The sequence below is a fragment of the Camelus ferus genome, chromosome 25, assembly GCF_009834535.1.
Source record: "Camelus ferus isolate YT-003-E chromosome 25, BCGSAC_Cfer_1.0, whole genome shotgun sequence".
In the NCBI taxonomy this organism is placed as follows: domain Eukaryota; kingdom Metazoa; phylum Chordata; class Mammalia; order Artiodactyla; family Camelidae; genus Camelus; species Camelus ferus.
Genome location: NC_045720.1, coordinates 35,772,658 through 36,061,015, shown reverse-complemented (window position 1 = coordinate 36,061,015; position 288,358 = coordinate 35,772,658). Strand labels below are relative to the sequence as shown.

The 288,358-nt window shown below is 37.7% G+C and overlaps 1 protein-coding gene and 3 long non-coding RNA genes across 6 annotated transcripts; 2 read left to right on the top strand and 2 right to left on the bottom strand.

Moving 5' to 3' along the window:
* Nucleotides 1–82,409: 82,409 nt before the first annotated feature.
* TRIQK (triple QxxK/R motif containing) lies at nucleotides 82,410–161,612 on the bottom strand. Of its 3 annotated transcripts, XM_032467538.1 has the most exons (6): nucleotides 161,280–161,390; nucleotides 147,723–147,880; nucleotides 139,792–139,890; nucleotides 117,086–117,167; nucleotides 90,966–91,051; nucleotides 82,410–85,543 (listed from the first exon to the last, which is right to left on the bottom strand). In XM_032467538.1, exons 4-6 carry the CDS (start codon nucleotides 117,144–117,146, stop codon nucleotides 85,430–85,432), a joined length of 261 nt encoding a protein of 86 aa, XP_032323429.1. In that variant the 5' UTR covers nucleotides 117,147–117,167; nucleotides 139,792–139,890; nucleotides 147,723–147,880; nucleotides 161,280–161,390; the 3' UTR covers nucleotides 82,410–85,429. The 3 variants fall into 3 exon arrangements, with proteins under 3 accessions (XP_032323429.1, XP_032323427.1, XP_032323428.1); XM_032467536.1 differs by lacking the exons at nucleotides 139,792–139,890; nucleotides 161,280–161,390 and adding an exon at nucleotides 161,485–161,612; XM_032467537.1 differs by lacking the exons at nucleotides 139,792–139,890; nucleotides 161,280–161,390 and adding an exon at nucleotides 161,485–161,601 and having other exon boundaries at nucleotides 117,086–117,164.
* Nucleotides 161,613–161,729: 117 nt separating this feature from the next.
* On the top strand, nucleotides 161,730–197,661 carry LOC116659718. The gene is made up of 4 exons (XR_004315065.1): nucleotides 161,730–161,846; nucleotides 194,063–194,133; nucleotides 195,069–195,095; nucleotides 197,644–197,661. It is a non-coding gene; the product is annotated as an uncharacterized LOC116659718 (long non-coding RNA).
* Nucleotides 197,662–254,367: 56,706 nt separating this feature from the next.
* On the top strand, nucleotides 254,368–276,589 carry LOC116659820. Its single transcript, XR_004315184.1, has 4 exons — nucleotides 254,368–254,668; nucleotides 258,732–258,739; nucleotides 274,773–274,780; nucleotides 276,578–276,589. It is a non-coding gene; the product is annotated as an uncharacterized LOC116659820 (long non-coding RNA).
* On the bottom strand, nucleotides 263,272–271,941 carry LOC116659821. Its single transcript, XR_004315185.1, has 4 exons — nucleotides 269,925–271,941; nucleotides 268,943–269,187; nucleotides 267,534–267,658; nucleotides 263,272–265,909 (listed from the first exon to the last, which is right to left on the bottom strand). It is a non-coding gene; the product is annotated as an uncharacterized LOC116659821 (long non-coding RNA).
* Nucleotides 276,590–288,358: the final 11,769 nt, after the last annotated feature.

Here is a 288,358-nt window from a genome sequence, read left to right as displayed (position 1 = left end):
CCAAGTAAAGCAGGTGAAATTCTTTTAAATTCATTATAAAGCAAAGACTAATTAACTTTTTCCAAAATTATTTCCTTCCAACCCCAAACATTCATCTTACACAGCCAGCCTCATAGTTCTATTTGAGGTGGGCCACATAGACTGGACCTCTGGCTGGAACACTTCAGACCTACCCCTGTAATTAAGACACTGCCATCATTTCTTTTTTCCAGGAAATTTGAGGAAAGAGGGGCCCAAAAAATGTTAGAGCTGAGCACTGAGACTGTGAGTTCATGAAGGGCAAAGACAGTCCTTGATGAATTGATTTTCCTTTATGTCCACAAAAGACACAAGTGTTCTCTAGTGGTAAGAGGCCATTTGGTCACAGAAAGAGGTGTAGTGCCTGATGACTTGTAAAGTCCCTTCTGAGGCCCAGCTGTACTTACTTCACTTTTGTGGTAAAGACAGTAAGCTCTACAACCAGACTTAAAACCCTGGCCCCACCAGCAACGTGATCTTACCAAGCTATTTAAGCTAACGTTGCTCTGGTTTTCTTACACATGAAATGAGGATTGTGACAGGACCTAATGTGTAGGGTAATTGTGAGTGTGGTAGACTGTTCGTTTATTTCCAGTCATCTGCTGCTTTCCCAGTAAGAATATTATACATTTCTACCCACTGATGAGTGACCAGTGGTGCATCTTCACAATGACAGTCAGACCTGCTCCTATGACTTGCTTTGACCAGTGGAAATGAGCAAGAGTGACAAATGGCACACCTGAGCAGAAGCTTTAATAAATATCACATAGTTTAGTCATTGCTTCTAATCTTCTTGCCCGCAAACCTGGGTCCTCAAATAAAGAAGACCTTTTGGACAATGCCACAGCTTGGCATCAATGCCGACCTCAGTTAACCTGTAACATAAGCAAGAAAAAACAAATCATTGATATGGTAAATCACTAGAAATTAAGAACTGTTTGGCACCACAGAATGATCTAGCAAAAGTTGGAATGTACAGAAATTAGTGCCTAGAAGCAGGAACGTGCTATAAACATGCCCTAAACAAAGCGGTGTTACCTTCAGGGCTAGATGGTGAGAAGCAGGGAAATGGTTATTGGCTGGAAATGCTAAAGGCTGGAAGAACACTAACTCATGCAGTGCAAACACTTAAAACATTTGGGGAAAATGCTGCCTGCTGTAATTTTTAAGACAGGTAAATCTAACAAGAACTTCGAATTTAGATAAAAATGTTAGCTGTCAGGATGTTGATAGTGTCATTTAAATGTTTTGGGGTGCTTTGGCAAAATAAGACTAGAAATAAATATGTAAGCCCCCAAAAGCATTGACCAGTTTACAAGTACAAAGACTCCAACATATATACCAGCTTGCAAGTGGAATTGAAAAAGGATATAGAAAGCTCAGAAATCCCAGAATTTGTGGGGCTGCATAATGCAAATACATCTCATCAACGTCGGTAAAAGACAAGATTGAATAGTGTTCTCAATGACAGAATTTCAGCCAACTCACAGCAAGAAACGAAATAATGGTGCGGCTAGCAAACCTCTTGTTAGAGTTTCTGAATCTGTTAAGGTGACGGTGATTCTTCTAAATAAAATCGCTCAGTAAAAAGAGTCTAACTAAGGGTGTGGCTTAGCACAGAAGTCTGAGAAACTCAAGAAAGTCTGTGGTTAAGAAAAGAGACATTTCTGAATCGAGAGGAACAGTACTGGATGCGAAGATGGGGGAAACCTATCAGATAGCAGAGAAGCAAATATTATGATGAAGAGGAAGGACAGAGGATGCTTGCATATTGTTATTTTCAAGCAGTTTCTGCTCCCCTCCTAGAAGCATGACTGTTGACATCTGATTCCAGTGCCGCCTTTGGGAAGAGCTCGTTTCCCAATTCATTTGACTATTTGTCAGGCTTGGCCCCAGCACTTGCTTTGTTCAATGTCTGTGACCTAGTGGAAGCTGTAGGAGCCATTTTGTCACAGCAAAGTGTGACAGCAACCTGGATCCTATGGAGAGACCAAGTGACACTCGGAGGGTTGGAGAACTCAGGTTTATTACACCAGCAGGCCTAGAGGATTTAAGACTCCAAGCTCTGGATCCCATCTGTAGGTTTTCCCAGGCTATCAGTCAAGATTTCACAACATTTTGCAACATCATATGCAGAGTAGGTGTAACAAATAGACCAATCAGGAGTGAGCTAGGTCCATGCTATATGCAAATGAGGTGTTACAAATGGACAAATCTGGAGTGAGCTTTGGGAACCAATAGAATCTTAGGGGTGAGTTCTGTTCTCCTAGGAGCAAGCTGTTTTACAGAAGCACAAAAGTGAGATGATGCCACCGGGACCCGGACAGCCCTGGCAGGAAAGTAGTGGCCCTGCTTGGGGGTCCTGCCAGCATTTTCATGGGGCTTCCAACCTCAGTTTCATGGTTTGACTATTTCTCTTGTTTCCTCTGCCTTGAAACTAAGACAAAGTTGTGTCCCTAAAGAAACATCTAACAGGAAAATAAGTAAATCTTTGCTGGTGTAAGCTACTGAGATTTGGAGTTATTTGTTACCACAGTAGAACCTAGCAAAAACTGGCTAAAGAAATACTTTAATTAGGGGCATGCTTAGAATGGTTCTTGGCACAGAGCAAGCACTGAGTGAATATTTGCCATAATACCTCCATAGAACCTCTGTAATGTTCCAATAAATTTCTCTTTTTGCTTAAGCTACTTCTGTTCTCTGAAAATCAGCACTCCCTATCTATGATCAAAATATTCTATTAAGAAATATAACCAATTAGCTGGCAACATTTTACAAGTTACTCTGTGATCCAAAATATCATAAACAATTGACTCAATGTAATTACAAGTGTATCATCAACCAGACAACACAATGTGTGGCCTTTCAAATCAGAGCTATTGTTTCTACTGGATAATTTCCAATAAGCAGATAGTTGCCTGAAATGCAATTTCCCAATTTAGTAAGTGAGAACATAATATCCCCCAAAACTGTAGAGCCATATCTTTGCTTTTTTGTTCTTTTTTTACTTTTAGAAGGAATAGAGTAAAGCATAAATGGAGAAAGTGGTAATATGTAGACGAACTGACAAAAAAGGTCAATTTGAAGTCAAAAAACCTCTGTTAAAACTATCTACTTGACCTGATATCACTATAGATAATGGTAATTCCATTATATTTATAAAGATCTGTTAAATTTTCCCAATAAATACAATATCTTATAAATAAAATGTTCAAATCTTTGAATTTCAAGATTCATCTTCAACATATACATTATGAGTTAGATTCTATTTACACATCATAGTTTCTCATCACACATATACTGTTATTTTGACTAAAATTCACCATTGCTAGATCCTCAAACTATAAAATCTTACATATGAGTTAAATTCTCCTTCCTTAAGAAAGGATAGGAAATTGAATACTCTGTTTTACTGGGTATGCCAATTAATTAAATTACACATTATCTACAAATTATCATTTTAAAAAAGGAATGCAATATAATTCTTAATCCCAATGCAGTTTATATTTTATTCTTTATTAAATTTCTGGGGGTTTTTTCTTGATGCAGAAATATCATTGATATTAACTAGTATGATAGGGTTATGTACACATAAGATATATAGACAACTGGTATGAATCTAAAAACTCTATCATATACAACAGATACTGCTTTTTCATAAAACAAACTATTTCCATTACCAATCCATCTTCAAGTTTATTGAGCATCTAATACACGAAAGCTACTGAATGTTGTAGATGAAAGAAATGGAAGACACAATCTTTGCTTTTAATAAGCGTATAATCTAGCTGAGCTGATAGACCAGTGACAGTGAAGACCCCCTAGGGCCACCCAAGTCTGTGCCCTTCTACTCCCCACATATGTGGCCAGACCTCCTGAAGGATTTGTCAGTCCTCACAGTCTCCACTCCCCATTGACTTCCAACCCATAGGAGAGTGGCTTCCACCTCCATCACTTCTTTGAAGCTGTTCACACCCAGCTGGACCACCCTGTTGCTAAAGCCAGTAGATACTTCTCCATCCTTATCCTCGCAGTTTGACTACTGACCATTTGCTTTTCCTTGGAATGCTCCAGAACCCTAGGCCCCAATGATACCACGGTTTTCATCTTCTCTTCCTTTCTCCCAATGGTTCCTTTGTGTCCTCATGCTCTGGGCTTCTCATCCCCTGATAGCCCTTAATTTCTGGTGCTATTTAGACTGATTTATGTCTTCTTATCTTCTCATACATCCTTATCCAACCTATAGTCTCCATTTCTACTTTTATTCTAATGACTCCCAGATAAGCATTTCCAGTCCAAATCTCTTTCTGAATTACAAACACTCATCTCTACTTGGAGGTCCCATAGACACTTCAGAGTAAACATGTCAGAATAAAGTCCAAATGCTTTAAAAAGGCTTATCATGCTAGTATTCCGGCTTCTAAATTTAAGTCCCTGAAAATGCCACGTTTTCTCTCATCCCAGGGCTTTTGCTGATGCCAGTACCCCAACCCCTTCCTGACCCATTCAGCCTGACCTAAGTGGCCTGTCAGTCTTTAGTTACTTCACCAGCTTGACTTATGGACCCCAAAGTACGGATCTGGGACCCTGAGAGGTGGTCCCATCACACGGTATCATAATGCCCTACAGCCCTCCTGAGACTAGGGGCTTTGTGAGAGCAAATTCTATGCCTACGTCACTGCCACTATGTCCCTGGGACCCGCCAGGGGAGCTGGCACATGGGAGCTGGCACCCCAGATACAGGACAGTCTAGGGGCTGAAGTCTAAGTTGCCAAAACAAATTGCCCGAGTTCAAGTCCTGGCTCCGCGTAACTTTAGACAAGTCGCTGAACACCTTGGTATCCAGGCCATTGGCATAACTGTTCCTGTGTTATGGAATTATTGTGAGAATTAAGTGAGTCAATCTTTACAAAGTGTGTAAAATGAGTGCCTGACACATAAGAAGTGCTAAACAAATATTAGCTATTATTTACAGCTGAAAATTACTTGTGTTTTTACTGTCCCTGTCAATCAACACACTCACCGCAAACAACGTTAATCTAATGCAGAGCATTAGCATTGTGTGGCCTGGGAAGACAGTGTGATCTAGCTGGAGTGTATCCTTAGCCGCAGCCGCTGCCTTATAATGTATGCAGAGTAGGAGGAGTCAGTTTTACGCCCCGCTCTGTGCCTTCCCTGCCTCCATCCTTCTGTTTCCGGAAAGAAAAGACCTGATCGGTCAGAGTCCACAAATGACCAAGCCACATTCACTCTAATAGGTCTCTCAACCATTCTATAAAACTAGGTGGGGAGATTTGCCCTAGATTTTCAGCATCTGCTGCCTTAAACTGCCTTCCTCCAACTGAATAGAGTGGAAGGAGATCTCATTTAAATTTTGAATATATGCCTTGCATTCCAATGTAGCTGAGGACCAGAATTCTCCTTTTTGAGAATCAGGTGCTTGCATAGCAATGAAAGTTCTCTGATTCACATTCTGCCCCTATTTCAGCATTACACATAATGACTTGGGAAATCAATATGACAAGATTTTAGCATTCCTGTGGCTTTGACCAAAACATCATCTCAAAGGAGAAAAATGACAATTATTTTCCTAACACACACCCATGCCCACCAGGAGCACCCGACTAGGAATTGGCAGGTGACCTGGGGCTGAGTAATGTCCTAGACGTAAAGAACACAGAGGTGACTGGGACCGCCCTGCTCTCAGAGAGAGTGGTCCCGTAAGGGAATGGTTACATGCAATACACTATAGTAAGAATGTTAACAGAGATATACGCACAGATAAAGAGATAAGCGGGAGTGGTCGGCTCTCCTCGACACAGTCAGAGAAAGCTTCAGAAGAGAAAACCCTCAGGAGTTCTCTAGTTTAGGAAAGGGGGCAAATGTTCTCAGAGAAATCATGTGCAAAATCACAGAAAGCTTAAACAGCAAGATGGATGGGGGAAATAGAAGTACTTCTATTTGTTTTTCAGGTTGAAAGCCATGAGGGGATTGACTATGGGTGACACGGGAAAAAAGAGACAAGGGCCACATGGATCACAGGAAGACTACTGGGTTGGACTTAATCCTTTAAGGGATAGGAAACCGGGGCGAGCTGGAAGCAGCTCTGTTAGTTACAATCTTTTAAAGGGAATGTGGCCGGAGAAAGGAAGTCCGCTCTTCCCCACATGATTTTTTTTTTCCAGACTATGAATTGGACATTGAAATTTCCTTAGAGGAAAGATAAAGATATTAATTCCATGTTGCCTTAGCCACGAGCAATAACTTAAAGGCAGAGTACTCTAAACACAATTCTAATTTGATTGCCCCTAAAAATGAAACAAACCTAACTAGCAAAACAGAGACAATTTCAAGCCGTTAAAATTAGAAATGAGCTCATGTTGAAGCTCACTTTTATAGTCTTTTTATGTGGGTTTCAGAAAATCTAGTTGATTCAATAAAATAAAATATCCCAGACACCTGGTATAATTAAAGCTAGTAAACCAAGTGGTAAAAATATCTCTGATGGAGGGTATGTTTGATGTTCAGCCAGGAAGACGACAGATTCTGTGATTCCAGAGCCTGAAAGAAATACATCAGCTGGAATGTGCATAGAGCAGAAACACGATGACTTCTTGTGGGTCAGAAAGTCACCACCTGTTGTACAAGGGCTATGGAGGCAGGCGGGTTTTCACTGCCTCTTTCAATAGTTCACATGTAGGTAGCCTCCTACATTTATCCTGTGAAATACCCAGAGGAAAACTAGTTCTTAAACATGTACTGAATAGTAATCAAGACTAGTACTAGGTAGTGTGAATGAAAAATACTGAGAACCGTATCAGTAAACAAAGACTGCTGAAGCCATCAAGTCATCAGCAGCTGCCGCCACCCCCCAGGAAAGACAAGCCTGCAGCCCGGCCTCTGCAGCCACTCACAGAGGTGCACCCTGAGGGGACTCAGAATAAGAAAGGACAGGATGCTGGCCCTAGATAGCTAGGTGCTTGTCAAAGGAATGAATTCAATGAGCCCATATGTTTGCTTCCTCCCGTACTTAGAAAAGCACTAAATTCTTTAACTTGAGATGTCTGCTTTTCTTTCGATAACACGTTATCTTTTATTGTCCCAATTACCTGGTCTCTGTTGTAAAGCTCCTGTGTATCCTAGCTCCTCCCCTACCCCTTCAGAGCAGCCCCTCAGAGCCATCTGAGAGACTGTCATCCCGGCTCGAGTCCTCCCACCAAATAAAACATAACTCTCAACTTTTAGGCTGCGCATTTATTTCAGTCAACAGTAGAGATAGCAGGAAAGCTTATGGAAGCCCTCAAATGCTTTCCCATTTCCTTTGCCTTCACTAGGATAAACTGATCTACCATATAAATCATCATTTACTTGTTGGCTCTGTCTCAAGCAGGTTACCTGCAGCTGTCCACGCTAGTTCCTTGTAAATGATTCTTGATTGCAAAATCTTCATTCCCGGTCACTTAAAATGCCATCTTTCACTTACGCACCACAGGGGTGTTAAATTCTAGCAATGGACACAGTTAGCAGATAAGAATGTTCTGAAAATATATTTTTAAAAGATTCTTAAGTTCGTTAAGAAATGAGTTTTCCTCCCAAAGCAGGAGGATGGGTGTTGGGAACCACAGGTAGGGCAGCAGTTACTGTAAGGTGTTTATAGCTTACAACTTTTACACACTGTGATTTTTACCGCAAGTGCGCAGTTTCCATAGCAACTACCGTGTCATCTGATCCTATGGCTATTTTTAAGTTGAAGATAAAATTTTTTAAAAAAATGTATCAGGATCTCAAGGTAAATTTATTCTCTAAATCCACTCAGTTCCCAGTGACACCAGCAAGAGTCCATTTTTGACAAAAAATGTGCTAAACCAAGTGTGTGTGTGTGTTCTATTGATTTTATGGGTTGTTAAAATTAAAGTTCAAACCCATTTCCAGGAAGCATTTTTACTTTTTCATATTTATATAGGAGCTTAATTGAGACATAACTGACATATAATAAACTGCATATCTTTAAAGCAGAAAATTTGGTAAATTTGACATGAATACACTGTGAAACCACCACATCGAGCTAGTGAATAGCTCCATCACCCCAAAAGTTCCCTCATGTCCTTTGTAAATCCTCAGTCTCTCTCCCTCCCCCCTCCCCAGTCATCCCCCAACCATCCCCAGGTAACTACTGGTCTGCTTTCTGTTATCAGTTAATTGACGTTTTCTAGAAACTTCAGTAGATGAAATCATACAACATGTATGCTCTGTTTCCTGGATCCTGTTGCTCAGCATAGTCACTTTCAGATTCAGTTTCTTTACCCATGCACTTGGTGATAGACATTTGTGCAGTTTCCAGTTTAGAACTAGACAAGAAAGCGATTGGCAACATTCATGTGCAATCTTCATATGAACATAGGTGTTCATCCGTCTTGGGTAATTACACAGGAACGAATGACTGGATAAGATGGTAAGGATGTGTTAATTTTTGAGAAACTGTCTATTCTTTTTCTAAAGAAATTGCCTCATTTTGCACTCCCACTGGTTGCGTACGAGGGCCGCAGTGGGCATCCTTGCCGACACTTAGGTTGCTCAGTCTTTTTCACTTTGTTTCCTGCTTGTTCCACTTGTCTTTTGCTTCCCTTTTTCTTTTTTGTCTTCTTCTGGATTGAGTATATTTCCATTATGCTATTTTATCTAATTGAATTTTTATTTATCGTGATTATTTTATTATTTTAATGTTTCTTTAGGGTTTATGAAATATCTTTTTTTTAATTTATTAGAATCTGCCTTTGAGTTATATCGTACCATTCCATGTATACGATAATGTTATAACAGTATACTTTCGTTTCTTCTCTCCCAGCCATGTTGTCATACATTTTATTTCTACGTATGATATAAACTGTACCATAGGATTACTATCTTTTGTTGAAATAGTCAAATATCTTTTAATAAGTTGCAAATAACATAAAATAATTTACACATTTATCCACATAGTTAACATTTCCAGGATATTCATTTCATTGTATAGAACTATATTTAAAATCTAGTGTCATTTTCCTTCTGGTGGAGAGGTTACCTTTCACATGTCTTAGAATGTAGGTCTATTGGTAATAAATTCTTCTGGATTTATAGGTTTGAAAAAAAGTCTTTGATTTTATCACTTTCATTTTTGAACTGTGTTTTTAGTGGGCATAGAATTCTAGCTTTCCGCCACTCAGTACTGCTGGTCTACTGTCTGTTGTTCACATCGTTTTCAACAACAAAAAAAATCTGTTGTCCTGCTTCAACTCTTTCCCTCTGCAAATAATGTGTTTTTTTCTCTGACTGCTTTTAAGATTTTCTCTTTGTTACTGATTTCAAGCAACTTGATTAGTATGTGCTTTTCTGTGGTTTTCTTCATGTTTTTGATGCTTGGGTTTCATTGAGCTTCTTAAAACTGTATATTTATAGTTTTAATCAAATTTGGACAATTTTTGGCCATTATTTCTCAGAATGTATTTTGGCCCTCTACACTCCTTCAGGGACTGTAATCATGTGTTTTAGACTGTGTGAATTTGTCCCAGAACTCTTTTGTTTCCCTCTCTATGCATTTAATTTGGATAGTTTCAATTGCTATGTCTTCAGATTTACTCATCTTTTCTCCTATAATACCTAATTTGTCATTAAACTCATCTGGTTAATTTTTTATCTCAAACATTGTAGCTTGATTTGGTGATTAGACACGTATTTTTTTCATCCATGTGTTTATTTAAGCTGCTAAATATTTCCCTTGGCTTTCTGAACATTCAGAAAACAATTACAATAACTGTTTCAGGTTCTTATTTGCTAATTTAAAAATCTGTGTTAGTTTTAGGTTGGTTTCAACTGATGGCTTTTTCTCCTCATCATGAGCTGTATCTTCCTGCTGCTTTGCATACATGTAATTTTTGATTGGCTGCCAGACATCATGAATTTTGCCTTGTTGAGAGCTCAGTATTTTTTTGTATTTCTATAAATACCTTGTGTATTATTTTTGTTAAGTTACTTGGAAATATTTTCATTCTTGCTTTTAATATCTAATAAGTGGAATCAGAGCAGTATTTAGTCTCTGGCTAAGTATTTTATATTGCTGAAGCACAACCCTCCTGAATACTCTTCACAATGTCCAGTAAAAGTGTGTTAGTTTTTGTGTTAGTTTTTGTATTAGTCTGGCCAGTGGAAACAGGAGTTCTTTCCTGCCTTGTTGGAGATTCCTGTGCTTTTCCTTCTATTTCATTTGGTTCTTCTCCTGGGTTTTGATAGCTTCTTCATGTACATGTGCTGATCAGTACCCTGCTGAATGTGCAAGGTGAACTCTCTGCAAATTTCAAGAGCTCTTTCTCTGTGTAGTTCTTCCTTTGTCCTCTCTCTTATAGTCTGTCCTCCATACTAAATCCACTCACTAAAGTCTAAGTTTCGTATCCTCAACTAAGGGAGTTTATCAGGTTCAGTCTGGGCTCCCTCCTCTGTGCCACAGCTAGGAAATTCTCTCAAGACTATAAGCTGGATGAGCATAAGGTCACCTTGCTTGTTTCCTGTGTATTTCAGAGTTCACTATTCTTAGAAGCTTGGTATTCAATACCTTGTAAATTATTCCTTCATATTTTTTTAAGTTGTTTCAAGCAGGAGGATAGTCTCAGTCCCTTACTCCTTCTTGTTTCAGAGTGGTCCTCTAAACATACATCTTAAAAACCTAATCAGATTAAGTCTTCAAAATATGAGAAGCGTATGTGATCCTAGAGAGAAGATTCAACTGAAACAATCAAAGAATACTGATTTCATCACAACTGCCTCGCTATGATGATGAGAATGTGAGCTTATTTAACTCAAGTATAACAACATTTACACGTCGTCTTATTGAGAAATAAATATCACCCAGAGCTGAGATTGTCCTGGATTTGATAGTTATCACAGATGTAAAAATAGTGAATTATTAAATTCTGGTTTTCACATTTTTCAAAGGAAGCTGGATCTTTTCAGATTATCTGAGAACTGAACCTATTCAGATAGAAAAGGATTTCTGTAGTTATTACAAAGATCTAAGCTCATAAGCCATTATACTCAGCCACTGATGCTCATCATCATATTGATAAAAATTCTATATATTTAACCAGTAGATAAATGAAGCAATAAGTATTTAGAATTTTTTTTTACATTTACCAGCTGAGAATTTCTTAACCTTTTTACTTTAGAAAATATAAAACTTTGTGCCAGATTATTAAATGTATATGCTGCCTAAAGTTAGTACTTCAGAAAAGTAAGTCTCTCCTTTACTCAAATCTACTAGATCTAATATGCCGTTAGTATCCCAGTGAAAGAGTGTGGATTTTTTCTCATCTATAATATGTAATAGCAAAATAGAAACTTTTTCTTAATATTTAAAATAATAAGAGCTAAAACTAATTTAAAACCTATTATGTGTCTGCCAAGCATTAGTCATAATAGCTCTATCAGGTAAAATATATAATTACCTCCCTATTTTATGGATTCAAGAAAACAGAGGCACAGAGAAATTGGGTAACTTCCCCAAGGGCACACATAGTAAGTATGAAACCAAGGCAGTCTTCCTTCAGAGTCTGTCTCTTTAAACAGCATGTTTATCTTAAAGAGACTATATCATTTACACCCTTTTTTCTCAAATAGTATATATTTAGTATCAGGCTGTATGGGGTAGCTAAAATTAGTCATTGACAAGCTACATCGTAAAAGCCCAAACACTCAATGTAGGTTTGGTGCTTTAATGGAACACAGAAGAGAATTTCTTGCAATGTTTGTCTAGTTGTTACTAAACATAACATTTGTTACCAAGGAAAAGACATTTTCCTTTTGTCTAAAACAACTGTGTTGTGGACTGAATGTTTGTGGGACTCCCAAAATTCGCATGACAACATCTTAACCCCCAGTGTGATGGTCTTAGGAGGTGGGGCTTTGAGAGGTGATCAGGTGATGAGGATGGAGCCCTCATGAATGGAATTAGTGCCCTTATGAAAGAGAGCTTTCTTACTCTGTCTGCCATGTGAGGGCACAGGAGAACACGGCCATCTATGAATGAGACAGAGTTCCTACCAGACACTGAGTCTGCCGGCACTGTGACCTTGGACTCCCAGCCTCCAGAACTGTGAGAAATAAGATTTTGTTGTTTAAGCCACTCAGTCTGTGGTATTTTTTGTTACAGCAGCCCAAACAGACTAAGACAAACTTACTTGTAGATTTTTCCAAACTTCCTCCTCACCCTCCTGGCACATGGGTCAATCCCTCTTCAGTGCTTCCCAAGCACATTGTTCCTGCTGTCACTAGGACACTGATCACAGTAGGTGGCAATAACTGCCTTTTGTATTCATCTTTTTCTCTAGGCTGTGGGCTTCTCAGGGACAGGAAGCATAAAAAGGACTTACCTTTATGTCTCCGTTGTCTTCACGGGGTCTGTTATGGAAGGAACTCAAATATTTGATGAATGGTTAAATAAACACATGAATCAATGTTTCCTCCAATCAATAGTTCAAGGCTTTTTAGCTTCCAAAGAAGAGATAAGACAATGTTCTGCAGTTCTAAAAAGAAAACAAAATCTTTTTAAAAGATGTTTTCTTAATAAAACACATCTGTTTCATTCGTTGCAGAAGCGTGTAAGCACTGTTGGACACGATTGCTACAACTTGGACGGCTCTGCAACTTGGAAGAAGCCAGGCTAACACGCCCTGTTTGTCCCTGAGTTGCATATACTGTTGCTTTGTCTTTTCAGAGACGGTCCACGGGGACACAGCCAGGCCCATTTACCTCCTCTCAAGTTCTAACCATGCTGTTGGGGAGGAGGGTATCGTTCAGTGGTAGAGTGAAGGCTTAGCATGCACAAGGTCCTGGGTTCAATCCCCAGTACCTCCTCTAAACAATATAAATAAGTCTAATTACCCCCCACAAATATTGTTAAGGAATCTGTTAGAAGAAACTGCTGGGAACACTTAAGAGACTTGCTAAGTAATTTCATAGTAGTTTGGCTTAAACATCTTAAGTGCTAGGCTGCATAAGACCAATTTTTTTTTTAACTGTTTTGTCTTTTGTTTTGCGTGAAACAATGTGAATATCACCACTGTTGTCCTTCCAAATAAAATGTCGAAAGAAATTGGATGATTGGAAGTTCAAAGCTTTCATCTTGCTGGATTAAACTGTAATGAGTTTAAAATTTAAAAAGTGGTGTTTCAACTCAACACAGGGGATGGGCTTTGCAAGGCACTACAGTAGAGGGGGAAATTGCAAAGCAATTATTTGTTCTTTTGCTTTGTCTTTCATGACATGAAATCCTTTGCTGAATTACTCTACTTAGAAGGTTGAGGGTTGCTTTTTTGTGATGGTGTATATATATTTTTTGTTTGTTTTCGTTACAATGCAGGATTATTGCTTTTCAAAGGGTGGTGTCCCAGAGGCATGCTGTAAAAATCTGGAGATGCTGTCAGTAATTAGACAGCTGGGTGGCCTTGAAATCATCTCCGTTACAGTGCTGTTTCTTTGCCAGTTCTTCGTGTTCTCTCTTCTAGGGGGGGATAGAAAGCTTTGTTTTTCTTTACATAGTTCTTATAGGCAGAATGAATAAACCCTTTTTTTCACTTGCCAGAGTCTTCTGATACAGCATCAGCTTCCACATTTATAATTCATGGACCTTGCTTTGATTTACAATCAGTTGTCAAAAACATGTTTAATGAATGATCAGGGCTCCAGTGTTTAATGTGTAAAGGGGGGCTCCACTCCCAAATCCACAGGCTTCCCACATGTACATATGCTATCCACATGGATTAAGCATGCATCCATTTTTTAAACCAGAACAGTTCTCAAGTATGCCTCCCTCTGATAACTGAGATAATGTGTGTCCCAGGCTTGTAATAAATGAGCGTCAGCCTCGGAGACACGGAGCAGGTTTGGCTTCCCTCCCTCTGTCTCTCCCTCTCTCTCTGTCTCTCTGTTCTCTGTCTTTCTCATCTCTGACTCTCCTCCTATTCCAACATGTGGTTGTGAGAAATGAAAACAAACGTATATGGAAGTGTTTTGAATTCTCCTGTTTGGGTACATAACAGAATTTGTCTGCTGTGTGTGCCACGTTTAGTGGAAGTTCTGTAACTGTTTCTTTCATTGAATTATGGGTGTTTGCATTTTTTTTTTCAAATCTTTTAAACCTGGCTGTACTGGGCTGAACAGTGCCCCCTCCAAAAGATATATCAACGTAGCAATCCCCTGAAACTGTGAGTATTACCCTATATGGCAAAAGTGAGTATTACCTTATACAGTAAAATACGAGTTTAAGGTAAAAAATCAGAAAGTGCCTATTCTGGATTATCCCATGGACACTGAATATAATCACGTGCATCTTTATAGGAGAGAAGCAGAGGGGGGTTTGAGACAACAGGCAAAGGAGAAGGGGGCAGTGTGACCACAGAGGCAGAGCTTGGAGTGATGTAGCCACAAAACAAGGAACGTCAGGGAATGCCAGGCAACCACCAGCAACTAGAAAAGGCGAGAAACCAATTCTCTGGAGCTTCTGCGGAGGTGACAGCCCTGCTGATACCTTGATGTCAGACTTCTGGCCTCCAGAACTGTACGTGGCTGTTTTGTTAAGCCACCCAGATGGTGACAAATTGTTATAGCAGCTACAGGAAGGCATCCTGGCCCCAGAGCTCGTTCCACACCACGGAAAGCAGCAAAGCGGGTGTGGTCCAGGCAGCGCCGGTATTCGAGGTCGCCGGAGACGGTGCGCGGGGAGCTGAAGCAGTGATTCAGAAGGCAGAAAAAACCCGAAGGCGGCTGACCATCGGTATTAGTAGTGGTTAGTTAATTATAAGTATCAATAGGAGAAAATATTAACTGGGAACTCACAGTTTGCCAGGTTTTGAATGACCACCCACCTGTCAGGTAGGTTTCATTTTTCCTATTTTACACATGAGAAATCGGAAACGCAACAGAGATTAAATACATTGCCCAAGATCAAACAGAATACAAGGGGCAAAAACAGGAGTCAAACTCCGATGGGTCTGATTCCTAGATTAGGTTTTTCATGACTGTGTTATCAGCCCTCGCTCTGCTTTATCACCCAAAACCAGGACTGTTGAAATGAGCAGCAGGCTTCAAGCCCAGTGGGCAGCAAGAGGAATGGGCGTGGGGCTGCATTTGCTATAATTCTGATTGACTTTCTTTGTCCAACTTTTGGGATGCAAATTTGGATTCAGCCTCTTAGGATGTAGGGGAAGATGCACTCAGAAGTGGCCTGTCTGACCTCTGTGCCACTTCCTTGTCTTCATAATCTGAAGAATATCTGTCCAACAGAATCCATTCATGAAAGGACACAAGTTGAGTCAAATGTCTGGTTCAATATCTAGCAAGAAAAATGGCTTCCCATTGCACCATAGGGTTTGAAGAAAATTGGGCAAAATAACAACAGACGTTGTTATTGGCTAGTGCAAATTACACATTCTGTTTCTGAAGTCAATATCAAATTAAATTTAGACTAGAGAAAATGAGAGGTGGTTTGGGTCTCTGTCCTTTGGGGCTGCAGTAGCAAAAATACCACAGAGAAGGTGGCTTATGAGCAACAAAAACGTATTTCTCACAATTCTGAAGGCTGAGAAGTCCAAGAGCATGGCGGTGGCAGATTCAGCACCAGGTGAGAGCTTCCTGGTTCAAGGAATTTTTCGCTGTGCCCCACATGGTAGATGGGGAAGAGAGCTTTCTCGGGCCCCTTTTATAAAGGCGCTAATCCCATTTATGCGGGCTTCTCTTTGTGACATGATCATGTCTCAAAAGTCTCACCTTCTAATACCATCACCCTGGGGGTTAGGTTTCAACACATGGATCTGGCAGGGACACAAACACTCAGACCACAGCAGTTTGGTTTGATGAAGCAGGCACTTGGTTAGAAATCCAATTCCCTAGAACCCCTAAGTTTCTTGTCTACACAATTACCTGCAATAGATTTCAGAAGCACGTGGGTTTCACCTAAAGAAAGACATTATTTATTACAAATACAGATACCTACCCTAAAGGGCCAGCTGTACTGTGACATTTAACATATACTAGGCTACATTTGATGCAATTCTGATTGACTCTCCTTGTCCAACTTTTGGCCTGCAAATTTGGAAGCAACCTCATGGGATGTACCTATCTTTCAGGTAGAGCTTGTCACTCCCAAGCTCATGGTATTCACATTTCAATGCAATTATTTGATCATTTTTTTAAAAAACATATGAAATAGAAAGCATTTCATTTCTTGAATTTATCTCAGCTGAAAATGTAAAACAGAGTTGATTTGAAATACAGGCTCCTTGAGATTAAAAAGGAACATTTTGGTTTTGTTTTCCAAAATCAGGGTGGATGGAAGCAATGGTGGAACACACTGGGGTGCAGGGGTAAAGCTGAATGTAGCCTTCAAATAGGATTATTTGATGGATCACTCAAATTTTTTTTTTAAAGTTATAAAATTCTTCATTTGGCTTAACTGTCCTGCATTCTCATACCTTTTAAATGATTTAAAATTTTTTTAAGGGCATTTTTTTGAAGTTTATGAGCTGGGCATACTTCAGAAGTGAAGGTATCATTGACCCACCACCAGTAAGACATGTTCTTTGAATGATTTTTGTTTTAGTATTGACAGTATTTTCTGATAAATGTGAATTCCCTCCACATTTCCTTTACAACCAGCTGCACACATTTACAAATGGCAGACTTTGGTTCCCGAGGCTGTAAGAAGCCTAGAGCTGGAACAAAGCAGACTTGCACTCACTCATGTGAGATCAGACCAATGACCCTAACATCATTAGCACTTTTTTCCCACCAATGGATAAAGCTACAGTTAACGTCTTCCTCCGGGAGGGGAGGTCAGAGATTGACTCTTATATGAAGGACTCAAAATATTTTCTAAAGAACAAAATGAGAACAAATGATGGTCCAGTCCATACCGTCTGAGTTTTAGATCTATACTTCAGTCACTGGTTGATCCAGGTTAGTAAAGGATGGGGATAGCATCCTTTTTATATTTGAATTTATCATGGATATCAGAGTTTTGGGAGCACAAATGGCTTAACTGTGTAGTGCTTTTTGGGAAGCGGTAAAATATTACGTAGCCAAAAGATAAAGTATGATAAAAGGGACCAGAATTTTTTATTTTTATGTCAGAAGATATGTCTGTGACTGTTTTTAGTGATCATAGGCTCTTTCTCGTAGTGTATAAAGGATGAAAATGACACTCAGGTAAACAGTTTTGGAAATAGCAAAAACACACCTTGCTTGAAATGAGTTCCACCCAAAGATATAGCATAGACTTAATGAATTAATGTGACTTAGCAGGAGCAGCATGGAGAGCCTGAAAAGGTCTCCATTTGTCCTGAAAATATGGGATTCTCAAATGCAACACCAGCTTTTCCAGATTTATTGTCTATCCCTTTGTCTTTGGTACCAGAAGCAAATAATTTTTTTTTTTAAGTGCTAATTGGCAGTTCTGCAAAGATTCCACAGTGCCCCCACACTAATTGCATCACCTGCAGAATTCTCAGTCAGACTCCACTTCCAACCTGCACCGTCAGGAAGTCTGACAGGAAAATGTGTGCTCAAAGTTCTCAGCAAAGAGGAAATTACTTTACAGCCTGCTATAAACATGTGGAGATAGCTGAGAGTTATTTCATTTTATTCATTAGGAATGGTCTAACTTAGCTAATTTACATTGTGTTTAAATTATATAGCTGTTTGTCCTAATTTTTGGATAAGTGCTATATTTATGGCCCACATGTTGAATATTTGAAATAGTTTGAACATATATGACACTATGGTTTGTTTATAGTTGAGTTGACTAAATTGCCCCATTCAACATTTTATGTGGCTCCTTCTCACATAAGTTATTCCAATCAAGGTAAAAGTTTCTTAGGCTGAAAGAATTATGTGTTTGACAGCTGGTTGTTGGCTCTGAGCAGTTGATCAAAAAAGTAATTTCAAATTGTAGGGTAGTCCTTCACAAGATTGAGAAGGTGATGTGCTACAAAAACCATGGAGTGGATGGGAAGCAGAGGGCTATAGCCATTTTACAGTTCATTTTGTGGTTCTGACAGTTACAACCGTGACCTGCAGAAAGTTAATTTCTTCATGCCTCAGATTTCTCATCTGTCAAATGGGGCTAACATCATTTGCATCCATTTTTAAAATCAAAATGGTCAAATATTAGCAATTGAGTATGTTTTTTCTAATAATAACATTCACATCATAGGATTATAGAAATACTCAACACCATGATTGGAATATATTAATTGCATGCACAATAAATGTTAATAATTTATAAAATATAATGACTACTATTTTTTAGTGCTGGGTTAATGTGAAGAGGAATGTATAGTATATACTGGTAATTTCTATTTCAAATGCTGCTTGTCTACCACCTCATCACCTCACAACCTCCCTTTTTATCAGTGAGATCTGTGAGAAATTACTCAACAGTAAAGCAAGTTGAGGCAAAACCATCTGCTCAGTAAGGCTGGAGTGGGCACCTGATTCAAGAGAGGACAGTTCAGAGACAAAGCCAAGTGCAAGCAGGCAATGAGTGTAGGTACCAAGGGTTGAGTCTGGGAGCTTTTATTTCCTTCCAGAATCTGGTCACTGAAGACACTGTTGGAAAACTCAAACAATACAGCCAAGTGTGGCTAAAAAAGCCAAGTTGTATTCATGGGTCATAATGAGGAGAGTGAATTAGGAAAGAGTCCAAAGCCTCAGGTATAAGATGGGATGGATGGCCTTCCAATGGCCATGCCACCAATAAAGCCCCAGCCTTAGGACTAGCAGGTTTTGAGTCACCACACAGCACCCCAAGTTACAAGGGGGAACTGCTTTTGCCTTTTGGTCCCCCAGATCCTGGGAGGTGCCTGGATGACTGTTAGCCCTCATGCTGTAATTCTGTTGACTCTGTGGAGATGAGAGCATTCTCTCTGTTATGGTCCCTATAAGACGTCATCTCCCTAGAGAAAGACTGATGAGGTCAGGATATGAATTTGATCAATTTCCTTGCTGTTCAATTGAAACACCACAGCACCTTCTAAGAAAATTGCCATGAGCCTCACCATATTCTCAAAGCTCCAGTCCCTCCACAAATCATTCACTCAGCATGTTTCAAATCAAATAAGATTATTCATTCCCCATATATATTATCCAGCTTCCTCATGAGATCACATTAAGGTTTAAGAGCTGAAAGAAATGTTAAATATCTCTTGCCTTAATTTTAATATAATTTAACTGTAATAAACTACATTAACACCTATCAGTAGCAGGTGTAAAGAATAAACTATAGTAGATACATTGAATATTTTACTTTCATAAACATGCGTTCATAGAATTGAGGCAAAATGTTCTCTTTCATGCTACAAAGTCGCTCATATATCAGCTAGCCAATTAGAACAGCATTTTGTAACGTGAGGCTATCGACACTTCACTAATTTGTCAAGGTCCTGGTGCGTCTTTTGGTGGGTATGTTGCTATCACAATGGAGACCATCCGTGTTCCTGTTCTACTGAAGCCATGTTAGTTCATGGAGACTTCATACCAACTCTTTGAATGGCTGTTACCTAGAATAGTGTAATAAGGAATATTTGAGACAGGCCCAAATCTGACTCTGCCAGTTACTTTATCAATGACTGGAAAGCAACTGAATACTCCAGGTCTTGGTTTCTCCCTCTATAAATAAAGGAGAAAAAAAATCTGCCTGGGGGGGATGGGCAAGGTGGAGAGGGGGTGTTGTGAGAAATAAATAAGAACTGAAGCAACTACCGTAGTTCTGTGTAGCAGGGATGCACTTTAATCTCTTCTCTTTGTTCCTGGAGTCACGAATTCCATCAAGGGAGATTGGCTGGCAGTAGGCCTTACCAATATAATTAGAATTAAAATTCCCACAGTAACTTTGGTAAGAATAATAAAAAATGCCTTCTGCATAACCCTATATAGTTGACTTAACAATAGCATTTAATCCTCATAGAATTCTGTTGTCTTCATGTTACCATTGAAAACATATTGAGGCACAGAGAGCCTGAGGGATCTGCCTAAGATCATCTAGTGTGTTAACAGCACAGTTTGGAATTGAAGCCAAGTCTTCTGACTTAAAACATGGTGATCTCGTGTATCTAGTCTCTTAAGTCCTGATAACATGCCTCAAAATCTCATAGCTGGAGAGGTGAATTGTCTTATGAATCAGTGTTCTAGTAGGTAGAATGAAATGCTATTCACTACGAGACATAAATGCATTATAATGACATAGAAGGTGAGACATGGCTGAGACATGGAGGGGTAGACCCCAACTTTGTTGGACTGATTCCGCTTCCCAGAACCTCTGTTGCCAGGGGGCTTTCCTTTACAGACAAGCCTTAATCACCTATTGATAAGCTTAGCCTTTGAAAAGGACATTTTCATTCAGTTAATTGATCTTTTAGCCAGATGTAGATTCAGTGAAGAAGGTCCTTGGGAGAATCCTATTAATTTGCCAACTATTAACTTCTTTCTTCTTGTGTACAAAACGGAGAATAGAGTGTGTTGTGTAGCAAGACCAATTCAATTGGAAATTTTAGATTCAAGATGTTGGTGTTGAGCTGATAACCATTACGGTTTAAAGATGGAGAAATAACACGTGTTGTTATGCAAGCCTTAAACTCACTGAGTCCTTTTTTCTTCCTGGTAGTACTGGTTTCATCTTTGCTGGTCTTTGACTCCAAATTTTTCAGTGTGATAATATTTCATGTATCAGATAGAGCAGTGTGATATCAGCTGGGAAAAGGTGAGACAAAAAAGGGTATGAAATGCTTCTCTTTTTTATGGTATCAAGATTATCTGATAAGATGTAGACCCAATGGAGAGGAAGGGAACACAGCACAATTCGTAAGTGTTAAAATTTGCTCATTTTCTTAAAACTTCCTAAGAATGGATATTAATTTCCCAGAAAGATCTGTGCTCTGCTATTACTCTAGGACAAAATGCTTATATATTATTTACATATTGGACCTTGAAAGGCAAAGCAGTTGTGAGATACCTGCTCCTGCTTAATTTAATAAGGTCAACACTCTTTTATGTTTCCGAGCATAACTCATCAGTGCTTGCTTATGTTTAGAAGATACACAAGTTTTTGCAGAAGTCATCTCATCTTTTGGTAACTAGAAAGCTTTTTTCCAAGGGTGCGTCCATCTTGTACTTTATTTGTCAAACTACACCAACTGCTACCCCTACTGGCAGTGGTGAAATTGCAGGGGTCGCCTCCCGTCTTTCCTGCCGAGCCTACGTCAGTGCTTTGAGGAAATCAGCGAGGCTAGAAAAGGTCTGGCAATGCTCGTGTTTGTTTGAACAGAAAAGTAATCTACATATCACTGTCATCCGGTGCCTCTGAAGGTGTCAGGAGGTAGGTCAGTTCTCTCTGCCGAAGTGGTTTTTCTTTTATTCCCAGCCTTATAACAAGATTACTGAAATGATTCAACAATAGTCATGCCACAGCTATGGATACTTGTTGAAAGTAAGTAATGAAAGCATTTTATCTGAATGGCTGTCATTTTCCTGGTGAGGGATACATCTGGTACATACGCACATTTGTACGCGTGATGCCTTATGTGAGCTGCTCTAATTTGGTTACCCTGATAGGTGCCATTGTAGCTTCATTCCAGCAACATTAGCAGAGAAGAGGTCAGTCATTTTCAAACCGTAATTTGCACTCCAGTCAAAGGGATTGCAAAGGGACTCCAGTCAAAGGGATTTCACTCCAGTCAGAGGGATCGCAAGAAGACTGAAACCTAGTAAGAAGGAATTTTAAGGAGAATACTGTTCAAGCATCATACCACGATTTGACATTTAAGTTCACTGAAACAGCACTAAGTTAAAGAAAGGAAACAAATTCACTGTCCCTGAAATTCAAAAGTTAACAAGAACGCACAGGCTATGCTACAAGTTAGAGGGTTAAATGCTTTATATATTGCACACTGATTTTCTAAATTTTACAAGAGCTGGGTTACTTTTAAATAATTGAAGTAATATTTGTAGTGTTATTTTTAGTTGCCTTAAACACCATTTTTCATTATTTAAAATCTTAAACAACAGGGGCTTTTTGCAGAGGTTTCATTAAATAAAATCTTCATTTTCCTTATATTTCAAGTAAATAATGCTATCTGAAAAAACTGCTTAGAGTGACTTATTAAAGGCAGAGAAAGAATGTCGAGTATATACGGAGTTGATTCACCATATTCTGCAAATGTGTACTGGGCACAGCCTGGGTGTCAGGCGTTTTGCCAGGCTCTAGGCAAAGAACATCGCCCTTGTGGACCTTTTATTTGTCCATCTGGGAAAAGAGACATCAAACAAGCAATTCCAATGAAGTGTGCTAAGCGTTAAAAATGAGAGTATGATGTTTTCTGAGAGTGGGAGGCTAAAGGTCCAGGAACCAGGAAGACCTCATGGAAGAATTAAAATTTAAATTCCTAACTAAAGGGTGGGTGAAATTCAGCCTGATGAAGAGACAGGGGAAGAGGGCATTTAGGATAAAGACGCAACAGATGCCCAAATCCACTCTCCAGGGAGAGTGGAAAGTTGAAGGAACAAACAGAAGTTTCATATAGTAAGAATATAGAGTACAGGGTAAGGAGACGTCAGAGGTGAGGCTTAGATCTAGGAAGGCTGGAGATTTATCTACTTAGAGATCAGAAGCCACTGAGACCACGGAATGTTTTTAGGTAGAAGAGTAACATGGTAAGATGTGGTCCCTGGAAAATCATTCTGGCTACATTCTCAATAATATTTTAGCAAAGAGCATTACTGGGGCTAGAAGCCTGTTACAGCCGACTAGCTGAGACCTACTGGTGGCCCAGGGTGGGGGGCTGGTAATGGGCATGGTTTACGATGCTGGATGGAGAGGATTTGGCAAATAAACACAGCAAATGATGAAGACAGTGCAATGAAAAAATTTTTTTTGGCAATTTAGCGGATGGCAGTGCTCTTTACTGAAATAGAAATGCATCAGAAGACAATCAAGATTGACTGAAATTCTGAAATATGAGGTGCATGACAAGAAAGGAAAACTATTTCTTAACTATTTAGGTCTATGTGAATATGTAGTAGATATTAAAACTATATACATAGATACATGATTTTTTTAATCAGAAAACCAGGCTGCATAATTAGTTTAATCACTATTTGAGGGAAACAGAGATCTGGATTTATCCCAAGAAGGAAAATGTAAAGTCCAATTAAGTGGCCCTCTCGGAACAACGTGATGAGCGCAAGGGCTGTCACAGCACGAATGCACCACCTCTTTTCCCTCCTTATACGGAACCGCCTCAAACTTCCAAAATGAAAATGTCAAGTAAATAGACCTAACTTGTGTCTCCAAAAATATACCTCCTATTTATGGCACTGAATAGTAAACACCGTGTTCTCAGTACTGCCTGCGGACCCCTGAAGAAAACTGAAAGAATAAACACATTGTTAACACAGTCTTAAACTTCCTTATAATTAATTATGACTCACTCATTAATTAGCATATTAAGTACATATTTTGTGAAGACTCTTCTTGTACTTCGAAGTAAGACATATTCCGCCAACGTTCAGTAGGTGCTCTGTGTGAATGGATGGGCCCGTAGATGTAATTTTCGATGTGTTCACGGAAGGGGGTGAGCTATGTGTCCTTCTACTCCGCCATCTTGGCACCTCCTCCAAGCACATACTTTGAACGCTCCCTATTGGCCAGTTCTTGGGATTGACGCCTGCATGAGCTTACAAAATGCAAAAGATACAGTTCTAATTTTCAGGGAGCTCATTATCTTGAAATCCTTAGACCTCTAATCTGTATTCAGCACAGTGTCTGATTATAGACAGAGAGGCACAGAGGAGGGTGTCTAAACCAGCCTGAGGAAGGGCTCCCGGCAAAGGTGATGCTTGAATGCTGGAACCAAATTTGAAAGATATGTAGGAATTGACCAGGAGGAGACTGGGGGAGGAGTGTTAAAGGGTAGCCGGCTATAGAAACGGGCAGAGAGTTGCAATCACCTTAGGCATTTGGAGAAGTGCAAACAGATAGAGAAGCAAGAAGTAGAGACCCTGAAGGGGATTTGGGGGGTGGGAGTGAAGAGTCAGAGCAAAGAGATTGATTTTTGTCCCAACAGTCATGGGGAGCCACTGAAATTACATGATGCATCTGTATTTTCTAAGTTGTAATGCCTCTAACAACAGTGTGGTACTCAACTTTGAGCCAGTCTAGAAGCGGCCATTCCAAATGGCAGTTGAAAACAGATTTGAGAAATATGTTGGTTTTTTAAATCAGCTTGGTTTGGTGGCTAACTAAATGTGGAGAAATCAGAGTCATAGGCACTGAATCCGCATGCAATGAGCATGCCCTCTACAATCCTCCATGCTTCCCAAGCAGCCAGGGCGACAGCTGTTGCGTTATCCTGACTTCCCAGCTCCTCCGATCTTATGCATCACAAAGGTCATTGATGTCTTTCCTTCTAGATATTCCTTAGCCACGCCCTTTGTTTTTCCAGCTGCCACCTTGTCATTGCAAGCTTACAACAACAATCTTGCTGACTTCCTTCATGGCCCTTAATTTGATGCGCCAATTTCTTTCATTGTCTTCCTTTTCGTGTTAAAGATACTTCATTCTAAAGTATGTAGCTTATCCTAGAGATAATCTGAAGAAGGGAGGGAGGGAGGGAAGGAGGTAGGAGGGAAGGAGGTAGAAAGAAGGAAGGAGAAAATAATACCTTCTTGCTAATTGTTTTTCTGAAATTGTAAAGTTAGGAAAAGTATGTTGCCTTGGCTTTGTTAGTTAAGTGCATTGAAATGCTTTCAAAGGTATATTTAATGCTGGTGGAGCTACCTTCAAATTACACATATTGCAAAAAGTCATATGTAGCTATATTTCTTACTTTTCAAATGTGTAGCTCCAGATGAGATCTCCCATTCATCCATGGAAAACCATTTTAAACACCGTTTGACAAATTTATCTACCACAATTAGAAATAGTATTTGAGAGGTTTATTATTACACAGAAGAAATCTAATGCTTGACCAAGAAATGAACTGAAATTTTTCTTATAGTTTCAATTATAGTAAAATTGTATTCCTAGAAGCCATGTTCTAAACTTGATCATTAGTACCAAAGATGATGGAAACCCATTCTTGCCCTCATTCCAAATGTAAATTAATTTTCAAGAAAGCAACTTTTAATCTTTTTTTAACGATCACAGACTGGAAAAAATTTTTTAGTATACATGTGAATGAATTGTGCTAAATTTTACACTTATAGCTTTAGTTTCCAAGTCTCACCTTAAAAGTGTATTTCCGAAGCCTGGGTTTAAGAGTCTATGAAATTTATCCAGCTTTATTACACCAAACACTTAACACAAAGTAAACTTGAATAAAGAATAAAACATATAAACAAGTTGGAAGATTAGAAAGATTAAAACGTTATTATGGGTACACACACACATACACATACAGCATCAAAAATGATGGCTAATAAGTGAATTATTTCACAATGTATATGTAGAACGTTGCCGAGAAATACTGCCAAATTTTGTTTTCCATGCAAACATCAAAGGGCATAGAAATACAAGTATTTTCTGTCTTGTGCTAAGGCATACATAAATACCCATCAGCAGGCTACTTTCAGTGAAGAATGAAGCTGAGCTGACAATATGGCTTAACGGAAAACGTGAAGGTTAAATCTTAATGGAAGGAGAGCTTCACCCGACCAGGAGCCTTTTATGCGTTCGTCCCCGTGGTGCTATTGTTGCTTTGACGTTGGCATTCACATGAGTTACAAACTAGGAAAAGAATTTCCATGAAAACAGCTCGCCAGCTTTGTTAAGTGCAACAGGTCCGTTTACCTCCACAGGCTAATGAAGAAATGCAACCAGAAACCTGTGAACGGGAAAGAAGGAACCTGGTTTCCAACCTCCGTCCACTTACGTGTTTCCATTTCCTGTAACTAGGAGGCCGGTCACAGGATTTCATAGAGACACTCACTGGGGCTTCAGCATGTAATTTTCTTTACATTTGAAATTTTCTGTTGTTTGGCTTCACATTTGATGGACCACAGTTTTCACACAAAGACACAAGTGACCTGAGCTGACTTAGAAGCCCTGGTCTCGTCTATCATACTAGACAAAACCGTGCTGATGCTCCCAGGGAAGTCCGAAGTCTGCTTTCAAGAGCAAGGGGTCGTGAAGCAACAAACACCTGACTGAACTCCAAGGCTTGGGGGGAGTGTTTTACTGGGTACTAAGGGGGTGTCTGTGAAAGCAATAGAAGAGGGAACCCCTGTTCTTAAGAAAGCTCGAGATTTTTCACTGTAAGGACTACATCATGGGAACGCACAGATCATTCTGTGCATCAAGAAATTAAATAGGTAAGTAGTGAAACTAGAGGAGCTTTATTTTTTGTGTTCTTCAATTAACATACATTTTACCAAGCTAATCGTCAATTTGCAATCGTTTATTCAGGGATGTGAGCATGAATGTTTATCCTGTAGCATTAGTAAACTAGGAAAGAGAACGAGTTTGAGCCAAGGGTTAGTTTTATCTTATTTGGAGACAAATAGGGAAGAGAATTACCATTTACCGAATGTTAGTCCATCTAGTTATTGTCCTAGTTGGCAAAATACATCTCACTTTATCTTCATCATTCTATGAGATACGTATTATTCCCATCTTTTTAACGAGAAAGTTAAGGTTCAGGAAAATTAATTAAAATGTCATTTTCACATGTCATCTGAGTCAACTCTTCAGTTTTTTTCCTACTATATGTGCTAAAAGTAAACTCTGCTTCCATGTGGGGAGGAAAACACATTTATAATACTTTTAAGGCACTTGAAGAAAAAGACCTGTCAGAATAAGGTTAGTTTCGGAATTAATAATAAAGGTGGCATTGATACAACACTGTAAACTGACCATAACAATAAAAAAATTAGTAATAATAATAATAATAATAATAATGGTGGAAAATAAATTGATGCAATAGTGAGGTGCATTCTTTATTCCAAAAGGATATCAACTGACAATTTCGAATAAAGGGTCAATGTTAAAAACTGGCTAAAATCTGTGACTATTCTAAGGTCTGATGAACTTCTATTCATCCTTCAAAGCCCAGCTCAAAGGCGACCTCCTCGGGCACAGTTAGTCACTGCCACTGCTGTGCAGTTACCTGTAGTCCGTTATATATCACATTGTATTGTAATTATTTGTTTACCCATCTGTCTGTCTCCCTTTTGATATATTAAGCTTCTCAGAGTTTATATTTCCTTTTGCCCCAAGATTTGGGATTTTAGGAAATATGTGTGTGCTACACAGTTGGTGAGATACCATATACAAATAATTTGGAGCTTTAATATATTCCAGTCACCAGAAAAACATTTCCAGTAATTTTTTTAAAGCTCCCTTTCTCTTTGGTTGGTGGTTTAATTTATCCTAATATACTTTAGGATTTTTTGAAAGTTTTGAATAGATGTCTATTCTTTATTTCATGTCATAACGTCGCAACATTTAGCTGACATTCTATTCAACTTTACAATATATTGCTGAAATAATTTTTTCTGAAATTTAGATAGTTTTACTTTCATATCATGATGTCTGTGGATAGCACTGGTAGAATTTCTTTTCATTGCAGTTCTAAGATAAAATGGACGGTCAGCATGAAAAAATACCGTGCATTTAAATCTGTGCAGCATTTCCCCACTCCCTTTTCAGAAAATGGAGGAGAAAGCAAGGTCTATTATGAATTCCCTATATTATCTGCCTTTTTTATTATGCAAGTATATTTAAACATATGGGGAAATTGCCTTAAAGAGCAAACATAGAGGCAAAAAAAAAGCCAGTGGGTGGAAAAATAAAAGTCTTAGTTCACAGCACTATTCTTCAACAAACCCTGTTTTCTTTATTTCCATATTAAACAAAAGAGCCAGTCATATGTAAGTTAATAAAGTGAACACGAGGGAGATGTACCTCCAAATTAGAGCCAGACGGTGAATAACACAGCAGGAATGTACTTAAAGCCTGGTACCAGCTCGTGACAAGGTCTGTTCTCTGTCTTAGCCCTCGATTTTTTGGAAAAGCTTCAGGAGCTCTGAGAAAAACTTTCAACCTGACAAGCACTCCAGGGCTGGGAAAGGCTCCCGTTTTAATTCAGCCCAGATGTGGTCCTTAATGAAAGCATTATGGTCCTGCAGCTGCAGGGATAGTACAAGCATTTCTTTTTTAAAGAATAAATTATTTAAAGAGATTTCCTTTTTCCCTTTTACAATTCTGCTTGACCTGTGTTGGAGTAAAATCTTAAGATATGCTATAAAATAATTTACAGTCCCATGCTTTTCACGGTCTGAATATTGTATTAAACTTCACTCAGAGGAGAGAAATGTAAAAATTCAGGATGTACAGACTATACAAACGTGTTTACTATACTGCCTACTCCAATAATTCTCCAAAAGCTAAGTTTCAAGCATAAGATAGTATGAAAATATCAAGAATGAAAATATTAAACATGAAACATTAAGTGTGAAAATATCAAGCCAACCAAATACTGATTCTCATGATATAAGCTAAATTATTCACATGGATATGACTTACTTATTCATATTTGCATTTTATTATGGTCCCTGGTAGGTATATGTACATGTTCATAAATAATATGCTTTTTAATTTAAAATTTTAAAAGTCATAAACATCAAATGGATGTCACTTTTTTAAGGGCAACGATGAAACCAAGCTCTTAGATGGAGAAAGTCCACTTGAATAATCTAACCTGCTGCTTCAATATTTCAGAAACATGATATAGCAGCTAAATGTCAGTATGACTTGATCTCAACCTGAGAGAGAAGTCTCCGCTTAATACTATTTCTGTTTCCATCAGTAAAATAAAAAAAATAAATAAATAAATAGATGGACAATGTTTGGGAGGGAATGAGAAGTTATGATTATTTTGATACATTCTTTGTTTGCCTTGTTTATTGCTGTGAAAATGCTCTGGTTGGGTGGCATCCAGCGGGAACTCGGGGAAAAGCATTTCACATATTTATGGAAACATTTGCTAACCATATAAGATTCCAGCTAAAGAAAAACCTCCATTAAGCCCATCAAATAGTTTTTAAGCTGTTATAGGAAGTTATTTTCTAAGAGTAGGAAAAAAGAAAAAAAAAAAAAAACAGGGAAGAACCAAATGATTGAAAGGTATTAAATGATTCTGTTTGAGAGCAGGAAATGCAGGTTATTATTTGCTGACGGATTATTCAGAATGAATTTCATCATTCTTGTTACAAATGTGTTTTCTGACACTTTAATTATGAAGGAACTATTCTGAAACACAATGTGAGCAGAAGATGCTCTAAGTTTAAGTAAAATGCTATTACATCCTCATTTTACCAAATTCACAATCACATTGAAATTAAACAGCATTTCTCTTCTGTAGAAAGAAATGCTTATTGCAAAAATGGAACGCATGTGGATCCAGTGGCATTGTAACCATTTTATTTTATACATTATTGAGAACTAGTGGAGATGGAATGGGGAAAGCTTTGCAATTTAATGCATATATATAGCACTATGTACATTGCGTTCTCCCACATGCCATAAAAACAGAACTTTTTCTACTGTGATTTAGTGAAAAAAGACACTCATTAAAGACTGGTGAGTAGGTAGCAGATGTTGGTACCTGAGTGCACTCATACTCCGCTAAGCTCTTTGCACCCAGCTGGGTTTACTTCTTCTCCCCTCACGCCCCCAATTTACTAATGAACATCTCGGTTTGTAATTTATTTGGGCGCATTTACTCTAGAACAGACAGCCAATCAGCCCAGTGACCATAATTTAAACAAATAATCTACAAATCATTTTTACAAGCGATGCCCATATTAAGTTGTGATGTGTTGATACGTTTAACAGAAAATATAATGGTATGTGAGGGGCCCTGATAAATATGCATTCTGAATAATATAAAGTCAACTGATTAAATGTAAATTCTCAGAGAATTCTCAACCTGAGCCAAGGTGGGAAATGGAATTTCTACTGTTGGAAAATCCATTCTGATTTTCAGACAGCGGAGATGGGCTATAATAAAAATTTGACCCTTAGAGACTGATTCCCTTACTTTTTAGAAGTTTCCACCTAAATTGGAAGATGATCTATTTTACATACAGTAGTGTGGATCTGTTAATCCCAAACCCCTAATTCATCCCTCCCCCCACTTCCCCCTTTGCTAATGGTAGGATTGTTTTCTATGTTTGTGAGTCTATTTCTGGTTTGTACATAAGTTCATTTATATCTTTTATTCTTTAGATTCCACATATAAGTGATTCATGATATTTGTCTTTCTCTGACTTCAACACTGTAAATTAACTATACTTCAATAAAAATTAATGAGAAATTTAAAAAAAGAAGATGATCATTTCAAATTTTCATTTCTATATGGTTAGCATAGACATACCTTCAACATCTGGCTAGATTTCTGAGGTTATTATTTTAAACTGAATTAAAAGTTTACATGTATGACTTTAAGATAAATCCACCTGTAGTGTTAGTCTCCAGTGTATTTCTATACAGCTTAGAAAATAGGCAAGTCGCAAGAGAACTACCTCCATTATCACAAATTGTGCTTATTTCCCAGGGAAACGTCTCTGCTACAGCGTGTAGTCATTTTCAAGACTAGATCATAACACTATTGAGGTCTGAATGTCAAAAGAAATGCCAGCTGAGTGTGTTCATTTTACTTCTAGGCAAGCTAGGAAAATGTTTGGCCAGGAATTTACTTTGCTCAAGAGTAAAGGGCTATTTTTGCTTCCATTCTAGGAAAAGCTTTACAGAAGAAGGAGACGCAAAAACTGAAAAGACCATTATATTGAATCTGGGGACACGACCTACTGTGACGTTTAGTCTAATTAGGCCTACTTCTCTAAGTGTCACACGCCCTGACACTAGTCACCTGTTTCAAAATCCCATGCCCTTGAAGGAAAGGAATATTCAGATAATCAGCTTCCTGCCACCCTCCCAGAAACAATTTTACAACAATAATAGTGACATCATAAATTGTATAATAACATATTATTAAATATTGTGAAACACATATAGAAATAATTACCCATTTTATTTAGCCGGCAACTGCAGGGACTTTATGTTTGCAATAGATAGTTCCCTGATTTGTAATATCAATCAGTAAGTCCTTAACGAAGCAGGCACTCTGAGTCAATATCATTTTATAGGTGAACCATTCATGAGTTCTGTTTTTACCAGTTTTTTTTTTTTTAATATTTAACACATACATGATCAAACATCTATCCTCATAAAAATTAGTCATATAATCAAGCAACCATTAAGAAAATCAATCATAATTTTTTTTAAATTTTAAAAAAGAATGATGTTTGTCTCTTTGGAGATAACAAAATAACATCCCAAGTATTCCTTTTTTGTTTGTTTTTTAACAAAAAGAAAGTATAATTTCAAGCTGCTTGGCCTCTTTAATCTCTTTTGTATGGCTGGAAATTAGTGACGCATATGGCTCTGAAATTCAAATATAATGCAAAAGACTTTGTACATTTCAATCATTTGAATTCATATTTAATGTATTGAAAAATTAACATAAATGGAACATTTCCAGCAATGTACATAGCACACGTGAAAATAGCATGAGAAATTCAATCTTCTTGGCTTTGTTTTGTATTGCTAAAGCTGGTTCCGGAGAGTTTCGACTATGGCAAGACCACAGGATTTGTCTCCGTTTCAAAGAGGCACGAGGGCCACCCCTCTTCTCCTCCATCTTCCCTGGGCCATTTTAATGGAGGATGCACTCATTTGGCAGCGACACCTCCACTGTACACTATGCAGGGAAACATGATTAAATTTAATAGATGCTACCCCTGGTTTGAAGACACACTTGATTTAAAGCCACTCACAATTTAAGGCTGCAGGGAGATGTAATTAAATTTTATAGAAGCCACGGCTTTTAAATGACGCATGATCTACGTGCATGTGTGAACATACACATACGTGCAGTGAAAATGGGACATTTAAAAAGGTGTTCTTCTGTAATTCTTTATATTATGATTCAAAATTACAAGAGTTATTATAGCTCAAATGATATCTTTTTATTCGTTTGACTATAAGATCATACCATGATAATTATCCCTGTGCTATTACAATAGTACCTTACTGGCTAAATTGACAGATATTTATCAATATACATTTACTGTTAAGGTTATCTATTCTGCATCTGGCTTTATATATTTACGGCGATGACATCAGTGAAAAAGCTTTGATAAATCATGTATCTTTGGGCTTTTTTGCTGCCTGTACACCAAAGACTTACTAAAATGATGTAATGTTATATTAAATAATCTAAGAATAAAATTTACATGTTTGTTTATGTAGGCAATGTATAGGTCATTCAAATTTGGAAAGCATTATTCATGTCTTATTACGTATGTTCATATAGTGTTTATTAATATATCCATAAACCTCCAATATGTGGGAAGAATCAAGACGCAAATCTATCCCAAACTGTCTCCTACCTTCAAACTTTTGATTTAGTTTTTAGGGTCACCTACACTGTTAATATTAATTTATGTGCTCAAATTTGATCAGTTTTAAACTTTTACTAAAAGGGAAAAAGACATAAATTAAGATTCCTAAAGTCATTAAGCGAATGTCTTCTGTAGGGGGAAGAAAAAGCTCCTTTGTAGATTAAATCTTTGAAGAAGACTCTGTGAAAATTCCTCAGACTTTGTTCCTTTTTAATGTCTGTTAATGCCTCGGAGAAGATATCTTCTGTTCTGACCCGCCTTGAACCTTAGAGGGCAGCTCAATAAACCACAGAAAGACCAAAAGTTTCAGAAAGAATGGCCTTTCACGCCAGAAACCTTGCTCAGGGCTATAGCCTCCGGGTGAGACCAAGGCCAAGGAGGAAGGCAGCCTCTCCTGCCTTTGCCACCGTGAATCGTCCCCTGGGTAACCTCCTCCTGCCACAGACGCGGGACCTTCCTAGCCGGGCTCTTCTTTCCCAGGCCTCAAGCCATGGATGTCACCCGACTCCCAGCCCCCTTACACCCCGAGAAACCCTTCCTTTGTTGTTCAAGATGATTAAGCTAGGTAAACTGTGTAACCAGTTTTTAAAGCAAACAATTAGATCTTTGTTTTTGCTCTAAATCTCCTTAGAGGCCCACATAATGAACTGTCTGAAGTAAGAAGTGTGGGAATTTCTGTGCTGGTCTAAAAGTGTAGTGTGTTCTTTTTTATTTACTATGATTCAGCAACTTAAAAAAATAATACTGATTCTTTATATTACAATGTTTGTACTGGCTTCTTTTTTTCCTTCTAACTTAATTTTTTTCTTCCTCCCTATACTTGGTAGAATCTTTGTATGTTATATCCCATAATACTTGTCATATTTCAAGTACAGAGAATACTCAGGAAAAAACCAGTCGAAATCAAGTCATATACGTTAAACTACCTTTTTTTTTCTTCACTTCATGGAAAGTGGTCAGTGTAGTAATCGAGTTGTCCAGCTACATGACTAATGACCTTGTGCTGGCATCCAGCACTGAGGGCTGGGTGTTTAGGGGATGAAGATGTCATAAAAATGTCAACAGTCATTATCTAGGGGGAAATGGGGTGATGAGTGACGTTGCTCATCTTCTTGTATTTTCTGTTTTGAGACTTTCCACAGTATTTATTACATTTGTTAGCAGAAAGATATGTTTATATCTATTATATAAATTGTATTTATATTATTTAAATTATTTGAATGGTAAGTGCAGTTGATTCATATTTCAAAACTGAAAAAGTATTACTTTACTTTTTTTAAAAAGCCTTTTTTTTTAACTGAAAGCTGTCACCTATCATAGTGTCTGACCCGTTATGCATAGAAGCTACTTAGATGGTTAATTTTTTTCCTCTGTCATGTTTTCCCATTTATAAATTAAGGGAAATTGCATCAACTCAAATACTGAATAATCTTCCACAATACATTTTAGAAGTTCATAAATTCCTTTTATGTTTAAATGTAAATTTACAGACCTAATAGTGATTAAAAACTCTCATCTAGCCTTTAGTCATTCCATTATTGGCTGTTGGGTATCAAAATCTTAGAGAAGTTCGTATTTGGACTTTCATACCTGAGTCAAGTTTTATCAACATTTAATGAGCATTTTATATCTAATCAATCTGAAGGTTCTACTTTAAAGTGAAAAGAACAGAAAATTGATCTTGGTTGTAGGATTATAATTCATGACTTGTTTAAGTCAAGGCTTCTTCAACATTGGCCAGAATTGTTTGTTTTTATTTGTGCTGTTATTTTTGTTCCCCCCTGAGGAGGTGTTTAGTACAGTGGTCAAGGCAAGGTTTTTGTATTCACACTATCCTGGCCTTAAGCCCCAGTTCATTCTCTCATTTGGTAAATTTTGGTAAATTTTCACTATGCGTCTAATTTTTGCTAAGCATTGTCTGAACTTGGAACTCAACTCAGTTTTATTTCCTCATCTCTAAAAGGGAGATGAAATAAAACTCATGGGGTTATTGGGACGATTAGGTCAGATGATCTAAAAAAGGGGTTAGGACAACATGTGCCACATAATAAACATTGAAGGTATCACTGTAAAGCAGCTGCTTCTATGGACAAACTTACAACCTGCTACACACGGGTTTATGTATACATTTTGTTACTGTTAAGCATACAGTAGGACTTGGTGGAATTTTTTTACTCAAGCAACACAGGAAAGCCAGTTGAACTGGATTTCTCTTCTTAAGAGGCAAATTCAAGTCCTTTTCCTACATTCATGGACCAGCCTCTATGGTTATGAAGAGTCACAACATAAGAATATTTATAAATTTACTGAGGACAGGGAACATCTTTTATTCTTCCTCTAATTCCTTCACCGAGCACAGTACTTACCACCAAGTTGGTGCTGAATAAAGTTTTACTGAATTAAAAGCTTAAATGCAGGAAATGTGGGCGTTAATTTGAGTCTCCCTTGTTCTTGTGATGGGTAAAATGATACAATATGTCAAATGTACTAATTTTCCTGAGAAAGAAATAATCCATAGAGTTACACCTATGGTAACTGAGCCTTCTAAGCAAAAGATAAAAAGCAAGGCTCTAAATAGCTAGGTTAACGTGTGTAAGGGTAGATTAATGTGAAGAGATAACATCAAGATACAGCCTGCTGAAAAATAAATTTTAAAAATAAAGACTCCAGCAAGCATCCAGGAAGAAAAAAATAGTCACACGTGAAAGAAGAAAGATTATGCAGATTCCCAACTTCTCCATGATTTTAAAGGCAAAAGATAATGAAATAAATATTTAAAATTACTTAAGGACAAAAGACGAAACTGAAGAATTTTATACCCAGTCAAGCTGTCATGAGAGAGAATCTCAAATAATCAATGGTTTACAAAGTTTACTACTAAAAATATTTCCCTGAAAAAAATCACTCATTTTGAGTATTTTTTTAAAAATTTTGGAGTAACTTTAAAAAGTCATTTACTCAACCAAGAAATACACTGAAATATAGAATTAAAAAAGAAGGATGATTTAGCTTTTAAAGAAAAATTAAAAGCTTTTAAATATACTATTATGTCCAAATAATTTATGATAAATGTGGTTATAAAACATAAGGCAAAGTCATTAACAAAAACTTTTACTAGAGAAGATATAATTTATAGTAAAATTCACCAATGATAAGATCAAAATTCCAGGTAACACAAACGACAGTTGTATATAACTCAGTTTGGGTGTATCACAGTGTTATCTTTTTTTTCTTTTTCCTTTCGTTTCCCACATTTTCTATTAACTATTTAAACAAAATACATGTAATATAATAATAAATTGATAAATTTATTATCAACTTATACTATGTGTTTTTGTAGTAGATGATGATATCTTATTTAGGAGGGTTAGTATAATGTACTATCTGGCTGAATATAAACCACAGCAAAGGATATATTCCAGATTTGTCCTTGAAAATAGCCTTGCTCCCCAGCTGTATCCCAGCCTCATCTGAGCAACAAGATACTTTCAAGCCATGATGTTCTATTGTTCTCTTGTTTTTTCTTGCTTGTTCTCCATTTTTTATTGGGAATATTTCCAATGCTCTAGTACTATTCGGACACAAGTTGGACTGGCTTCTGCCATCCTCGCATCTCTAGTGGAGGACATCATTCTTTCTTCATATGTCATATGATCAACGGGCTGCTCAGTTCTGCCCTACTGCTTACAATTGTGTGATAATATTATTGGCTGTTCTTTTTAAAACAACAATTAAAGTTTATCATTATTCTTCCTTGGTACAGAATAGAAAAATGTAATAAAAATTTTTATAAGAATTTAGCTTCATGTAGGCTGATTTGTGAATGAAAAGAAATGGGGACATAAGGTCAAATATGGAAAGATAAAATCAATGAAATAATAGAGAATCTGGTCAAATTGCAGTTTAAAAGTATCTGCTTAATAGCTTCTGATATAGTCTCTTGAAAATCACCTTTAAAATACTATGCAGATACAATTTTTTAAAATATAATTAGTGCTATTACCCCAAATTAAGATATGTGGATAGCCGTTGGCCAGAATCAAGAAAATAGTTCATCAACTATATGAGGCAACAGGAATATAAAACAGCCTCTTACTAGACATCTCATGTTTGATCTTATAAAAAAAAAGATAGAAAACAACAGAAATCACTCTTAGTTTCTTCTTTTTTTAATTTTTTTAAATTTATTTTTTAAAATTTTATTTTATTGAGTTATAGTCAGTTTCCAATGTTGTGTCAGTTTCCAGTGTAGAGCACAATTTTTCAGTCATACATAAACATACATATATTCATTGTCACATATTTTTTTACTGTGAGCTACCACCAGATCTTGTATATATTTCCCTGTGCTATATATACTCTTGTTTATCTATTCTATATATACCTGTTAGTATCTACAAATTTCAAACTCCCAGTCTGTCCCTTCCCACCCGCCTCCCCCCTTGCAAGCACAAGTTTGTATTCTGTGCCTATGAGTCTGTTTCTGTTTTGTATTTATGTTCATTTGTCTTTTTCTCTTCTTTCTTTCTCTCTCTCTTTTTTTTTTTTTAGATTCCACATATGAGTGATATCATATGGTATTTTTCTTTCTTTTTCTGGCTTACTTCACTTAGAATGACATTATCCAGGGACATCCATGTTGCTGCAAATGGCATTATGTTGTCTTTTTTATGGCTGAATAGTATTCCATTGTATAAATATACCACTTCTTCTTTATCCAGTCATCTGTCAATGGACATTTAGGCTGTTTCCATGTCTTGGCTATTGTAAATAGTGCCACTATGAACATTGGTGTGCAGGTGTCATTCTGAAGTAGGGTTCCTTCTTGATATATGCCCAAGAGTGGGATTCCTGGGTCATACGGTAAGTCTATTCCTAGTCTTTTGAGGAATCTCCATACTATTTTCCACAGTCTTCTATTTGAAAGAGTGTAGGATGGAACTGTCACACTTTCTGTTTCTTTGGTTCAAAGCCCAGAGCATGTAATGGCTCCAAATCTGGTCACCAATCCCTTTTCTTATAAGTTGTGCATTATCCTGTTCCTTTTACACTTGATTTTCAATATCCCTCTGGACAAGACATCTTCCAGAATATAATAGGACAGTAATGGGAATAGACTTGCATAGAGCAACTTGCATTTAGGGAGGACTTGGATGTGAGGTAGAGAGGGTGTGTTTTATCAGAATGATCAAAGGCTCTGAGGTGGAAAGAGGCATGGCATCTTTCAGGAAGGCTCTTGTGGCTGGAACGTAGTGTACAACAGAGGAAGGAAGTGAGGGCAGAGACGCAGGCAGTGCAAGGAGTTTAGATTTGACTCCAATAGCAAATGTTGCGGGAAAGGGTGTAAGTGTGGGGATGATGTGAACTGTTTTTTTTTTCCTTTCAAAGGTCACTCTGACTTCAGGATGGAAGATAGTCCAAAAATCACCCAAAATGAAGGTAGGGAGACCACATAAAAGGCACAATCACAACTCATACCTTGAGTTAATGGTGCTTTTTGCATGTGTGATATTACATCCCTTTCAGGACAAGGAGCTAAGCTCTGTCAGAACCAAGAGTGAATCTGAAAGGTAGACAGTTTGTGCAGAGTTTAGTGTGTGGTTAAAGGGGTTGGTTTGGTGGGAAAGCACAGCTGGGATCTTGAGATGGCAACTAACTTGGCCATGATCTGAGCTGAGTCAGGGGGGTATTAGAAAGGAAGAGCTGAGGATCAACAACTAAATACTATTTTGCCCGCTAGAGCATCATAGATGAATTGTTTTTATTTAGTGTATTAGTTGGCTTTTGCTGTGTAACAAATTTCTCCAAAACTCAGTAAGTCAAAATACCAATCATTTATCCTCTTTGTTGGGTCTGAAGTTTGGCTGAGGTTAACTGATGTAAAGTGGGCTCAGGTGAGCTTAACTTTATGCTACAGATTGAGTCTCCCATGGCCCAGTGGGTTAGTTGAGATATATCTTTCATGCAACTATCACCAAGAAACAGAAGGACAAGCAGGGATACCTGATGCCCTTTAAAGCCTGGTACATGCCACTTCTGCCCACATCCCATTGGCCAAAGCAAATCACAAGTTCAAGCTCAATGTCTTAGTCCATTTGGACTGCTATAACAAAAATACAATAAATCATGTGGCTTATAAACAACAAACATTTATTTCTCACAGTTCTTGAGGCTAAGCAGTACAAATTATGGCACCACCAGATCTGATGCCTGATGAGAGCCTGTTGAAAACCATCTTCTCGCTGAACCTCACTTGACAGAAAGGGCAAGGCAGATTTGGGAAGCATCATTATAAGGGCACTAGTCTCATTCATGAAGGATCCACCTTTGTGACCTAACCACCTCCCAAAGGCTCCACCTCCTAATACCATCACCTTGGGGGTTAAGATGTCAACATGTGAACTTTGTAGGAGGACACAAACATTCAGACCAATGGGACGGAGATACATCCACTCTAGAGGAAGGAACTTTAAGGTCACATGGCGAAGGCTGGGACAGGGCTGCTTTCATGGGTGTGCTGTTGTACTGACAAGGTCCCATGCTTAGAGGGATCTATGATTGCTTTAATGCTCTGCTGTTGCTATTTTGAAATTCTTAATCACTTTTTAACAGGAAGCTACACATTTTCAGTGTGTACTAGGTCTTGCAAATAATGTAGCTCTTCCTGGAGGTAGAAACAGGGAGAAGCGAAGCATCTGGGCCGATGATGAAATTGACCACAGAGAGATATACACATTTACATCATGTCTTTTAAGGCACCACGTGGTTCACGGCAGTCACTTTTTAGAAGCAAAAGTAGAATAATGAGAGTGTGATACTGAGTAATGAAAGAAACAACAAACTATATTAGAGGAAATGAAAGACACATGAAATAAAGTAAAAGGTGAGGAAACAAAAGTGGAAGTCTTTTGGAAAGAAGTTTAAAAAGCTGGTAGAAGAGAAAGAGAAAACAAGACAATTCTTGGGAACCTAAGTTGAGCATAAGTTAATCATGATAGTCAGCTAGCCAATTCACTGTGAGGAAAAAAAATACTTTTTTTTTTTTTGCAAATTTAAAATATTGCTCTCCTGAATTTTATTCCTCTAAGACATATAGGATAATATTTTTAGATAAATGATTAAATCTGTTAACATCTCTTTAAAGGCAATTATAATACAATGGTTATGAAACAAAGTTAGCTTTTAATTAGGATAAAAATTACTTCTTATTGATAATTTTGGCTGGCAAGATTTCAAACACTATATTAGGTGATGATCATATGTTTTGTGACAGGATTATGGCCTGCATCATAAACCATTCTGAAATGTATTATAATATTAAAATTATTGGCTACTTAAAACATCATATTCAAATTGCATTCAAATTTCACATCTGCCTACAAACGAGCACGTCAAGTCTAACTGCTACTAAATCACAGACTTAATCACTCATTCACTCCCTCAGTCATTTTGTTCATTCTGAAGAAATTTGTTATGTGCCTACTATGTGCCAGATACTTTGCTTCACTGTTTGCACAAGGGTTGTTATCTTGTCTTTAAAAACCCTTCACCAAATAGCTAACACATAGAAATAGTGACTACCGCTATGACTTTTCTTTTAGAACAGCAAATAAATTCCACTCAATTAAGGATTTCAAGAAAAGACCCTCAAGTCTTAATTCAGAAGGAAGTATAAGAAAGTCAAGAGTATAGTGGTCAGTCATGGCAGAAACTTAGAAGACACAGTACTAAGTGAAAAAGCCAGTCTGAGAAGGCTACAAACTCTACGACTCCAACCAAATGACATTCTGGAAAAGGCACAGCCTCAGAAACAATAAAAAAGATCGTGGTTTCCAGGGGTTTGGGGAGAGGGAGGGAGGGGAGGAATGAATAGATGGAGCACAAGGGATTTTTAGGGCAGTGAAATTACTCTGTATGATACCATAGTGGTGGCTACATGTCATTATGCGTTTGTCAAGACCCATAGAATGTACAACATCAAGAGTGAACCCTAATGTGAACTATGGACTTTGGCTGATAATCATGTGTCCATGTTGGTTCATCGATTGTACCAAACGTGCCACACTGATGAGGGATGTTGAGGGCAGGGGAGTCTATATGCGTGGGTGGCGAGGGCTCTGTGCGAACTCTGTATTTCCTGCTCAGTTGTGCTGTCAACCTGAAACTGCTCTTAAAAAAATAAAGTCTATTAAAAAAAAAAAAGAGTATAGTGGTCAGTGTCTGTAGAGTGATGAAGAGACGTGGACTTTCCCCACGATATTCCGAAATAACCAGGACTATTGGTGCAAATCTTCGCAGGAAAAAAAATAGTTGAAAAAATAAGGTTGCTAAAGAGGTCAGTGCGGTTATTAGAAGAGATCAGGGGACGCAGATGATGAAGGAGACTGAGGACATATATAAAGAGACGAACCGTTATCAAAGTGGCCTGATAGTCATTGCGGCATATAAAGGAAGAGGATCCAGCAAGTAGAGGGGCTGGGCTGCTAGGAGCAGCGAAATTAATTTCCTCTTCAGTCACCTTTGACTGGTGTGTGCTGAAGACCGAATCTGGGCCCATTATGTGGGCCCTTCTTGGTAGTAAAACTGTAAGCCGTTCAGCGATGTGTCCCTTTGCCAAGCTCATAAAATACTGTTCACTCTTCTAACATACCCCAATGAATATTCAATAAACACAAGACTGGGCGAAGAGGAAGCTCTATATACAGAAAACCCCCTATTTATGCTATCACAATTTTGCATTTTCTCATTTCCTGAGCCATGGAGTTGTCTCTGTTGCTAATGTACAGATTTCCTGCCATTTGCTCTCATTTCTCAGAAACTGTTAAAACATAATCCCATGTTTGCTGTGAAATTAGCCTTGAAAAGAAAGCTGCTGAATTGTGGATGGCACCTTCCTCGGCGGCGCGCACCTCCCCGGTTGCTACCGCCCCCCTGCGCGGGTGGGCGCCGCCGCGCCTGGCGAGCCGGCGGACCAGCAGGCCCTCGTAGCGCGCGCGCTGGGCCAGGCTCCGCGCCCGCCGCCGGGCCGCCGCGCCTCCTCACGGGTTCCGAAGAGCGACGGGCACAGGGCGACTGCCCCGCGCGGGGCCGTACGAGGCGCGTCCTCCCTGCTCTGGGGAGTGGAGACCGGGAGGCCGGAGTGAAGCCAGGGAGCCTGGCCGGGCCCGTCGTGCTAGGCGTGAGGTCAGCGGCGTCGGCCAGAGCGCTGCGGGGGAAGGTGACAAGCAGTCCCATTCGAGATCTGACTTAGGAGCGGGGTCCATGCTCTGACAGGGAGTCAAGGGGGGGTAATATGGTGCGTCGGTTGGTCTGAGGATGAATGGTGATGCCATTTCCTGAGATTAGGAACGTTCAGAGAGGCCTACGTTGGGGCAGAATTAGCAAATCAGAGGTGAGCATTGGACGTGCCAGGTTTGAGACGTCTATGAGGTGCCCAAGCGGAGAGGCTAGGTGGGTGGGGGAGGGCGGGGTGGATATTAGCTCTTAATGTCACCAGCACAGATGGCACCGAAGGCCAGGAGACACAGCGAGAGCACAGAGGGGGACATCTACATAGGGAAGGAAAGATGTAGCAGCAAGCTGTCTTGCTTCCTGTGGCGGCCTGGATGTCACCTCCGCCCTGGAGCTCGGGGATCCTGACGCAGGCCACTTCCCGGGGCTCACAAAACACTGCGGTCCTTTCTTGCACAGGAGCTGCTGGCTTCTTGCTAGTCTCAGTGTGGGCCGAGCTGCCCCTCCCTTTACTGGCTTTCTCTGAACACGAACACAACCTCCTTCCTTCGTACTCGGAGCCAAAGGCACTGGTAACGCGCGGAAGTTGTATGTTCAGAGCGCTGTCGAACACCAGCAGCCATCGCGAGGAAGGTGCGTCACAGAGAAAGGGAACCGAAGTCCGTACCCACCGTCACCGCTTGCAAAGTGCATGAGCTCAACGGGTCATCTGGCCCCAGCAGAACTTGCTCTCTGCTGGCTGCTCTCAGACCCGCCTCCATGCCTCAGTCCTCTCTGCTCCCATGCCCAGCCCCCACATCTTATGCCTTTCCCCCCTCCAAGGAGGCTACTTTTTTTTTTAATCAGTCTGCTTTTTCTTAACTTTCCCATTCCATGCAGACTCTTGACTCTATCTTGGTGTATTCAAAAGTTCTAGTAAAATGTTTTACTAGACAAAAGAGCAGTTTTTTTTTTCTATAGTGAATTCTGCTAGTCCCTAGAATATAAAAAAATACTGCAGTTTTTTAAAAGGTGACGCCTTCCATTTTTCTTTTTTCCTAATTATATTCATATTACATATGAATTATATATCACATTTCTAAGGAGGTTCCTAAACTTATGCCTTTTCATGTTTAGATCTGGTACTTGAAAACACTAAGCAAGTTGCCTGGGATAAATTAATTTTAGAAAAAAAAAATAACTTTGTAATGAGCCAATTATCGTCCACAGCAAAAATGAGCATGTAATGTTCTTTCTAATTGATTTTACTTTTTAAGTTATACTTTCTTCGTAATATTATTCATTCCTCCCTTTCACCACAAAAGTGAAATAGAAATGATGAAGATGTAGAAACAGGAAATGGCTGGGAAACCAGCAACAGAATTTTGGAAACAGCCAGCCTGGGAGCAGGGCAGATTCTTCTGTTGAGCTGTGGGGCCCTGAGATGCTCATCCAACTGACCGTCAGCTTCTCATCTGCCAGTGACCACCGACGTGAAGGGCTATTCTGAAGACAGAGAAAGTATTTGTAAACGTCTGCTACACGAGTGGCACTAGGTTCTGGTTATTACCTGACGTGTTTGGTCTCTGCCTTTTCATTGGGACTAGAGAAGATGGCCTAGCTACTGGGCAAGTTGGGCAAAATCATAGACCTTTATGTAGACTCTGACCCCGGAAACTGGAGAACGGTCCCTGGGTTGCCCGTCTCACTTGTCAGCTACTATATTTGACTCCCATCTGCCACGGCAAACTCACAGGGCTCCTGCTCTTGGCAGTGAGCCCTGGGCTGTCGGCAATTGCTGACAGGTGAGACCCACTGGCCCAAGATCAGAAAGCTGGCTTGCATTGCAAAAGGATCCACCTCACCTGTCAGCTGTCACAGTCACTCCTTCTCCACCGCTCCACTCCAGGAAAGGTGGTATCTCGTTCAGGAGAACAACCAGTCTGGAGGTATGAAGCACAGAGGAAGGGATGGCTGATTGTTTATTAGATTGTGTGTGGTGTTTCTGAGAACTGGTTTGCTTTCAGTGGGTACCTCTAGAAATGGCATATTCCATGGCACTTTCGAGTCACACCTGAAGGTTCTCAAGCTGAATGCCTGGCAGAAAAAGTGGGGTTTGTTTCTAAAAAGATCCCAAATCTATCAGCAGATTCCACCTGTCAGGTGTCAGGTCGGGCTCAGGGTACAGCTGCCGTGGTAACATGGTGGGCTGCACCTGTCAGCTGGCTCCCGGCCAGTCTTCCTGAGTTTAGAGACCTGGTTCTAAACAGGAAACACTGAGCTGCATAGAATTAGTGGTTTGCCCTGAGCGTCCAACTAAAAGAGTATCTTTGAAAAAACAGTAAATAATGTTAAAGTACCACAACTTGCCCTACCACTACCCAATAAGTTAAGCACCATTTTAATTCCACTGAGGCTGTAGACTGTAAGAAACAGGGCAATTGCATCTCTTCTGCCACAAACACTAACACACACACAGAAGCAGGCCCACACACCATGAACGCACACGCATGCACACAGACGCACACCATTTTTCTTGTTTTTTCTTCCAATTTTATTGAGGTATAATTGATATATGGTACTGTATAAGTTTAAGGTATACAGCATAACAGTTTGACTTACATAATCATTATATGATTATCACGATAAGTTTAGTGAACATCCGTTATCTCATATAGACACAAAATGAAAGAAACAAAAATTTTTTTTTCTTTTTATGGGAACTCTTAGGGATTTATGCTCTTAACAGCTCCCATGCATAACATGTGGCAGTGTTAATTCCATTCATCACACTGTCCCTGACATCCCTAGCACTGATTTATCTTGTAACTGGAAATTTATACCTTTTGGTTGCCTTCATTCAATGCCCCTAACCCTCATCTCCCACTGCTGGTAACCACCAGTCTAATCTCTTTTTCTATGAGTTTGTTTGTTTGCTTCAGAAGTATAACTGACTACATTATGTTAGTTCCTGTAACAGAACACAATGATTCAATATTTCTAGACATTTTTAAATGATCATTGTAAGTTTAGTTACAATGTGTCACCATACAAAGGTATGACATTGTTATCGAGTACATTCCAAAGTCTTCCTTATTTTAGGTCAAAATAATCTAACCTTACAGAAAAGATCTTTCAAATATCAACTGCCTAAAATTAGAAATAAAGTAACAATCACAAACTGTCAGAGTAAAGCAGGCAGAAAAACAAAAATGAGAAAAGGAGAAACAAGAGTAGGAATTTCAAAATACCCCATTTTTGTTACAACAGTAATTTATGGTCCTAAAATTTAAAAATCAGAGTAGTATAAAATGGAACATTTAAGTAGCCTCTTCCCCCAGCTCCTTCCAGAGATTCCCATGACTTGGCTTTCTGACACTCACACAGTTGCTCATTGCTGTCTTCCCCTACTGGGTCTTTACTTCGTCCAGAGTCTGCTGCTTGCCTAGTCCCGCATCATTTCACCACTGCTAAGTTCAGTGCATGATATGAGCAGTCATTCAATACCCTTGAGGAGTGACTAAATATTTACACCCCTTCATAGAAAAAGTCAGCCCTCCTTTGGCACTGGAGCATCAGGAAGCTGAAATGTGGAGCTCTTTCCAATCACAACGCTTAAGTGCCCATACATTAGTCTCATCAGGACATTTCATCTTGCGTTGGCTGCCATCCAATCTGCAACAAAAATGCATCTAAAAAATTTATATTTGAAAAACAGTGTCTAAGGCAATGTTTTCTAACTTAAATAATTCTATAGACTGGCAAGTTTTCAAAACATTTACAGTGAATGCAACAACTTAGGGAATAAGAGAAGTAAGCAAGTTACTGAGGATGGGATTGAGGAGAAACGACCATTACGCAGCAAGAGTGTTCTTGCTAGAGTCGGGTTTGTGACTGGGAAATAGGTTCACGTCATCAGTTCTCAACTACAGACAAGCAGGCTGGGTCCTGTGTAAGCTGTGACGTGTATCACTGGTAACTTACTCCTTGTAAGAAATAACTGGAGTGTGTGAATATAATGCCATTTTAATATAAGTTAAAGAAAATAAATTAAAGGTCAATATCGTCATTCTCACTCACACATATTTTAAAATTCTTTATTTTACAGTAGAGAAAGGCAAGGTGTTTCAGCAATGCACCTATATATACATTTCTCCAGCCATGAAAATGTGTCACACTTGTTGAAAGCATCCTTGCTGTGTATTGTGGCTAAAAGTGGTAAAGGATTTCTAGGCTACAAAAAAAAAAAAAAATTATTCTTTGAGCTCTGTATCTATACCTTTATCAGGCTAACACATCACAGGGAAACAATATAAAAGACGTTAATTTCCCTTGGTGAAAATATTTCTATGGTGTATAGAAATCCTTTTGCTTCATATGGGGTAATAAAAATGCTTTTTTGTCTTTTAAAATACATTAATTTTAGATTGAGTATTTTTATGATTCCATTGTAGCTCCTGTGTTGGTTTATTAGCTATAACTCTTTGTTTTGCTATTTTAGTGGTTGCTTTAGGGGTTACAGTATACATTTTTACCTTATCACTCCATCTTCAAGTGATACTATGATGCTTCAACATAAGGAATAGGAACCTTACAATGAGGGGGCAAACCCCACAAAGGAACCAGCAAGACCTCCCAGGCAGGGGCATTGCCTTCCTGCTTTTGCGCTTCTGTAAAACGGCTTGCTTCTAGGAAAACGAAACTCACCCCTAAAAATGCATTGATTCCCAAAAGCTCACTCCTGAATGGTCCATTTCTAACACCTTATTAGCATTTACCCCTAAAATTCCACTGGTTCCTGAAAGCTCACTCCTGATTGGTCCATCTCTAACACCACATTTGCATATAGCACGAACTTAATCGAAACCAAAAACCCTATAAAAGCCTTTGTAAACCTACAGACGGGGTCCAGAGCTTAGAGTGTTAACTCCTCTGGGCCCGCCGGCGTAATAAACCTGAATTCTCCAACCCTCCGAGTGTCGCTTGGTCTCTCGATAGGATTCAGGTTGCTGTAACAACAACAGTGTGCTTCTATTTTTTCCCTCCTGGTCTTTGTGTTATTGCTGCCATACATTTAAGTCCTACATGTGTCATAAGCCTCATCTTACACTATTTTTATGTTCACTTAATTTTTTAAAGAGGTTTAAAAAATAAGAAAATCATCTTACACATTAACCCAGTGTAGTCACCATTTCCCACATTTTTCATTCCCTCATGTACACCCATATTTATTTCTAGTACCATCTTCCTTCTGCCCAAATGGTTTCCTTTAACACTTCTCACAGTATGTTTGCTGGTGATTAATCCTTTCAGCATTTGTATGTCTGAAGTCTTTATTTTGCCTTCATCTTAAAAGATTTTCACTGGCAAGAAAATTGAAGTTGACAGGTTGGTTTTTGTCTCCTTTGTTGTATGTTAAAGATGGTACTCCTTTGTCTGCTCATTTGCCTTGTTTCCAATGAGAGATCTGTTACCTGTATCTTCCCCTGACTCCTTTTAAGATTTTTCTCTTTGCTGGTGGCTCTAAGTAATTTAATTATGGTGGACTGTGGTCTAGTTTTCTTCATTTCTTATGCTTAGAGTTCGTTGAGCTTCTTAGATCTGTGGGTTAACAATCGTCAACAAATTTGGAGATTCTGGCCCTTATTTCTTGAACTCTTTTTTCTGCCCCTCCCTTAGACATCCCTTAATAAACAATGATATATTTATTGTTAGGCTATTTTAAGTTTTCCCAAGGCTCCCTTATACCATGTTCGCTTCTTTTCATTTCTTTTTCCCTCTGTGTTTTGTTTTGAGTCATTTCTATTGTTGTCCTTAAGTTCACTAATCTTTTCCTCATCAATCATCTACTCTAAATCCTTATTTTTATTTTTTAATTTATTTTATCATCTCGCACATTATAATTTTAATCTGTAGAAGGATTTGGGTCCTTTTTATATATTTCATGTCTCTGCTTAACATGTTCTATCTTACCTCAAACTTTTTGAAAATATGGAATACTGCTATAATTTGTCTGCCAATTCTAACATCTGTGTCAGTCAATTTTGACTGATTTTTTCCCCTCATTATGGGTTGTATTCTCCTGCTTCTTGCATGTCTGGTATTTTTGTTGGGTGTCTTGTTGGATAATTATATATTGCCACAAATATACTTGAGGTTTATTCTGGGACAGGTGGAGCTACTTGGAAACAGTGTGAATATTCTGGGTCTTCTTTTTAAAATTTGTTAGATTGGAACCAAAGCAGTTTTTAGTCTAAGGCTATTGGAATTCTACTCACTGACCTGTGAATTAGGAGTTTTTCTGCTCTGACTGCTGGGAAGAAGCACAATGCCGTGGCCTGTGTGAGCCCTTTGCACTGTTCCGTCTAATACCGCAGAACAAATCTGACTCCAGATTAGATGTTTCCCTTTGCCTCTAACCCTGCGCTCTGTTTCCCATGCTTAGTCTCGCTAGTTGTGCACCCTTCGTAAAAGAATGTTGCCTGTGGTCTGAAATATACAGGAGAGCCCATTCTCAAAGCTCTGACCCTTAAGGGTACAACATTGTTCAATTTATATAAAGACAAAAAGTTGCAGAATAGAAAAAAACACTTGTCTTGTTGGAGGTTCACAGAGAAACCATGACCTAACCCATGGGGACGGCTGCAAGAACAAAGGATTCCAACACCTTGAAGCTTGCAACAGCCAACCACAGCCCTCCCCTTCCTGGTAATCAAAGGAGCCTGAATTCAGACATTAGTCTGCCAGCCTTTCGGCCGGCCAGCTCTCCGAATAAAGTCATTATCCCTTGCCCCAGCTCCTTATCTCCTGATTCATTGGCCTGTCGTGTGGCGGGCAGAGGGAATTTGGACTCAGTAACAATACTTTGGAGTAGTTCTTTCCCCAGCTTTGCAGTTTTCTCACGTGGATGTGCTGATCAGCACTCAGCTGAACACTTGGGGGGGAGTCTCTGAAGTTCCCTGGAGTTCTCTCTGCGTACAGTTCTTTCCTCTATTGCACTCTGTCCTGAGAATTCCCACTGCTTTGTTCTCTTTGGAAATTCAGTTCTGTCTCTGCAACTCAGGGAGTCTGTACAGCTCTGCCTGGGTTTCCCTTCCCCGTGCTGTGACCTGGACGCTCTCGCGAGGCACCAAGCTGGGACGAGTATAGGCTTACTTCACGTGCTGTTCATCAGGAATGCTGCCCTTGGCTGCCTGGTACCCGGTGTCTTAAAACCATTATTTCCTATATTTTGTCTTTTTTTTTTTGGTTGTATGAGTCAGGATGGTAAACCTAACCTTTGTTACCACAGTATTATCTACACAATAATAATATTTAGATTGAGCTTTGCTTTTCCCCAATAAAGAAATTAAATCATCTAAACACTAATAATCTAAACACATTATTTTTAATGTCTATTCTTTGATTTTTACCTCAGTATATTTATTTTTTTCCCTCTTGGGAAGAAAATTCACCTTTCTAGCTTTCCGAAAAATGGAAGCAATGGCTGTATCTACATGAGCTAACATTCATTTCATGCAGAAAGGAACTGATTACTTGTTGGAAAAGTATATGGAGATTTTGGAAGTTGTCTAAGGCACTGGGCGTATGGTACTGGGGGTAACTGGTTTCTCCCTAAAATGCTTTTCTGTCATAGGAGGTTCCCCTGAGAATTCAGTATAAAGTGGGCCCCCATATATGTGGTAACTTAGACTTAATGAAGTATTATGGAAAACCCTTTTCACAATTATTAATTGTACCAATAACTTTGACATGTTTGTTTCTGCTGCCTGGCGATACTTCAGACAAGCATTTCTTTAATTCTTCAAGACTTGGATAAAATTAAGTTTTGGCTTTTTTTTGGTTTGTTTTTTTGTTTTTTTTCTTTTCCCTCACGACTCTTCCAAACAGATGTCGATCTTACGTTCTTCTGTTGCTCCCCCAGCATTTTGTAAATGGCCCCACGTTTGCACTCACAGGGCTGTATAGTAATTATTTATTGTCGTGTCTTTTCCACCAATAAGACCATGCACTCTTCCATGAGAGGGCTCTATTATTCATAGTTACATTAGTATTTCCCACCCACTATGTAATGTGATAAATATTTGTGAAATCAAATAACATATGTAAGACATTCAGGGACGGTGGTAAGAGAATAATAGAAGTAGGAACCAAGAATAACTACCAGGAAGTAGTGGGAAGTGAAGTTGATTATTAGGGAAAAGGTTGAATTAGAAATGGAAAGTTACTAGGAGCAGTTACACTTAAATCAGAGGAAATGCCTAGTGATTGAACATTAGTGAATAAAGAAGATGAAACTAACTGCATATAATAATGTTGCAAATTTTTCCTTTCAAAAAAGTATAAATTTGATCATTTAAAAATGTTCTCATAATTTCAATATTTCAGAAAGACTTGAGGCGAAGTACAAAATAAACAAATGCCTTAGAATATGCGCCTCCCCATTTACCATCATCCCCTCCCCACCTCCTTTCCATCTCTTCTAGCTTAAGGGTATTTTCTAAGCACTGTAAAGCTATTTTTTAAACCACTTCTATAAATATTCAGTATTTGCACTGAATTCTTTCAAGAACACTTAATATTTAACCACCATCATATAGACATTTCCAGAAGTCTTATCTTCATCTGTAGGTCTCTGGTTAAAAAAAAACAAAATATAAGGTCTTTTAAAATAGTATCTGGTCACCAGGGAGTAGGCAAATTTGATAAGGAACAGAAAAGTGAATGTTTTCAAATACTTAAAATGTCCAAATCGAATACTGACATAATAAGATCAGGACATAAAGTATCAGGTGACCTCAGTTCAAAGAAATTTATTTCAAAAATACCTCTAAGTTATTGTAATATGGTGATGAATTTGTGGTACCTCCAGAGTGATGACCTGGTGAGAAGGACTGTTATGACATGAGGTTTAAAGCTAACATATAAAAATAAAATCCAGGGCAGTGCAGAGCTAAAAGGAAGCTGCTAATTTGGAGCACAGGGTGCCGATGATGTGCTGTTTAGTTCCCGAGTCACTCTTTGCAGGCTCTTGCTTCAGCTCTAGGGTTTAAATTCCTCCTGCCTCTGACAGTGTCTCACTGGGCTCACACCACTACTTTGTGTTAATGACGCTTGGCACATAACACAAATCGCTCCTTCCTCCCTCCCTTCCTTCTTCCTCCTTCCCTCTTGCTTCTCTCCTTCCTTCCTTCCTTCCTTCTTTCCTCCCCTCCAAGCTACATTTATTGCCGCTGCACTATTATGTACTAAGGATACAGAAACAAAAAGAGAACAAAACACTTATCTCTCTGTCCAAGGAGAGGGAAATGGGCTCACAAACAAAGTGCATGCAGTGTGATATACGCTGGGTAAAAATGCCAACATGAAGGTTATTCTCCAGTTGTCTCCCCTTCCTCCGACATCCATTCTCTCTGTGCCACAGAAGGCGGGCAGACCCCTGGGAATACGTCTCTCCGACTCCCTTACCAACTGACTTCCAGCGAGTTTTGGCCAACGAGACAAGGCTTAGGTGCAGGTCTCTGGCAGTAAGCGAGCTCCACCAGGAAGCAGCTCTCCTCCTCCATAGCTCCTCTCTCACGGGCCCTCGTAACACTCCTTTCTCCACTTGTTCCTTCCTCCCTAGGGTCTGCAATGGCTTTTCATCATTTCTGGTCTCTGAATGCATTAACATCCTTTGCTTGCCCCTTTGTAAATAGTGCCTTTATTTGAACCATCTGGACTGGTCTCTGCCAACACCCTGCCTTGTCGTAGAAGCATAAGGGAAGGTCGTTAGCTCTGTCTGGGGAGGTTAGGGAAAAAGAGTATTTCTGCACTGATACCTAAGAGATAAGTAATTATTTTCCAGACAGAATGACAGGAAAAGAGTGTTACAGAGAGAGGAGATGGGACCCACAAAGGAGCAGGCTGTGCAAGAGCCTGGCATGAACCTGGCAATAATTATAAACAGCTCAATATTTCTGGGGGTGAACTGCAAGGCAGTGGTCACCAAGAGGTAAATCCTGCAAGTTTATTTAGCGGATCCTCTCCAAAGCCACGGTTTTAAATGATTTGCCAAACATGGTAAAATTTCCTTCTCTTAAAAAATAATGATCACAAAAACAGTCATTTCTCTGTCACCCATTATGTGTCATAAATGGTTCTAGTTCTTTTTTGGTGTGTGACTGCCAGGTGGTACCCCGAGGTGGGCAAGTTCAAGTGGAGGAAGGGTGACAACTCTTTCAAAGAAAGACCTAAACACAATACTGGAAATGGAGTGCCCACGTGATCTGCTATAAATAACGCCAAAGACAGCCCAGCCTTTAAAGTAAAAATGTTAGTTAATAAACTGAAACAGTAGACTCCGAGTACTGGAAAGGGTCTTAGCGATCATCTGACGAGTGGAATTCTCTTCATCTCTTTACCACTGGGGTCTCCCCAGTGCACTTAGACTATGTAAGTAACAGAGAACTAACAATCTCCTGCACTTTCTTTATTGGACCTTTGAACCATTGTAATAAGACAATTGCTCTTCAAGTTGAGCTGAAAAGTAGCTCCCCAGTTTGCCAATTAAAACAACAGCCCCCAAATTCATTCTACATTATGCTAACATTACACATGCACCCTGGAAAGAGATTTCAAGAAATATGAAAAACACTGCATAGTATCTATCTCATTTAAGAAGTCCTGGGGGCTAGGGGTTATAGCTCAGTGATAGAGTGCATGCTTAGCACGCACGAGGTTCTGGGTTCAACCCCCAGTACCTCCATTAAAAAAAAAAAAAGTCCTGCAGTAAGTAAATCTATTTATTTTTATTTAATACAAAGTTCTCCAAGTATACTTGACCATAAACTATTTCTCATTTTCATTATCATTGCATCACTTGTTAACAGTCTGGGAACTAGCTGACTCTGCCCCTAGGTCCTCTAAAAAGCAAAGCCTGAGGCAAGGGTCAAAGTGGAGATGATGCGTTTAGGTGGTACAAGCCCAGGACTGGGCAGATGGAAGATGGACTGAAGCAGGCGTAGGTGAGAGGTGTTGGCTGCCACTTCACAACACTCCAGAAGGAGACACAGCAGAAGAGTGTCTTCACTCAAAATGGACAGTTCACACACGGGACGAGGGAGGGGCAGATTTATCAGTCAGGCTGCCTCACACTTTTGTACAGCTCAGGGGTGACCACATGCAGCACCAACTCTCCTCTGTCTTCAAGCAGAGACAACTGGCCCTCAAACGGTCACTTGGGGAGCCCGTTCCAAGCCCCACTTTTGCAACCTCTGGTAGAAGGGTGAGTCTTCTCTCTACCAGACTCCAGGCAGCTCCCAGAGCGCGGCAGGGTCGGAGCAGCTGCTGGGCTATGGAGTTGAATGGCACCTGCCTGAGCAAGAAGGCAATTGGGAAAATGGAACAGGGCACAAGGCTGCCTTTGCATCATGCAGAACTGTGGTGCTCCTTTCACAGAGTCATCCTTTAATAATAATAGGCGTTGGCATCTCCGAGGACCTTTAAAGTTAACATCCTCAATTCATAAGACTGAATCCTTTCGTCTGCCTTCCCTTTGTTTGGGCTTCTATTTACTTCTAGTCTATTTCAAAAGGATGCTCTGACCTCCATCCACGTCCGAGGAGTCTGGATGGACTGCTCTGCACTCTAGATAAGGAAGCTCTTCTGTCCAGGCTGCCAGGCATCGCGTTCTGTCTTGTCAAATGTCTGAGTTTTTCCTTTTCTTACACTGCTGCTCACCCACCCAACAGTCAAATCGTAGAAATTTCCATTATCAATATACCTAGAATATGTTTAAAAAGATTAAGTTTCAAGAGCACTTGAACTTTATCTTTTTAAATGACTTCTAGTTGTATTGAATCCACTGCTTCAATCAACCGGTTTAGCCCGGTACCTTAATTGACCTTTCAGATCAGTTTGCTTGTATATTTGCAACCCAACGCATTTTCTAGTGGGCCACCTGAAGTCTCCCTTCAGGCTTGCCCTAATCCTCTGGTCCAGGAGTCCCCAAACATTTTTGAGTTCTCACCACCATAATAAAAAATGATTGAAGATTTGAAAATATTGTATTTGCATATATATGTGTCTATATTACATGCATTGTGGTAATATGATTACACTTTTAAATATTTCTCATCACTTTTAAAGAAATTTTGTATAATACTGAGATGAGTTTCAAATAACTTTAAATTTCAGGGAAAACAAAAAGAATTGCTCCATGATTAAGATGCCTAGACTTCAGATGTCTTGCTAATTATGGCTTTATATTATCATTACTATCTCAAGGCAAGATGAAGGCTTATTCATTAAATATAGTGGATGAAATCTATATATTAAATACTCTCTATAATACTTCTAAATTTTAGATCAACTCTTTGGGGGATCTGATTTGATGATCATTATTATCCTCTTGAATATGGCCAACAAAAGCCTGTCCAAGGATGCAGGAAGTCTAAGCTTTGCCGTTTTCTTGTTGTTCACCTGTGTTTACACTATGCATTACCTTCAGTTTTTTTGTATTTCTTTATAGAAATCTTTATAAGCCACTTATCTATTTTCTGGCAATGTCCATTTACTGAGAACAAGACACTATAATTGTTAAATCCATTTAATGAGGCAACTCAGCTCAATACACTGCAATACCCTGAAAGCAGATGAGAGCACGAGGGCGAGGCTATAAGCCTGTCAGCACTGGGACGGACCCCGTATATCCATGTGATGGATGACCGCCCGGCATACAGCCCACCCAGGCAAAGGTGTCATTGTTTGAGCCCTATCTTAAACATTAGTGAAGTTGAACACCTTGATCATTTTAACACAAAAGTAATGTAAATGTAGCTTGTAATATTTTCTTTGCAAACCCAACGAATCATTTTGCACACTCCATTTTGGTGACTGCTGTTCTAAATCATATCCTATTTACATGGTCCTTAGGGCAACTTACTCACCTCTTTGCGTCTCAGTCATCTCTGAATTGAAATAGAGATAGAAACCCCCATTGTAGTTTGGGGCCCCAATTACATATTCCTTGTCTCCTTTAAGGCCTAATGGTGAGGAGTAGGACAGGGAGGTGATTAAAATCAAAGCCTCCACCTATTAAGGATGACTCCTACTCCCAAAGTATAAAACCTCAAAGCAAGGGCAGATGAAGGACGAGATTGATAACCAAGGTCAACATGGCAGTCTCCTCCCCTCCCCTCCCCTCCCCTCCCGTTCTTCCCTCCCCCCCTCTGCCTTCTCCCCTTCTCCTCCCCTCTCCTTCTCCCTGAGGAAAAGCTCCATCTTTCTCATTTAAACGAACAGCTCAAGAGAAGCAAGGAGTCTGTCTCCCACTGCTGAGGGGCGATGGTGTGTCCGATGTGTGGGACTGATCCACTGGCTGGTAGGGTCTCAACAGTCAGATCCCCTCCTCTTCTCCCCCGGGGAGGGGCAAGCATGGAGCAGAGAGAAAAAAGCCAGAAATGCCCCCGTCAAAACTCCCAGCACTGACAGAGAATGTGAAAATCCCCTTTAATGGAAATAAAAAGATAGAGGGTAAGGATTCCTTCCTGAGAAACCTACCTGTCAAGACTGGTGACATGATTACATAAAGTGCACATGGAAAGCTCTCAGACAGGACCATGTACCTAGCAGGTATTCCACACAATTCATTTAAAAAAAATTAGAATAGTCCTTGAGCTGTATGTCTGAACTCCAGTGGGAAGAAATTGCCAGTAATGACTCATATTGGCTAATTTCTCAACAAGCATTTTAGTCACTCCTTGTATATCGCTGCTATTATGAAGTACCTAACAAGGTTTGTTGGCATAGAGCAATGCAATGCCTTGAATTGGAAACAGGCAGTGATTCAATAGAAAAATTTACAGGCAGTGTAGAACCCCTTAAATTGAATTAGATTCTTAAATATAGTACTTATGGTACCCTTGATGTAAGCTTTTTTTAAAGCATCAGGGGAATCAAACAAACAAGGTCTATATTTTTGCATAGGGTCCTTTATGTTAAATGCTGCAATATTTATGTTTGGCACTGTTCACTCCACGGGAAAATACAGGCTGTGTGTCTTTTATTCGCTTCATAGTTCAGACTCACTGATACCCAAGGGCTTACTACACCCACAGATTTTGTCACAATACTTATATTCGCAAAGGGATTTTTACCGTTCAAAAGCAAGCCAAGTCTAATTTTGTAATTGTTACATGCTGTGAGATGTTAGTATTTAGTATGTGTGAAGTACCTAGAATATCTATCATCAGTGAAATCAGTGAATATGACATAAAATAATCTATTTTACACAATAAGATGGCTTGCCAGGATCTGTTTTATTTCTAACCAGTGGCCAGTTTAAAAAATCTTGTTTCTTTTTTCCCCTTCTTTCTTAGCCATTAAATTTACTGTCAGAGCACTCAAGAGCAAATAATCTGGTTCTCCTACACCTATTTAGAACCATTGGATTTTGTCTTCCTCATTTCCAATAACATTTTGCCCGTGGACTATTTAAGTATTCTTTGCTTTGAGGAATTCTGATAGTTCAAGTCTTGAAGTAACAGTAGAGAAGGCCAACTTAGCAATATTCTTATTTCCTTGGGCTATGCAACATAGCAAATTTTCTCTCAGAAATAGCAAATACAAGTTCTTTCTTTTGCATTTAGTGGGAAGAAAGCAATGATGTTTAGTAGCTGGGAAGTTGGCGATGGCAAAGAGAGACCACTGCCTGGAGCAGACCACAGTAGGCAGGGGTCTACTCACCAAAGGTCAGAGTCTGAGCCAAGAAGCAAGACAGTGACTACATAAAATTCAAGGTTTTCCAAAAGGAAGAACAAATATCACAGAGTTGTACTCTCTCCGTCAGACTGTGCTAGCAGTTGCTTACCTAGGGACCATGCCAGTTAAAAATAGTAGAAAGTAAATTAAGCTGAAGATGCAACCAAGAACAATGTCCGTCATTCACTGAGTAACTTTTATGAACCAGATGCTCTACACATCCACCCAAATGTATGTACAAATGAAAAAAACCCAAGGCTCCAAGTGGTTGACATTGGACAAGATCACACAGGTCACAGATCACGCAGCAGGGTCTCAAGCCTGCTCCAAGCCTGCGCGCTTTCCTCTAAACTGTTACCACGTAAGAAAATAGCTACACTCATCAAACTGATCATTTGTGTTCCTAAGCTATTTACAGTCTAGTCCACTGCCACTTAATCACCATTATTTCTGTAGGGAGGGACCACACTAATTTCAGTTCAGTCACACTGACTCAAAGGCATGCATGGGTTTATGATTATAAATACCTCTGTGATTTAAAAAGGCAACAGTTCTTCCATTTTTCCAATCCATCAAGTCGACTGCTGCAGAATAAAACGCTCCTATATAAGGTGTTGCATGTTAATATTAGCTTTTTAACAAAGAAGTGGAATTAACATTCATTGTGTGAGGTCTTGGGCAAGAATTTGCTTTCAATGATCCTAAAAGAACACGATGGGTGTGTATATTAGGTCCATTTTATGGATGAGGAATTAAAAGCTCACAGAGAACCTGTCAGTTGCCAAAGAATTCAGAGAAGGCCAGTAGTCCAGGCTCTCTTGAGCACAGAATTGTGGTAACACAGACACAGAAAGAATGAGACAGACCTAGGGTGCAGTCCTGGCAGGTGCTCCTAACCACAACCTTTCCAGGCTAAATTTCTTTCACTTATTTTGCTTATGGGCAGCAGTTTCTTTGGTGAACTAGTTCTGTGGCATGGCTTTCAAAGTCATTCTTGAGAGCACCCATTTCTTCAGCTCTCAAGATGATTTTGCAATCTATCTAATTCCCTGTGGAAAATTTCTTCCTGCTTAAAGAAGCCAGAGTGGATTGGTGCTCTGTTAATGAATTCTTATTGATACCCATGTGAAAACAATGGGTTAATAGAATGTGTGAATCAGCCCACATCATTTGCACTTTGGTATTCATTAATATTTTAGATTTTCAAGCATTACACTTCAGGAAAATGTGCGCCCCTATTGTTTGTGTAATGGAGTGCCAAAAGGTTTGACTTTGCTTTAAACCCAGAAAATCTGGCAAGAGATAGGGTTAAAGAAAAAGGATGTAACAAATGCCTGGGATAAGATGGAAGCTAATGGATGGTCTGTAACATTCTTTCTTCTTATTTTGCCTCATCTCTTTGTCATGTGTGTGAAAGAGAAAGTGAAGCGAGAAAGACTATGGAAGAGAATGGGAAAATCATGGCCAATTTTTTTTTAAATAGGAATAAAAATCAAGAAGTATCAGAGAGCAGCTCACACAGAGAGATTAAATGTTGTTTAAAAATTATGCTATTATTTCAAGACTTCCAAATGGATTATGAACTAAAGTTTGGAACACACTGCTCTAAAGAGATGGTGGCGTAAGGAGTTGTAATTCTTCCACCATCTTTGGTCAGCAACAGAGTCTAAGCACAGTGAGATGTTCCTCTCCCCAGTCCCTGCCCTCTCAGGCTTCTGCTTTTTCTTCCAGAGGAAGTCTTAAGCGTGTCCTACTAGTTGGAGACTTGTCACTAAAATCAGCCCTTCTTTCTAGCCCCCATTACCCAAACCATTTAAACTCGTTGACTTTGACTTACCCCCAAATGTTGAGAAACCAAATTATTAAACGAAATTGTGTCCAAACTCAACAAAGCAGCAGTTCTTTTTACAATATCCCTGAAGAAAGGCCATTAAACCTCTGCCTGAATAGTTATGTGAATGCTTTTGTTGGCTAATTAATTAAGAGAAGGAATTCAGGTCAGATGTGGCGAATAGTCAGGTAGTCTTCCCTAAAGGCAATTAGCCACTAGGTTTAAACATTTACGTTCCTTGAAAACATCATGTTTGTTTACATTGTGCTCTCCCGCCTCCTCCCCAGTTCAGGTGTAAGCGACGCGATACAGTGTTGGCCGTTTCTGGTGCATCTGCTAACACAATATTAGCTCCTAACAGCTGAAGACGGCTGGACCTTCACCTCTATTTTATTTCCTCCAAATAACAGTTGTCAGATGTATAAATACAGACTTGACTGTATAAATAAAACCTCAGAAATAAACATATGCAGAGAATCGTATGCTCAAACTAAAATATCTGAAGACACCTCAATCAACTGATGTTTTAGTCTTTTCAAGTTCAAGCGATGGTCAACGATTTATTCTGATTCAGTTTGGTGCGGTAATCCACATGCAAATACAGCAGAGCTGGGAGCCCTTGAGTGTCGGCTATGCTAGAAAGATACAAAATTATTTTTCTAAATTCTGAGCAGGAGTCACAAACTTGGAAGCCTGCAGGGACCAGGCAGATGACAGAAATGCATGAAGTGGTAAAGAACTTGGGTCCACTGGGGAACCCGTGTGCCACCAAGCGGAAGTCCCCACAATTCGGCACGGGCAAAGGTTTTTCCGTCAAAAGTGTTGGCTCAGTGTTCTAGATTTTTCTATTTTTTAAGAGATTCCAAACAACTTTCTTTAAAAAAAAGATAATCTCCTTATTTTAAAATGTCTGACACTAGTGCAATTAAAAACACAAAATCAAACATAAATTACAGGCCAAACAAAATATATCTGTAGGCTCATACTTTTCCAGTCTGATACACTTGTTTTAGGCAGATGGGCTATTTTCAGCTTCTTTCCTAAAATTCAAAATTTATATTCATTTATTTATATACCAAGACATGCGTAAGTTATTTCTCTAATGTTTTTAAAATGCTTAAGCTAAACTAGATAGAAAAACGTCTTTGGGGTGAAACATCCTAGAGCAATGGCTGCTAGGTAAGGTAGAGGCATTTCTTCTAGATTGGGGTGCAAGGGGGGAGCCAGAGAGAAAAGAAAGAAATATTTCTTTGTAGAAATTATTGTTAAATTCAGTTTTAGGGTCACGGTCCCACAGAAGTTTGGGTCACTGTCTCATAAAAGATGGACATGTACATCTGCTCTGTCCAATAGGATAGCCACTTGCCACATGATACGACACTTGCCAGTAGCACTTGAATTGTGGCTAGTACAAGTAAAGAACAGAACTGTAAATTTAATTTAATTTAACTGAATTTGAATTGAAATGTAACTAGCCACATGTGGTTAGCAGCCACTGGATTGGACAGCACAGGTCTAGATGTATATATCAGAATAGGACGTCTGGTTCAAAAGACACCACTCCTGTGTACATCTTTATCAGATACTGTCTGATAAATTTACAAATTGGTTTTACTGATTTATATGCATAAAAATAATTTAGTTTTCATAACTGATGAGGGCTGTCAGGTCCTGTCAGTTCATAGTATCAATAAGATTAAGCTCTCTTTTGGGTGTCCAAGGCAGTGGCGCACAGCATGCATTGTCCACCCTTTTCTATGAGAAAGAAACATCACATTAAACATTCCAGAGCTTCCTCATTTCATTATCTCATGGTCCCAGACACCTGGGAATTCAAATGTCAGTGTGTCCCGTACACGGAAAGTGGAAAGCCAACCCAGTGAGTATAAGCTGAGTCCTTCCTGAAAAGGATGCTTTATTTTTTCAGCAAGACAGTGAAAGTCATTCTAATTGAAGTAAGCCAGAAGAGAAAGAAAAATACCATATGACATCACTCATATGTGGAATCTAAAATAAATAAATAAATAAATAAATAAATAAATAAATAAGATACTAATGAAATCATCTACAAAACAGAAATAGTAAACAATCTTATGGTTACCAGGGGAAAGGGTGGGAAGGGAGGAAAGGATAAATTTGGGAGCTTGAGATTTGCAAAGTTTAACCACTATATATAAAAATAGATTAAAAAAAACAAATTTATTTTGTATAGCACAGGGAAATATATTCAATATCTTGTAATAACCTTTAAAGAATATATGTATATATGTGCATGACTGGGACATTATGCTGTACACCAGAAGCTGACACATTGTAACTGACTATACTTCAACAAAAAAATAAAAGACAGTGAAAATAAAAATCTTAGCAGCAGAAAAATAAGCCTACATGTAGGCTGTAATCTAGATAGAAATCTAAGTTTGAGTTTATATAGTCTACATATTTTTAAATAGGAAAAGTGACTGATCAGGAGGCTGTAAGCTTCTGAACCATCCTAAAATAGTCAAACTGTAACTCTTGCCAGAGAAACACCAGCTAGTTATGCTACAGGAATTTCACCCGCCTTGCTTCTATAGTGTAGCCAGCTCTGTCAGCTTCCCTGCACCTTGATGGCCTTTTACTGTAAACACCTGCATCTCTGTGCTGGAGGGCTTTCCCTGACCTCAGGGGCATTCTCACATCACGGACGGGGCAGGTTGGAAGTGCTGGGTAACGATGATGGATAGCAGCTGGAGGATAAATACCCCCACTCTCTCAACCCTCAGGTGGGAAAACACCGAGTAGTGCGCTGTGCAGTTTTCCAGGCATCCCCAGGATTGAGTCCCAGTTGCCCACAGTGGTAATCTTCTCATGAACACCTTGTGTGACATCAGTCTCCTCCCTGTCTCCTTTCTGTGTGCCCTACCAGTGCTTCTGGTGTTTACCTCCCAAATAAACTGCTTGTGCTCAATTCCTCGTTTCAGAGTTTACTGCTGGGAGAGCCAACCAGTGAAAAATAGGACCATTTTTATGTTGCTACAGTTTTCTGATTGTAAAAACAACACTGACCCACTGAATGTAATTCAGAAACTATAAGATACAAAGAAAAAGACAAACATTATCAAAACATAAATGTAGTAGATATCATTAAATTTATCCAAATAAATAAATATACTATATTTGGGTTTTGCTAACCATCCAAATTTGTATCCACCAAGATGGATAACTTAGTAACAGACATTTTACTTTTCTTAGCTCAATTATGGATAAAATGTGTACACACACATAACAGGTAACAGGATTGTTATAAAGATTAAATGCAGTAAAACTTGTGAAAGTGTCTGGTGCAAAGCAGGTGCCTAACATCCACCATTTTTTTGTTCTCCATTTCAGTGAATTTTCAGTGAAATCAATGACCTATCCCTGCCTCTCCCAGCCTCCCTGGTAATCTCTGCTCAGATCTGAAGCTTTCTGACACTTAGCAATATAAAGATCAGGGTTTCTCAAAGTGTGGTTGAGAAACCACGGAGCATCAGAGTTACCCAGGGAGCTTATTAAAAAGGGAAAGCCCCAGGGCCTACTAAGTCAATCTTTGAGGAAGGGCCCGGGAATATGCATTTCAGCAAAGCACCTCATGTGACTCTTCCTCCTGCTAAAGCGTGAGAAGCAATTACGTAGGTGAAACTGGCCCAAGACGTCGAGACAAGACGTCGAGACAGGGCTGCGGGCGTTCCCCTTTGCAGGAGTCAAACACACTGGTCAACAGACCTGGATTAAGGCTTTGCCTACTTTGAAAGATCACAGTTGTTAAGAGTCTGGACTTTGAAGCCAGAAGGACTTGAACCCAAGTCCTGGCTTTGCGTTTTACTCACTGTTGGATCTGGGCAGGTTGCGTGATCGCGGAGAGCCTCAGTCCCCTCCTGTGGAAAATACAGGTGGTAATGGCCACCCCTGCAGAGGCTCAGGGTTGATGAGAGGGAATAATCATGCAGGTAAAGTACAAAGTATAGCTCCTGGCACAGAGCAATTGCCCAGTAAAGGGTCGTCGTCCTCTTCACGACTACCATCTGCTGCCAGGAAAGCACGGGAAGTATTTGACTAATAAAGCATTTCCTGCAGACTTCCAATGGCTAAGCTGTGGAAGGACTGGGTTCTCAGTGGGACAAGAAACCTAGAGGATAAATCTTTGACTTAAAATTGGGGTGCCATAAATTTACTATCCAACTGGGCCATTTTTGTCCAGGACAAACGCTAAAATCAATTGCATGCCTAGACAAATCAGAGGACTAGTGGTCACCCTGTTTATAATCTAATGTCCAGACTGTGAAGAAGAGCCTGTCTCTGGACCGGAAAATCCCAATATTGCACACAGCCTGCCATTTTCTGCTGGGATCTAAAAACAATGGGATCCCCACGTGCCCGCAGCTGTAGAATAAATCAGGGCTAACACTGCTTTCCGATTCTGGATTAAATAAATTATTTCACTGTTTAGCAGACTATTCTCCGGGAGGGGTTACGTTTCAAGTTTTCTCTCCTATGCATAACAAACAATGTAATGGATAAAATTACAACAGTCGTTTGTCAGCAGGTCATGGTTTAATTTCCGTGCCTGGAGGGTGAGGTGTGATGCGATGGAGGACCATGAGCACACCTAGGATCGCCCCGGCGTTCGCGTTCTCCTCCCGGCGCCATCACCCGCTGGCTGTGTGGTCCCGGGGAGGCCGCTCGACCCCGCTGTGTCGCACAATTCCATCAGCCGCAAAAAGAGAAAAACGCCACTTCCCCTAGGTCCCTCCGAGAGTGGTAATGAGATCAAGTGAGATGTCAGAGTTAAGTGCTGTGAAAAAAATGGGACGAAAGAACACTTATTTTTAGTAAAGGCTGGAGCCTCACTTCTTCAACAGGAAGCACCCATCTGTCCTTCGAGGCCACCGAGCAGAACTGAAGGAGGCCATGCAGAATCCTAACAGAGCTCAAAAGAGCTGCTCTCCCGGGCCCCATCTTCTCTGCCCTCCTGTTGTTGGGGCAGATGATTAATCTCTGGCTCTTGACTCCCCTCTTTGCTGACCGGCCACCCTAGGGTTGTAGCTGCTTTTCGTATCCACCTTTGGGTTTTGCAGCCACGCAGGGCAAAAAGCCTTCCCTAGCGTTAGGGCATGCCAAAGCTGAACCCGACACCCCCATTAGCCTAATTGACAGCAGGACGTTCCCCTGGGGAGAAGAGTGATAATCTAGCTATTTATCTTGTCTGCAGGTTTATCACCACTGTGCTCAGGCAGAGATGTTTAAATATAAAAATGAGGTAAGGCACATTCTTTGCCAGACTATGTGCCATTAAAGCCAGGTTGGGGGTCAGAGGCATGATAGGGGAGCATCTGGGATTGTGGTCCCCTCAGTGGCTGCTTAATGTCTCAAGTGGCCTCGGAGTAAGGGGCTGCTCATGAGGGCACTAAAGGACATCTCTTTGTAATTGGGAGCAGGCTGGAGCTGCGTGGCCACTGCTACCCACAGAGCTGCTGCCTGCAAGCGGCGAGGCCGCTGCTTTCCTGCGAGGCAGGAGAGGCCCATTAGAAACATGGAGGGGCGGTTTAATTCCACAACAAGATGTGTACAAATGGATGCCTCCTATTGAAACCCATGCAACAGCTTCCAAAGTTAATTAAAAGCTAATTTTCTAATGAGGTGGCAACACTGGCAACAAGATGCTATCAGTATGAGAGCTGCAGCCAGCAGCCAGGGAGGGAACAGGCAGCCTCCCTCTTACAGGATGGCACGTCCTACCTGAACCCATTAATTAGCCTCCAGCTGCATTGCTTTAGTACTAGACACTGGTATAGACTGCCATAAAAATCATAAATTGCTTTGGCATTGCCAAGATATTGTTGATACTTATCTTACTGTCGGACTCTTTCCAGCAGGAGCATCGCAAGCAATGACATCCATTCCTGGGAATATGAAATCCAGGGGACAGTGCCACAGACACTCTGTTACGTCAAGTGACATGGGCATTTTAATCCTTTGGGCAATTGTTAATTTTAAGCCAGACTTGCAATTAGCTTTAATAAATAGAGAAAGTGCCTGAAATTAACTGCACTTATGTTGGTTTTGCCTCTCGTTTTGCTTTCAAGCGCACAGCCAAGCAGGATGACTCGTGGTCATTATCCTAATGATATGGGTCTCCTGGTCACAGTCAGAATGTGCCAGACACCTGTGGTCGTTCCTTGGCATTCTTTACAGGGAGTGCTAATGATGTCATGCAGATAGATGCTGAGAACTACCACAGAAACTCTGCAGAAACTCTGCCGACACTCCAGGATACTGGATATTTAAGATGTAGCTTGTTTGTTACATTCTATCAATAAATAATTTGGAGACATACTTAGGGTCTCTAAGATAATCTAAGAAATTGAATACAAGTTTACTACATATTCATGTAATGCCAAGCAGCAGGTACAAAAGTCTACTTCAAAGGTACTGCTTCTGCAGGAAGTTTCTCGCTGACAGCTCAATATGAGAGTAATTTTTTTATTATTTGCACATCCTCTTGGAAAATAGTATAGCGTTAGATCTTTTTAGTTCATTGGTCTCTGTGTACACGTTTCTTTCTCTTATTCTTGACCTCATTTTCTCTCTCTCATAGTCGCCCTGTTATCTTCTGTCTCTCTCATTCTCCCATTCATTTCTTTTTTTAAATTGAAGTAGAGTCGATTACAATGTGTCAATCTCTGGTGTACCACGTAGTCCCCCATTCATTTCTTACTCTCTTAGTCTCTTGTATTTTCATTGTTTCTCCTTCACTCTTGTTCTCTGATATTCTTAGATGATGGTGTGTCCTTAGAAGTGATATTTTAATTTCAGAAATGAAATCATCACCAGGCAAGTCAAATACTGTATCCTTTTTTGATTCTTTCAATAAATATTCATTAAGCAAACACTATGTGCCAGGGATTGTTCTGGACCAGTGCTGAAGAAGTGTAGTTAACTAAACCAATGACATTCCTGCTGTCGGAGAGCTGACATTCCCATCTAATTCTCACCCATTCAAAAGCAAACAGACAATCAATGAAGTAGATCTTAATCACATTTAGCACATGGAGATACTATAGCTTAAAGATATTAGATACCTTAATTAACATTATATTTCAAAGTCTTGTATTTTTCTATTATACACACTTCTCCAATTAAATCAATAACACAAAATAGCTGTGGTAGAAAATACAGGTGGCAAGCAAAACTTATGAAGGCAGCTTTCAAAATATTCAGAGTAAAGACATGTATGAACCTACAGTGTGAGACCCTAAAATAAATACTGTTAAAATCAAATAATTTCAAAAGGACAAGTTACAACTGACACCACAGAGACACAAAGGATCATAAGAGATTGCTACAAATAATTGTATGCCAATAAAATAGACAACCTAGAGAAAGATCACCAATTCATAGAACTGTACAATCTTCTAAGAATGAATCAGGAAGAAATAGAAAATTTGAACAGGTTAATTACTAACAGTGAAATTGGATCAGTAATTTAAAAAACTCCCAACAAACAAAAGTCCAGGACCAGACAACTTTGCAAGTGAAGTCTACCACATATTTAGAGAAGAATTAAAATCTATCCTTCTCAAACTTTACCAAAAAATTGCAGAGGAAGGAGAACACTTCCAAATTCATTCTATGAGGCCAGCATGACCCTGATACCAAAACCAAAGATATCACACACACATAAAAATTACAGGCCAACATCACTGATGAACATAGATGTAAAAGTCCTCAACATAATTAGCAAACTGAATTTAACAATACATTAAAAAGATCATACACCACAGTCAAGTGGTATTTATCCCAGGGATACAAGGATGGTTCACTATCCGCACTACATTAAAAACTGAAGTATAAAAATAATATGATTATCTCAATTGATGAGGAAAACGCTTCTGACAAAATCTACCATCTATTTATGATAAAAACTCTCAACTAAATGGGTACACAGGGAGCAAACCTCAACATAATAAACGCCGTATATGACAAGCACACAGCCACCATCATCCTCAATGGTGGAGAGCTGACAGCATTTTCCCTAAGACTAAGACAAGGATGCCCACTCTCACCACTTTTATTTTACATAGTATTGGAAGTCCTAGCCACAGCAATCAGACAAAAAATGAAGTAAAGGGGAAATTCAAATTGGGAAGGAAAAAGTAAATTTGTCACTCTTTGCGGATGACACGATACTTTATACAAAAAATCCTAAAGATACCATCAAAAAAACTATTAGAACTCATCAATAAATTCAGAAAAATTTGCAGAATACAAAATTTATATGCATAAATCTGTTGCATTTCTGTACACTAACAAAAGACTATTGGATGGAGAAATTAATGCTATTTACAGCTGCATCAAAAAGAATAAAATACACAGGAATAAATCTAACTGAGGAGGAAGAAAATTGTACTTGGAAAACTATAAGGCATAAAGAAATTGAAGATGACACAAACAAATGTAAGGATATACCCTGCTTATGAACTGGAAGAATTAATACTGTTAAAATGACCATACTCCCTAAAACAATCTACAGATTCAATGCAATACTGATCAAAATACCAATGGCATCTTTCACAGAACTTGTACAAATAATTCTAAAATTTGCATGGAAACACAAAAGACCCTCAACAGCCAAGACACTCTTGAGTAAGAAGAATAAATCTGGAGGTAACAGGCTCCTTGTTTTCAAACTACACTACAAAGCTACAGTAGTCAGTACAGCACGGCAGTGGCACAAAAACAGAGACACAGATCAATGGAACAGAACAGAGAGCCAAGAAATGAACCCAGACTTATATGGTCAATTAATCTACAACAAAGGAGGCAAAATATACAATGCAGAAAAGGCAGCCTCTTCAATAAATAGCAGTAGGAAAACTGGACAGCTACATGCAAAAGAATCAAACTGGGCTACTTTTCCACATCGTATACAAAAATAAACTCAAAATGGATTAAAGACTCAAATGTAAGACCTGAAACCTTAAAACCAAGAAGAAAACACAGGCAGTATGCTCTTTGACATAAGCCTTAGCAATATTTCTTGGATCAGTTTCCACAGGCAAGGGAATCAAAAGCAAAAATAAACAAATGGGACTACAGCACACTAAAAAGCTTTTGCACTGCAAAGGAAACTACACAAAGCCAAAAGGCCACCTACTGAATGGAAGAACATATATGCAAATGATACAAGTGATATCTGATAAAGAGTTAATATCCAGTTATACAAAGTATATGTACAACTCAGTATTAAACAAACAACTTGATTAAAAAAAAATGAATAGAGGACTTGAATAGACAGATTTTTTTCCCAAAGAAGACATACAAAAGGCCAACAGACACATGAAAAGATGCTCAACATCAGAATTATCAGGGAAATGCAAACCAAAACCGGCATGAGATACCACCTCACACCTGTTAGAATGGCTATTATCAAAAAGACAACAAATAACAAATGTTGGTGAGGGCATGGAGAAAGGGGACACCAGTGCACTGTTGGTGGGTATATACATTGGTGAAGTTACTATGGAAAACAGTATGGAGGGTCCTCAAAATATTAAAAATAGAATTACCACATGATTCAGCAATTCTACTCCTAGGCATTTATCTGAAGAAAACAAAAACACTAATTCAAAAAGATACATGCATCCCTATGTTTATGGCAACATTGTTTACAATAGGCAAGATATTGAAGCAACCTAAGTGCCCATCGATAGATGAATGGATAATGGAGACGTGGTATGTATACAATGGACTATTACTCAGACATAAAAAATGATGAAATCTTGCCATTTGTGACAACATGCATGGACCTGGCAGGTATTATGCTAAGTAAAATAAGTCAGAGAAAGACAAATACTGTATGATTTCACTTATATGTGGAATCTGAAAACTAAAACAAAGGAAGAAACATAACAAAATAGAAACAGAGTTATAGATGCAGAGAACAAACAGATGGTTGCCAGCGGGGTAGGGAGGATGAAAGAGATGAGAGAAGCAGGTGAGGGTGAATAAGAGGTACAAACTCCCAGTTACAAAATAAATCGGGGGGAAGGGATAGCTCAGTGGTAGTGTACATGCTCAGCATGCACGAGGTCCTGAGTTCAATCCCCAGTATCGCCTTTAAAAATAAATAAATAAACAAATCTAATCCCCCCACCCTGCTGCCAAAAAAAACACAAAATAAAACAAAAACAAAATAAATAAGGCAGGAGTATGAAATGTACAATGTAAGGAATATAGTCAATAATAATTGAATATCTTTGAATGGTAACAGATGGTAACTAGGCTTAACATAGTTATCATTTGTAATATATAGAAATAGAGTCCCTATGTTGTGCACCAGAAACTAACACACTGTTGTAGGTCAATTATACTTCAAAATCAAACAAACAAACACTTTTATAAAAAGAGATCAGACTTGGGGTTACTAGAAATGGGCTGGGGAAAGGGGGATTGGAAGAAGATGGTCAAAAGGTACAAACTTCCAGTTATCAGATAAATAAGAACTAGAGGGGTAATGTACAACTTGATTAATATCATTAACACTGCTGTATGTTATACATGAAAATTGTTAAGAGAGTAAATCCAAAGAGTTCTTATAAATAGAATGTTTTTCCCTTTTCTTTAATTTTGTATCTGTATGATGATTGATGTTCACTAAACTCATTCTGATAATTATTTCATGATGTATGTAAGTTAAATCATTATACTGTACATCTTAAACTTCTACAGTGGGGTACGTCAATTATATCTCAATAAAACTAGAAGGAAAAAGATGAAAAAAAGAAAAGAATTAAATTACTTTTATTAAAATTGTAATGGCTTTAATACAATTCTGATAATTCTACTGAAGACAAAAATGAAAAAGTCTTTAATAATGGTGATTTTAATCAGAAGTTTTTCCTTAAGGATGAATAGAAGTCACTGGTTTATAAATTCCCTGAACTTAATACAAAATTTGAATGTGTAGGTGCATTATTCCGGGGAGAGGTGCCCCAAGCTTTCATCAGATTCCCAAAGTTTTTTCATTCAGATGGTCTAGAACCATCACTTTAGAAGTTACAGATACCCTTAGAGGGAGCTTTCCAATGGATTTCAATATAAAAATGTATGTTAAAGAAGAACAAATATCAAAAAAGTAGCAAAGACTTCTAAAGAACACCATTAGGAAATCTTAGCCCCTAAATGAACTGAAGTGAGAAAAAACTTTCAAGGTCAAATGCAAAAAAAAGTTTCACTTAACTTACATTTCAAATAAGAGGAGGGAAGGTCCAGGTTTGCCTATCGCTCAGATCCTAGTACAGTACTGACAGATGACAAGCAGAGAACAGATCTGGTAAGCATGACAATTCTTCTGCCTTGGTTGCCAAAGGAGAGTGATCTTCAGATAGGAAAGGTAGGGAAAATGCTGGTAAGAGTAAATTGAAGCCTGAAATCCGTAAGAAGACTGGAAGAATTTCTTTTTCAATTGCGTTAGTCTCTTAGTTTTCAAACATTACTTATTTAGAACTTAAGAAAACTTGGTATCTGTTACCCGTTTATTGGTCTAGTTTGGCTATCCTTATGGAATCAGGAAGACTTGACATTTTGGAAGACTGGAGGTAGACTAAGTTAGCTCTGCTGTTCCAAAGCAGGTCAGAGAACTTGGCTCTAGTCAAGAGTCTGGAATGGGTTGTTTGAGGGAACTCTAATTCAGAAAGATACATGCACCCCAATGTTCACAGCATTGATGTGGCTACAATAGCCAAGATATAGAAACAATCTAAATGTCCATTGACAGGTGACATGATAAAGAAGTTGTGGTATATATACAATGGAATACTACTTAGCCATAAAAAGAATAAAATAATGCCATTTGCAGCAACAGGGATGGACATGGAGATCGTCATTCTAAGTGAAGTAAGCCAGAAAGAGAAAGAAAAACATCATACGATATCACTCATATGTGGAATCTAAAAAAAAAAAAGAAGAAGAGTAAAAGAGGACACTAATGAACTCATGTACAAAACAGAAACAGACTTGCAGATAATAGTAAACAGTCTTATGGTCACCAGGGGAAAGGGGGTGGGAAGAGATAAATTTGGGAGTTGGAGATTTGCAAATGATAACCACTATATATAAAAATAGATTAATAAAACACATTTCTTCTGTATAGCATAGGGAACTATATTCAGTCTCATAATAACCTTTAATTAAAAAAAAATGAAAATGAATATGTGTGTATATATGCATGACTGGGTCATTACGCTGTACACCAGAAACTGACACATTGTAACTGACTATACTACGATTAAAAAAGTATTTTGTGAGCACTTGAAGCCAACATTGTACACTAAGAACCTATCTCAGGTTCATTTTCTTTAAGTCAATGTTTCTGAAATAAAAGAGTATGGACATGCAATAAACATACTGCCTACCACAATGTGCTTAATAAATTCCCTATTTAGGAACATTCCTTTCTTTCTAGAGCAAAGTACATGTCCTCACAGACGTTAAAGGTGAAAACTGGCTAACTCAGTAGAAGTGGTGCTGTCTATACAAATATATGTCCTACTGAGAGCAAAGAGATTCAGAAGCTAAATAGCACAGCTAAAAGACTGGCTCTGAAGTCAGACATTTTTACTTTGGAAGCTTAGATCCATTACGTCTAGATTATGACCTTGAAAAAGTCCCTTCACTTTTCAAAGCCTCAGTTTCAATGTAAAGTGGGGAATAATGTGATTTATCTCCTAGGGTTTTGTAAGGATCAAAGAAAATAATACACATGAAGTGCTTACCAGTGGGTCTAGGCTGGCACAGCACTCAGTAAATGGTAGCTTTTGTTGTTGTTGTTGTTATTATTATTAACTAATAAATGCAGTGGTTTTGGTAGCTGTAAGCCCAAGCAATGCTTAAGGAAAAGGGGTCAGTATAATGCTATGATAAATTTTAAAACTGTTAGAGAAATTATCATATGAGGAATATTAGTAGTAAGTGTAATAAGTCCTAATCTTCTCATGTGTTAATATAATGCTCCATTAAATTGTTATTAATAATCATTAATGCTAATTTTATTTCAGAGTGAGCTCTGCCAAGGTACTCAGAGAAGTGTGAAGTCATACATAATAAATGTCCAAAGCATTATAAAAACATGTGAAATGACACCATTGATATACATGTAAATGGTTCATTGAAAGTAATTGAAGAAAGGATAACCAGTTTAATTTGCATATTTGTAAATGTGTTTCTATATTTTCACGTCCAATTATTCAGAATTGTGAAAAAGATACCTACTTTTCAGAGAATCTGTGCCACACCCACCACTCATTGAGATGCTTTGTCAAGAACAATATTGTCAACAGGATGGGAATTAGGTTTCTTGCTTCTTGATATCAGAGCTTGCTAGGTAGTTCTAGCAGTTGCTAACTAAATAGCCCTTTCCCAGTGACTAGTACTTGTCATTGGAGTATTAGGGCATTGTTATTTATTTATTCTTCATTCCGCCCATTTGTTGAGTCCCAGCTATCCAAGGCCGAGTAGGAAAGGATGATTGGACATGTGGTCAGCTCACAGAGGGATGACGGGGTGCACGAATAATGCTAATGCCTGATGGTCTGCAGTAAGTGCCTTATTAAAGGTGCAGCTGACGTGCCCTGGGGAGAAAGGGACAAGGCTGTTTCAGTAGAGTCTTGAAGGACCAGTATTACAGATCTGAAAGTGGGTTGGTGGAAAAAGTAGGGAAAAGAATCTAGAAAGTAGGGACAGTGTACTAAACAGCAGAGAAAGAAGACATAGGTGAGCGCTGGGGAATGTGTGACTTTAATTCAATTTAATTGGATTGGAGCAGAGGACTCTTGTAGATTAAAGACAGGTGTGCTAAGAGCACTGGAGATTGAACTCTGTGAAATGCTGAAACTGGAGGGCCAGAGAGAAAAAGGGGAGACTGCAGTCCAAAGAACCAGGAGGAGACGTGAAAAGTAAAGTAAGTGGTATGACAGAAAGCACGAGAAGAAAAGGCGTCAACTGGAGGGTGGCTTCCAACAACATCAGATGTTCCCGATAGGCAAAGTCAGACCTGAAAAGTGCCCACTGAAGTGGAGAGTCAGGCAATTATTAATAATCCCAAATCAGATGTGGTAGAGATGTGACAACAGAAAGTACAGAAGGAATGAGGAATGAAAGGGGTGGGGCGTGAAAAGGAGAGTTAGTGAATGCAGATGCACCATAAAATCGATGGCTTATACCACACTTGGTTATTAGTAAATAAGACCAACTCCATTTTGGCGATCTGCCACCATTTCGGGACAAGCACTGCCTACCGCAAGCCTCAACTTCTGCCTTCTGCCTGTAAAACCCTCCCCGGACCTGAGTGAGAACTACTGTCGGCGGAGTTCATCCGACACGCCCCTTTCTCTTTCAGACACGCCCCTCTCATGTTCAGCCTCCCTCTTTTGCATAAGAACTCACCAATCAGCTCCCACCCCCAGGCATAAATAACCAAGCCTGTTGGCAGAGACCTCCTAACTGGAGACCCCCTCTGCAGGTTTTTCGCAGTAAACCTGACTGCCCTTGAGCTGTCGTCTCTGATCCTTTCTCTCCAACTCTAACAGTTATAAAGAGAAGAGGGAAAGGGTAGTCTTAAGGGCCTGAAAGATGCCCTCAGTAAGGAAGGAGTGGACAGGATGCAGGTGACAACACAGAGGCGATGGTGCGCAGGATATGAAGCCAACACAGCTAGTGGCTAGAAGGGAGGGAAGAGGAATCATACAGGATAGTGAAGTTTTACAGAAAGATGTGCCTTTGATAGGAGCAGAAATCATTAGGGGAAGGGAATTGAGATACCAGGTGATGAGTCTTCTTTGAATGGTCTCAGCCTGGGTCCTTTGAGTCTCATTGTGCAGATGCACGGATCGTCTTAAGAGATTTGGGATGTTTGCTGTCATTTCCTGGGCCACCCTGCAGTTTACGTGCATGTATTACATGTGACTAATTTTATAAAAATTAGAATTTTTATGATACTTTGTAACGAAATCAGAAAATTGTTTTTTACTACTCAGAAATACAGAGATTCTCTTGCAGTGCAGCCCTTAAAAGAGTGGTAAAAATGAAGACATGTTGCATATTTATCTTTCACAAAAAGACAAATGTTCAAAATTTGTTGACCTTTTCTTTTCTGAAACATCGTCTTCCCTCAGGTGCCAGGGGCCGTGCACAGTTGGTTCCCCCCTACTTTCCTTCCCTCTTTTCTCTGCCTTCCTCCCTGCAACAACCCCACCTTGCTGATTTCTTAACATTGACATGCCTGGGGATTTCTCCAAGGATCTCTTCTCTTCTCTATTGTTCCTTATTTCTGAGGAGAGCTCTCCCAATTTTATGGCTTAAAAATGTCGCCCTATCTGACTCCCAAAGTTGTATTTCTAGCCTGGATTTCTTTCCCAAAACTGGAATCTTAGATCTTCATCTGCTTACTCAACATCCCCACTTTTAATCATCCCACACGTATTTTTTGAACTCTTACTGTGTGCAAGGCACTGATTTCAACACTTGGAACATATTAGTGACCAGGCAAAAATCTCTGCCTCTATGGACCATTCATTCCAGTGGAGGGAAACTGAAAATTGACAATAGACATAATAACTAACTAAAGTATGCAGAATGTCCTAGAGTGAGACGAGTTAAGTAGAGAGGAGACAGGACCATGGCACATGGCTTAGGAGCATGGGGGCAGGGCAGGTGGTGTCAGGTTGCAGTTTTAAATAGAATAGTTAAGGTAGGGCTCATTGAGAAGGGGTCATTTGAGCAAAGATTAGAAAGAGGTGAAAGGGTGAGTCAGATAGAAGGAATCGTCAGTGCAAAGGCCCTGATGTAGAACCATGTCTGGTCAAATCAAGAGCACTTGGGACTGTGGGTGTGGGAATGCAAACGGGGTGAATGGGACATTCATTTCCTACCCCACCTACCTTCTTTCTCTCAGTAGAACTTTCCCCACCTGGCATTGTTTGTTCATATATTTGTATCTATTGTTTCATTTGTTTATTTTGTATTTCTGCTCATCTATTCTTCCAGGATGTGAGCTCTTTGTGGACAGATTTTATAATTTTTGGTTCGCTGCTTTTTTTCAGCTGCTAAAAAATGCCTTGCTTCTAGTGGAAGTGCAGTAAATATTTGTTAAGTGAAGGAATGAATGAATAACTAAGAATATGGTGATATGTTAGGCCTGTATTTGCCCACATTTATGCATCTTTTGATTAAAGACAGCAAAAATTTGGGTATTACTCTAGTCACAGGCTACTGAGGCCTGGGAACAAGTAAATTGCACATTTTTAAAAGAAGATGAAAGTATAAAGTATAGAAGGCTAAAAGCAAGACAATTTATGTATAAATATTATTAGGTGATATTTCAAGATAATATGAATTTGATTGGTTTTTATTAATTTAGTTTTTGTGTTTTTTTCTATATATATGTATATATGTGTATATATATATATATATATATGGAGAGGAAAAAATTATTGACTTGAACTTTTGAAACAGAGAGAGGAGGGCTGTGTATATTAAAGCTTTGCTTTGGGATCTGATTATAATTTTTGGTTCAGTAGACTGTAATTGTGGTATACCTCCACAAGCCACAATTTAATGAACCTGGGCTTCATTTCTAGGACCAAAGAGGATTGGGAAACCTGGAGCTTGATAATGCTGTTTTGTTTCATTAAATGTTCTCACTGTCTGTGTGGAAATAAATGTGACTTATCCCTGACAGATGATAAAAGGCAACAGACATCATTAGTGTCCATCACATGACTCCTGATACCTGCTGGAGAGAGGGCTTTTCTGTTTGCTCATGATCAGAGGTAAAAATCTTCCTACAGATTGACTTGAAATTACTTCTTAACTTCGGTGTTCAGATCTAGCCATGAAGCCAAGAGTGGCTTCCTATTTCAACCTTAAAAACCTTCTTCTGAGGTTTTAAATCATTTCAGCTCTGTATTTCAGGACGTTTCAAGGGGCAACCATGCTCACAAAGGAAGAGGGCTCCGTGGAATGCTTTATTAGAATTTCAAAAAAGTGCCATCTCTTCAACTGCTCATTACTAGGAACAACCTGATGCCAAGCAATTTATGATTATTAAAACATATAATTTGCATTTAAATTAAGTGAATAAATAGCAGAGATTACAATACTGTGTTATATTTTCTCATTGTTTGCAGCTTTAATTTTTATACATACTAAAATAAAGAACAAAATTTATGGGTTTTCATTTGTTTTCTACAGAGAAATTATTAAGAAAAACATGAATTGGAGAAACTACTTAGTCTCGATTATTTCCAATTTGTTCATGAGAACATGTTCTTTGGTGTTTCTCTTAAAATATGACTTCTTTTTAAGAAATTGGATTATATTTTAATTGTTTTAGGAGGTATTTCTCAATATTTATCTATGTAAGAAATCTTTTTTTTAGGATATATAAAGAATCCAAATATTTTACTTATAATTTCTTATATAAAAAGGTTTTCTTATATTAATAAATGATAGTCTTAATAACTAAGTAGTGAGTATGTATTAAGAAGCTATTATATGTGTGCTGTTATGCCAGGTACTAAGGTGAATGTGAAAACTACCAGATCCCTCCCCTCAAAGTGTGGAGTCCAATTAGGGATATACACATGAAAGACACAAAAACGTTTCTAAATTCAAGATATAACAAAATCTATAGAAAACAAATACAAAGTGGTTTGATACATTTAACCTAGAATAGATCAATTTCAAAACTCTATTTCCAAGGAAATTGTGGGACTGGAAATAATGGTGTCCTCTTGAAACTGAATCTCTCCTCAAATCCTCCCCCGAGATGCAAATATCAAAAAAAGAGTGCAAATATTATCACAAATAGCTGAAGCCTTTAGCCTTACTAGGAAGTAGAAAATACCAAAATCAAGTTATCTGTAAACAGAGATATAACACCACATTCCAACAGACATCCCCAAACTATGGTAAGTCTGTTGGGTCAAAAGTAGGAAAGGGAAGCTTAAGAGACACCATTAAAAAGTGGAGCACATCAACAAGCCGTAGACCCCAGAAAAAGGAGGTACAACACTAAGCGGCAAAATCTGAGGTCTAATATTTGGCGCTTCACTGTACCAACTACAGGAAAATGTTTTGAAAATGAGTGATATTAGAAGTCAGCAGCTTCAAAAGGCACTGCTTCCTGGAGAGACTCATAAAAGTAAGGAAAAGATTACGCTCCTGAGGATGTAACAGACATGAGAAAGAAAGAAAGGGAGAAATTGAAGATCTTTAGAAATGAAAGAAAACAAGGCTTCCAATCATTTCTGTCTCCCCTACCACGGAGAACATTTATTAAAAAACTGGCTTCACTAGTCTGTTATAAGAAAGTTATCCTGGTCCAACTCATGGTCCATCCGTTGGTCACATCCTCTGGTCGCATCTCATTGGAGGATGAGCTCCTCTAGTAACCAGGGCAGCAGGAGGGACCCCTGACATCTGGCTGCACACTAACTTCCAGTAATGCCGCTAAGCATCCTCCAGTGCACAGGACCGAGCCCCACAGCAGAATTATTGGCTCAATAATTACTGTGGCAAATACCATAGATATGTAGGCATTTTCCAGATTAAATATAAGGAAATGACTGGGGGGGGGCAGAGGAAGGAAAGAAGGTGACAGTGAGCACAGAGGGACATCAGTGACCTTCCTGCTGCGTTACACTGCAGACACTCTGTATTCCAGCTACTCTTGGCTGCAACAAGCCAAGCACTAATATGTCTTTGTACTCATTTACTGGTTTTCCCTCACTTTAAAATACCCTTTTCACCCATTTATTTTTCTGTTTAATGAACCATCACCATCTCTCAAGATCATGTGTCATGAGATCGAGAGGTTTGTTTTCTTGTTTTTAATGTTCACAGATCTGTTGCAAGCACAAAAACAGTCTGGAATGTAGCAAATGTTCAATTAGTGTATTTTTTTTTTGAATGAACAAATGAATAAACTCAAATGTTAGTTCCTTTCTGTAGCATTCTTTAATTCTCAATTTCTTATTAAAAAAAAAAAGAGAACCACATTTATCCATACTTTGTACATGGCATACAGATGGGGATTGTGAAAGGTGACGTATTATACCTGATAGGTGCTTAATGTTTATTTAATGAATGAAAAATGGAAGAACACAATGAAAAAAACAGGCAGACCTAACAAGTGTCTGAACCCACATAGCTCAGTAAAACCGTCCCCTCCAGTTTTCCCTGAAGAACAGAAACTGAAGAACTTACTCAATATAAAGAAGCAAAAATCACTTATAACCCAGGCCCCGAAGAAAAATACTCTTTACTTCTTGCTAAACATTCTTCTGACACACTCCTACAGACACACACATATACAACACACAGATGTGCATATTCAAAGCAGAATTGTATCATGCGGAATTTTATAACTGCTTTTCATGTCAGTTAAGTATAAATATATATTATTTGAATGAATCCATCACCTTTTATTTTACAGACACAACATGACTGATTTAAAAAGATGCCTACATTGGACATTCACATTGCTTTCATTTTTTTGATGTGAATGCTGTGGTTAAATTATTTTGTGTACTTTTGCATACTACATTATTATCTTGAAATAAGTTTCTATTGTATACGTAAAATTTAAGACTTTTTTAAAGTACACTGCAAATGTCCCTTCCAGAAAGTGAGTGAGTACCATCCCCCCAAACAGTACAGGAGAGAGGCTGCTTCTTCACATCCTTAATTTACGCTGGGTACTGCGCTGTGTGTAAGATTTTAATTTAATGTGTTATAATCCAACAGTATTTCCTTTATGGTTTCTGAGTCATGGATCAATGCCTAGAAATAATTTCCCTGCTAAAAGAATCTAAAAATGTCTACAATTTCTTCTAATACTTTTTATGGTTTCATTTTTTTTTCATATAGAAATCAAATTCCTTCAGAAATTAATCTTGTTTTATGTCATCGAGTAAGCATCTTTTAATTTCCAAATGGATACTCAGTTGCTTCAATACATTTAATAATCTACCTTTTTTCATCTTTATGACTTACATGATACACTAAATGAATATTTATATTTCAATCTGTTTCTGGAGACTGCACCTTTTCTATTGGTTTGTCTACTTTTCTTTGACAATGATATTATTTTATTTATTACAACTTTATACTACACTTTGCTATCTGGTGGATTAAGGTTCTCTTCTATTGCCAGATTGGAAGAAAATTTATATTTGTATGACACTGAATGATCATGATCTCCTTCAGGGAAATAATTGGCCCCCTTTTTACTAAAGTTTTATTATGTTAACCTGTAAAGTTCTTTTTTTTTCCAATGAAGACTTCATATTTCTTGCTGATTTTTTCGAGATAATTTATAGTTTTGATTGTGATTGTAAAAGGTATTTTTATGTTATGATATTTAGCTAATCATTGTAATGACTGTATAGGTAGATAAAATTGATTTTCACGGTTATTTTCTAAATGAACATGTTCTATAAATCTTAATCTTTCCTTAGCTTCTAGTCAGTCATATAAAAGGCAAATAGTAGCTTTTCTCCCACATTTACTATTTATTCCTATTGTTTTTAAAATCTGATTGTACTGGCCATCGTTTTCACAAGAATTTAAAATAACATAAAATCACAAAGCATTCATGATTTTAAGAATCTAAAGCATGATAATAGAATTGTCATTTCAGTGCTGAAATGAACGAAGATTGCAGTGGATTGAACCCATCACATATGTAAATCCAAGCTTTTATAATGATAATCAGAGAAACTACAGGAACAGCAATGGTGCATCTTCACTGGTCACAACAGAGATGCTAACCCATCACTCTGAACTGTGCATTTCAAGTATTTATCTTCCTTTCTTGTCATGAGCTGTTTAACCTAAGCAAATGGTCGATATAAATTGTTTTTAATAATTCCACTTAATATATGCTAAAGAATGATAGAAAATCACCATTTTGCAATGCCCAATGAGATAAAGAACCTAAGAAACAATTATGAATGCATGCTAAAAGCTTTAGGTAAAATGTTGACATAAAATCTTATTTTGGAGGGAATCAAGTTAACTAGGACGGGAACCTACTGATCAATTTCGGCATCACAGTGAGGGAGACGACCAGATATCACGTGTCACATTAAGTACTCTTGCCTTAAAAACAAACAGATGATAGCCAAAACAAACAAACCAAAACCTCAACTGTCTGGATCTAATCTAATCTAACTTAAAACCTAACACCCAGCTTACAGAAAATAGGAAAAATAGAGGAATAAAATAAGTAACAAAATGAAGAAGCCAAACCTAGAACGCTGCGCACCCAAAAGGACAAATGAGTTGGCTTCTTCAACAATCAATGGCATGAAAGAAAAAGAGGTCTGTTACACAGTACAGCTGACCCTTGAACTGCACAGGTTGAACCACGCAGGTCCACTAATCCATGGATATTTTTCAGTAGTAAATATTACAGTACTACATGGTCCATGGCTGGTTGAATCTGAGGACGTGGAGGAATCACAGACAGAGAAGGCTGACTATGAGCTGTAGGCAGATTAACACCAGCCCTGTTCAAGGTTCAACTGTAAAAGAAATTTAGGAGACATACAACCAAACGCAGTACAGATCTCGATTCCAAGCCTATTATAAATAGACATCTTGGAGACAATTAAGGACATCGAATACTGACTTGGTATTAAGTGCTACTAAGAAATAACTTTAATTCTATTAGCTGTAATAGTAGCATCTTAGTAATGCAAAAAAAATAAAAGAAAATAATACCTAACCAGTAACAAACAACCAAAGATCTTGTCAGGGATGCATACTGAGATATTTACGAGTTAAATGTCAGCATAGTTGAGATTTGCTTTAAAATAACTCAGGTTACAAAAAAAAGTGAAGCATATAAAAGACTGGTAACATATTGGTAACTGTTGAAACTAGGTAGGAGGTAGACTGAGGTTCATGGTACTAGTCTCTCTCATTTTGTGGTGCGTGTGGTGAGTGACAGATAAAAAAGAAAGCAGGTAAGAAGTAAGAGGCAGTAAAAAATAGGTGAGGATCAATGATGATTCAAAGTAAGAGCAGATAGAGACTGTTAATATAGGAAGCACACAGCTAAGAATGACAAAGTACAAGCCAGGTTCAGAAAAAGTGAGACAGGGAACGTCTGAGAATTTAGAACTGAGCAGAGAGGGGAGAAGGGGAGGAGCCGAAGGGAGCAAAAATGCTGAAATAAGGCGCCTACAAGGGCAGTTGCTATCTGGGTCACACATGTTCAAGAACTAGCATAAAAAATAAATTTTTTATGTCTAGATTATTTCTCTTTGGTGAACCAACTTCTCCTACACTGTTGTGTTATGTAAAATTTCCAGATAAGGACAAAGACTCTGACCTCCATCTCACGGCCATGTGCATTATCTTTGGCCGTGTTTATTTATAAACTGTTCTTTTAAAAAAAAGGACTGCTGCAATTTAAGAAACTTTTAAAAGACATCTTTACCCTCACTTTATAAATATGAAAACAGAAAAAAAAAAACCATTCTGAATTTTACGTTATCCTAGGATGTACAGAGATGGGAACCCAATGAAGACCTGTCTTGTCACATTCAATAAAGCAACTGCAGAAGCAATTTGTTACAAGCAGATGGATAGTTGAACACTGAAAAGGATGATAAACTAGAACAAAATTAGATATTGAAATCAATTTCTTTTAAGCTTACCATGGAACTTCAGATTTACACAAACAATTGTATTTGAAGAAGTCGGAAAAAAAAAAATGCCGTCCTAAGATGGGTGCCCGTGAAAACAGAACTTTACACGTGCCATAGCCTTTATAACCACCACTTACTTGGTTGGTCCAAATATTTATAGTTCATTGTTATGACTGCCAAAACTGGCAACCACAAGGATTGTTGTCTCAATTAGGACAGTAAACAGATTGTCTCTTTTTTTAATGAAAAAATCTAAAATGTAATACTTCACAGTTTAACATGCTTATTCATCTAAACGAGCTAAAAAATAATGGTGCGACATCTGTTCGAGAGGCATTGGTACCTCAGATTTTGGCTGCCTCCCCACCAATTTGGTTGTTTTAAAGAACTGAAGAATAGGAGGGGGAACTGTCATCAAAAAATCTTCTGGCATGCAAAGTATCTTATTTTTCTTGAAATAAGGCTCTCATGTCTGTTGCTAGGGATAAAAAAAAAAGTCGTTTAACCAGGAGGTACAATGCTGAATACGACAGCAGTTTAATTGTTTTATATACATTTACTGATCCACTACGGATACTTCCACTCTGCTATAGTTCTTTAAGTGACTTTCTCAGTCCCCTCAATACTTAACCTTTGTAGCTAAAACCTGTACAAAATGGTAAAATATTTCTGTAGGTACTGAATTCATCTGCCACAGTTTTTCACTAAGGGTTGCACCGATTTTAGAAATGGTGTCAATGGAACAAAAATCTAGCAAACATTTTATCCAGGCTGCACTGGATCAAATTGTAATAAAAGAAGGCAGTGCTGCCAAGGGAGAAGTGGTAAGACCTCCCCCAGAGAAGCCTCAGGTAACTGTGAAGAACCCTAACTGCTGGTAAGGAGAGCATAATGACTTACCTTAGATGGTGTCTGGCTCAACAAACTTACGTTATGGATGAAATACACTAAACCTTAAAATTCAAGTTTACATTTCTAGAGATGTATTTCTGAAGCTTATCAAGAGCATAACTCACTCTACTGAATTGTCACTGACTATATAATTTTAGAATCTGGAAAACACAGTGCTTTAGCTTTCACATAAATATAAATGTTATCATGAACATTTAGTTTTATTTTCAATGGGGGTGAAGATCTATACTAAGTTAAATTAAAAACAGTGAGTATGGTTTTTAACAATGCTGAGACAAAAACAGCATATCTGATTTCCTAGCAAAGAGCAACGTTTCTGTTCTACCGCAAATTCAATGCTAGTTGTTCTGAGGAGAACCAGGATGAAACGTGTAAATGTCCCAGTGCAACAAAAGACCATAAAGGCTAAAGGCTAAGAGTTGACCGATATTGTGATATTTAAGTTTTATTTATTAAACGCAAACAATTTTTGATCATCTACTACGTGCAAAAACTGTGCCAGATTCCAAGAGGACGAAAAAAGATTAACTTAAATTGTAACATGCATTTATTAAATATGTGCAGATCACCCTTGTTGTTGGAATTACAGAAATGAACAAGAACATATTCTCAGGATCTCACAGTCATCGGTTGGGGTGGGACTACTCCCACCTTTATGAAAAATTGAAAAGATTAGAAAATCTTCAAGTATTTTGCCACCTTAAAACAACAACAAACCCCATACCGGTACTAAGATAGTCTTTTAGTTCATTTGTGTTAAAAGAAATTCTAGACGAGGTCTTGTTTTCACAACATCTCCTCTCCAATGAATTTATATATTCCTTATTTTGCATGCAAGATTAGAACCAGCAACCCTCCAAGTTTCGTTCACAGTGTTCCGTAGGCTGTATGTTAAGTCAGCTGCATTAGTTGAAATTTATTCTGCAGAGAAGAGTATGTTAACAGATAGATTCTAACATTCTGAAAAGTCATTATAATTGTTTCTGGTTTTGTCTTCTGAATTATTCTCAGCGGCGAATTATTGGAGGGGGAAAACCCATGCCTAAAACTGGTGTCTGGTGCCAGTCTCAGATTTACACTCGCTATCCAAAAGTGTAGTCCCCTGAAACCAAAGGCCGGATATCACCTCTTTGTCTTCAAAGATTGAAACCAGATTTCAACCTGGGGTTTCTCTACAGAGGACTAGCTGATTCCCAGTTAATGTGAGTTTGAAAAATTTGCATGTCACAAAAATAGTGTTTTGTAAACATATATTGTTTCAAATGATGTCCTATTTATTAAAATCAGAGTTTAGACTTTGGGACTTGCCACAAGTCAATCAGTCACACACATGGACTGGCCACAGATTCAGAGGATCAGTAAAACTAGGGAGTGAATTGCCTCGAATTATACAGTGTTTAGGCTAATATTCATTACTATCAGAAACAACGTTTTTTTCCCCAAAAGAGTATCTGAAGAGTAGCATAGGATGGTAAAGTTTTTTCCCAGGGTTATGAATTTTCAAATATTTCTAACAGTGTAATCATCTATTTTAAATACCGTAAATCCTGTTATATCCCACTTGGGTAGGTATCTAATAAACAATTATTACACCTCCTTGCATTTAAATTACCACTGAAATTAGAAATAATCTTTATTTAACATGAGTGTATTTAACACCATATGGGAGGGGAAATAACTAAATGAAAATTGTTCACGTAAATGTGATCGGAGTAGGGGAAAGCAGTATTTCTTGACATGTGGCGTGTCACTCAGGAAAGTAAAAGACCCATCATATCCAAAATGCCAGCTTGGATATTCCCTTGCCACCCACTTCACGAACAGACTTACCACATGGCATTAAATGCTGCAACCTTTCCTAAAAATGCCACTTGGATGGGCCCGCTGTGGTAAGTGTATAGGAACTCTTGGTCTGTCTCCTGAGTTTGTGATTTCAAGGGGAAGAATCCAGTAAATAGCATTGGCTGAATTTTGTCCTCAGATGTTTGGCATAAATGATCTGTGAGGACACTGGAACTTTTGGCTGTTTTCACACTGCTGAAATAAATTATACTACTTGAAAAAATTCTACAGAACATAATGCTACACAGCCACGTTCAACTACCTGCAAAAGTCTCAAAAACTTTCTTCTCTTGGTGAGAATGGAAACAATTGTAATGTTTTATTTACTCTTTATAAATACAATTCATTTACTGTAAAATACCTTATGCACATGTTTCCAACTATTCATTTTCTATACATCTTTTTATAAGGCAGGAACTAACAACTCTGTTGTGGACACATATTTTTCCATTTTCTAAGCATCATGTATTTACGTGTCGTAAAAATATTTTAAAATTCCATTACTGGTAAAAAAAAACAATTGAATACACTGGTCGTTACACGCCAACAAATGTAAAATATCTTGAAAAATTTTATAAACCAAGAACTACATATGCAAGTAATACAGACATATATTTTCTTCTATTACTCACTTTCCGTGAAAGAGTTCCGACTGATTTAACTCTCAAGAGACAAGATTTTGTAAAGCAAGTTCGTGTTGTTCAGACATAAGACAACCCAATAAAATGATGCCGAGTTGGGTAGGACTTCTGCTGTTACTGCTGTGTGAAAAAGACTGCACAATTAAATGACAGATTGTTACTTATCTCCCGAACAAGAGGGGCAAACTGATTCTGCAAGCAGCCAGAACGACATAATTAAAATAGAACTCCAAGTTTATATTAATAGAGTAATAAGTTAATTAAAATCAAGATCAACTGAACTTTCTATTTACAACCAGTTCAGACAGCCCAAGAGGAAAGGAACTCTGTTTTAGAGACATATGTGACTCTTTGAGCTTCTGTCATCCAGGTGCCATTTCTGATGGAGCACATGTGCACTGAACAGTTGGCAGGGAAGGAAAAAGATTACTGGAGATGTATGTGCAGATAGTCACTCTAATGATATAAAATACGTCTGGAAAGAAAGCAGGGCTTCTTTGTAAGATGAAAAATTTCCCATGACTTCTCATTCCTTTTAGGCTCTGAATGTGACTGGAGAATGTTTCTGTAAATGAGGATATATACTTTTACTTATGCTGTACATGGAGCAAAAAGAGATTTAGTCATCTGTAAGGGATGGAGTTATACACATAAATTGGCTGAGACATCCGAAGAATTTAGGATCTGTTTTCCATTTTATCTAAATGCACCATGAATAGGTTGCCTGTCAAAGTAGAAAGATTTACAGAAGTATCCGGTAGCATACGTTATACTACACTGCTAGGTAAGGTTCTTTTCTTGATATCTTATGCAACTATTGAAGAAGATATTTCTGCAAACTGAAAGGACCAGCAGAAAAAAAATTCAAGATGTTTCTGTTTCAGTACATCAGAAAGTACTGGTCAAGAGGTGTTTTTATAAAATTATTTTCTTCTCGTTCATTGATTGCTGCTCAACTAATCTTCATCTGGTTCCAGATCGGGGTTGACATCTGTGGACAGTCTGAGATAAAAGAAAGCATAGAAAGCCAGTAGGAGGACCAGTAGGGCTGCAAGGACAAGACCAACTTCCTGAGGAGAGAAAAGAAAAGTAGATTTGCAATTCATGAAATGAGATTGGTTAACGTTTTCAGCTCCGTGAGACAAAATGACCCAATAAAGAACGAACAATTACATTCTTTTGAACACTTTCCATCATTAAGTAGAGGAACTTATTTTGTACCTTGCAATACCCACTATGAAATGGCAAGGACATCAGTGGGTGATGGTTTGTGTTTGTCCAATAGTAAATGTAACACTTACAACTGTCATATATCTTCATAGTTTGGATATCACAATGGTGGGTGCAAGCAATGTCGTTTGTGCCTCCACAGTGTATCTTTCTCTATTTGAGTATGTTTCACTTTATCTCTTGCTTCGATACATCTATTATCAGTATGGCATTCGGATTCAGCTTTTTCAAACAATTATCATTCCTTTTCCATAAGGAAGAAGCTATTATAACCAGCTTCTAGATTATGTCTCTGAAAACGTCTTTGTTAAATTATTTTTTATTGAAACCTGTTTTTAACTTCTAAATTCTATATAGTTTGTGATGTGGCAGAACAAAACAGGATAAGTACTCTGAGCTCATGAAGCACGATCCAGGATAATGCCCACAACTGTCAAGGACGGTCCGGGCTACTTTGGTGATTCGATGTGGATTGTACTAAGCAATTACATTGAAATAACAGCCAAAAAATTTGCCACACATACAATGACAAAAATCATATTATGTTTCAAAAAGTCTATAAACTTTTTTATACATATACATACCATGAGGGAACTTTCTCACAATTAACCTATCATTTGGCTAAATAGAAAACAGAACAAATAATGCTAGTACAGTATCATACGAGGCCAAAATAGTCCCTCCTAATTTTCCCTCCTGTATCACGTCCTTTCCTGGCGTTACTTTACGGAGGAGCAATTTATTTGCATTTACAGAAATGTATTTTACATTTCATAAGAGTGCAAAGTTAATAATTCAATGTATGCCACTTAATAAACTTTAAAAACATTCAAATGAATTTGGTTTATAATCAACATGTATTTTTTTTACCTGAACGTTGAAATTAAAAATGGACACAGATTTTTAGCTTCATAATGGCATTTTTTTTTCAGATTTCCAAACTATGAAAATAAATATTAATAAAAGCTATGGGGTTGAAAGGCTTGGTGTCAACGATATTTGTAAGATGTGATTTTTCAATCTAATATATCAATATAATGTCAAATCAAAGTGACTTTTTCTCTGTTGCAGTTGGAATACTTTGGCATCTCAAAAGGGCATGGCAGCATCAGACAGGTTTCATTTATTTTCTTGTATCCACAGCTGTGCTCCCAGACCCATCTGGTTAGACAGCTACTAATTTTAAGAGGATGTAATAAACAAGTGACACACAACTGCAAACTCCATCTGTTCTGTACAGTGGACAACAGAATGCTCGGCAGCAGTCACCATTCACATCAGCTTAACGCAAGAATAAAGTTTGTGCTCTCGACTGGCGACCGTGATTCTCATCTCGTGGATAATCACCTCTAATTGCTGCTTTTCACTCCTTCTTATCCTTTCAGACAATTCTGTATCATCTTCATTGTATATTTTCAGAATATCCAGAGGCAGGAAAAAAGGGTTTGGAGGTAGAAAGCAGAGAACATTCACAGAATACAACTTCAGAGGATCCGTTAATTCAGTTAAGTCTATTCAATATACTACGGTGTGGGGGTGGGGCTTAAGAAGTATTGGATGAGGAGGTACAGCGAATCATTTTTTTCCCCCAAAATGTCCCTATTCTGTTAGGGGGATAAGCATTGTGAGGACTGCATGTTTGGAGCGTTTGAAAAATGGTAAAATTTGAAAATACTGCTTTCAGAATGCTGGTCACACTAACCATAACTTAGAGACCCACAGGCATTTAGGACTGCCCCACCCTCGGCCATTTTTAGTTTTAGATCGGAAAAGACAAAAAGAACAAAAATAATGGTTCTAGCTGGCTCACCCCAACGGGTTGTTAGCAGGATCTGGCTGACATCTGAATATTTGATTTATGTAAGAGAAAATTCAAATTTTTGATCCTTATTCTTTTATTATACTTTTCAAATAAACCTAAATAAACTAATGAATTTGTAATCAACTAATAAAAAATAGATTATCTTTTTCCCTCTAAATACTAGGAAACACAGCTATTGCATTCTAAAAAATGTCTAGTGACTCTGCAATTTTGAAAAATAACAGCGAATATTAGTGTGCAAATATTTTTTTAGGTGGTACTCATTTCATTATGGGGTCATAAATTATGACATTTTGTTTATATTGGTAAGAGATGGGAACTAATAGAAATTAATTCTACATTTTGAAGCAGCCATATCTTATTCTGAATCATTACTGTTTCCTGAAGTCATTTTCTATCACTAAACACACATTTATTAAAAAAAAGGCCAGAAGCCCGTATTGTATACATTTTATAACTCCAGCCTATTATTTCTCAATCAACACTGTAGATTTTATATGGTAATGAAATCTGGAAGTAATTTCTTTTTTTTTCAATATATGAGTTTTTTTTTTCATTTTTTTCATTTTATTTTTTATTGAAGTATAGTTGATTTACAATGTTATTTTCAGGTATACAGCAAAGCAATTTAGTTACACATATACATATGTATGTATATTTTCTTTTCAGATTGTTTTCCATTATATGTTGCTACAAGAAACTGAATACAGTTCCCTGTGTTATACAGTACGCCCTTGTTGTTTATCTATTTTTTATATAATAATGTGTAACTGTTAATCCCAATGGAAGTGATTTCTTGTATAAATGCCTCCAAGACTATTATGTCTTATTCATCTTTCTTTTCACAGGTTCTACAATATTGCAATACTCACGGCAATTTCTAAATAAATAATGAAGGACTGAATCAGATTTCTATAATCTATATACAAGGTATATTAAAACTATGTAATGTTTTCAAAACTTTACAGCAATAACATGCATAATACTAACGCCACAGCAAAACTCAGAACATTGTGCAATATGTAATAGAGTCACACAATGCAGACTTAGATTGAAGTTTGATTAGATCTTAAGGCCAATGACAAACATCCAAGGAAAGTTTTATTCATGCAGACCAGTAATAGCTAATTCAAGGAAATGTTTTCTCAACCAGCTAACCATCCGTAAAGGACTTCTGTGTCCTAGGTTCAGCGTTAAGTGTTCTATAGTATTATTGAACTCGCCTGACTCGAGTTAATGGCATAAAATCCACTTCACAAATGCACCAGCTCAGACTCAGCTGGATCATGGTAACAGGAAGAGGAAAGAGGAGTGTGACTCTAGGCCTCTTTATTTCGTGTTGTTGGATCATTGCTGTTATTTTTCTATTCCACGCAGCTGTTCGTATTTTCTGTAAATTATTTTAGGATTATAACTATTATTCATTCGAAAAAAATAAGTGATAAAGTAGTATAACATAGTGGTCATCTTGTATTAACCAGGTAAGAGTCAAACATGTTTGATGCTCATTAGTCCTTAGTTGCTTCTCTGACATTATCAATACGGATAAAATCACTCACCGGGGAAATTAAATAGCATTAAATGGCAATTGCTGAAAGAAACTTCGTTATTTAAAATCCTCTGCGAAAATGACAAGGCAATCAAAGTCTGACAGGGCAAACTAATTAGTATGCCAGATTTGAAATGTAAAACAGCTCCATGGTTCTGATTTTTAAAAGTTTCATATCATTTTAATGGGCTCTGCACATAAATTTTCAAGCAAAGTAAACAGTGTATAAAGTTAAGGTTTTGTCCTTCACAGGTTTACAAATCAAAATGATATGCTAGCTTAGTAAAAAGAAGCTATGTTTTGATGTCAGAAACTGTTGTACATACTTTAAATCATAAATAACATCTAAGAAAAAATTTTTCTCATAAAAGATACACAAATTCCGCATTTTTTTAAAAAGACACTAGATAACTGCACTGTAAAGTAGACTTATACTAGGAATATAGTTATTTCCTCCAATTAAAACAATACGAAAAATTATAAGATCAAATGAAAAACGGGATGTATACAGGGAGGGGTATGTATCAGTCAATGAATGGCTGCACTGTTTTTCAAATTCTGATGTATAGCTGCTCATACTGTGCCACAAAGTGGAGTGTGCTACCCCAATATTTTTCTAAAAACAAAACAACACCGAAGTACTGTATCGTGAAAGATAAAAGTAAGTGACATTGCTTTCCTGGAAAATGACAGACAAAGCTCTCACTACGAGAGACAATCATCAGGTAGTTAATTGCAAAATAAAAAACGAAGCACTGGTTTTAGAAAGTTCATGCCACGGAAATCATTTTAAAGATGAATGAAATTTCATATGAAATTAGAAGACTTCAAAAGATTAATCATCTCTCTTTTAAACAAAAAGGCAATTCACTTTTTTTTTTCCCATTAAAAACTGACACACAGCTCTAAGTGAGGAGATGGTGTTGTGAAAACATACTGTATCACCCAGTAATGCTTGATCAAAATCAGCTATCAGAAGTAAAAAGAAGGCAGTGTTTCGTGATCATAATAGCAAATTCTGGAAGACAACCAAATACATCATCTGGCAGTTCAACAGCTGTTACAGCTTGGTAGTAATACCTTGGCATTTGCTGTAAGCTATAACTTAGAAAAATTGATTTTTCATCTGCCAGATAAAAAACCAAAATCTCCTTTTAACATTTTAATATTTAAAATAAAATATATCGACTAGTCACTTTAATTTTACACATTTGACAGTAGAGCCATTAAATTAATTTTTCTATTTATAGTTTAATTTGACTCTAAATACAGGGCAAAGAGTTGACATGGGTAATAATGTCAACGTAATTCTGTTGAACTTCATTGTTCCAGCACATTGGATTAATATCTGCTAACACCATTCTCAGTTGCTTTTATCCCTCTTAAGCAGTTGAAACACTGGTTTTCTAAAAGAACAAGTTTGGGAACATCATTAGAATTTTATCACAGAGGGTACTGACAACAATAATAAGACACAGGTAACATTACCTCTATTAATGATCTAAGTGTACATAATTATAACTAAAATTTAAACAACCATAAAATCAAACTTATTGCAAGTGAGAGAAGTTTTTGATCCAGGCCACATATATCACTAAAATGTATGCAAGATAAATACAGTAGCTAGAGAAAAAATAAATTGAAACTTTCAGTGCAGTTGGTTCTCTTAAGTGACACTGAGTCCTATTCTTAGAACTGATAAAATCTTAGGATAGGAAGGATGTTTCTCATTAAGTAAATTCTTTATTTAAAAAAAAACCCTTTAATTCTGGCATTTGACTTAGATTTTGAAATGTCATAAAACATTTAGAATTCAACATTTATGCAGTTCAGTTTTAGAAAATGAAACGGCACGCATCCATCAAATTGTCAAGTTACCAAACACGAGTACCTTTATGCCTAGCGCTGTTTTCTTGGCTTCTGCTTTTAATTTGGTTGCTCGTAAAATGGGTTTGGTTTTTTTATAATCCTGTTTACCTAGAAAGAAATAATTCCAGACAATGAGCTATAATTCAAGTTTAACAGCCATCTGAAATGTCAAAGAACATTTAAATAGAGTAAAACTGGGACACAAAGTTGCCAAGTAATTCCCAGTTATGGAAGCTATAAACTTGTCACCCTAAGGTCAACTTTTCCTCCTTTCTTACTTTTCCAGGAAGAAGATTTGACAGACATCCTTGATTTGCTGTGTGGTTAAAATCAAAAAAGATTAAAAAAAAATCATTCTAGAGAATAAGATGTTTAAAGTAAAGAGAGTAAACCTTTTAAAAGCATTTGGGGAAAAATGAGGAAATAAATGAGTATACATAAGATCCCATTACGTAGGTAAAGTTAACTTTGTCTTCACAATTGAAGAATAAACAGTACATTAGAGATGTATTTTATTCTGATATATTAAGTAGTCAATAATTGGAGAAATATCCTCAGGTTTTCTCTAAGTAAGAAACTAGAGAAGGATCTGTAAATAATTAACTTTCAGTTGGTGAATTCATTAGAAAAAAGAATGTGTTTAACTTTTGTTTACTCTCGATAGAGGAGAGACTAAACATGGCTAGATAAATGATAGCTACATTTAGATATTATTTCAGTCTTCTCTACCACATTTCCCAACCCAAAATGAACAAAACTCAGTTAGTGTCACCAAATTTGCTGTTTTGTGTGTACCATCTGGTGACCCGACTAATGACTAACAAAAGAGCTATTACACAGCCTGTGAGGAAAAGCTTTAACACCACCACCAACAACAAAAATATTGACTAGAATAATATACTTGCTTGCTGTTGCTAATCAAACTTAGCTAAGAATTGGGTCAAATGAGTCTCAAATGTAATATGTCATTCTGAGTGGAAGTTAACACTTGACTACATACTCTATTTAGCTATTTTATATTCTTATTTGGCCTTGTTTCCAACTTAACTCCCTTTCTTTTCAATCACCAGTTCCTTTCCAAAACTTGCCCCTAAATTTTCTTTGTCTAAATAATACAACTTCTACCTCCAACGTCCACATCTTCCTCCCACTGAAGTCAATCTGAAAGCAGTTTTTCTAAAGTAGAATCATCAAAATTTAATGTGTGATATATTTCTTAATGTGTTTGCTAATGATTCAAAAGTACCTTTAAAATTCCATATAGATTTTTAGAATTAGAAATGGCAGGGAGAAGTGAGATAAATGGATGGGAGTAATGAAGAAATGTAATATTTGTGTTCATTAGACACATAAAAGAGTGTTTGGCTGAAGAGCTATGTAGTTTTTTTGAAAGAGAGAGTGTACACTGTTCCCTTAACTGCAACTGGAGAGCAGTCATTCAGGATCCATGAGCTTGCAGAAGCTTAATAAATATTATTTGATGCTAGGGTTTAATGATCCAGAAATGAGCCAATTGTAAAAAAACAAAGTATATCAAAGTGATCTAAATTTAAATTATGGAATGAAAAAAATAAGGAAAAAATATTACTCTAGTCCATTTTAAATCAGCAACATTTAATTTTGCTGGAAAAAAACCTGAAGTGTTCACTCTGATTTCACATCTCAACCATCAAACTATTCACATCATTATTCCTGCTGAGACATAAACAGCTCAGAACAATGACACTGGTGACACATCAGATGTCCCCACTCAGGGTTACAAAGCAAGTTTCTAATGAGAATCTAAAAAGATATTTCAAGATTATGGATTTCAGGCCAAGGAGTCATGCCTTGTGTTATCTTATATACGCCCTAAAATAAACTCCGGGTGCAACAGGAACAAAATGAACAAAAAAGATTATGTTAACCCATCTGCTTTTCATACACACGTGCAATATTCTGGGTGATGTGTCTGTCATAAAAAGGATTCAAATCCACCTCAAAGAGTCAATGTTGAAGTGAGACTTTATCGCTCTCCTTCACTTGCCATTGGTTAAATAATGTGTTCTACTTCAACTCCTATAATCTCTTAAAGAATAATACTTCTAGATTTATATTAAAATTGATGTGAATATTTGAAGCTGTATTTATAATAAATAGATGGTTTTAAAAATTATTGTACACCTGGTACTTCTCCAAATAGTGCATCTGTCATTAATTTAGCATTCTCCTTGCTGGCTATGCTATCCAAGTATATATTGCAAAATGTGGTTTCAGTCTACTAAGTGAAAACGTTTACAGGCGCATCTGTTAAGTTCTTTATAACTAAAACCAGATCTTTCCATTATACCCAAAGACATTTTTAACATTTTAATTTTTTATGACTTCAAGAAAAATACCTATGCCCACATGATTGTAAAAAAAGTATAAAATAAGAAGCTCCTGCTGGCTGAGTACTTACATCTAAAAAAATACATTTATATAATCTAGATTTTATTTGTAGACAGTTTCTTAGCTACAAGTGGATTTGATTTTGGTTATATCAGTAATGCAATAACCAAGGTAGCTGTTTAGCAACCGCTCATTACGTTTTATATGAGAGAAATTCACCTGGATAATTCAAGCCTATGAAGCCAATGCACAGCCTTCATCATCTAGTTTCTCTCTTCTCAGTTACACCATTCACCACATTTCTGTATTTTCATTTCCTGTGACACAGTTTAGGCAACGAAAGCTTTCTCTCCCTTCTTGACACTTTTTGATGGACTGGTTCATGCTTCCTCCCTCCAATAAAGTCCTATAATATTATTTTATTAGATTTTATTTTAAAATTATCTTATAGTGAAATTGACATTTTTTCCTTTTAGCATACAGTTTAATTAACTATAGTGCTTATGTACAGATTCATGTAACTACTATTATAACCAGGATACAGAAAAGCTGTGTCATTCCCAAAATTCCTTGTGCTATCCTTCTGTACCCACCTCCCTCCCACCCATAGTTCCTGGCAACCACTGATCTTTTGTCCATTTCTATAGCTTTGTCTTTTCAATAATGTGGCAATAGTGTGACAAGAGCTTCTTGTATTCAGCATGAGGCATTTAAACTCACCTACTTCACCTGAGTTGTATTGTATCAGCAGTTCACTCTTCTTTACTGCTGATTAGTATTCCACTAGATGAAGGTATCAGAGTTTATTCATTCACTCATTGAAGTACATCTGGGTTATGGCCAGTGTTTGGCAAGTCTGACAAGAGCTACTATAAACACAGGTGTACAGGTTTTTATGTGAACATAAGTTTTCACTTCTCAGGGTAGGATTGCTGAGTCCTATGGTAAGTATATATTTAACTTTGTAAGAAATCGGCAAACCACTTTCCAGAGTGGCTATACCATTTTGCATTCCCACCAGCAGTGAATGAGCGTTCTGGTAGCCTTGCATCATCACCAGCACTTGGTGTTATTTTATCAAGGCTGTCTAACTTTTTAGTGTATAATTGTTTATAGCATTCCCTATAATCCATTCTATATGTGTGAGGCTGATAGTAGTATATCCTGTTTCATTACTGAGACTAGTAATTTGAGTATTTTTTTCCTCTTAGTCTAGTTAAAGATTTTTCAGTTTTGTTGATCTTTCTCAATAACAAGCTATGGGTTTTCTTGATTTTTTCCTACGGTTTTCTCTTTGTATTTTGTTTATTTCCACTCTGATCTTTATTATTTTCTTTTTCAGATTGTTTTGGCTTTAGTTTGCTCTTTTTTTTTTTCTAATTTGTTTAGATGGAAATTTAGGTTATGGATACGAAATCTTTCTTCTTTCTTAATACAGTTATTAACAGGTATACATTTCCATTTCTTCATATTTACCTGTACAGTTACTTTTACTGGTGTTAAATTATTATTTTTGTTTGTAGATTCAAGTTACTGCCTGTGTACTTTCATTTCAGCCTGCAGGACTTCTTGTAGTGTTTCTTGTAGGGCAGATGTACTATTGAAAAATTATTTGATTTTGTTTATCCAAGAACATCTTAATTCCTCCCTTTTTTTGAAGGATAGTTGTGCTGGGTATAGAATTCTTGGTTGACAGTGTTTTGCTTTCAGTACATCATATGTGATGAGTTACTTTCCACTTGCTACTTTCAAGATTCACTCTTTATGTTTGACTTTCAACAGTTTGACTACGATGTGGCTGGGTGTGGATCTCTTTGACTTATCCAACTGGAATTTTGTGAGGTTCCTGGATGTATAAACTAAAGTTTTTCATCATATTAGGGAAGCTTTTACACATTATTTTTTCCCAATTCTTTCTGACCCTCTCTCTCCCTCTTCTCATTCTGGAACTATTATTATGCATAGGTTGGTATGCTCAGTTGAGTCCTATAGGTCTCTGTGTCTCTGTTCATTTCTCATTCATTATTTTTTCCTCATGTTCCTTAGACTGGATAATCTCAATTAACCTCACTTCATGTTTCCTGATTTGGCTGCTAGTTCAAATCTACTGTGAAGCCCCTCTAGTAAAATTTTTACTTTGGTTATTATATTTTTCAACTCCAGAATTTCTATCTTGCTTTTTATATGCATAATTTACATTTCTATAATAATATTCTCTATTTGTTGAGACATCATTCTCATACTTCAGTTCTTTAGACAGTGGTTTTCTTTAGTTTTTGACCATTTTTTAAATGGCTGATTTAAAGTCTTTGTCTAGTAAGTCCAAGGTTTGAGCGTCCTCAAAGACAGTTTCTGTTCTTTTTCTGTGTTTGGACCGTATATGGCTGATTTTTTTGTGTGTTTCATAATTATTGTAGAAAACTGGACATATTAAATAAAGTAACGTGGCAATCCTGAAAGACAGCTCTCCCCTAGGAGTTGTTGCTACTGCTCTTTGTTCTTCTTGGTGTCAGTGTTCGTTTGTTTAGAGACTTTTAAGGTCTACTTCTGTAGAGTTTGTATTCTTTGTCATATGCAGCCACTTAGCTTAATGTTCACCTAATGACTAGACAGACATGTTTTAAAATATCTTGAATCAGTAATTCTTCCAGCTTTGTTGAAGAGGGGTGTGTGTGTGTGTGTGTGTGTGTGTTGTGTTGTGTGTGTGTTGACATACGTTTTCAACACCTTGACAGAACTTGATAGTTCTGCTTTAGCCTTCGCTTTCTGCCAGCTCCCCCAAGGGCAGCAGGAAGTGAGAGATTATAGCTTTTCCAGGTCTTTACTGAACATGGCATAACTCTGCACAGGCTCATGATTTCCTAGACTCCTAGGAATCTATGTCATGGATTTTAAAAGATTCTAGAGACATCTCATTATCCAATTAAAAAAAAAATAGGAAAAGAAATCATGCTGGCTGCTAGTAACCCTGCCTCAAGTAGCTGGGATGTTAAACGTTTGCCGCCGACTGTTTTTGCCAAACGGACGAGGCGCTGGCTCTTCACACAGAGTGAGCGCTGAGTCAGACCAAATGAAGACAAATTCTGCAAACGGCTTTCAGTGAGCGCCCAGACAGGCCACATGGTGACAGTTCTCTGAGGGTGAGATGTGGGGTAGTTCCAAACCCACTCTGCCTATGCAGCGACCGTAGGCTGCTGCTTTTCACAACTGTTGTTACAAGGCTGAGGAGAGGAAGGCAGGATTAAGGCAAGTTGAACAAAACCAAGACTGATGTTCTTCCTCATCAATCTTACTAACAGATTCAGCTGTTTTCTTCAAGTAAACACTCTTTGCACTGTTGTAACATTTCTGTTAATTTCTAAATTCTGAAAAAGTTGATTTTGACAGTTTTTTTGTCATTGTTCTTCCTTTTATGGAAGAGTAGACTTTCCATTCAAGAAGTGCTTCTTGTTACTTTTAATATCATTATATTTGAAGTGAATTTCTTATCTACAGCCTATATTTAGGTCAGTTTTTAAAATTTCAACCAGAAAAATCCTCTGTCCTTTAATTGATATGTTTAGACTATTAATGCATTTTCATTCAGATCTACCATTTTTTTTGGTTTCTTTTTGTTTCCTTTGATTTGTTCCTGTTTCTCTTTTCATGCCTTTTTTTTTTTTTGAACATTTTTTAGTATTTCATCTAAATCATATTTATTATATTTTGATATATCTCTTAGAATGTTTTAATAGTTCCCCGAAGAGATTACAGAATATACACTTAACTTTTCAGAGTCTAATTCAAATCAATATTTTATTCAATTTGCTATTTTTAAATGCATTCTATATTATTAAATAATTTTAGCATGCACAGTGCAATATAATTCACATTCTAATTTAATAGGAACAAGCCACCCATTGCTTCGCAGTGCTAGTTTTACACGTTGCTGTTTGTATCTTTTGACATTGCTGTGCTAATATTTGATCTTCTTGGATACACGTCATGAATTAGGAAAGTTGTTTCTATACAGTTGACTTTTAATAATTCAGGACTTTAAATGTCTGCAGACAACGAATTACACAAATGAATATACTACTGTAGCACAGATGTGTTTTCCTTAAAAATCCTAGGCAAGACCTTGGTGTCCCTGTTTGATGCATGTTCTTATCAGAGCTTAACTGTTTTGTAATAAAAAGTGAAAAGTACGTGCATAGTTAGAAGGACTATTGTACTTTGGTTACTGAAATTTTATAGTCATAGTAAAAACTGAAAGTTGTCCTTAGATAATACCTGTGTTTTAGTTCTGGAATAAAATTTCCTATTACCCTTCTCTTGAGTTTTGTGTTCAACTTAGTTGAAGAGTATTCTTAAATTGCCAGATCTGTACTGTTAAAAAGTTACATTATTATTTTAACTACTTATTTGTATTAATAGAATTTTCTTGATACTATAAAACCAAAACAAAGTACAGGGATAAATGTAATGCTCAGGTTGATAAATGCTGACAAATGTCATTCTTAATCCTCAATCTCATTTACTTCCATCAAAACAGCCATAATGTTCTATTTGACTTTCTTTAAAATAACTACACATTATCACCTAAACTTATGAGATACAGTTACACTAATGACGTGTCACCTTTGTATGTTTAAAATAAAGTTGTATAATTAATTCTCTAGTAGAAAATTCTATGATATGAAAAACTGTTTTTATGGCTTAGTAAAAATATAGATTTTATTATCCATTATGTATAGTTCTTAATAATAAGTATATATTTAGATGACTGCATTATTAATATTGCCAATACAAATAGAAAATTTCTCTGAAATCATGATACTGAGAGTCAAAATTCCTTCAATCAATCTGAGATTCTTAATCGAGAGTGTCTGTTTCTGTCAATATGAATTACTCATTATAAAACATCTCCTTTTGCATGTAAAATCCAAGGTCATTCTTGGGAAGAAAATTTAAAAAGCTCTTCCCAAATATGCTGATGATATAGCTAAGTAGTGTACTTGGAACAGTGAAACATAATTAACTTTCATGTTAATGCCTGGACTTAACAATAACTTATATAAGGGAAAAATACACTTAAGATGTGTGAACTTGGATATTTATTCTATAATAGAATTTAGTGATTTTTTGTCAAAATCAATCTGCATTTAATGCTGAAAACCAGGCATTTCAAAATTAAGAAACATTAAAGCCTTGAACGTTTACACAGGAAATTTACATCATAAAATTGCTCTTTGAACAAATATTAGCAACTGATTATCAAATTGCTATAAGTATATACATATAATTATTGAGCAGAATTGAAGTAATGTTGTTTTGGCTAGCAAATAACAAAATATTATTATCCAACAAGAAACAAGTTTTATATATATATATATATATATATATATATATATATATATATATATATATATATAGTATGAGCCATTATTTTTTTTTTATGGTTAGCAGATAAGAGTTACTAGAATCCCTGAGAACAGCACTGTAAATAGTGTAACATCAGAACATATCACTGATTATAATTTTTCTTAGTTAACTTTGTGCCTAAACATAACTGAAAATGTTCATTTATGGCCATAAGAATTCTTATATCCTTATTTTCTTAAACAATGCTTTCATTCACTCATTAAAAATTATTTATTGAGCACTTACACACTATAAAAGTGTTCAAGACACTGAAATACAATAGCGTGAGCAAAACAGACCAGATGCCTATTATCTTGAACCTCATGAAAATATGGCTAATAAGCAAACAAAAATAAATGGTTCAATTTGCCAGATAATGAAAAGCACTAAAAAGAAAAATATAGTTGGTAATGAGCCAAAAACAAAGGGAAGAGATGTACTGATTCAGATAGAGTGGTCAGGGAAGGCTTTCTTGATAATATCATTTGACATTACCATTTGACGTCACTTAACTAGATACTTGAGTGAAGTTAGGGAAGGAGTCACGTGGATGCCTGGTGGAAGCAATTCCACATACTGGGAGCATAAAAGTGCAAAGACCCAGAAGACAGTAACCTCTGGAGGGGGCCAAATGTCACTGATGTCTCTCAAGTCAGAAAGAGAGCTTAATAGGTAATAAAATATGAAAAGTTTAACTTCTGATACCAGGCTCAATGGTTCAGAACAGAACCTACATTCATGAGTCAATTTCTGAGTCTGTGGGCTCAAATGACAGCCTTGGATATAGGCAGGATCTTCAGCTTGGTTCTCTGATCTGTGATGTGAGAGCTTTTGAAAATAAGAGTAACATAGAAATATTACTCCCTTTAGCTACTAAAATGGTAAATCAAGGGGAATGCATACTCCTGCAGAAGTTTCAAAGGCTGACTGTGTCATCAAAAATTAAATATGCAGTTTCACTGATTATTCCCACAGACCTATTTCCTCCCTGTGACCAGTCGGTCTTGGAGACTGAGTACATTCAATTTAAATTTACGGTAGAATTTTCTTACTGTACTTACTGCAGCAGAATACAAATGTCATTTGCACATGGTCACAACTAGTTAATTAATCTCGCCAAGGCAGTTTTCTAAGTTCTGATAACAGATACCACATGAGACTATCTGCCTTTACTGGAAAGGACAGCAGTATACTTACAGAACCTCTTGTAAACTAAATCAGCTCTCCCCCTAGTCCTGTAGTCTGATTTGAGGAGACTTTAACTGCCTAACCAACCCACAGTAGATCACAAAGTCAACGATAGGACATAAGCCTTGGAGAAGACATGACAACTGTCTGAGATGCCTCATTTAGATACATGTACAAGAAGGAGAAGAAAGAACACTGTTAAAATCTGATTCATGGAAGTCCACTGAATTAGAGCATGTCAAGATTGTCTCCAAGAAGAAAAGGTCAACTTTCTGCTGCATTTTGCACTCTATCTACCATTAAGAGGGGACCAAAGGTACAACTTCGTAAAAAATTGGCATTATTTGATAATGTCACATATCCATACCTCTGATCCAGTATTCTTCTACTAGGTGTATATTGTAGAGAAACTCTTTTACATGTAAACCAAAGAATAGACATGTCTAAAACTATTTATAGAATTCTCGTAATAGCATTTATAGAAAAAAAAAAAAAAACCAGAATAACCCAATTGTCAAAGCCAAGAGAATAGAAAGAAAAATATTGGTATATTCATACAATGGAATGTTATAAAGCATAGAAAATTAGTGAACAATATCAACATTCACCTATAAGAATAAAACTCAAAAATACAATGTTCAGTAAGAACAAGTTACATAATGATATATACAGCATGGATTCATTGCTATTAAGTTCCAAAACTAAAAAATATATTACTTAACACGTATGTGCATAGAAAATTTATGAATGAAATTAATGTAAAATCAAGATAGTGTTCATCTCTCAGGGGCACAGAGGCATAGAGGGTGTTCCAATTGGGAAGGGGCATAAAGAAGTGTCTAAGGTAGTGATACATGTCTAATATTTAGATGATGGATACATGGTTGCTCATATTTTGTTATCTTTTTAACCTACATGCATGTTTTATATACGCAGAAAACCTGAAACCCTGCTGGAGCATGGGACAGTTAAAGGTTCTCCGTAGACTTCTGTGCCAGCTACCCTGCCTCTTAGAACTTATGACGTGGCATAGTCAATGGGGCCTGAAGTGCTGTTAGCTAACTGAGACACGGAAACAAGCCTTTAGCAGGTCCCCAAAAAAGAGGTGGCAGTCTCTGGGTTTTGGAACAGTGCCATGCATCCTTCAACAGGTGACAGCTGCTAAGAAACTACTCCTGGATTGCTACCAAGCTCTGATGGAGACCGACTACCTGGCCATGAGAAGCAGGGACCATCTGGCCTGAGCCACCAGTCATGAATTGGGGGTTATCTAATTCAACAAATCATAAACCTGGGTGTTCCGTTTTGGTAGTTAAAAACATGCTTGTGGATGGTTCTTTATATTATGCTGTACCAGCTGGAAGTAAACTGGTATCTCTGGAGATGGTCCTAAAACACAGCCTATAAAGGGAATCCTCCCAGTGGCCAAAGTTTAAGTTGTACATTTTATTGTGTACTTTAGCTGGAAAGAGAGGTAACCTAAGGAAAAACACATATTAGTCTTCCTGAATTAGAAGCTAAGTCCGTTACCTAGTCATTCTGGATTCTTCATGCCTATGAGTAAACAGGTAAAATGGGAACTCACAGCGCTGGCTGGTGTAACTGACGCTGATTATCAAGGATAAGGTGGTTTGTTAATACACAGCGAAACCCAGAAGGAATGTGGAAAGATGTGAGGGAATTCCTGGGGTCATCCCATGTACTACCGTGGCCAATGGTAGCGTTTAATGAAATTCCTATACAATCCTAGTCCTCCATGTCCTTGGGTTCAACTAACTGTGCATCAAAAATACTTTTTTTAATTCCAGAAAGTTCCGAGAGGCAAAACTTAAATTTGTTACACTCCAGCAACTATTTGCTCAGCATTTATATTGTATTTACGAGTATTTACATAGCTGTTCTACTGTATTAGGTATTATGAGCACAGTTGACCCTTGAACAACATGGGTTTGAACTGTGTGCTTACACTTATATATGGATTTTGTTCAACAGTAAATACAGCAGTCCTGCATGATCTGTGGTTGGTTGAATCCGTGGATGCAGAATCACAGATATGGAGGAACCACAGATACAGAGGGGCTGCATATACAAAGGGCCAAGTTATATGCAGGCTTTGTACTGTGCAGAGGACCAGCACCCCAAAGCCCAGATTGTCCAAGGGTCAACTCTAATCTGAGATGACTTAAAGAATACGGGAGAATGGGTGTAGGTTATGTGCAAATACAGTTGACTCGAACAATGCAGAGATTGGGGCACTGACCTTCTGCACAGTTGAAAATCCATGTATATGTTTACAGTCTGCCTTCTGTATTCCTGGTTCCACACCCACAGACTCAGCCAACCCAGGATCTTATGGTAGTGTAGTACATATTTATTGAAAAATAATCTGTGTATATGCAGACCTGAATAGTTCAAACCCATGTTGTTCAAGGATCAACTGTATTTCACCATTTTACATAAAGGACTCGAGTATCTGAGGATTTTGGTATCCATGGGGGCCCTGGAAACAATCTTGTGGATACCAAGGGCCTTTATAATGACTTTATGAGAAGAAGAATCACCTAGAAGATTTGGGTTATCCATTAAAGGCAAATGGCTCATTAAACTAAGATGCTTGCTAGGGATAAGAAGGTCTGGAATGAGCACTGGAGAAGAGAGGTCATAAACGATAACCACTACGACCAGCTAGGGCACCGACAACAATAACCTGAACCTAGAATTCTTTGCCTGCTTCTAGGCTGTAATGACCAGTCTCTTTACACGACCAAATTCTCTGTGAAATCAGCATTATAAAAATGTAAATATATCCTTCTCATCCTTTAGCCTGGATCACAATAGAAAAAAGAAGAAAAGAAAAAAGACTAAATATCACTCAAGATCGTAGTGAATAACAGTCCTAGGCGTGGCTGGAAAAAAATGGGGTAGTTGTTGAAGACCATCTAAGATATTCTTCAGGGTTATTTTGATGATAAATGACAGAAATCTAACCTGCGATAACGTGAAAATGAGAGAGAGAGATAGAGCAGAGAGGAGAGAGACTGATTATTGATTGATTCCAGGAGGTAAGACAAGAATGAGTTTATTTCTTATTTCACTCTGGATTCATGTCTATTTCCAGCCCTGGCTCACGTTCTTATGACACTAAGAGCTAAGTGGAACGGGCACTTTTCCTTGGGGTCATTTTAATCATTCCTATGTCCCCAAAGATTCCCTATCAAGTTTCTTACAGTGACAGAAGGATTCACCTAATACTACGTATCTAGTTCCCCATTCGATCAGCTTTAACAAAACAGACTCGTCTGTTTCTGATTTCTCCTGTTAAATATAAATTGAAAACATATACTTAAAAATTCATTTGCTGCTGCAAGTCTTAAACAGGGCTTATGAGCACCAACTAAAACAAAATCATAACTAGAAGGAAAACACTGATGCAAAAGAATTTTTGAATTATGTCTGAATTTTCGATAGCAAAGATGATATCATATATTTTCATAATTTTTATTTATACATACTTTGCAAACAATCTGTGTAGTATCTGCTTTTCAAATAGAATACTTGAAAGAGCCGTTTTCATTTATAATTTCTAATCACTAGATATTATATGTGTTAAAAGTTTCCTTTCTTATTCAGCAGAATTAAAATATATTTAACTTTAGCATGAGCAATGTTTCTAGAAAGAATCATGAGTAGATATAAGAAAATATATTTAATAAAGATCATAAATATTTTGGTACCTCAGTATTAGCATTTACTATTCCTAATATTACATTAATTTAGGAGAGAATAGAGTAATTTATATGCTCCATTTAATTCAACATTAAAACCTACATTTATGCCATGAATTATTTCATAGTTAAGCAACAGTCAGTTTTAACTATGCCATGGTTTTACTGACAGCTTCCTTAGTTTAATAAAAGAATAGATTCCTTAACCGCTTTTGGCTTTTCGCTTTTCGATTCCTTAGCTTTGCCCGGAAACAAGACTGCATCTTTGCCCTTTGTCGACATTGTTGCCTAAGCTCATTATCATGTGAATATCTGGTTATTGTTTTATAAATGTTCATTTTTTTCAGAGGCTCACCGTTTTTTTTTTTTTCTTTCTCAGCAGCCGACTTTACACTAGCCACACTCATTATCATCATGTGTCAGAACTGCTCTTCCTCTGCCTTTGCTGCTTTAAAAATTAATGCACTGTTATTTTTTGAATACTGCATAAGCTGCTTACGAGTACATTATGCTATCAAGCAAGCACATGCAGAAAGGCTTCCTAAACTGTTATTCTTCCAATGAAAATACAGCTGGTTCTGCTTGAAAGGCACATCCTTTCACCTGCAAATGGACCTGCTCCTACACTTACTCCTCAGTTCATTGTCTTCCATTTGTGTCTGGAAATCTTTAATTGCCTTTAATTAGAAAAAAGTAAATTCAGTGCTTTAGTCTTGCAAATACATTCAATCATAATTCTGTCTGGGATGAATACCAAGTTCTATTCACTGTCTGATCTCTATAACAAAGATATATAATTTATTGTCCATTTATATAGACCACATCAATTAAGATACAATAGAAAAGCAAAGAGATAAGAGTCAAAATATTTGAAAAGAAAAATTTGCAATCTAAATTTAATTACTCAAATGAATTATTGAAGATGAGCTATTTACAGCATGCCCAAAATACTGACAAATAACAAAATTTGCCAATCAACAATAAAGACTTTTATATTTCCTTCAAAATTTTTTGGAATTATTTCTCATCAAGTGCTTCAAATCCCTGTTCCCTTCCTCAAAAAGCAAAAGACTATTTGGAATCTGATTTTTCTCATATTACCAAAATTACATGTAAAAGAATAATATAATTTAGCATATAAAGTAATGCTCCAACTACATTTATAGGAACACAATTTTTAGCTACTATTTTACAAACTACAAATAACTGTAGAAAACTCTTTGCAAAAGCAAGAGTCAACAGTCTATAGCAAGCTCAGGTGGCTATGTTAGTAAACAAAAAGCCTGCATTTTGATAGCTGCAAGATGAATAAAATCGCACATGGCATGGTCACAGGCAAAATATAATTAAAATGTTAATCAATCAGGCTGATAAAAAGAAAATTACTACAAAACCCAAAACACAATAAAAAATACAGATCTAATGGATTCTCACCAGCTTTTATAGATAATACCTCTATAAATATAAATAAATACAAAAGTAAACTTTTATATTTAGCCAAGTCATACAAAATGATGCCACATATTACTTAAAGGAAAAGGGAGGTATTATCTATAAAAGTAAAATTTGAAAAAAGTGTTTTTCTCAAAAGTATTGAATGACATCTGGGGTAAAGAGAGGAAGCTGATAAATTAACCCTCAAAAGCAAAAATCTCACACAAACTTTTAAAATTCTATTAGAGAAGCAACTCAAACAATGATAACTTTTCAATGCTTGAACAGAACAACCTGATATTAACCACATGTTGCAAAGGACACACCATCATTTAACACCACATTAAGTACCAAGAAACAAGTACTTTACTTTGGCTTGCCACAAAGTTAACCCAACAAGCTGCTCATGAGGTTGTCAACTGAAATAAATGTACAGCCTAAAAGTTGAGAGTTATGTTTTATTTGGCGGGAGGACTTGTGCCGGGATGACAGCCTCTCAGATGGCTCTGAGGGGCTGCTCCGAAGAGGTAGGGGAGGAGCTAGGATACACAGGAGCTTTACAACAGAGACCAGGTAGTTGGAACAATAAAAGATTGCTTGTTAACTAAAGAAAACCAGGCAATTCAAGTTAAAGAATTTAGCGCTTTTCTATGTATGGGAGGGAGCAAACATTTGGGCTCTCTGAATTCATTCCTTTGAAAAGCACCTAGCTATCCAGGGCCAGCATCCTGTCCTTTCTTATTCTGAGTCCCCTCAGGGTGCACCATTGTGAGTGGCTGCAGAGGCCCGGCTGCAGGCTTGTCTTCACTGGGTGGGGTAGGGATGGCAGCCATGGATGACTTGATGGTTTCAGCATTCTTTGTTTACTGATATGGTTTACAGTATTTTTCATTCACAAGGTATAAATTAATTTCCCAGAAAATTATATTAAAAATGCTAACCAAACAATAACTTACATATGGAGGTGTAGGGAAGCAAAACTTGCCACCCCAAAATGTCTCTTTGGCATGCAGATTATGTCAAATTGAAAACAACCAAGGCTCAAAAGACCCAGGAAGAAACTCTGACCTTCTCCTGCCTAAAAAATAAATTTTAGGTAGAGAACTTGTTCCAAGAATAGAGCTATCACCAGAGATAGCTGCAAAGATTACCAGCTGGGCTGGGTGTAGAGGGTGAAGCTCCACAACTCCGTGTCCCCTTGTCTCTGCGTGGCCCCAGCAAACATTTGTTTACCAAACATTCACTTTCCCATCTTTATGTGATTTGCCTTCCTCTCTTTTGAAATCCCAAACCACTGTCCCCCAAATCGTCCTTATATTTAGCTGAAAATTGTATTTAAAGGGGGGACTTCAGCCATTTTAGTGAGTTACTCATTTTTTTTCCCCATGGATAGAAGTTATTAACCTTTTGTTTGATTTTCTTCTGTTCATCTGTCTCATATCAATTTAATTCTTAGACCAGCCAGAAGAACCTAGAAGGGCAGAGAAAGTTTCTTCTTCCCAACAGAAGAAAATGTAGTTAAGTAAAAGATATTATAAAGTGTATCAATCTTTAGTTTGCACTTAGCTCCCCACCTCAAAAAATCAACAAACTTTTTTTTTTTAAGTAGAAAAGTTCCCTTGGGGATACAGAGGTAAACTCAGAGGGAAATAACAAGAAATATCACACAGAAAATAAAACACTAAGGGCAGAAAAGTTAAATAACAGCATATTTCAATAAGTTTATAAGTTAAAGATACTGCTTATTATTTCAAGAGAAATTATAAAATAATTAAGCTTAATATAAATAGAGTACGTTATAGTAAACAGTCTTATGGTTACTGGGGGAAAAGGGGTCAGAAGGGATAAATCTGGGAGTTTGAGATTTGTAAATGAAAACCACTATATATAAAAATAGATAAAAAACAAATTTATTCTGTATAGTACAGGTAACTATATTCAATATCTTGTAATAACCTTTAGTGAAAAAGAATATGAAAATGAATATAGGTGCATGACTGGGACATGACGCTGTACACCAGAGATTGACACATTGTAACTGAGTGTACTTCAATTACAAACAAACAAAAAAAATAGTAGGTTAAAAAAAGGGGTATATAGAATTTTAATTATCCGAGAATTAGGGAGATTGTTTTATTGATTATGTTAACACATAATTATTAATTACCTTCTATCATTAGGGATGATCATTAGGGATGAAAAAAATTAGACGGAGCTTCTGCCAGCAAAAATGTTCAAATCCCAGTAGATACAAATAAAAATATAAATATTTAAAACAAGGTAGAAAGAAAGTGGCATGCGCAATCAGCAAAGTTAAATGCTAGAAGGACTTCTAGTCCTGAAAACACAGTAGACTGGGCTGCAGTGGGCCCTTCTCTGACACAAGCACATAGAAACAGTAGGGAAAACAATTCTACCAAGCTATAAATAGATGTATGAATACATGTATACATATTTGCATACATGTATATATATTTTTATAATAAAACGTAAGAAATAGAGGAAATGTTCAAATGCTAGAAACAAGGAAAAATCTCAAAGCAAGACAGTTAGTTCCCGCTGATATCCTGGCAGCCCTGCGTATAGTAATGGGGTGGTGGACTAGCCCCCGGTTCAGATGTCGAGAGGCTTGCACATTAGATTTCAAGGCCCAGGCAAGTACAGTGCCACTGTGAGAAATGAGGTGAAACTGAGATACATGGATAAAGCTGAGGTCCTCGAAGGACTGAACAAAACATACAAAGAGGAGAGAAAAATAATCTGCATTTGTTTGGAGAAATAGCAAGGAATCTTTCTGCTTCCTCTAAATTCTGGGTGTGGAGGACAGATGTGTCTCCTGTGAGAAATACAAATCTTAATCCCATCAGACCCAAAACAAGGTGTGAGGTCCAAACTGCAGGATTCCTAGGCCAAGAAATAGTCCAAAATAATGGTCCAAAATCTATAAAATCCCTACTGTCAATAAATAAATAGAACACTGTTCTATAAGAATATTTCACAATTCAGACTTCTGGGACTTTCACAGAGGCAGAAAACAGAAACAAGCAAACCTCTGCTCAAGTTGAGTAAACACATGCATGCACACACACACAGACACTCACACGCACAGACACACACACAGACACACACACGCACAGACACACGCACAGACACACACACAGACACACACACAGCCAGAACCACAAAGCACAAAGAGGTTGGGGAAAAAAAAGAAAAAAAGGAAGAAATGGCATGAGGTAGAATAAGCCAATACAACCAATGTGAACGTTGGCACCATAAGAAGAAATAATTAAAAAGGAAAAAAAAAATCTTAAAACATAAAATAGGTGTTTAAAATGATTAAAAAGGAAAAAAATGAAGAACTAGAACAAAAACCAATGACTTTTTTTAAATGATTAAATAGATGAGAGTATGACAAAAAAGATCACGGAACTGATACATCCATGGATGCAAGTTAGATGCAGCAATAAGTAAATGAGAGTGAGAAAAAAAAAAGAATTTGTGAACTCTAATCAAACAGAAGACAGACCTGAGAAATGACATACCCAGAGTAGGACAGAGATCTAAAATAGAAAAGTGATTTTAAGAGATATGGATATTAAATTGTGATGATTCACTTTGTAAATAATAGGAATTCTGGAAGAAGAGATTAGAGAGAAAGAGGGAAATTATTATTAAAAACAAGCAAATCATCCTGTCACTTCACTCTGAGCACAGCGCAGCAGCCAGTGCACCGTGGAGGGAGGTACGGTGGGACCAGGAGTGGGAACAGAGGTATGGAGCCACCAAGGGCCTGAACTAGAAAAAAAAAAAAAAAAAAAAATCAGGAACTGAAGTCCTTCCAGAGCTACAGAGACAAAACTCCTTAGGATGAAGAATCATCCACAAGTCACAAGATTCTCCCCATCTTTTTTTTTCTTTTTACTAATAAAAATAAATATTTGCATTAAATTAGAGTTGAAAAATATTTAAGATAAAAAGAAAAATCTTAATGACAGGAAGGAAAAATAATACCTAAAGGAAATGACAATTAGGCTAATGGATGAGTTCTCAAGAAGAAACACCAGGAAAAAATAAATAAATGACATGATATTTTCAAAGTTCTGAATGGATGTAAATACAGACCTAGCATTATGTACAAAGCTAAACTATAACTCAAGTGCAATGTAACCATGTTGTCTTGTAAGCAGAAACAGAGACATTTTGCCCTAACAGATACTTGCATGAAGGCAAAAGAAACAAGGACTATCACCAGCAGGAAGATGTAAAATCCAAGAGGTAGTGGATAGTAAGGACATAAAACATAAAGTTAGATCTAAATAATTATTGGTGATTAAAAACTTCATAATAATAACTATCATAATGGAGTTTGTGCTATTAAAAACAAGAGGGAAAGTAATAAACACAGCATGAACAATAGGAAAAAACTAATCAGATATAAAGAGTTAAAAATCTTTACGTGGTTTAGGATGAGTGAAGGTATTAATACACCTTAGCTTTCACTAAATCAAATATACTAGATAAAATCTGAAGAAATCAAAAAGAAACAATTGAACAAAAAACAAACAAAAAAGAAAATAGAGAAAGAAATGGAAAGCAAAACTTTAAAACTGGAAGAATACTAAAAAATACCGAATTCAAATTTTTTAGGAAAGAAGATTAGGGTAAAGATTAGCAAAGAAAAACCACCACAGATAAAAAATGTAAAATAAAATTATGGAAATATATCTAGATTTTTCATGCACAGTAAATGATATAAGATTAAATTTGCTTGCTCAGAAACAAACATTTTCAGTCTATATCAAAATCATAAAATATAATGTTAAAGTCTAGATGAAAGTAAAGGAATAGAAACAAAATATGTCAATCAGAATACTAAACAAAAGAAAGTTACGTACCAATATTAATGTAAGACAAAAAAGACTCTAAGAAAAAACTTAATAGCACTTTTTAAATAAAAAGGCCAGGACTTAATAGAAAAGAGGGAATTATCAGAAATATAAACCAATTTAGAAATGCTATGCAACAAAAACATAGCCTCAAAATAAACAAAGTAAAAAAGGACAAAATTATGAGAATTGACAGTTTCATGGTCTTAGTGAGAATATTTTAATTATTCTTTCTCACAGAATGACAGCTCATACATTCATTTTAAGTACAGAATAGATTTGAACACCACAATTAATATAAGCAGTACCTGCATCCCAATGTTAGAGAATACATATTCCCTTCAAGCACAGACAGATTGTTAACAAAATTGACCACATACTAAGCAATAGAGAAAAGCTTAATATCAAAAACTGACATTACTCTAATAACATTCTCTGAACACACACAACAAAATAAGGTTAAAAATCAACTTGAAATGAAAAATAAGGTTAAAAATCAACTCGGAAACAGTTGACCCTTGAACCACACAGGTTTGAACTGTGTGAGTCCACTTATACACACATTTTTTCCAATAAATACATACAGCACTACACGATCCATGGTTGGTTGAATCCATCAATGCAGAACCATGAATACAAAAGGTCAACTATGGGCCTTGAGCATCCATGGATTTTGGTATCCACACAAGGTCCTAGAACTAACACCTGGCAGATACCAAGGGGTAATCTTGTATAATTCAAGGAAACTAAATAAAACAATAGGGCCAATAATATAATGAAGAAAACTGGTCCATTAAATGAATACATTAGGAAAAAAATCAGGACAATGTAGGATTTATAAAAGTTTCAAAAGCAAATATCAAATCATTCAACTCAAATAATTATAAAACGAGAAAAGTTAAAGAATTACAGTAAAGGCAATGACAGAGACAAGAGTAGGATTATGGAAAAGGAAACAACAGAATCTATAGTAACAAAAGCTGGTCCTTTAAAATATCTAAAAAGTTAGGCAATTCTCAACTAATATTGATAAACTTAAAGAGATATAAAAACTAAATAAACTAAGTAATATTATCAATTAAAATAGAAATGACAGTAAATAATTTTAAAATATTAAGAGAATTTTATGCACAACTATTTATGAATACATTGGATATTTTTCCATCCAACTTTATCACTGAATATGTTACCCAAATTGGCTCAAGAAAATATAGACCTATTAACAGATTAAAAGAAAAAAAGGTAGTTAAAAGTCTACTCACCTAAAAAGCTCCAGAGATTTTCCTAGGGACTTTTATAAACATTCCAGAGAGTTATATTTCAAAATTTAGATAACCTATCTTGGAGCATATAAAAAGGATAGTTCTCCAATTCATAACTAAAACTGAACAAAAATGGTAACAGAATGGAAAGATATATGCCAATTTCGTGCATAAAGAAGGATGTTAAAAAATCTTATAGAAACTATTAGTAAGCTGATTTCAGCTGTGTGTTTAAAAAAAGCAAGACAAAGTAGGATTTATATTAGTAATATAAGGATAATTTAACATTAGAAAGTCTATAAATACAATTTGCAAAAATAACAAAAATATCCTTCCAATATATACAGAAAAAATTCAATATATTTTAAAAAAGGAAAACAATCTCAGCAAAATAAGAAAAAAAGGGAATTTCCTTAGTCCAACAAGTATGTGCCAAAATCCTAGAGTTACACTTTACATAATGGCAAAATAATCAAAGCATTTTCTTAGAAGTCAGGAATTTATATCCACCACTTGACAATGTAACAAGATATAAAAGATAAAACACAAAGAATAAATTTTTAAAAATTATATCTATTAGAAAATCAAGAGAAATTATGAATTATTGCAACTAATAAGAAAATGCAGTCAGGTAACTTAATACAAGAGAATAATTAAAATTCAGTGGCATGTTTATATAGCAGCAAGAACCAACTACAAAATAGAATTTTATAAGATCAACTCACAATAATAACAAAAAATTAAGGTATGTATCACTTATGTTTAAGTCAAAATTTTATAAAGAAAATAATAAAAACTTACTGAATATACCAGCCATATGATCATTTCAAAAGATAAAATCAATATGAATTTTGACATATAAAGACGTAAATTCTCCCCAAAGTAATATATAAATCCAGTGGAATTCAAATTTGATTACCAATGGCCTAGTTCAGGACCATAAAAGTTAATTTTAAAATTCATGAGGGGAGCAGCCAAGATGGCAGAGTAGAAGGCTGCTCCTAGCTCACCCTCTCCCGTGAGTACACCCACGGAGACATCCACAGACCCACCCATTCTCTCAGAACACCTGCTGAACTATGACAGAACAGCGCCTTCTTCAGAAGACAAAAATACCTCACAAATCTGGTAGGAGAAAAAAAAAGAAGAAGAAGAAAAGGGAAATTAGTGTGGGACCTGTCTTGCAGGGAGGAAGCACAAAAAGAGGAATAGTGTTCTTACGCTGGAACTCATCTTAGTGAAACTGCAGAAATCCAAAGACAGAGAAAGTCTTAAAACGGGGAAGGAAATGATTATTTTCAAAGAAGGAACATTTAGATTGACTTCCTAGGAGCAAAAATGATAGCCAAAATCCAATGGAGTGATATTTCCATGTGTTGAAAGAATCCACAATGAAATAAAACCTGCCAAATGAGAATTCTATAACCAAAGAAAACACATTTCAGAAATAATGGTAGGTCCAGATCATAAAATAAAGAGAATTTGCCACAAGCAGACATATCTCCTAGGAAATTCTTAAAAAAGTCCATCAGGCACAAAGAAAATGATTTCAGATAGGTCTGGGATGTAAAAGAGAATTAGGCATGGAGGAAGTAGTAATACATATACAATTATAAATAGATATTTGCTGAATAAATTATAATAATAACATTTTAGGACTTTTAAAAATTAGAAAGAATTAAGAAATACGAGAATCTATTTAGGTCTTTGTATTTCTAAATTAGGGGCAGAGGATCTTCAGACACTCCTGACAACCATAGTGCTACTATCCTGTCAATTCTATGAACTCAGATCTTGTGATTCAATTACCTTTGCACCTGCCAGTACCTAATAAAGTCTTTGGCCCCAGGGAAGCAGTATAGTGAAGGGATTCTGGGGTCAATTTCTTAGAATGGAGTCCTGGCTCTACCTCTTACCAAACGTAGAACCTGGAGAAAATTCTTTAATCCGTCTGTGGTGAGTTTTCCTGATCTGTAATAAATGAAGCTAACAATCGTTCCTATTTCATAGGACTGCTAGGAGGATTAAATAAGATGTGTCTGGCACAAGATGCAGTAAACAATCATAGTTACTGGGGGAAAAGGGGTGGGAAGGGATAAATTTGGGAGTTTGAGATTTGCAACTATTAAGTACTATGTATAAAAATAGATTAAAAAACCAAATTTATTTTGTATAGCACAGGGAACTATGTTCAATATCTTATAATAGCCTTTAATGAAAAAGAATATGAAAACAAATATATGCATATATAGATATATGACTGGGACATTATGCTATATACCAGAAATTGACACATTGTAACTGACTATACTTCAAAAGAAGATGCCTAATAATATTAAGCTACTTCTTTTTTTATTGAAGTAGTTACAATGTGTCAGTTTCTAGTGTACAGCACAATGTCCCAGGCATGTATATAAATACATATATTTGTTTTTGTTTTCTTTTTATTAAAGGTTATTACAAGATATTAAACATAGTCCCCTGTGCTATACAGAAGAAATTTTTTTTAATCTATTTTTATTTATAGAGGCTAACATTTGTAAATCTCAAACTCCCAAATGTATCCCTTCCCATCGCCTTTCCCCGGTAACCATTAAATTGTTTACTGTGTCTGTGAGTCTGTTTCTGTTACTTCTATTATATGAAAAAATAGGAATTTACAAGTAAATTAGTTGTAATTTTTATGACTTACCTGGCACATGTAAACATTATTTGGTCTGTATATTTAATAACATCTGTTTATAAATTATCTTACTTACATTAAGTTTTAAAAACTCTTTTCTTTTACAATTTTGAAATAATTTATTTTTAGAACAATACATATAATATTAACCAACCTCACACCATCTATTTTAAAATACTATTTCTGAAGAAAAGATAAGGCTCAAACCAATTTATTTCCCCTTGTAGTCAGCAATGTCAGAATACTTAGTTTTTCTTAGTCTGTTGCCTTCAAAGTGAGAAGGTATTTCATCTCAGTTCACTACACATTTCAAGATCATGCTACAATAATGAGCACAGTGTCCATTTCATGTGAAGATTCTGTGTCTACAAGGTGTTCCCAGGCACGGTGTCAGCCCACTGATACCCACCTGAGCAGCCTATTGTGAAGAAGGCTTTTATGAAAGCCATTCATCACTGTCATTTACTACATAATTGAAAAGGCAAAACTTCTGATGAAAGATAAATATTAAACAGTGATGTTGAAATCATCATTCAAAAATGGCACTGGTTCTGGCAAATGTTGTTACTGACTGACCATACAGAAATTACATAGATGAGGTTTAGTAACATGGGCACACTGAGCACGTACAATGCTATTCTTCTTTGTGAAAGTTTACCAGCAATCTAAATTAGCCTACTACTAACTTTAACACTGAAAAAAAATTGATACTGTTTATTTGCTATCTGCACTTCTTTTTTTTTTACCATCAATACCAAAATACCTTCTCAAGATAATTCTAGCTGCTTTATTATCCCTTCCTCACATTTTGGATCATATCTGGGAAACATGTACACAGAACTCCATCTAAGGAAAACAGTGTCGGTGGTAGACGCTCTACCATCATTAGTATGAGTTCAGACTCAAACTTTGACGCAGAAAATCAGAAAAAAAAATCCTTCCTTGAGAAAATCCTTGAATTGGTCAATATTTTAATTAATTAACTAACTAATTAATATCTTTTCTATTTCATTTTTCTCTGCCTTTATAAAAATCTCATATATTACTACATTTTATAGTATATACATGAAAATCTAAAGACTGACATGCATTATCCTTAGAAAGAGTAAACAATAGTGTACCTTCATTATTTTACTTTTAATATATTTCGTTGGACCATGATTACTGTATCTGCAAAGTACACCCAGGATAACTCACAGCCATGCAACACTCTAGTTTACAAACTGCTCTAACACTTTCCACGGACCTCATAAGAACCCTGTGAGACAGGCAGATCTTGTGCCTGCTTCTATTTTCAAGAGGAAGTAAAACAGGAGAGACAACTTTGTATGGGAGCATGATGCATAACACAGCACCCTCAGAACAATTTAGTATAAGAAGAGGGCTTAGAGTTTATAACTATATAACTTTCTGTCTTTGTCTTCCTTGGCTCTAATAAATAGAAACAGAACAAATAAAAGGAAAGATAAGCAATGTTTACAGAACAGATTTCAGATTTTTTGTATGTCTGTTCTCCAAAATTGATTATTAGATAAAATTCCATTTTCATAAAAATCTTAGCAAATGCTTTACTTTTTTGTAGGAAAAATTCATCAGTGATGACAGAAATCAGAACAGTGGTTGCAGATGGAGGGTAGGTAGGGACTTACTGGAAGTAGATATGAAGAACTATCTAAGAAGATGGAAATGTTCTATATTTTGATTGGCATATGTGGTTACATGGATAGATACACTTGTCAAAATTCTAAGAATTGTTTATTCAAGAGCTGGATGTGGGTTGATCCCCAATATGGTTACTCTTTATTTATGTGGTTAGCACATCTCATTTGATCAGACTTCAATCTGGTAAGTCAGTCTTTCTGTTTAAAAACATACATAATCTAACAACCTACACTATTCATTCATATGACATCCTATAAGTTAAGGAAGGAAGGTACATGAAAGAAGTAAAATTTCATAAGCTTTTTCATAAGAAATTAATATAGTCAGAAATACTGCTTTTTAATTTGCACTTACCTATCAGTCAGGTAAGTCAGATCTTTTCATGAAACTCTTGATTTCGTTTTTATACTAATAGTTGTTCTGCTTTGTTTTTGTTTATTTGGGTATTTAGATTTCCTCTTTTATGAATTGCCTCCTCATATTTTTTGCCCATTTTACTATTGGGTGTCCAGACTATTTTATTTATTTATAGTAGGGCTTTTTTTCTCCACATGCAAATTTTTAATTGGTTATATGTTTGAAATATCTTTCACTTTGCATCTCCTTTGTTTTGCGGAAATAGCTTTTCCTTTATGGAGTGTTCCTTATGTATCATATTTATGAAACAGGTATACACTTTATTGGTATCAATTACTTCTGCTTCTTTTCTGACTTGTAACTTCTTTGTTCATCCTTCAGTTATTTAGAAGAGGTTGGTTAAGCTAATTATTATTTTATTTAATTTACAAAGGAGTGGGAACAGGTGGGGATGGAACGGAATATGTAAAATCAAAGGGCAGGGGGATGGGAGAAGGGAAGTTACCTTTTTTGCTTCTAACTGATTTCTAATTTACCGCATTTTGTTCAAAGTTGTGCTTGTGGGATGTTGATTCTTTAAACTGAGGGGTTTGTGACATAGTACGTAGATGATTTTTTTGTAAATTTGTGTTGGACTTCATGCAGCCTTGAAAAGCTTGGGTGGGAAATCCCCCATGTAGAGCATAGCCTAAAATAGCTTCCTGTGATCCTTCTGTGCTGATTAGTGAATATTTCTCTTGTTCACCATTTTACTAAGATAAAATATTAACAGAGAATTTTGAAGTTATCAAATTATTGTCATTAAGTGTCAACAGAATTAAAAGATTTAACATGGGTTAAAAAGAAATAATTAAATAGATAATATTAAAAATACTGACAGTACACACGCATCTAGCCTTAAGAATAACAATAAAAGTTATTTTTGCTTTTACTAAGTTAATAAAAACTGTAAGAGCTTTGAAAATAATCACAAGTACAAAATGTGTATTTCTTTACAGGTGAAAAGGGCTGCACTTATTTTTGCTCCTTAAAAACACTATACAGTCCTTCGTTATTCATATTCTGTACATCAAATGTGTTAGAGAAAAGTTATTTTCTTAATATCACACATAATTGCTTTTTCTTCATCTTAATTCACAAGAATGTATCAGAGGGAATTCATTGCTTACCAATTTGCTTTCTGTACTGATCAACAGGAAGCTTTATAGTGGAGGCATCTTTTCTACCCATCTTTGATCTCCAAAATGCCTGCTGCAAAGAAAGAAAATAATTATGATGAAGCCCTAAAAAATCAAAAGGACTATCTATGAACTTCAGGAATAATTTATTCCATAAAATCCATTTTTAAAGCAATGGGTATAAATGCCTTTGAGTTATTCCCAGTAGATATCAGTAAAGAATGCAAAATTCTTTCAAATAAACTATCAAGGATACAATTGCTGGTAATTAAATTTCCCAATTATTTGTTCGTGGTAACATTCATTTTATTAAGTGCTATCAGTGCTCAATTAAACCACACTGTTTCAGAGCTGAAGACCGTATTTATGGTGAGGGATTTAGCTATTTTGGTGAGTCACTCGGTTTTCCTGGTTCTCTCCCACATACACATGTGATTAAACTTCTGTTTGATTTTCTCTGTTAATCTGTCTCATGTCAGTTTAATTCTTAGACCACCCAGAAGAACATATAAAGGTGGAGGAAAATTTCTCCTCCCCTATACTACATTATATCCAGTGTTCAAATTAATCCACAATACATCTTTCAAATCCTATTATTTTTCAAATACTGAATTTAAATATTATAGCAGACTGCAATCTACTAACCAAAATCCATCTTCTCCTTTTCTTTCTGATGCTGTATGTCCTAGACTCAAATCAAACATTTAACTGAATTCTTGTCGACAGAATATGAACGGTAGAGATGCACTACTTCCAGACCTGAACAGTAAAAATCTCCTTTGTTGAATCTCATGTTCTTCTCCCATTTTCAATGGGCTAGAATAGAAAGAATCCCCAGACAAACCCTCAGGGTCTATTTGTAGAAACCCAGAACGTTGGCCTGCCTGGGGTAGAGGAGGGCAGTCTCTCTAACTTATTTACCATCATAGTACTCTACTGAAAAAGGAATGAAATTCTGTTCTGACCGAATCATTTTATGTTGATTGGGGTCAATTTATTACAGACTTAAGTATTCCCCAGAGTGGTGCCTGGAAGTTGTTCCTTATTGCTTCTAAGAAGGAGCTACAAGATAAAGATGAGGACAAGAACTGGCCAGTTCACAAGAAAAACTATGAAGGAATAGAGAGCCCAGTAATTTGACAACAAGGTTGGAAAAGCCAACTTCTAAAAGCCAAATAGCAGGTTAAAAAAGTTAAAAAGGACTTTGAGGAACAAATACTCATTAAGATATCTCAGTTAAAAAGAGAGAGAGAGAGAGAAAAAGTGACAAAGAGCAGATTAAATATGTTTCTCTCTAAGCTCAACCCCCGGTTTCAGCCCCACTAGAGGCAGCCACGGTATGAAGAGAGAAGCACAGGATATGTGAAGTACAGAAAGAAAGCAGACGTGAGAACTGTGTCTAGCAAAGAAATCGCAGTGTGATTGCTGGCACGTGGAACTAACTAGAAATGGTAAGAAGGTTACTAAAATCTGAGGGAACCATATTTACAGGGAAATCAGAAACTTTGTCTTAAAAAGTCTCTGAATAAAAACCAATTCCTGAGCTTCTAAACTTAAATCAGCCGAGTACGGCTCCCAAGGAAGGCAAACTCTTTAGATCGATAGCATTCACTTCCTATGTGGGCAGGAAGGAGAACCATCCAGAAAGCAAAGCCAGGACAAGGGAATTTCTCTAAAAAGACCACTATTAGGGTCTAAGCAAGAAACTTCCACTGTCAGTATAATGGTCCTTCGCAGCAGGTTTCACAATCACAATGGATCGATGACTCCCGTGTGGTTCCCATTCCTCCCACCCTTCTGTTTCTAAATGAGAGTGATCACTGGAGGTATAAAGCAGTTATCCTTTGCTCCACCATTATTTATCAGAGGACTGGTTAGGCTGGGTAACAGTAGGTAAATTTCAGAGTCTGTAAACCCCAAGAAACCACATTCCAACTTGAGAGGGAGGACTGAATTGGCATGAGAGCCTTGACTTTGAGCCAGATGCAGTAAGCAGGGAACTTTAGGATCTCCCTACTGGGGAGGCAGCAAAAAGGATGTGCATGGTTATTCCATTACCAGAAAGGTGGAGTATAAGAAAAGCTGCTTGCTAAATTTCCTGGTTACACCTGATGACATTTTCCAGCCTCCTTTGCTGCTAGCTGTGGACATGTGACTGAGTTTCAGATAATGGAACACAAGTAAATTAATGTTTGCTACTTCTAGAACCAACCTATAAAAACCTTCCATAGGTACTCATTCATCTGGCTGAACTGGGGATGAGCTCCAGAGTGATGCTGGAAATAATGTGATAAAGACGGCAGGACCTATGACATCCTGGATCCTGAATGACTGCACGGAGGGTAGCTACTCAACTAACTTGTTTCCTCTCTCATACTGCAATGAAAAATAAACTTGAGCTTCTATACATTTTGCATCTGTCAGGTGCAGGAGGCAGTATTACCCTACTTAAAACAAACATGTGTAGATGTCTCCACATAAACTGACGCAGTTATCAAACTGTAACCTTCCTAATGAGCATTATTAACAATCTCAAGTGCTAAAAAATGCATCTGAAATTTGTTCAGACCAAACCATATTGTTTATTTATATATATATGGTCACGCAGAGCAACGCTAACAATGATCCCACCTTATGCTGTAAAAGGCATCCCCAAATAAATCATTTCTATCTATGTATAAGAAAATTATAAATTCGGCTAAAATTTATTTCTATATTCATCATAATTTTCAGATTTAATATTATGGTAACATCTAGGAATGTACGAAGTAAGACAAAAAGTCAAATAAATTAAATCATCTCTCATAAAGCATGTAGTTATTATATCTAAGATAACACATCCTTAAAATTTCAGAATTGAAACCAAGACATCACCTAACCCTATCTTCTCACTTGTTATAATGCAGAACATTCAAAATAATTCTGATAATACAAGCACCATAAATCATGTCAATAGATATATTATAATTTATTCATATAGCAAATATATTTGCATAGTGTTTTGCATTTATTAATTACAGAGAGGAGTCAAGTTATTTTAATCTTGATTGTGTGGCACTAGAAAAGATATCACTATGTTTTAGGAGAGAAGTTAGTTTAAGTGAATAAATACACAAGATATTATTCCCTCTGCAATTTAGTTTTGGGTTTGTTTGCTTTTGCCTTTGTGGAACAGCTTAAATGTTTAAAAAGCAAGTTACTAAGGCTACCTACCAAAATAGTCACTCACTAGGCTTCCCCCGATTCTTTCCTGGCCATTTAAACAAACATTAGAATAGAGGTAACACTTCAAAGGCCAATATTTTATTCATTCATTTCCTGCAGTAAATAAAAAAGTCAGGGACTCATAGAGAATATCTTCTCACCAAAGCATATTGGATTTTATTTATTTTAAAATGTATTTTAAATAAACAAAATTATACCCTCCCAAAAAAGCTAAAGAACCTAAAGTTTTATAAGGGCCTACTGCTCTACAAATGATATATTTTATCTGTATAACCTGTAAATATATAAACTTTAAGAGAATTTCAACCTAGGAGATACATTAAATAGGAACTAGTTTTAAATGTTTGTTCCTAATTATTTTGGTAATGGGTAATTCCTAGTCAAAATTTCACAAATTTAAACTTTATTTGTATCCTCTTGGAAATCATTATATTCTATTCTGTAAGCAAAATTACATTGTAACAAATATGTTGAAATGAACAAAAAAAAAATGCCTAGAGAACACACACTTGCATAAATTTTACTAGTCGCAACAAACACAAGAAGGTGGAAATATTTTATTTTCCCAATAATCACATTGAGGCGATTTTAAATGATCTAAAGAGAAACCCATTTGTGTGTCTGGTGCAAACTGTCAATGCCTCAGACACCTAGAACCTCTAAAATGCTCTGACTTTTCTTTGTTCTTCAAAGCCTTGCAGTAATCATCAGTCATTTCTATTGCTTTGATGGTTACATAGCAAGCTCCCAAGAAATCCAGGGAGACATCAGCACACACAGCCGCAATTTCTAATAAGACAGTTATTTGCATATAAGATCAGCCATAATTTAAAATGTGTTGTGATAGATGTGGAAAGGGAATAACAGATTTATATTAGCATGTACAATACCAAGATTGTTTTCACAATTTAATTCCTTGGAGATTACATCTCATCACCTTCTTTTATAAAGAAGACTGCATTCCCTGAGGAGCTAACTTGCTCTGAGACCCAGCTAAACTAAAATATGGATTAATAAGATAATATTTATTATTTATGAATTTTGCTGTAGGAATGATTTCAGATTAAATCATCAGAGAAGTTTTAACATTCTTGAAACTTGATAACACATATTTAAGGAAGAAAAAAATGCTAATTTTATTTAATGCCTCAATTGCATATTAAAATAATTCCTAATTAATTTTTATTTAATTAAAACTGCACACTCTTTAGGACTTTTAAAATCAAAGAGAGTTCTTTGGTTTTTAATATCCTTTTTTAACCTGAATTTCACACAGCAATATGCTATATGTATTTTTAAGCATAATATGTGACCTTTAAAAAATACAAAGGCAGTGTTATATTCAATCACATTCCAACCAACTTATTTTATTGCTTATTTATACCTTCTTTATGAAACTCAGAAAGTATGAGTGCAAAAATAAGAAACCTGAAGCCTTCACATAAGTCTCTGCTTCTAGAAAAAGCATTCAAGCCAGACCGTGACATTTAAATACAGATCAAAACACAGGTTATTAAAAAAAAATTCAACCCATGACCACAAAAAAAAAACCATCTCAGTTTCTAAGGCTAAGGGGCCCTTATTGAAAAAAAAAATCTTACTTAAGTATGAAGTTATACATAGGCAAAAAAGATGTTTGGCTCTGTGATCAGACCTGGGAACCGTTCATCCATTCATGAAAAAACAATCTTGTGCTGGATGCTCCGATGAAGAAGGTAGTTCATAAAGAAGAAGCGTGCCTGATCTCACATTCCAGAGCAGTGCTTTAGAGCTTCAAAGCTGGTCATGTAATTAACACACTTAAGTCGTCCAAATGTTGGCCCTTTTTCCTACATAAAGCAAAATTCTCTAGTATGAAGAACCGTTAGTGGTCCAAGCTTGTCATCTGTTCCCTGCTCATACTCCAGTGCACTATTAAATTCAGCTTTTAGTTCCACGATTTTGACAAGGTCATTCACTCTGCCATTTACTTTAAATGTCACTTCCATGTCCCCTCACTCATGGAATCTATATTTTAATATTTCAAGCAAGGGTAAATAATTCAGATCTCTAGAGATAATCCTCCACACTTAAGGAAATGAAAAAAAAAAAAAGGTAATTAAAAGACTATCAGAGCAGTGCCACATCATCCAAGTAGACAGTGTATACCTTGACATAAATGTAACATTGAGACAAGTCATTACAAGGAGGAACAAATCCCTATTGTATAAAACTGAAGAGTTAAACAGTGATCTTCCTAACGTTTTCGGGGATCAAAGTGACCACATCATCTTCACTTTGCCAAATTAATTTTTGTCTGTAGCTGCAGAAAGAGTATGTAAGAACTTGAATATGGGAAAAGGTGATTTCTAAAATCCTGATCACTTGCCAACACTGATTAAAAAAAATTCATAAGAAAAGTAACTATAGGCCAGTTAGCTGTATGACTCCACAAAGTGGTGTTCCAAGAAAGGAATCTTGGTGGTTGGGACTCCCCTACATCAATACTATAGAACTAAAATGAATACAGTATCAACAAATAGTGCTGAAACAACTGTGTATCCTTATTAAAAAAAGAGCTGGACCCCCTATCTCAGACCACATGTAAAAATCAATTGAGGATAGACCACAGATCTAAACACAGAGTTAAACAATAAAACAATGAAGCTGTTAGGGAAAAAAAGGTTATTACTTTAGGGCAGGCAAATATTTCTTAGGGAGAACACAGATAGTATGCACCAAAGAGGCAAATAAAAATGATGTAGTGGGGTTTCATCAAGTAAGAAAAGAAGTAGATGAATTACATGTAGGAAGTGAATGTTCATAATACCTGAAAATCTGACAAAAAGAACTTACATCCAGAATGTATAAAGAACTATTCAATAATAAGACATTCAACCCAACAAAAAACAGGTAAAAGACTTGAACAGATACTTGACCCATGAAGAAATACACATGACAAATAAGCAGATGCAAAAGGTCTCAACATCATCAGTAATTAGCAAAATGCAAATTAAAATAAGAATGGAGATGTCACTGTATGCCCACTAGAATGATTCAAATAAAGATTTACTCTGCAAAACATTGGGAGGATGCGAAGCAACCGAAACTCTCACACGTTGCTGATGGGAGTATAAAATCATACAGTCACCTCCGAAAATTGGTTAGCAATTTCTTACAAAGTTAGCTACCAGCAATTCCACTCCTAGGTATTTACCTAAGAGAAATACACATGCCCTGTCCCCGAAAAAAAAACAACTTTGTACAAGGATGTCTGTAGAATTTTTATTCATAGTAGGAAAAATAGGAGAAAGCTCCAATGTTGATCAACAGAAAAACTAATAAAATGTGGTTTATTCATATAATGAAATATTACCCAGCAAAAATCTACTGTGCTACTATGCAAAAAATCTACTATGGAAACAAATCTCAAAAACTACTATGCTGAATGAAAGAAGCAGTGGCTCCTTTGGACCTACACTGAATGGGCATTCATCAGTTTTACGCGGCCTTATAACGTGATTTAACAACGGTCATCCTGCTCCTTCCTGACACATGCACTGAAATGCTTAGTTCCTGTGGGCTAAGAGATAGGTGCAAGGGGAGAACACAGGGTTCTAGACAAATCTATTACAAAACGAGTAAAGGAAGAAGAGAGACAGGGTAGCAAGAGGAGAGAGAGTAAGGTTGAGGGAGGTTTTTTGTTATGCCTCGTTTTTTTAAACTCTTGAAAGTTTGTCCCTTTTTTTGGAATACAGGTGGAAATTTGAGTTGGTCTAAAAGTGGAAGGAGACAGTGCAAAGTGAAGGATGAAGATACAGGGGAACAAAAAGTAGAAAATGACTGAGGTTTCCAAGCAGATGGGCAGGGAGAGAATTCAGTGTACCCTCGAGGGAATAACCATACAGGATTACCTATTTCACTTCAGCAGGAGAGAGGGAAAATGGATGGGTAAAAATATTCTGTGAGTTTTGTGGTTTGGTAGCCAAAAGTACGGGGGTTCTCAGTGGTACCTCTTCTTTCACTGTGAATTAGTGGTACGATCTTCTCCTAAGAGTGAAATGGAAGGTGGAAAGTTTGGCGATTTGGGAGTAACAGAGGCTGGAATTTCTGCTGTCGAGAAGTGGAAGGAGGTGTCTGGGGAAAACTGGATTAATAACAAACACTAAGAGACCAAGTTAATTTGGTAAGCAAGAGTCCACGGTAGCAGCAAACCACGTGACTGAAAATAACACATTTCTAGTGCCCAGCTGCCCAACGCTGGCCCAGGGAAGGGGGGACAGCTGGATTCAGCAAGGCTTAGGTTTTCCCAGACAGGCACGCCAGAGGGGCAGTAGGGCAAGGAAGATTACGGTACTATAAAAGTGGGTGAAGCAATGTACCAAGGAGCCTAAACATAAAATAAAATGGAGACAGCAGGGGTTTAAAAGGTAAGCAGAAAGTAGATCCATTTTTGGACGTGAAGATTTGGATAAAGTCAAATAACCGAAGTACTCTCTTACTCAAGAACTAAAGATTATTAATAAAAGTGTGAGGTGATCCATGTTGTTGTTGAGATGAACCAGGTTATGATGGAGGGTTACTAAAATGATAGAAAAATATATGGCAGGTAAGTTAAGGAAATGAGAGACCAGGGTATCACCTACTTCATACATATGAATAGTGAAGGCACCCAGGATGGTGGAAAAAATCTGGGCTAGGACGGAAAGAAAGACTCTAAGTGAGGAAGACTGAGTGGCCTGAATATCCACAGATGATAGCAAAGGAGAGAGGGAGAGGGCACTGAAGTCTAATGAATGAGCCACAGAGGAGCTGGGTTTTTTATTCATTTGTCATTCCAGTAAGTGATCTGGAAGTGGTGATAAGGACAGAAAAAGGTAATAACCAGACTCCAGATCCACGGGTGGATGGAGGGTTAAAGAACAGTGTCCACTTAAGAAGGCGTCAGAGAAACGGTGTCTATGAGAAGAACAAGGTTTCAATGAATGTTAAGAGGTAAAAGTAATGATCAATTGCTTGAGAATGGATGGGGTTTAAGAGGGATATACAGAGAAATACAGGGAGATAAGGGAATAGCAAAAGATTGGCCCATGAAAAAAAAAAAAAACCCACAAAATAATAATGAGGCGCCTAAGTGTGAAGGGGAGGACAAATGGCCAATAGGTCATCTTGGACAGCGAATGAAGATGTTAACAGGGACGTGCAGTATCTTGAACCAGCTTATCTCACAACTGTATTGAGGCCGCTCAGGAGTCAGCTGTGGCCTGGGAGATGCCAGTCCCCGTGGGAAGGGCCAGCTGGCCAGAACGGAGCATCTCAGCTCCAAAGGAAAGAACTCGGGCCTCAAGAGTCTAGCCAGGCACCCCGATCCAGCAGGAGTGAGCACAGGCTCTAGGTCAGCCTTTGCCAACACAGGGTCTGCCCATCCCCAGCATCAAGAGTTATCCCAGAGGATCTTTAAAATGCAGATTCCCGGGCCCCACCACCGTCCTAATGAATCAGAACCTCAAAGGCGAAGGTCCACAGATCTCCAAGTTTTCAGGGGTTTTTTTGTTTTGTTTTGGCCATTAACATTTGAAAACCACTGTTTTTCTTTTTAACCAGCTCTTATGTAATCGTGTATGCTAGCGTCTGAGAAACACTGCTAGGAGACATGAGACCTGCGCAGGGACTGGGGAGGGCCTCCGTCCTCCTTGGTGCAGGCTGAGTGAGGCAGTCTGACTGCATCGCGGAAGCTTTTAATGATCAGCTGGAACTTCAGACTGTTTCTGAATTCAACAGGAAACCATAAAAGGGTATTGTGCAGAGAAGTAACCAAATCAGACACTTTTAAAATGATATTGGAAAGACTGGAAGGTTTGAATATCATTAATAAGCTTAAAAAAAATCTAGGCGTGTTCAATTCCTCCCTTATTGGAGGAATTGGAGGAGAAAGGAAGTGACATTTTGGTGTTTGACTTTTTCGAATTTGGGGACATTCTAGGCAGGCACATGAAGCAGAGGACAAACTGAAGATGCCTGTGCTTTTAAATCAGAATCATAATTAAAATACAAAGTCCCAGGGCTCACTCTGCAGAGATACCCAGTCAGTAAAGTTAGGGCAGGACCAAGGGAGCCGCATATTAAACAAGCACCAACACCCTGCCAGGATCTTCAAACTCAGGGAGCACCTGGACCATACTTGTCAGAATACTGGGCCAGAGAGATGGTAATGTCATTAACAAAAATAGGTAATATAGGGGGAAAAGTAGATATGGAGTAGGTGGTGAGGGTCGAGTAGTATTATAAATCCACATTATAAAATGTTTAAAATTGCTGTAAGTAAACAATGCACTTGTTTTTCCTGAAACCTAATAGAATTAGTTGATCCAAACATAATTGTATCACAAATTCTCTGGCTTCCATCAAAAGATACCCACAAATATTTTACTTACTTTTATTTTAATGCCTTTTTAATGCACAGATTGTTGTGGCATCTGGACACACGACATCCTTGGAAACAACACAGTAAATTTATACTGCCCAGAATAGACAGAAAGCCGCCTCAACTGCGCCATCAGCAACGCTCATCCCTGGGGGGGGGGTGGCATTAGCTGGGTCCTATGGAATTGTTTTTTTTTTTTTAATTCTGAATTTTGCACAACTATCAAAGGAATGGGCACCTCAGATCTGGGAGGGAGAGGATTGCTCTCTGATAAGTAACCGTGATCCTAAGCAGGAAAAGGGTCGTTACGATTTACAGGGTTTAAAATTCAGCAAAATGGGAAACGCACTTCAGTTAATTTCTCATATTATATTAGCTAAAGAAGATAGGTTAGTTAAGCTAGGACTTGGCCGATGATATAACTTTTAATAGTAAAAAGTCATTAATGACATAAATTACACTCCCTTTGAAATAAAGGTTATTTTTTTTTAATAGACTTTATTCTTTTAGAGCAGTTTCAGGTTCACAACAGAATTGAGCGGAAAATACAGAGTTCACACAGAGCCCTCCCTACCTGCAGGTTATTTTTAATGTAAACTGTACTTTCAAAAAGTTCCTATAGGGTCACACTAATATGGTACCAAATAAACAAAACTGCAGGCCCTGTTTTTACTGTTACAAGTGCTGATACGAGAAGAGACACATATCCAACCGTGTAAAAGGAGCAAAGACATCTTCACTTCCAGTATAAAACCAGTAATGCAGGTTGAACTCTTGCTAAGAGTTTAAGCAACAGTCAAGAGGAGTAAGAGGAAGCAGGGGTCGGTTTGGCTTCAGGGAATCTGAAATAGAGAAAAGGCAGCTTCATAACTTTAACCCTTAACCAACACACCTTCAGACTGTTTTTCCTAAATGAGACAATAATTCAAAATAGAGTTATAGCTCTAAAGGTCACAAACCTTGATTTTTCAATACTTACAATCCCTTTAAACTAGGTCATCTTTAGGCAATTTTATGAAACCCAAGGTTGTTTCAATTATATCGATAATAAAAACGTTATTCCGTCCAGATGGTACCAAAAACTGGCAGCTAAAAGATGAAGGAAAACAATACCTTGAGATGCAGACATCTCAGATGGTATCTATTCTTATCTTTGAAGTTCCTAAGTAAATAGATATGTATCTATTTTACCATAATTCCTCAATATGAATTCCCTTTTCTTGGTTCTGAAGTAATATTAGCAAATTCATATTATTCAGAGCTTTCAATGAGTTACCTGAGACAAAGGTTTACTAGCAAAAAGTATATTTTGTATGTTTAGCCCAAATGTTAAACAGATTTGACTGGGAATTTCTAAATAATAAATCTCTGTAGGTGACGTGCACCCTAAATCTATCAAAATCACTTCTTATGACCAAGTTTGGCTTATTTCAAACAAAGTTAAGATTTTTATTTTTGTTAATTTACACGTATTTTACATTGAAGCAAACATGAACCGAGTGTGGTAGGTTTAGGACAATACAGTCATAAGTTTGGGAAGTTTACTGAAAAGCTTTACCCAGTCTCTGCAGGTACCTTGTCGGTCTCTAAGAGCGGACTTGAATATGTCATGTTTCCAAAGTTACTTGTCCAACTTTTCAAATTTTGCACATGATCATCCCATAAAACCTTTGTTTCATGTAAAGTTTGGTGAAATAAAGTGATTATTGGAAAGCTGATTTAGAAGGATTAGAAGGGAAGGGAATAAGCATCTGATTGATGAATAAAAGATGCCAAGAACTGGCTAAGAGACATCCTTATCACTCAGTTCCCCAGCTTCAGACATAAAAGGACTGTTCTGTCCACAGAGATCCAGAAGTAGGGTCACCATATAATTTACCATCCAAACCAGGACACTTCTGAGAATGAAATGGGACCCTGTGACACGAGGACAACAAGCATAAACAGGACCGTCCTGGGTCACTGGGATACACTCTTGCCCCAACTATGATGCACACAAGGACAATTCACAACACACTGGAGCTCAATTGATTTTGTCTTTCATACAGTGCTGCAATACAAAGAAAGAACGGCAAATCTTCTGGAATATTCACATTTCAGGAAACAGATGATTATTTAGACAATACTTGCTACAGATATGAGAATACCACAAGATCAGGTTGTGCCACGGGACAACCTTATTCTTATTTACAAAACCTGTCTGTGATATGAGACACTACTGAGTACAGTTGTCCCTCGATATTCCTGGGGGATTGGTCCCAGGACCCCCAAGAATCCAAAATCTTACGATGCTCAAGTCCTCCATATCAAATGGTATAGTATTTGCATAGATCCTGTGCACATCCTCCCATACACTTTAAATCACCTTTTGATTACTTATAATACCCAATACAATGCAAAATGCATGTAAACAGTTGCCAGTGTGGGACAACTTCAAGTTTTGCTTTTGGGAACTTTCTGGAATTTTTTTTCTTTTTTTTTTTTTTTTTGAATATTTTTGATCCATGGCTGGTTAAATCCAAGAATGGGGAACTTGTGGATAAGGAAGGCCAACTGCACTTGGTAAACTCTAAGTCATCGGTTTCTAAGTCAGTCCTCTCCGGTTTATCCTCCTTCTCCATCCCAGTCTTTTCCCGACTGCCTTCCTACGCGTTCTTCCTCAGTCTGTCTGTTAAACTTCGGTTTTCCTCGTAGTTCATCCATTCCACGTGTGCTCTTCTTAGATGCCTCATTCCCTCAGATACAGATTTACCTGCCTTAGGCACCTACATCCTAGCCCTGACCTTCCATCACACATCCAGCGTCATTCTGAGCATGTCCAACCTGAATCTCTTACTTTCTCTCTCATTTCTCCTTCTGACTGGCTTGCTTTTACTATTTTCTACCTACACTCCCAGGACTATCCCAGAAATCCCAGAAGCACTGTTGTTTCTTCTCATTGCATGCTTTCCTCACCTGGTGGTGGTAACTTTGATCGCTTGATTAAGGTGACACCTGACTGATTTCTCCACTGTGAATTTAGGCTTTTCCCTTTTGTAGTTAATACATTTTTGGTGTGAAGGGACTCTGAAACTATGCAAATATCCTGTTCGTCATCAAATTTGCAACTACTAGTTTAGCATTTATTGATGTTTTGTGCTGAATTAATTATACTCAGTTGCCAAACGGTGATTTTCTAATTCCATCATTCCTTCCATGTTTATTGGTTGGCATTCTACTGTATCAAAAAGTATTCTCTTCTCCTCATTTATTTATTCATTTTTGTGCTTATAGCAGTATATACTCATAAATTACCATTTTATTCAATGGGTTAGACTCCATTTATATCATTTGTTTATTCTGATGCTCAAATTGCCCTGAATTTAGCCAGTGGAAGGTCCTTCAAGTGGTTTGTGTTCTTCTGACATATTACCATCATTTTTTAAGCCCCTCTTTATTTCCTGGCATGATAAAATATTTGAGGCTCACTTTATCCTTTCTCTGCTCCTGCCCTGGAAACCTGCCATTTCTCGCAGGAGTCAAGCTCCCTTTCAGTGGGGAACAGTATCTAGAAGTCAAGCTCTGGGGACAAGATATACTCATTGCTAATGGAGTGATACTGTTTCCAAGCCTTCTCAGTGGACAGAGGCAGGGAACATATGCATTCATGTGAGGTCAATACTTCCAATTTCTGTCCCAAAGCCACACAGTTCATTGTAGGTCTGCCCTTTCCACATTTATATTTGTAACTTGCCTCTCTGACAGGGAAAAACCTGTCAGACATTGTTATCAATGTAAATCTGTCATATTTATTTTTTTGTATTTAGTAATAAAAAGTTAGTATCTATTTAAATTTGTAGATCACCTATGAAATAAGCAAAAGCTCATTTCAACTAAATCTACCAAATAACCAAACTTCGCTGAGGTAGACCAACTTAAGATAATAGCACTATCAAATATTAAGTACCCCACAGATGCTAATCACATTATTTTACACCTTACAGACATCTGCTCCGCTCTACAGCGAGGAAAATGAGGCTGCTAAACCAGCTAGGCCTATCCCGAAAGCTGGCTGCGGGGCTGCCTTCCCCCAAGCACATGGCTGCATGTGGGAGGGGTAGATAACAGAATAAAATCAAGGTTCTCTGAAGATAAGGAATAAACAGTGGATTCTCAGCAGGCAACTAAAGCATTTCAGTGTGCAGCCACACACTCTGTATATGTAAGTATTCATACATAAGAAATATCCAGGTTGCATACAACAAATTCCTGACATTCAAGGTCTATATTATGAAATGACGTGCATACTTACTGATTCATCACAATTTAAGATCTAAAAACAATCATTCTCACACTTTTTCCTACAGTAAAATGTACAGATAACTCACTGGACTTCCTTAATCTAGTTTAACGGCAAGCATCACTTGTGTTAATGATTAGTCATTTCAAGGTATGTTATCTATTTCAGGTAATCAGGTCTCTAAATTCAATAAAAACATCCTAGGAAAAAATGACTTAAAGTCCATCTAGAGAGAACAAAAACTAACCTACATTTGTCTTGCTTTCAATCACTTTCTCTCTCTGGCTAGCTACTTCAGGAAGAGGGAGCTAAAAAAATAAAGTTCTTGTTTGGCATCTGGATAGTTTCCAAGAACACACAGTGTTTGTCTTCTGACAAAACACCAGTATTACAGGAAAGCATACCAAACCAGAAGTCATAGAACCTTAGTTTGGCCATGTCTTTTCAATAAAAGACTGAATGACCTAGACAAAGTCATGCTGTTTTCCTTCTTGTACAATTCCCAAATCTCCTTCAAATTTAAAAACCTAGTACACATGAGCATATGTCTCAGGTTAAAGAAAATTATTTTCATGCCTAGAAACATATCCTTGTACATTAGGATAGGCCCAATAATAATACTATATACTTCCTAAATATTTCTTTTAAAACCAATGAAAGGTATGTTCATTGAGGTGAGCTTAATCTGAGTATATAAGGGGAAACAAACAGCTCAAGGCGACCATCAGAATGCCCTTTATGGTTATTTTGTTTCTCATAGTTTCCTATTTCTATACGACTTTCTAAAAAATAGCTTTATTAGTAAATAAATGTCATAAGTATAAAAACAACTAGTACACATCCAATTTCATAGAAGCTGCATTCAATGCACTCATTATACTGAAGTCCTATGTGATTATATCATTACCACTTTACTATGTAAGAATTTCTCAGACTGGTAGTTTTCAAACAGAATGTGTTATTAAAACTTATATTTATATACAGTAATACAAATTACATATTTATAAAACTACCAAAGTATACTACCAGAGAAAGGCAATAAAGAGCATTGAGTTCAAAAAATTGATAAAACAATGTAGAAAAAGCTTAATGGGAAGAAGTACTGGCTTATTAACTAATATGACACTACCATTTAGAAACAAATAAATTAAAAAATAGAAAAAAGTACAATACTAAAAAGTATATTTAAATGTTTCTATAACAATGGATTGATAGAAAAAAGACATCCTATATGAACCAAAAATGCAAATGAGAAAATCATATGTTCTGGTTTGCAATAGGTTCTATCTCTGACCTCCTGTTCCCTAATTCATGATCTATCAAGTGTATAGTGCCTTTTATAAGGTATTTCATTAAAAGAAGTGTCAAAATACTGCTTGATAGCTGATCTTTTAAGAGTATTTAGTGTAACAAAAAAGAAATAATTAAAGAAAGGCTATCAAACAAGAAAATGGAAAATACAGATTGGAAAAAAAATAGTCAGAAAGCAATCAAAGACTTCAATTTCCATCAAGGTAGAGACTACAGAGATTAAAAAACTTCACTGAAAAATATCTAGAAATGATCAGGACTCTGGTTACATGAGTGTTCATTTTGTGAAAACATATCATCTACACTCTTGTGTTATGTGCAAGCTGCTGTGTGTTATACTTCAATGAAAAGTTACAGAAAATACAGGGTTCAACTAGCATAATTCTTAGAAGAAAGAAATTAAAATAGATGAAATCTTGGAAAGAAAGAACTAAAAAGAAAATACTAGGAAAAGAAGAGTAAAGTCCTCCAAAGCATAAGGAGGAATACAATGAACTAAGAGCAATAAATAATGAGACAGAAAACAAATATGGAAAGGAAGTGAGGTGATCCATACAGACAAAAGCTGATCCTCTGAAAAAGAGTAACATGGAACAAACTTTCAGGAAAAGACGTTCAAACAAACAGTATTAGACGTGGAAAAGGGAACATGGCCAAATATTCAGCAAATATTGATAATCTATAACAGGACAATACTGTGAAACTAAATCTAGTATGTATACTCATAACAACAAAATTCACCATGAAGAAGCTAGGCCAATAACAAAACTGGAAGGAGAGTTTAATATCAGATAACACGTTAATAATATTCTCCATGTGAACTATTTATAGGAGAGAAAAAATTGGAAGTTCTCAATCAATGGATATAGAAATAAAATTCATTACATTCAGTTATATTCAGTACCCATTGATTCTTTTTTTTTCATCGAAGTATAGTCAGTTTTAATGTGTCAGTTTCTGGTGTACAGCATAATGTCCCAGTCATGCATATATAAACATTGGTTCTTAAAGAGAGAGAGAAAGAAAAAAAGAAGGGGAGGGAGGGAGGAAGGGAGGCAGGAAGCAGGAAGAGAAAAGAACTTTCTAACTGTTGATAAGTAGGCAAACAGATAAAGATTGTCCATAAGAGTGAAACAAGACAAATATAATCATTGTACTGAGAAATCCAGTGCGACAAGGAGAGAAAGGACATAGGATTGGGAAGAAAAAAAATAAGCTATTATTCACAAATAATATGATTGAGGGGTGGAGAAAACAAATTATAGGCAAATTATTAGAATCTGTACAAGATGCTTTACAAGAGCTCAGCAAGGTTACTATATATAAGTCTAGGTACAAAAATCATAATTTACTATAACAATAAAATCTACAAAATACCTATAAATACTATGCCTACCTCTAAAATACATTCAAGACCACTTACGGCACTTTTTAAAGAGAATAGATGACTGCAATAAAATAAGAACAGTAACTAATGAGTATCTGAGGAGTGATGCAGCCGTATCTAACACAGTTTAAGCTATGTATACACCAAAATCATCAATTCCACTGCTAGTTTTATGAATTAGAGAAACAATTCGACAAGTACATGCACAAAATCACTAGCAAGAATGTTCAGTGCAGCACTTTTAATAACAGCAAAAAAAAATTTTGGAAAAAAAAATCCTACATGTACATCAGTATTTTTCATCAATAAAACATAAAGCAGCTATAATGGGTGGACAAAAATGCATGTGCTCATATATTTACATACCATTTTAAAGCATTCAAATCCAAAGCTAATGTGGGTAAGTATATATTATATATATTTGAATACTTCCTAATAATAATCACCAAAACACCAAATCCTTTGGTTATCTGTGGGGAATGAGGGAGGAAGATGAGACAGCTTGCACAGAGGTAAATAATTGGATTTGTTAATCGGGTCTTGCCTTTTTTCCCAGACTGGAAATACCTGTTTCAAATGGAGTTTTTTAAAGATAATTTTGTTTAACTGACTTATGATATATTTGTGTTTATGCCTATTATCACACAATTTGTTTTTCATTTGTTCCATCTGTTCTTTTCCTTATTCTTCTTAGCCTGCCTCTTTGAGATCTAGTGAGGTTTTTTTAGTATTCTGTCTTCACTTTTAATTTATTAGTTATTCCTCTTTGTTTTGTATTTTCAGTGGTAACTCAAGAATTTATAACACACGTATATAACTAATCACGCTCTATCTTCAAACAATATTCTACAACTTTACATATTCTAAAGCCTTGCAACAGGAAACTGCAATCGCCCTTCTCTCTCATTTGGGCTATTTTTGTCATACATTTTACGTCTTCATATATTAATTATAAACCATAGCTAATACACTTGCTTTAAACAATCAAGCATCTTGTATAAGATTTATAAGATAAGAAAAAGGTCTTTTATATCTATCAACATATTTATATTTTCCAGTTCCCTTTATTCCTGTATAGATTGATGTTTCATTTTCCATTTTCCTAAAGAACTTATCTTTAACATTCTTTGTAATGCAAGTCTTTGGGCAACAAATTATCTGAGCTTTTATTGATGTACAAAAGTAAATATTTTGTGTTTCATTTTTGAAGAATATTTTTGCTGGGTATCGAATTCTAGGGTCACAACTATTTTCTTTCAGTCTTCTAGTTGGCATAGTTTTGATGAACACTCTTCAAACTTATCTTTTTTCTTTGTTTCATATTCCTCCCCTGCTCTGGCTATCTTAGATTTTTTTTTTTTTAATCCTTGTCTTCAAAAATGTAATTTTGATGTGTTTTGGTATCTGTTAGTTTGTCTATTTATTTTTATCCTGTTAGTGTTCCTTGAGTTCTTAGATCTGTGAGTTTAAAGTTCTCATCAAATTTGGAAAATTTTCTTCCATAATTTCTTCAAATATTTTTCCATCTTACTCTTTCTAGGACTTCAGCCACATATATATTATACCACTTCATATTGTTTCCTAAGTCACTGAGGCTCTGTCATTTTTTAATCATTCCTCTGTTTTTTATTTTGGGCTGATTTTATTACAAGTTTGTTCAAGTTCACTGATCGTGTCTTCTACAGTTTCTATTATGCCATTAATATCATACAGCACAATTTTTAATTCAGAAATTGTATATTCTATCACTAGAACTTCCTTGGATTCTTTCTAATATCTCTGTTTCTCTGTTCAAGTTTTCCTTCAAAAATGTAAAAATATTTATCACAACTGATTCAATTTCTTGCTCACTGGTCCACCAAATCTGTGATTTATGATTCTGTTTCTATTGACTGGTTTTTTTTTTTTTCTCCTGGTTATGAATCACATTTTCCTGCTCCGTGGTATGTCTTGTGATATTTATTGGATGATGGACGTTATAAATGTTACCTTGTTGAGTGTCTGGATATCATTTTCTTCCTTTGAAACATTTTGGGGTTTGGGGAGGCAAGGATGGGAAGGCAGTTAAGTTACAAATCAGTTTGATCAGGTTTTATTAAGTTTTTCTAGGTTGGGTCTGGAATTGCCTTCACTCAGATAGATCAGTCCTACTTCTCAGGCATTATAACATCTGGGGTCTCCACTAAATGCCCTACTTGATCATGAGGTCACCCCATTCTAATTTGCCAAGGCTCTAATCTCCCCAACTCTGTGTAAGCTCTCAGAATTGTTCAATTTAAAACCCCATCCCATGCTATGTCCTGCCATGTAGAGTTATACACTATACATGCATGACCTAGTACCCAGTAAAGACTCAGGGGAACCCCTATGCAAGTTTTGATACGCTCTGGCTGCATAGCTCCTTCCAGAACTCAGCCCCACAATATATAGCCCACTCAGCTTCAAACTCCAACCTCTTATCAGCTAAATTTAGTGAGGTTGCTGGGTTCTGTTTGGGTTCCTTCCCTCTATACCCACAGTCAGGAAATGAATTCCAGGAAGAAAGCTAGTGCTTACCTTGTTTGTTTCCCTTACCTAACAAATCACAGTTCTATGCTGTCTGTTGTCCAGTGTTTAAAACTGTTGAAAAATACCAGTTTGTTATTGTTGGCCGTTTAAACTAGGTAAAGCACGGCCTTTATTACCCCATGATGGCCAGAAGAGGAAGTTTTCAATTTGTAACTTTCTTTCTTAATCTTGGGTGTGAGACACAGATGTTTATAACATTATTTTATCACACTTCATTTGGTAATGAAATATTTCATTATAAAACAGGCAATATGCTTTTCATGTACAGTTGACAATGAAAATTTACTTGAATTACACAGTTTAGTTTATTCATTCAATCAATGACAAAATTTAGATAGCTATTATTTTCTTTATAGTTAGACTTTTCCAAAAGTCAGTTAAAATATAGTCCCAGAAATTAACATTTGACATTAGTTTGAAAGAAAAAAAAAAAATCTGGGACCATTAGGTGGTAGTTAAGACCATGGAACTTAACTAAAAGATACATGAATATACCTAAACTTGTGAATAAGAATGGTACTGCTGAAGCCATGGAACTTACCTTAGAGACATCAAAGGAAGGATTTGAGTACAACTGGTCTGCACAATAGTTTATTAATATGACAGAATCACAAAAGCAGAAGAAACCTCCGAGATTGAGCATATTTGTCCTGAACCTTCATAGCTTGACAGCCCAACGAGCCGTATCAAAGAACCTGGGTTCAGCCCTACCCTGATTCTATTAACAATGACAGCAAAATAAATAATAATAACAAAATATTTGTCTAAGAAGACCACATGAATATTAAACTGAATTCTGCTGTTATAGTAACTGTGTGAAAATTAGAGAACTGGCTTTTGTCTACACTAGTAAAGAAAATGACCTGGTTGAGTACTTATATTTGAAAAGCAATATATCCACAAGATTAAGGTCTTTCAGAATAACTCCAGGACTCAACTAACAAAGGACAGCCAAAGGAACGATATCTGCGATATCACATTAATTATGCTTGATTCATTTCCCTACCTATAAAAAAAAAAAAAAAACCCTATCTAAAATTTGAAAAGACTTGATCTAAGAACCAAGGAGGCTGTGTTATCTAAAAATTAAACTTAAACATTTAATGAGTTCTACCTATAGCCTAGGTACTATCAAAAGCACATTTACATATAATAAGGAACCTTTAAAGGAATTGGCCAGACACAATCACTACACATCATACTGTGCTGGACCCAACTTATGTACCTCCCCAGATTCACTGCCTACTGGATCCTCAGTCACTTGCTAATGAACAGCAGCTGCCATCACCCTCAACAAATCTTCTAACACTGCTGGCTGACTTGGCTTCCTCTGGGGGTGAAGGTCAAAGCACAGCTTCCAACACCGCCACCACGGCTAGAGCAAGATCTATACCTAGACGTGTAGGAAGCTTGGCCCCTCCTGTCACTTCCAAATCCCAGTGAAGTCCCACAGCCTAACCACCATCTGCAAAGCGCAGGCTTAGTGACATGCCGTGAGGTGAGCTTTGAACAATGAAAAACAAGAGATAGGAAGACACTGGTAGATAAATTTCTTTCCCTTCCTCAATCCAACTAATGGGTGGCCTGGAGATGTCCCACATGACTAAACAAAAATCTACATTTTCTCCTGCAGCTGCAGCCGGCTTAGTAACCACCTTATATTTGTTTTTCCTCCTTATCTAAAGTTTTTCTTTCTTCCATTTTTTTCACTCTCTTTTCTACCCCTAGGATCACACCCAAGCTTAAGCTGTGCCTCGGGGTCTGTCGTCTGGGGGACCTGTGATAATATAATTCATTACTCCATTTCTGCCCCATCAATTCCTAAATATATTACAGCTTTTTGCAATTAAGTGGGATACTCTGTGTTTTCTCAAAACAGTTTTGAATGTCCGATGGAGACCCAGAATAACTCTCCTGAGGAATTCATTAGCTGCTTTTTAAAAATAGAAATGCCAATGTGTGGGTTCCTCTCTCTCACCTGTTCTAAACCCAGATAAGAAGAAAACCACGATAATAGCAGCAGAGACCTAGGAAGCAGAATGTCAGATGTAAATACAAAAAGTTAAACGGATAAAGCAAGAATGACCTGGTATTGCTACAAAAATAATGAGGCAGTCCTGGAGCACCAGTCAATTCAAAGCTATCCATACACTCATATTGATAAGTAATGCCTATGTCAACTGTGGGTGGTAGAATTATAAGATGACCTCCAATACTCTCTTTTCTGCAAATTTCTTCCCCTCCTTGAGTGTGGATGGAATCTGTGAATATGATAAAATATAACTCCTGTGATTATGTTACATTAACAGCAAAGGGGTTTCACATATTTAATTAACGTTCCATATCAGTTGACTTTAAAATAGGGATATTATCCAAATGGGACTTATCTAATCATTCGAGTATTTTCAATCTTGGTCTAAAAGTCAAAGCCAGAGAAGTCAGAGAAAAATGAAGTGAAAGGGATTTTATGTAAGAGAAATTCTCCATTGATGGGTGGGGCCACATGGCAAGAAATAAGGGTGACCTGAAGGAGGTCAGTCAGCCAAGGAGGAAATGAGGACTTCAGTCCTACAACTGCAAGAAACTATGATCGGCCAACAACCCATAAGAGCTTCAAAGTAGATTCTTTCACAGAGCCTAGAACAGCCTGATTGGCATTTGATTTCAGGTTTGTAAGCCCCTGAGCAGAAAACCCATTCAGGCCATGCCAGACTTCTGACCTACAAAATCTTGAGCTAATAAATGGTTGTCGTAAGACATTAAAGTTTATGGTGATTTGTTCCGCATCAATAGAAAACTAATGCATACCTGGAAATGAATTATCCGTGACCTAGTTTATTCAGTGAGTTACACATAGCCATGTTGGTTATTATTAGTCATTGCTTTTAAAGACAAAAGAATGTGTCAAGTTCGTTAGGTCCATCCTAAACTATATTCTTATTAGGAAATTAAATTGTCATTAGATTTTACTAACATATATTTAAATGGTTTCTATTTTGTAATCAATTTTTATTCACTATAAAATGGCATTAGTACTATGCCAAGTTTTCTCTCTTTCCCATTGGACAATTGTCAACAGTGTTAACTAAATCTGCTTTCAGATAAGTTAACATTCCACCTCTGAATCAGGTCCTCTAGAAAGACATTTCCCCCAAAAAGAGGGCGATTATTGTAAGCAGTTTGCTATTTTCCCCATGAACCAACAGAATAATGACCACTGATGTTCACAACAAAAGGCTACAAGCCTGGGAAATACATAAATGTTTTCTGAATTGAAAATTCAATTATTTTAATATAGCTTATAAATATATTTTATTTTACTTTCTTTTATACACTGTTACTTCTATATTTATATGACTGAACACAGCATCTCCTTCAGCCATAACATATAATAAAAAAGCTTATTTGATTTCTGCCCTAGCTCTTTGTATTTGAACTTATGTGTCATTCCAATGTGTTAGGTACTGATTAGAAAGAACATCCTTTCATCTTTATTATTTTCAAAGAATTTGAAAAGCACATACCTTGGATATCTTGGCTAAAGAAATAGAGAATGAATACAGACAATCCCAAGTCACATGGTCCTTAAATGCTGGCTCATATAGGTATCCACCCGGAACACACTGCAGTAACAGCAAAACCAGGAGCAGTGAGGTGCAAGACGTTTGTTTGCACACACGGAAATATATACAAGATGTTGTGGTAGCTCACAGAGAAAAAAATGTGACAATGAATATATATATGTTCATGTATAATTGAAAAATTGTGCTCTACACTGGAATTTGGCACAACATTGTAAAATTATTATAAATCAATAAAAAATGTTAAAAAAAAAAAAAGATTTGTTTTCATAATGTCATACCTTTTGTAGGATCACTTGCTTTGCTACACGGTAAGAGTACAGAGTAACAGAATGCAAGAAGCTTTCAGTGTCTCATGCCAATTTGTTTATTTAAGAATTGCACTTAAATTTTCACTAAAACCCACATTAGGCAAATACTCACGCAAGGAAAAAATGGCGTTTGTACAATGAACTAATATTCATTCGTGAAATGCGTTCCTTACAATAAGATAGAGAGGTGATAAATCAACAGAGAGTTCACATATTCCTCTCAACACTTGTAACTGTGGCTATCGTCATAAAGAATAAAGGAAGAATAAAAGAAGACGTGTTATAAACTGAAATGATCAAATATACTAAAGTTACTCATGTTCTATGTGATTAAAGAGAGAGCGAGTGATTATTTTATGAATTGAAGATTGAAGTTCAAAGGGTTTATTCAGAAAACAGCCAGAAACTCTCTGGAAATAATTAAATCGTTTGCTACTAGTAACGGCTGGTTTCACGAAGTTAAGCAATACGCCGGTCTTCACAATATTAAGCTAAATCGTTTAATTATGAGTGCTGATCGAGAGACAATAAAAACTTTTAAATGAAAGTTTCAGTTTTAATTATTAGAAAGGAAAAATACGTCTGTCATAGTCATAATTTGCATAATATTTCATATTCAAGAAGGTAATCTCTGCATAAAGATTGGGGTTTGCTTTAATTTGACAAGGAAACTGTGTAAGTTATTTCCACTTAAATCAATAATCACATCTATTCACAGTAAATCAATATACCTATTACTAAAATCCTCTTTATGGAAAATTGTGTACGTGCGGGTACATAATCAAAACACGTATGTACAAAGATTACATGCATGTACAAGCTTAGATACTCATTCTAGTGTTATCATGTGCCCAAAGAGATACAGCTCCATGTATTAAGTTTAGCCTAAAATACAATTAATTTTCAATTAAATTATAAAGGTAAGTTTCGGAAATAAGTTCAGAGAAAAGCAGCAGCACTTATAATTGAAAATAGAAGCAAAGAACAGAAAATAAGAAAGAAAAATACATCTCATAGAAAATAATGTAACTAGAAAAAAAGAATAGAAAAAGTTAATTTCCCAGTGACACGTATACTCTGGGAGAAGGAAAATAACTAAAATGTCAAAATGAAAAGTTAGAAAGTAGTCTGGTTAATAATAAAGGAGTAACTCAGTGAAAATCTACTACTCTTCCTAGAATACTTTGATGATGGGAAAATGATGAGCAAATTATGCCTCAAGTGTGATGTATCTAGGAAATAGATCAGTGAAACAAAAAGAGTAACATCACAGCACACCAACAGAACATTCACATATAGGAGCAAAAAAATCACAGTTTACATTGCATTCATGTTTAAAACCAAACATCACTTTTTCACATTCTGAAGATTTTCCCCCCTAAATATGGAAAGAAAAACAAGCCAGGGCTTTAATATAATATTTTTTTCCAACCTGGAACAGCTGCAAAAAACAAATCTTTCTGGAGATAAGCTTAGTTATAAATATCAACATTCCCTTTAAATAAGGGAGTCCAGTTTTCATACCATCTGCCTCTTTCTAAAAGGGAAAAAAATATGAAAATCATAAACCAGGACATTCTCTTTCAAATAAGGCATTTAGAAATGAATGCAGTAAAAAGACTGAATTGTTGTGAGTCCCTGCCTTCAAACTTGCCCTGTTTCGCTCAGATCAGAAAAGGGGACTTTATGAAAGTAAACAACCCTTAGTCCATGAATAAACTGCATGAAGCAATTAATAAAGAAGAAAAATGTTTTCCAACTTTTCCACATTATTGGCCATAATCACAATCTCTGATTGGTCCACATTTTCCTTAATGCATCATAATCCCCACTGTTTATTGCTAAGCTACATTTCTCACTTTCATTATCTTTACTTTTTCCAAAACTTTTCTAGAGCCTGTTCCAAAGACTTTCATGTTATCTCTTTCAGTGCAAAAGTCTAGTTACTGACAGAACTGGACTTTTCTTTTAATAAAGATTCTACCCTCTGCAAAAGCCTTCCCTATGCCTTTCTCAGCACAGTGGTCTTTTCATACTTGAGTTTTGATTTTATCTAAAAATCTTCTTTCATCTTTCGCCCTTAATTATTTTCCATTCTTTGTTAATGACCTTGTGATTGAACATTTTAATTTTTCACTGTACCACATCATTACTACTTCAGTAATGAAGTTCATAAACCGTTTCCATTTTTTAACTCCTTAAAGCATTCACAAGAAAGAATAAATGTAAGATGGTCTACCAAGTAGGGACGTTCAGAGTGGTATACCAGAAAGAGCTACATAGAGGCTTGTCCAACACAGTAATTCCGAGATCCCTTGAGGGGAAATAAGAGACGTAAGAGAGAAAACAGCATCCTCTATTTTAACAATAAATGCAAATGTTTAACCAATTCCCTGAATTGCAGTGGTAGAATTCTGAAACGCTACTAAAACAAAGGCACTTAGGGAGCTTTGCCATAATTCATTCTCATTCTTACGTTTATCCTCTCTCTTCTTTTTCTCATATGCATGTAAACACGCACCTATATATCGCAAGCAAAGAGAATAAGACTGAATCTTTAACCATGAGCACTGGCAGTTATTTTGGTAGTGAGACTGCAGTTCAGTGTGTCCTTTATAGGAAAAATATGTCCTAAGACTCTTCACTGTCATTCTGTTTCAGCCCTGGACCACGTAGCTCTGTCACTATAGAAAACAGAGTTTTTTCACAAGTCACACTTAACTGCTTCCTTGGAAAGCTGCATCTTCACTGTGGAAGGAGAAAGGAGAGGGGGGGATTTCTTCAAAGGAATGGTCAATGATATTTAATCTCAAATTAATTACTTAAGATAAATAACCATATTATTGCAGTAAATATTTCATCCTTTTCATGACTGGATGAAACACTACAAAACAGTATGAACAATCAGATGAGCAGGGATGCAAGAGAAAAATTACTTTACCTTAGGCCTGTCAGCTATTAGTTTAAAAATGCTAACAAGCCTTTTTCACATTAAATTTATTCTATTGTTTATTTTCTGACTTCCCTCCACTGGAACGTAGTACCACAAGTGTTTGTACACTAAATAATCCCAAACACTTAGAACAATGAGGACACAGTAGACAACACATTTTTGAGTGGATATTTTCCTAAAGACTGTTATGTTCACTTAAAGCAGCCACACTTTATGCTTTATTATGATCAACTTAATTTAAAATGCTTTGCATTTTAAAATATTACTATAAGTTTTCCATCTTTTACAAGACAATGAGCCTGATAAAGTGTGGGTTAACTCTCTCCTACTTTAACTCATTTCCTTTCTAGTTCCATCACTTTTTAGTTGTTCACCAAGCTAAGCTCATTTACCATTTTTAAAATCAGTACAGTAAGAATTCCTATCCCCTGTGGCTGCTGTAAGCATTAAACTGAATAGCTAGTTCATTTAAAGTGCTTAATATGGTACTTCTCACATAGTAAGTGCTCAATAAATGTTGTCAGTATCATTACATCATGCTGGCTTAATTAGTTACCCACTGTTGAAGCACCACACAGCCCAAATAGGTTTTTTTTAGACAAAAAAAAAAATCTGAATTTGATGACCTCACATTCATTTAAAAAGTCAATAAGATCCAAGAAGAAAAAAAAAAAAAAGAATGGTCTCATAATATGTATCCTACATAAAACTTAATTACGTATAAATTGCATACTTTCTGCTACTATTTGGTCTCCTAACCATCTTCTTTTACCGGCTAAGCTGCTTCAACAAAAGCACCTTTGGATAACCTTTAAATGGCTAAATTACAGTATGCTGTCTTATTGTTAATAAGTGTTGGAAACATTGGATAAATAGATTATCACTTACATGCTTACAGTATATGTGCATAATTAGTATTAAAAAATACTTACTTTCTAAAATGGAAGGCTTCTGAACAACAACAAAAACTTAAACCCTAGTCCCCATTTTTAAAACTGACAACTGAATCTCTGAGCTTTGTCAGAAGTCTCAAATTATCCTCCAGTCCAAGAAAAGAGTTTTCTCAGATCAACACTTCCACCAATTCTTTGTTATTCTCTCCTCAGGAGTTCAGGAGTTGAAAGTTCTCAATGTTATTTCTACTAAGTCTATCTGTCACAATGCTCTTTTTTTTTATTATTATGAAAGTATACTCAGTTATAATGTATCAATTTCTGGTGTACAGCATAACGTACCAGTCATGTATATACACACACACACACACACACATATTCGTTTTCATATTCTTTTTCATTAAAGATTATTATAAGACATTAAATACAGTTCCCACTTTTATACCCACCACATGCATTGGGCAAGTCAGCATGGTTCTTTCTACAAGAGTAGTAGTCTGACATTAGGAAAAACTGGTTCTGTCAATGGCCAAAACTTGAAATTGCAGTAATAAAATTACCACCCCAAATATTTTAAATGACCATGGGTCTAAAAGACAATGGCAAACAAGAAATACAACTTTAGAATATCTTTTAAATTATAATGCATTCCAATGTCTTCCAAAAACCTTTAAGAAAAATAGCATTAGTATTCCGATCATTTCTCTATTTTTCTTTTTGAAAATGAAACTTCACTATAATATTATACTATTACATTTCTGTCTATAATTTAAAAAATAACTTTATAAAAGCACTGGATAACTACCTCAGTAGTTTTAGAAAATTTTCCTCTGATATAAAACAACTAGGTCTTTATTAGCACAGTAACCAAAATTTGGGGGCAGGGGATAATTATGTATCATGGGTCCCTCTAATGGAAACAGCATACACAAAATTCTTTTACAAGTGTATATTTTCAAATTATTGTTGAACTGTAAACAATTTAAAGAAAAAAGCAACTGAACTTCCCAAAGCAATTTTCACAGGAAATTTTTGAACTGATTTTATACAAGTACATAACACTGCCCAGCAAACTCTGAGCCCCGAGTCAACCCCATCTCCCACCTGACTCAGCAGTCACTCCAGCTTACAGGGCTCTCCTGAAACCCACCTTCATTTCAGTCTGGGCACATTTGTTTCCCAAATCACAAGTCAAATACAGATCCTTCGGTAAGACTCACTCACTCTGCGAATTCACTCTCACTCTCTCACACCAACACCAAACAGACATAGATCCATGTACACACGCTCAGGCATGAACACTGCTCATGTCCGAACCTTTACTTTGGTCTCAGTGTAAGAAGGGTCCTGTGTCCTGCCAGCATGTGAAGCGTCCTGCTTCCTCTGTGCCCTGGAGCCCACCCCGTAAATATTTCTTCTGTCTTTTACCTTTTGTCCCCCTCCTTGCCATCTCCTCTGTCATTGTCTTCACCCAGGGTCTCACCAGCATGACTGCGTTAGTACCATACTTGGTCTGAACTGTCTCCAGTTTTTCCTGCCCTCAAAGCCATCCCCTGACACTGCTTCCAGAATAATCCCTCATAATTTCTCAATCAAGAAACTCCCCTGAATTCAATTCAATATATCATTCAATGTTCCCCTAAGTCCTTTACGATAGGGTTCTGATCCCATAGTATGGTATAATCTAACCCTCTTTTCCCACTAATCTCTTTACCTGCCTTTATCCCTCATACACACAGCGCTCCAACTACTTCTAATTCCATGCAGTTTTCTGAAATGATCATACTACATAACAGCTTACTGGTTTTGCCCACTTTCTTCCTTTCTCTGAAAATGCTTTCAAATACTTCTTTATTTAAATATTTTATACTCCTTTAAGAGAGTAGAAGGGTATATACATCTATCAAAATTCATCAAATTGTACATCTGAAATATGTGTCATGAACTGTACAGGAATTATACCACAGCAAAGTTCTTTGTTTTTTTTAAAGAATGACAGGTAAAAAAAATTAAAAAAAAAAAAAAAACAGTAGAAAGGTATGGAACTCATTAATTCTATTCACATATCTTCCAACTTGCCTTTCCCTTCGGGTAGAAGGCAACGTTATATTTCACAATCTCCCATTTGAAATAAAGCTGTTTGCTTTGACCAATAAAACTCTAAACACACCGGTGCATAATTAGCCACCTCTCTCCCCACCTCTGCAGTGATTGTGGAAGTACGTTCAGATGCAGTCTTCAATATCGTCAGTCCCTTAGAGTCTATACCAACCCATTACGGGTATGTAGTCTATGTGAGAAATAAATATTTGTTGTGTTAAGACAATGACAGTTGGCCTTTTTTTGTCCCTACAGCATAGGTCTGTAGCACTGGGCTATTCTGAGTGATACAAAGGGTTACCTTTTTCAGGAAGACTTTCATGAGCCCAACACAGTCTGACTCAAATGCTGCTTCCTCAAGTGATGATAACATTCTATTCATACTGCTGTTATTATCCATCTCCCTTCAAACTGTACTTCCAAGGGCAGGAACTGTGCATTTCATTCCTGTATCCCCATCAACTAGCACAGGTCATAGCAAGTCCTTAAAAAATATTCGCTAAATTAAGCATTCATTCATTCACTTACTCATCGAGGGCCAGGGACTACTCTAAAGTAAAACCAGAGCAAACAAAAACGCTTGCCCTCATAAAAGGAACTACTATGCTTGTGAAGGATAACGACAGTAAGTTAAGGCAAATAAGTATAGAATAGATCGTTTTTTAGATAAGATGAACGCTAAGTAGAAAATACAGAGCAGGGACATCTGGATGGTGAGCACGTAAGATCTCGTTTGGAAAGTGACCTTTTAATAACAAACCCAAAGGAAGGTAAATAAATTGGCCACACAGATATCTGGGAGAAAAGCAATTCAGTAGAAAAGATAATGCAAAAACCCTGAGATGGACACATGCCTGGCATGTTCAAAGAACACCAAGGGAGACAATATGGCTGAGCAAGGTGGTTAGAGATGACACTAGAGAGGGAACGAGGGGCCAGGTCTTGCAGAGACATACAGGCCAGTGTCAAAACTTAAGCTCTTATCTTGAGTGAAATAGGGAGCCATTGAAGAATTCTGAGTAGAAGAGGGGTGAAAGACGACAGTAGAAGGTAAGATGACAGTAGAAGGTAAGATCACAGATATAATGAAGGTTAATTTTCTCCATTTCATGACATATTTCCTCTCCCCATAAAACATGTCAAATGTGGATGTACCAATTAATCAAGAAAGATTTAAAACAATGTTGAATATTTTATGATGATCTTAATGTGTTCGTTACTTACTATGCAGGAACATTGATTTACCAATATATAATTATCAAAATACAGGAATATACCAAAGTATCATAGTGTATCAAACATCAAGAGAGATCAAATATTTATTGTAGCAACAAACCCTCACAGATAATTAATACTACTAAATGATTTAACAAATTAATCAGATATAGATTTGTAGTTCTATGGATCTTGCTTCATTTACTCAGATTTGGCCAAACATCACAAAATAAATCCAAGTAAAAACACTTTCCCATTGTAATCCTGCCTCCCATAAGAAAGAACCAGATTCCGAACTCAAGTTCATTGCCAGAAACAAACCAAAACAAGAAAAACAAAGTGAAAGAAAACATACCACAAGTCAAAACACCTTTTGCCAAATGTTAAATCAAATAAACGCACCTTGTGTTGTGTCCTTGAGGCTGCCAAGTCTGAACTCTGGAGAGCTGCCAAGGGGTGGGATGCTTCCAAAGGCAAGATCTTTACTGAGGAAGCTGCACTCGCATTCCTGGCAAATTCAATTCCAGATACCAATAATAACACTCGGTTTCTTTTTCTTACTGGAATTCAAAACAGAGTATATGGAAATATTAAATGGATGATCTCCAGTTCCCTAATGTCCACAAAATAAAATCACTGTGGTAGCATTTTCCAAATGTTGTTTTGTGGTTTGCTAACTCTGTTACACGTTCATTCAAATTAAGTTTCTACAGCCAACATACTTGAAAAACATTGCATACTATGCCCCCTTTACACAAGGTACAGTTTCATAAAAAGGCTCTGAGAAGTCCTATAATAGGAAAGCCTATTTACATCTACTTGACCCAAAGTGTCCCAAATTTATCTAAGTAAAGATCCCCTTTGATTGTAATAAATAGTAACGTTATTTCTGCAGATCATACTTTAAGAATGGTCTTTGTGTGGTGATTATCTGAAAAGTAGTAAGAGATCCTAATGGGGATACAGGAATGAAATGCACCACTTGAATATCAATGCAGAGATTTATTTGAATTTATTTCCTGTTATTACAATTTGTCAAGTTGACCTATAAACATAATTGTACTTATTCAACCATAAATTGTTAAGTATATGTTACTCCCCAAACCAAATGCCCATTAAAAAAGCAACAAGGAAAAAAATCAAATAATGTATGATTTATTCATTTTTGTTCAATAAGTATTTACTGAATACTTATCATGTGCCAGGCACTGAACTTATCTCTGCTTTTATGCTGCAATTGCTCTGACATAAATAAGAGCATCAAATTTAAGTGGTCCCAAACTGCTGCCTAACAATAAGAACATCAACTCAAAATTTAACTCCAAGTATTTGAGAATGCAAGTTTTACTAATTTTAATCACATCATTAAAAATAGCTTGCAGAGGTGGCCAAGATGGTGGAGTAGAAAGACCCTGAACTCACCTCTTCCCAACGAACACACCAAAATTACAACCACTTACAGAGCAACTCTCTACAAGAACTACATGAAGACTAGCATAAAGGATTTTCCACAACTAAACTAAACACATAAAGAAGGAACCACAACAAGATTAATAGGAGAGGCAGAGATGCAGTACAGTCAGAACCCCCTTCCCTGGGTTGTCAACCCACAAATGAAAAGAATATCAGAATCATAGAGATCTCCCCAAGGAATGAGCCCCACATCAAGCTCCTCAGCCTGGGGGGTCCTGCACCAGGAAGAGAAACCCCTAGAATGTCTGGCTGTGAAAATCAGCAGGGCTTATGTTCAGGAGAGCCAGGGAGCTATAGGAAATAGACATTCCACCCTCAAAGGGCATGTACGAAATAGCACATGTTCTGAGTCCCAGAAGAGGGGCAGTAGTCAGAGATGAGCCTGGGTCAGACCCACTCGCTGATCTCAGAGAGCCTCCCAGAGAGGCAGGAGGGCAAGTAGGACTTCTCCTGGGGATGGAGACACTGGCAACAACCATTTCTGGAAGCTCATTCTACAGCAATGACTGTGGCATTATCAACCCCTATTTTCAAATCCTCCTTCAAGCCTATTAGCGCCCATTAGTGGGACAGCAACAGACCTAAGCCTCCAGGGGCCATTGGACAGCCACCCAGAGACTTGCCCCTGGTCTCTAGCAGGCTGGCATCAGCCCAGTGCCCACCTGAGTCATGTGGACAACCATGCTAGGACCCAATCCTGCCCACCAAAAGGCCAGCAGCAGTTCTATGTCCCCCAGGCTGTAAAACCAATGGCATGGGAAACTCATTCCACCCTCTAGGAGACCCACAGCTACCCCACCATGCATTGCCTCACAGCCAGCCTCGATGGGACCACCCTCACCTACCGTCTTGGTCATGATAGTGGTCCCCACCACAACAGACGGCACATGCAGCCCATGTAGGAGGCACCCGTAGGACATATAGCTCTGTTGACCTGAGGGAAGCATGCTGCTGGGCTACATAGGATGTCTGTTATATAAGACCACTTCTCCAAGAACAGGAAATGTAACTGACTAATCTAACACATAGAAGTAAACACAGTGGATTGGGCAAAATGAGGCAACATGTGAAATACATTCCAAATAAAGGAACAAGACAAACCTCAGAAGAAAGACCCAAACAAAGTGGAGATAATTAATCTATCCAATAAAGAGTTCAAGATAATGATCATACAGATGTTCACCAAACTCTGGAGAAGAATGGATGAACACAGGGAGAAATTCAACAGGCTCAATGAAACTAAGAGCTAGTTCTTTGAAAAGACAAACAAAATGGATGAACCTTTAGCCAGACTCATCAAAAAAGAAAAAACAAGAGGGCCCCCCCAAAAAAAAAACAAAAAATAAAAAAGTTACAACCAATACCACAGAAATACAAAGGCTCATAAGAGATTACTACAACAATTATACATCAATAAAAGGAAAACCTAGATGAAATGGATAAATTTATAAAATTTACAATCTCCCAAGATTAGATTAGGAAGAATTTGAAAATATAAACAGGCCAATTACAAGTAATGAAATTCAACTAATAATAAGAAAAACATACTCTCAACAAAGTCAAAGCCCAGATGGCTTCACAGGTGAATTCTACCAAATATTTAAAGAAGAGTTAACATCTATCCTTCTTAAACTATTCTAAAAAATTGAAGGGGAAGGAAAAATTCCAAACTTACCCTACAATACCAATGTCACTCTGATACTAAAACCAGACACCACAGAAAAAGAAAATTCCAGGCCAACACCACTGATAAACATAGATGTAAAAATCCTCAACAAAATATTAGCAAACCAAATCTAACAATACTCATACACCACGATCAAGTGGGATTTATCCCAGTGGTGGAAGATGATTCAATATTCACAGATCAATCAATGTGTCACCCTACCTACATTATCAAATTGAAAATAAAAATAATATGATCATCTCCTTAGGTGTAGAAAAAGCTTTTGACAAAATTCAACATCCAATTATGATAAAAATTCTCAATAAAGTGGTTATAGAGGGAATGTGCCTCAACAAAATAAAGGCCATATATAATAAATCTACAGCTAAAGTGTACTCAGTGGTGAAAAGCTGAAAGCATTTTCTCTAACATCAGCAACAAGACAAGAATGCCTACTCTCGCAAATTTTATTCAACATAGTATTGGAAGTCATAGTCACAGCGATCACGAAAGAAAAAAATAAATGAAAAGAAATCCAGATTGGAAAGAAAGTAACACTGTCATTGTTTACAGATGACATGAGTACACATAAATACACATATATAAAATATACCATATATTTTTATATAGAGAGAAATATATATATGAATATATAGAAAATCTTAAGACACCACCACAAAACCACTAGAACTCATCAATGGAGTCAATAAAGTTGCACATACCAAATTAATATACAGACATCTGTTTTATTTCTATATACCAACAAGAACTACCAGAAAGAGAAATTAAGAAAACAATCCCATTTACAGTTTCATCAAAAAGAATAAAATACCTAGATATAAATCTAACCAAGGAGGTGAAGGGGAAGACAATAAGACATGGATAAAAGAAATTGAAGGCAACACAAACAAATGAAAAATACACCCTGCTCATGGAAATAATTGATACTGTTAAATGGCTATAGAACCCAAGTCAATCAACAGAGTTAATGCAATTCCTATCAAAATACCAAAGGATTCTTTAACAAATGAACAAATAATTCTAAAATTGGTATGAAAACACAAAAGATCCTGAGTAGTCAAAGCAATCTCGCGAAAGAAGAACAGCTGGAGATACCATCCTCTCTGAGTTCAAACTACACAACAGCAAAGCTACAGTAATCAAAACAGCATGACACTGGCACACAAACAGACACACAGGTCCATGGAACAGAACAGAGTCCAGAAAGAAACCTACACTTACTTGGTCAATTAATCTACAACAAAGGAGGCAAGAATATGCGATGGAGAAATCCTCTTCAGTAAATGGTGTTGGGGAAACTGAATAGCTACATGCAAAAGAATCACACTGGACTACTTGTCACACCACTACAAAAATATACTGAAAATGGATTAAAGACTTACATGTAAAACCCAAAACCATAAAACTCCTAGAAGAAAACTCAGTATGCTTGTTAACATCAGTTTTGGCAATATTTTTTTGGATCTTCCTCTGCAGGCAGGGAAATTAAAAGCAAAAAAACCCAAATACAACCACATTAAACTAAAAAGCTTTTGCACAGGTAAGGAAATTATCAACAAATGAGAAGGCCACCTACTGAACAAAAGAAGATATTTGCAAATGATACATCTGATAAAAGATTAATATACAAAATAAACAAAAACTCATACAACTCAACATCAAAGAAAAAAAAACCCAACTCAAAACATAAGAAGGCTTCTCAAAAAATTACAAACAGAATTACCATATGATCCATAAATCCCCCTGTGTGGTATTTTTCTGAAGAAAACACACTAATTCCAAAAGATACATGCACCCCTATGCTCACTGCAGCATTATTTACAAAAGGTATGAAAGCAATCTATGAACGGATAAAGAAGATGTGGTATATATACAATGAAATATTACTAAGCCATCAAAAATAATGAAATCTTGCCTTTTGCAACAACATGGATGACCAAGAAGGTATTATGCTAAGTGAAATTAGTCAGAGAGAGAAAGAAAAATACTGTAAGTTTTCACTTATATGTGAAATCTAAAAAAAGAAACAAATGAATAAACATAATAAAACAGAAAACAGCATTATAGATACAGAGAACAAAAAAGTGGTTGCCAAGAGGAGAAGCATGTTGTGGGGGATGAGTAAAATAAGTGATGGAGATTAAACTTCTAGTTACAAAATAGATGATTCATAGGCATGAAATATACAGCCTTGGGAATATAGTCAATAATATTGCAATATCTTTGTATGGTGACAGATGGTAACTAGACTTCGCATGGTGAAAATTTTGACATGTATAGAAATATAGAATCACTATGCTGTCACCAGGAATTAACAAAGTGTTCTAGGTTGATTATAATTCAATAAAAAAGTAAGTGCCAATTATACACTATTTCATCACATCCTCTTAATCTCTTTGAGGTATGTGAGATCACAGGGAACTTTTTATGTTGTCAGAGTGGTTAATCCAAAATGAAAAATAAGCTTGAGTCTAAAAAAATAAAAATACTTTAAAAAAAAGTAAAACAATAAAAAGTGAAATAGAACTCTTTATGACCCAGCAATTTCACCTCTGGATATTTACCTGAAGAAAGCACATCAATTCAGAAAGATATATGCACACCAAAGTTCACTGACGCATCATTAACAATAGCAAAAATATGGAAGCAACCTGAATATCCATCAACAGATGAATGGATAAAAAATATATGTGTGTGTGTGTGTGTGTGTGTGTGTTGTTTTTGTGGACGTACACAATGAAATACTACTCAGCCTTTAAGAAAATGACATCTTGCCAAGTTCAACAACATGTATGGATCAAGAAGTTATTATATACTAAGTTAAATAAATCAGATGAACAAAGAGCAATACTGCATGATCTCACTTATATGTGGAATCCAGGAAACAAAACAAACAAAACAAAATGAAAAGAGACTTACAGATACAGAGAATGAATGGGTGGTTACCAGATGGGAGGGAGGTGGGGGGGGGAACAGGTGAAGGGGATTAAGAGATACAAATGCCAGTTATATAATAAATAAGTCACAATAATGTAATGTACAGCATAAGGAATACAGCCAACAATATTTCTGTGTGGGGACAGATGGTTACTAGACTTATTATGGTGATATTTTCATAATGTATGCAAATGTCAAATCACTATGTAGTACATCTGAAACTAATATAATATTGTATGTGAACTATATTTCAACAAAAGATAGCTTGAAATTTTTAGGCTATTTTAAAATAATAATGATAATTCAGGTCAAGAGTCACAACATGAAAGCATAGTCCTTGTTTAAAAAAAATGATGCTGCAAAAGAATAAAATTAAACTCCTACTTCATACCACACAAAAATTAACTCAAACTGAATCATAAACTAGATACAAAGGCTGAAATTATAAAATGCTTAGAAGAAAACACAGTCGTAAAACTTCATGACCTTGTGTTAGGCAGCATTTTCTTAGTTATGACATCAAAAGCATAAGCAACAAAATAAAAACAGGTAAATTTGACTATCAAAATTAAAAACATCTGTGTTCCAAAATACACGATCAAGAAAGTGAAAAAAACAACTCACCAAATGGGAGAAAATATTTGCAAATCATATAAGTGATACGGGTCAAATACACAGAATATATGAAGAAGTCTTACAAGAGTAAAAATACAAATAACTCAATTTTTAAAATAGGCAAAGGATTTGAATAGATATTTCTTCAAAGAAGAAATACAAATTGTAAACATGCACATGAAAAGATACCTAACATCATTAGTGATTAGGGAAATTCAAATCAAAACCACAACGAGATACCATCTCACTCTACCAAAAGACAGACAGTAAGAAGTGTTGATGGGCATGTGGAGAAACTAGAACCTGCATACATTGCTGGTAGGAAAGCAAACTGAGGTACAACCGTTTTGGAAAACTGGCAGTTCCTCAAAAGATTAAACATAGAATGGCCATACGACCCAGTAATTTCACTCCTAAGTGTATATGCGAGAGAAAAAATATATATATATGTTCACATACAAACATGTACACAAAAGTAAATAACAGCATTATCCTTATAGCCAAAAAGTGAAAACAATCCATGATGATTAGATAAACACAATGTGGTCTAACCATACAATGGAATATTATTCCAACAAAAAAAGGAATGAAATATTTATACAAAGAAAACATGGAGGAACTTTGAAAACATCATCCTAAGTGAAAGAAGCTATTTGCAAAAGTGCAATTAATGCATCATTCCTATTGTTCTCTTTATAGAAAATGTTCAGAATGAGAAAACCTATAGAGACAGAAAATAGATTAGCAGTTACTTAAGGCTGTGGGTAAGGGCAAAAGAGATGGGGGGTAACTAATACTTTTTGAGGTGATGGAAATATTCTAAAATTAGACAGTGGCAATGGTTGCACAGCTCTGAATATGCTAAAATCACTGAATTGCACACCTTAAAATGATAAAATTACAAATTTTATCATTTTGAGTGGTATCTCAATGAAGCTGTTATTAAAGTAGAAGAATCATAATAATATAGATCTATAGCACTTATCTAAACAGTTTGGGCAGATGTGTCTTGGAGATGTGTTTTGGAGATTACAGAAAGGCAGTATGTCCCATATCTATCATAATTACATAACACTCCTAAAAGAGTTTGGGGGTAGCATATCAATATTTCATACCAAAATCTTACCAATATTGACACTAATTACTATAAAATAAATATTATATAAGTAGTTGCCTGTCTTTTCTTCAAGTCTGGTTTACCTCAAATGAGTTGCTAAAAAACTTGGGAAAAATAATTTTGCAAAACTTTTGGATTTTGAAAATAAGGGTGTTGGATCCTTATTAATGATGGTGGTTAATATTAGTAATAATAATATTAGTAGTTTCCACTTGCTGTGTTAAGCATGTCACATATATGATCAGACATTTCTGTGGAATAAGTAAAATTAACCCCACTGGGACAACTGGGTTTTCTAATGATTAAGTGATTTTTCCAAGCATGCACAGTTAACCAGGAAAAGGGCAGGGATCTGAACTCAAATCTACATAATCACACAGCACCCTCATTCTCCTCTATAGGGAAGAGCGTGTTCAGATCATTCATCTGAGATACAGACTTTAAATCTGTAAAATGCAGAAAGAACACTTTTATATACATGTATCACGGAGATTATTGTAAGGATGAAACAAGACCATTTTTATGAAAATAATGTGTCAATATAAAGTTTGATATAAATGTGAGACAATATTATCTGGAAAACTATTTTCACTATATAACTAAATCAAGACCTAAAATGGGATATAGGTTTAGTCAAATTCTATAGAGGCATTCAAAATTAATGTCAATAAATATTTAATAACAAGAAACAAATAATCCAATCAAAAAATGGGCAGAAAAGCTAAATAGATATTTCTCCAAAGAAGACATATAGATGGCCAACAGACACATACAAAAAAATGCTCAACGTTGCTAATTATTAGAGAAAGACAAATCAAAACTACAATGGGGTATCACCTCACACCAGTTAGAATGGCCATCCTCAAAAAGTCTACAGATAATAAATGCTGGAGAGGGTGTGGAGAAAAGGGAACCCTCCTACACTGTTGGTGGGAATGTTTATTGGTGCAGTCACTATTGAAAACAGTATGGAGGTTCCTTAAAAAGCTAAAAATAGAGTTGCCACATGATCCAGCAATCCCACTCCTGGACATATATCTGGGACAAAAGCTCTAATTTGAAAAGATACATGCACCCCAATGTTCATTGCAGCACTATTTGCAATAGGCAAGCCATGAAAGCAACTTAAATGTCCACTGACAGATGACTGGATAAAGAAGATATGGTATATATACACAATGGAATACTACTCAGCCATAAAAAATAATGAAATAATGCCATTTGCAGCAACATGGATGGACCTAGAGATTATCATACTAAGTGAAGTAGGTCAGAAAGAGAAAGGAAAATTTATGATATCACTTATATGTAGAATCTAATATATGATTATGACAGCCTCTTCACAGACTATTATAGCATGGCCAGTTTGGCTGAGCAGATTGCAGACAGCGTGTGGCATCACACGGCTGCCTTCTGCACTGTCCTGTACTGAGCAGGGTCATTGAAAGGATGTGACCAAAAAAAAAAAAAAGAAAGAAAAGAAAATAACTTATTTACGAAACAGAAACAGACTCACAGACATAGAAAACCAACTTACGATTACCAAACGGGAAAGGGGGTGGGGGAGAGATAAATTAGGAGGTGGGATTAGCAGATGCTAATTACTATATAGAAAATAGATAAACAAGACCTATTGTATAGCACAGGGACAAAAAAAAAAATTTAATATGCTCCTGCCCAGAAAGATTCAGCACTATAATGAATCACTGTGAATAATGTCAATTTTTTATAATACCCAAGAATATTCCTTAGAAAAAAAAAAGGTGGAAAACCAAAAATCTCCAACTCATTATATTTACATACAGGTAAGGAACTTGATGCTTGGAAACTCTCGAAAGCCCAACAAACAGTACATCTACTGCCAGAGCCAAGTCTAAGACTTTCAGTGCAGTGCACCTGCTACCTGGGGTAGGTTATAAAGTAGGATTTTGTCACAGGTAGTCACATAATTTCTTCCTCTACATCTCTCAATAACTGAATATTTTTAAATTCAAAGTATGTAAAAAATGCTTTTTGGACTAAACTATCTTCCCTTGGTCCAAAATTTTAAGTTGCTCAATCTAATTGGTCTATTTTTGCAACTATGTCACTTGCACACTACTACTATGGAAGGATCAAGCAGCTTTATTTCTGCTGTCATTCTCCGTGTTCAATGGCTTGAAAACCATGCAATTGATAAGACCCTCTCATTTATGGAACTGTCTCCACCTTCTGATTGAACAAAACAGAGTTTGTTAAAGCACTGAGCAGAGAGCACTTATCTTTTTATTTTTGTTGTTTAACAATTCAAAACTAAAACGTAAGCTACGAAGTCATTCTTTTCTTTTTCATGAAAACATATACCTATCTCACTCTGTTGTTGCAAAGATACCTTAATACTTCTGCCATATAAGAAAGGACTAAATGTATACACTAGATGTGAAAAGATTTAGCTGTAGGACCTTACGATCCTCATATCTTCAGTAAGGATATGTTCAACCTTAAGGCGATCAAATATGATAAACTATGTGTCACTATTTTCCATGAATATCATTTCAGTCATTCTGAGAGAATAACAAAAAATAACTATCATCTAAGCAGTATTTTTATTAAGACCTTCATACTTAGAGCCAAATCTACTGATATCAAAAACATGGTACATATTCAACAGATGAATCGATAAAGAAGATGGGGTATGTATTTACAATAGAATATGACTCAGCCATAAAGAATGAAATTCTGCCATCTGCAACAATATGGATGGGCCTCAAGGGTATTTGGCTTGGTGAAATAAGTCAGACAGAGAAAGACAAACACTGTGTATTGTCACTGATATGTGGAATCTGAAAAATAAGACAAACGAATGAATATAACAAAACAGGAACAGACTCACAGAGAACAAACTAGCAGTTACCAAGGGAGAGAGAGAAAGGGGAAGGGGCGAGATATGAGTCGGAGAGGAAGTGGCACAGACTAGTATGTACAAAATAAATCAGCCACAAGGATATATTGTACAGTACAGGGAATATACCCAATGTTCTACGGTAACTTTAGAGCATAACTTATAAAATTTATGAATCCCTATGTTCTATACCTCAAATTAATACAATATTTTAAATCAACTGTACTTCAATTTAAAAATACAAAAAGAAAGAAAGAAAAAAAGAAAAAACATGGTACATATGAACAAAGACTAGGGGAAATCTGGCCTGGTCTCATGTTTCCAGACAGAGGAACTTCCCCTAGGATAGTTTGGAGATGATTTTGGCATTGGAATAGGGGAAGGAAATTTTTCACTGTGCTGGTGGACTTCTACAATATACAATATTTAGCATCCTTAAACTTCAGCGTCCTAAAAGCCAGTCACTTCAAGATATTATAACAATTTAAGAACACCCTACACATTTCTAATGGCCCAAAGATACCAACCAGATAAAGAGAAGAGCCCTAGTTTAACAGCCCTGGCCTCACATCCCACTCTGTATCCACAGCTTCCTCGCAGAGGAGTTGAGTGGTCCATGGCTGAAATCCATTGCTCCCTATTATTCCAGTAGGGTAGAGATAACCTATTATAAAGCTGTAAACACTAGAGGTATATCTTCTTTTTCCTCCCTCTCTGCTGGGGATCATCCAGACCAGCAGTTCTCAGTAAGTGCATCTGTTCTGCAAACTGAAACTTTCTCTCATTGGACTGAAGTCTAGGTTCTGAGAAAGGGGGTGGAGATAGAAGGGAGAAGGAAGTACGGGCACTCGTTTTTAGTCTCTCACTGAAGGCACTGTATCCAATCAGCTCTCTAGTGATGAAGCTGACACTGCAAACTCCATCTGTCTCTTTACAAACTCAAGAGAAGAAAAGAGCTATTATTTATTGAGCCCCTAAAAACTCTAATTCCATTCTCTCTCTAATCAATTTGTCTTTATTCTAGTTTCTCCACTAGAAATGAAGTGAGTCGAGGAAAAACTGGGCGAGTCGAACACTAAACAGTTGGAATAAAATTACAAGTGCTAAAGAAATGACAGGTGTTCCTAGATACTCTGATGTTTATTACAAAAGAAATATATTTTTCCCTTTTCAGTGTTTTCTCTACCTAATGATAGTATCTACTACTGATGCCTACTTTTATTGATAAAGCTAGATAAAGGTACATTAGCAAACAAAAGAACGCTATTTACAGCCTTCCATTTTAATACAGAAATCAGGAAAAGAGCCAAAGTGGAACTGAACGCAATATTCTCTCGCCACAGGAAATTAAAATGTTATAAAAGATCATTCACTTAAGTTAAAGGAAAGATTTCTAGGAATAATTAATATTCTACTGGCACATACTACAAGTAATCAATTTTTCTTGGTCCAAAATGGACTTTGATAGAAGAGAAAGTTTACATATTTAATATTTATCTCAAAAATACGATTTAACATTTTCCCAAAATATTTGATAATAATTTCTCTTTTCACTTGCTTAAATATCAGAGTATTCTTTAAGAGACCGATCAAAGGGCATTTGGAATAAAATAGGGTTTACATGGTTTTGAAAGACTGCAGCAATTTATTGAGGATTGCTAGTTCAAGTTTGTTAAAAACCAAAAAAAGAAGAAGGGTTGATTGAAGACCTTGAACTAAGGTAAACTATGGTAAGATGCCTTGTGGAAGAAAGAAAAAAGACAACTCTGCTCCGAGCCAAGGAGTTTTGGATATAAATTACTCAGTCACTCTTTGGAATGAGGCAAGTTGGGAGAGTAACTGTCTTAAACCCTCAAGAAATTGATGGAAGAAAACAGGTGTTCTTTATCCACATATGCTTCTAACCGTGTCTTTTTCTAAGAGGAGAGTCTATAGCTTTTCTTGGCTTCTTAAAGTGGTATATGACACTAAAAAGGTTATTCATCGTTGAATTAGAAGGTAATCCTTTCCAATTTTTTTAGGCTATGTATATACTTGAAAAAACCTAGTGATGTCAATGGGGAAAAAAAAATGTTGTGCAAGACATTTCAGGTACTACCTAACCAGAACACACACAGAATCAACAGGAGATCATATAAGACTAAAGGATACATTAATATTGTAGTCAATATTTACAACTGTGTGGATCATACTTTTATAACACTTTCACAGTCAATTATTACTCCTTACTTTTTATAAATAAAAGGCACATAAGTATGTTCCACTTTACAGATGAGAGAACAGTTATAAGGGTTATTGCCCAGGGACAAATATTTCCTAACTCTGCCAGATTCCTGACTTCTAGGCCATATTCCCAGTGCTAGCAAGCAGTACAAGCTTCCCTCTTGGGGAATTTATACAGTAAACCTAGCAGAAGGAAGTAACAGCAGACCTTTAGCTCCCTTTGTGTTTTCTCTCTGGAATGACGCTTCTGCTCAATCACTTGGGGCCAGCTGATTGGGGCAGAGATCCGAAATGGTTATCTGTGGTTACCACCTCATAGTTAATCATTAAATATGGGCCAGTGAAGCAAAAGAGGGCTTTATACGCTTCGTACCACCCTTCTCCACAATAGGGACTTAAGAGATCATGTATTTGGGCCTGTCCAATAATGAACTGCCTCAACTTCCTGAGAAGTTCATTGAGTTCAAACTGGCAGCAGCGATTAAAAAGAACTCCGGGTGGAAGAAATCAGATCTCCTATCCTCCTTTTCCTAGTCTTTCACGTGGACACCGACACCGTGTGGGTTCAAGGATTCACCAAGCACCAGGAAAAGGCATCCTCCCCAACCAACCCCCGCAGCCACCTCATGCTGCCTGAAGCCCTTCCCCGCAAGCGTTTTGGTCTGCAGATACTTGTACGTTTAAGAAGGGGAGGCGGGAAAAGTGTAGAGAGGAGTAACAGGAGAGAGGGAGGCCTGAGCGCCAGCTACAGACCCAAAGAGCAGGACAGTGCAATTACGGACGCGAATTGACTGACAGCGCAAGGAAGCCAATCCCTAGGCTCGTGGAAGGCCTGGGGAGGCGGGTGGGACTAAGTCTCCAAGGCCCTGCAGCCCGCGCCAGACACGCTGGCAGGGCGGGAACCGCGCGTTCCTTAGCAACCGCGGCGGCCACGCCCTACCCACCGCCGGAATCCCGCTCCCTCCGTCCCCTCCCCCACAGGGGCTCCCTGCTCGCAGTGAAAGGGTCCCTAGGCCATCACCGAACCTGCTGGGCTTCCCAGGCTCCGGGTTCCTCCTCGTCCAGAGCCCCCTCCGCCCAGCCCGCCCCCAAGGCCGCTCCCAGGGGCGGATCGAGGATCCCCTAAACGCACTGGGGGCCCTCTGCGGAGGTGCACCCGCTTTCAGTCCCGGACCCCGAGCTTCCCGGGCAGGGCCTCCCCAGCCCCCTCGCGCTCGCCGGACACACACACCTCAGCTCAGCCAGCGCAAGGGCCCACAAACTACGTGTCGGGCTGGAATTGTTGCTGTCCACGGTCCTGTCACTCAGAGGAGGGGGCGGGACGAGCCTGCGGCACACCCCTACTCCCAGAGGGCGGTACGGGAGAGGGGCGGGGCTCGGCCGAGAGGGGCGGGACCAGCCCCCAAGCTGCGCTCCGATTGGTCGATCTCTCTCCCGCTCTGCGCGGGTCCAGGACGGAAACGCGCGGGCACGGTGAGTGGCCTTCTCCCTCCTTCCGACGTGATTGCCAAGCTTCTAATACCTGTCTCACAAACTGACTACAGAAGTTGGAAATAAGGGCTGTGACTTGTTTTGTAAACATAAAACACAAAAGTAAGTTCTTTTGCTTATTGAACTCCTCTCCCCATCCAGACTCCCAGGGGAGCATCCCTGGGTGGAAGGATGAACTGTCTGTGAAAACAATGTTGTCTGCACAGTCAAGCTTTTAACAGATTAATCAATTAAAATGGGAAAGGTGATTCCTGAAACCTGACCAACAACCAAGTTTTGGCAGTATGTCCAGGTACCCAGTTTTCACATTTAGAAAATTGGAATGCAATATTGTTATTAGTCATTGTTCGGAAAGCATTTGACAACCGAGTGATTTATATCTTATATAATCCTCACAACACTCAAGGAGAGATGTTATTATTCACAGCTTATGAACGATGAAACTAAGGCTGAGAGTGACATTTATTCAGTCATTCCACAAATGAAAAAGTGCCTGTAGTTATTATTTTTACACTGGTAAAATGAATTTAAATTTCTTTTAAAATTTATGCGATTTCCAATTTAATTTTTCTCTTACGTAAGTATGAGTTACTTTCCTCTAGGCCAACCCATCACATCCTTAAGTAAACAAACAAATGAAAACCTTGAGAAAGGAAACAGCATACAATAGAACTGAGACAAGTATAAATAGACTAACTAGAAGGTTCTCCCTAATCTCCTAAAATATCTCCAGGAACTGAAGCTAAAATGTAATGTTATTTTTTGTGCTTTTAAGTCTTTTGTTGGTCTCCAGTCTCTGTTCTAGAAATAAAGGTAGACTTAAATGAGATTGTCTTAATACTCTTAACCAGATTTACATGTGTGTAGCTTTAAAATAATAAAATCCTTTTGCGTTCTATATTATAGCATAATCCAGAAGTGTGTATCTTGTCAGATATGGTAGTAAGAAAGAAAAAAAACAAAAAACAAAAAACAAAGAAAACCTCTGGACAAGTGCTTTGAGATTCAATTAAAATGGCCACTATACTGTGATAAACTAGGTGGAATAAAAGAAACACATTCCAATCACAAATGATTTTATTCTCTGTCCTGCAGGACTTCCACCTCCTTCTGAAAGTTTGCTAGCTATTAAACCTCAATACAAAAAAGTCTTGGCTTGTATGACTCATGATCCGCATTATGTTTCTTTAATCTTTTAAAAATAGTTGGTTCTACACTAAAAAGTGTTCTGATTGTATATTAATAAATACATAATATAAATACATACTGTAAGATTTAAACAAAAGTGGTGAATTATTTATTTGAATCCTTTTCCAACTGCTTATTCAAATAAGTACAGCAAATGCATTTGTTGGAATATTCTCATATATAAGATTACACATTTGAATAAATGCATTGTATGCATGTAAATGTGTAATCATTGAAATAAACACAGCTGTATATTCCCCATATGTATAGCTCCAGATGTTTGAAGCATATATTCGAGTTTCTAGAACTCTACACCTTGGTATCTATTTAAACATCCAGTAGAAAATACTGTGCTGCATTCATATACATAGAAATAAATTTTCAAACTGTATCCACAGTGATGAAATAGGTTAGAACAGTAAGGAGTCTCTGCTAATGAATTTCCTTCATGACCATGTCCTTATGAGATTGCTTGTCCTTGCAAATTTCATATAGCTTACTCATCTGTAAAGTGCACACCAGCCAACTTACCCTGCATGAATATGACTATTGCAAAGTATTCTCATAAGCATCTTACAAAATAATTAGTAACTACCAAAAATTAACTTTTAATCCTGTCCTCTTTTGGTGTAGGAGAGTCTCATGTTATCCACACCTTAGTTACTTATTTTGCAACTCATGTTTCTGCTCCAATACTTGGAGCATGTATAATTTGTAATTCCCTCTTAGGCACAGATATATATTAGAAATTATGATGAATATACTAAGCCAATCTCAAATGAAATATATCTAGGGACATTGAACAAGAAATAAATGGCTTAACATAAAAGTAAAACATCCAGATATATGTTATGAATATGCTTATTTCTTTATCACATAATGACAGATACATGATTTAGTTAAATTTGTGGTAGTTGAAAAGTATAGTAGAATCTAATACTTATATGTGCTAATGTCTTTGATCCAGATGAATGTGGATATAGATTGAAATTTGGGAGAATCATTTTGGATCATTTGCAGAAATTATAATCCTGTCAAAATATATGAAATTCATTGAATATATTAAAAATAAGAAATAAAATATCAAATTACTTAATCTTGTTCAGCAATCTTTGCCTTAATTTTTTTTTAATTGAAGTATAGTCAGTTTACAATGTTGTATCAATTTCTGGTGTACAGCATAATAGTTCAGTCATACATGTACATACATATATTCATTTTTATAGTCCTTTTCATTATAGGTTACTACAAGATATTGAATATATTTCCTGTGCTATACAGAAGAAACTTGTTGTTTGTCTATTTTATATATAGTAGTTAGTATCTGCAGATCTCGAGCTCCCAATTTATCCCTTCCCACCCCAACCCCCCTACCCCTCAGGTAATCATAAGTTTATTTTCTATGATTCTGAGTCTGTTTCTATTTCATAAATAAGTTCATTTGTGTTTTTTTTTTTTAGATTCCACATATAAATGATATCATATGATATTTTTCCTTCTCTTTCTAGCTTACTTCACTTAGAATGACAATCTCTAGGTCCATCCATGTTGCAGCAAATAGCATTATTTTGTTCTTTTTATGGCTGAGTAGTATTCCATTGTATAAAATACAACTTCTTTATCCAGTCATCTGTCAATGGACATTTATGTTGATTCCATATCTTGGCTATTGTAAATAGTGCTGCTATGAACATTAGGGTGCATGTATCTTTTAGAATTAGAGTTCCCTCCAGATATGTGCCCAGGAGTAGGATTGCTGGACCATATGCTAAGTCTGCTTTTAATTTTTTAAGGAATCTCCATACTGTTTTCCATAATGGCTGCACCAAACTACACTACCGACCAACAGTGTAGGAGAGTTCTGTTTTCTCCATACCCTCCCAAGCATTTATCATTTGTGGACTTTTTAATGATGGACATTCTGACTGGTATGAGATGATACCTCCTTGTAGTTTTGATTTGCATTTCTTTGATAATTAGTGATACTGTTTCATGTGCCTATCAGCCATTTGTATGTCTTCACTGGAGAAATGTTTGTTTAGGTCTTCTGCCCATTTTTGGATTGGGTTGTTTGGTTTTTTGTTATTAAGCTGTTTGAGCTATTTTGTATTCTGGAAATTAACCCCTGTCAGTTGCATTATTTGCAAATATTTTATCCCCTTCCATAGAGTGTCTTTTCATTTTATTTATGGTTTCCTTTGCTGTGCATGGCTTATATGTTTAATTAGATCCCATTTGTTAATTTTTGCTTTTATCTCTATTACCTCAGTAGACTGCTGTAGGAGAACACTGCTATGACTTATGTCAGAGAATGTTTTACCTATATTCTTTTCTAGGAGGTTTATGGTGTCATGTCTTATGTTTAAATCTTTAAGCCATTTTGAATTTATTTTTTTGTGTGGTGTTGTGAGTGTTCTAACTGCATTGATTCACATATGGCTGTCCAGCTTTCCCAGCAGCACTTGTCCAAGAGACTTTATTTTCTGCACTGTGTATTCTTACCTCCTTTGTCAAAGATTAATTGACCTTAGGTGTATGGGTTTATTTCTGGGCTCTCTATTCTGAGCCATTGATCCCTATGTCTGCTTTTGTGCCAGTACCACGCTGTTTTGATTACTGTAGCTTTGTAATATTATCTGTAGTCTTGAAGGGTTGTTCCTCCAGCTTCATTCTTTTTCTTCAGCATTGCTTCAGCAATCCTGGGTCTTTTATGATTTCATATAAATTTTAGGATTATTTATTCTAGTTCTGTGAAAAATGTCCTGGATAATTTGAGAGGGATTGCATTAAATCTGTAGATTGCTTTGGATAGTAGCCATTTAACAATATTAATTCTTTCAATCTAAAAGCATGGGATATCTTTCCATTTCTTTAAATCATCTTTAATTTTCTTAATCAAGATTTTATAGTTCTCTGCATATGTCTTTCACCTCCTTGATCAGGTTTATTCCTAAGTATTTTCTTTTATTGATGTGATTTTTAAAAGAGATTTTTGTTTTTTTGATTTTTTTTTTGCTTTTCCTTTTCTGTTATTTCATTGATAGTGAAAAGAAGTGTAACAGATTTCTGTATGTTAATCTTGTTTCCTGCTACCTTGCTGAATTTGTTTATCAGCTCTAGTACATTTTGTGTGGAATCTTTAGGGTATTTCTATGTATAGTATCATGTCATCTGCATATAGTGGTAATTTTACCTCTTCTCTTCCAACTTAGACACTTTTTTTTTAATTGTCTGATTGCTATGTCTAGGACTTCCAATACTATGTATGTTGAATACAAGTGGTGAGAGTGGTCATCCTGGTCTTGTTTCAGATTTTAGTGGGAAGGCTTTCAACTTTTCACTGTTGAGTATCGTGTTGGCTGTGGGTTTGTCATAGATAGCTCTTATTATGTTGAGAAATGTTCCCTCTATACCCAATTTGGTAAGTTTTATCATAAAATGGCTGTTGAATTTTATCAAATGCTTTTTTCTGCATCTATTGAGATGAACATGTGGTTTTGTCTTTTCTTTTGTTAGTGTGATGTATCACAATGATTGATTTGCATATGTTAAACCATCCTTGTGCCCCTGGGATGAATTTAATTTGATAGTGGTATATTTTTTTTAACTGTTATGGATTCTGTTTGCTAATATTTCACTGAGAATTTCTGCATCTATATTCATCAAAGATATTGGCCTGTAATTTTCTTTTTTGGTCTTTGTCTGGCTTTGGTATGAGGGTGATGGTGGCTTTGTAGAATGAGTTTGGGAGTATTTCCTTCTCTTCCATCTTTTGGAAGAGTTTTAGAAGGAGTGGTATGAATTCTCTCTATATTTGGGAGAATTCCTCAGTGAAGCCATCTAGTCCTGGACTTTGGTTGCAGGGAGGGTTTTTTTTTATTGCTGATTCTATTTCACTTTCAGTAATCAGTCTGTTCAAATGATCTGCTGCTTCTTAATTCAGTTTTGGTGGGCTGTATGTTTCTAGAAACTTGTCCATTTCTTCTAGGTTGTCCAATTTGTTGGCATATAATTGTTCATAGTATTCTGTATGGTTTTTTGAATATCTGTGGGTTGGTTGTAGTTTCCCCTCTTGCATTTCAGTTCAGTCTGTTTGGGGCCCTCTGTGCCTCCTGTACCTAGATACTTGTTTCCTTTTTTAAATTTGGGATGTTTTCAGCTATAATTTATTCAAATACATTTTCAATCCCCTTTTCTCTTTCTTCTCCTTCTGAGATCCCTATTATGCGTAGATTGGCATCCTTTGTATTATCCCATAGGTCTTGTATATTGCTTGCTTTTTTTTTTTTCCACTTCTCTTTCTACCTGCTGTTCTGATTGGGTGATTTCCATTATTCTATCTTCCAGATCACTTATTCATTCTTCTGCATTACTTAGTTTTCTATTTATTACTTTTAGCTCTGCTTTTATCTCAGCAAATGAGTATTCTAATTTTAATTGGCTCCTCTTTACAGTTTCTAGTTGTTGTTTTTTGTTTTTACCATGCTCTGCATCTCTATCCATAGTCTTTCTCGATTCCTTTAGTATTTTTATTACCTCCTGTTTGAACTTGGCATCTAGCAGACTGGCGAGGACTATTTTATTGTTTTTTCTTTCAGGGTTATTCTCTTGATCTTTAGTTGGGAGTGGTTCCTCTGCTTCTTCATTTTACCTGTATTTCGCTGACTATATGAATTTAGGAAAAACAATTATCTACTGTGGTCTTGAAGCCCTGTTTTTATGTAGGTGTTTTCCTGTGTAGCCTGCATGCATCTAATACTTTTGTTACAGGGTGGTTTTTAGTATGGATGCCTGCCGCATCTTTCCTCCATGTGTGTTGGCTATTATCCTGTTGATAGGGGGTGTAATTGGTGACCAGAGCCTGCACTGGATGTTGAATGGGATCTCCTCTTTGCTCTGTTGTCATCACAGCCCTTCCCAATAAGGGTCTACTTATTAGAATAGAAGCCCCCAGATCCATTTCTGAGCTGCAGTGTGAGGTAGGTGGTACTGGAGTGCTCCCACTGGGAAAAGAGCTGCTCAGTATTCCTCCGCAGGAGCCATCCACTGGAAAGTGCACTCTGGGGTTTGCTTATTACCGTTGTGTGGGCTCATAGAATTACACTGTTCTTGGCAATGCCATTGGCTCCACCTAAACCATAGGAATGCAGGCAATCAGCCTGGGTGTCCCTTAGGCCTCAGGTGCTATGCTCCCAAAGCCACCAGCACAGATCCCTTGACACAGATGTGTTGAAGTCAGGCACCAGGACCGCCATAGGTGCACACCTGGAACCACCCTGGGAGCTATGGAATTAGCCCAGACCCTGGCCCTGACTCCACCTGTGCATACTGGCAAAACTGTTAATGCTGGACCCGCCCCAGCCAGGGACGCACCAGTAATCCCCTCAGATGTCCCCCAGGCACTGAATTTACAAAGCCGACCAGAGTGTGTAAATCAGTGGGTGGATGCACAGCCCCTGGGACATGGCTCAGATTTCAACCCCACGTCCACTTGTGAGTGACCTGCAGGTGCCTGCGTGCTCCCAGATCTCACAGAGGCAGAGCCCCACCTGCTGCGAGCACAGGGAGAAGGAGACTGCTATGGCAGGGCCCTTCCTCTCTGTGTACGTGCTAGCAATGGAACTTCAGCAGTGGACAGGGTTACATCCTCCGTACACCTCTAGCTGTGGCCCAGATCACATTCCAGCCCCTTTCAGCCACCTCTGTGCAGCCAAACCCAGTCCTATCCCCGAGTCTGTCCACTGAAGCCCTAGTTTCACACCAGCAGATGCACATCTCAGGCTGGGGAGTGCAGTGAGGGGACCAGGACTGTCTGTGCTGGTCTCTCTCTCTTCTGCCTGCTACAAGCTGGTTGCCGCACCCTCCTGTGAGCCTCTGAAGCTACCTTTCTGTCCTGGCTGACCTCTCAGCTGGTGAAGGGTATCCCCAGGGTGCGGGAATCTTTCCTCTTTCACAGCTCCCTCCCAGGGGCACAAATCTCTTGTCTTGATTCCCTTTTTTTCCCCTTTCATCCTTTCTGGTTATATTGCCGGTGGATGCAACCGGTGTTCCAGGTCCCAGAAAGAATTCAGAGACAAGACGTAGTGGTTAAAAAAAGTAAAGTAAGAATTTATTAAAGGATGGGTAGGACACTCTCAAGGGGAGAGCGGGCAGGCTCAGGTGAGCGGCTGCCCTGTGTTTCTTTGGCAAGTTAGTTACACAGGGTGTAAAAACTGAATGGGCGGAATATTCACTGGGGAGGGAAGGGTTTGGGGTCATATTCCCTGATTATCATCCTAACTCCACCTTCCCAAAGGGAGGAGGGATTTCTGTCCGAATTTAGTCTGGATCAGAAGTGTCATGGCGTCGGAGCATGAGGGGTACTTCTGATTTGCAAGGCTAATTTTATTGAAATGAGAGCATAATGAGCAAAAGGTTATATCAGGACACAGGAAATTCTTGCCTTTTCTCACCTTTCTTTGTTGGTCTTTAGGCCACTCATCACCCCAAAAGGTGTGACCACTTATCAGCCCAGAGGTTCCTGCTTTTCTTTCTCTGCCAGGGAGCCCTGGTGCTCACATGATGTGTGGTTTCCTGCATTTGGCTTGTGCCCCTCCTTTCTGCCCAATTCCTGCCATGTGGTCTCTGTCCCCGTTTCTCTGCTCATATCTAGCTGTCTGCCTGCTCTAACAGTTATATGGTGCTCTCTCTTGCAGCTTTGGTTGTATGAAATCTGCCAGCATTTAGTAGGTGTTCTGTGAGAATTGTTTCACACGTTGATGTATTTTTGATGTATTTGTGGGAGGAGGGTTCCACCGTCTTGTTCTCCTCTCCCATGCTCACTGCGACCTTCTACTTTAAGGAGAGGTCTTTTGACTATGAATCCTAGGAGAAGTTCATTACTGTATAGATTGTGTCCGTATGTGTATGTTTGTGTGTGTGTGTGTGTGTGTATATATATATATATACATACACAAAGTTAGGTAGAGGTGAAAGAAACTTTATTAGAATTTAATTTGGGAAGGTTGTCAAAAAGTATCAAAAAGGTTTTAAAACACTTGGTCAGATAGGATCATAAGTCACTCCATCTTGATCATTGCAGGAGAGGTTTTTGGTTGACAGAGAATATCCAGATACATATCTCACGTTTTGCATCATAAGACAGAAAACTTCAAGGAGCTCCTGACCCAGCAGTCGCAGCGATTTGAGGCTGGCCCCCAGCCCCTCATGGGCCCTCCTTTGATGCTGGCCAGGGCCCCTGGTGCGTTCACCCACCTGACACATTGTAATGAAGCTGAAGTTAGCCATTATCTCGGTCTTCCCTAGAAGGCAGTGTAAACAGAGATGGGGGTGTGAGGATGCCTGTGGGCACCTTAGCAGTTTAAACCTTGTGCCTTCTTCACTGCCTTGTCTCCAGGGACAGAAAATCAATTTGGAAAAAAAGGAGGGAGGGAAGTCAGACAGAAGGCGTTTCATCTTCCTGTGGAAGCTGAGAGGGAAACTGAAAGAAAAGTTTGGTTTTGGAGCTCCGTCCTCCTTTGGTTCAGCTATTACTGGGCTACTTCCGGTAAGCGTGGCCCTTACAGGCACCCACCCTCCATGCATGCCCCCCACCCACACATTGCCCCCCACCGTCAGCACCAGTGAGCCTGAAAGGAACTCCCTCAAAGGAGGACGCCTGGCATGTAAGGTGCACTGCCCGGGGCGCCTGCCCTCATGGGCTCCTCGATTTCCGCTGGTAAGAAACAGGTGACATTGTATCATTCCACATACAGTAAAAGAAACTTAAAACAGTATACTTCCGTTTCCTCAGCCTTTGTGATGTTGTTACCACGTACTGTCTCTTCATTTGTATGACCTCTACACACGCATTATTATTTTTCTTTTAACAATTCAGTTCTCCTTCAGGAAGAGTTTTATAATACAGAAAACTCTTTTATATTCACCCTCGTATTGATCATTTGCAATGACCTTTATTCCTTCGTGTAGTTGCTTGTTTCTATCTGGTGTTATGTCCTTCCTGCATGAAGGACTTTCCTTCCTCATTTATGGTGCAAGCTGCTGGTGTGCGCGGTGAGTCACTTGTGCTAGTGGTGAGTTATCTGACCTGTTGTATGTCTGAATGAGTCTCTATTTTGCCTTCACTTTTGAAAAAGATTGCTTCTGGGTATAGAATTCTAAGTTGGCAGTTTTCATTTCAGTATTTTAACCTGGTTACCTCACTTTCTTCTCTCTTGCATTAATTCCAATAAGAAGTCTTCTATCTGCAATCATCTTATATTCGTTCTTCTGTAAGTAATGATTCTTCTTTTTTTCTTTGGCTGCTTTTACAAATTTCCCTTTTTGAGTTACTTAAAGAAATTTGATTGTACATCATGATGGAGACTTCTTCATGTTTCTTCTGTTTGGAGTGTGTTGAGCTTCTTGGATCCATGGTTTTATAATTTTCGTCAGATTTGTAAAATTGTCAGTCACTGTTGCTCCAAATATTTTTTTTCTGCCCCCTACTCTTCTGTCTCCTTCAAGTACTCCAGAGACATACATTGGGCTACTTGATCTTTTTCATTTTTTTAATATTTGTTCTCTCTCTCTCTGCATAATTTTGGATAGATTTTTTTTTTACTTTGGATATTATTTATTGCTTTATATTTCATGTTCATTTATATTTTCTGCTCTTAATCCCATCCAATGATTTTATATCAGACTTTTTTATATCTAGAAGTTCAATTTGACACTGTTTTATGTCATCCATGGCTTTTCTTAATATATTCATCCTTCTCTCTACCTTCTTAAACATTTGGAAAATAATTATAATAACAAGTTTATCATTCTTATCTACTAATTGTATCATCTTTGTCACTTCTGAGTCTGTTACTGTTGATTGAATGTTTTTTCTTTATCACGTGAGTGATCTCTTTGCATGCCTGGCAATATTTTTTTAATTGAACGCGACATTTCGAACTTTACCTTGTTGGATGCTAGATATTTTTGTTTTCCTAAAACACACTTGAGCTTTGTTGTAGAATGTATTTGTTACTAGACACAATTTAATCCTTGTCAGGGTTGTTTTTAAGCTTTGTAGGCAGGAGCAGAGCAGCCTTTCGCCTATTAATCTTTTGCCTCTACTGATCCAGTACACTTCTGTTTATTCTAACCCTTTGAATCATGATGTATTTCCACTTTAGCTGGTAAAGACACACTCTTCCTGACCCCAGGTCAGCCCTGTGGATTGTTCTCGCTGCTTCTTCCAGGTCATACTTTTTTTTTTTTTTTTTTAATTCAGGTTATTTCCTTCCATGCATTCACTGATCAGTATTCAGTTGGAATTCAAGAAGTAATCTCTGTATCTATGCAGGGCTCTCACTGTGTGGTACTCTCCTGTCTGGTATTAGACCCTGTGAACTGTTGCACCCTTGGCCTCACCAGTTTCCAGCTTTATCATCTCAACCAGGGGACACCACCAGGCTTCACGTAGGTTTCCTCTCCCTTCACTCTGGCCTGGAAACTCTGTCCCAGGGTGTAGACAGGGGCAGTCAAAGCCCTCACTTAATTATTTTTTTCCTCCCTCAGGGATTACTGTCCTGCTGCCTGAAGTCCAATGTTTAAAACCATTATTTGAAATGTCTGAGTTTTCCATTGTTTCAGATGAAAGTTAGATTTGGTCTTTATTACTTAATCATAGCTGGGAACACAAGTTTTCAGCTGCTCACTTTTATTTAAAACTTAATTATCAGAATTTCGGGGGGATGGAGGAAGAAGCTGTAACCTTCCGGAGAGGATTTGTATTACCACTGCAAGCACATCAGGGCAGTAAGAATGTAGAATCATTTAAAACTTAATTGAAGCATAAAAGAGCCTCAATTTTTTTTTACTGCAAATATATGCAAAATCTACCTTGTGGGTACAACTTCTCAGGGATTTTTTTTTTTTTTTCCTCTGTGCAAGGTCAGGACAACCATGATCCTTTGAGGATAGAAGCATAGGTATATTTATTTTTGCTTTCTCCTTACATTGAGGTTCCCAACTAAGGGTTTGACAGTTTCTTATTAGATTTCCTACCTTGGGTGGGCCTTGACTCACAAAGACTGTGAAAACCACTGAAGTTCCCAGCTTTGGCTCACTTATGCAAGGCAAAAAGCAGGCTCAGTATTCTTGCTTCTTGCTGAAATACAGCTGCTCTGATTAACTGTTATTGCAGAACACACTACCCAAATTCTAGTGGTATAAAACAACAATAATTTTATTATGATCAAAAATCCTACGGGTCAGGAATTTGAACAGGAATCAACAGGAAGTGCTTGTCTGTTCCACAGTGTCTGGGCTCTCAGCTGGAAAGCCCGCACTGTTGGGGAATGACTCAAATGGATTTTTAAGCTCCTCTACACAAATGTCTGACACCTGCGTTAGGATGCCTTGAAAGCTGGATTGCACTCAGCTTGGACTTTTGACAAGAGGACCTGTACGCAGCCTTTCAGGGGGACTTGCAGTTCTCATAGCATGGAAGGTCAGGTTGCAGAAGATCAGTGAAGAAATTATTGTGTCCATCTTTGGAAAATACGGTTTGCCACAACTTCTTTTATACTTGTGATTGAAAAACGCTTTTATCTACTAGCCCTTTGGAGAAATATCTGTGTCTATATTTGCATCTGTGTCCATGTTTTCAGCATTGTTACTTGTTTTCAGCATGAAGAATTCCAGAGGTCAATCTGGATATTCATCTTCAATAGAACATAGATATGGAATTCTCAACCTTCATATATATTTGAGAATTAATTTTTTGAGTTCCACAAAAATATTATTGGTATTTTAGTGGGTATTTCACTGATATTCATTACAGGCACATGTTGGAGATATTGGGGGTTCGGTTCCAGGCCACCACAATAAAGTATCACAATAAAGCGAGTCAAACACATTTTTTTGGTTTCTCAGTGCATAAAAAAGTTATGCTTATGGTGTACTGTGGTCTCTTATGTGTGCAATACCATTATGTCTAAAAATATTGTACATACCTTAATTTAAAAATACTTGATTATAAAAAAAAAAAATACCAGCCATCTTCTGAGCCTTCAGCAAGTCATAATCCTTTTGCTGGTGGAGGGTTTGCCTTGATGTTGGCGGCTGCTGACTGATCAGGGTGGTGGCTGATGAAGGCTTTGGTGGTTCTAGCAATTTTTTTTATTTTAATGAGACAATAATGTAAGTTTGCTGCATCAATTGAATTTTCCTTTCATGAATGATTCTCTACAGCGTACAATGCAATTTGATAGCATTTTATCCAGAGTAGAGCTTTTTTCAAAACCGAAGTCAGTCCTCTCAAATCCTGCCCCTGCCTTGTCAACTAAAGATTATGTACTGTGCTAAATCCTTTGTTGTTATTTCAGCAATCTTCATATCTTTACTGAGAATAGACTCCATCTCAAGAAACCATTTTCCTTGCTCATCGTCATAAAAAGCAACTCCTCACCTATTAAAGTTTTATCCTGAAATTGCAGCAATTCTGTCAATCTTCAGGCTCCACTTCTTATTCTAATTCTCTTGCTATTTCCACCACATCTGCAATTACAATAGTCACATCAAAGATCACTGATCACAGAGCACCATAACAAATATAATAATAATAGTAATAATAATAAAGTTTGAAATGTTGCAAGATTACCAAAATGTGACACAGAGGCACGAAATGAGCAAATGCTGTTGGAAAAAAGGCGCCAATAGGCTTGCTCAGTGCAGGGTTTCTACAAACCTTAAAATTTGTAAAAACAAAACAAAATAAAGCAAACCATGATATCCGCAAAGTGCGATGCAGTGCAATAAAACAAGGTATCCCTGCGTGGACTTTTAGATGCCTTTGTAATGGTGAGTGTTCTTATCCTTGAGCATGCGCATTATGTCTTTTTTATATCTCATTAACTGAAGTTGCATAATTTTTTCCATTCAGGTCATGCACATTTATTTTTAGGTTTGTTTTCTGGAATATTGTAGTTTTGTGGTTTTATGAACTGCATTTACTAAATGCATTGTGTTTTCTAATTGCTTCCTCCTGGTTTGTGGGAAAGCTATTGATTTTTGCAAACTGATCATATATACAGATATTCAACTTTGTTTAATTTCTTAGCTGCAACAAAAGTTTGTTTGTTGATTGTCTTGAAATTTAAAATCACGTACAAATAATGACAGACCATCTTAGAGTTTGGAATTATGTATGAATGACAAAGTTGTTTCTCTCTTTTCAGTGCATACACCACTTTATTTTTATGATTCCATTAGCTAGGACCTCCAATATGCTGTTGAAGAACAGCAACAATAAAGAATCTTTGTCATAGTATCAACTCTAATTTGAAATATTTCTAATGTCTCACCATTGTAATATGATGCTCACTTAAATCTCTGGTATTTTATTAAGTTAAGGATGGTATATTCTAGATTAGTTTTGTTGAGTTCTTTTTATTATGAATGAATATTAACTTCTCTTAAATGTGTATCATTAATCATTGAAATGAATAACAGCATTTTATAGTTACTACATTAAGAAATATTCCAATGTGGTATTATACTTTCTCCTAGAGAAACACTACTTAGTTATGCCTTCTTAAAAAATACGTTGCTTAATTTGACTTGTTAACACTGTATGTTTTTTGTATCTATTTTGTGAGTGTAATTGGCATATTGCAGGGCGTGTGTGTGTGTGTGTGTGTGTGTGTGTGTGTGTTGTGTCTTTGCTATCACTGCCCAGTTCTGGTAACTGTTGTGTGTACCAGGTTAATTGAAAGAGTGTTAGTGCTTCACCTTATTTTCTTTTCTGGGAATCTTTGCAGAAGATGGGAAATTGTTTATTTTGTAAAGTCTTATCATAACTTGCTATCTAAATAAAAATTATCTGGACTTACTACTTCCTCAGTTTATTCTAGGGTTAGGTTTAATTCAATTGTTATGCTTCCTCTTGAACACACTTGAAATTCACATCTTCCCAAAAGCATATACGTTTCATATAAGCTTAAAAATTTATAACCTAAAATTGTACATTCTCATACAATATTTTAAGCTTTACTCAATAACTTTGTTGAGTTCCTAATGTGTTTTCTTTTTCATGACTATATTGTTACCGAGTTCAAACACATTCTGCTCACCGAAGGACAGGCCAGTAAATTGGGAGACGAGGTGTTGGGACGAGGAATAGTGACTTTATTTGGAAAGCCGGCAGACCAAGAGGATGGCAGACTAATGTCTTGGAGAACCATCCTGCTCTAGTCAGAATGCAGGCTCCTTTCATACAAAAAAACAGAGGAGGGGTTGTGGTTGGTTGTTGCAAACTTCCTGCTGTAGAAATTCTTTGTTCTTGCAGCCGTCCATGTGGGTCAGGCCATGGTGTCCCTGTAAACCTCCAATGAAACAAAGGTTATTCTCTATTTTGCAACTTGCCATCTCTATGTAAGAGCAGAAGTGCTAACATCCTTAAAGGTCAGCTCCCGAGAATAGGCTCTCCTGTCAATTTCAGGCCAAAGGCAACATTGTTTCATAAAAGGTGTAGCGCTGACAAGACTAAGCCTAGAAAACAGGGCGCAGTGGTCAAAGCTAACAGACCAGATCCAATATGGAGTCAGATTTGTTCTCCTCTGTTACAAAGCTTTCCAGATTTTGAAATTAATCTCTTTAAAAATCTTGCCTTTGATTTATGGTGATCAAGTTTAGAATTTTTGTTAAGTTTTATTAATATATATTTTAATTGTATTGACTTCTTTCTGTTTTTTTTTCCTGAATTTGTTATTTTTGTTCTAAGTTTTTATTTATTTTTCATCTATTACTTTCTACTAATGCATTTGGGTCCATAAATCTTTCTCTGTGTTCCCTCATGGACACAGAGTATACATTTTGGTAAATAGTGCCTTTTATCTTTTAAAAGTTCATAATTAAGAATTCTTTTCCTCTTAATAAAGAGTTATTTAGAAGCATTTTCTTTAATTGATGGGTTTGTATATTTGGAGGGAGCTTGAGGAAGAGCTATTTTTTGGTAATTAAGTTTGTATTTTCTTACAACATTCTCAGTGAATATAGCCTCTATGATAATATTTTTTGGATAGCTTTTTTGAGATTTCTTTTGTGATTAGTAAATGGTCAATTGACTTCTCTTTTCTTTTGGCTTGCCATTTGTGTTTAAATCCTCTGTTGAGTTCAAACTTATATAAAATTCTATATCTACTACATAGTTTGTTAATTGTGTTACACAAATATTTTATATTCTAACTTACTTTCATATTCTCAATTCAACAAATTAAACATTTCTAGTTTGCACTATTGTGATTTATTAATTTTTTTGTATATTTGTCAGTTTCACTTTATATATCTTGTAATTGTGTTAATTAGTACATAAAGAATCATTACTACTATATTATACTGCTAAACTTCCTACATTATATTTAATTAGTATGAAATGCCCCTTTCACTTCCTTTAATGCTGCTTACCTTAAATTGTATTTGGTCTAATATTAATATTGATATTATTTTTTTTCTTAACAATCTTCTGGCTTATCTGTTTTTATTTCAATATTTCTATGTCATTTTGTTCAAGTGAGGTTTCGTACTTCCACTGGATTCAGTCTGCTTTGAGTAATTTAAATTCCCCAGTAGTTTCTAGGCCAAAATTGGGTATCCTTTTTGTTTTCCAGTGCAATCATAAATATTTTGAAATATTTTCACTATTAACTCCAATAAATAGAAATAGAGGAAGAAGATGCCCCATTTACCCAGAGCATTATTTTGATCTTGATGCATTATAGCATTTTTAGGTTCTGCATCTTATCCTGACATCTTAAGAAGCCTATTTTTCCTTATGAAAACAATAACATTCATTATACATTTTAGAACATACAGTAAAGCCTCATTTTCAAGATATCCTGAAACAAGTAAATATAGTTTACTATTTTTGTAAGAATCTTAAAAAAAGAAATAAATGGAGACAAAATAGAAGTACTCAATATTAGCAATGCGTAGTAAAAAGACCTTATTATGTTTTGGAAATTTGGCCCCTCTTTCTCCACTTTTTATTTGAAATCTGCTAAATTAGCAATTGCATTGTTTGCATTACCTTACCTGGATTTTTTAAAATATAAAACATAATTTTGAGATTCAGTTAAGCTTAAAGAAGGAAAACAGACATTTGGCCCACTGTTAATTTCAGCGGTGCATATTCCCTGAATGTTAATGGAAATAAGGACTTAATGGATGATATATCTGTTATGAAATACTAAAATATAACTGTACTCTTCAAATCTAATAACTTTGTGTGTGTGTGAGTCAGCCAAATGCATGAATACTGGACCAGAAAAAATTCTTCAGCAATCTGACATTCACTGAGTTAACAATGTATTTTTCACTGGTGGGGAACGTCCAAGGGTGAGGGATAGACCGTGACTGACTGCTTTCTAGGCAGTTTTCTCATGCTGTAATGTCTACCAGAATTGATGCAAAAATCAGAGGGAAATAATTTTTATTTCTTAAATGGTTGAGTAGATTAAAGCTATGTTGGCCTTTTAAGTGTTCCTGTAAATTCAGATGCCCCAAATATGAGTAAGAGCTGTTAAATGCTCTTTTTCATAGAGCCAACGATCTCCTGTTATGCTTCCTGAAGCTCAGAAGTAAGATGACGTTGGGATGTGATCTTCCTCCTCCTAAGTAAGGGGTGGTGGTGCCTTTATACTAAAGGGAGTATTAAGAGAAGGATAGTCCTTGATGCAATTCATTTTGAAGCATTTTGCGATCTTTCAGAATTGAATTTAAATGCTAGGTCTGTCCAATCTATTTGTGATAGGTTGGGCAAGTTATTTGATGTCTCTGTGCTAGAGTTCTCATTCATAAAATTAGTATAATAATATCCAGTTCACAGTGCTGCTCTAAAAATTATATAAGATAATGTTTTAAATGCTATCAATACAATGAGGCCCATGGTATGAATGATATGGTTATCTAAATTTAAATTTGCAATAAATTACTTTTATGTACCATAGACGTGCTGGACAAAGGAGAGGAGCAGGGTTGCTATCTGTCCCATCAGGCAACTACTTAGTCCCATCAGACAGCTTCCTCAGAAGTAATGCCCCAGCAGACACAAAGTAGAAGCAGACAGGAAATGAAATAACTTAACTTCAGGTCAAGTCAAGACAAAATGTTTTGTGATTTTTTTTTTATAAGCACAGAAAAGGATTTACTGTTATAAGAAACAAGTGCCAAATTCCAGTGGTTTAACATAGTTTATTTCTTGCTACCTTCACAGTTGATACAGGAAGGCAGTGAGGCTTCTGCTCCATGAAGTCATTCAGGGGATGATACTTTTTCCCTCCACACACTCCACTGTTCCTGGAGTCCTGAAGATCACACGTGAACCTGCTGCATCTGGCAAGCGGGAGAAGTAACAGAGATAAGAACAGAGAATCACGTGGGTGTATATTTAGGGACCACGCATAGAAGCAGTACGTATCATTTCCAAGTTTTTCATATTGTACTGGCCAGAACTTAAGTCTCATGGTCCCACCTACTAGGGAGAGGAGGCTTAGAGAGAAAATCTGTGTCCCAGGGCAGAAAGAGAAGTTTGGTAAACATGTAGAATTGTTTCTGCCAGAGATGTCATTTGGTCAGATGCCAAAATAAGGGCAGGGAGTGAATTGAATTTTTCTTTTTAATTTCCTCACCTAAGTTTTTTCTCATACTCCTTTCTTAATAGTCTTCAAAATAAACATCCAGTTTTTGCTTAAACTGAAGAATAAACACAAGAATGGTTTATGCTTTGCTACTCAGTTCAGCTCAGCAGATCGTCTTCATTGCTGGATTCCTATGCCTAGCTCTTTGTAAAGTTCAAGTCACTTGACCTCTTCAAGCTTCAGATACATGAAAAATGTCTACCTAAATCACAGAATGAAAAGTTAAATTGAGATGATAAACGAAAATATGTGTTTATCAATTAGGAAGCATGAAACATTATTTTTACTAATGAAAAATGTCTGGAAAATAATTATAATGATGATTTAGCATTCCATTACCACTCTGCCCTGTCTTCATCAAGTCCATTAGCATCCTTGCAGCAAATCATGCTGTTTAAATGTCAGATGTATATTTGAATTTCACGTGTGTTATATAGCAGAATCTATGTTTAGTTAACACTCTCTTGTACTGTCAGTACAAGAGTAAACCATGATATAAAAAAAAGAAGTCATCACAGAGAACATGAGGTATCGTTACATATGAGCCAAAGATTTGGAAGACAAAGATTCAGAAGTAATGAAAGAAAGGAGTTTTTAAAGGTCAGGTTGGCCAGGGGTCTGAAAAGTGGAGAATTCAGTTGGTCATTAAAATTATATTAGATATTGGAATACTAAAGACACCTAAGAAGGGTGGTTTTGTGTGTGTGAGTGTGTGTGTGTGTTTATCTCTTGGTTTTTTTTTTTGCCTCCTAATTTTATCCCCTAATTTTGTTTTAGTTTATTTTTTATTGAGGTCGCATTGGTTTATAACATTATGTAAGTTTCATGCAAACAATGTTATAGTTCTACTTCTGTATACACTGCAACATGCTCACGATCAAAAATTCAGTTTTCATCTTAAGCTAAATCTTCATCAAAGAATTGAAAAGAGGAACCTAATTCTTTAGTCCCCCTTTTATTCTGTTATAGACATTAGTCTACCTTTCAAAACATATTTACTTCGCAATAAATCATTGCTTCTTTAACATTCACAACTCTGTCCTTAATAATCTAAATCAAAACTTAAGATCAAATAGTTTTTCATGCAAATTAGAAGGTGTGCCAGTTCTATGAAGGCCTACAGTATAATTTTTATGTAGACTGAAAAGTGATTGTATCTTTTCTCTTTCCTTTCTTACTTTCCAGTTTGCCTTTTACTCTATTTTTCCTATATTTTCTTCATTTCTTTCCCACCAGTTTTCTTGATTTTGTGTATATTTTATGTTTTTATTCCATAAAATCTGGAAATCATGAAACGGATATTCAACTATTATGTATAATGCACTTGTTACCTCTAACGGAACTAAATTCCATGTAAGAATAAAATACTTCTTCTGTCAATTATCATGAAAAATTTCTCTCAACCTGTCATGGGTCTAAAGGTTAATAAACACATTGTTTTAATTCCTTCCCTTTAATTTTCTTTTTAAGTTGACTGACACTGTGATTGACTTTGAATGATCATTATTGATTTCCAGACTTGTACGAGGCCATTTATTAAACACATAGCTTTTTTAGCTTACATGTGAGTTGAAGTGTGTGTGTTTCTGTGGGTGCAAAAGAGAAAGAGAGGGAATGTCTGTATAGTAAATGCTCACTCTAAATTTTGCTGAGGACCATGAAATCTATGTTGAGCATGATCACTCCATAGCTTGTAGATTCCATCCCCTATTTCTTCTTCCACTTTTCTTCTTGATTTCCCAACAGCTCCCTCATATAAGAAGTGGTAGGTGAAGTCAATGAACCTATTCCTGGTACCAAAAAATGGGGGAATAGCTTAATTTAGAGGCATTAGAGAAGATCTGGCTTCACTCTATTTTCAGTTTCCATTTGCTGTGGGAGGTCAAGGGCTGACATTTAATCTCATGCATGTACTGACATGCTTTAAAACCCTCCAAGGTTTCCCTGGGCCCTATTGTCACAGAAAGTTAGAAAAACTTAACCAAAACCATGTTTGTTAACTGAGAAAAATGTTTGTAAAGTGAGGTTGTTGTTATTGTTGTTAAGAAACTATATTACATATTCCATGCCCAGGCTGTGGCCAGTCAGAGGCCGTACAAGGTGGCAATTAGCATAATCCAGGTTTTAGCCCTCTATATTTCAGGCTAAGAACCTTGATTTGTCAGTTTACCAAAATTAATAACAATCTAATATTCTTTGCAAAGAATAATAATTTACTATAAGTCATTGTAAATGATGGTTTTTTTCTATTTGACTAGCACATTTTCTCCTTATATCTGAGTTATGTGGGAAGTCAAATTACAAAAAAAGGCATTTGTTGCCTGCAGTCTACGAAACTAGCACTAGTTGAGTGATTTGAATGTAAAATAGCATGAAACAGAGAATCAAATACATGTTCAATGATACTACACATTATATAGTATAACTTATCTGGGCAACCTTTTTTGCAAGTTCTTAAAATTCACCACACTATTGTTCTAAGGATCAGTTGGAATAATTATCTTGTTTCCCATGGTTTCATGGCTCTAATTACAAGCCAGGACTTGACATATGACAAGCTACTCAAGTAGTATAACTGTCCATCAAGCAAGAATGAAATGATCAGCTAAAAGGTTGAGTTTCTCATTGTAATTTTGAAATGTGAGTTGTCTTTCAGAATTTTCAATTTGTTGCAATTTCAGATAATACAGATCAATCTTTCTGAGTCTCATCAGATCTGGAACTGTAAAAAGAGTAATTCTTCTTTTTAGTTGCAAGAGTATGAAATATTACAAAATCAAGAAGATAATACCATCATGTAAGCCTCTCGAAGCATTGGCAACCGGCTTACTTCCGTGACGTTCTACCAGAAAGTTCACTCCTACCTCTACTTTGTAGTGCAGTAACTCAGTGTTTTTAAGGGATATCTCTGTTAAATATAAAGTTATAGACAGATGTCATAAGCTTTTTAGCATCTCCAAAGAATTTGTTCAATTCCTTAAAAAGTAGTGAAAAGAAGAATTTAGTTATCTACCAGAGAATGGGAACACTATAAAGAATTACTTAATATATGGGCTTACATATGTGTATATGTCATTTGGTTTTACATGATAAGTATTTGGACTTGCCCTACTTAATTAGCATAAACATAGACTGAATGGGCACCATTACTGTCCTGGTAAACTAGTATTCTAAAGAAACAGCTTAGTTCATTTGTGAGCTGTTACCAGAAGTCATTGCTTGGCGTGGTTAATAATAATCAAATTATAACAGGTAAATATATGATTTATCAAAACAAATGAAAATCACAATTTTCTGAAAACAATGATTAGAAAACTATCAGTAGTAATTTTAATGCAAAATCCTTGCAATATGTCCATATTCTAGGATGCTAAGTACCTATTAAAATTGTTTTTGAAGAATATTTTAAAATACGGAGATAGATTCTCAAGTGAAAAATCAAGCTAATACGCAGTATAGTTACTATGATTTAATATTGATATGGATAGGTAGCTACATAGATACACAGACAGATATGTATATATGTTGTACATTTCTCAGTATTATCTTTGAATGATACACTTATGGTGATTTTTATTTTTATCTCACACTTACTTATGTTTCTCAAATTATTATACCCCCCAAAGTGAATTCATATTCTTCCCTTTCTTTATTCTCTTTATTGTCACAAAAGGAAGGAGAGAGAAATAAATGCATGTGTGTTTGTTTAAGTACATGGATGTTTAAATTCCATGCCACCTTTTCTGGCATTTAAATCACAAACTAGATTGATGGGGTACATTTATTTTTTACTTTCATACCAGAAAACATAAAGTTCATTTTATTTTCGAGTGCTATAATTTGTTCAATACTTTAACTCCTCTAAAATTATTCTATTTCATATTGTTCTACTTAATCTCCAACATTTACTTGGGTAAAATTTACCCTTAATAAATTGGTCATCTCAAACACCATCTGTCCCCAAAAGCTTTCCAAGATTCCCCGTTTGGCCTCTATATCAGTTCTCTGTGTTCTCATTACACCAGAAGACTCTTTTCTGAACATGTAGCAAATTTTATTGACCATAATTTTCTCAAAATCAGAGATTATATTTTATTCAACTTCTTATGCTTTGGAATATTATATGATGAATGCAAGTTGAAGTAAATATTATAAAAATATCTACCCCCTTTTCCCAATTTGTAATTTTAGTTCCATTCCAATAGCAGTGATTTATTCACTTTTGGCAGTGGACAGGCAAAAGCTATCTTATATTAGGAAAAGTAATGAATAAAAAAAGTAAGAAAATTCATGTATTACAGATGCAAAAATATACAAACAAATCAGTAAAAAATAACAGACAATTCATAAACAAACACTTTAGCCATGAGGATTTAATTTAATATGTGATAAAAGTAATATTATATATCAGGAAAGAAAAGATTAGTATGTAAAATATGTTTATATTTTTTAAATAATACATTTAGAGCTACAACGCATCCAAAAGCTGAAAATAAATACCAGGTATATTACAACTTAAAACTAAAACCTAGAAGCACTTATGAATAGAACAAAAGATGGCATAGTATTTGGATAATCAAAACCACGTAAGCATAAAGGTAAGTAAACAAATCATCAAGGAATATATAGACACATTCAACTACATAAAAGTATTTTTTTTAAGAAACCTCCTGTTTATTAAAAAAGTCATAATTAAAATGTTAACAGTAAATAGTGGGAAGATTGCCACAGCTTTAGTGACTTTAATAGAGAACTTGAAATATTGTTAAGAGTATTAATACCTCAATAACTAAGGTTGTAAGAACAGATTAAAATATTAATATAGTAATATTCAGTATTGGTCAGCTTGGGGTAAGATTGAAACATAACACTATAATCACCAAAGAAATTATATATTATGCCCTTTACATTGCTTATGAAACAATAAAATGAAAATACACTTCATATTTTCTCTAAGCAGAACTAACCAGAACATCTACTTCTCTAAGAATTCCAGTCAGTTTGGTGCTAACATTGATACTATTTTTGCTGTGATGATTTTCCTGTTTTTTTTTTTTTCCTATGATTTCTCTTTGTGCTTTCTCTGTATTTTTTTTTTTTTTGATCAGACTTGCCAGAAAGATGTTTACATTTTTAGTTCTTAAATGAAAGAAAAACATAAAAATAAATTTTTACTTTTTTTAATTGAAGTAGAGTCAGTTTACAATGTGTGTCAGTTTCTGGTGTACAGCATGTTTCAGTAGGTTTTACTTTTTATATCAAGTGGTGCAACCAGGTGGGATTATTAATATCAAGTGACAAAAACTGACTTTGATTAACTTGAGCTGGAAAAAAATTAAGTTTATTGCTGGGTTATAGAACTGAGAAACATGCATTAGAGGTGATCCAGAGATGTCAGGAGAAGTCACGTGAACTGTTTTTAGGTTACTATTAGCAGAGTGACTGAACTCCAGTTGTATCTGCCACTGTAGAGATTTACATTCCAGTCCAGATTTAAATTCCTGGAAGAAAGAATCAGCTCCTATCAAACAGTTCATTGGTTCTAGTAGTTTTAAAATTTTTAATTTGTGTCCTTAGGTTTCCTTTGTGTATGTAATCATCAAAACAAAGAAATAATTGTGTCTTTCTTCACCCAATTTCCCTTATCTTATTGCATTAGTTACTACCTCAAAAGCAAAATGGAATAAATTACTTAATTCTTAATTTATTTAACTTGTCTTTTATCTTAATTCTTATGCTAGGTACTGTTCCAGGCTCAGAGGATACAGCAAAGAACAGAACAGACAAAAAACTCTGTTCTCATGGGTATTCTCAAGGTTGATATGACACATAATAAACCAGAAAAATAAGCCAAATAAATATACAGTATGTTATGCAGTTTTAAGTGTTGATGATAAAAGTAAAACATGGAGGCGCATGGGCAATGTTGCAGGTAGGCTGAAAATAATGGCAGCCGGAAGAAGCACTCTCTTTTATAATGTAGGTTCTCACTGTTTAGAATAAATGTTATTTGTTGTTGTGAACTCATCCCTTTTTATATTTAATCGGTTTCTTTCAATTTCAGTTTTTAAAAATTAAAAATGGTAGCAAAACTTGATCATATTCTCTTAGCATTGACTGATATATTCACAAGGATTAATTCACTGATGAGATTAATTACAGTTATGGATTTAAGCCCATGCTGGCCTTCCTAAAATAAGCCATATTTTGTAATAATGTATGACTATTTTTAATATGCTAGATTCAATTTTCTAATATTCTACTTAGAATTTTACAGCTTTGTCTGTAATTTTCTATCTTGCTTATCATAATCAAAATTAGGAATTATTTCAAAGAAGAATTTTTCATCTTTTTCCTATGGCCCAAATTATTTAAATATCATTGGGACTGTATCTTCCCCAATACAATAGTAACTAACATTTATGTGAAGCTTGATACATTACAGACAATTCTAAGCACTTTATGTGTATGATCTTAGTTAATCATCACAGCAACCCTATGAAGGAGACGTTATTATGCACATTCTACACATGAGAAAGCCTAAGCAAGAGGGGTTATGTAGCGTATCTAAGCTCATTTGAGTGCAATGCCTTTTTTTAACGGTTAATACTCAATATCATTTCCAGTTTCTTTTAATTTACCAAGACGAGTCTTGTGTTTCTTTATCTTTATCTTTATCTTTTTTAATTGATATTAAAGAATTTTTAAAGCAATAAAGTTTTTTTCCCATCCTTTCACTTTCAGCCTGTTTGTATCTTTGAATCTCAAGTGAATCTCTTGCAGACATGACTGCTCTCCTTTTGTGTATAGATCCCTGTTATCTATTTGCTCCCTCCTTTGTTTTCATCTTTTTTTAATCCCTTTGTTGTTGTTGTTGTTGTTGTTGTTGTTTACTTTGTGGGGAGGTAATTAAATATATATATAAATATATATATTTAATATATTTATTTATTTATTTTAATGGAGGTACAGGGGATTGAACACAGGATCTTGTGTATGCTAGGCACACACTCTACCTCTGCGCTATACCCTCCGCCTATTAATCCCTTTGTTTTAATTGTGTTTTATAAAAATTACTCACAAAACAGGTTTTTCTCCCAGGCTGACAACTGCTATCTTTAAGAGACAGAATTCATCCCATTCATATTTAGAGAAACAACTAATATAGTTACTTTTACTCTTTCCATGTTAAGTTATCTCTACTATTTATTTTATTTTGTTGCACCCCTCAGTTCATCTACTAATATCTGTTTAATTTTGAAATCATTTGCATTTGTTGCAGGAAGTCATTTTAAGTTACAATTTATTCTACTTAAAATAACTTCTTACTCTTTTTTGGTTGAAGTTGGTGAACATTGTTTGGTGTGTACCTTGCAATTCTGTTTCATAGGGGCCATATATTCTAAAGGTTCTTCTTGGTTCCTTTAGGAGAACCAATATTTTCATTCACTTGCTCATGTCTTTATTTAATCCTAGGTTGAGTTTCCTAGATTATTTATGTGACAAGAAATCTGAGTAATAGAAGGTACCCAGATTGGCTTCCTGAGAGCAGGTGATGTGGAACTTATCAACACTTAGGTCTTTGTTGAGGCACTGAAAGGAGGCTTCTCTGATCTTTTTTCCTCTCAGTGCATACCCAGGTCTCAGGCATAAAAATTATTCAAGGCCATCTGCATGGCTTCCCTTGCAGACCTTGTGGGCTTGGGAATATCCTGAATTTCAGTGCCCTTTCCCCCAGCCCACCACATATTCTACTTTTTTTTTTTCTGCTCCAAATATTGTGGCAGAGCCCTTGAAGAGGTCCACACTGTTCCAGCTCTGTCAAACTACCTGCCCTGTTACATGCATTTCAGAAGAGACAGGAAATTGGGAATGTGCGCATCCTGGGCTTGAGTTCAGAATGCCATTTCCCCATAACCTCCTTGAGTGTATTCATAATGATGTAAATCAGATCATATCACTTTCCTGATTAAAATTCTTCAATGACTGTCCCTTGTACTTGAAACTAAATCTGAATGCCTTCTTACGGTCTACATGGCTTGCATGATCTAGGTAGTGTTTACTTCCCAGCTTCAGCATGCACCGTGCTAGACCTTGTCCTCCTGTTATGTTTTCCATTCTCAACTTCTTTTAAATTCTGCTCCATTGGTTGTACACTTTATTATTTTCTGATGTTCTCATGGCATTTTTATTTATTTATTTTTTTTGTTATTTCAATAAGTTTGAGAAAGTAAATTAATGTGTTGAGCCTACTGCCTTGAATGAGAAATCAAGACAGGCTTGTGCTGTGTGCTACAGCTGCTATAATAAAAACACGTAAAGGAAGAGTGCTGGGTGTGTACAAGTAGCCACTTGTGTATGGGGTGAATGGTTATAAGAAAGTGGTTCGCCAAGCAAGTGACATGAACTTGCAGACTGTTTTCACCTTGACATCAAAAACTGTGACTAGAATGAAATCAGAACATTCTCTAATACCATATACAAAAATAAACTCAAAATGGAATAAGACCTAAATGTTAAGACCAGATACTATAAAACTCCTAGAGGGAAACACAGGCAGAACACTCTTTGACATAAATTGCAGCAATATTTTTTTGGCTCTGTCTCCTAGAGTAATGGAAATAAAAGCAAAAATGAACAAATGGGATCTAATTAAACTTAAAAGCTTTTGCACGGCAAAAGAAACCATAAACAAAATGAAAAGACAACCTACAGAATGGGATAAAATATTTGCAAACGATGCAACTGACAGGGGATTAATTTTCAAAATATATAAACAGTGCATACAGCTCAATATTAAAAAAAAATCAAAAAACAGGCAGAAGACCAAAACAGATATTTCTCTAAAGAAGAAATGACCAACTGGCAAATGAAAAGATGCTCAACATAGCCAATTATTAGAGAAATACAAATCGAAACTACAATGAGGTATCACCTCACACCAGTGAAAATGGCCATCATTCAAAAGTCCACAAACGATATATGCTAGAGAGGGTGTGGAGAAAAGGGAATCCTTCTACACTATTGATGGGAATGTAAATTGGTGCAGCCACTGTGGAAAACAGTATGGTGATTCCTTAAAAAACTAAAAATAAAGTTGCCATATGACCCAGCAATCCCACTCCTGGGCATATATATGGAGAAGGCAAAAGCTCTAATTTGAAAAGACGTATACACTCCAGTGTACATAGCAGCACTATTTATAATAGGCAAGACATGGAAGCAACCTAAATGTCTATTAACAGATGAGTTGATAAAGAAACTGTGGTATATGTATATATATTTTACACAATAGAATATTACTCAGCAATAAAAAGAATGAAATAATGCCATCTGCAACAACATGGATAAACCTAGAGATTGTCACACTTAGTGAAGTCAGTCAGACAGAGAAAAACAAATATATGATACCACTTATATGTGGACCCTAAAATATTGATACAAGTGAACTTATTTACAAAACAGAAATGGACTTGAAGATACAGAAAACAAATTTATGGAGCTAGGGATTAATATATACACACTACTATATATAAAATAGATAAACAACAAGGACCTACTGTGTAGTACAGGGAACTATATTCAATATCTTGTAATAACCATTAATGGAAAAGATTCTGAAAAATTATACATATATATATATAACTAAATCACTTTGCTGTGCACCTGAAACTGTCACAACATTGTAAATCAACTATACTTCAATTAAAAAAATTGATTAATTCTTCTCTGAATCCTCAATACTGAGTATTTATTAGCCTGAGATGGTAGTTAGATATTAAATAGTGAAATAAGTTGGATGCTGACTTTTTCTAAATTCTGGGAAATTTCTACTCTTATTAAATTTACAAGGATTCAGACTTTGAATAGACTTTATTTTTTTGTTTTGAAGCTTAGTAAGGTGGCTTTTTGGATTTGCACAGATAGACCTAGAATTAAGTCTGAAGTGGCTATTGAGAGTTAAATTCATCTTCAAAATAAATTAACAGAAATCTTTAGTGAGCAATGGGAAGAGTGTTGGTGGAAGAAATGGAGAAATGGGAGAGTCACCTCCACAGAGGTGGGGGTAGGGAATCATGCATACAGAATGGGGCCTACGGACATTGGTGTCCATTGGAAACTTCCCTGTGTTGAAGGTAATTTGATAATTTTAAGAAGAACAATAGTCAATTATACATCGTATTTCTTTCAGTGCTATGGTGTCATTTCCCTTCATTTCCTACAAACCTTCAGTAAAATGTTACAAGTAGTTACCTTTTTGGTATTAATGCATTAAAGAATGATTGAGCTTAGAGGAACAGAGGGGAGGCCCACAGACAGTACCCAGGAACAGTAAACTAACCAGTGCTAGGAATTCAGATTGTGCAAGGAAACAAAGAAATAAGTTCTCTGGGAAATTCTCAAAAGCATGGATCTCGCTGGAACTTCCCAGTACATAGGACAGGGCTTTGAGTGACACTATTTGATTGTTAAAGGGAAGGGCAGCTCCAATGTTATCAAACTCAGATGGCTAGCAGACTCCAGGTATCTCGGTAATTTGTTAAAGTGTATAGTGTCAAATTTGTTCAAGTGTATAGTGTCACATCATCTTAAATGCAGCTCAATTTCTATTCTTAATCAATAAGCCATAATTTATTAATTATAATCACTAATAGTGAAAATTGATGTTTGTGATTTACTCTTAGATTGTTAAATATTGAAGAATATTTCCTTGATGTTGTAAGCAGACATGAGGGCACTGGAGAAAAGGCACTGACACCTTAATACCCACACATTGTGAACTTAGATATATATTTGGTGAATGAATGAATGAATCAGTCAATCAATTAATCAATCAATACATGAATAAGTGAGAAAATGAATGAATAAAGGAAAGAATGAATGAGGAGTCAAGGAACTGGGTTTAGTACTGTTAACCCCTGCAGGCACCAGCTTTCTTATCCATAAATGTAGAGAATTTGAATTTGACTTCTGAGCATCTTTCTAGCTCTAACAGACCAAGGAAGAGTATTTAGAAATTTCCAACAATAAGACAAAACTTACAAAAATAAAATAAATTCTGGAAATGTCATAAGACTCATTAATCCCAACAAATTAATTGGTTATAGTATTAATGTTCTAAACATTTAAATAAATCAGGTAAATAAAAAGAGATGACAAGAAAGTAGTAATTTTATTAGTTTATTATTCATTTCAAAAGATAGTTACAGAGGCCCTACTCTGTTAGTATTTTAGGCATAAAGCTACAAAAACAAAAAGGCAAATTCAAGGTACTAATGCTTCAGTGGTAAAGTCAGACAAACAAATCATCATTTCCCAGAGAGCCTAATATGCTTTCATAGGTGAAGACCAAGGAGCACTGAGAGCAGGGAGAAAGAACATTTCAGAGTTTAGGAAAAGATTTATGAAAATGTCTCTAGAAACTATTGGAAATCCATCTCTCAGGTGGGAAAGGGGATATAATTTTGGCAGAGGGCTGTAGACTTGTAAGACTATCAGATTCAAAATCATAAAGATATGAGTATGGTTCATCCAAGCACAAAAAGAATATTTATTTAGTGCCTACTATGTTCCAGGCATCCGAGGTGCTGGATATAAAATGAAGGACAAGTCTCTAGCTTCAGGGAGCTACAAGCTAGAATTACAAAGAGTTTGGTAATACAATAAAATTTAGACTTCTCTCTCTCTCTGTGTGTGTGTGTGTGTGTGTGTGTGTGTGTGTGTGTGTGTGTGTGTGAAAGAGAGAGAGAGGAGAGACAGATATGAGCCAGACTGCATTCTTCTAGGACATCTGAAATGTTGCCTAAATAAATATGATTGCCTTAACAGCACTCAGTAGGCGTTTCTTTCCAGCATTCAAGAGTGGTGTGTACGGCTAAATTAGTCGAAACCTAACGCTCATTCTCTTCCCACTATCCTATTCAAAACTGCATATATATCAAAAGCAAATATATGCAAATGCTGAGAGCAGAAAATAGAAATGGATGATGGAGAATTGATGGGACAGAGAGAAAATATATGTAAACTGGAGAAATATCTAGAGAGGTTATACAGCAAATGTCTGGTATAGGACTATGAAGGGAAGAAATTAAGAAAAAAAATCAATGGAATGAGATATGAGTTAGAAATGGGTGGGAGGAAATATGAGCTAATTTTGGACTCTTGAAATTGGATGGATCACACTTATGTAAGTCTTGAGCCAAGGTTTTTGTTGAGAGAGCAAACATTTTTTCAGCTTTTTCTTTTGCATTGAAATGGTTACCATTCCGGCTTTTCTTTGCACCAAGAAACATCCAGCCAAGGGCTTAGTTACAAAAATCTTTGTTGGTGAAAGGTGAAACACAGAGTGTCCTAGATTCTGTGTACCTGTGAGAATTTCATAAATGTGTTAACTGGAGGCAGAAGTCGCAGTTGCAGGTAGACACACTGGTTTCAGGGGAGAAAACTTGGTTACGGTTGTAAATATCCAATACCCCATTTGTTCACCCTTAGAAATGGTTAAGGAAAATGAAAAGCTGGAAAAAAATTATTGAAAAAAAATTTCCTGGTTTTTAATTCTTGAATGTTAACCCCAAATTCAGAGACATTTCAAAGCTTGCCATTATTTCTACATTGGTACCAGAGCCAAGTGCAAAACAGCATTAATCTGACATCCGCTAACAAGGTGATGCACTTGCTTAAATCTTGAACTCCAGGAGCACTTTGCTGGTGGGTTTGGTTTCTTTACTGAACCCTCTCAATCAGAGGATAGAAAATTTTCCTAAATGATATAGTGCAGCAGCTCTTAAAGTACGGCACCCAGATCAGCAGTATGGACATCACTGGAGAGCTATTAAGAACCAGGCTTCGCCCTGGACCCACTGAACCAGAAACAATGGAGGCTGGGGCTCAGAAGGCTGCATGTTCCCAAGGCCTTGAAGTGATTCTGCTGCTGCTGCTAAATTTGGAAACCTCTGTTGTAGTGTGTGTGTGTGTGGAATGTGAAGGGAGTATCTGAGAAAGGTAACATCATACACAAGAGGGATCAACCAAACAGGCTTTGCTGAAACTCTTCAAAATTGTCCAGGGTACACTAACAGAAAAACTTCTGATCACTTAATGATGGTTAGAGAGGCAGTCTCCTCAATATCCCACACGCAGAAAACCCCTAATGAAAACGCATATATGCTTATTCAATAAGGATATATTTAGTAGCACTCTGATTGTTTGGCTTGACTCTCACTCAACTTAAAGAAAATGCCCTTGTCCATTTATGTATCTCCCTTCCTTGTTAGACGGTGAGCTGCTTCTGTTTAGGAACCACGGCTCACTGACGTTCGCACTGGCACTGTCAGCATCAGAGCCTGCAAAGCAGTATGTGGTCAGTAAGTGCCATTGGGAAGAATGAAGACGGTCAGAAGGGAGACACGGAGGGAGGGAGAGAAAGAGGGGCCAACCTGAATGAGATAGAAGAGTGAAAATAGGGTTTTCAGACAAACAAATTCAATAAAGATTTTACTCTGGTGCATGAAATCTACTTTTTTTTTTTTTCCAAAAACTGTGTGTGGTTCATGAAATACAAGCATACCTCAAATTACTCAACATACAATAAAACTACAGAATATAAATACGCGGTTAAGCAGACGCTGTCAGTGTTTGTAGGTGCCAATTTTTACACATCCTTTTGTAACATTGTTCTTGCAGTTTTCCTGTATGTTTTCCCCCACAAAACAATCCATTTTTCTTAAATAATAATAATTGCTAGCAGCCCAACTATAATAAACAACCCTACAATAATAAGTCAGTATGTGCCCATACAGAGGAAAGAGAAAGGATTACTTCAGAAAACAGATGTCAGCTTCAAGCTTCCAAGGATTTATTATAAACAGAAATGAGTAAAGAACATGAAAAATACTTTGGCAGTGCTATTTGAATACAGAGCTAATGAAAGGCTATATTCACCATCAAATATATGCTAACAGCCAAATTGCCAGAAAATCTACTGTTTCAGGAGTGGTCTATGCCAAAACACAGACTACAATTATACATAAAAAATGGTTAAACAAAATGTGGAACAGCAGGATTAACTTTCTACTGGGAAATCTGTTTCAGTATAATTGCGCTCTGTTGTGACAAATAGGAAATATATGCAAATAATGAATTAGAAATCAATTATGGATAAATAAATAATGTTACAGAAAAAAAGAAATTCTAAGAGTAAAAATTGTAAATTAGCTATTATTGTGAACCACTTTTTTTCTGTTTAATATTTATTTCAATAGTAAATTATATATATGTAAGCCCACTATAGCTAACTCTGAAAATTGTATTATCTTTTTTCATTCTAGTCATTTTGCTGAATGAATAAAATAGTAGGAAAAAGTCTTAACATTGTCATTGAAAAAATTCAGTACTTTTAAAGGCACAAAACTAGCAAATCTTTTAAATAAAATAAATGTTTCATGTTTTTCAATTTTGTAGATCTTATTGTTTGTTTTTGGTTTGTAATTATTGTTGCTGATTTGAGCAACAACCAAGTGATACCACAAAAGGTAAGTTTATAACTTATAATCACATATATTTCAAATCTCAAAATAGACTATGCAGAGAATACACTGTTTAGAAGACTTGTTATAATACTCAGTAGTGTGGGGTGAGATGCTACATTTATTTTAAGAGAGGGGAAAAAATGTGTATTTCATTTGTTATACTGCTAACTTCACTTTAGGTAATTGCATTCAGCTTTATTATTGCCCAGAGCAATAACTGATTGTTAGTTATTGAAGTCTGAAATGATTTTCTCATTTCCCAGGGGACTCTAGAGATTTACATGGTGCACAGCAGTAACTAATAGATATAATCTGGTCATAATGTAGCCATATAATGTGTTATTTACTTGTGGAGAACATAGATGTTTGACATTTTAACATTTCCTCAAGAAGGATGGGTATTTCACTCAAGATTTATAAACACCAACTGTATACTGCTCTACCATGAACTGACCAGAAATAATATTTTGTTAGAATTTAAGGAATTATGCATATATGTACATGTAGTAATATATAGACATTTTTTCTCTTTTGTGATATTTTGATATATCTTTTAAATTTAGAGACTTTTCAAAAGGTATATTATTTTACAATTTCTCTAAAAAATTCTAGCATATTTCTAAAATTCCAGCTAAATTATAACATTTAATGTATTGTCAAAGAAAGATAATACCACAAAATAGATTGTGTGTGGTTATTCTGCAAAAATATTTTTTGTAATTGACTGTTTCCCATTATAAATTTTAGTTTTATAGTTTTACTAACCCCTCACTCAGAAAGTTAAATAAGGCTAAGCTTTCTGTGCTTTTTTCATACTAATTTGAGACCTAAAGCTTGAACAAAGATCTTGAAACCCAAACTAAGACTGGCATACATACAAACCCAGGACAGTGGAGACCATGCAAGTTTTTACCAAAATCTTCACTTTCGTTGTGCAGAAGACCGTCTCTAACATGAGGATGCTGGTACGTTCTTATTCTTTGCAAAGTGTACATGTAACGAAAATTTATTGCATATGATTCTTGAATAAATAAAATTCTAATGGCAGCATAGTGTAATAGGGGCAAATGTTTTATTAAAGGAGATTTTTCTTTTTTTTTTTTCCCCATCTAACTGATATAAATGTTTTATGAAGGTTTCAGAGTATTCCTCCTGGAAACATTATGGGGCCTGTACTTCTCACAAAGCAGGAGAGATTTTTGCATCTTACTACCATTAACCCTAATGAGTGTCACCCACAAAACACCTTGTACATCAGAAACAAAAACATCTTTTTTTCCCAAATAAAAATTAATAAAATAAAACAAAACTTCCCTGGGCTATGCGTACAGATTTATATTCCTCAGAACTAAATTTAATATGTGTAGTACACTCTAAAAATGTACTAATTCTTTTACTAATTCTGGAAATCCTCACAGAGAACTAGTGATCTTGAATGCTTCTTAGCAAAGATTTAATAGCAAAGAGCTTTAGCGAGGACTCGCATTACTCAGACGATAAAATATAGTATAAAGTATCATTATAAATAATTTAAACTAGAATACAGCCATCACAATAAAGGAACAAAGTACATTTTGCAAAGCAATGCCCTTTATTTAAAACAAAATGTTGCCTACTTGCTAATTCACAAAAGACTAATTTTTTGCTTTTCTCTGTGACCGCTGGCATTGATCTCGCTGAGAGATTTTAAATCAGGGGGCATTTTTCTATTGTAATTAGGAATTATTCAGTGTGATGTGTAGAAAAGAGAATATAAGATGCACACTTGGCTTCATTACCAACCAGCTTTTCTAAGCTGGGATTGGAGAAACAGACTTATCAACAACAGAGCAAAGTGTACTTTTTTTGGAGGGGTGGGGGAGGTAATTAGGTTTTTTAATTTATTTGTTAATTTATTTTTCAACAGAAGTACTGTGTATTAAACCAAGGATCTCGTGCATGCTAAGCACACACTCTACCACTGAGCTATACCCTCCCCCAACAAAGTGTACTTTTAATTTTAATTTTGTTGAGATCTAAAGCAGAGAGTTTACGAAATGAACCTCACAAATATTTCACTTATGTATAGAACTCAATCCAGTTTAGAAAACACTTTCAAATTCAGGCTTTATTTTTGAAATGTGGATCCCTACAATCTGGGCAAAGCAAGGCCTTATGCAGATTAGGGAAGGCTTCATAAAAGAAGAGATGTCTGAGCTGAGTGCTAAATGTTGGAGTTAGTCAGGCCATGGGCATTGGAGGTGGGGATCGGGCTTGGGCTGAATAGAGGCAGGCAGTCCTGGCAGAAGCAGCAGCAGGTGCAAAGGCCCAGGGCTGACTCTGCTGTGCCTCCACAGACCTGAAGTACAGCTAGAACAAAGTCGTCAGGCCAGCAAAGATTCCATCACAGAGGGAATGGGTAAAAAAGGTATGTAATGTTCAAATGATGTAATTATATAATATAATTATAGACAAACTGGCCGACACAGATTAACATGAACAAATTTAATAATAAAATTCATTAAAAACAGGCTATAGAATATGTATCATGTGAACACTGATAACAATACATAAACTAATACTGAATTTTGTATGATTATATGCAAGTGTAGTCAAAAACAAACAAACAAACAAACAAAACACAGCCACAGACCAGAAGAATTTGCACCAATAGTAGGAAGCTATTGCTCTGGGGAGATTGGAAGAGGAATACAATTTGGGGCGTTTGAGAGGTCCCAATAATTGACTCTCTCCTAAATTACTCATCTCAGAACTACTTAACAAATAAACAAAAAAATTGACAACTGTGCTACCGAGTCCAAACACATTCTGCTCGCCACACGACAGGCCGATCAATCAGGAGACAAGGTGTTGGGGCAAGAAATAACAACTTTATTTGAAGAGGCAGCATACTGAGAACATGGGGGACTAATATCCTAGAGAACCATCTTCTCCAAGTCAGAATTCAGGCTCCTTTTATACTACGAAGGGGAGGGGGTGTGGTTGGTTGGTGGAATCCTTTGTTCTTGCAGCTGTCCCCATGGGTCAGGTCATGGTGTCCCTGTGAACCTTCAACAAAACAAATGTTATTTTCTATTCTGCAACTTTTTATCTTTATATGAATGGAACAGTGTTACACCCTTAAAGGTCAGAGCCTTGAGAATGGCTACCCTGTATATTTCAGGCCCTAGGCAACATTCTTTTAGAAAAGGTGCAGAACCAGCATGACTATGCCCAGGAAACAGAGCATGGGGTTAAAACGAAAGGAGCAGATCTAACTCGGAGTCAGATTTGTCCTTTTCAATTACAGCAGGAGAGCAAAATACTGCCTCTATTTCGATCAAGTCTAAGTTGAGGAATGTGGTGTAGAAATGCCAAACAATAGGCTTCTTAGCACTGAAAGTAGATTTAGACAAAGTTGTCCACACTGTCAAAAGTGGCTCTAGACTGATTCCAATCATTCCTCTAGGGCCTCCGTGTAAAACTGTCATTTTGTTGTGGGAGAGCAATACTGTGGTTTTACTGTCTGCGCAGGAGGAGATGAGTGCCCAGACCAGTTTCTTCCCCGAGCCTCCCCAACAAGACAGACGGCCCCTCCTCAGAAGAGAGGCAAGCCCTAGGAGAGGCCAGCGTTGCTGTACTAATGACGTTACCTCTACATAGAAGGAAAATGGACCAGGTGAGTGGTAGGATTTTCTCCTCTAGAAGGTTTAAAAATTAATTACAAAGAATGCAAACTTCCCATGAGCAGCTACTGGGGTCTGTTTTGCCTTGAAATATCCTCAGCCAAGATGGACTGCTGCCTCACAGTAAGTGCTCAAAAATATTTACTGAATGAAGCCCTTATTTTCTTAAAAAAAAAAAAAAAAAAAGGAAGAAAGAAAGAAAAGCAAAAAGAAAAATACCTGAAGAAAACACCACTGAAGGTTAACACTCATTTATTTATTTTTTAATTTTTTGGGGGGGAGGTTAATTAGATTTATTTATTTATTTATTTATTTAAATGGAGGTACTGAGGATTGAACCCAAGACATTGTGCATGCTAGGCAGGCACTCTACCACTGAGCTATACCCTCCCTCACACTCATTGCTTCGTTCTCCTCTAAATTTGGAATTTTTCCATATACAAAGTATGAGGCTGGACATAATCTTAGCAGTAAAGTTAGGCTGGGAACAGATCTTTTTTTTTTTTTTTTTTTTGGCTGGGAACAGATCTTGAAAACACTTGAATGCCTCACAGATGGGTTAAATTCTAAGAACAACTGACAAAAATTTTACTGAAGCCCCACAGTTTCTGAACTTAAGGAGCCTGCAGTCCATTACCTGGGTTAAAGAACATTTGGGACAGAAATGAGGAGGATAAAAAAGAAATCCGGTGAAGGAAAAAATTTAGCACAAACCATGATATTATTTTTGTATCCTTCCAATTCTGATTCTTGGCATTTGTTTGTGGAAAATCTCTCGTCATGGAAACCATGAGTGGAGAAAGATGTTGCCCCTCAGAGCATCTGATTTTAGATGGGTAATAGGACCAAAAATACTGTTAATGCGGCCAAAGTTCAGTTTGTGTGTGATATAGGTTTGCTGGAGAATTTCTTCTAATATCCAAAATTCCAGCAGTGATAGGAGAAATAATTTGGCCATTAGAGATAATTCTTTTATCTCAAAGACAGAAAAAATAAATGCAGGTTTTTATGGTAAAATGAGTTGAATAAAATGTATGGCTTTGACAGTGTCCTTTCCCCTGGCCTTCCAAGTAAGCTTAAGGTGCTTGAGTGAAGGCTCATTGGCATTATATTAAACAGGCAGTTTTTAGAGCCTCAACACTGCATAGAGATCCCCCTTTCCTCACACAAAAGCTCAATTACACATACAACTCCTGCTTTCTCCAACTGTGACACCCCAAAATGCACCTAGCACAAGTTTTACCACAGTCAGCATCCCTTCCACAAGTTGGGGAACACAAAATCTCATTGTCCGAGATCAGATAGGACAGAGGCATTGACATGGACAAAAGATGATTATTGTTTTTAGCAATTAAAATTAGTGGACCCTTGGGTAGTAACAAAAGTGGAGAGAAAGGACTTTGGTTAGTATAATGTGTAGATGAAGTCAGAGTATGAAAACTAAGGAGAGCCTTAATATTGGCAGAAACAACAACCCCTTCTTTCTAAAAATTAACCCTCAGCATCAACTTCCTTAAGTGTTTCCTCCTTTGTTTTCTTCTTCTTCTTCTTGAACTTTTGGTCACCTCAATATTTAAAGGTTGAAAGAAAAAATCTGTATTCTCAGCAGGGTCGCACAGGGAAGCAAAACTTTCCTCCAAAGTCAGGACAATCTATTCATTCAAACCTTTCTTTTCAGGAGCTACTGCAGTGATGATGAAGAAAATGGTTTCTGGACCCAGAGTGGTGCCCATCACAAAATCCTGGCCCCAACACCCTCTGGCTGTGACTAGACCTTGGGCAAATAATTAAACCTCTCTATAACATAGTTTCCTCACCTGTAAATAGGGCAGATTACTATTTCCTAACTCTCTAGGCTGGGATAGTAAATAAGTTAATATATCAAAATAACCTAGCAGGGTATATAACACAATAAGTAGTCAATACATGTTGACAAATGGGTTATTGACATTTTAAATTATTAATCACAATTTACATGATTTTGCACATTTGCAGCATGTCTAATTGACAGGGCTATAATGCCAAAACACACAGGTAACAGTGGAAAAACACTGAATATCTAACACAATCACTTGAGTGCTTGGTTCTTGACCCGCTCCTTTAGTTAATTCAGTGAGGCAACTAACTATTTCATCTTGTGTTGATAAAGCGTCACCTGGTAAATCCCTAGAGATTCAAATCCTATTTTGATTTCATCCATTTTCCTTAATGCCAGATGCTGACTACTAATTTTTTTTATTTTAGTTGTTTGATGCAAAAGATAATGTACTTGCTTCTGGTTTCAATTTTGTCTACATGCTGTTCACATTTCCTAAGAAAATGGAAGCCCCTGGAAAATAAATCCACAATTTTACTGCATAAAGAGTGCTCATGTCAGCATACCACAGAGAAGCGATGTCACACACTGGAAGTGTTAGACGTATTAGTAGTTTAATACATGGCCTGCAGAGAGGACTCCAGGCAGCAGCCAAGTCATGGGTAGTCATGGTCTCTACCACCTGACCCCGCAGTCTTGGCCAAAGAGATTCACTGGAGTGGACACCCAACCTCAGGGTGTCCAGAGGCTTCTAAGATGGCATGATGGAAGAGTCTTTGCTCACAATGACACTGATACCTGACCACCTATCTGGGTGGGATTGGGCCAGGAGACACGTAGAGAGGAAGTTCATTGGTGGGGGACACTGGAAGTGAAAACATACCAAAGGAAGCCCAGACAGGTAGCAACTGGATTCTGACTCGGGGGCGCTGGGGGGAGATGGGGCCCAGACAGCTGAGAAAACAATGAGATAACTTGCTTTGGCGCAGAGGCTGCATTCCAGTTGTCACAAAGCTTGGCTGTTCAGCATTTCTTATTCTTGCTTAAAACAGCTTTTCTGCTGGCTTTCATTGAGGATTGGCTGAGATTCCTATTTCCCGTATTTTTATAAGATTCCCTGTGTGAAGTGACCTGAATGAATCTCTGTTCTTTGCAAACAAAAGAACCCATATAAGAAATGAAATAACACAGAAAATGGGTAACTTTGGAACTTAAAGTATGCACCATATTAATCCAGTTTATTAGTGTACCTCTGTTCAATAATGAAAAAAAAATTACATTTATAGGATGTTAATAGGGGACAATCTTTTACATTCCGTAGCAAGATTTTTTGTTTGTTTTCCATGACTAATCTGTCAGGGGAGATGTCTGAGTATATTTCCACAAAAAGTTCATATTTTAAGCACTTGTATGGATATAATGCACTAGGCATTTTATACTAATTTCCTATAGCAATATTGCAATTATAATTATAGCCTAATTTTAAAATAATACTCTTATTTACATTGTTCATATTATAGAAGTTTAAAGATATAGAATTCCTAAAAAAAAATCCATTGTGCTTTAACTTATATAGAAGAAAAGTGATTAGTTGTTTCAGCTATTATAAAATATATATTTGGCAAATTTTATTGGACAGTAGCAGTTTGAGTTTTTGTTCATTTACTTAAAATTATTCTCTGGATAACAGTCTATTTGAATAGCTGATGTTTTTGTTTTCCTATATGAAGTGTATGTAAACATTTTATTTTTGAATAGCCAAAAAACTTACTATAAGCATTCTGTGAATTTCTATCTATTCAGGTAACTTATTTGCCTGCTTGTCAATGTCCCTCACTAGTTCATAAACTTCTAGAAGAGAAAACTGTATCTTCTGTATCTTATATCCACACCATCAGGAACATAGTAGGCATTCAATAAATATTTGTAAAATTACACAAGTGAAATATAAGCAGAGCATATAAAGCCATCTTTTAAAGGATGGTAAAAGATATATTTACTTACGTAATAGAGGAGAACAAATCTGACTCCATATTGGATCTGTTACCGTGGCTTTAACCACTGTGCCCGCCCTGCTTTCCAGGCTTAGTCTTGCCAGCTCTGCACCTTTTGTGAAACATTGTTGCCTTTAGCCTGAAATATACAGGAGAGCTTGTTCTGGGGGCTCTGACCTTTAAGGATGTTAGCACTTCTGCACTTGTTTAGAGATGGCAAGTTGCAAAATAGAGAGCAACCTTTGTTTTGTTGGAGGTTTACAGGACACCATGGCCTGACCCACGTGGACAGAGGCAAGAACAAAGAATTCCTGCAGCAAGAAGTTTGCAACAACCAACCACACCCCCTCCCCTGTTTTGTTTTGTTTTGTTTTGTTTTAGTTTGTTTTAAGAAAAGGAGCCTATATTCTGACTGGGGGAGGATGGTTCTCCAAGACATTAGTCTGCCATCCTCTCGGTCTGCCAGCTTTCCGAATAAAGTCACTATTCCTTGCCCCAATACCTCATCTCCCGATTTATTGGCCTGTCGTTCGGTCAGCAGAACAAGTTTGGACTTGGCAACACTTAAATGCAAATGGAAGAAACTAAATACTTACATTCGATAACTCCTGAAATTACTGTTCGACTTATAAAGCTATTATGTTCCAAAGATGATGAAAGCAGATGGGATAGGTCACTGCTTGACCCCAGGAAGGGGCAGGAAAACGATGGAAATGTACCATCAGAAGTACAAATGAATAAACATTTACTAAATGTTAAACATTCGAAATGTAACACAGTTTGCACTTCCCGTGATTATTCAGTAATTTAACAATTAATGATAATTTTGATATTAGAGACCTTTGATGCTGGTGTATTAAAAGCGTAGCAAGAGCTGTCTTTGCACGCCCTCTCTTCTGTGCATTTGAACGTGCAGCTCTAGGCTCGTGCTCCTTTTTCCTGATGGAGGTGGAAGGGGAGACGGAGGTGGAAGCCTGCCACTGAATTTGAATTATGTAGGGAACATAGCCGTGTTGTGCTCTCTGTCAATATCTCCTTCCAGCTGGTGCTGACATAATTAGGCACATCAAGCACAGAAGAAGACATTTGAAATTCAAAACACCGCTCCAAGTCCTGTGAGTAGCTATGAAAGGTGCCTGAAGTGATCAATAACACATGGTAAGGTGTGCACTTGCAGTCGGTGACCCACCCACGTTGGGTCTATTATAAGACATGAAGAAGTAGGAAAGCCAAGATTGCTGCAAACTTCTTAAGAAGGAGCCTTGTTTAAAGAGTTTGACTTATTAGAACTGTGTTTTCTTTAAAAACTACATACTTAGAATTGCATCTTTCATCACCAGCATGGAAAGCAGGCACATGTAAACTCCCTGAGACCAGGAACTTCACCCTCCTTTGTCCTCTGCTGCATCCACAGCATTAACATGGTGTGTGTCGACTAGTAAGTTGCCGATAAGCATTTGCCTGACAGAATAACGTGTAGATGGAGAGCTTTGGTCTTACTTATCCTTATCAGTCAAGTGGGAATACAGGTGTACACTTTGGGATTTTTATGTGGATTAGAAATAAATAAGGTAAAGTTATTAAGCACCTGTAGCAACAACTGACGTTCCATAAAGTGGGAGCCCCACAGAAACACAATATATAATTGAAATTTTGATGGCGTATAGTACACACTTTGGCTCTTACAATACAAGTCAAGCTTCTGTCCCTCCCTGTCTTGCCTGGCTTCCACTGCCTCTTCTCTCACCCAGTCTTTCTTCTTCATTCATTTCCAGACCTCTATTTCCTAAACATTTGTTTGACAGAGTAGTTTTGCTATCATTTGAAAATCAGTCTTCAAAGCCCAGGACTTGAGAGTCTCAGATGCCACTCTAAAAGACTTTTCAAAGTGTTTTTCTCAACAAAGACATCTATCTCCCAAGAAAAATTCTGGTGTCAGCTGAGATTAATTTTTCACCCACTTCATATATGTACTTTCCACTGTCATTCATAGAAAGTTCTGTCACAGTTGAAAAAAGACACCATATGGAACAAGGTCTGTAAATACCTTCCTGCAGCATGTAGGGGTATAAATTTAGTTTGTGATCCCAAAGATTGAAATAACTTAAAGGGTGGTTTTCAAACTGCAAGGTAGAATTCTAAGGAGTCTCTGAGAGAAGAGAGGCTGAATGTGAAGTCTCTGAGCCCTTAAATATAATGCCTTTATAGGCTTAATAGATAAATATTTGTTTGGAAAAAAAACTATGCTTAAAGAAAAAAAAAACAGATTTGAAACATGAAGGAATAATCAGAAAAAATATCGCCCAGTAAGACTTCTGTGATATATGCATAAGGATCTGGGTGTGCTCTACGGCAAGATGCCACAAGCCCCAAGTCCCTACACTAGCTGAGGAATCAATTGCACAGGAAGATGCACCCACTCTCCAGCTGGCTGGCAGCCACTACATTAGGCACAACCTCCCAGCCAACCAGGCCGGAGGCCAGCCCAGCTTACCAGTGCACCCACAGTAGTTGGCCCCACTACAACAGAAGGGCATACGCACCCCACATAGAAAGCACCCTGTGGCATTTAGCTCTGGTGACCAGAAGTGCACGTACTGCTGAGCCCCACAGGACATCTCCTACATAAGGACATTTCTCCAGTTTCAGAAAATGAAACTGACTTACCTAACATACAGAAATAAACACAGAGAACTGGGCAAAATGAGGATATAGAGGAATGTGTTCCAAATGAGGGAAGAAGGAATAACCTCAGGAAAAGAATAAAACAAAGAGGAGTTAAAAAAATAAACCTGATAAAGAGTTTAAGGTGATGATGATAAAGATGCTCACCAGCCTCGGGAGAAGAACGGATGAACACAGTGAGAGTTCAACAAAGAGCTAGAAAATAGAACAACTGAAGAATACAACAACTGGGATTTAAAAAGAAAAAGGAAATACAGAAGGATCAGTCAGGGATCTGGAAGACAGAGCAGTGGAAATGACCCAAGCTGAACAGGAAAAAGTTTTTAAATGTTTAAAAGTGAGGATATTAAAAGACCTTTGGGACATCAAGCATAATAACAGCTGCATTACAGGGGTCTAGAAAGACAAGAGAGAGAAAAAGGGTCAGAAAAAATATTTGAAAAATTAATACCTGAAAAATTCCTTAAAATGGAAGGAAACACATATCCATCCAGTCCAGAGGCATAGAGAGTCCCAAACAAGATGAACCCAAAGAAGCCCACACAAGACACATTATGATTAAAATGGAAAAAAAAATTAAGGTTTAGAGACAATCTTAAAAGCTGCAAGAGAAAAGCAGCTAGTTACGTACAAAGGAACTATCATAAGACTTAGCAGGTTTTTCAACAGAAACTTTGTGGGCCAGAAAAGAATGGGACAATATATTTAAAGATAAAGGGGGAAAAAAAAAAAAACTATTCCAAGAACACACTACCCAGAAAGATTATCATTCATATGTGAAGCAGAGAAAGTTTTACAGACAAGTGCAGCACCATTAAACTGGCTTTACAAGAACAGTTAAAGAGACTTCACCAAGCGGGGACACAACCTACAACTAGAAATATGAAAATAATGAAAGGAAAAATACAACTGATAATGGCAAACATACCATAAAAGGAGATCAGCCACTTACAAAGTTAATAGGTAGGTTAAAAGACAAAAGTAGTCAAATCATTAATACCCACAGTAAGTAGTTAATGGATACACACAAAAAATTAGATGTAAAAAAATGAAGTAAAAAACATTGAACTTTGGGGGGAGTAAAAATGTAGAGTTGTTAGAGTGCATTCAAATTTTAAAAATGATCAACTTATATATAATTATCAACTTAAAAAGAAAACTACAGGCCAATATCTCTTCTAAATATAGACACAAAAGTCCTCAACAAAATATCAGCAAACCAAATTCAATGTTACATTAAAAAGATTATACACCATGATAAAGTGGGATCTACTCCAGGGATGCAAGCAAGGATGGCTTATTATCCACAAATCAATCAGTGTGCTATACTGCATTATCAAATTGAAGAATAAAAATAATATCATCATCTCAATAGATGTAGAAAAAGCTTTTGACAAAATTCAAATCCATTTATGATAAAAAACTCTACAGACAGGAGGTATAGAGGGAACACAGCCCAATATAATAAAGGCCATAATGGATAAGCCCACAGCTAACATCATATGCAACAGTGAAAAGCTAAAAAAAATTTCTGTAAGATCAGGAATAAGACAAGAACTCCTATTCTCACCACTTTTATTCAACACAGTATTTGATATCCTAGCCATAACAATCAGACAAGAAAAAGAAATGAAAGGAATTCAAACTGGAAAGGAAGAGGTAAAACTATGACTGTTTGTAGATGACATGACACTATAAATAGCAAATCCTAAAAACACTACCAAAAACTATTAGAACTAGTAAATGAATTCAGTAAAGTTGCAGATAAAATATTAATATACAGAAATCTGTTGTGTTTCTATACACTAATGACTATCTGAAGAAGAAATTAAAAAAATAATTCCATGTATAGTTGCATCAAAAGGAATAAAATACTTAAAAATAAATCTAACCAAAGAAGTAAAAGACTTGCACTCTGAAAACTATAAGATGTTGATGAAAGAAATTGAGGATGACACAAAAAATAGAAGATATACCCTGCTTATGAATTAGAAGAATTAATATTCAAATAATTGGACTACTCAAAGCAATGTACAGATTCAGTGCAATCTCTATCAAAACACCAAGGACATTTTTCACAGGACTAAAACAAATAATTCTAAAATGTGTATGGAAACATAAAGACTCCAAATAGATAAAGCACTACTGAGGGGAAAAAAAAAATGCTGGCAATATCTATCATGCTCCCCGGTTTCAAACTATATTATAAGGCTACAGTAATCAAAACAGTACTGTACTTCCATAAAAACATACATGTAGATCAATGGAACAGAATAGAGACCATAGTAATAAACCCATGCTCATATGGTTAATTATATATGACAAAGGATGAAAAAAATAAACAATGGAGAAAAGAAACTCTCTTCAATAAATAGTGTTGGGAAAACTGGACAGCTACACGCAAAAGAATCACACTGCATTATTTTCTCACACCATGTTAGAAAAAGCAACTCAAATAGATTAAAGAGTTAAATGTAAGGCCCGAAACCATAAAACTCCTACAAGAAAAGATAGGAAATTTGCTATTTAACATTAGTCTTAGCAATATTTTTTTGGATCTGTCTCCTTGGGCAAGGGAAACAAAAGCATAAATAAAGGAATTGAACTACATCTGACTAAATGCTTCTGTGCAGCAAATGAAACTATCAACAAAATGAAAAGGCAGCCTACTGAATGGGAGAAGATATTTGAAAATGATATATATCATAAGGGGTTGATACTTAAAATACACAACTCAGCATGAGAAAAGCAAACAACCTGATTTAAAAGTGGGCAGGGATTCTGGAAACATTTTTCCAAAGACATACAGATGGACAACAGATCCCATGAGAAGATACTCAGCATCACTAATCATCAGGGAAACACAAGTCAAAACCACAGTGAGGTACATTTCACACCTGTCAGAATAGCTATTACCAAAAAGACAACAAATAACAAGTATTGTGAGGAATGTGGAGGAAAAGGAACCCTTGTGTACTGTTGGTGGGATTGCAAATCGGTGCAGTCACTGTGGAAAACAGCTTGGAAGTTTCTTAAAAAATTAAAAATAGGACTGTCATACAATCCAGGAATTTCACTTATATTACCTGAGGAAACCAAAATACTAATTCAAAAAGATATGTACACACAAATGTTCACTGCAGCATTATTTACAATAACCAAGATATGGAAGCAACCTAAGTGTCCATCAATGGATGAATGGGTGAAGAAGTCATATGTAGATATAATGAAATATTACTCAATCATGATTTTAAAAATGAAATATTGCCAGTTGTGACAACACGAGTGGAATGGATGGAACCAGAGGGTATCATGCCATGTGAAATAAGTCAGACAGAGAAAGATAAATAGGGTAAAATCCCACTTGTAGGGCAAATCTAAAAACAAAACAAACAAAATAAAATCAAAACAGACTCATAGATACAGAGAACAAGTGGGTGGTTGCCAGAGGGAAGAGGGTTGAGGGAACAGAATGTGTGAAGAGAATTAAGAGGTACAGACCTCCAGGTACAAAATAAATAAGCCATGGGGATGTAATATATAACATAAGAAATATTGTCTATAATATTTAAATAACTTTGTATGGGGACAGATGGCTACGAGACTTCCTGTGTTGATCATTTCATAATGTATACAAATGTCAAATCACTGTCATATACCTGAAACTAACATAATAGTGTATGTCAACTGTATTTCAATAATAAAAAAGAACAATTCTATAGTATAAAATGTTAGGAGAATATTTATGGAGAACCAATTTTTATCTGTTCACAGTATTCTTCAAGGTGATTTAGTCCAAGGCATAATCTGTGCCTTAGACTGAGCAAGGGTACCTGGTTTTGCAACCTGTTACCCATGCGTATCACCCATCCACACCCTGAAACTGAGCAATAGTGTCAGATTTGTGACGTGACATAGAATCGTATTCCTCTTTCGCCTGACAGCTGTCAACGCTGGGCTAAAGCATTAACAGCTTCTAGTAAAAACCGTCTCACACCAATAAAAAATAGGGTACCAAAGTGTGAGCTGAATGGTAGATGTTTCTATTCTACCTGTTGGAAGAGAGAGCAATAATTATGATTGTAATCCTCCAATAGCAGTTTAAGGCAAAATGCGCCCCCAAGTTCCCACCACAGAGGTTAAACAGCTTGCAAGGACTAGGAAACAAATTTTCTGTACTTGGGTCCTCTGAGAAGCGGAGGACAAGGTGAGATTTGATGCACAAGAGATTTACTGAGGAAAACTTGTGTGAAGGCTTAGTCGAACCCTGGGGAAGGAGACGGGAGAAGCTAGGAGGTTTGGGGAGAAGGAAGCTCAGTCTGCGGCACAGCCCTGAGAACGTTTGGCCAGGTCAGTGGAGTCTGGGCCAAAGCTGTCTTCCAGAGGGCCCTGCCTGCTTCCTGCGGGTGCCTGTGCTTTCTCCCCCTGCGAGCAGCCTGGGGGAGTGTGGCCTGGGACCAGCACTGGTCATAGATCTCGAGGGGCAGCAGCAGGATGGGGGGCTGTCAGTCAACTCTGCCCCCTCAGCGGGGAATCTGAGCAGTGTGTGTCTATGGTCGCCACATTTTCCAACTAGGGAGCTCTGTTTCTGAAGAACTGCTAAAAATTTTAACCTGGCAGACAATAAATTTGCCAAGGCTGTTGAATGGATCTGAAAAATAAATCACTTTTATCTTTGTTTTCACAGCATCCTCTTTCCCTTCAAGTAATCTGTCCTGAAACGGGGAGTCTTCCAACGAAGGAATTCTGATTATATGGAGAATTACATAGTTCACAGTTTCTAAAATGTATTATTCTAGCAACATATTTATCCATTTAACAAGTATGAAGTAATTAAGTGCCTGCTGAATGCCAGGCAAGGTAGATATCATTTCTTTCCAATCTTTTAAGTATTATTACGCACAGAATATGCACTTAACATAGCAAGCTTTTTTCAGAATCTGGAGTTGAGGAGACACAGCACCTGTAAAATATAAGCTACTCAGCAAGTATTTAGTGACTGAAACTCCAGTGAAATTCACAGTCACCTTGAGAAAGCGTTACCATATGACATTTTTAGAGGGCGCGTACCTCTCTTCAGCATAATAAACTTAAACTTATCTAGCCAAGAATCTTTATTCAAAATAATGTATTTTTAAGTATTATCTACTTAAAACTTGAGAGCTAAAAGTAATTATGAATAGTGATTCAGTTACGTTACATTTCCAAAAATTTTCTGCTTTAGGAAGATATGTTTGGTTTCATTTTTATGAATTTTTCTATTTGACATTTTTAAGCCTGTGTTTTCTGTAGTTTAATCACAGAGGATAATATGAAACCCAGAATACAAACCGCACACTTAATGATGAGATTTCCTTGAGACCTAAAAATGCAATTTTTTTAAAGCACAGTGCATTTTAAGATGACTTAAACACATCTGAGTTTTCTCTTTCCAGCCAACTGTATGGCTTTATAAACTCAGTTTCCAATAAGGTCATATTCTATTAAGTTTAACAAGAAAAATTAATAAAACAAAGCCATAACTTTAGAAACAGATGGTACTGTACCCTTTTTTCCAGTCATGACATATAATACAAGGTGTTCTATAATAGTAATCCAAGCAGAGAACTATAGTGATGTTGCGGTTTAAAATTTTTTTTTTTTTTTTTTTGCTTCCTGCAGTTGTATAGATATTCAAGAGACTGAGAGAGTGTCTATTATCACAATAAAAAAAAAAATCAAAAGTACTAATGCCGACCTCTACATTTACACACAATTTCCTGAAATCTTATAAATCATCTGTAGTACCTTTTTTCCTGTCCCCCCGAAAGACCACTGGGGGGTTAACCACAGGGTTTTAAAAGTTGAAGGAATGTTTCAGCGCTGCTGGATTGGCACAAACCATCAGATGCTACGCAGGTTTGGGAGACAGACATTTATTATGTATTTGTCGTCTGGCTTATTTTAGGTGTGGCTGCACAGCCCGTTACTTTTAAAATAATCGAAAATCATTACAGGTAGTGATTATAGGAGATCTTGATTTAATTGACCAATTTAGGAATTAAGCCTGAAGGGTTTTAATTGTTATTTTGTAAGCTCTTAGAGTTTCCAGTTACCCCTGTACGTTCCTAAAGAAATAACAAAATGCATTTTGTAGTTACAGTGAGAATATTTCCCTGTCAAAAATGGTCTGTTTTTATTGTAAGAATTGGTCCACTGAACTTAGCTCAGCCTCCAAGGTCTGAGCGAGAATGCTATGATTAATGAGGTAGCCATTAATGTCAGTAGATTGAACAACCAAAATCTGATTATATTAAAGTGCTTCCCAAACATTAGGGTCACATTAACAGTTTATTGAAACAAGCTGATAAAATTTAAAATGGTCATCTAATTCCCTTGGGTTCCTAATTGTTGCATGATAAATCACTCTGTAGAGAAATCTATTACAATGTTCCAAATGAGAAAATGTAATTTACTGTACCATTATGAGGGTGTTTGAAACACTTCAGTTCTTTAACGGGAGGATTTTGCTAGAATGAGAAAAAAATGTTCAGTTTTTTTTTTTTTTTTGAAGGGTCTGGCCTTCAATAAAACCTCTTAATGATAAATCTTCCAACTATGAATTGAGTAAGAAAAATGACGCATTTTATGAGCCTGCATTATGTAAAAACAAATTACATTAAAGTTCCTGACGAGCCGATTACTGAGAGTTCAGCGTGAATGAGCTTTTATTGACGCTCATCTATTCTTTAGGAGGAAATCACTGCAGAAATCAACTGTACCCTAGAAACTAGCTGAAATATTTCTCCACTGTGGAAATATGGCCAGGGTCTCTCCAGAGACTAACGTCTCTGCTCTGAAAGATAGTTTTTAGGGGTTCAAGCAGAACAAGTGAAGTCTTTGCTTGTTTGGGCTTCTGAGCGCATGTCAATCCCTGAATGCAGTATTTCCAGGAATGGCCCCGCGGTCTCATATATGTTTAAGTAGTTGAGACCATGTCGTCATTTATTCCGGGAAAAACCACTGGCCAAGAGAAGGGAGGAGGAGGTGAGTATTTCTGGGAATGGCCTGAAAAGGTGGTGACCTCCATTGTTTTGGTGTAACTGATGACATAGTTAAAGGAACGTAAACGTGCAAATAATGGGGAATTGTTAATCTATGCGCTGTTTATGGTGAGGGAATGTTCTGGGCTTTGATGCACTAAATTATTAGAATTAATATTCAAATTCAAAGAAAAACTGTTTCCCGGGCAGCTTTCTTTGACACTTTCTTCTCCCCAATTCAGTGGATTTGGGGCGTCTGTCTCCACAGTCTGACTGCAAAAACCTTTAACAGAGCACTCATCAAATTATATTGTAACAGTTTATGTGTTTCTATGACCTACTAGCTCTTCAAGGGCAGTGATAACAATTTGAAACAACAGTTTAACCCCAGACACTATCATAAAGTCGATGTCCAGTAAATGTTTAAGAAATGTTTGTAGAACAAATAATAAATAGGTGAATGAACGAATTTTTTAAAAAAGACCTCCAGGTGGTTAAGTTTGCCATTTTATTTCCGCAGGACTCTGTGGCTCTTTTATATGTTGATTTCTGATCAAGCTGTCTTTAAAAATTCCTTTTTTAAATCATATTTTCGTACCAGAAGTGATTGCTTTGATATCAGTTCTCTTTCAATTGCCCACATGTCCCACCAGGAAACACCTGATGGGCTGAGTCATGCTGGGTTTAGTACCTCCACTGTATTTTGGAAACTCAGGGCGGTTCCAGAGTGGACTGAGTGTTTAGGAGGCTGGGTCGGGGGCAGAGAGAGCTGTCAGTGCCTGGAGTGACGCTCACGCTTGCGGCGTGGCTCAGCCTGTGCTGAGCCCCTGGGAAAGCACAGTTATTGGAAAGGCTGGTTGGCCACCTGGAAAATTGTGACAGCAAATCCTCAAATTACCACTTGTATTTTAAATGTCCCCAGGAAAGTACAGAGACATTTATCACATTTTTTCTTACTCAATTCATAGTTGGAAAACTCTTTAAAGAGTTTCGCGAGAGTGTCCACGTGCTTCTCGGTAATCCTCTTTCTCAGTGTCTTGACTTGAGGAAGGAATTGTGGGGAAAGATAATGTTGACCAACTTCTGCACACACAGAGGATGCTAAGAATTACCTTACGTAGAAATGGGTGAATCAGACGTATGCCTTAAATCAAATATCAGACGCTTTCATTTTCTCTAGAAAAATTTTGATAAGAATAAGAATAAATTGTCTCTGTATTGAATCTCAGAACTTAAACGCTTCTGTGGTTCAAGGCTTACAGAACAGATTATGCAGCTAGCAGGAGCGGGTGCAGAATTTTAAAAAGCTGCATCATTTTCTCTTTACCTCAGAGAAACATGTTCTTTGACATAGTGTATTTAAAACATTATTTTTATTTACTTGTGAGAAACTTCCCCCCGTATTTCAGACGTTAAACTAAGGTAACATTCCTCGTCTATTCTGAGTCCGTCGCTGACAGATACCCAGCACTCATTTTTTGACAACCACATGGCTTGCTTCCTTATCTTTCTCGAGTCTTTACTCACATTTCTTCTGATCCGAAAGCCTTTTTTATTTTTTAAGTCAGAATACCTAAAATAGCACTTCTCCATCACCCTGTCCCCATATCCTTTTTTAAAAAAATTGTTTTTGGAACATTAGACGTGTTAACATATTATATATTTATTTTTTCAACTTGTGTGCTTTCTACGCTTAAATATAAGTGCCATGAAAAAAGAAAATTTATTTTGTATTCATAGGTAAGACTCCAGTGCCTATAACAGCATCTGGCACATCATAGGTGCTCAATAAATATTTGTTGAGTAAGAGTAGAGGGGTCAGATTGTATTAGTTACAAAGGCATCTTCTGTTTGCAGAAGATCAAGTCACATATTAAAATTGGAACTCAGAGTGTGTGTGGGAGTATAGTGATCAGATTTGCCTTTTAGAAAGCTCCCTTTGGCATGATGCGCGGGATAGTTCATCTTCACATCAGTTTTAATGAACAACAGTTTTTGAATTTGAATTTGAATTGGATCATTTCTGATGGGATTTCAGTAAGCACTGAATTGAAATGGACATTAATTGAGCATCAGGGAAGAACATAAGAAACAAGGGTCCAGGGTCATGCAAAAATTAAATTTCTTTTCCTTAAATAATTAGACAACAATTTGGCTGGGTGACATTTCAAGTTCCCTCATTCATGAATACCATTTTCCCCCTTTTGTTTTTATCTTCAAGGACTTCAAAATTTGGAGGAAAAGGTTTATATTTACTATAGAAGTTAGAGGAGTCATGGTTATTATGTATCCTCAAGGGGAAGATAGAGCAACATTCAGTTGTTCCATGGAGACGTGGCTCATTTCCACTGTACCCCAAAAGCACACGTCATGATTCTGAAGGCAAGTTGAAAAGCTGTCAGTCAAATTCAGAGTGGTGTTACCTATCTGATCCCAGAACCCATATGAATGGAATCTTTCTTTTGAATCTGAATTAACTTGAATGAATGAATGAATGAATGAATGAATACTAAATTAAAAATCACTGTGGACTGAATTCACATTTTTCTTGATAGCCAGCTTTTTTTTTTTCCTCATAGGTTTAGTCCTAACTTGGGTGCCAGCTCCTGCAAATTGCACATTCATACCCTTTGTTTATATTCTATTAGTTGTTTGTATTTTTCTTCTTACTTTGTAGAATTTCTGTCGGCACTATTCTGGAAGCTAATCCTTGGGTGATTATATGGGTTGCAAATATCTTGCCACTTTCCTTTTACTTGGTTCGTGCTTTTGATGCATGAAAGTGTCTGCTCTAATGTAGTCAGATTAACCAAGCACTTTTTATTTTTTTACGATTTGTGTTTTTTAAACCTTATTTCAGAAGTCCTTCCTACACTAATGTCACCAGGAATTTTCTCCTATATTCTCTGCCAGCCTATTGAGAATTGCAGCCCTACCCCCTTCCCTGCAGGTACTCTTGACCCGCCCCCACCCCCTACTGCCACTGTCATCACTTTTCTCCAGAGCACTTACAATTTTCTAATATAGAATTTATTTGTTTATGTCTTTATTGTCTCTCACCACATTAAATACATGCTTCATAAGAGCAGGGGTTTTTGTATGTTGTTTTTACTGATCATACCTAACTCCCTAATACCTGAAAGAGTGCTTGGTGTAGGTAGATACTTAATAAATATTGATAAGCAATAAATTAGTATTTCTTCTTTTTAAAGCTTTGGCTTTAAATCTTAGATTATTTTTGTGTATATGACGTGAAACAGAGTTCTACTTTTATATGTTTTCCCAATGGAAATAAATGATCCCAGCCCCATGTATGCAGTAGCCCAAATCTAGCATGTATGCAGCTTTTCCAGTAAGGCAGGGACCCACTTTTCTATCTGCTGTATGCTCAGTATTGAGAACAATGTTTACCAAAATGGTGTATTATACAGAATATAAGAACAAATGATCTATCACTGAATGCAACAACATGACTGATTTTCACAAATATTGAATAAAAGTAGCCAAATACTGAAGAGTACTTACCATGTCATTCCATTCATATGAAGTGTAATACAGTCAAAACTAAGGTATGCTCTTAGACATCAAGATAGTGGTTACCTTTGGGAAAGAGTAGCAATCAAAAGAGACAAGAGAGAGGTTTCTGGGTTGCTGTAATGTTCTCATTCTTCATGCAGCTGCCGATTAATTTAATAAAAAATTTCAAAGCTTTAATAAATATTTGTTGTGAGCGTCTTATGTCATTCCATTGCTTCATCACTATATGTCTACACTAATACCAGACTGCATTTATTACTAAACTTTAAAATGAGTCTTCATACCCAAGAGAATGAGTTTTCCGTCTTGTTACTATTTATCAAATTTATATTAGCTAAAGTAATCAGCATTGATCCTGCCTTTTCTATTCAAACTGTACTCCGGATAATTAAATAGTAGATGAAGAAATGCTTATATATAAGAACAAATGATCTATCACTGAATGCAACAACATGATTGATTTTCACAAATATATATACTCTGGATAATTAAATAGTAGGTAAAAAATGCTTCCTTTTAGATGTGACGATGTAAGGGTGGTTAGTTATGTTTAAAAAAAGAGCAACTCTTACCTTTTAAATATGCAAAATTGTTGAATGAAATGAAAAAAATTTCATTAATGTCACTCATATAATTTTTTAAAAAGCTCATAAAGCTCTGTGATGTTCACAAACCTGTTTGGATTTTACGGAAATGTATCAAATTTAAATATTAATTTGGGAAAAATCAGTATCTTTACAATATTTACTTTGCCTATCGTAACTGTTTTGTAGACCAAACCTCTCTTTACTTATTCTCCTTTACCCACATTTTTTTTTTCTAGAGCACTCTTTCAGATTAATTTTAGAATTATCTGTCCAGCTTCTTCAAAAACTTGACTTCAGGCTTGACTGATATTTCTTTCTGGCTGTATAATAATTTGGGAAGAACTGAGAACTTACAAACATTTCCTTTTATTCAAAACATGAGACAGATATCTAGCCATTCAACTGCTTTTAATAGCAGAAGTCCTAACTTTTATTTGCCTTGTTTCTAAGCAATGCACATTTATTGCTGTTGCTATGAAGAGTCACGGCATACTGTAGTGGTTAAATATGGGCTCTAACATTGAACTGTCTGGCTCCGTATATTACTAGCTGTGTGCTAGTAATTGAGACAAATGGCTTCGCTTTTCTATTCATCAGTTTCCTGACCTCCATAACTATAATAGGAATAATAATTATTATTTTTGTCTCATAAGGTTTTGTTTTTCATTGTTGTGAGGTTTATATAAAATAATACCCTTACTACACTGACAAGAAAGAGATCAAGAACATTAGTTATTAAATATTAGGTTCTTTCTTTCTTTTTCTTTCTCTTTTTTTTTTTTTTTTTTTTTTGAGAAAGTTTTATTTTTTAATGGAGGTACTGGGGGTTGAACCCAGGACTTCGAGCACGCTAAGTACACATTTTACCACTGAGCTATACTCCACCCTTAGGTTATTTATTATGTTGAGTATCGGCCTTTCATTTGTATTGATTGTTTCAGTGTATTTGCCAAGAATGAGCGTGTTCAATTTTGCAAAATGACTTTTTGGTATTTATTGAAATTATCACTTTAAGTATTGATGGTGTGTGTATGAGTAGATGACACTGTAATTGACCACTTTCGAATGTTTCAAAGAAGACACTAAAGGGTTACCCTCTTCAATGGCTCCTGTTAATTTAAATATTTCACTTCTTCTCCAGTACATTTTGATTTTCCATTTTGCTGACATTCAATGAGGGAGGTCAGGGTGAAAGGGGAAGGAAGTCTGTTGGCAACAGGATTACCAAGTAAAGATACAGAGCACACTATTAAATTTGGATTTTGGAAAAACAACAAATAATTTTTAGTGTAAGTATATGCCAAATATTGGATGGGATATGATTATACTAAAAATTACCTTTTCTCTGAACATTACATTTCGCTCTGTGTCCCATATTTGTATTTGCTAAACTTCGTTAGGAAGCTATTGACATTAGTGACAGTAGAGATGGTGACGAATGAAAGGCTTTGAGAAATAGTCATTCCAATGTTGATTTTTTAGAACTTCAATTACTAACTCCTTCTAAATACAGACCACCCTTACACCGAATTCTTCTCTAAAGAGAAAAGAGAGTTTTCTGTTTGTTTTAATCGCAATACTAAAATGTTATGTCCCCGAGGCAGAAGCAAGTTACTCCATCATCGTCTCTCCTGGATATTGGATTACCGTAGAGGTTTGCACTGAGAGTAACCATTATAGAAACCAAAGTGCCCGTCAGTAGTTAGAAGAAACAGTGCCAACAGCGGCATCAGAAACCACAAGAATCTCTTGTAGGTTGTGTTTCATACATCTATGTACAGTTCTCACATTTTAAATTTTACATAATGCGTTTGTCTTATTAAAAATGGAAACAGAAAGTACTTCCATCCATTAATCTCCTCCAGGTGCTTTATCCTCTTTTCTTTGTTTCCCAGCTGGTTTTGTATTTCTTATTTTATTTATTTATTTTTTTTTTGCTTTCCAGTGTTTGTGTCTTTATCTGTTCTTTGAAACAAAATCAACGGTAAATAGGAAAAGGTATTCAGCCAGTGAAAGCATGGCTACGGTTGCTGATTTAAGTAGCACTTTATCTGACTTGGAGCTGCTCTCTTAAATTAAGAAGATTGTTGGTTTATCAGAGGGTCTTATATATCTCTTCTGCAACTGATGGCAGGTCACAAGTTTGAATTCCAGTCAACCATATAAAGCTATACCTCGACCTTGTCTGGCCAATGAGCCATCACTTGGACTAAAATAATTTTCCATTCTGTCCACTTATCCAAGTCAAGCAGGAGCTAGTCACTCAGTGGATGAGAACCACATCTATTTAAAGCAACAGCTAGGCCTTGGTTTATTAAAAAAAAAAAACTCTCCCTAGGCATTCTGAAAAAGCATTCTGGCACTGTCAGGTATAGATTTGAATTCCAACTCTTCCGTTCACTTATTTTGTACCACAAGTAATTTATTTAACATTCCTGAACTTGGATTTCCTTCTGTATAATGGGGAAAGGAATACTGAGCTTACAGGTGTATTGTTATTAAACTTGTGTAAGGCACTGCCACTTGTGTGATCTTTATGTAAAACTATTGATGGGATCTGAGGAAACATTTTGAAAGTTTGCTTAAAGTTAAATATACACCTACAATATTCTCTGGCCATTCCATTGCTAAGTGTTTACCCAAGAGAAATGAAAGCATATGTCTATACTAAGACTGTACTATGTTCATAGGAGCTTTATCAGTAAAAGATAAAACTTGGAAACAACCCAAATGTCCATTACGAGGCAAACTGATGAACAATCCATGATATATTCATACAAGGTGCTAGTACTAAGCAATCAAACAGAATTAACTGATGAAACATGCAACAACATAGTGAATCTCAAAATAGTTACTGGATAGAAGAACTCAGAACCGCACTGTACGACTCCATTGATACAAAATCCTAGGAAATGTAGGTGAAGGTATAGAGACAGAAATGAAGGTGTCGTGCTTGTCTGGGGATGCGAGTGGAGGGAGGAAAGGATGACAAAGGGAACACGAGTAAACTTTTGGGGCTGATGGAACTGTATGTTACCCTGATGATGGTAATGGTTTCACAGGCTTACACACATAAAAATCATCCAAATACACACTTCAGGTAGGTTTAACTCAGTGTGCCTCAATAAAGCTGAAAGAAACAAAATGCGAAGTGGTATCATCTTTATTAATAAACTCGTATTTACTATCCAAAGGAAAGGTGCTCTTTGGCTTTTCCGTGAAGAATCAGGATGGTGATTCTTGTGTATACATTGTGCCTAGGAATTTCCTTGATTCTGAATATTTCTCTCGAAAAATAAATTTACTATTACACTTTTTGTTAGAGGGCTTTCAAAATGTTTCTAAGGCACCATCATTGTAATTTTTTGTCAGAATTCAAACTCAAAGAAAAAGAATTAAAACTCATATAGACAGATTGATAGATATTGCAGTTCAATATACCAAAATTATCACCTTGTTACCTAAACTTCTTAATATTTTCCATTTTTCTCCCCTCATGAAAGGATTGTATGAGGCTTCTTTAGAAGTGAACATGCTAGTTCCGTGTCTGCTGCTCTGATATCTAGAAATCTCTTCCATAAATCACTGTTGCTCCATCTCTAATTCACCTCTTCCAGTTTACCCAACACCCTTGACCTCTCTTTACACATAATTTCATCTGCCAAATGATTCCTAACCTCCGCTCCTTCCCTTCTAACAACACCGTGAAGACCACGATCCTTCTCCTTGCCCCATAAATCTTGAGCAGAGTGGCTCCGTCTCCTCTTTTGCCTTTTCAGCAGCGCAGATCACCCAGGACCGTGCCAGGGAGTGTGCAACGGGCCATTGGTTAGGAATAACACAACTTGGTTCTCTTAATGAAGTTTTTTTTTTTTTTTTTTTTTTCAAAGAGATGCTACTGGTAAGTATAAGAATAGAGGGAACATTAAGGGAGGAAAAGTAAAGCAGGAAAACAAGAAAATGGGAGAAGATAAGGGAAGCGACTAAATTCAACTCCATGTAGCTCTAAATAAACTCAGCACGTGGGCTGCTTTATGAAATCAGTATCTTTCAGTAGAACTGTGGTCCTGAGTGTTCACACTTCCTGCATCCAACGCTCACTGGATCTACACGTAGCAGTAAGAGAATTTTCCGTGAATACGTCACATCATATACCTCTTCAGCATAAAGCCTTTCAAAGGCTTCTCATCGCTTCCCAGTCACAGTGACGTCCGGGGTCTGCATGCGGTCTTGGCCCTATGCAACCTTCTTCAGCAGAAGTCATGCTTTCCCTTCTGCCTCACAGCAGGGTTCCCCCACCACGCCCACCTCTCACCTCACCAACTCCAGATCATTCTTCAGGCAGGTCTTGCTTTGACAGCCAGCATGTCCATGAATCCGTTGGGTAAACATCAGTCTAAATTATACATTCCTATTGTACACCCCTTGTGTATAACTGTAAATTGTACTTTTCCTTTCTGTCATGGACCAAATTTTTTATATTTTATTTGTTTGCATGGTTATTTGTTTAACGTCTCCATTTGTTCTCCAGATCCATTATGTCAAGGACTGGTAAATAATTTTTGTTAGTTTGAATTTCTGTTTTGTTTTTATTTTGTTTTGTTTTAACCCTCCATTATATCATAAGCCCTACATAAGTGGTGACTGGCACATAGTAAGTGTTCAGTAGATATTTGCTTAATGAATGGATGAATGAATAGGTAGATGGAAAATGCTTCTGTGAAGTGGATTCTTATCCTCTCACTAACTCTGAGAAAATTGACGCTTAGGGAGCTTAAATTGCCAAGGTCATCCATGTTCTGGTAATCATAGAAGAGATAATGAAGAAAGCACACAAACAGAAAAGCCAGGTAAAACTAAGAAAAACTCCGCTGACGGGAATAAGAGCCATGTCTTAAATACAACTTTTGGTTTATTTTTGGTTGCATGAAAATATCTTTAGTTACATTTTCCACTTTAAAGCAGAGTGCCTGATTACAACAAATGCCACCCCCTCAAAACTGATAATCTCAGAAGATTCGCTCAATAACCCCCTGCAGCATATGCTATTGTGCCCTGGGCCACTTCTGCTAAGCCTGCCTGTGACTTCAGCTACAGCCAGGTGGACAGTTCTGTACACACTGCCAGTCTTCTCAGATTCTCCCTCAAAACTTTGTCCGAATTGCAGGATCTCACAAAGCCCCGGTGCAGGGACAGCCTGGAAGCGTGGCAGAATTAATTAACACTGTTGAGGCAACCTTCAACTAACTCGTGATGGACTGAGCAGATAGATGTCCCCTCTTGCTGTCCTTCCTAGGGACAAGTTGGATGTTGTTTGCCACACTGGCCTTAGAAAATTTCCAGAGCTTCTGACCCACTATCCACAGTGGGGACCACCTCCATACGCAGCCAATCCATTACTGAAATTCCCTCTTTCCTTGCCACATTCCTCCCTGCTGCTCACTCTTGATTCTTAGCTTCACTTCTCAAATAAACTACCTACATGCAAGTTCTTGCTAGGCTGTGCTTTAAGAGAAGTCAAAGTTAAGACACCCCCATTTATTTATTTCAATATTTAATGTGGGTATGGTTGGGCACTGGAGTACAATTAAATGACTTGCCTTTGAAAAAATTCACTGTTTAGTGGGTACAAAAAATATAAAAGAGATCAATTATTATACAACGTAAGCTTGTGATAGATGAATGTAAATAAAGTGGGGAAATAGGGAGCCTTTATTTTGATGGGAGAATCGGTACAGTTGATTCAGAAAATGATTTGAAGAGTCTTTTGAAGGAGCTATAGAAGTGTATCAACAAATTAAGGAGGTAGAGAAAGGCATGGAGGATCGCCAGGTTAAAAGGCACACACTGCATCACAGAAAGACATGCCGTGTGTTAGAAACAGGGAAACACTCAAGGTACTAGGGTTGTGCTAAGCACTCTGGGCTCAGTCACCAGAGGAGGGGTGTTACAGGCAGGAAAGTGACATAAAGGCAGGATAGGGCTTTAAGGGACAGAACCCCCTGTTTCACCCTGTATCAATGTGTAAGCATCAGACATTTTTAAAGAGCAGAGTTATGATATCAGATTTGAGGTTTTGAAAGAGAATTCTGTCTGCCATGAAGAATTGAATGACCTGGAATTGGGGAAAACTGGAGGCAGCAAAGGATTATGAAAGTGATGTCAGTAAGGATGGGGAAGAGAGAGGAGTCAGGAGCTATATTTTACAAAAAAGGAACTCTGAATGTCTCAGGCATTCCAAATGTATCTAAGATTGTATATTTTTAAATAGGTGCCCCCACACCTCCATAACTCTCTATTTTTTGTTCCTACGTGCAATAACCAAATTCTATACATTAAACACGTGGCGCTATTGTCTTAGGTTGATTCTTCTGGACCCGATTTGAGATGGAGATTTGCATATAGGACGTTGATTGGAGCGTGGGCCTGAGGTCAACACTCATGGTGCAGTGAGGGAGGTAGGTCTGGGCAGAGAGATTCCAACTGTGATGCACTCACAACAGAGGCTTCTGCTGATCCTACAGGGGGAACTTCAGGGCTGAAATGGTCCTTTAGAGTTGCCTGGCTTTGCAGCAAGGGGACAGGGTCTCCACACACCCCTCCATTGCATAGGAGCTGTCCCTGGGCAGGAGCAGTGACCTTGGACATAGAGGCCACCTTTTTTGCTCTGGGCAACCGCCAGAAAGGGATTCAGCTGAGATCTGTCAGCTGCCGGCAGTCCTGACGTCAGGAGGAATGCATGTGTCAGTCCCAAAGGGGGAACCTGACGGCACACTGCAGTGTCCGCCACAACTCTTATTTTACACCCTGTCCCACTTGTCACGATGAGGTCCTGGTAGGTTTCAACAGGTCAGCTGTAATATGGGGCATTATGTTAAACTTCACTTACACCAGAGCGAGACCAGCATTCTAAACCACCAGAAAGACACATGAAGTCCTTCTTTATGAGATTGTTTTGTTCTTGTTCTTCAGAAGATGAATTCAAAACACTGTATAACCTTTTTTTAATTGAAAAATAGTCAGTTTACAATGCTGTGTCAATTTCTGGTGTACAGCATCATGTCTCAATCATACATGTATTTTTTCCATATTGTTTTTCATCATAAGTCACTACCAGATATTGAATATAGTTCCCTGTGCTGTTCAGTACAAACTTCTTGCTTATCTATTTTGTATATAGTAGTTTCTATCTGCAAATCTCAAACGCCCAATTTATCCCTTCCCACCCTCTTCCCCTCCCCTGGTAACCATAAGTTTGTTTTGTATGTCTGTGAGTCTGTTTCTGTTTTGTAAATAAGTTCCTTTGCCCTTTTTTTTTTTTTAGATTCCACATATAAGTGATATCATATGGTATTTTTCTTTCTCTTTCTGGCTTACTATTAACTCTTAATGGCATGCATAACTAAACATTTTTTGACGGTTTTGTCAAAAACAGCTTATGAAAAAACATCTAAACTTTCTAAGCAGTAACATTAAGGAAACTCCTTAACAGGACTTCCCCCTTGTCTTAAGTTACTGGTGACGCACACTGTCCAACAGTGATTGATTCTGGTACTGAGAAAATAAGTTTCAAAATAAAAGTCACTGTATCAGACTGAAACTTCAGGTAGGCACTCATGGTCTAATGCCCTAAATATGCCCTAATATAAAGAAATAGTCAAAATTGGATATTTTCTTCCTCTGGTGACTGAAAAATAGTATTTTAAGTCAATATTTTACAATGTAGCAATGGCAGTAAACATCTCCTCCAAAAACATCCCCACACAATTGCCCAAAAGAAGAGTTCAATCCACTACGTAGTCAAAGCATTCTGTCCTGGCTTACTAATTTTTAAAGAATTTCCACTTAAAAATGTAAGGTATGCCATTCTTCTGAGACATACCTCTCCAGAAACTCTCTTCCCCATCCTCTTTTAAAAGGCAGTCTTTTGTAGCCTCTTCAAACTCTGATTCAAAGTATACATATGTTTCTACTAACAATTTGGTATTAAAGAAAAAAAAGAAAAGCACCTTTTTGAGATGGTGTTTTCCTAAATATTTATTTCAAATACTACATTTTCACAGTGGTTTTAATCCGAATGTCATCCCTAAAATAAATCATTATGTGTACTTCATGTGATCTTTTCAGAATGCAATAAAACAGATTGTTTTTAATGGCTGTTCCAGCAATGAAAAATATCCGTGTTAGGTGGAAACAACAAATGGATGCTTTTTCAATTCCTTTTAATGGCACGAGGATCTTTGCAACCTGCTGTGAAAAATATTCTCTTAATGATAGGCCTGTGGCACAACTTAAGGAGTCATCAAGAAATAAATGCGCTGCTGTCTGGTTGGCAGCTTGGTGTCCCTTAATTGAAGTGTTATAAGATTCTGTGCGGAGGGAAGCCTCCAGGGTTTCGTAGCTAAATGGCACGGACACCTCTGATGAGACATGCAGATGAAGATGTGTCAATACAATCTTCACCAATTTGCAGTAATAGCAGGGACTGATTAATTTTATAACCACGGGTGTTTCTATTAGCTAACCTAAGGAATGATTTAGACTTTATTAAGCGACTTATTTCTATCTTTCTTTTTTTTAAGAGAGACGACGGCAACATAGTTTAGGTCTGAGTGCTACACGGTGGCACATTTTCTAATAAGGATTCTCAATTTGTTATTAAAGAAAGGCTCGCACGCTTGCCTTGGCTTATGGGAAGCTTAGTGGCAGCAACTTTGGGGGACTCCAGGTACCTCAAATGCACTTCAGCAATCTCGGAGTTTCTCAAAACTAAAGCAACTTCATATTTGAGGCAATTGAACTGGCAGCTCTTAGATACATTTTTAATTTTTTTATGTGCAAAAAAATTGAAGTAACTGAATCAAGAGTAGGTGGCTGTATATTTTTATCTCTTTCTTACTATAAAATGGCTTTAATATTTTATCATAATTGCCCTTGGACATCTAACATCATTTGGTTACACATAATCAACTAATGCTTTATATTTTAGGGCTTTGTTCAATAAAAAATTAATTATCATGCATGGGTGAGCAATGTATTTGGAAATTGAGCTACATGATTTTATGCATAAAACAGGCTCCAGTTTATATATTGAAACGCAAATTGCTATAACGTTCACAGTGCAATAAAAATCAGATACAAAGAGTCATTTAAGACTTCGGCAATGTGAGCTCAGGGACACACCTTTGTATTTTTTTCTTTTTAACTATAAAAAGAAATGAACCTGCATTTACTATAAGTTAAATTTCCAGTAAATTTATTTAAAAAAAAAAAACTAGAAGCCCATTAAAAGCCATTTTATTCTACAAGCAGGCTACCCAACGAGACCATTATTAGTGCTTAATACTATGATAGAGCTTGGCATTGTAAAATGCCTACCGTAGGAGATGTGATCTTCAGTAAACAGAATCCACATCCTTCTCTCAGAGCTGAGGATGTTTATAAATAGCCCTTGGCGGGAAGAACAGACACATCCCCGCCCCACTCCAGTATTCTCTTCCAGGCTTAGTTAGGCTGTGGGGGCTAATGACGATGAATTTGAAGCGATCTATTGTCTCAAATTTTATCCCATTTCCTTACAGTAATCTGAAAGATTCACTTGCAGCCACAATCTATCAGAATCCGGGATCTATGTCAGAAAGGAAAACAATTTGTGACTGGGATGTGTCTCATTTATCTCTTCAAAAATGTTATGAGGTCCTAATTTAATTATGGAGCGATTTATGGCTACGTTATAAAATAAGGTAAAGAGATGCCTTCTAGCCTCTAACAAATTGAAGAGATAAAAATCACGTAGCTGAGCAATTCAGAGAAGAAATCAATAAACTATAAATGAAATATATTTCCGAGTAATATTGTCACCTTATTCTCAAACTGCTCTGACTTCTAGCCCTGGTTTGGTGGAAGAATGTTGTATTAGGAGTTGGGGAGTTGGGCTATTATCCTTGCTACCAAGTAGCCATGAAACCTATCGCAAGTTCCTAAACCTATCAGAGGCATGTTGCCTCTATCACCAAAACCGAGAGTTGGCTTAGATCATCTTTGAGGCTGCATTCCACTGTACCGTTTTATTTGCAATAAATCAGGACTGGGTTGGGATGAACACTTTGATATCATATGTATGTCCAGCAAAAACCACACTTGTAAATCCAGTGATACTGGTAATTTCTTTTGCCTTCAGAAAAGCCCAAATTTTAGGATATTTCTTGCCCATGGTACAGAGCTAAGAAATAGATATATGATTAGTTACCTTATTTATGTTTCAGGTAGGGAGTGCTGGTAAGCAATTTCTATGTAATTGCTAAAGCTAAAGAATGAGTAGTTGTTGGAGCAAATTACCACTGGTGACAATCCAGTAGTGATCACTTAGAAGAATTTGAGCATTTCTTTTTTTATTATTATTATTATTATTATTATTATTATTATTATTATTATTGGAAAATTTGGGCATTTCTGATCATTATCTTACTTAACTGTCTTGAAATTTATCTTAGAATTCCAACCATCTATAGTGCCAAATACGTATCATTTATTTTGAACAAAAAAGAGTGTATGAAAGTCCTTAAAGGATTGAATAAAACCCAATTAAAGATGTTAGCTGTTTAGTGTGTTTGTTTACTTAATCAAAGGTTTCAAATTTTGGGGGGAGGATAAAAATGAAGTTTGTGTGAGGATTCCAAGAAAACATGGGATGGAGATTTAAGAAAAAGAGATAAAATACAGTCAGTGATATCAAAACATTTTTGATGGTATATAGTGCAGAAAAGAAGTGCAGGCATACTTCCACACAAGTGGATATTTGTTTATAAATTACACACATGCACTTCTGACCTAGTACACTGTCAGCATTCTATATAAATGAATTTTTAAAGGATAAATTCAAAATAAACCCGAACAGGAGCACTGGTATTTTCTTTCTGCACCTTAAGGACGTAAGTACCTTAACTACCTAAGTCCAGTCTTTGCTAAGGAATTATCTTGCACACCCTTTCAGAATGCAACCACTCCATTTTGGAAATCACTACAATATGCTACCAGAATGAAATGGAAGTTCGTGAAAGTGAAAACCAACAGAAAACATTGAAGAAAGGAGAGAACATTTGGAAATGGAAAGAAAAGCAGTAACAGAGGGGTATTGAAAACATGAAAAATCCTGGGTCTGAATAACTGAAAACTGTAATCAATATGGAAAAGACCAACACAGGACATAACGTGAGCATCGCAAGGCAGGATGTCACATGTGACGCTTAAACATACGGAGTATGCTCTCATCACAGGAAGGTTTTTGCTGATCCCTACACAGGCTGAGACAGCTTCCCTATTGGGAAAAATGATTTTAGAGTACACAAGTGAAGCCAACAAAATACAGGGAAGGTGTCCTCCAAAGCCAGCCACGCTCTTCGCATCCACAGAGGCCAAGAGTCCACTTCCACTGGTAACCATTTCCCTCAGGGGTTTGCTTGTTGGACTGCGTACCTGAGAATGAGGTCGTTCATTGTGCTTACAAAGAAATATATGAGTAAATACATAAAACATGTTAAAATTTTAATAATAACTTCTGGGTCTACTAAAGCATGTTGGGTTTGGCATTTATTAGTAAAAATCATTTCAGTCTATAAGGCAAGGCTTCCCGGCCACCTTTATTGGTAGAAGGGAATGTATCTCAGACCTTGGGTGGTCAGTTTGCAATGTGGTCCTCGGACTTAGCCCAGAGCTTGGATCCATGAATTCTGGACTAAACAAAGTGTTCAGATAAGCAGAGGGTGATTTGAATCAGGCATTCTCTGTGATTGTTTTGGTTATATTAGAAACAGTCATGTTTATGTCATAGAGATGGGTACCTAATATGATTGCTTAGTCCAACGCTATCTAAAGCAGTACTGAGACCAGGCGGTGCAAAACTTAACTTAAAACTTAAACTTGGTATGTTCCTTGAATACACAGGCATCTGCAGGAGAAATGAAGTCCTGGACATGTGGCCACATGCTTATACAACTTCATAAGAGAAAACCCTGTGGTGAAGGGGGAAGGGCTGTAGGTATGCAAATGAGACCACACTTTACAACTCGATCTTTAGCATGTGGGCATGCGTTGTTCTGTACTTATGTCTCATTTCTGAAAAAACAGTCAGCTGAATATTCTGTCTCTTCTTGCATTCAAATCTCTTTGTAGTATAAAAATATGATCCATTGTAGCAGTGCTCAAACTCTTTTACTCTCAAGAATCCTTTACACTATTAAAAAAGTTATTGTGGACACCAATGAGATTTTTTCCTATTGTGATTTTTACTATTAATAATTACTGCTAATTACTTTAAGTATTTTATTTATTAATTTATTTCAGAAGAATGATGATAAGTCCAGTCTTTGTTAAAATGGCTATATTTTCTTAAATAAGCAAACAGACAAAGAATTAGTGAAGAATGACTTTCTTCAACATTATTTTTATTTCCTTTAAGGTCTGACTCCATAGAAGACAACTGGATTCTTCATCTGTGTCTGCATTCCAAGGGTTGTGCTATGCTGTTTGCTGAAGCATAGCAAGAAAACCCTGCCTCAGGCAAACTTTAGAAAAGGGAAGAGTATTTGAACAGTCCTTTCAGAAAACAGTAGTTTCAGAAGATTGTGGACATTCTTCTTTGGTCCTATACTGAAACTTAGCAAGTGATGATAAAGTCTGGGCGAAAGAGGGTGGGAAGGGATAAATTTGGGAGTTTGAGATTTGCAAATGTTAGAAACTATATATAAAAAATAGATAAAAAACAAATTTCTTCCTTATAGCACAGGGAACTGTATTCAATATCTTGTAATAACCTTTAATGAAAAAGAATATGAAAATGAATATGTGTATGTATATGCATGACTGGGACATTGTGCTGTACACCAGAAATTGATACATTGTAACTAACTTTACTTCAATTAAAAAATTTAATTGCAGCATGGAATATGAAACCCGATCAATGGATTCAATGGATTTTTTTGGTACTCTGTTACATTAAAACACTTTAGTCTCTCTAGTGCTTTGAAAGACTTTTTTTTAAAACCCATACATGATTTTTGAACATCTTGCACTGATAACTTGAAAACTATTGGTTCGCTGGCTTCCAATATTAACACGCTCTGTTTTAGAATGTCATTACACATCATATAGCCTTTAGAAAACTTTACTGTAGCCTCTTGAGAAAATGAGTGAAAAAGGTAAATAATATCTTTGTATTACTGTGAACACTGTTTTAATCTTTAACTAAGTCTTTAATCTTGTAAACATTGCTTAATCCCAAGGGTACCTGGCCCACACTTTGAGAACCATTGATTTACAGTTACCTTCTGACGTTTCAATGAAGTTGCTGTAAGCATCAATCGACATCCTACTCCATGGGAGGAAAGGTAGTTTGTTTTCCAAGAAGCAGGTTGGGAATCTCCTTTGAGTGTCCACAGGGGTGATGTGTCTACCCTGTGCTCTCAGGCAGAAGAGCACTTCCTGCAGAATATTCGTGGTCCTTAAATACATGCTTTGAATCTTTCCGTATTAAAAACTCATTATAAATATGTTTTTTAAAAAAAGACCTTTTCTTGATTTAAAAAAAAATTAAAATACTTTAATTAATTAAATTAAAAATTAAAAATCAATTTCTCTGAAAGTGACTATGGGGAGTTTAAAAGTACATAAAGGATGAAGTTACACTTAAAGACGATGGTACTTAATCTGGTTTTAATAAGTGAATGTGGTGGCCTTTAAAATTAGTTATCTGCTAATGGGTTGATATAATTCAGTATTGACGCTCAACTCATTGCCTATGAGCAAAGTTTTAGGAAGTTTTGAGGAGTCCAGCATTGTGGGAAGGCAGGTCTTCTCTTCTGATGGGCTGTCTCATAATTATAATTCTGTTATGGAATTAAGGTTACCTCCATCAATAATGCTAAAAAATTTTTTTGGAAAGAGTCATAAGGTCTGCATCAACAAGTCATATATAAGATTACTGTATTTTTTTTTAATTGAAGTATAGTCAGTTACAATGGGTCAGTTTCTGATGTATAGCACAATGTCCTATTCAATTACTGTATTTCTTCACTATACTTTGAGGAAAATGAAAGAAGTGATCAGTGAGTGAAGAATGAATGAATGAGTGAAGAAAACTGCCCTTTCTGATGTCCTTTGCATGACTGGAACATTGGTCCCTGGTTAATTTTAACTTTTGTAATAAGCCAGTATGAGGCATAAATAGGAAATAAAGTCAACCTCATACTAAGGTTTTGGAAAAAATATAATAAACTGCCTGTATTAAAATAAATGAACATTCTTATATGATTTTTGAGACTGACCAGTGACTAAAACCTATTACGTGGTACAATAAAAGTAGCTGCTCTGGCTAGTCAGAAAGTCTTTGCAGCTGCAGGGGTATTTCTTGGAAATAAAGTTTGTGTTTACACAGGTGCAGCCATATTTAACAAAAAAAATTTTTATGCACTAGGCAAACAGCTGCCTGTCTGTTTTCTTTGGCAGAGCTCTTTCCAACTGAAGCAATTTGTATCAAGCCCATCGCTTTGTGATACCTATGTAAACAATACAGAAAGATTCCTCTACACGGAAGAGGTTTCTCATAGTGTGTCTTCTAGATAAACTGCTAAAGGAGGAGCTGCTTGATTGCAACCCGCTAAGAAAATTCTGCCCTTGGTGAAATACTTACCATTGAATATTATGTGTATAAGCTGCTGGAGAAGCATTAATTTTGCAGGGAGTAAGTCTCAGAGGCTTTCTCTAACTCTGGTAATTTGAAGGAAATAATGACGAGCAGAGGGATTCAAAAAATTCAACATTTTTCCGTAACAACTTAGTATTCTATTCCAATTTTAGTCCCATTGCATAGATTATTTCCCCAAATACCTAATTAAAAATATATATATTCTTTGATTATTTTGCTATTAAGAATTAATTAAGAACATTACATTTGAAAAGTTATATAGGTTTATAAAATTATGCTGAGGCATAATGTTTTGATTTTTTTTAAAGTCAGCATAGCATATATTGTACAATTTATTCTTATTGAAATCAGAAATTCTTTATAGATAGTGTGGAGGAAGAGTTGCTTTATCTCCCATTCTGTTTATGTTAAACTTTATACATTCATTCAATAGTTATAACTATGTTCCAGGCATTCAGAATAGTTCTTAGGTACTGAGAATCCAGTAGTGAACAAAACAGACAAAAGTTGTTACCTTGAAGATCAAATATGCTTCAGAAGAATGTTAGAAGTTGTTACTGCGAACTTTGTGAAAATTAGCAAAGTTGAATCAGAAATGTGAATAATCTAAAGAAATAATAAGGAGTGAGTGGCAGTGATGAAGGTTACACCCGAACTCACAAGGTTGCACGTGGTGAACGGGTTTACTTCTCATCACTAATCTTCCCTGATTAACTTGAAAGGGATTCAGGAATTGAAATCTCAATTTCCCCTAAACTAAGGCAATCATAAGAAGAATCTCAGTAGTTAAACGAGTTATGGGAAGAATTTCTAAGTAAATAGAATCCAAATCAGCATCGTTGACCTTCTCTGAGACTTCCAATCAGAGGCCAGGTTGGAAAGGAATGGCTTCTACCGTGACTGAGGGACATCCGGAGTGCAGAGTCCCAAGCACAGCCTTGAATCTCTCCGACACACAGGACAGCTGGGATCCTGAGCCCTCTGCCATGCAAGTAGACAGTTTAGCATGCTGAAATGCTTTGCAGTGTAGAATATATTTCTGTAAATGACTCTATAAGCATTTTCTACAAATATATAATTGCTTAATAGAATACAGATATGTATTATTAAATACACTATAATAATAAATATGAAGACAATTTTTTAAAAAACTTTTTAGCTGCTTAGAACACGTTTTACTTTAATTCATTAGATCAAAATTTCTGTTTATTCAGTTTTGCGTTGTAGTTTACGCTCTACACACACCAAAGCAATACTTTAGCTGAAGGTTATATGCATTCTTGGGTACTTGGGAGTGTTACTGTGTTATTAGAGTGGTCCTGGCTAATCCTAAACATAAAAAAAAAAAAAAAAAAAAAAGTTTTACAGTGTGATGAAAGGAAATGAGTGAATAGGCAGAGAGGTCTTCATTTTGCGCAGACCCTAAGATGCTGGAAGAACCCATTCAAGAGGCCATGGGCCTGGCTGACCTGTTCAAATGAAGCGTCAGTCAGGGATTCCAGAACACTCGCTGGCTTACAGCATATCCAGGACACGTTAGCTGTGTCCTGAGGCTGACATGGGAATTCAGGTAGGATCTTTTTCAGTCACAATAATAAATCACCATATCCACCATCAACAACACACAGACTCACAAACGCCTGCTTTTTCTAGGTCTTTAGAACCTGAAAGCAGTGGAAGCTGCTCAAATATCTTTCCAAAGACTTTCAAGTTTAAACAAAGAGGGAAACCAAGCTCAAGTCCTGCCAAGAGATTTCCCTCACAAGCCTTCTTCAGGGTGACTCTTCCGTGACAACTAGCTACAGTCTCAGGAGTAATCCACAGAAATGGCTCCACGGATATGCTGTGATCTTTGTATTGTTAATTACTTCTCAGAGTGTGATCTCCTGACCAGGGCTTACTTTTCTTGGAATTTTTATTATTTTCCCCATAATGAGCGTTATCTCTGATTTGTGATGAAAATGGATGAGGTTCAACGTAGAAGCAAAGACCAGTCAAGAAAACCCTTCTATCTTTTATTCTTCCTTCAAGTTCGTTTCCTTTTCCTTCTCACTTTTTATTGTTTGTCCTGGTAATAAAATGCTTTTTGTAAGTGAGACTGGGACATTGTGCTGTACACCAGAAATCAATACGTTGTAATTGACTGTACTTAAATTTAAAAACTATTAAAAAGTATAAATAGGTATAAAAAGGTTAATAAACATCCCCAAGAATCCTACAATCCAGGGATGACAATTTCTAAATTTTGGTATATTTCTTCCTGCATTTTCATGGTGATTTTTTTTTACATTACCAGTTTTAATAAGTAGCCGTACTGGGCCAACGAGAACGAGTTTGCTTGGGGTTCTTAGGAGATTCCACTTTTAATTTTCAGGCAGAGACTGATTCACACTTCAGTCATGTATAAAAGTGCCCATCTCACTGCAATCTTGCCAGCAGTTCCTGGTTTTGACATTATTTTAACTTGTATATCTTGATTTCTAGAAGTTTAGCTTTATCACATATTTAGTTTAGTGGTTATTTCCATGTTATGCTGTTTTTCTCATTGACTTGCATGCTCACTCTTCATTTTCACAATGGTGCCAAATATTTCCCATTTTTTCATTTGCTTTTTAGTTGTATTAATTTGTTCAGTAAATAGAAATTGTTAATGTTCATATAATTTAATTGGTTGATCTCTTCATTCACGGGTTTTTTATTTGCTTTTTTGTTTGTTAAAACATTATACATTCAAAGATAAAAAGTTCATCTACATTTTATTGGTTTTCTCTTACAGTTTTCTATTTGTAAAATCTAGTTGCTTAATTCATCTGGAATTAAGTTGGGGCCCTTGAGTTGAAAATTTGCCAGTTCTTATCTTTTTACCCTGATTTATTTTCCCTCAGAGTGCTCATCACTGGCTGCTATTATATTATTCACGTTCCCTTATTGTCACCAGAACGTGTGAGGGAGGTGGTAGACCTTTTGTCTACTTTGCCCACTGTTATATCCACAGTGACTGGAACGGAGCTTAGGCACATACTTGGTCCTGAGTAAGTATTTGTTGAATGGATGAATACTGTATAAAACAATTATTTTGGAAAAATAGCTTATTTTCCCTGAAATTTCCCACTAAAAACAAAATTTCATCATTAGGGTTATCATAGTTGAATTGGACCAAGCTTTTGAAAGTGATTTTTAATTGTTATGTCTCAAATCATCAGAATCGACAGTAATCTCATGTTACAGATGAGGTGACCATGTCAGGAAAAGAGGGCCCACTAGTCACACTTGAACTCAGAATTAACATTTAAACAGTCCCTATTTTTATTTAGCGACTTCTGTCATTTATAGAAGAGACAAACGAGTATCAGAAAGTAAATGATCCTGTGGAAAAAAGTAGATCTGTTTATTTGTACTTTTCACTTCAGATTTCTACTGAGAGTAATAAATTTTATAGGGCAAGTATTTTTCCTCACTAGAGTCTTTGAAACCAACACTCTTAAAATACATTTTTGGTGCCTCATAAAAGAATTTTCAAATTTTGTGTAAAAATAACTTAATTATACCAATTAAAACTTAATTATATGATTAGAGCTTAATTATGTCTATTTTATTCATTACTGTACATAAACTCAACAAATTTTTAAATTTTTCCCCTCGTCTGGAGGATGAAAAATTACATATGTTTCACTCCAAGTATCAAAGTATTTTCATTTTTCCTTTTAAATATATATACAAGATGTATCACCAAGCCTTGAAAAAAACGGAATAAAATAAATATTTTTCCATCAGATTGCTAAAGGAGTCTGTTTATATGTGAAGATTAACCCACTTTTGCAAGCGGTCCAGGCACTTTGTATTACAATGAGCAGAAGTCGTATGCTCTAGAAGAGAATCAAGCATAAACTTGAGTTTCTAAATATTTCAACACTTACTCTCTAAGTCCAAATTCTCCCAGAAATATTGATTCATTTTCACCAAATGTTAAGTAAAACTTCTAATTCTGTGGGAAGAATGCATAGTAATGAACAAATTGTGTGGAATTACTTAAAACATGAATTAAAGATAAATAAAAGCCCTATGTATTTCCTTGATAATTTTAAACAAGTTTTTATTTTATGTAATGTTATAAAAATTGTTTTTCCTGGAGACCAAAATATAAATTCTCATTAAAAGTCAAATAAACATTATTTTACTCTGTGTTATGACTTAGAAGTTCTTTCTGAGTAATGCATTTCTATCTGTCACCCATGTCACTGCACATTACCTCAAGATGTTTGTTTCTTAGAATATTAAGTTACATATTTTCTATCCCCATTTCCACACCCTTTTCTTTCCTTATTTGAAAGGAGAAACAGAGAACAAATTGAGAAGCATGCTTTCCCTGACGTCAACTTCTTAACTTTATCTTTCCTTTGGATAAGCCATAATGAAGAAAAATTTTATTTGTTTATTTGCTTGTTTATTTGTTGAGGCACAGAGGGAAAAACACGGAATGTGGAGTAGAAAGATCTGCATTCTAGCCAAAGTTCTGCTGCTATCACAGCCACTGCTACCAATATCTGTATTTCTTGAATTTTGCTATGTGCCACTCACTGTGTTTTATCATTTTCCTAAATCCTTTCATCAAATCCTTTCCAAAATCATTTTACAGAAAAGGAGTCTGAAGTTCCAGGAAGTTAAGTAATTTTTCCAGGGTCTGCCTGGCAAGCAGTAGTGCCGGGGTCAGGATTCGGGTCTTCCTGCTGTAGACTCAGCTCAGCTTAGCCATGTCACTTTTTCTGCACCTCAGTGGCTCATCTATAAACGACACTGTCGGTCCAGGTTTAGGTCTTAGTTGCGTTAAGCCCCCAATTTCCTTTGTTCAAGAAACAAAAACATGAGATAAAAGCTTGGTGCTCCGGTTAAAGCAGGGGACGGCAGTCCCAAAGTCTTCCCCGCCAACCACAGCTCACCCTTCCCCGGAGGGCACGAGCCGCTCTCGAGAACCCTCAGGACTCCATAGAACACTATTTGAAAACACTGGGGATGCCAGCTACCTTTAAAGTGTTTTCTGGCCCTACAAGTGGCTAGTTAACGGATGAAATGCATACGTTTTCTTAAAAGTTAGAACTTGCAACAGATTAACTCAGAGAAGCAGCAGTCTGGTGGGCTGTTCTGCCTCCCTTAGGTTCCCTCTTTTGAGGGGAGACAGTATTTCAACGCATTTACACACATAAAATGAGGGGAAGCTATTATTCTAAGTAACAGCTTCCTAGTCCTCTTTCTTAGAACAGAAAAAACATAAACATCATTCCTAAATTGTAAAAGGTCCGAGGCCACAGTGGGTGTAAATGCAATCTTTTGATCATTGGTGAGTTATCTGGATCCCCTGTTTGTTTCATTGCTTCACTTCCGTTCTTGTTTGCTGCTAGCATCGCTTTCCAAGAATATGAGAGATGAAGCACAAAGGAGTGGATGAAATCCCTTAGTTTATTTACAGTTTATCCTGTTCCTGCCGTTTACTCCTGCCAGCCATCGTTTCAGGCAACACCACATCTGTCACAGCCCTGAGTGTTAGTTCTCTGCTCGTTAGACTCCTGGATGGAAAAAACAAGTCGCCAAGAGCAAGATGCTTCAGAAAACAGCTGCGGACGGAACACTCGGTGTGAGTAGACGGGAAAAGTCCAGCTCAGCCAGCAGGAGCTGAGCACCTATCATGTGCAGCCCCTGAGTGAGCAGCTTGACAGGGTCTCCGCTCTCCGGGGAAATGCCACATGTCACGGCAGCCGTGTTAAGTATAAATACATAGTCAAAGTGCATGCAAAGAAGTGGAGAGGGTGATCGGCTCTGAACGGCAGACCCTGGATTGCATTTGAACTGGACCTGAGGGGCAAGTGAATGTGGGAAGGGTCCCTAGGGTTGGTGTTTATTAGGCTTTTCTGTCTAAGTTTGGCCATGATGTTGGTCTTCACGGCAGTGCAGTGAAATCTTGTTTCTGATGTGCCTCTCGGAAGCTTCAAGAGGTCATCTGATACCCAAGGCAGCAGTAAGTAGCCATGATATGAGAGCAGCAACAAGGCAAGGGTGTCTCAGAATTTGTGTTTCCTCCTATTCAGGTCCCACTCTAATCATTCCTATAAGTATTGTGCCTTGAGATGGCTCAAATCAGCCTCTCCTCCTCCACCCATACTACTCCCACCTTTATGCTCACATTCCCTCCCACTTCAATTACCCCGATAGCATCCTAGCTGCTCTCACCACTCCTAGGTCTTCCTGCCTATCTCCTAATATATTCTCCCCAGGGAAGAGGCACTGCAGGGATTTTTAAGAAGTGAAATCTGAGGACGTCATCCTTCGGATGAACTTTCCAATGGCTTTGACTGCCCTCAGGAAAAAACCCAAACCCTGGGTGGCACAGCTTTGTCTGATCTTTCACTCAGTCCCAAGGTGACTTTCTAATCTTCTGTCTTGCAATTCCTCTAGTTACCCTAAACGCTAAAATTGCACTGAACTGCTTCCAAGTCTTTCAACGATTCATGCTTTCACTGGACTCTGTTCCTTTGAATTAGAACTTTGCCTGGAACCTCTGCTCTTCCATCCCACTCCTTTTCTGGCTAACTCATTTGTCTCTTGGGTTCCTATTTAGATGCTGCTTATTCTTAGGGGCCTTCTCTGACCCCACACCTGGGTTAATCCCCTTCCTATGTACGCCCACAGCACCCTATACGCATCTCTGTTGCAGCCCATATTGCTCTGTATTATATTTGCTTGTTTACTTATTTATATCAGACTATGATTGTGTTTTGTGAAAAAGAAAGGAAGAAAGGAAGAAAGAAAGAAGGTTGGGAAGAAGGAAGGAAAAAAAGAAGTTAGGGCAGTAGAAATGAGACCCACCCCTCCTTGTCCAGAAGGCAGTGCAGGGATAATACGACAGCAGTAGATCCTGGATGAATGAAGGCATATCGGATAACAAAATGTAATTCTCTTCTGCAGAGAATTATATTTTATTGGAAATTAGCTGACAGGTCAGCTTTCTCCATGTTTAAGGGTAGAGAGTGGAATGAGTGTGGATATTCCTCTATGTATAGTATTAAAAATTTGCTTTAAATGTTCTATTTAGACCTTATACTGTAACATAGTACTTTTTTCCCCCCAAGAGTAATGTAAGTTTACTAGCCCTTCTAGAGAGATAACCAGATAAATATTTCCGGGTTCTGAATATTGCACAAATTGGAAAAAAAATGTTTTTGAAGTATATGTTGACATTAGATAGAAAAAGTGGATATTTACACTCAAGAAAGAAAGAAACTTGAAACATAGACTAAGAATTGTCCTTAAGTTCAAATTCCTAATTGGGCTATACGGTATTTTGTCCAAAGTGCTAATATTTTTAGGAAGATGTGGAGAAACACTCTCCCTTTGAGGTTTACTCACTGAGTAAGACTGAATTTAGTAGATTTTATGATCATCCATCAGGAAGATATTATTTTTTGAAGTATTTTTCCTTTAAAATATTTGAACATCATTTTGTCTCTTTTTTTTTTTCATGGCATTTTCCTAAATTCTATGACTCTTGTATTGGTGTCTTTTAGCATGGAAGAGTCTAGTCCCAGATTAATAAGAGGTTTGTGCTAGCTCTTGGCAGGTTTTATTATGTAATTTTTTCTTGAACTCCTCACTGGCTTCAGCTTGACTGGAATCTCAGCGACCTCTCGCTGTCTCCATTGGCAATGCCTTTCATCAAGAATAAGGACATTAAAGGAAAAAAAAAGCAAAAAAAAAAAAAAAAGCAAATGGAACATGTGTTTTAAGAGACTTGAATAAGATATTTTAGTAAGTCAATTTCATGTCACCATCTTGGAAATTTACAGCAGTCAGCAATGTAAACATGCACTTCACAAGCGCCAGCATCTTGCAGACTGCAAAGTTCATCTCCTCATTCAGGGAGGCAGATGTTTCATTTAATACTCTTCATACTATAGATTAAGATTATTTTTTTCTTTTCCTCTTCTTTTTTTTTTTTGAAAGAAGGGGAAAAAAATTCCCTGACATGCTACTAATATCATTTCACACTGTGGGCCAGATGGCAAAAAATGCAAAGGCTGCAGCTCAGTTTATGTACTAGATGGCGGGGGGAAGGAACTTTGTTTCGGAATGAGTTTCAGCTTGATCATTTGTTACTCTAATCTAAACACGAGTCAATGAGTAAAGTGTATCAGCCAAACTTCAAAAAGTTCTTGAGAGTAAGTGCTTTAAAATGCAACGCATCTGGAAGAATCGCCTTACAGCATCCTGACCTACCACATCTAGAGGAAACCAAGCGTAAGACTTGGGTGGTTGTGGGGGAGGGTAATAGCTCAGGGTTAGAGCGCATGTTTAGCATGCGTGAGGTCCTGAGTTCAACCCCCAGTACCTCCACTTAAAAAAAAAAAAAAAAAAAAAAAAAGACTTGAGTGGTTGCTCTAGTGCAGGAACCTGTACAAAGACATTTGGCCAAAAAAATAAAAACAAAAATAAATTAGATGTTATAGTTCTGTCCCTTTTTTTTGATGAAGGATTTTGAAATGCTTTTCCCTTTTGCCTATAACATTGTTTGCATCATTTGCATTTAATATTACGACTAACTTTAGAGCTACATCCATTTAGCCACATCTTTCTGTTAAAAACTATTGCTAATTTTAGAGAATAAAAAGTTAGCTGTTAAGCACCTAGTCTTAAACATTGGTATTTGAAGGGACTAGCTCCATGTTTTCATCTGCGTAGGCAACAGAAGCCTAGGAAGGATAAAAGTCTTGGCCGTATGTGTCGTTTCTGGAAGATTGGAAAATGAGAGACCAAAACAAATTAGTGTCCTTTGAAATTCCACAACTTTCCATCAGATTTTTAAATGGACCCACGACCCCAGACAATAAGCAAGAGTCTACCTGAATTGTTGCTCTGAATATTAATCATGCATATCCTGTAGCTTTCCATGAGTGCCTTCATCACCTGTAGAATAGGAAATACATAGGGGCATGTCAAAGAGGACACTATACTTTTTCTACCTGATGGTTTGGTTTAATTGGGGAGGCAGAGAGTATTTCCACCCTTTAAACACAATGAGACAAATCCTTCATCTGAAATCAAGACCTGAAAACAAGCTTATCCACCGGGCCTGCACACACATATTTGTCAGAGCCACAACCATCCAGGCTGACAGGGCAGGCTGGTGTTCTGCCTTGATGACCATATGCCCTAGACCACCAACGCCTTTTCAGCTTTGCTTTATTGTGCTCATCTTTATTATGATCTGGGCAACTTTTAATACCATGCTGTCAGCCCTTCCCAATTTTCCTCCCCCCAATCCTAGTTACAGAAGATTTTGTCTTCTGCTACCCAACATCCCCACTCGCCCTTTTCTCTAAAGAGAGTTTTGGACTTTATGGACTGATCCACAGGCAGTTTGTGGTGTCGAATCATGAGAATGGGGACAGAGGTACAGAAACAGAGAGAAAAGAGAAAAAGGGTAAGAATTCTAGATTGCTGGCTCTGGTTCAGAATTTCTTCTATTGAAAAAGACCTGGACAGCTGGAAGCAGAGAGGAAAAGTTAAAGAACGCTGGGAGGCTAAGATGCTGTAGAGATGAAAAGAGCGGAGTCGGGAAAGAGAGAACCATGGCCACGTGCGCCAGAGAAACTGATGAGAGGCTCCCGGGTGAGACAGCCGAGCAGCAACCAGCTGTAGGAGAATCGGGGAGAAAAAGAAGGTGGTTATGGTAAGTGTTGTTGTGGTTTTGCACTGTATTACATAGAACGATTTTAAGCAGGTGTGGTGTAAGTAAAAATTAGAATCATTTTTAAGGAAGTTTTCTCTGGTTCCTGGACTCTGAATATGAGCTCAGGACATATACTAGGGCACATGGAATCCTGCATCCAGTGAGGATTTCACTTGATCTCCTCTTTGGCTTCATTGTCAGCACTGTGCACTACAGAGAGATAACGTACAGGTGTCTTAAAAACAATGAAAACCTGATATAAATTCCAAGTGTTATTATCAGCATCAGTGTAAACTTTTGAGTGAAGCATATATTCTTTTGAAATAATTACTCACCTTAAATTCATCTCCCTTCACTGATAAGCATATATGCACGCATTACAGCAATTTTATCAGCAGTTAGGAGCAGGGAGTCCCTTTCAAACCAGCTGGAAGCTTTATGAAAATGCATCTATTTCCCAATACTTCACACATTCAGTGTGGTTAACAAAGTCAGAAGCATAGGGACCATTGAAGTCAGGAGTTTTTGAACTGGTCCGTGATAACATTTTTACCGGCTCACAATAAAGTGTAAAAGTATAGGGCAATGTCACAAATGTATCAAAACGTTAAGTGTATTTAGTTTAAAAGACTGTATTTCTATATTTTTTATGTTAAAATATCATTTCTTCTGTGAAATGACAGTATTAGTAGGTGGTAATATTAGAGCCAAATATACGTTAACCACCGTCTTGTACGTGGCCCCCATTCTTTGAAGATTTCTCTTTCTCAGCTTCAAATGCCTAGGGAAATACTGATTCAGGGCTCTGAGGCTGCAATATCTTAAACGCATCCTATAGACACACAGGGCTTAGCTTTGTATTCGTGTAACTTCCAGTCATTAGCAAAGCCCTGGTCCAACAAATCACATTAGCAGAGGGACGCAAAGGTAAGGACACTGTTTTTAGTAGAAGGAGGGTGCATGTCCTGAGTGAAGCTACTGCTGTTGGGCATAGGGGACAACTAAAGAATGGTAAAAAGTTTTTATATGGATCAGTAACTAAACTGGAAGCCCATCAAAGGCATCATATTTGACTGAATGTAGCCCAGTGCTTGGAGAAGTACAGTCGTTCAGTGAAGATTTGTTTATTGCAAGAAGGAGCAAATGAAAATAACCTACAGAACGTACCTGGTGGTGAACGTGCAGAAAAAGAGGTGACTTGTACATTTCACTGATAAGGAACTTTTAGCATCAAATACATGTAAAACATAAAGGAAGCTGCAGACAGTAATTTAACAAATATCCATGCACTTACAACAAAGAATTGCAAATATTAATATTCTGGCTTATTTCCTAGAGAACTGTTTTTCTTTAAGGAATAAACATTAAAATGATGTTGCAATTCCTTTATCCTCACTAATCACATTGTCTCCTTTCTCCTAAGAACTAACCATTATTCTGAAATTAGGATGTGCCATTCCAGGTATGCTAGTTTTAAAAATATGTATCCACAAATAAACATCGCACTGTTCTGCAAGGTTTAAAAAGTTAACTAAATAATATTTCTATTGTAGTTATTTTTCTGCAATGTGTTTTTTATACATGTTATTTTTAATATCTATTAATGTTGAAATATGTAAATCTAGTTAATTTATTTTAGCTGGTACAGAATATTCAATACTGTGCATATCTTCAATTATATTACATACACATTGCCAAATTAGACTCCAAAATGTCTCTCAAATTTAAATTCCAAACAGTGACACATCTGAGTTTATATTTCTCCACATCTTCATCATCGTTTATTACTGTTAAACTTTAAAACTTTTGCAAACCTAATGAGTACAAAATTTTTGTGTGTGTTGTTTCAAAAGGTGGGTAGATTTTTACAGCATAACTCAGTGCTATTCTTGCTCATTTTTCTCAACTACATAAAAGTAAAGTGCCCCCCAAACTATTTGTGGATGAGAGCAGTTGTCACAGCCCTTAATTGCTTAGTTTTCTTGATTTTAACAACTTTCCGATACACACTAAATAGTAACTTAAGGGTTGTTTTATATGGTCTTGATCCTATTCTTTGTTGAAGCTGTTAGAAACAGAACAGGAGGACTTTAATATGTGGAAAACTGTGGACCACAGATAACAAATTGACTGTTTTCTCTATGATCATAAGACAGGCTTCTAACATCTCTTTATGTTACTTAATTAAGAAATAATGGACCAGATTACTCAAAGCAATAATAGGTTGTTTTCAGATTTTAATAGAGTTATCTTAATGATGATTACTAAATTTCTATATTTGTAGAAGAAAACAATTCATAAATATCAAATTGTACTATTATTAACATATGTTTCAGTCTTCTACCAGTGTAAAAATCTAGTAATTATCACCAGAGCCATTCTCTGAGATTAAGAAGTACTGCAGATAAATAAGAAATAAGAATGCCATTCATTTCTTAACATTCTAAAGGCAAATATATCTACCTATTATCTTTTTCCACAACCTGACACAATGACAATGGAACAGAAGGTTGTCACGGCATAATTGTACCTGGCTGAGAAATTAATACTGAGGTGAAGCCAAAGCATTTATCAAAAATAAGTGTCGAAGTGAAGGGAAAATGTTTATTATTTCAGAGTGAAAGACATTGATCCTGTGATAATGTTCTATTAAGATAACTTTATTTCTGTTCCACCAATGGACTGATTCTGACATAATTATTTTTAAAAATAGAACTTGGTATGCTGCGATCCAGTTCATTTCTTGGGAATTTATTTACCAACCTGTGCTTCTGTTTAGTGCTCTGATATGCATCTTGAAAGCCTTGCATGAAATGAGAACCCAGCACCCCCGTACATGCCTTCGTCTTCCTCTCATCCCAGCATGTGAACTTTAACCTCCCTGTATGCCTGTCAGTGGGCCACACAGAGGAGAGCTGGGACAGGGGTGCATCCAGCAGGGACCCCAGCCTGTGCACTGCCTTCTCTTTCAGAGGCTTTGCTCAACTTCCATTGGATGAGATCTTGGAAAGGATGCGGACTACCACACCACCTGTCCACGGTTATCTCGCTGGAGTCTGGAGAAAGCTCAGCACTCTTCAGGGTCACTCTCACCCCATTGCATTAGAGCTGAAAACATCACATTTAAACACAAAAGCTGAGGGCAGCCTCACACTGGCCAGCTGAAGCCGCCATAATTTGTCTTTTCTACAAATTAACAGTGAGCAGTTCCCATACTTGGAAGTTTATAGATGTCTGCAAGTAATCTTTTTTTTACAAGTCATTTTTATATAAACGGCTGCTAGATGAAGAGAGTTTAAAAATACAAAAATAACGTGGAACTTATAAAGTGTGGTAATTTAGGGAATCACACTGAAGGTGGGAGAGGTGGTTGAGGTGTTTTGGCATACCCATAGACTTAGGAACCTCTATATAGTATGCTTTCAATAAATAGTCCTTCGGTGAGTTAATAAAAGAATCTTGTTGACAAAAATATAAAAATTCTATTATTTTGTATGAGATCTGAGCAAGCTACCTAGGATTCTGATCACTTCAGATTCTCCTTCCAACAGGGACATGATGCTAAGTAAGAAAAAACAAACGTTCCTTCAGTTTGAGGATCTAGCCTAGGAGTATCTCTGCAGAAGATAAAAGTATGTCAAAGGTCTGGTCTGTACTTGGAAAACCCTTGGAAATACTCTCATGGAAGTTTCCATTTAAAATGGCCTTGTAGGAAGAGGAATTTCAATTCTACAGAAGAACTTCATTTTTTTTTAATGTTCTGAAAGGCAATTTCTTGAACACGTGAGATAGTTCATTACTATATTTGGTTCATTCTCCCTACATTTTTATTTTTCGAGACCACTTGGTGATTTTATCAACAGGTGAAAAATAGAGTTCATTTTCAAATGCTATAACAACACTAGCATTGTCCCAATAAATCTTGACCTAAGTTTTACATCATCTAAACACACACACACACACACACAAGCAAATTACATAGAAAAGTACTTCTAGATTTCCAACTCTAATCCTTGGTCGCTGTCACATGGATGACATTTTAGCATAAACCATACACAAGGAAAAGACAGTCCGTTGGTCTTCTGAGAACATAATAAAAGTAACTGAAATATAATTTACAGTAAGACATTTGTTATATAATAGCCCACCAGCCCTTCCAAAATGTGTACCCAGTGGGTGCTCAATAAATATTAATTGACGATAATGATCGTTTGAAAAAGCCACTGAACTTGCTTCAAGAAATAAAGCTATAACGCATATGTGGTACGTGAATTGTGTTTCACGTGAGAGAGAAGCCGGTAAACAGAGGCAATGCACAAAGCTTACAGGTGATCACCAGTTTTCTGTGGCTCATAAGGCGGTTTTTCTCCCTTGGTACCATGGGGTTTTATATCTGCAGCCTCACATACCACCCACCTCCTGCGTAAAATTTACACAAGCGTTGAAAGATTGTGGAATACCCAAGGAAATCATTTTTCAGTCGATTGAGTTCTTAATGGAAAAAGCTCTCTGAATGCTATCTTACAAATTAGAAGATGCCCTGCTTTCTAAATAGTTCAATTGAAACCAGCTTTGTATTTATCCTTCGGGTCATTCAGGCTGAAATGTTGTTAAGTCTTAAGACCAAAAGTCAGCTTTTAAAAGGTAAAATGTCAAGTCCTTTCAGGTTTCAACTGACCTTTTAAACCAGATTAGGGATTTGAAGCCTTGCACGTGGATTTCTACATTTTATATCCTCATATTTAACAAATGATCAAATATAACTCCCAAGAATACTATTTTTACAAATTTGACATTTCAGGTCTGAGAGGTGACTGTCTGACTCTTTTTATATAAATTTACTGGTGGGGAATATTTTGGTTTCAGTGAACACTTTGCTTTTTCCCATGTCCATTTCTTTGAGGAAACTGTGTGCTTTACAGTATGGTGGGCAGTAACTAATGCCTTTAAATTCACTCAAAGATGCAAAATGACCTAGCCTCTGCATCTCTTTAACTCAAGACCTAAAATAGTGATAATAGACACGAGTAAATCCTTTGTCGTGATGATGACGGTGATAATGTATCTCAGATTATAAATTTCATCCGGCTTTACTTACCTGTGTGTCCTCCACGGGGCTTTGCCCACAAACAGTTTATACTATTGCAGTCTGTTGTTCATTTATCCGGGAACCCATTTGCCATAGTTTCCCTCCTGTATTGATCCTCAACCTTGTATGAAGATCGCTTATATCAGAAGATTAAACACACACACACGTGTGCACACACACAACTGATGCCCAGTCTGAACTAAATCAGAATCCTGATCAACAAAATCAGGATCTCTGGACTCAGATCTAGGTATCAGTTATTCTTTTTTTTTTTTTTATTGAGTTGTAGTCAGTTTATAATGTTGTGTCAATTTCCAGCGTAGAGCACGATTTTTCAGTTATACATGAACATACATATATTCATTGTCACATTCTTTTTCACTGTGAGCTACCACAAGATCTTGTATATATTTCCCTGTGCTGTACAGTATCATCTTGTCTATAGGCATCAGTCATTCTTAAAGCTCACCACGTAATTCTTACGTGTGGCCAAGGTTGTGCACCACCTCCTAGGAGTCTAGGAACTATGTACTGATAGATATTTATACATGTTATTAGGAGTAATTTGATTGTGAAAACAAGGAATGGAAGAGCTGATCTGAGTACGTTGTCTTTCTTTAGCTTCTAACATGGGAGAAGGCCCTAGTATCTATTTATTTAGTGACTACTTACTGAAATCTCTCCATTTGCAGGACGGCACAGGTGACGTGACAGTCCTCACTCTGAAGCAGAGAGTTCAGTAGGAGATGCAGGATGGGGACATGTATCTAAAAGGGCCACAGAAGTCACCCACTGAGTGTTTGTGGATCATCCTCCATGGCCACAGCCAGACTTGTATTCCGGAGGCTACTGTGAAGCAAAAAAAAAAAGTTTTGTATTTTCCTTTAATCCCACTGCATCTCTCTCTTTGGAGGCATTTTTATTTTAACAGCACTTTCATGAAAAAAAATAATTTAAGTGAGGTCTCGGAGCAAGCAAGGGTTGAATTGTCACGTGGTCAAGACACAACAAAAACTGGATACATAGAGAGCAAACCCAGAAATGTGAAAGGGTTTTCTGATATTTTCCCCAGCCTTTAGAAGAACAGAACATAAATGGAAAATATCTACGCTATGTAAAAATATCACCGAAGAATCCAGTCAATTCAGTGAAAGAGGAACTATAATCCCTTCCCCCCAAATCCGACATGAGTAATTTTGTGTATTTAGACTGAAAAAAAATGCTTATTTTACTTTATATTTTAGTTTCTTTGTTTGGTGAAGTTTATTTAAAATAGAAAGAAGGCAATGGAGTCTACTTCAATTCGTAGCCATAAAAAACTTGAGTGTGGTCGAGATGGTCAGTCTTTCTGGAAAGCAATTTCTCATCGAGAAAATGTAAGAATTCTCTCCCTCAAATATTGAAGAAGTCTACATTTTAATTAAGTAATATTAGATAGAATACCATGAGATCCATGGATGAAAGGTGTTCTGAGAGCCAATAATTTTTTTTTTTTTTATTCTTATGTCTGTCCTGGAAGACCTAAGAGGGTTGATTTCTTTCTGTTCCCATTCTGTCCCATTCTTTCCAAATAATGGTTGGTTCAAACATGCTGGCACCACGGGGAAAAGTTACAGCCAGCTGGGAACTCTGCTTGACACTATGTCTTCTCTTTCTTTAGTCTTTAAGCTTCAGCCTATACATTCCCTGCTGTTTGGATATGTAATCCAGCAATAAGAATTAAAGATTTTCACTTTTTCTCTCTCTCTCTCTCCTTAATTAACATCCTATTTCACTTATTACCATGACCAGATTTTTTTTTTAGAAAACAGAATTTGCAATTAAACCGCATAGTTATGAAATTTTTAGGAACAGGGATGATGATGTTTGCATGAACTCCAAAGTTCCAGCTGTTGAAACATGTGAGACTCTGTGCAAATGGGAGCAAAGGGCTGGGCCGCGTGAGACAGGTATGTGGCTGGGGTGGCTCCTGGTGCTGAGAGGCACTGGGGTCAGTGCCCTCTGCACTGACTTGGAAATTCAGATTCTGAGTTTAGCTCTCCTCTTTTTTTAACATATTTTTAAAAATATTTTAATCAAGGTACTGGGGATTGAACCCAGGACCTCGATCATGTTAAGCATGAGCTCTGCCCCTGAGCTGGTCCCACCCTCACTTAGTTCTCTGCTTGACAATGAGATTGCCCTGAAGATTTAAAACTCATTTCATGGACTGAGTTTTAAAACCAATATTCTTTTTAAGATGTTCATAGATTTAATAAATGTGCAGGCTAAAAAAATAGAGGTTACAGGCAATGTTATACATCAGATTGATCTGAATTTAAGTTTAAAAAAAATGATTGCATTCATTTTTTTCCTGTTAAACTTTTAAGACAGGTAAATTCCAGTTATCTATATTGAATTTCGTATTCAGTGTTTCTTATGCTCAAAAACAAGTCTTTTTCTCTATGACTCTAGGTCTTTCACGTCCCCCCAATTCCCCCAACTGTCCCCATATACACTTCCGTCCCCCAGCCCACCTTACTTCTGTTAAATACACACCCAAGACTCTGAGTCTGTCTCCATTATTGCAATGGAGAAGAGAAAACACACTTTTTCTCCAAATGCAGGGAACCGCTGTTAAAAATGCCTTGCAAGTCTACAGTTAGAATCTGGTACCGTCAAAACAGTTTACAACTTGAAAGCTCCAGCGAAATAGGGCATACAGTAAAACAAAAGAGAGATTTCCTTGTGAAGAAATTATTGTGAAAAGAACACAGTGGTTCTAAAAGACCAAGAAAAGGACTTCAGTAACTTAGGAAATTTCAATCTTTATGAGCAAGTTTATTGAGTATTTATGCAAATGAATTATGCATTCAGAGAATCGCAGATACTGGAAATGCCATCACAGAGATTTAAGACTGTAATCTGATGAGCCAAGTCTTTGTTCTTCCCAATTTTCTATCACAGTTTTGTCTTCTTGAAGATTTACAAGAACAGAATGCATATGCTTGACCAAAGAACACAAGACGTCTCCCATATCGCACCATAATGCAACATCATCATGGCTGCATGCCATGGGTCTATTTTTATGCCCTTGAACATGTGTTTTCTGATCTCATGTGAAACCTGAATGTCTTCCTCTGCCTTATTTTTCTGTGTGGCTGTAACCTTCCTCACTTGGATTTCTCCGTACTATTTTTGATTCAGTCAGGGTGAAAGCTGATCCAAGTTGGAAGAGAGAATTTGTAGAATGAGCTCCACCAGCCATTGATGTGTCATGGTAGTTCTATCAATAATATTTGTACCAGAAAAGCACAAATGTTAATCAAAAAAAGAAAAAAGACATATAGTCACAACACACTAATTTCTAAATTTGACTTTAGTAATCTGACTTTGCTGTGTCACTCAGGATAAACTTCGATTTGGGATAAGCAGACTAATGATGCTGTCATGTAAATTAGGCAACAAACGCCATTCTAAACTTTCCACAATCTAGACTCAGCTTAACATATTTCGATCACTCAAATTAAAGCAAGACAAAATGGAAAAAAAGAAAAAAGTGTGGAAATAAGGCATGCACTGCAAAACAGTATACATAACTTGTAGTAACAGTGTTAGTAAAATTCAAAAACTCTTGTAAATAAAGCAGGACAGAGGGTGGCTTTTGGTTTTATTAAATGTAGGAAGAGCCAGCTTTATTTACAAAAGAACAAAGGAAGGCAGAGAGGGAGGGAGAGAGAGAGAAAGCGAGGAAGAGTGGGAGGAAGGAAAGAAAGATGGAGGGAAAGAGTCGAAGGAGAGGGGAAGACAGTGGACAGAATTTCCACGGAATTCTCCCTGGTAAATAATATACTTAGTCCTTCGATCAGAGCCGATGAGATTACAGAAGTTGTCATCTAAAAGGTCTTGGGCTATAGGCCATTAATATAAAAACTTTACATCTAAATGTGGCTCCAGAACTAATGTCCTAAAACCAGTGATTGTTCAATCACTTAAACATGTGTGTGACTTGACAAATGCGGGTTGTGGGTAAGGATGGAGCACCCTGTGGTGTCAGGAAGGACTGAGATAAGAGACTCTTAATGCTGGAGAAGACAGTGCGGTGCCTAGAGCGCTGGGCTGCGAGCTTTCATTTTTAAATACTATTCTACAAGCATAGAAGTAATTCAATATTTGGATTGATTCACTTGCCTTATTCACTATAAAGGGTCCTTTGCCACAGCACTAAATGTCTTTTTCTTAAAAACCAAAGGGGTTTGTTTAATAAACAAACAGACAAAACATCCAGGATGTCGCTTTTTAGCGTATAACGTGCTGTTTTCTCCATCAAACAAATTGATCTCTCCTTGATGAATGAAATCCCTTTAGGCCTTGATTACACTGACATTTGGAGAATCAGTTTCCCAAGGCAATTTACTGCTAGAGATATGAGTTTAGTTCACACTTTATTAGCCTTCCAATTTGTCTAATATTTTCCATTATTATCTGTACCTTACTTTCAGCATGTCCTCAGATTGCTTAATGTATATAACACGTGTGTGTGTGTGTGTATGTGTGGATGTTAAAAGTTATAAATGTTATCCTGATGACATTGAGGGTTTGGAGTATTTTTTTGTTGGTTACCATGTCATTTAAAGCAACGTTCATTATTAATGTGTAAAAATCTTCAGCTGCATCGATAGTACATAACCTTAATCGCTTCAGGGAGATACATCAGTGTCTCTTAAACAGACCGGATGAGTTTGTCTCAACAATGGAGAGTCATCCCAAATGAGCAAAACTCAAACTAAAAAAACAAGACAAATCAACAGAACAAGGAAACAAACAAAATGTCCACTATCTATAGGATGGTAAATATTAAGCAAATCTGAGGATGGCGGCAAGGATAACGAGCTGGTCCACTGCGGCACTCACTTCCCTGGAAAGGAAAATGGCTCCACTTACTCTTCCAGAGTGTATTTGTACCCTCTGCGTCCACTGACCCCTCCTGTCCTATTCCTGGCATCCAAAGCACAGTGTGGATAGATGGCATTTCCTTGTGGAGACATTGACGGTTGCATGAATAAGGGATGTGAATCTTTGCTGGCGTGACAGAGAGACTGAAGACAGAGTAGGACCTTCTAAAAAATAACTATATTCTCTGTACTGGTTATATCTCACTGTGCAGCCAGTTACCCTTAAAATCGAATAGCTGAAAACAATGAACATTCCTTTTCTCACAATGTTGGTGGGTCATGAATCAGGGTCTCACGTCGCTGGGGGGCCTGTGGCTCAGAGTCACTCCCAGGGAGCCATCCAGAGGTCGGCTGCAGCTGCGTTCATTTCAGGCCTTGAGGAGGAGGCGATCCACGTCCAGGCTGGCGAGTGGCTGTCAGCAGAATTCAGCTCCGTGCTGGTTGTTGGACTGACGTCTTCAGTTCATTGCTGACTACTGACCAGACCGCATGAGCACCTCCGTGGGCCAGCTCCCAGCACGTGAACTGGCTTTGCCAGAAAAAGAAAGAGAGAGAGACACACAAGCAAGACACAAGTCAGCCTTTTCTGAAATTGTAATTTAATTTCAGAAGTGACATCCTATCACCTTTACCATGCTCTGTTCAAGATTCTCTAGAATTATCACTGCCCTGAGACCAATGTTAAACTGATGTATCAGTTTGGAGGATGTGCAGGCTTGTAGCTAACGCAGATTTGAAATCCAAAGTTTAAAAATTCTCTGAGTAGAGTTTTATTTTCTATCCAGAGGTCCAACCAAGAAAGACTGGCATTTTCTCATCTCTCTGTGGAATAGAGAAGAACAAATCTGACCCCATATTAGATCTGTTCCCTTAGCTGTAACCCTGTGCTCTGTTTCCTGTGCTTGGTCATGCTGGTTCTGCACCTTTTGTAAAAGAATGTTGCCTAGAGCCTGAAATACACAGGGTAGCCATTCTCAAGGCTCTGACCTTTAAAGGCATAGCATTTTCCCATTCATCTAGAGTTAAAAAGTTGCAGAATAGAAAACAACATTTGTCTTATTGGAGATTTTTCAGGAACACCACCACCTGATGGATGTGGACAGCTGCAAGAACAAAGGATTCCGACATCAAGAAGTTTGCACCAACCAACCACATCCCCTACCCTTTTTAGTATAAAAGGAGCCTGAATTCTGACTTGGAGAAGACGGTTCTCCAGCATATTATCCCCCCATCTTCCTGGTCTGCTGCTTCTTCAAATAAAGTTGTTATTCCTTGTCCCAGCACCTCGTCTCCTGATTTATTGGCCTGTCATGGGGTGAGCAGAAAGAGTTTGGACTTGGTAACAAATGTTCCTGGATAGATTCTTTCTGGTTCTTCCTCCCTCTGACTTTTCATTGTCCCAGCTTTAGGCTGAGTGTCAGTTCCAGCTCCCTGCCTTGCATGGGCCTAAGGCTTGAACTTTCATTCATTCCTAAGAAGATTCAAGTCCGCGCTGGATTTCTGAATGGATCCTGGCATTGGCATCCCCACGCCCATCACCCAGCAGCCACAGCCCAGCTCTGGTTTCCAGACCACTTTTTGCTTATGAGTCTAAGGATTTCTTTTGTTTTCAGTTTAAACAGATACTTGTTGTGTTTAGCTACCAAGCCTAATTGCTCAGATCAGGAGTGTTTTCAGATATTAATGCCCCAAAACCCCACTGTCGTCCTTTTTATCTTCTTGGTAACTAAATCTCTCATTCTGCTTCTCTTTTACTGCTGTTGTAACTGCCATAATGTTCCCTTATATTTTGTACCCAAATGTCCCCAAAGGAAGAAGGTGATTCTGTTCAATATAGCATTCAATACAGAATGCTCTGTGAGGCAGAGTTCATGCCAGGTCCCTCATAACCTGCTTCCATCAGTGTTTCATTTTAGTCTGTATCCTTTGGCCAAGGTAGAGGTTTGTGGCCTAATCAGTTACAGACCACGATGTAAAGAATGACGCATTATAGACGGGGAATCACTTTTGAACAACTTTTCTAGAAAGGGGGTTTTGGTACAACAAACATTGAGACTCTCTGGGAATTTTCACTATAATTTAGTGCTTAATTAATTGATGCTCTCTAATTATTTAGTGTGTATTTTTCTTATCTCACTAAGCAGGTATTTAGCAGGAGTGATCTTTTATCAGCACTGTTGCATTTATTTTGATACCCACATTTGGATAAGCTGACCAGTTAGGTAGGAGGAATATTAGGGAGTGTAACGAGTTCAAGACAAGTCAAAATGAGTGTGTAAAGACAACAGGGCACGGAGAAGTCAAGGCCGGGTTATTTAGGGAAAAAGGGTATGTAATTACAAGAATATGGAAGGAGGAAGAAGAAAAAAAAATATTTCAATGTGCAGGAAAAATATGGTCTTCTGTTAAAAAGAAGAACCCAGATAATGACCTAAGAGGGATTACAGGAAATAATCATATAAAAATGCGTGACAGAAGAAGAGGGGGAAGGTTGGACGAGTACATGTGAGTCACACCCCTACACGCAGCAAGTCCTAATGCAAAGTATTTTGTACAGAAAAAATAAGTGGATATAAAATAATTTTTACAAATATTTATCTGGAGAAAAAACAAATATCCTTGATAAATGAAGTAAAGGATTCCCCAGTTTAATCTTCTATGAAGCGAGGGGAAAAATGCCTGAAACTCTCCTGCATAAATTAAGTGGAGTGGAAAGTGCTGCTAATGACATTCTGTGATTAACTTTTAATCATAAATCGTAGCCTCAAAAGTTCAAAACATCCCCCATTGTAGACAGAAAAACACGTAAGTTTTCCAATCTGAACGCACAGGCTCGTCCCTGTTAGTAACTACCATCATTAGCAACATTCGGCTTAGTTACACTTTCTAATTTTGCATTTATTTTTCCAGATGGTTTTAGAATATTTATATCACAAAAGTTTTCCACTTAATAACAATATGAACTTATTCTTTGGTTATAATTTTCTGTAAAAAGTAAAGAATTTATGTGGAAGGAATTTCAAAATGAATGCAAACTTTTAAGATCAGCTTCAGGGAAACAGAGAAGTTTTATGGCAACCAGTTTCTAAAGAAGGTTGTTGTCACTGAGTCTCTGTGTTTAAATATGGTTTGATGTCACCTTAGTAATAAAATCCAATTTTGCTTTTGTGCTTTAGTGCATCATTGGAGGATTGGAAAACTTCCCAGACTCACTAGGCTGGATATGAATTCTCACCTCCCTCAAACTTCTGTGTTGAGGGAGTGCCTTTCCCAATTATAGCCGCATTCTGACAGTAACTAACCATTTACCCTGAGTGATGGGCAAAGAAAGCCAAGAGCCTTGAGGCTAAAAGAGATAAGTGAACGTTATCTCCAATTACACACTCGGCCAAAGGGGATTCCTCCTAGATGCATTCTAATGTTTTCTACACCAGGGGCCAATTGGTGTGTATAATTTGCACAGACGCCTATTGGAACCCAGTAAACACATCATAGAGACATGGCTATGAGGTGATGGCAAATTTGGTGACCCCATTCATTTTGCTGTTATATCAAAAGAGCAACAAATAATCTAACGGTAATAAGTCAACTACTTTATTAATAGGGTGGCAAATTTCTTCATAATAAGAGCAAGTTAATAATTACAAAGAAAAGGTCTGCTTCGATTTTATTGACAGCTTTCTTTAAAAATGGTATTTCTAGGCAGTTAATTTTTTCTAAACTTTTTTTTCTTAAGAGTAAAGAAGAAGCTGAGGATTTCAGAGTTGAGTGTAAACTCTTGCATTTTGGGAAACATTGTTATTTACAAGTGAGAAATTTGGAAAAGCCAAAATACTGGACATACCCAAACTGAAAAAAATCCACACACAAAAAAATGTTAAAACAAAATGTACATTCAACTCTGCATCATCCTAAGAAATTGCCTTTAAATATGAAAAAGCTGTGATTTTTCTGTCACACACACACAACACACACATACACACACACACGCCTGCACGTACAAATTATCATTAACGAACAACACCTAATTATCTGATCTATGAACTAATTGAGCCATTGAAAGATTTTGGAAATATAATTGCATTGGTCTGCTTTCTGATCTGCCAGTCTGACCTTTATAATCATTTCTATCTCAAATTCTTTAGTATTAGTGATTAGCTTTTTTAATCACTTAAAATTTTATAGAAACTACAGAAAACCAATCTAAATGAACCATTTTTCCATTTTCAACTCTTTTAAGTTTATTTCTGAGATAACTGTATCTTTTTTGAAGCTTTTTTTAATCATGGTTCCTCACCTGCTGACCTGCGATGTTGAAATCCAACAAGAGGGGACTCTTCTAAACCAAGTTTTCCCAAAATGTGCTTCACAGAATATTTGTTCCACAAGATGGTATCAGATGTTCTGAACGCAAATATGTTTCAGAAAAGCTGGATTAAACAACGTTGACTGGGCTTCTTTATGCCATCACTCTTTAGAACTTTTATTATTGTAAATGCCCCTTGTGAACGTCCAAGAAGTGAATACTTGGATACTGGTTATGGAACTTTTTTTTTTTTTAATTGAGCATTTTAAAGGATTAGACATTTTTTGAAAAATCCCTTAGTTTCAGAAATTTTTTTTTTAATTTTTCATCTTTTTTTCTTTTTTCTTTTTTTTCTTTTTACAAATCCTTGTGTCAAGGGCTGATTTTCAATAGATCGCAGAGAGGGAGCTGCTCTGCTACGTAGGAAACCCCGACCCAGAAGCAGGTGGTCTACGAATGGTTTAGCGCCAGGTTCCCCACGAACGTTTAGTGCATGACAGGCGAGGGGGCGGCCGCCTTTCCGGCTGCGCCCCGTGTCCCAGGATGAAGGGCTCTCCGCACCGGATAGTTTCAGAAATTTTTCAAGTGACATCTTTGATAACTAAAACTGTCTAACTACAGCAGAGCCCTGTGCTTGGTTCATGGGAACAGAGGCAGCCGCAGAACACAGATCACGGTAACTTCGTGACAGAGTGTGTGGGAAAATTGAGGTGTTTTTTTTCTTTCAATTTTAGTACAGGCATTTCATAAGATACCCAAACAGCAAATCAACATGCAAAAAAGTTCAGAAAGGAAGCACCCATCAAGAGTAGAATTAGGAAAAAAAATTGTGGTGTGTTCTAACAGTGAAATACTACAAAGCAATGAAAAGTCAGCTACGCCTTTATAAAGCGCTTTGGATAAATTGCAGAAACTTCATACTGAGTGAAAAAAGCCAGACACACAATATGATATATTTATGATCTCATTTAAGCAAATATCAAAAATCAGGAAAGTGAATCCCTTTTTTCTGAGGGGGATGTTTGTCCAGGTGTTAAAACCATAAAGAAAAGCAAAAAATAGCCGTTACCATGATGGGCAGAATTGTCACCTGCAGCAGGAGGAAGAGCGGGGATGCTGGGCCCCCGTAGGTGTCGGGCAGGGGATCTGGCTGCTGGGAATGTTCTGTTTCTCTCCCTGGGTTATAACTACTGGGCATTTGCACTGATACAGATCTTAGAGCTGCACATTTGTGATTTGTCCTTTCTCCTAAGTAATAAGGAAAGCATTAATTTGCATTGTTTCGAGGTTAGTGGGTTCAAAACTTAGGTTCCCAACAAATTAACTTTTTTTTCAAAATCATTTTTGGAAAATCTGTGATGTCTCTGTCTATGATCATTTGCCATGGCAGCAAGACGGAAATAAAGGCCCTTCACAATTCAGACTGTTACATTTCAGTTCCCTTCATAAAAGATTAATACATAAAGTGACACTCAGGAAGCTGCAAACTATGCAGATAGAAATGGTTATTCTCCATCAACATCTCTTTTGTCTCTCTGCAGTTACCACCTTCCAAGCACTGATAACCAGCAGCTTCTACAAAAAGGATATCAATTTGTCAACACGGTTTCCAGAGCCACCCCGAAGGAAGGGTGGCCACGATCTTGGAAGGTTCCCATCTGTCTCGGCCCTTGGCTACTCTACAAAGTATCGTAAACTGCAGTAAGGGAGAAAACGTCATGAGAAGTTATCGATAACTGAATAAAATAATAAAAGAGAAAAGGCAAGACCATAATAGGACTTTAGGGTTTGCTGATGCAACAACATCAAACAATTTTTCTCTGCTCCAGATGGCCCCCCTCAACAATTTCAGCAGACCCTCCTACAACTGAAATCACATTTCTTCATTTCCTTTTTAAAGAAAGTAGGTCACGTCCACTCTCCATCTTGGACGTGAGAAATCAGAGGCCTCTACGTAATTTTCAGAGAATCAAATGTCATGTCATTTATGGGGTGGAAGCCAGGATTAATGACCTTTAATTTGAGCTCAGATAACCTTAACTCCCCATGGGGGTAGAGGGAAGGGACAATCTAGACATTCCGTTTCTTAAACACATTTTGTTGATTCCATGCTAATGTGCTTGCTGTTTCTGCTCAGGATAATGCTGAGAAGATATTTCACTGAAAAACACTTTTAAACTATTTATTGAGTGCCTATAGAATACTAGGCACATTATTGGTTCCTTTGCTAGAATTATCCAATTGTCCTTATAAAAAACCCAGTGAAGGGGTTGGTTTTATATCCCCATTTCACGGGAACAAGTTTTATCTAACCTGGGCTATTCACATGGAAATTTCTGAGATGCTAGGATTAGAGACAAACATTCATAGCTGAGTTCATGTAACTCTGTTACCTAAGGCTGGGGTGGTGTTGAAAGTACCAGCACTGTCGGCAACAAATCCAATGTGTTGCTTCTCAAACTGTGATCCTTGGACGCCTCGCATTAGAATTATGTGGGGACACCAGGAACACACAGATTCTAAGCTTCTATCCCAGACCTACTAAAAGCAGAAGCTCTGTGGTAACAGCTAAGAATTTGCGTTTTTAGTCAGTTTCCTGGGTGATTCACACGCACGCTAACATCTGAGAACTATTAGGCTGCACGGAAGTGGCAGTGAAATCGTTAAAACAGTCAAACCCTGAACAGCTGCTGTAACGAAGGGAAGGTTAATACTGCCTCACCGACAGCATTATAATCTCTTTCGCTGGAACGCTGGACGAGGGTTGTTGCTTTTAATATCAGATTCAATCTAAGACTTTCTTCCAGTCCAAAGCTTATTCCCATTGCTGTATCAGTGTTCAGGAGGAAAATGAAAGAAATCCAGAGACACAAAAAAGCTAACTCATCACTCAAAAAGGAGGCTCGAGCTAGATTTTTTGCAGAGTGTATTATTGAAATACAATTTAGAATTAGTTAATGGGGATACTTTCCATTGAAGTAGAATCTTTGATCCAATACTGGCAGCTCTTAGTTTAAAGACATGAAAACTATTAGTCTTTCACCATCCAGAATGGGATACAGACAATTGGTGTGTTTAGTGAGCACCCTTGAGCACACCTGGGTAAAATTTCCACCTGTTCCTAACGATGAAGCAGTTAATTCCAGAGTCACACTGTAGTTGTATTTGCTGTGCATACTTAATTCAGCCGAAGCTAAATGTTTACTAAATTGTACAAAGTTCTTATTCTAATGTGGGTTATGGGAATTCACAATCATTTTTGTCACCTTCCTACGGTGCCTAGTTGGGGATCCCTTTACATGGTCCTGGTGAAGATAATTGGACCATTTAGATCCCACAGCTGTATCCAGGCCCTGAGGCTCAAGCAGACTAAGTCACCAGGACCCTCAGAGATCGTATCCTGACCTGTATCATTTCTCCTGGTGTGATCCTCTTTCTTTGACAATAGATCTCAGCAGACTGCAATTTAATGTGAGGATAGAGTGACTGGAGTAGCCTTTTTTCAAATCGAGTGAAGAGTTTTGTGACTTGATTCATTCCCATATAGTTCTTAAGCCTTGGATTGCATTTATAGGACACTTGACTCCCCACCCCCGAATGTGACAAGGCAGCCGTGTTACAAACTACCAAAGTGTTGTATCATCACCATATGACGTCACTTATATGTGGAATCTTAAAAAAAAAAATACAAATTTTATTTACAAACTAGAAATCGACTCACAGACAGAAAACAAACTGTGGTTACCAGGTGGGAAAGGTGGGGGACAGATTAGCAGTTTGTGATTAACAGACACACACTACTGTATATAAAATAAATAAACAACAAGGACCTACTGTACAGCACAGGGAACCATATTCAATTTCCTGTAATGATCTGTAATGGAAACTGAAAATATATATGTTATGTATGTATATGTATAACTGAATCGCTTTGCTGTACACCTGAAACTAACACTGTAAATCGACTACATTTCAATAAAAAATAAGAACAAAATAAAACCCATATTGTGTTACAGTCAGACGTGAAAAGGCAAATTGGAACCAGCTTCTGCTGGCTTCCAGCTTGAGCTCTGCATGCCACAGTGGGTACTTACTTATTCCTCATTGTTTTCTTGATTTTTATCAGATGATATCATAAAACTGATACTTACACTTATCATGATAAATAAAGAAAAGTCTGTATATCTTTCTTTTTATTAATAAAATAAATGTCCATTGAGCCTGACTGTAAATGAGACACTGCAGTAGGGACGACTGTAAAGGCGAAGATGAGGGAACAAGACCCCCGCCCTCCTGGGATTCGCCGTCCACCAATGGAGCGAGAGAAATCATTCGCGTGCCTTCACTGTGCCAGGCACTGCCCAGGCGGAAGGGGAGCACAGTGCAGGAAGACCCGGCTCACGTTGTTTTGGTGAGTTCAGAGTCTAGCGTGGGGAGACGGTGTAACACATATTCTAACAGAGCAGGAGCGAAGGCGTTTGAGGACACAGGCATTAGAGGGAAAACGCATGAATGAGACTGGTTTCAAGGCGTCATGACCATTGCAGGGAAGTGCGTTTATGGCTTTAAGTGAACCTGGACGTTAGCAGTTCTGGGCACGACTGTAGTCACACAGGACTGATTCATACAGACCCTGGTAAAATGCAAGCATGATGCCCAGGTTTTGTCCCCAAATTACAGTTCTAATTAACCCAGGTGGCACAGCCACGGTTTCCTGACTTTGCTGTATATTCAGGAAAGAAACCCCAGCAATTAGGTTAGTCCAGGACTTCCACGCGCCCAAGCCATTAACAGGACCAGCGCCGTGACTTTGGATGAGTCATTTCACTCTTCCCAGCCCTCAAGGGATGGAAATTGATGCTGCAAAGATGTCGATCTGTCTTGTGATTTGTTTTATTTTTCCATGTGACCCGATACTTTAGATACGAGAACTTAGAAAAATGTTTGACAAAGCTAAATGTTTCTTTAAGATTAATAAAAGCAAAAAAAAAAAAAAAAAAAAACTAGCGCTGCTGCCTCTGGAAGTTTGAGTGCCAAGGGATAAGTGGTGTCTAATAATTAATAAAAAGTGGTTGTGAAGCATTTTGCAAATATAAAATGCTAGATAATTTATAAATATTTAAATAGTTATTAAATTTAATATGAATATTACATAGACACCATTTTGATTTCCTTTGCCACTTTATTGCCTCAGAGTGCTTCGCTGATAATTGTGTCACTGTTGATGTTGTGCTGTTAATTGTATGGTTTCTGGAGGGGTGTATCCCAGGTAAAGAGGAGAAGGGAAATTGGGGTGAATAAATGAGTTGTATACTTATTACTGGAAGGCAATATTCTTTTTTGTTACAATGTATTTGAGATTTAAGTCAATTAAGAGCCTGGTTCATAAAGTTCCGTTTTTGCTTAGATCTGGTTTTCAACTTCGCTTCTGCTCTCATTTGCTGAATTACAAACTCCTCCAAGTCACGCGCCGTTTTATTCATCTTTGCATTTCTCGAAAGGTTTTTAGTGCAATGTCTATTTGACTGCTTACAAAAATACTTGCTAAACCTTGAAGGGGAAGAAAGCCAACACAGTAAATGCTCACAGGTCTCAGAGGCCCCAGCTTCTAGCTCAGATGTTCACGCCCTCACAAGGAGGCAATATCGTTCCATTTGAGAGATGAAGAAACTGACACCATGGCTGACTAAGGAAAGCACTAAATTTATCCACCCAGCAAATGATAGATCAAACTCGATTTGATGCCAAAGTGCATGCCTTTTCACATTACTTAATACTATCTTCATACAAACGTATCAATTAATGAAAAAGTTGAGTTGCTTGGGACCAGAATTTGTGTGGAATTACTGCTCTTAAAAAAAAAAGAGTCATTCTTAACTAAGGATTAGAAAGGGCTTTGGAAACTCGACAAAGGAGAAAAAAAAATAGGAAGAGGAAGTGACAATGAAGAAGGAGAGGAAGACAATAGACGCAGAAAAGCCGTCTTTTAAATAAATAAATACATGAAAGGAATGCTGTGAACATTTCTTTGCAGAAAGGCAGACAGACCGGAACTCACAGACCTCAAGGAAGCAACTGATGTAGGGTGGGGAGGGGTGCTCAGGACTAGAATGTACCGGGTACCCCGTGGGCTTAGTTGTGGAGGTGTGGTGGAGTCTATAAGCAAAACCAGAAAGCAAGCACAGGAGAAAGTAATTGGCTTTGCTGATAAGCAGTGAGGAAGAGAGCTGGCTGCAGGTGGGCTGAGTGATAAGCAGAATATATGATGCTGTGAAGACTTGATTGGAATAGTTTAATAAAAGCATGTGACTGTTGCCAATTAGAAGCTAGAAGTAAAATATGATGCTGCTGCTAATTTTGTATCCAAGTAGAATTATACTGTGATTAGGCTAATAGAATGGCATTGGAATTGGAGGCACTGCCTTGGAGAATCACTATCTAGCAAGCAGCTGAACAGAAGCAGTAAAGCATCGCTATCTTCACTTTACCTGGCCCATGAGTGGCTCATGCAGAAACAAGCGTGCGCTGGGGGCAGCTTGAGAAGGGGAACAGAGCAGTCCCAAGGTGCACAGGAGGAGGGTGCCAGCTTCAAGACCCAGTCCCCAAAGCGTCCCTTAGTCTGCTGGGAATTGTGTACCTTGGATGTGCAATCCCCAGAGGGGCTTTTAAGGAAGCCTGAGAGTAATTCTTTCACAACCTGCCAAGCGTCCTGCCCTGCAGAAATCCTGTGTCTGTTAGAGACCCCCAGAGGATGAGCTTAGGAACAAGTGCCCTAGGTGACATGAAGCCCCCGTGTTTTAGACCAGGAAGGTCCTGCCAGTGATTTCTCTTACTCGGGTCACCCTCCACTCCAACTCCAGTTAAGAAAGAAAGGAAGAGAGCATTCAACAATGGGAAGATAAGCTAGTGTCCAAGAGTATACATAAATGGTCCAGCCTGATGGAAAAAAAAAAAAAATGACCTCGTCTTCTATTCTCTGGCATCAATTCTAATTTTCTTTTTCCCCTGACTCCTGCCACCTCTCTTCTGCACTGTCCACACTGGGAGTTGGATTAAAGGCTGATTTACATCTGTTGTGTGTCCTAATTTCCCAAGAGCGTACAAATGAATTTACAACAAAGGAGCTCTCCTTTTATTTTCCTGAAATGGGATGCGCGATGTCACTCAGCAGCTAGTGACATGTGGGCTGGCAAGAATAAGGTCTTGCCTTTTGAAGTAATCTGCGAACCATCCCTATTTAACTGTTCTTCCTATTCAAATTAATTCAGATATTGAAATCATATTGCAGAGCATCTGAATTCTTTTTTTTTCACATTTTTTATTGAGTTATACTCACTTTACAATGTTGTGTCAAATGCAGAGCATCTGAATTCTTAAAGCACCATGCAAACTAAGATGGTAACCTGGTAGAGGAAACACCACTTTTTCTTTGAAACGAAAAACTATTTAGCTGATACTTAAAGTAAGATTAACATGCTACAAATCATCCCCAACTCTCAGGTCTCCTGAGCCTTAAGTCATGATAGCTGGTTTTCCAGCCTCATCCTTCAAGCCAGTCTAATACCACCCAAATTTCCACTCCAGTGTTCAAATCCAAGTACGTAAATTAACCCTGCTGTTTTTTTCCTAGGAAGCGATAACGCTTGATTTGGAAATACCAAAATGAAGAACTTCTTAGCCACTAAACAAATAAGATTGAATTTCTTCTACTTTCACATCTCAAGAAACCTTTCTATTTTTTTGAAATCAGAGTCTGATGATTGGCTCAATTTTACTTTATTTTTTTAGCTCAAGTTCATTTATTAGCAACAGAGACGTACAACATAGAAGGACCACATCCAAGCGCTGGAAGTGTTCCAACGGGAACTAAATCTCTTTTTTTTCTTTTATTGAAGTATAGTCAGCTTACAGTGTGTCAGTATCTGGTGTACAGCGTAGTGTTCCATCCACATACATACACATATTCGTTTTCATGTTCTTTTTCATTATAGGTCACTACAAAATATTGAATATAGTTCCTTGTGCTCTACAGTACAAACCTGTTTATTTTATAGATAGTAGTCAGTATCTGTAAATCTCAAGCTCCCAGTTTATCCTTTCCCACCCCCTCCCCCCAGAACTAAATCTCTGAGTCATCTTTAACAGTCTGATACCGATTTGTACTTCACTGATTCTGCAGTAGAACTGAGAAGAAAGTTGATTTGGTTAATTCAAGAGGTAAGCTGCTAGGGAAATGTTTGCTGAGTGAATGAATGAGTGAATATCAGTAAAGCCTGCACATAATAAATATTAATATAACACAAATTCAGATGCATACTGCTCTACCTAATTGTCCCTTTTCCGTCCTATAGAGGCAATAATTGTAACAGTTATCATTCTTGATAACAGAATTCCTGGTAACGTGAGCATTCTCCCATCCATATTTTCTGATATATACGGTAGGCAGGAGAATGGTCTCCCAAAGACATCCGTTTCCTAATCCCTGGAGGCTGTGACTGTGTTCTCTTACATGGTAATAGGGCTTTTGCACGTGTGATTGAGTTAAGGATTTTCAGATGAGGAGATTATCCCAGATGATCCCAGATTATCTGCGTCTACCCAATTAATCACAAGGGTCCTTATGAGTGCAAGAGGGAGACAGGAAAGCCAGAGCCAGAGAGAAATTCAAAGACGTTACACGGGTGTTTTGAAGACAACAGAAGGGCCACAAGTCAAGGAATGCAGGCAGCCTCAAGGGGTTGTAATAGGCAAAGAAATTCATTGTTCCCTAAAGCCTCTGGAAGGAATGAAGCCTTTTTGACACCTAGATTTTTGTGCAGTGAGACCTCTTTTAGACTTCTGACCTCTGGAACTGTAATATAATATGTATGTGTTATCTTAAGACACTAAATTTGTGCCAATTCGTTGCAGCAGCAATAGGAAACTAATATAATGCATATAGAACAATCTAAATTATCCAGCATAGGAACGATTCAATTGATCATCACCTACCCGACAGTCAGGCCAGTTAAATGCAGTAAGAATTGAAGAACGGGTGGAAGAAAATAATATTCACAGTATTTACACTATGGAACATAATAAGCTCTTTATTGGCATTAACCCACTTGACTCTAAAAATCATACCCATTTTACAGATGAAGAAACTGAGGTATAGCCAGGTTAAATGACTGGCTCAGGATTATACTGGTAATAGATAGCAGAGCTTGAAGTCTGGCTCTAGAAAGGACACTCTTAACCTGTCATATATGAACCTCTAATATATGACATATGATGCACTGCGCTAACATTCTTTGTCAGGAGTGGTCAATCAACCACACTGTCTGTGTGGCATGTGGATTGCTTGTTCTTATTAAGGCTCCCTCCATCTGACACAATCATCTCTCTCAGACTTTCTCACTGCTGTCACTCCTGCCCTTAATAACTATGCCGGAGATGGTACATCTACAGCCATTTAGAAAAATAGGGGGCAGAACTAGGGTTCTTTCTTGTCCATTTAGTGCAGAATGTTCGCAGGAGCTGTCACACCAAGGATGGCTTTGTAAAGTCCTAATTCAGGCTGAGTTGTTAGAGGGCTGGATGCCCAATTACTGACACAAAAGTTGGTGTGGACAAAATGAGGTTGCAGACATAAGTCTGAGTTAGAACATAACAAGCATTAAAGAACAAACAAAAAATAATAGTTTAGATAAATTAGAATGTTTTTCATTAATTCTTCACTTGATTATAAGAAACTTCGTGGAAAGAATTACATTTAAATTCAATTTAAAGTTTTCACTATCTAGTGCAGTTCATTGAACTTAGTAGAAGTTAATTAAATATTCATTGGTTGATTACACCACCAAAAAAAAAAAAAAATGTTATTGAACATGTTTTATTGCTCAGCAGCCTCTTTTGAAGACTCTGGGATTTCTTCACATTAGTCTTAAAAATATAGCTCTATGACTGTCTCAACTGACATTTTCAAGGCCAGTGAAACTATTTCTGCAATTTCCTTTCCTCATAATCTTCTAGAACATAGAAAATTATTCAATTTGCTTTTAAAGGAGCAATAAGCAAACTAGAGAAGAACTATCCATGATAGATAAGGCTGCGGGCCCAGGATTCAGAATAACACAACGACCCCGGGATCCTGGGCCAGGAATGACATGCAGAATTGTAACAGGGAAGAACAAATCTGACTCCATGTTAGATCTGTTCCTTCAGCTCTCCTCCTGCGCTTGGTCACGCAGGTTCTGCACCTTTTGTAAAAGAATGTTTCCCACAACCTGAAATGTACAAGACAGCCCATTCTCAAGGCTCTGACCTTTAAGAGAGTAACACTTACCTATTCATTTAGAGATAAAAAGTTGCAGAATAGAGGATAACATTTGTCTTGTTGGAGGTTTACAGGGACACCATGACCTGACCTAGGTGGACAGCTGCGAGAACAGAGGATTCTGACACCAAGAAGCTTGCAATAAACAACCATACCCCTTCCCCCTTCTTAGTATAAAAGGAGCTTGGGGAATATGGTTCTCCAGAACGTGAGTCCTCCCTCTTCTTGGTCTGCTGGCTTTCCAAATAAAGTCATTATTCCTTGCCCCAACACCTTGTCCCCTGATTTATTGGTGTGCTGTGTGGTGAACAGTATGAGATTGGACTCAGTAATAGAATGACCCTCTAAAATATGAGCTTTTTCTTCAAATGCTTACAAATCAACAAAACTTACAGAAAATTATCAGAGATCTCTAGCATAAGCCTTCTTTTAGGTAAAATAGCCATAACATTTACACTCTCAACTGTGTAACAGATGTTAGAGAAGGCAACTGTACTAGACCCTGCTCTTTGCTGAATTTTATGTCAACGGGGGCAAACTTTCGAAAAGTAAATGGCTATTAATTATTTCTGATTTAATAGCAACACAAACAACCTGTATGACCAGTTGGAAAGGAGAAAGTTCCATAAGGAAGACCTAGAACTTATGTCAAATTTCCAAAATGTCTTCTTCCTGTCCGTGCTGTACTTGAAGGGGTCCCTCCCATGGGGCTGGATGCAGGTGAAGACTGACAAAGCCTCTGGGCCTGAGAAGGTCTGGAGATGGAGAGCATGCCGTCTCAGAGAGGTTCCATCAATTGCACGGAGGGGCGGCAAACCAGATTCGAGAGTGGCGGCTGCGAAAGGGGGAGTAGGGCTGGGACGGCCCGCTGCCTCCTTCCTGCCCTGTGAAGCCCTCCTCCTGCCCCCAGATTTCTCTCTCCCAAGTCGAGTCCTATTGTCTTTCTTCCTCTGTTCTCCTTTTCTAACCCACTCCTCTCCTTTTCACCTTTTTTTCTTCCTCTCCTTTATTTTCATATATAATTTCTTCTGTCTGCTCTTTTCTTCCTATTTAACTGCCCATAACAAGGAGGTGGTGTATCTTTTTCTTACTTTATGTTCATGGAATAAAGGTTTAAATTCTTTGCTTTTCATTTTGTTAATGAGCCAGGTGGACATTTTATGTATATTTTTCCTCTCTCACATTATTTCATTTTCAGGTCTTCAAAAATCGGTCATCTTCTGTATCCTCTGTTTGTTGTTCTTCAAAGACAGGGTCGCCTTCCTACAGCCGACACATCTTCTAGTGCACAGACTTCTCTCCACTTCCCTCATCAGCAGAGATGCAGTCCAAGTGTCTCCGTGCTTCAGAGGGAGAAGCAGAACGTGGCCGAGACAGAACACTGCTTTTCTAAAAGGAGCAGTCGTGATGCTAAAACGGACGAAGAGCAATTGTGAGATTTTGTTTATGGACCTAGATTTCTCACCACTACTCTGATGGAACATAAAGGTGAGAGGTATTTTACCAGTGTGTTTTTTTTTTTTTTCTTAAAAATAACTTTCAGTGTCTAATGCTCATATGAAAACATGAGACACATTTTCAACTCCATTTAGATTTTTTTGTTACTGACAAAAATAGGTAACTCACTGATGCCATAAAATCTCTCTTTGTGGTTCAGGTAATGTCATCTAAGAAAACCAGTATGAATTTCAAACTCTTGAAAGCATTAAAGACAGAGGCCCTGCTATTCCAATGGGAATGCAGAAAATGTGAATAAATCATCATGTTCTGATGGCAAGGTATTACCAGAGATGAAGTGCACCTCAAGATACATGGTCATTTCTTACCTGGAAATTTTAATAGAATTTCATTTCTCTTAAGAAGGATAGAAAATTTTGCATCTTGTATGATCTCCAGATGATGAATACTCATCTGAATTACTACCAACATGCATCCCACGCAGATTTTTAAAAAATCATCAATCTGCCGTCTTACCCACATTATTTTGTACCTTCGGGCTCTTGATGTAGTTTTTTATGAACAGGATTCAAATAAATTGGCTCTTTTTCCTTGGTGGTTTCTTTAATTACTTTGTTATTATCCAAGGAACTGGTTTAATTTAAATGAACACTGTGTTCCCGCTACTACTACCCGGAGAAAACACAGACACAGAACATGCTGTTTTGTAGTTAAAGTGTATTTCTCTGCACGGGGATGCCCGCATCGGGCAGTTCCACGGCACCTTCCCGTGTTACGGCAGGAGCAGAGCCAGCCCGTCTTGTGAAGTCAATGACTCCCCCCAAACTCCCGCTCACTTCACTAGACACAACAAATAAATTGTAAATGTATAAAGCAAGTCATAAGTAAATCTGATAGCATTTCATTTAAGCCAAGAAATCCAGCAAGTCTATATAGTTCTTTTCCCCAAAAAACATCTTTATAGGAGGGAGATTTTAAGACCAAGTATGGGCAGATGTTATCATGAGCGCTCCAATGCCCATCCCCTAACCTCCCGGATTTTGCCATTACACAAAGTCTTATTGAATTCTTATTTAGAACTGAAATGTTTGCAAAGGAGCAGAATTCCTCTCCTCTTTGTAGCTTCCATCCAATAAAAGTATAGCATAAATTTCAAAGGAACCTAATATATATATATATATATATATATATATATATATATATATATATATATATATGAGTGTATATAAACATCAAGATGCTATAAAGTATTTTAGAGGCACCATGAAAATATAAAATTGTATTTCATTTCCTGAAATAGTTACAGTTTTCAAATCCAGCTCCATGTCTTTAACTGAAGCCATGTGTGAGAAAAGCGAGTTTAATCTTTGGAAACACTCAATTTGGGGCTGTTGACTAAGCCCTACAGATATCATGGCATTTCTCCTGTTGCAAGTAGAATGGAGGACAGGCTTGCACATCTATTAAGGGATGAGCAGGAAGTGGAGCAATCGGGGGGAGAGTTCACTGCCTGTGCACAGGCTCGTGCTTTGTTTCATTTCACATCTTTCACCGAAAATTTACATTTCCATCATACCACGGAGAAGGGAGCCTTCTTATTTTTCCAGTGTGCAAAGAAGTCAACTAAAACATGAAGTGGTGCTGCCTGGGGGACCCGGAGAGCTGGGACGTCCTTCAAACAGTAGCATCGAAAAGATGGGGCTATTGGAGAGAAGAAACTATTGTCACCAATCGTATCTTTCTAAGTCAGACTAGGATTGTATTAAAGAGCTCACCTTCTGAAATTAAATACACAGAAATTTAAATGTGGTTATGTGAGCTTAGCTTCTTGACGCCTTAGTGTCCTCATTTTGAAAATGATGATGTAAACAGTGCCTGTTTGATTGGGTGGCACTGTAACAGAGGAGAGCGAATCTGACTTCCACATTGGTCTGTTCCTTTAGTTTTGCCCACTGTGCCCTGTTTTTCAGGCTTGGTCTTGCCAGCTCTGCACCTTTTGTACATGAATGTTGCCTTCAGCCTGTCTGATAAACGGGAGAGCCTTTTCTCAAGGCTCTGACCTTTAAGGATATTAACACTGTTGGACTCCTATAAAGATAACAAGTTGCAGAATAGAAAATAACCTTTGTTTTATTAGAGGTTTACAGGGACACCATGGCCTGACCCACATGGATGGCTGGCTGCAAGATCAAAGAATTCCTGCAGAAAGAAGTTTGCAACAACCAACCACACCCCTCTCCTGTTTTTTTCATCTAAGAGTAGCCTGTATTCTGACTGGAGCAGGATGGCTCTCCAAGGCATTAGTCTGCCATCCTCTCGGTCTGCCGGCTTTCCAAATAAAGTCGCTATTCCCTGCCCCAACACTTCGTCTCCCGATTTATTGGCCTGCCGTGCAGCGAGCAGAGTGAGTTTGGACTCGGCAGCAGTGCTGTGGGAGTTCAGTGCGAAGAGGCACCTGCAAGTCTTAGCACGGCTCCCGGAATGTGATGCTCAGCGCCATGATCATTGCTGAAGCAGCTCAGAGAGCTCTCCTGATCCCCTGAAACAGACATCTGCGATGCCCCCGGGATTCAGCCCCCTGGGTAGTGTTTCTCAAAATGTGGTTCTAGGACTCCCTGCAGCAGACTCCCTTGGGGTCCTTGTGAACAGTGCGAATTCCTGGGCTACATCCCAGACGCCAGAACCCCCAGGTGTCAGGTTGGGACTCTCCACTTTTAACAAGCTTACTAAGTTTGCAAACCACTGCCCTAAATGAGGTCACCTCTCAGCCTGCCCTCCGAAGCGTGCGAGCCTGACACCAAGCATCCTTGACTCAGACAGCCGCAGTCATTACGGATACCTGCTGAGTCTTTTTCTACAAGTACTTATTCAGGTACAGAGTTAATGAGAAGGTGGTGTTAATGGAACAGACTCTATTAGACGGCTGTGCCCAGAACCCGCGGTACGTTTCTCTCCCTCCCTTCCGTAGCTAGATCACTTACGTACCTGCCTGTCTCTCCTTCTCTCTGCCAGGACATCCTGCATATCCTTCTAATCTAGCTCAGAGCCACTTCTTCGGAGAGCACCTCCTGACCACATTGCTTTCTTCCATTTTTGTATTCCTGCGCCAAACAGCATCTGGTTCTTTAACCACGTGGTGCTGATGCAGGAAAACAGGGCATGAGAGGACGGCCGCGACCCAGGTTCCAGGCAAGTCCCTCAGATACAGCCCATCAGGTGAGGGTCCTTGGCTTCACACAGAAAAGAATTTAAGAGGGAGCCATAGTTGAGTGGAGGTAGATTTATCCAGAGAGATACATTCTTCATAGACAGATCGCAGGCCAGGGAGGCCACGAGGCATGGGGGTGTTTGGTTTAAGGTAGAAGTAGTTGCAGACTGCATAGACACAGTGGAGCCATCTCAGAAGGCAAACAAGAGGCCACGAGGCGTGGGGGTGTCAGCTTTTACGGGCTGGGTAACTCCACGTGCTAACGGGTGGGAGGGCTATTCCCGCTGCTTTGGGGGAGGGGTGGGGACTCCCAGGGACTGGGCCCTCACCCACTTTTGACCGTTTATGGTCAGCCTTCAAACTGTCAGGCGCCTGTGGGGGTGTCATTTACCGTATTATTGTATTACAGTGAGCGTGTAACAAAGTTCGGGGTCTACTGGTGTAACTGAGCAGGACTCATGGGGCCCTCCAGGGTCAGACCCCTGCCCCGTGTCCTCTGCTGTAGCCCCTCTCTGAAGCACCCAGATAATGGTATCTCATGCATATTTCCTGAGTTTTCAGTTGCTAAAAACCACCACCAAAGGGAAGAAATTAACTACTTGATGATCCAGAGAAAGTAACCCCCAGCCCTTGTGGAGCCTAAGGCTTGATAGAGTTGACCACCGTGCTACCGCCACATGGACCAGTCAGAGAACTGTGCATGCGCTGATCACATACCCTGCGACCGCCCCCCGCCCCCCCCCCCCCGCCGCCCCTTACCTGATCTTTAAATACGCTTTGCCAAATCCTTTGAGGAGTTGGGGTTTTCTTGGGCATGGGCCGCCCCATCCTCCTTTGCTCAGCTCTGCAATAAAGCTTACTCTGCTCCAGACTCCCATGTTTCAGTCTGGCCTCATGGTGCATCAGGCAAGCGAACTGGCCTTCAGTAACGATGAGAGTTGAGTCTTCCACCATCTTGGTATCAACGGCTGTGTCATTCTTTTAGTGGCTGCGCCCTGCCCCCTTCCCTCCCGTCTCGGCACTTGGTACTGTTTTCTACAGCTTGTGTTGTTCCATGCATCTTTGTCTCTCTACCTCTCGCGTGAAGGTATAAATCTCTTAGAGGCAAATGCTCTGTGTTAGACGTCTGACAGGTCTCAGTCGTCCTTGAGGACTGCGCACAGGGCTGTGACGTTCACACGCGTCAAGCTCTCTTTGCGAAGTGTGAGAGATGGACGGCTTGACATTTCCCCTGATTCGTCTGAGCCACGCTAAGTAGGACAACAATGTATTACGTGCCCCTTGATTTGACGAAATAAGAACTCTACAGCCTCACCTACAAAATATCCTTGCTTGAAAAGTTGAGCATGAGTCTGAAGAAGCCTCTAGAGCTACCAGTCTACAGAAAGTAAGGGCGATGGAGTGAGAAGGCAAACGCCACCAAACAAAGTCATCAGTCAGACCCAGAGAGTGGGTGGGGCTGCTGGACGAATCAGTGGATGAATCAATGATAGAGAAAAGGGTGGAGAGGAGCACTGTTAACAAGTAAAAGGGGCTTTAGAGACGTACTATTTGTAATATGTGGAACTTTAAGATAATGAGGAAAAGGTGAATGCGGACTGGACATTTCAATGAAATACATAATTGCTATTAAGTTTTAGGTGTGAAAACGGCATGGTGGCTATATTTTTATATGCTTTTATCAGTTAGGTGTGCATACTGAAATATTTGCAGGTTAAATGAACCAGCGTGCTTTAAAATATTCTGAGAAAAAATATGGGGGAACAGATGATACCTGGTTGGCAAAGTGTTGACAACTGTAGAAACTCAATGATTGGGTACGTGGGGGTTCATTAGACTAGTCTCCCGACAACTGTATATTTTTGAATAATAAAATCTTTAAAAATACTTAAGCAGAAAAATACTTCATACTCACCTTTTCAAGTGGCATGAAAATAGAAATGCTTGTTTTAAAGGTAAAACATCTTGCTTTTAAAAGAGAGAGAATTTTTCTTAAGCCACCATTTGGAATATTTTAGATTTATTATTTATGTGTATATTTATGTGCTGACTTGTTCCACACAGGATTTGAGGAGGGAAGGTTTTGGAACGGACGAAGTCACTACAGAAGACATTGCTTATGCATCCACTGATTTAGGTCACTTGGAGGAGGCGGCAGCACCAGGGGTCTCTGGCTCCACGTACAAAGAGAAGAAGATAGTAATCCAAGGGACCCCCTCACCTGGCTGACTCTCCCTGGGTCAATCAGGCCAAACTGTGACTGAACAGAGGGGCCCGAGGCTGTGCCCGGAAGGCCAGCCGACTATGTCAGAGCAGAGGGCAAAATGAACGGAGTCATATTCCTGCCCTGCAAGATGTTTTCATCCTGGCAGAAGCAAGGATGCAAAGTACAGGCATTAAAGCCCTGGTTGGCTGATTAAAAATTTATTCCATCGCCACTTCCAAAGAGGATTGGAAGTTGTGTCATGGAAATATAGTCTCGGGGCCTCCTGCCCCCAATCTGGGGGTGGGGGTGGGGGAGTGAGGTCCACGGCCACGGGGATGTCTGAACTGGGTTGGCACAACTCGAGAGCTGAGATCTTTCTCTGTACTCCAAAGCACCTGGAGATGCTTCAAATATTAAGAGTGAAGAAAAGGTTGAGCTGTTTCCTAAAGGACCAAAATCTAAATTTTATTCATTTACCAGAAATCAACGCAGACAGCTCTACTGTATTAGAATGAACCGTTTGCAATTCCACTATTTGACCAGGTTACCAAAGAATGGCGATGTCTATGGCTCAGGTTAATAACTCAGTCGTCAGACGAACGGTGGGGTGGTTGTTAGAAAGGAGAAGAAAGAAAAAGAAGAAAAGACACAGAGAAGAACGAATAGGAAATTCTGACTGACCATTAGCACTAAAGAGGGTTAAGTCAAAGATCTTGTTTGTTTTGAGGCTGGATACCTGGGAATATGATGAAATCATTAATAGAAATCAGAGAAGAAGCCAGGACTGAGGTGAAGGGGAAGACAGATTGATAGACATGTTGGGTTTGAGATGATAGCAAAACATTTAGGTAGAAATGTCTTGTAGGCAGTTGGAGAGATAAAAGGTAATAATTTAAAAGCAATCAAAGCCAGAAATAAAGCGGGCCACCAAAGGTATAATTAAGCATGAATGAGTGTATACATTCACCAAGGGGAAGACTCTAAGAACAGAGGCCAAGGACTCAAACCTGATGGTCTAGAAGAAGAATTCAGAGCATGAGGAGCAGAAGACCATGCGTCATGGTGGCCATTGCAACCACAGCTCAAGGGAATCCAAGTGGTTTGAACAAGGCAGTTCAAGGTCAGGGACGCCCCCATTGACTCTTACCCTCTTACCTTCACAATTAGTTACTGTTTGTTGATTTGTTCAGGTGAGAAAAACATTACATCCAAAATATTTCAGCTATGTCACTGGGGATTTCTAGAATCATTCTTAAAAGCGATTCTCTCTTTCTCTCTCAATTTCTCTCTCTCTCTTTAATTTTTACATTCTGTCTGGACATTAAATACTATGTTTTCTGTTGTTGTTGCTGTTCTTATGAGTATCTTAAATCCTACGGCAAGTAGCATGGTGGAAACTGAGTTGCCAAGAGCAGGTAATGGCAGCCCGCCTGCCCTGCCGCTCACATGACACGGTTGGTTTTCTGGGAGCCGGTCTCAGCTGCGTGCTGAATGGAGCCGGCGAGTCTCCCCCACTTTCTGAGCAGGGCCCTTTCATCATCCATGTATCTGCATAGCTAGGTCTCAGCAGAACTTCTGTGATCATGACAGTCCTCACTTTCAAAGAGAGTTTCTGTAAGTTGGAACAGGACAGGGCTGTTTCTTCCAGCCCCTGGGAACTACCCCTGTCCCAGAAAAGATGCACATTTTGAAGATTCCCTAGGATTGCATCCTGATTGGAAGGATGCTACCATATAGGTTGTTACTAATAATCTGACGTTTGCCCTCATTTGCCTCTTGCTGCCAGGACACAGAGGGAGAAGGAGCGAGAACGGAGGGCAAAGACTTGCTTTCATCTAACTTGACCTCCAATCACAAAAAGGCCCAGCACATCTTCCTGAGCAGCTCAAGCTGGCTTCTCATTCCACCTGACCTCCCAGCAAGAGAGGCTGCTTGTTGAACACATGGGCACAACCCCAGCAGCTCTGGGCCCAGCCTCAGCCCTGGCACATCTCTCAGCTGCACATGTCCTGAGTTCTGTTCCCCTTTATATGAATATCACCGTCTAACCTGGAGGGAGTGGCTGGGATAAGAGGGAACTAACTGGCCTTTCACGGTCTGCGGTCCCCAGGATGCCCGCAGATCGTATCTGCCTAATGAGTTCTGCCCCACCGTCAGCGTGGACGACCCTGGGAGCACCGCGATTGGCTTGACAAGAGTTAATGGATGATCTGCCATGAAAGCCCCATCACCGAGGAGCCAGCCGCAGCTCCAGCTGGAACCTGACTCCCAGCCCGTCTTTCCACACTTCATCTCACACTCCTTGTGCCTGGGCGGTCGTCCCCCTGGCGGAGTCCTTGAGCTTCTTTGTTCCACAAAATATAAGCAGGCCTCATTTTTTCGCTCCCTTCTGCTAAGCTCCCACGGCCTGCAGCTAGCTGACTTTGAACCAGGCACCGCATCTGAGGATGCCCCAAGATCCTGAAAAGGAAGAAATGTTTAGCCTCCCTGCCCACCCCGACCACTGCCAGATAGACAACAGACACTTAAACATCGTTTAGCTTCAGGCCATGCCTCTGTCTGAGATTTGCTCATTAGATTAGTGTTTGACGCAGTGAAAAACAGTGCCTCCCAGATCAACAGTGCCCCCGGATCCTGGGAATCGGGGTGGCTTGGAATGTTTGTTTCTGTGAGTTCTGGACTTTGTTGGATTCTTGCTATCCTGCCTCCTTTTGAATTTGCTGGTGGTTGTGAGTGTGACTGACAAGACACACAGGTCTTGGGACAGCTCTGATGATAGCCAGGCTCTTTCTACAGGATGACAGAGGGGAAAAAAAAATAGAGTGATGAGTGTCTACAAGCAGCCCTATTTCACACATTTTCTACTTATTCAATCAGCCAACATTTATGGAGGTACCAGGTGCTGGCCTGGTTTCCAGGGATAATAGTAAACTCGTAGAGCGCTTTCCCTGAAGGAGGTTTTATGGTCTAATGGGGAAAGCAGGCTCGTGTCTTCTGTTTTCTGCCACCCTCTTTCCATGAGTCCAGACATACCATTTATGGGAAATGGAAGTAAGATAAAAAGTGGCTCTGGTTTCTTAACACCCGAAGAGAGAAAAAAAAAAAAACAGCTTCTCTGCTTAGTTTTACTCTAGCAGACTGTCTGGAGGATTAGCCCCTGGGATAATTCCTCTTGCAGTGACAGTGGCCAGACTGTGACTTGCATTTCCGCCGTCCATCTATAGCTTTGATGAGACTGGAGGGTAACTCCAAGCTCAGGGTGACAGCTGTGAGAAGAGGCGATCACCATGTCCTCGGGCATGAGGGAAACAGACCTGAAATAGTCAAGGGTCTTTAGGTGTCTGGAAACTCAACTCAAATGGACAAGGACGAAAACAGTTAATGAGCTAGAGAGAACTGAGGTAGTGTGGTCCAGTCATGGTTGGGATGCAGGAACGCAAATGATGTCCGCAGACCTCAGGATGTCTACATCACTTTGTCCTGCGTTCCTTTATGTTTGGTCCACTCCTGGGAAAGCTGCCTAAGCCATGAGGGAAGACGGCTGCCAGCAGCTTCTGCCTTGTATCTCCCCAGTGCCCAGTCCAGGGAAGAAAAGTCCCCGCTCATCCACCCTCAGCAGGACTTTGAACAAAAGTTCTGACTCCTCTTACTGACCTGAATTTGGTTACTTTCCCAAACCTGAACCCACTGTTTTGACCAGGAAACTGGATATGTTTATTATATTGGGTCACACATCCAACATGGAGGCAGCACTGGTCTCAAACTCATCCACAGTCATTTGGAATGAACAACTGGGGTGAGATGGTTTCCCAGAGGAAAGTGAGGGCCATTTTCAGAAGAAAGATGGGGAAATGTTTGCTGAAGGGCAACAAAACCAAACCAAACCCCCACAAATGTCAACTCTAAGAACTGTGATTAGATGTATGGCAAAGTGAGCATCTATTTTAATTCATGGGATATTTGTGTAATTGAGCAAAACTAATCAAAAGCGAAACTAGAAATAGTTCTTCTTCCAAAATTCATAATAGACTTTTAGAAACAAAAAACCTGAAACAGAAGAGAAAAGGTCCATTGAGGACAAAAGCCCTCAGTCTTAGGAAGCCCTGAGGCAGGTCACTAAGGCAGGCTCCCAGTAAGCAGGGATCCAGTAAACTGAGCTGGAGTGCCAGTGGGGCTGGGTCTTAGACTGAACGTAAATATTAAAATGAGAGCATTGCACTGACACTGACATAGGCGAGAGTGTGATGAGGGGCCGAGAATCAAAGGGTCAGGTTAGACTCCCTGAACTCCCACGTGGAAAGGTCAAGGGCAGTTCTGGAGACATCAGAAGGGCTCAGCTGACATGCAGCTGAACGTTGCATTTCACAGGCTGATCTGATGCACATCTACTGGAATAAAAAATAAAATTCAAAGAACAGATTTCTTAGAGAACTCTGAATTCAGTTTTTCTTAATGCTATAGTTCCAACTGGGAACCAGATGTTTGGGTCTTTGCAGCTGGTGTGACATGGACTCCTAAGTCTGGGTCCAAGTCTGAAATTTTTCTGTGGGAAATTAACACTCTTTCTTCTCAGTGAGAATACAGTTAGAAGCAACTGTCTGTATCTGAAGTCAAGGATGACCCATCAGCATGTCAGAGAAGGGCAGAGACCTAGCACCACGCTAAGCTTGGGTGAGTGTAAGCTTCCTGTGTGGCTTCAGGAATACTGTTTTGAGACAGCTGGCACTTGACCTGACTATAATTCCTAGGCACTGTTCTGCTGGCGGTGGGGCAGCCACGGGTCCCAGCATCTTCAAGCAGGCTCAGGTCTCTCCTGTCTGCAGACTTTACACTGTCCCTCGTTCTTTTGTATCTGAGACAACTCAGAAAAGCACCTAGCCTTCAACTACCCATTCTCCCCCAAGGCTAGAAGCCACCTCGGAGACATGATGAGCCCATTTTGTCTCAAAGTTCTGGTACCTGGAGAACTCAGTTAGCCCCCAGTCCTAAATAGCTCAGGGACCCTAGTGCAAGTCAAGAAGTTTCACTCATCTTGGATGGACCTAGAATTGATCTTACTAAGTGAAGTAAGTCAGTCAGAGAAAGACAAATAGCATATGATATCACTTATATGTGGAACCAAAAAAAAAAAAGTGATCCAAATGAACTTATTTACAAAACAGAAGAGACTCACAGACATAGAAAACAAACTTATGGTTACCAAAAGGGGAAAGAGGGTGGGAAGGATGAATTGGGAATTTGGGGTTAACAAATACACACTACTGTACATAAAATAGATAAACAACAAGGACCTACTATGTAGCACAGGGAATTATGTTCAATATCTTATAATAACCTATAATGGAAAAGAATCTGGAAAAGTGTATATATGTATATATCTGTACAGCTGAATCACTTTGCTGTACAACTGAAACATTGTAAATCAACTGTACTTCAATACAAAAAATAATGAAAGCTGGAAACAATTTTTTAAGAAAGATGTTCCATTAATCTTGGGTACCCCAAGATATACCATCCAAAGTATATCTTTAAGGTAAATTATAAAAGAGTAACAAGGTTAAATTAGGGTATTATATGGCGTGGTAAAGTCATTTGGAAATTGTATCCTCTATAAAGAAAGAATGATGACAAAATTACTGATAATATAATTTTCGCAGGATGTCTCTCCTTTTCTCTCTCTCAGTCTCCCCCCCACTCTGCCCTCCCACGCGAGTGTTACTTCCTCATTTCCACCCAAACAGCCCACGCAACAAGAGGGAGCAGAACCACGACTCCCGCTGCCCTTTCGCCCGTCGCCTCTTTGACATAATCTCCGATGTGAGCCCCCCACCCCACTCAGCCCAGGAAACTTACGCCAGTTCTCCAGCCTCAGAGAAACTGGAAGCTGGTAGCAAACTCGGATCTGCTCAAGCAGATCAGACAATGAGTAGTTTCTGAAGCCTTGACACGGCCCGTGGGCCGTATTCCTCTCTAAGTTCCATGCTGTGAGTCACCATGAAGAAGTTTCTCGCCCACACAGATAAATCTAAAACGAAAAAGAAAGTGCTCTGTATGCCTATAAAACTGGTTTTTTTTTTTTTGTCTTTTTTTTTTTTTTTCATTTATAATTCAGGGAAAAGTATTTTCTGAAGTTAGTTTGAGAAATATTTTTGGTAGATAAGTTGCCTGTGAAACTCTCCCCGGCAACCGAGTCCCTTCCTGCTGTCTGTAGTCACCGGAGGAAGAACAAAGATGAGGGCTCTCAGCAGGGCCAGGGCTGACAGCCACTGGAGGGCTTTGTTACTCAACTTGGGAAATAGTCAACTCTGTTGGCAGAGTTGGAGAAATTCTTTTTAAAAATTTAAAAAAAAAAGAATTTTTTTTTTTTATTGTAGTATAGTCAAGTTTCAATGTGTCAGTTTCTGGTGTACAGCACAGTGTCCCAGTCATGCATATATATATATACACATATTCATTTCCATATTCTTTATCATTAAAGGTTATTAGAAGATATTGAATATAGTTTCCTGTGCTATATGGAAGAATTATTTAAAATCTATTTTTATATATAGTGATTAACATTTGCAGATCTCAAACTCACAAAGTTATCCCTTCTCACCTCCTTTCCTCAGTAACCATAAGATTGTCTGCAAGTCTGTTTCTGTTTTGTAGATCAGTTAATTAGTGTCCTCTTTTTTCTTTTTTTCTTTCTTTTTTTTTTTTTGGATTCCACATATGAGTGATATCATATGGTATTTTTTTCTTTCTCTTTCTGGCTTACTTCGCTTAGAATGATGATCTCCAAGTCCATCCATGTTGCTGCAAATGGCATTATTTTATTCTTTTTTTTTAAAAAATTTGATTGATTCAGCAACTTCCAGGTAATGAAAACTCAAAAGTAGTTTCCTAATTTGAAAGAATAAATGCCAGGGTCCTTACGTAATCTGTCAAATGAGACAATCACAATTTTCTTTTTTTTTTTAACTAAAGAAGTTATTAAATTGATATTGTCTAAAACACTTCCTTTTTCTCACTTTTGATGGAAAAAGTGAGTATTATTTTGCTCCCAGTGAAGCTAAGGCATCATCTCACCCGCAGTGGGTTCACAGGCTACAAGGAGCAGAAGGAACAAGTGTGAGAATGGCCAGGCGATGTGCCGTTGTGGCCCTATCATTTCCATATGTTTATATACTTGTCTACACTCAGTCACCATATTTTGGTACTTGTGGCCAATACTTTAAAATAAAATCCCAAAGGAATATAATACACACACACACACACACACACATATATATAGAACTAAATCACTATGCTGTACATCAGAAATTAACACAACATTGTAAACTGATTAGACATTAATTCAAAAAAAAAAAGGAAAGAACCAGAAAGAAAAACTCACAAAAAAAATAAAATAAAACCTCCCACTTTCTTAAGCAGTAGGCACCTCCAAAGTAAACAGGTGGGTTTTCAAAGTGTAACAAAGGACCCAGATTAAGTTTATGTCACAGTCACTGAGAGAGTTCCCAAACTGATCACAGTCTGACACTGAGCGGGTATTTGGTAGTTACCTGTTGGACAGCTGAATTGACCAGGAGCAGTCTCGGTGTCTGCTGAGTTTGGAGGAGCTGTGACGAGGGCATTCTCCCCAGCGAGGCCCTCCTGAGGGTGCCTGATGAAATCTGTCTGTGGGGGAAGCCTAGGAACCTGGGAGAACCCGAGGCTCAGGATGCCACAATGCTAGGCATTTATTACTGTAAAATGGCTTTAGTTTTACCCAGACTCATGTGGCCTAAGAAAGCATGGGCTGCAAAAGAAAAGAGTTAGAATGGCCCTTTCTTCCTCTTCACCAACAGAGGACTGCCAAAGATACTTTCTGTTGTATAAAAATAACAAGGTCGACCTGTGTCTGCCTCTGCTCGGGAAATACTGGAGTAACCAGGGCCCTCCCAGCCCTACTCAGGTAGCAAAGACTGGACTGAGGGCCATCTGGGGACTAGGAAACCCCGTAATGGCTTCTGCCATTCAGCAATCTCCCTTTTATGTTCTTACTGATTCCCACCAAAAAGTAAAGACCAGGTCTGTTATGAAAATGCATGCAATTTAAAGCCTACTAACCATTTGTTACCATTTTAAGCATTGAATTTTTGACTGAGGCACTAACCCTTCATGAGCAAAGGTTCTGATTTTTAATCAGCAATGACTAGAGTTAGCATCACTACTGTCGCTCCTAAGCCTTACCTGGCATGTTGCTAAGAGCAGGGCCAGGTCTTCCAAAGCCATAACCTGTCTCCCCCGCTCGCAAAAGTGTGAGAATCATGTAGCAACCTAAAAGAGGTCTAGGGTCAGAGGAGAGAAATCATGGCAACAGCTTTACTCCAGTAAATCTGGGGCAGAAACATTTTCCTATATAAACCTGGAGAAAATGCGCCGCTTAAAGACTCAAATTGTGGTCACAGATGTGTAGACCAAGACTCTAGGTTGCATTGCCTGTTTTCTGATCATTTGTCCAGTAGCCTGCCTTTGGGTAGACCTAGCTTATCAGAAAAGCAATTTTATTTTATTTTATTTTATTTTCAATTTTTTTTACTTACTATTGTACTGTTTAATTTTTTTTTTTATTTGGGTGGGGGGTGGGGGTAATTAGGTTCATTTATTTTTAGAGGAGGTACTGGGGATTGAACCCAGGACCTCATGCACGCTCATCATGCGCTCTACCACTGAGCTGCACCCTCCCCCCAGAAAAGCGATTTTATATCCGCCTGCTTAACCTGTTCCAGCATTAAAGAAATGATAATAATCCAGTTTTGACTTAGGTCTCACTAGACGCTCTCTGGCCTGTTAAGGGGTAAAGCTGGAGAGTGTGGGCGGGTGTGGGTGAGCGGGGAGGGAGCGGGAGATAAGGAGCGGAATGAAGCTCACCAGCCTGAAACCTCAGGACGTTCATTTTTCAGGCGCAGGCTGTCCCAGATTAGTGATGTGTGGGCCACTCAGGAAGGCTGGAAAGGCTACCAGTGAATCACCACGACTGCGTAAATGAAACCAGGCAACCTTCTCTGATGCTCCTCCCACCTTCCCGTGTGATTTCCTGGCAGGAAAGGGCTGATAAAGGCCCGGCTTTGAAAATCATACCGTTGCTGTCGAGAGAAGACTGTAGACAAGAAACGTTAGAGCTGCGGGGAGGAGGGGGCAGCGGAGGCAACATCTGGGGGCCGTGCCTGACACCACAGCAGATTTATTCCTCACGGAGCCTGCTGCTGGATCATTTTACCCTTCCAGAAAATGGAGATGAAGTGCTCACTTGTTATACCTTACCAAGGGAAGCTTCATACATTAATGTAAAATATTTTGAAAATGTCACATAAAATCTATTATAGAAATACAAGGTGTTACCAGTGATTTTTCTCTGGCAGGATACACTAGCGGGGAATAGGGCCCAACAGGAATGGAACTGTAGCGTCTAGCCCCCCTTGCTGGACCAGTGATGTAAAAACATCACCTCCTTTGCCTTCCAGCTGCACAGCAGATGTTGGCGGGAGAGAAGGCTGGGGCAGGGCAACTGGTCTGGCTCAGTGATAGAATTCTCATTCACAGCCTTATTTCTAGAGATCTCTCTGGGCCCCCATTTCTGCTTGGGGTACTCAGGTGGGACAATGACCCTTCCTCCCTCCAAGCAAAGAGAAATAATTAAGCCCCTTAATAAATAATAATGTATTCCCATTTTTCAAGAGTGTACTGTGGCATTTCCCCCGCCGTGGCATTTTTACAACTTGTCTGTGAAATTTTATCACCACATTCAGGAAAGCAGCCTCTGCTGAGGTGGCAGCCTTCACACAGTTGAAGGAAAGGGGTGGAAGGCGATCCCATCAACCCAAAACGATGGGGGGCACTTCAGTCAGCAGGATGCAATCCCTGGGATGGAAACGTGTGGCTGGGACGCTGGGCTTTAACCACCCGCGTGATCGTAGGGAGCCCTGCCATCCCAGCTTTGATGATGACACACTGACATTCAGAGAGACCAGTACGGGATGCCTTGAACAGGGGCTTGCCTCCCTTCTCCACCACCTTCTCACGTGTCTGAACCGACCCTTTGAAGGACATTTGGAAGGCAGCAGACGCAGCCGGGATGTTCTTGTTCGGTTGTTGTTTTTTAATGGACTTGTCAGCAGCCATTCTCATTTGCAATAGAATTCCTTTTCTCCTTTACCCTTCCTCAGGTTTGTGTTTTCCCAGCGCTGTGCCAATGCTGAATAATTTACAAGGGTAGAAAAAGAAAACTGTCACTACCGCGGTCCCAGGGCTCTCCACTCACTCATCTGTCACATGGTCAAATGTCACTGGTGCCATTATCTGTGAGGGGTGAGATTAACGCTGGGGAGGTACTTCGCTCCTTTCTTTATCTATTGTGAATGGTACTAAACTCCAATGTGGGCTTTTTTTTTTTTTTTTTTAAAGAGCTGGTTGCCATTTCTGCAACAAATGTCCCACCTAAGAAAATCCAAATAACGGACCTCCTCCTTCCATCTCACCCTTTCATCTGCCTTCATCTGTTTCTTCTCATCTGGCATTTCCACCCACAGCATAAACATACAAATCGAGTTGGAACTGTATTCAGAAGAAGTGCCCGTGTTCAAAGTGCTCTCAGTTGTGTCGGTCCTGTTCCTTATTAGGAAAGAGAGAGAGAAAGACCGTCCTGGTTGCAATAATCAGGAGTCACAGTGAATCACAGATGGAGGCACGAAGGAGCCCCTGCGCACACGTGGCACTTTGCAGAAGCGGAATCAGGGCCCCAGCTCTCCGAGGAATTAGCAAAGTTAATACGAGCATCAGCAATGCTTTTCCTTACCAAAAGGGCGAAACCCCAAGAGCAATCATACAGCAGAAAAGGAGAAAAAAATTAGGAAAAGATAACAAACGTCCAATTTTAATATAATAGAGAAAATAAATGTCGCATCGTTAGACGCTAATGCTGACCCATGAATAGTTATTGCTGTGTGCTAAGCATGGGAGAGCACGCGTCCCTGATTGAAGACAGGCTGTACAAAGAATGATGTAAGCATTTTCAGAGTTCCTCTCTTTCAGTGTCTCAAATGTGAATACACAGAAATAATCATGAGTTCATATCCACTGAGTATTTAGTAAGTATCACTCTGAATTCTTACAAATATGGCTACCATAATTATCCCCACTTTACAGATGAGAAAACGGAGGCAAACAAAGTTGAATTGACAGGTCCACACTTGGTGGTGGACCTAAGATTAGCCCAGAGAGTAGGACATTAAACTTACCTTTGAAAATGTGTATCTATGCAATACTGAAAAATTGGAGACAGGCTGAAAATTTTAAGTTATTCTGATGAGCTTGGGTCAGGTTAACAACCTTGCAAAGACGACACCATTTGTTTCTGTCTCTCCTCGTTTGAGTGTCAATTGACTGAATTAAATACCTAAGACTTAACTTGCTCCTGGCCTGTGAAGTGAGCTAATTGGAAGTGACTACAATTTATCTGCTTCCTGCTCTGGTTCATGACATAGGATTGGGTCGTGGCTCTGGTTAATTAACAGGTAGGCTCCGGGCCCAAGCGATCCTGTCCCAGGTTGTCTTCTCATCCTTCAGCGTCTCTTCGTGCTTCCTTTTGGTTTGCTTTGGGGGAAACCCTGATCTCTTATCTCATGTGACACATTAGAACTGTAGATAAAAACACAGAGCAGCTCTGATCTCATTAGCTGCCTTGGAAGGGCAGAGAGGACTTGGGGAGATCTGCTGTCTCATTCACTGCCCGCAGATACATGCTCTCAAAGATCCACAAGGGCAAAATCCCCAAGGAGCCTCCAACAGAGAGACTTGAGTCATCCCGTGGAGAGACTCAAGCTGAAACCCAAGGTGGTTTCTGTGAACGCACAAAGGGATCTGGAGAATCAGGCTTGACCCTGAACACACAGGTCACTTTTTCCAAATGCCGAGTTAAAACCTGGAGTCTCGGTGAGGGGTGAGGCTCCGGAACTTTCTATCCTTAAAGGAACAGGGATTGACAGCAGTGCCATCATTTGGGGTGTCACCAGGCCTATGGATGCTGCTTGCCAAAAGGGAGACTGCAAGGGAGAGGCTCAGCACACACACAGGACCACCCTGGAATCAGGCAGTCACCACAGTTGGTCTCTGCTGTGCTGAGGGCAATGCAGCGTCACCGCATCTGATGTGACGTTAGCATCGTGCAGAAGCAACTCGGGGTGGATACGGGTGTGTGGGAATTGGACAAATGCTACACACCGGCTGTTCCTTCACATTGAACCAATCTTTTCTAATTCCAGATGCTTACAGCACCAAACAAACAAACAAACACCTTGGGAAAGTGGCTGTGCAAAGTCGCAGTAGGAAACAACTATCGGCTGCCTTTATCGATATTCATTGATGTCGGTGTTCTCACGGGGAAAAGGAGCTCATTCTTACAGAACTGATAATGTTGGCCACCAACTTTCAGTCCCATTGGGTGCCCCCAACCCCTTGAAGCACAAAAATGAGCAATGGGGGGCTTCTCGGATAGGCTCGCTAAAGAATGATCCTTGGCGATGTGTTGTCCAATAAAACATTACTGTTGTTAAAACCCAGCCAGAAAACTCGAGAAATCTGGAAGGGCTCGTGGGGGTGGAAATTCTGAGAGCACACAATGGCTCTGCCATCCTTCACCAGCTTCCACAATGTCTTTTTCTTCCTGGCTTCCGATGACGTTTCTCTAGCATTCTTCAGGGGACTCGCCTTTCTGTTTTTTAGACCAAACCAGCTGAACTGATCAAAAACGAACCATTTGAGAGCAAATCTTAAAGAATCTGTGTTGAAAATTATTTCAAATGATTCATTATCTGGCTTCCTTATCCAGCAGATCGTAACCCTCTGATCCCTGTTGTGCGTGGTAACCATTCTTTACCCCGCTGCGAAAATCCGTGGACATCACGAGTGAAAGCCAACACACTGATGTATTTAACAGATGATTATTGTTGCAGACACTGCATGCAAGACACTGGAGATGCACGGTCCATCCCTGACCTCAGGAAGATTGCAGTCTGCTGGGGAGGAAAAGGCTCACAAACTGATAAGTAAAATATGTGACACAAAGCAATGGGCGTAGACCCAGGCTCTTATGGGAAACACCTGAATAGAGATTGACTGAGATTTTTTTTTAGGGGTGGGGGGCTGGACTGAGCTAGTTATCTCAATATCATATAACTAAGGGTATCATTTTTAGAATAAAATAAATATAACCTTGCCTGTAAAACATCTACGCAGAGAGAAAGTATTTTACCATACCTTAGCGTATTCTTGTTGGCAATGAGTGTGGCTTATTAACAGTTAATTTCATAATTCATTGAAGCCAACTTGAAAAGAATGCCAATTTAATAAAGTACTGTAATTTATTACATAAAATTATATAATTCATACTCTTTCATTAACTCAGACAAATCTCCCTACAGATTGGTGAAGTCATGGTACAGACATGATTTCTTAATTCAGGCATCAGTGAGCTAGGCCTAGCCTACTCAGGTGGGCAAATTTTTTTGGTCAAAGAAGATCTCATAAATAGGCTTTTAAAGGTAACTGTATCACTGGGAAATAGTTCGGGAACAAACTGAATTGCACACTTTGGATGGCCCTTGTAAAGGTTTACCTGTGCTCATAAATGCGTGCATGTAATATACACGTGTCCCTACAGGTCATAAAGCTAACTTTTTGTATGTGCTGTGTCACCGTAGGCCTCAGATCCTTCAACACAGTCTGCCTTCTTTGTGTCCCTGTCATTGCCAGACTCTGAGCGAGCAAATACGTCCATAATTGGAGTTTCAAAAGTACCCATGACTTCGTTTTACCAAGTGCTATTGGTTTTCAATTACTGTTACTAAAACACTAGGCGTTCCAAGAGCGCAAACTGCATTGTGGGCTTAATTGTGCAGTGGGATGATGTGGTGTAAGATGGAAATTATGTATCGCACTGGTCACACGCGCTCCTAGACATTCATTAACACATGTATTTTTAAACCATGAAAGCAGGTTTTTACAGCAGTCAAAGATCAGTACGGACATTTGCCACATTCCAGCAGATGACTGGACAAGCTCATAGGAGTAAACGTTATTGTTTTCTTTTACTGGAAGATTTCTTTTGTCTGATTAGTAAGTGGAGACTGCAAGCTTCTGAAAGGAAGAGTATTTCCAAACAGATGGAATTCATTTAAATAAGAAAGATAAGAGGAGAGCAGACTGGAGCAGTGGCTCCTGGGATTCCCATATGAAAGCAGCCCGTCTGAAGCAGGGCTAAGCCCCGCACGTCTCCTGCGATGGTGGTTGGTGTTATAAAACCCGCTGCTAAACACGGCGCGCTGGCCGATGCACAGTGCTGAAACCTCCGTGATTTGTATGAAGTGCTGTTATTCCTATTATTGGCATTATTATAGTTATCAGCTTTTTCACATAGTGCTTCTTTTGGCAAACTTCAAATCACCATACCGATGTCTGTCTCGGTGACACCTCTGTGAAGGAGACAGGCCACAGGACTATGAAATGAGCTCCATGTGCTCATTTCACAGTTGCAACACAGCCTTTCCCTCTAACCAGAAATATTATTTGGTAATAGAGCTAGCCACCTCCATCGATAGATGGATGGATAGATAGATAGATAGATAGATAGATAGATAGATAGATAGATAGATACCACTACCATATACCATGGTGTATTACATATACCATCATCTTTATACCATCATGTATATACCATCATATATACATGGATTCTTTTATTGTAATGGAACTGGACCCACCTTTATTTAACTAAAGCGAGAAAGGGATGTTTGTAATTAAGACTCAGATTTTGTCATGAAGACACAGACATAGCCAATGAAACTAGACGTGGGGACTGAAAACCTACCCTGAGTCTCGGGAGCTTCTGTACAGATTTGCTCCATCATTCCTTCCTGACCGTCTTTCTTTGCTCTGCAGGGACATGTGGGTTTATGATGCCCCACTCCTCCATGGCTCCTGGGTTTAGGACAATGTCATTCCAAAGACCAACTTGGACTGAAATGGAGTCTTTTGGTCCCAGTTCTAAAATACCTGGAAGAAAAAGCTGATTAGGTGAACTTAGGTCAGATGTCCACTCCTAGTCCAACAAACTCTGGCCAAAGGGGTGCGATCCAGAGCAACCAGCGTGACTCCCGGGGCATCCAGTTATGGAAGTGGAAGACGTACTTAAGGATTGAAGAGCATCAACATAAGACAGGCAGACCACCCCAAATGTGGCCATGCCAAATAACGAATAATTCATAGCGCTCTATAGTTTACAAAAGTGCTTTCATATATATTTTCAAATTTTACCTCATTTGCTCTTCCTAATACCTTTCAGTAGGTTTCATTCATCCTATATTCCAGATGAAGAAATAGGAGCCGGGCAGACGGTGTGGCTTGCCACAGTCACAGGGCTGGAATGCGAAATCGCTGGAAGACAGACAGATTTTCTGGCTCCAATTCAATGCTCCAGAACGCCAGTTGCCAAATTTGTGAGCCTGGGTGAACTTGATGACACGTGTTTTTGTTTATTTTTTTTCCTGAAAACAAGACTTCCAGTCTCTCCCCTGAGAAGGCTCCCCTCGCCTCGCCCTACCAAATACAGCTGCACACCCTGGAATGACTGTCCTACGTGTGTTCACGAAGCAGTTGACTGCACAGACTCGGCGTGTGGCTTTATTCAGCTTTTCCTGCTGCTCCTCCTCAGACCCGCCCCGTTGCCTCTGTTGGTAGGGCACTTCCAGGGGACCCTGACGTTTTCCCCAAAGGACTTCTCGCTGATGGTTCCAAAGCTCCCCTCACTGAGGTTGCAGAGCCAGGCTGAGGTCCCCAGGGACCAGATTGTGGCCCTCCCGTGTCATCACACCACTTCACCTAAGCCACGAAGCAGCCTGCCTGGAACCACGTCCCCCAGATTTGTCAGAGACAGATTTCCGCTTCTCCTGCTGACCTCTCTCCCAAGCAGCTCCAATGACGTCAAAAGGGACATGCAGGCGGGGTACATGGACATCCCTTGCACCTCTGTTTCTCTCCCATTCTCTGCTTCTCTTTCATTCATTCATCCATCCTTCCATCTAGCCGTCCTTTCAGCAGATATTAATTTAGTGCTTACTATGTGTGAGATGTGCATTGGGTGTCGGGAGACACGGGGGTCAACAGGGGAGTCCAGGTCTTCCCCGTCTTTGGGTTCACTTCTGGTTCAGGGTGGAGGTGGAAAACAAGCAAACAAATGAAGAAAACCAAACAAATGAGGTTGGAGAGTGTGGTGTTTGGAGCTGGAGAGGGATCGGGGCCAGAAGATGAAGGATTACTAGAAAGCTACAAGTTCAGCCTTTAATCTATTGTCCGTGGCAAGTCTTAGCCGCTTTTAACTGAATAGTGAGTACTCAGGTGATCAGATCTTAAAAAGACCACTTGTGATGGCAGCACTCAAAGTGAACTGGAGAAAGACACAGATACCAGTTAGGTGTTGGCTGCAGTAGAAACCCAGAACAGATAAGATGGTGGCTTGAGCAACGGCTAGTGGCAGTAGCAATATTAGAGAATCAACCGGAGTTAATGATTAATTGGCTGTGGGGGTGGGAGAAAGGAGCGTGGGCTCTAGACTGTTAAAACATGGCACCACTATAAATTTTACACAATGACAATACGTAGAGCTTTAATACCTTTCTGATGGTTATTAATTACCATTATTGGCATCATTATTCTTATCACTTCATATTTTATTATCTCATTGGGACTGGCTGAATTCATGTTATTCAGAGAGACAGTATGATATAGTGAGAAATGCAGGGACTTGGGAGAGCGGAGAGAGATAGTTATGAAATTCTGGCTGTATCCTAGAGAAGCAAGTGAATCTGGGCAAGATGGACGACCTCTCCAAGATAGTTGATGGGAGGATGCAATGCCTCTCTGCCGGTTATTGTGCAGAACAGGGAAAGTTTATATTAAGTGTCTGACT

Bases quoted from the DNA above. Each gene is read 5' to 3' on its own strand.
- TRIQK (XM_032467536.1), bottom strand. From the start codon at position 117,146: ATGGGTAGAAAAGATGCCTCCACTATAAAGCTTCCTGTTGATCAGTAC. The intron at 91,052-117,085 runs GTAAGCAATGAA...ATTTCTTTCTAG, and splicing joins TCAGTACAGAAAGCAAATTG to GTAAACAGGATTATAAAAAA. The intron at 85,544-90,965 runs GTACTCGTGTTT...TTCTCTCCTCAG, and splicing joins AAACAGCGCTAGGCATAAAG to GAAGTTGGTCTTGTCCTTGC.